We start from the raw sequence: 288,358 nt of genomic DNA, 5'->3' as shown, positions 1-288,358 counted from the left end.
GGGGGCAGGGATGCCAGGAGAAGAGACAGACAGACAGACTGGCCATCCAGGGCCCAAACAGAACTTCTCATGCCCAGCAACGAGATAGAGATGCAGGGGCACCAACCAAGACGAGGCGTAGGGAGAGACAGATGGCGGCAAGCTCCTGCAAGACATGATTCCAATCACGCCCATTGAAATGGATGTTGGCCAGTTCAGAAGGCAGCAAAGCGTGGGATTGGGAGGAGGCGGAGGGGTGGGCCAGGGTGGAACAGGTTGGGGGAACTTCTGCCAGGGACGGGGCTGCTGATGAGATGGCAGCAGCTCGGCCTCAGCAGGAGGAGCCCTCCGCCCGTCCTTCCACCACAGTTGGACTCACCTGCCAGTGGAATGAGTAATGAGTTCATTAAACCTCCCGTACCCGTTCCTGAAAAGAAGATGAATGTGGCAGAGAGGCAAGGCTCCAAGTGCGCGCCTGTGGGTGGGTGTGGGCCCGCGGCACCCCTGGCTTAAAGCAAACAGATCACTCTGGTATTTTGCTTGTAGACCTCCCAAGGTTCCCCATCACCCACAGGGGCAAATGTAGACCCTTGTCCTGGCATTCAAGGCTTTTGTGAGCTGGTCCTGCTGACCTCTTCAGCCTGATTTTGTACCACTTCCCTCTCCTCCTGGGCAGCCTGCCCTTTCACCCGGCTTGTAGCTTCCCATACAAACGTGGTATGTCATGAGGCTGTGTCCGTCCCTGGGAGAGCCGCTCTGCTTGGAATGGCCTTGCCCTCCGCACAGGGGTCCATGCCAGCGGTGAATTCCTACTCACCCTCTGAACTGTGCCTTGGGCCACTTCCTCTGTGAGGCTCCCAGGGGCAGCAGAGCTGGCCATGCCTTCTGTGTGACGCTGGGTGCCAAGTCCTAATTTATCATTAGGAATATCCACTTCCACAGCCAGTTGCCCATCTGATGCCAACTCCTCTGCATCCCGTATCTCATTCATCTCTGTTTCCAGATGCATGCGCAGCTCACGGGGGCTAACCCCAAGATTTCAGAACCAGGGAGCCCTCTGGCTTATACCACACCCTTGGGGTGGGGACCCTGGGCCAGCCACCTCTCTAGGTCCCGGTTTTCTGGGACTGTAAAACAGAGATGAAGGTGCCTGTTTCCAGGGCCTGCTGTAAAGAGAAAAATCAGACAATGTTTGCTTGGTGACATTTTTTAAAATGTCATCTTAAAAGTTGGCACCAGATATGGGGAGGGGGAGGGGGAGGGGTTTGATCTTTCTGATTTATGAGTGTTAACCTGAAAATAATAGGCCAAAGTAAGAGACAACAAGCATTTACTTGAGATTAAAAACAGCTATTCGGGAATCACTGATTCAGGCAGAACCCCAATCATGTTCTGACTAGGAGACAAAGGCAGCGGCATTTGTGAGAAAGGGGAAGACCTTCCTATGGGTGCGTTGGAGCTAACACGGGGAGGCTAATTCTAAGCAACGTTTTTAATGTTCAGTGCCTGGATCCGCCCCCTCCCCAGGAGCCTCCCTGACTGCTGGACCCCTCTACCTGCTGGAAGAATGTATCTGGGTTAAAGCCTCGATTCCTGTGGCTCCCACCCACTGATCGCCCACAGAGACTGTCATTTCTCACTTTGGGGGGCGGGGGGGTTGTCATTTCGGCTTTTGCTTTTTTGTCACAAGAAATGTTGAAACAATTTCTTTCCCTGTCATTTTTGCAGGCTCTCAGCAGGCCTCCCTGGCATCTTTCAAACTTGTTTCTAATTCTAAATACTTTAAAGAGAGAGAGAGAGAGAAAGGAAGTATTTTGGGTCAAAGAAAGTTACCTATGATTTTTTTTCCCCTAATATGTAGTACCATCACACCCTTTACCCTGGCCTCCCCCACCCCAGGGCAGTGGAAATGGAAATGGGTCAGGACCTAGTGGCAGAAGGCCTGGTTCTGGTCACAGCACTGTCCCTTACTTGCTGGGCAAACCTGAGCAAGGCACCCACCCTCTCTGAGCCCACCAGTAACCATACCTGCCTCCGAAGAGCTGTTGGCAAATTAAAACACATAGAGTCCTTAAGCCGGTATTGGGCACGCAGTTATGTGTGCAGTAAAAGCCAGGTTTTGAAAAGATCTGTTGCCGGCTGATTAAAATGGGCTGTTAATCTGGGTGAATGCGAGTTATAAAAAGATATTTAGTCCCTGTAACCGAGAAGCCTAAAATCCCGTTGAGATGGTTGGGTGGACTATTTATTTGTTGGTTGAATCGATACGTGATAAGACCCACAGGGTCCACTGCTGAAACCATCCGGGACCTGAGCAAGAACGCAGGCAGCCAGGTACACTGGGGGGAACACCCTCAGTGGCAGATGTACCTGAGTCTGAACCCTTTCCCTGTGACTTTGCTCTGAGCTGTGGCTTTCCCGCCTGTGGAATGAATAGAGCAGGAGTTAGAAACCGATAGAAAAGAGGAGGTGCTCATCTAGCAGTAGCCCCACTGCTCTGGCCGGGCAGCTCGGTTGGAGCATCGTCCCAATGCGCCAGGGTTGCTGGTTCAATCCTTGGTCAGGGCAGGTAAAGGAATCAACCAGTGAGTGCCTGACTAGGTAGAACAACAAACCAATGTTCTTCTCTCTCTCCTTCCTTCCTCCTCTCTCTAAAATCAATCAATAAAAAAAAATTTAAAAACAGTAACCCCCATAAAATCAATAAAAAAATTTAAAATGGTAACTCCCTCTCTCTACACCCATAAATGTGGTACAAAGTGTACGTACTATTATACTAGCACTAATATAAGGGTTTCCATTAACAAAGCAGTTGAATGCAGTGGTTACCGGAGAGGAAGTCGGAATCAGCATCCCTGGGTTCAAAGCCTGGTCGCCTCATTTCCCTTAAGAAACTTTGAGCAAGTTAGTTAACACACGTGACCAGGTCTCAGTTTCCACATCCGTGAAATGGACATAATAGTCGTCGTTCCTCCCTCCTGAAACAGTTGTGAGAATCACTACATGAGGTCTTGTGTATAAAAGCACTCAGCATGGTGCCGGGCTCTGAGCAAGTGTACAATCAACGTTAGCTGACAGGCTTAACACCGAAGTAACGGCTGTCTCTGGTGTTTGATGTTGAATGGAAAGATCTGACCTCAAATCCCAGTTGTCTATTATTCACTGCGTGACCTTGAGCAAAACCCTTCCTCTCTGAGCCTCTGTTTCCTCATCAGTAAAATGGGAATGAAATGAACTCCCCCCGTGCAACACTTTTGAAAGGGTTAACTTATTTACAGTGCATGGTTGGCGTGTAGAAGGCACTCAGCAAAAGTCTGCAAACCGATCTGTCTGATTTAAACAATCCATCATAGTGCTCTGAGCCTCACTGCCCTCCCTGGTGAGATGGAGACATTATCTGTGCCCCGAGGGTGGCAGTGGGGAAGGAAACATAACCTCGAGAAGCACTAGGACAAGGCGGGGACAGTCAGCGCCGCAGCACAACCCTCCCCTCCTGGCAGCTGGATGTATACGGTCGAGTCTTCACCCCAATTAACTCTCACACCTCCAGGTCCAAGTTCGGGAGACACTGCCCCAGCGCCCGGTAGAATTATGAACCTTGTGTACAAAGGGTATGGTGCATGAGGACAAAACAGCCCAAGGTCTGTGCGTTGGCGTTCCGTGTAGGGTGGTGGAGGGGAGAGAGACCCATTAAGTCAAATTTACACTGGACCTCCAGGCGGGCAGTAGCCCTGGTCCCTGCTTTATGTCTTAGAAACTGTCCCTGCCAGCTGCCCATGAAAAGACAGAGAATCCCGATACACGGGCAGAATCATCTGGCCTGGATGCCACATTCTTGTCTTGAGAGGGACTTGGAGAACCAGAAGAGAGGGGAAGTTTCAGCACTGTGGGCTGAGCCCATAAAAGGAGCCCCTGCTCCCTGCCTACTCTTTCCACTGCCCCAGCCCACAGGCTACCCAGTCCCACGTCCACACCAGGGCCCACCCCAGGGCCCCCACTGCTCCCCCTGGGATGCCCTCCCCTCCCTCTTCTCTGCATCCCCACCCTGTTCCCTTGAGCCACCCAGTCTCCAAGCATTCTACTTCTTTGTTGAACATGGCAAACCAAATTTCTTTCTTTTGAACTTTTCACGTATGTCATTTCTTCTATGCCTCGCAGCCATGCTGTGATACAGGGAGAATTAGCCTCATTTTAACCATGAAGGAGACGCAAGTTTTCCAGCTGATCTCCTGGGTGGCCTGAACGAGTAATTCCCCTTCAGCCACACCATGGCTATTCCATGTACACCACCACTTCCTTGTCCTTTGAGTTCAGTTTGCATCTATAAGACAATCCCTATCTTGGGTGCAAGCTTGGACTATAACTAAGCCGGGATCACTCCCAGTGGTTGGATCAGTGTGGGCCTGTTAAGGGTAAGGATCATGTCTCTGCCCATCACACGTGTGTCCTCCGGGCAGCCAGATGGGCATTGGGCATCTCACTGCTGTGTTGGTCTGGTCAGCCTGTTTTCCCTTCTTCCAGGAATTTTTCTCTCTCACTTGAGTCCTACGGCTGGCGCTAGGGAAAGTCATTCCTATTACCTGGAAAGTCTTCTCAAGCAGGATGCACACATGACTCAACACAATTCAGAGTTTAATTATTTGATTGGAAACGGCATGTTGAATCTCCCCATGGAACAGAGACTGGGAGAACTCACTCATCTGCACCTTCTCCTCATTCTCGGGGCTCACTGACAAACCCATTCCCCAGCTTCCTTTGCATCTTGATGGGGCCGTGTGACTATTTCTCACCCATAGGATGTGAACAGAAGTAATGCGTGCATTGCCATACGGCCACATAGTAAATAGCAGGTGTGTCTTCACCATCACCCATTCCCCTGGGTGAATGGACAGAGCTCCATGGACCTAAAGAAGAGCGGAACCACAAATGGGAGAGACCTTGGGTCCCTGAATGACCCTGTGGAACAGAGCTCCTCCCATTCCATATGGGACTGCGGCACAAACAAGAAATAATGTGTAATTCAGTGTTAAGCCACTGAAGTATTGGGGTTGTTTCAACAGAGTTAGCCTACCCAGACCAGTAAAATATGCACACACACAAATGTCTAGTTTTCTGATTCTTACAGAGGGGAGTACCAAACAGATAGGTTAGGGCCAAATGTCAGAAGGTCTCGTTTGCTAATGTTTGTTAGTGTTCATAAAACAGGTAAAGAATTTCAAGAAGGAATGATTGTTAGAAGGAAGGAAAGGAAGGAAATGAGTTAAACTTCTGTCACATATTGAGTACTCTATGTCCTGGATCCTATATGCCGGCATATCAGCATCATCTCATCTCACCCTCCCAAAACCACATTCCCCCTTTTACAGATGAGCAAACTGTCTCCCGTGTCGCACAGCAGGTAACCAGCAGAACCACACCTGACAGGAGTCACACCCACACCTGCCCTGCTCCAAAGCCTGAGCCCTTTCATTAAACCACAAGACTTATTAGGATTAGCTTGGCCCATGTATTTTTACAACGTTTTTGTCAACTGGGGCTATATATGCCTTTAGAATAGTGAAAAAAACATACTTATACACACACCAAAAAAAAAAAAAAAAGAAATAAGTAAAAAGTTAATCTGGCTACAGAAGGGGAACCAGAATCCAAGAACCCAGTCACCTGGGGCTTGTCCTCTTATGTGAATCCTTTGAAGAAAAAGCTCACCTGCCCCAGTAAATGATGGTCCAGCTAAGGAAAAATGACAGTAGCTTTTACTGAGATTTCCAATCATCCCAGGAAAATGAAGCTTTCACAGGAGCCTTGTAATTGCCAATTTGTAAGCAGTATGTATGTAAACTCCCATTTCCTTCACGTGTTCATCAGGTTGGGTTTAGATAACCAAGTTGACTTTCTTGCTCTGTTTTAGGGCCTCCCTTCTGCTCCTTGCAGACTCTTTCTCAGCCCCCAGCCCCCACTCCCTAGTACTGCTCTGCCTCTGTTTACATCTTCCTGGCCTGCAATTTCTTAATGATGTTTTAACAAGGTGCCAGTTACACGTGCAAATTGAAAAGAGGCGACATTGAGAGATTGCTACCTGGTGGTAAATTTATTAAAATCAAGGCAGTTTTAATAACTTCCTTGTATATGCATCCGCCTTCATGTCTGTAATATTAGTCTTGGTTGTTATTGTTTTTTAAACCTCCTTTTTTTTAAAAAAAAAAATATGTGTATTGATTTCAGAGAGGAAGGGAGAAAGAGAGGGAGATAAAAACAGCAATGATGAGAGAGAATCATTGATCGGCTGCCTCCTGGATGCCCCCCCGCCCCACTGGGGATGAAGCCCACAACCTGGGCACGATGCTCAACCACTGAGCCACGCTGGCCAGGCGCTTCTTTTTCAAGAGTGTCACTCCTCACCTAGCCTCTCCCATTCATATCATGACTCCAACCACTATTGTCTATCCACAGCGTCTACATCAATCTCTCTTGAGCATTGGACTTGACACATCCGGCCACCCACCAGCATTCTCATTGGGTGACATACAAGGTCCTCACAAACCCAAAGTTCTCTCCAAACTCCCCCTAGTCCTGTGTTTGGCACAAGAAGGTGTTCTCTCTTCTTCCTCATAGAAGCAGGCTGCCTCCGGGAACAAGGCAGAGAGGGCTTTCTGATGCTAAGGTGCAGTATGAAGATGTGGCCCGAGATGCAAGCCACATTGTTCAGCTTCAGCTTTCACAGCAACAGAAGTGCTGTTTTTGTTTCTCTACTGCTTTCCTCTTGCTTTATGTCCCCATTGGTTCCAAACTTAGGCAGATGGAAAGGTGCTATTGATGGAGCCTCCTCACACCCCCAGCAGCTGGCAGTCACCCCAGATTCTCCCTCTCCTCCCATACAATTAAGTCCCTGTGAGTTGAATGTGGAGTCAGATGCCTTTGAGTCAAGTCTCAGGTTTGCCAGTTTCTATCTCTGTAATCTTGGAGAAGTCACTTCTCCTCTGGGAGCCTCAGTTTAATCATCTATAGAATGGGATTATAGGTCCTGCTATACATTGATCGAGACACAGGAGGTGAAAACATGTTATAAACTAATTTCATACAATGTGAGACTTAAGCATTTTATAAACTAATTTTCTACAATGTGAGACTTCAGGCTCTGCCTCCTTCTCTGGGGCCTTCTAGACCAACTCACATTTCCCATTGATGCGTAAGGTTCGGAAATCTCAATGTGAGCTTAAACATCAAAACTCATGTTGCTAAAGAACTTACTACACACACATACACACACACACACACACACACACACACACACACACAGCCCATCATCCTCTCTATTTGAATCATGGGGAAAGCATGAAGAGAATCAATTTTTATATGAAAATTGCCTTTGCAATTGCGGCAGCTTGGTTCACAATCAGGAGTCTCTACTGATGCCGCCGCCTCCCCTTTGGGTACTTGATTTGGTGCCGCTCTGTGTACAGGCTGCATATATTTGTTTTTTTATGGTATTTTTTTATGTTTGCAAACAGCATTCTTTAACCTGAAATATCTTTCCGTTTAAATGCCAGCCGTTAAATACACAAAATGGCCAATCAATTTTTTTCCCCGTGCATAGAATGAGTCAATTCTTGCTGTTGTGTGAAAACGCCGAGAGCAGTCGGGAAGAAACCAAAGAATTAAAGAGAACCTGATCTGGGGCGGGGTGGCCTTCAAGAATATCTGCAGTGCAGCCCCCTCATTTTACAGGTGGGAAGCTGAGGCCCAGAGAGGAAAGGTGCTGACCAAAGACCACACAGCCAGTGAGAGGCAGAGCCTGGGTGAAAAACCTGGACTCCTGCCTCCCCTCTGTGCCCATCTGCAAACTTCCCCAGAGATGTAAGAACGGCCAGAAGTTGGCCAGAAAGACCCCAGCACTTGTCAACGTGTAGAGGTGGAAACGGGAGGCTCTGAGCAGACAGCCACAATGCCTGCAGGACCGGGCACCGACAAAGCTGCTTCTTTGTTTTATTTTGATACAATTTTCAGGCAGTCGATATTCCTGTATTTAAGTATAGGAACATGATCCCATCCAAAAGAGAAACAGAAAGTCAATCTTTTCTTTTATCTACGGTTTGGGATTATTTTAATTTTATATTTTCAGTATATTTTTTATTGATTTCAGAGAGGAAGGGAGAGGGAGAGAGAAATAGAAACATCAAGGATGAGTGAGAATCATTGATCGGCTGCCTCCTACACGCCCCACACTGGGAATCGAGCCCACAACCCAGGCCTGTGCCCTGACCGGGAATCAATCCGTGACCTCCTGGTTCATAGGTGGACACGCAACCATTGAGCTATGCCAGCCGGGGTGCATTATTGGTACCTTTGCTTCCCATCGCATGAAGCTCATATAGCATGGTCTTTGGGTTCAGACAGACTCAGCTCTAGGACCCTCGGCAAGTGGCTTCGTGTCTCTGAACCTGTCTTTAAAATAAGGATAATCATACCTCTTTCAGAAGTTGGCTTGAAGAATTAAGAAGTGGCTCATTTAGTAAGCCAACCAAAATAAGGGCTCACTATATGTTGGCCGCCCTTTCTGACTGACCCCAATTTATAAAATGTGGTAAAGAAATGCCGTATGTGCTATGAAGAACTAAGATACAAAGGAAGCCAACGGCAGGGTGAGGACAATGGCTCCCTGCAAGCATGATGCTGGCAATGGACCACTTCCCATGATATCCTGTGACTGCTTCCCCTACCCCTTTTCTTGAGTTAAAAAAAAAATTTTAATTTCATTTATTGGTCAACTTTTCCCATGAGAACACATCTTTAATCTAATCATGTAAATCCATGGGAAAATCAAATTCACTTTAGAGAAATCGGCTTCAGGGCTAGCCCTATGGGAACGACTCTGTTTCTTAAAGTGTATCTGCAGCAAGTGATGCGTGTCTTTCTCACAGTTACAAAGGGGAAGAAATGAATCTCTGGCTAATTTTAGGAAGTAGAGGGTTGATTAAATAAATGGTAGCTCTCGTGATCCAAATGATCTGTCATTTTCAAACATCTCAGGCACCAATTTTAATGCGAAATTTTAGCTTTCCAAAATTGTAGATTCTATTTGCGTATTTAATATTTGATTTGCCTGATTATCACTTTGTTAGTTCCAAACACATTTGATTTTTCTGATGCCCGTTCCAAAGTCTGTCTGGCTTTGGACTGTGAAGTGCGCCCTCAGCAAGGAAAGGACTGCTCACTTGCAGCCCTGAGTGTTTCACTTTTCAGACGGGCAACACGCTTGATGCTGTATTCCCTTCTTCTCAGGAAGCCGCCGCCTGCCCAGCCCATGGGTTCATTGTGCGGGTCAACTAAGAAATGGAATGTGAAAGGGTCTAGTCACCTGTGCATATTGTTCTTACACCCAACAGTGATGGACGGGCAAATAAATGACTAAGTCCATCCATAAGCCTCTGTGCCAGACACTCTAGAAGTGGAGAAACAGGCATCATTATAAGGTTCATCCTTAGGGGTAAGGAGCTCATCATCATCTGCAACAGACGGGGAAATACACAGATGCTTAGACCCCGCCATGACATGTGCTCCAATAGGAGGAGCCCAGAGGAGGTGCCCTTAACCCACTCTTGGAATCAAGAAAGGCTTCTTGGAGGAGGTGAGCTTTAAATGCAAAGTGGGAATTAACCAGCCAGAGGAGAGGGGGAGTTGTCATTCATCAATAAAGTGCAACATGTTTGATCAGATGCTACATGGATTACACACTTTTCCCGGAAGAAGGCACAGGAAGCAACACAGATACTTCTTTCGTGGTGTCCGTCCGAGTCCCACCAGGACAACAAACCCACCATAAGTATAACAGAAATAACGCGTTTCGTTCAGGAATTAGGATTTACACACTAGAGCTGGGGGAGTGGGCATACAGAAGGGAAGAGGATCAGAGAAGCGGTCGCCAAACATTTCAGCCCCGAATGCTGGAACCGGTGGAGAAGCCCGAGCTCACCGGGAAGTGTAAGATGCCACTAAGATGACATTCAGTCACCAGCGTGGGAACTCGAGGAGAGGAGCAGAGAGCCAGCGCCAGAACATGGCTCCTGCTTTGCTTCCCTGTCCAAAGCGCCTGCAAGTTCCTCTCATTGGAAAGCTGCCGAGAAAGGGCCCCTGGGAAACAAAGTCCCCGCCAGTGGATGGGGAGGTGGTGGTGCCAGGTTGACAACAAACAGTCCCACACGCTGCTGCCGAGGTGGCATCAATGACATAATCACAGGAATGTGTATACCTACGGGTGCAGAGCGCTGGGAGGGTCTGAGCCTCCTGGCGGGTCTGGGAAGCTTCCCCTGGGAACGCACACCTGGGCCGGGGTCGGATGGGAGGGACGAGGACATCAATGGACCCTAAACACGATGGCACATATCCCTCTTACGCGGACCCACCGCCACAGGTGGCCCTTCTTCCTTCTGCCACGGTTCCAGGAAAGATGTGTCAGGTCTCCCCGAAAGCCAGGGGAAGGTTTATTGCTCTGTGGACAAAGGGCTAACTCAGCTTTAAGAAATTCCGACCTCCGGAGTCATAAACAGAAGCCCTGAGCCAAGCCAGGCCCGGGGTCCTCACTGTTAGGTACACACCTGGACCGTCTGGGGCTCCGAGCTGACCTGGCCCCGGGCCCCTCCCCTTCCGGCAAATGGATGAAAAATTGTATCATTAAACTCTTTGATGTTCTCCTGTCTAATTGAACCTGCAAAATTTCCTAAGGTTCTCCAACCTCCAAAAATTCAATTTTCCATGTAATGCATGGTGACGTGTCAATAAATCATGCTGTAAAATAAATGCACGGATTCTTTTGTGCAGGAGCAAGTGAGGAATAAACCTTTCGTAATTGATAAATAATGTCATTGGAATCAATAGCTGGCAGAGGAGTTGGAGGAGTAAGCCTGAATCATGTATGAGTGCTCCGGGGTGATCAATGCCTTTGAAACAGCCCGGGGCTCAGGAGCCAAGTGTATAAATTACTGCTTTAATATTACAGCAGGGCCCAGAGTTTAAAAGATGGGTACGTTACTAATCGCTGGGGAGATGGGAAGATGGGTCAGGGGTGTGTGTGTGTGGGGGGGGTGAGTCCCTTGGTGGGTGCTCCTTGGAGAGCTCATGGGGTCCCTGCAGATGGGCTTCCATAGAGATGAGATTATGCAATCTGGAACTTGGGATGGAGACGGCGCGATTCCGGCTCTGGCCAGTCCTGCCGGCAGCCCGTGTTGGCAGCAAAGAGAAGGAATCTGTTCTGGGAGCCATGGATGCCGCTTCGAACAATCGCCCAGCAGTTCCCAGACGCCTCGATGATGCAGCGGGTGGGCACTGACATACAGGATGAAGACAGCCTGGGATTCATTGAGTCAGGCTCTGAGGCCTAGCTGCAGACCATGCTGGACCAAAGGGGATGCTGTGCAGTGGGCAGGAATCAAACTCCTCAGCAGCTTTCCGCGCCCCCCTCCCCGCCCCAAATGAGCTGTGTGATTCTAAGCCAATTGCCTAACCTTTCTGTGCTCAGTCTTCTCCCATGCAAAGTGGGATAATAATTCCAACCTCACTGCCTCGTGAGGATGAAACAGAATCATGTAACTCTCTGAGCTCCGTGTCTGTCCCTACTAAACTTGGAGCGATAGTGCTTTACTGATTATATACAGGTTCGGGTACTATACAGGCACGTTCCTTGTATTATCTTATGTAATCCTCACAATGACGCCATGAAGTAGTCACTGTTATCATCCCCGTTTCACGGGGGAGGAAACTGAGGCACAGAGAAGGTAAATGCCTTGCCCAGATCACACCGCTCTAAGCAGTGGAGCCAAGATTTGAGTTCAGGTCACACAAATCCAGGGCTGAGCTCCTCACCATGGAACTGCGCCGCAGCACCGCCCTCAGCCTGGGGTCTCCTGGCTCTGCGGAAGGCTGCCCTATGAGGGCTCTCCCACCGGACTCACGCAGCCTGATGGGGAGGAGGCGCAGAGGACTCCGAGTCAGGCAGTGGGTTCGGGTCCCAGCTCATGACAACTGCTGTCCCTGGGGGTCATCTCCAATCACTGTGGGTAGAGCAGCCAGGAGCTGCCGGTGCAGGCGGCAGCCAGGGGAGCTGAGGGCCAGCCTGGGCAGGATCCTGGCCCTGCCTGGCTGTGTGCTCTTGGGCAGTAAGGGCCCTCCGTGTCCTCGTCTGTGACAGCAGCCCCCGAGAATTAGATGAGATAGCCGATGTAAATCACGTTCATACCGGTGCCTGCAGCCAAGGGGGCCCTCAATAAATACTGGTTCTCGCTCCTTCAGAAGGAACCCCACAGAACGTGCTGCACGACTCTAGGGGGAGCGAGCTGTGTCTGTTGCTGCACAACTGGGGGCAGCAGCCAGAAGAAATCAGAAGGAAAGCATTTAGCAAGTCTATGAGTTCAGCTTAAGCCTGGACCCAAGTGGTCCCCACACTGTGCGCCCTCTTGACCCCTGAGCTTCCCCGATCACAGCACACACTCTGCTGTCGTGTAACTGAGCCACACTGCCTTGCTGGAGGTCGGTCTAGTGAGGACAGGTACTCTGTGTCTCAGGTTGGATGGGTTCTCCCCAAACAGCCCTCCCTTGTCTTTTCTCATCTGCCTGTTGCATCAAGAGGATTCCAAGAGCCTAGAAGAAGGCGGAGTCACAAGCTGGAAAATGCATCTTTATTCCAGGCAGCCATGTACCCCAGAAAAAAGCGCTCAGGAAGAAAGGGAGACTGGACACAGGAGGTGACAGCAACCTCTGGCATCCGGCCCTGCCAATGCTAAGGAGGACGCACAAGCTCCCTCTCTGTGCTCAGGTTTGTGACAGTGGTTTGCATTTGGTACTGCATCTATGGCAACCCCCTATGAGGCAGGGGCTGTTACTGCTGTTCCCATTTTAAGATGAAGAAACTGAGGCTTAAGAGTCCAGGCTCAGGCAGTAAATCCAGGGCAGAGTCGGGATCTGACGTTGGATGTTTCTGACTTTGGATCCTACACTCTTAACCTCTGGGTGACCTCTGTCTCCTTAGGAATGTGAGCTCCTGGAGAGCAGAGAGCCTGCTTTGTCACTCTTAGGCACACCGTTCCTAGAAAAGCCTAGAAGAAGCCTGGGAGAGTTCTCGGCACCTAGGGGCAACTCAGGAAACACCTGACAATTTGGTTAAAGGAGAGGGAGGAGGTGAAGGAGTCAGGGCAGCCCTTGCCTGGGGCCAAGGGAACACTTTGGAGACATTAATTATTAACTGAGATAACCATTAACCAAGGTAGGGGGCTGGGGGAGAGAAGGCAGAGAGAAAGTGGTTCAGAGATAGCCTGGCCGAGCTTAGGCGCCTGTGGAACATCCAAGGGCAGGGGTCCAGCTGGCTGTTGGATCTACGCATCTGAAGCGTCCGTGGGAGGCCTGGGCTGGAGCCGCGGGCAGGAGCCTCCCATACGTGGGCAGCGGTCCAGCCAAGAGCGTGGCCACACGCACCCAGAGAGAGGGTGTGGAGGACCCACAGTTACGCCCCTAAACCTGAGCCGAGTTTCCAATGATCAGCCTCACTCCTTAGCCTTTTGTTCTGTTTGTTTTACATTCCTCCTCCTGGGCTGATTTCCCTCTTTGCTCTTTCTGCCCATTTTGAAAGATGATTGGTTTTCTGGGCGGAGAGCCTATTTTGTGGGTGTAATTTTAAGGTCCTGCACCATCCCAGACACCTACCCACATATGGGCAATATGTAGATACAGGGACCCAGCATATTAATGCACACACCCCCATCCCCGTCCTAATATATATGCAACTGGGTTGTTAGAACGGCGGTGAAATGGACGCATATCTGGGTGGAAGCAAGGGCGTGGATGTCTGGACTACCCGGCAGCCGTCATAAAAGCACCGATAAGAGGGAGCAGAAGTGTGTTTGACTGGGAGAGTGATTCTTGTTTCCTTTTCATTATTCTTAATAAAAGGAGATGGTGCCGAAAAATTGTGTTTCCTGCGTTATTTTCCCCAGGAGATCTTTGATAAAACACGGAATACATAACAGACCATGTTGCAGGCAAATGCCTCATTAAGGGAATATAGTTAGAAAGAAATAGTAACCAAAATGAACAGTTATTTTCTCTATTTTCTTTTTTCACCCTCTGTAAAATGGAGAAATTAGATGCGATATGGATTTAGTAACAGCCCTCAAATAATACCGCGGGAACATGATGATGCTCGCGCGCTGAGATGGAGGGTCTTTGAATGCTGCTCTGCAGAAAGGTGGCTGTCTGAGAAACACATGGCAAGCGCCAGGGGAAAAAAAAAAAGGCTTCTGTCTTCCAAAGAGCCGTCTTCCCATTGCATGGCTTGAGTCACCCAGGAGGCTTTAAGCTTCCTTGTCTCGCTCCTCTTCTCTCTACATATTCTTCTGGAAGATCCCAAACTCTCTCAGTATGTGAGCCAGTGACCTCGAATCTCCACCTTGAACTCCCTCTCCAGAGCTTGGGGCCCATGTGCCCAAGCGCTTCCTAGTCGTCTCCTTCCAGATGCCCCCTGGCCCTCCAAGTCACCATGGCCCGCTTCGAGCTCAGCATGTTCCCCCAGACCCCTGCTTTTCCGGGATCCCACCTTGGTGGAAGGCATCACGACCCAACCAGAAAAACCCTGGAATCATACTGGACCCCACAGCCACTCATCGCCATGTCCTGGAGACCCAACGCCCAACTCTATTAAATGTGTCCCTTTAATGCTTATTCCTCTGCCACCACCTGGTCCAGGAGCCGTCTTCTTTCTCTGGAGTCACCACCCCAGCCTGCTCCTTGAGCTCCTGCTCCACTGCAGCCTCCATAGAAGTCTCTGGATGATTTTCCAGAACTTTCTTACAGACTCTTTAGTGGCTTCAAATTGTCCCCCTAGACCATGTTCCAGACACTGGTTCCCCAGGATCAGAACACCATTACCTCTCCCCTGGCATCTCATCAACCTCTCCCTTTGTTCCTCCTCCAGTTATCTGAACTGTTGCTAGTTCCTCAAATGTCCCATGCCATCCCCACCCTTGCACCTTTGCACATACTGTCCCTCAGCGGTTCCAGGTCCCAGTTGCCAACTCCTTTCTCTGCTGGCTTTGACTAGCCCTCACTCCTCCCTCATAATGAGGTTGAAGTGCCACCTCCTGCAGAAAGCCTTCCGGGCTTTTCTGTGCTCTCAGAGCCCCTTTGTCATGACAGCTCCCATTGGGCTAGTTTGCTTTCTACTCTGTTTCTTCCAAAGACTGAGAGCTCCTTGAGGGCAGGGATTAACCGACCACAGGGGCCAGTACCAGCCTGCAAAGGCAAGGACTAGCTCAGCCTTCTGTGTCTGCTGAAGCAATGTGAGCATGCAGCCTGGCCAGAGGAAGAAAGTAGATGTGATGACCCTCGAAGTTCTGTCTAAGCAGAGAATCTGGACCTCTGCTCTTCACAAAGAACAAGAGGGCGATCCGGCGCTCCCCAGCCACAGCAGAGGAGGGTGGCTGAAAGGGTTTCAGATGCTCGCTATAGAAGCAAGAACATCGTTTTTTGAAGCTAAACAAACCTGGGTTCAAATTCTGCAGCAGTTTTTAGCTCCTCCTCTCTGAGGCTCAGCTAGAAGGTAAATACTGAACCCTGACTTTCTGGGGGATTGTGAAGACTAGACATAAGCATTACAATTAAGCATGGTGACCGATATGTGGTAAGTGGTAAACAACAGCTTAGCATTCTGTTATTATCCTAAGAATTAAAATGCATGTGATTGCATCAAATCAAAGGCCTACATGGTGTCTATGGGAAACTATAATTAATCCCATTTTACTGATGAGGAGACTGAGGATCAGAGACTTGTCCAAGGTCACACAGCTATAAAGTGTCTGAGCTGGGATTCAAACCCAGATCTGTTTGGCCCAAGTATCGGTGACTTCATTAACCACCCACAGGGCCCAGGTTGCCTCTCTCTTGTGATTTGACTAGAGAGGAGGGTTCTGGGCAAAAGGGAGCCAAGGTCAAGCTCAGTGAAGACTTGTCAGATGGGCCACTTCCTCAGGGGCACTGAGTGGCCTGAGTGACCAAGTCAATCCCTCCCTTCCTTTTGCCACATGCCAGCCCCCTCTCCCTCACCTGTTACTAAGAAACCTACATACTAGTTGTGTCCATGTAGACTGGAGGTCTTCAGGGCCCTGGGGTTCCCTGGAGGTGCCCAGGTCTCCATAGGGAGCAAGGAGGAGGCTGAGTGGGAGCGAATCCCTCCTCACCCCCATTCCAAACGGAGCCACTTCTTATCTGTTTTACACATGTTCTCATATGTAACCCTGTTTTCTAATAAAAGCATTCTGCTGCTTTAAAAAAATTTAAACCCCGAGTCCACGCAAACACTTTCATATTGCAGAGCGGGAAACCGAGGCCCTGGGAGCAGCAGCGGGTCCAAGGTCCTGCAGCCTGTTGGAAACTGAGTTGGGATGCGTTCCGGGTTGCCCCACATTGAGCTCTCCCCAGGCCACTCTTTCCACACACAACCCCCACCCCCAGCTGTCCAACGTGAAGCAGATTTAATATCCACAAACAGGAGGCATTTATCTCTGAAATGACTGTTTTGGAACAGAATGGGGAAATCGATGCGTTCATTAGCACGCCGGGAGGGGCAGGTGGCGGGATGTGGATGGGCGCGGAGTCAGGCGTCGGCCGGCAGCGGGACTTGAGTGTGCGGAGCGGAGCGGGGGTGGCTAATGGGGCCGCATCGCGCACTCCACTCGCGGGCGCTCCCTCCAATGCTGCGGTGCTGCGTGGGGGGGAGCCGCAGCCCTCCTCCGCCCGGCTTTGATCCGAACGTATTGGCTGTGACAACGTCGGAATTGTATCTGGAAAAACCAGTTAGCTTTCATTTCAGTGCCCCCAGAAATGAAGGGAGGTGATGATTAGAGAAACACTGGCGGCCCTGAAAATCAGCCAGCCTGTCTGAGAGGAGGACTCGGTCCCTGAGCCAGGGAGCGGCCCAGCGCCCTGTGTCCTCGCTAGGAATGGGAAGACGGAACCCCTAGAGGGAGGGCCTTGTCTGAGGTCACGTGGCCCCATGGGGACAAACCCCCAGATTAAAACCCAGGTCCCTGGGAGCTTCTTGAAGGCAGAGACCACATGGCCGGACCCAGCACAGAGTCCGCCGCAGAGCAGGCCACTCAGGAAATGCCAGTGAGTAGATGAATGAGCGGTTTCCTGCCTGGACGCTGGGATTCCACACGACCTCATCGGCCAGAGCGTCCCCCAGGGATGCTCAGCACTAAATGTCTCCGATCTTCTCCTTCCCATCACATTTTAAGCGCACAACGTTCCAAGGAAAGTCACATCTGCTCTCACCACAACTGACTTAACTGTGACAGCGAGTGGGTTTATTTCAGAGTTGGGAATCAGAACCTAATCTCTGGACCAGGGGTCCTCAAACTACGGCCCGCGGGCCACATGCGGCCCGCCGAGGACATTTATCCGGCCCGCCCGGTGCCGCTGCCTGTCCTGCTTAGCAGCCGACTCGTCCCGGGCCCGCAGTGCACATAGGAATTTGTTCATAGTTTTTTTTTTAAACTATAGTCCGGCCCTCCAACGGTCTGAGGGACAGTGAACTGGCCCCCTGTTTAAAAAGTTTGAGGACCCCTGCGACCCTTCCAGCTGACGCCTTAGGGACACTGGGGTTCCCATGCTCCCGCCTGGAGAGCCGGCCCTGCCCGCGGAGGGGTGGCGGCCGCAGCAGGGGACACCACCAAGGCCTGCTCGCCTGGAGCTTGTTGCGAAGGGGAGGGACAGGCAATACACAAACACAGCCCGTGCTGTCCGGCAGGGTTAGTTCATGAAGCAAAAATAAAGCGGGGCGAGGGGCAAGGGGTGACCGCGGGGTGCCCTCAGGGCGGCTGTGCCTTAACTCGCTCCCCTGGAAGCAGAGTCGGGCCTCGGGCTGAGAGGATGAAGGGTGTGCACGCAGCTGAAGCCCAGCTTTGACCCCCTCAGGAGTCAGGGTGGGGGGGGCCGGCATAACCTGCGGGCCGGGGGCTTCCAGCAGCCGGTTCCCTGGAGGAAGGAGGCGGGTGACATGAGCAGCCCACACTGCCAGCTGCCAGCAGGGCAGGGCCTGGGCGGGCACCGCAGCCCCTTGTCCGGTCTAAGGGGAAGACCTCCCAGAGAGAGTGACACGGGAGGAGGGACGTGCACGAAGTGAAGAGGGGAAGGAGCAGGAGGGGATGGCATACCCGCAGGAAAGGGGGTGTCAAACGCACAGGCCCCCAGGCGGGAGTGCAGCCAGCCCATGGAGGACAGCAGACTCAGCAATGCTCCTTCCTCCCCACCAGCAGCAGAGGAGTGAAGGAGGCCAGGCAGCCATTCCCCTCGTTGGGAAACTGCTCAGGGCACGTTTCCTAAGATGCATCATGGCTGTGAGACGGTTAACCGCCCCATTTCGCAGACACAGCACTTGCCAGTTGACAGAGATTTTTCCTGTGCGTGAACTCACGTGGGCCTGGTGGCAACAGTTAAAGGAGATGCTATTATCCCCGCATGACCCTGACCCGAAAGACAGCGCTCCAGGGGAAGCCTTAAAACCACAGCCACCACCGTCTCCCCCACCCCCTGCTCAGAAAGAGTTGTAAATGGAGTGGTCCCATGCCAGGACTGGGCTGGGCCTGGCTCACCATGGGGAGGCCACTGTCCCCGGAGGCCAACGTGTGGCCACGGTGCTCCCCTCTGCTGGTAACCGGCCCAGGGCCCTATCCCTGTGCGGGAGGAAGCCCAGCAGTCTTGCTCCCTCTGGCCCTCTGGCCTTTTATTCATGCTGCAGAACCTATAGGAGGACCCAGGAGCTGCCCAGGGAAACAGTGCTCACTCTCTCTTCTCTTGGGCACTGAATTAGATGGTGAGATACGGGGTAGTAACACTGACCCGGTGGTAATGTTGTGATGCTTGAACACAGGCTGATTGGAAGGGCACATAGTAGGCCCTCAAACGGGTGGCTACCACATCTGCTGCCCTTCCATTCCAGGCACAGAATGGGATGGGGGTTGAACTGGGTACCCTTTAAGACCCCAGCCAGCCAAGGGCTCTAGGCTTCTGTGACCTGCCCAAGGTCACATAGTAGGAGGCAGTCCCACTTCCCACCTCGAGCACCCAAGCGCCTCTTCTCCATGCAGGTGATGACTCAGGAACGCTCAGAACCAGCTAGAGCATCCGATGGCCGTGGGGAATGTGCTTCGGCACCAGGCAATCCCTTAACTCCCACTCACCCTTCCCTCTTCTGTTCTTTATGAAAATTTTTTCACTCTGTGAAGCCCATGGGCAACGTGAGGTATGCTGGGAAATGTGTAACATCGTATGTGGATTTCTCTGCATGGAATCTTCACCTCTCACCTGGCCTGATTCTCTCCTTGCCTCTCCCCAGTCTCCATGTGCACTGGGTCACTTGTCAGTGAGGCCCTTCAAGGCAGAGACTCCTCTCTCATCTACACAGCACAAGGCAGCCTTAGGAAATAGGTGGTTTTTTAATGAATGAATTACTACCAATAGCACTGGCAGTTTCCACAACTAACAAAAAAAAAACAAAAAACCTGGAAAACTTAGATTAGCCATAAACTGACTTGTTTTATCAGAGATGTACCTCATAAAGGAATAAGGAAACAATGATTTCCCAATCCACCTTTTTAAACCCCACAACACAAAAGCAAATCTCTTATACCTTCTCCATCTCCATCCCCAGACAATGAATATTCTACTAACAGCTCTGCATCTGATTTTTCGTGTCCTTAAAGTGATGCCAGCGATAGGACCAATCCCAAAGAGTGCTCACATTAGCAAAGTACATAACAAAACACCTGGCAACGGGGCTCAATAAATACCATAGCTTTTTTAAAATATCAGATTTGAGAAGCTACCAAAGACTAAGTCACACGCTCTCCCCATTTCCCAGAATTGAACCTGAAGCCCCAGGGCAGGCAGAGGGTTGCAGAGTTGCATGCACGTCACACTCAGGCTCCTTGGTAGCCCCTTGCTCCTATTTTAATTTTGTAGAGACCACTCATCACTCTGCCTATCTGCTTCAAACCAATATCTGAAAGAGCTTTGTTCAGTAAAATGCAAGTTTCAGCAAGAGGATGAAGTATCAATACTATTTAAATACAGTTTTCATGAAACAAACTAGTAATACTCTCCATGAACCCCATTCACCCACCACAGTAATTATTTGGTTTTCATGGTTTGAGCATTTATGCTAGGCACAGGGCATTGACACGTGTTATATGGTTGCAGACTTGACATTCTGCATTTTGCACTTGCATCCTATTATAAATGTATTCCGTGATGCTACAGTCTTCATAACTATCATTTTAATGGCCCCATAATACCCTTTGGTGTGGATACACCATAATTTACAAAACTGTTCACCGATTGTCGGACATTTACTTTTATACAGTGTTTCTTATTATAGATAACGCTGTAATGAGCACCTTCAATGCCCATAGCTCTTGGCGTCTGATGAATTATATCCCCAGAATAAAAGAGAAATTCACAGAAATCAATGTTTGGAATCAGAGGACATAAACCTCATTAGAAAATGTAACTACCACCATGATTTTCCCCCCAAAAGGATTGTACCAATTTATGATACACCAGTGGAGTATACTAGTGCCATTTGCACCACAAAATTTCACCATCTTGGATGTTCTGACTTTTTCTTGACTCTTTTTCAGTTTGTGACAGAAATACACATTCATTGCAGAGATTTCAAACAGAAAAGAAGATAAAATCAAAATCTTCATAACAACCAAAAGTAATCACTACTAGAATCTAAGCATATTTCTTTCCAGTCTTCTTTCTATGCGTACAAGAGACTTCCCCCCCAAAAAAAAATTTTTAGATCATATTCTGTAATTAGTTGTATTTTGTTTGGTTTTACTTATTGATTTTAAGTCATTGTAAACATTTTGAAACAACTCACTTTCATGAATACACAATATTCCATCATATATGTATGCCTTCCTTAAAGACCTCCCCCCCGCCCCGCTCCCCTGCCCCGGATATTGGATGTTTACATTGTATCCAGTATCTCCACAGAATAAACCAAGTTGTCATGACATCCTTTGGTATAAGTCTGAACCTCATCTCTATTATTTCTACAGCACAAAGAACTTGAAGTAGAAAATCCAGATCAAAGGAGGTATCCTTGGATTCTAAGAATTGAAATGGAGAAACATCAGGGAGAATTATGTTCTCTCCACCTGTGACCTCAGGAAGGCAGCCTGGGTTGGGAGGAGCAGAGGGTGGGGCTCAGCCAAGCAGTGAGTTCGGGTATCAGCCTCGGGACTGAGGACCAGGCATTTAACCTCCGTGTCTGTTACAGGGAGCAATACCGTCCACCATTTGTCATTTGAGGCTACGGAATATCCAGAGCCCTTTCCTATTGGGGAATTTCTGGATTAAGAAAGAGGTGAAGCCCCTCTTCTCATTCTGGAGGCCAAGGAGGTGGGGGGCAATCCCCTCTCTGCCTGACCCTAAACGCACACAGCCAAGAGCCAGGCCCAGGACTGAGCTGAAGCGACTTTCCGAGATGGCAGGATCTTGGCTGCACCTGCCTCCCTGCGCTCTTTCCCTTGGTTCTCCAGACTTTGTACCAGCTTTGCCAGTCCCCCACTAGCCTTCCAATCAGTCCCTTTTCTGCTTACGTTGAGCAGAGCGAATTCTATTGTAGCCAGCAGGAGCCAGCTGGAAGCCAGCCAGAGGGTCTGTGAGGACGCGAGGTTAATATGCGTAGAAATTCTGGAATAGCACAGGGCCCAGAGTTGGCACTAAGTAAGTACGGACTGCTATTATGATTATAGTTAACGGGCAGCACGGACTAGTGGTCAGAAGCCAGGACTCCTGAGCCAGACTCCTGGGGTCCATTTCTGGCTTTACCCCTTACCCTCTGGATGACCCGAGACAAGTTCCTTAACCTCTCCACACCCCGATTTCCTCATATGCAATAGAGAATAACAACAATACCTGCCTTTTAGGGTTGTTACGAAGAGAAAACGAGTTAAATACATATTACATGCTTAGAAGAGGTTTTCTTTTAAGTGTGTGCTAGGATCGTGATGAAAACTAACCTAAGGATCCCTCACACATGGCCATCTTACAGCACCTTCACAGTCTCTCTACTATGTAACCCCAATAACAATCACAGTGGAGGTGAAATCCTTGTTTACAAACTTGGAAACTGAGCTTCAGAGAGGTCCCTCCCTGGAGGTCCTACAACCAGTAGGTGGCAAATCCAGGGCTCAGACCCAGGACCCCACTTGTGACGGTCAATCTCGCGTACACTCGTTACCTGTGTGAGCGTGGTAGTTCTAAATACTCATTCATGGGCTAATAGTGATAAAAGAATGAGTGAGCAAGCGGAACACATTGAAATATCTAATATTTGCCCGGATGGCACGGCTCAGTGCTTGAGCATCGACCTATGAACCAGGAGGTCACAGTTAGATTCCCGGTCAGAACATATGCCTGGGTTTCAGGCTCGATCCCCAGTGTGGGGTGTACAGGAGGCAGCTGATCAATGATTCTCTCTCATTAATGTTTCTGTCTCTCTCTCCCTCTTCCTTCCTCTCTGAAATCAATAAAAATATATGGTTTTTTTTTTTTTAAAGAAAGAAATATCTAACATCTGCTTGGCACCTACTGGGGTCAGGCCTTGTTTTCACACATGACATGTGTAGTTTACATGTAATTTACTTCTTATACATATCCATGCCATGCATATAACATGGCATAAATATGTATAGATATCCTGTCTGTAATGAGGAAACAGGCTCAAGGTCACACAGCTGAGCAGCTGGTCCTGCACTTTGTCCCAACCCCCAACCCCGTTAAAGGGGACGCCTTCTGCATTGCATCTGCCGGAGCCCCGCCCCTTCTCCCATGATCTCCAAGCTGAAGTGTTCCAAAAGGTTATTTTCACTACCAAACAGGCTTTTAGAAACTGGAGATCGAATAAACAAACGATGACCAATTTATTGTGCAATGTTCGTTCGCAAGTAGCCACCCTGGGTGTCAGTTTGCGCCTCGATCGCCGCCATTTGACTATGGGGCCACTTGACAACGGCTGTGCTCAGTATCCTGTTTATCAAATGAATCTGTAATGTAATTTCACAAGGTTCTGAAATGCACAAAGAAACACGTGAGGACTCGGTGCCTCAGCTTAGTCCACATGAAATAGGCTGGAAACGTGCCTAGTAAACACACGGGAGACAGCGGGCTGCAGCCAGGCCCATCCTCACCTGAAAAGGGTTACCTTGGAGGAGAGGGTGAGCTGACGCCCTCCAGCCAAGTGGACCGGATTCCACAGAGCTGGATGGGCGAGCTGAGGACAATTCATGGATGTCTTCAAACCAACCCCTCCTGCAGGATGTTTATGATGTGGGGACAGGTGTTGAGTAAGTGACAATCAAGGTTCAAGAGTAAAAGACCTGTTTCTGTTCCCTAAAGCATGTATTTTGTTTGATTTTGTTTTTAATATATTTTTATTGATTCCAGAGAGGAAGGGGGAGATAGTAACATCAATGATGAGAAAGAATCATTGATCAGCTGCCTCCTGCACACCCCACACTGGGGATCGAGCCCCCGACCCTGGCATGTGCCCTGACCAGGAATTGAACCGTGACCTTCTGGTTCATAGATTAAGGCTCAACCACTGAGCCACATGGGCTGGGCCCTAAGGTACATTTTAATAAGAACCCTAATGCCACAGACACTGAAGAAAATGAGGGCTCTCTCTCAGTGGAAACTGGGTTTTGTGTTCGTTCTAATCTTTGTTCCTGAGCTGTGGGGAGACATTGGTGGGTTCCAACTTAATTTAATGACAGACTTGCAGAGTGTGAAGAAGACTCATAAGGCAACGAGTAAGAGGTGAAGGGGCTGGAGCATCAAGATTTCTGCTGGGTTCCTATTAGTCTGGACCTGCAGTGAGGCCGTCCTGGGCTAGACGAAGATTTGCAGGGGTGGGGAGAGTGGAAATGAACAAAGACCACACGAATGAGAACACACAGAGCTGATTAATCAGTGTGTGCCTAGCATGGAGGCTTCAGGTGTGCCTAGCAGGAAGCTGTTGGCACAGGGAGCTGGAGCTGGAGCTGGGCTGACTAGAAGTTGGTTTGAGAAACATACTTGGCTTTCTGTGGTTGGTCCCTTGTTGGAAGCCAGCACAAAGAAAATAGGAAAGCTGGCAGTCATTGTGCAATCCTGGCCATTTGGAACCAATTGCTGCAGGGGTTGCAGGTGAGACTTCTATTGGTCTGGCCACTGTCACATGCATCCCTGACTCTCAGCTTCATCGCGGCTAGGTGTGTGTATGGCCACCTCTTTGTTTTCTTAGATTAAATGGGGCAGGTGAGATTGAACAGGTTTGTGGCTTGTGTTTTTTTTCCTTCGTGGGGGCGAACAGCTGCAGCTCTGGGGCTCATGTGGGTGGGAAGAGGAGTGTGGTGGAGGGGGCCAGGCAGGGATGTGGGGCTGCAGGGGTGGAGCAGGCAGGTTGCAAAGGGCAGGACCCAAAACTGGGCCTTCAGCACCTCCTCCCACAGACGCCATAGACCCCACCAGACCATCACCCAGCAGCTAACTACACAACCTGGCCCCTTGGAGCTACACCACCTTTACTAAACAGGCGTCTGATGTAGCTTCGCAGAGGAGATGAGCAAGCAATGTCATGTATAAGAATAATAGCAGAATCCAACAATCACAGGCTAAGAAAGAGGTAAAAATGTCTTCAGGCCTCCATGCTTTCCTCCTTCTTCCATCAGTACAGCAACTTTATAATTTATTGAATGACTTTCTATTTGTAATGAAAATAAAAGTTAGCAATGCTGAAGGAGTAAGTTACTCTTGGCCAGGCACCATGCCTTATCGCATCTGATCCTCACTCTCTGAAGTCAGTATTATGCTACTTTTCCTCATTTTACAGTCAAGGAAAGAGGTTGTCAGAGACTACCATTCATTCCGTTCAGTCATTCTTTACATCTTTGAGGCCTGAGGAAGTAGTCTGGAATAATGAGAATATTACAGTGTTGTGGGTAAGAGTTCTACCGCTCCCTAGCTTTGTGGTTCTAAGTTATTCAACCTCCCCGAGCCTCAGTTTAACACACTTCTAAAATGAAAATAATAATCCTTACCTCATAGGATTTTAAGAGAAGCAAACAAGTTCGTGTAAAGAGCATAGTGTTCAGCATTTGATAAGCACTTACTTTATTGTCCTTATCATCAGTATTATTAGTCCACAAGACATTCTGAGAATCTGACACATGCAAAAACCCCCATAATTTTTACATTTAATTTCATGGATCTCCCCACCCCCCATGAAAACCTTGTCAACTGATCTGATCAAAATCGAGGAACCTCTTAAACTAGTTAATTTCCCCCCATTTTATAAGCAGAGAACCAGAGACCCAGAGGAGGATGTGTTCCACCGATCGGGACTACACCCGGATTCCCCCAGTCATATCAAAGTTGACGCCAAAGTGACTCTCACTTACGTGCTGTTTTTCACCAATTGTGAGATCTCTCAGCAAACATTCTGGAACTCCTAAGCCCTCCACCAAGGCTAAAATGCTGCAAGTGCAAGGAAATACACAAAACAATGGTGCATGCCTCCTGCCTGGCCTTGATTTTACACACAACTTCTGCGTAGTAAGGGCCTCATCCCAGAGAAGTAGCCAGCTCAGCCTCACTGCTCACCTGCTGGGAAGTCCTGGCTGAGCCACGTGTCTGTGAATCTCATTTCCTTCATAGGTCAAATGGGATGATATGACCTACCTCACCAAGTTGTTGTGAAGATTAAACAATAAAATGTGTCAGATACCTGTACTCGCCACTTTCCACAACCACATCAAAATTACAACTAAAAGACAGAACAACCATCAATCAGAACTGCCTGAAAGCTGGCTGAATGGAAGTCCTACAACTAGACAAGTAAAGAAGAAAGAACATTGAGGCTGAAAGGAGGGGCGAAAACACACCCACATAAGCTATATTTTTAATCAGGAGGGAGATAGTCTCTGCGGAGGCACCCGTGATGACCAAGGGGTTCCAGCCCCACACCAGACCCCCAGCCCAGGGCTCCAGAGCTGGGAAGAGAAGTTCCTGTAACTTCAGCTGAGAAAACCAGCAGGGATTCGGGTAAGGAACACTAAGGCTGATGGAATCCCAGGTGTTCTTCTTAAAGGGCCGGCGCACAAACTTACTTGGTACAGCTTCTTCCAAGCTCCAGACACATATGGGGAGAAACTGGATTGTCCTGCATCTGGGCACGAACTCGGGGGTGGCTTTCTTCTAGACGAGGGTGCTCCCAGAGGTCATTGTTACTGTGCTGGGACCTCCCCTGTCATAGGGCTGACTGGCGGCCATATCTGAGTCTCTATTAGCCTGGAGCACACTCTTTGCTCCACCCTGGGGATTACCTGAGACCTCACCCCGTCCAATTTGCAGCCCCACCCAAGCTGCTTATAGCAGCTTTTCCTTATACATGGCCTTTTCTGGCTCAGGCTCCAGACTTTGCTAAAACCTATCAAACAAGGTGCAGCTGATGACAGCGTGCCCCAAACCTATCAATAAAAGGCCCAAGACACAACACTAGCACCAGCTTGCCTTGCTTCATAGCTGGGTCTCGACTCCTGCACAGCAGCTCTCCCACTATAGTCACAGCTGGTCCTCACAGTCAACTGGCCTCCCAGAGATGCCAATAGCAATAAAGGCTCAACTATAGGACTGTGCACACAGCCCACACAGGGGTGCACCTAGAATGCCCAGCTCAGGTGACTGGGGAGGCTGAGCCACTGGGCCCTACAGGACACCTACTACACAAGGCCACTCTACCAATTCCAGGAGACATAGTAGCTCTACCTAATACATAGAAACAAACACAGGGAAGCAGCCAAAATGCAGAGACGAAGAAACATGTCACAAATGGAAGCAAGCAAACTACTGGATACAGAGTTCAAAACCATGGTTATAAGGTTACTCAAAGATCATCATGAGACTTTCAAGGATCTTAGTGATAATGTCAAAGACATGAAAAAGGACCAGTCAGAAATTAAGCATACACTCACTTAAAGAATTATTTACAGGGATTCAACAGTTGAGTAGAGGATTCTGAGAATCAAATCAAAGATTTGGGATATGAGGAAGCAAAAAACACCCCATCAGGAGAGCAAAAAGAAAAAGAATCCAAATATATGAAGGTAGTGTAAGGAGCCTCTGGGACAATTTCAAGCATAACAACATTGCATTATGGGGGTGCCAGAAGGAGAAGAGAGAGAGCAAGATATTGAAAACCTATTTGAAGAAATTATGACAGAAAACTTCCCCTACCTGGTGAAAGAAATAGACTTACAAGTCCAGGAAGCACATAGAGTCCCAAACAAGAGGAACTCAAAGAGGCCCACACCAAGACACATCATAATTAAAATGCCAAGGACTAAAGACAAAGAGAAAATCTTAAAAGCAGTAAGAGAAAAGCAGCTAGTTACCTACAAGGAAATGCCCATATGACTGTCAGCTAATTTCTCAACAGAAACTTTGCAGGTTAGAAGGGAGTGGCAAGAAATATTCAAAGTGATGAATAGTAAGGACCTACCACCAAGATTACTCTACCCAGCAAAGCTCTCATTTAGAACTGAAGGTCAGATAAAGAGCTTCACAAACAAGAAAAAGCTAAAGCAGTTTATCACCACCAAATCGGTACTATATGAAATGTTGAAGGGTATTATTTAAGAAGAAGAGATTTTAAAAAATGTGAACAATAAAATGGCAACAAGTACATATCTATCAACAATTGAATCTAAAAATCAAAACAAATGAACAAGAAATCTAATGAACAAAATAAACTGGTGAATAAAACAGAATCAGAGACATGGAAGCATGGACTAGACCAGGGGTGGGCAAACTTTTTGACTCGAGGGCCACAATGGGTTCTTAAACTGGACCGGAGGGCCGGAACAAAAGCATGGATGGAGTGTTTGTGTGAACTAATATAAATTCAAAGTAAAAGAGTGGAGGGGAGAGCAAGAGAACCAGATAGAACAGCCAGATCCGGCCCGCAGGCCGTAGTTTGCCCACGGCTGGACTAGACTAACAAATCTCAGAGGGAAGGGGGGTGGGCAGAGATTAACCAAAGATACCTATGGACACAGACAGTAGGGTGGTGAAGGCCTGGGATGAGGCAGGAACTGGATGGAGGAGGGGTGGGAGAAAAGGGAGCACATTGGTAATAGTCTCAACAATAAAGATTTTTTAAACAAATAAATTAAATTTTAAAATAAATAAATAAATAAACAAATCATGTACACGTGTCTGGCCCAAATAAGCCCTCAGTGAATGGTAGCTGTTACTATCCTCAGACTGGAAGTGTTCCAGGAGTAAACATTCCTCCAAAATCCCCTTTGGAAGAACAGGAATCCACAGAACCCAGCGAACAAAGGTTTGCCAAGTCCTGCTGGTACCTGTTTTAATGAATAAATGAAAATGCTTGGTAATGAGCACAGTGATTGTTTTATGTAAATGGTGCTCCCGTGGAGCTGGTAAACAATTTCTTGTCTCAAGAAAACATTGCCCTTGAGAGCTTGTTTACAACACCAATTTGCTTCTCCAACTTTCTCTTCATGGCCTGCGCAGAGGAACATGTGGCCCATTTGTGAGAGAATTTGACAGCTCCTTAATTGATGCCTCCAGTCTCCGCAGTGGCTTTTGGGATCCCAAGAGCCTTCGGAAGAGGCTCCACCTTAGGAGAAATGTTCTTTTTGTTTTTCCTTCTGCCTTATTCTTGGGCCAAGCTGGGAGGGGCAGGTGATATTTAAAGGAGTTAATATTTGGATATGAGTAGAAGTGATGAGTTTGGGTCAGGTGAAATAAGAAGCATAATATCATATAATAGTGAAAGGAAGTCATGACCAACCAGAAAGCTTTGCTGTGACCCTGGTGCACTCTAGCCACAGGGGAGCTGGAATAAGCCCTGGTCAGCTAGACAACTGCCCAGGATACTGGTCTATAAGAGGTGCTAAATAAAGCCTCACTGAAGTCCACCAGGAATGTGGTCTCAGGTTCCCACCTGCAATTCCTTTCATAATAGAAAATAATCAACTGATCCTGTCCCTTGTCATAGCAAGTGCCTACAGTCACCCCCCAAACCTGTTCAAATAGCAGGATTCAACCACACACCACAGCACCTGTCAGCTGATTATTCAGTATTCCCAAAGAGCTATCACATCTCAAATATCTTGTAATAAGTCTTTTCCTTTTTAACCTAAAAGGTACATATTTTTATTAATCAATAATTATTTCCCTGTTCCTCCCAAATAAATAGTAAGTTAAGATTTAGATACTGTAAGTGTGATGGGATATTAAATTACTAAACTGCTGAGTGAACTCACATGTCTCTGATGGCCCCAACCATGAGCTGTCATCTGATCTTGAGGAGTCACTTGACCTTCAAAAGTCAATTGCCAAAGGGTGATGAGTGGCCATCCTACCAATAAACAATTTCATGCTCCTGTGCCTTTAGCTTGCTGTTCCTTCTGCCTGGAATGCCCTTCTCTAGTCCACCCCTCTTACTCACCTGGCCAACTCATAGTCACCCAGTGAGGTCCCTTCTCTGTTATGCTTTTGCTGTTTCCCCAGGCAGAGTTGCTTGTGTAGCAGGGGCTACATATAGCATCTTTACACTATAATTTGCATTCTGTCTACCTGTCAGCCTCCTTCATGAGGTTTTCAAGGTCCAGAACCAGGGTTTATTTACATGTGTGGTCCCAACATCCAGCACAGTAAATGGCTCTGAGTAGAAGCTCAACAAATGCACCTGATTAGACAGGAATGTTACCATGACCCGCCATCTCCTATGATGGCCCCAATGGGTAATTTTCCTTTTGCATCAGGAGATCCTCCCTGAATTCCCTCCCTCAGAGGAGTGGAGGTTGAGCAGCATGTTTGTGGAGGGCAGTGGAGGTATCTGGTCAAAGAGGCAGCCAGCATGCTCTGATTGAGAGATTAGGTCCATACAGGGATATTAACAAATATGCAAATATATTGAGGCAAATAAAAACCAAGTTGCTCACTGTCAGAGATCAGATTTGAAAATACAGGAAGGGAGAAGGCTAGAATGAATGCTGTGGTGTTGGATTGGAATTAGAAGTATCAACATAAACATATGAGATCGATAGATACAAACATACATACATGTAGACATAAACATGGACACAGACATAGAGATACATGTGTGTATATATAAGTATACTAGTACATATGTTTTCTAGCACTGTCCATTGAGAGGACGTGGAAGCAATGACACACCAGTAAAAATGAGCACACCGAGCACCCAAATCTAGGTTTCTAAATACCATCCTCTATTAGCAGAAACCAGGGACACTTGGAGAAATGGCCGATTCTAGGGCTGGGGCAGGGTGGGAAATTACAAGAGGAACCTGGAACATCTTGTGCCAGAAAGTAAAGAAATGCTTAAAAGTGCATAGGAGCCAGCTTGAAGGGGCTCCCAAAAGGGAAATATGGGGCAATTTGAGCATCAAAGTAAATAATGACTATTATGGATCACAACCCATTGAACAAGATAGAAATTCTCAAGTTTCATGCTGATATTGATTTGTTAATTAGTTTAATTAATTAGCAAATAGGGGAAAAGGGGAACGTCTTATGTACAGAAGAATTCCAACTAGTAAATGTGGAAAGAATGATGGAAATGGAAAAATCACCATTTGGTAACCATCACTGTAGAGTCTGATTTCGGCAGGAATTGTCAATGGATGCTAAGGCTGATGGGTGGGGGCGTTTTAGGAGTAAGAGGATATTGGCATAATCTTGGAATATCTCACTATATAACATCAATTACAAAGTGAGGAATGGTGACTTTGTAGCAGAGAAATCTGGAAGGCACCAACCTGATCCTCACAACAACCCAATGAGAGAGGTAGATCTCTGCCTGGTTTGGCAAACTCCAGCTATGACCACTACCAACAGGGTGATCTTCTGCAAATTCTTCATCTCTCTGTGCCTCGGTTTCCTCTTCTCTATAATAAGGGTATTAATGGCACCTACCCTCTGAGGGTTGTATTGCAAGTCAATATATTAACCCATGTAAAACACTGAGAATTGTGCACAAAGTACACCCCGATCAGTGTTAGCCATCATGACTACTATGGATGAGGAAATTCAGCTCGGAGAGGTAGAAACAGCACTCAAACCCATATCCAGCCAACTCCACATCACACACTCATTTGTCTCCCAGGAATCGGAGAGTTAAGTGGTCAACCACTTGGCAGTTTTCAAAGTGCTGTTTCGTTCACATTTCCCTTGAAAGTGACAAAAGTCTCTAGAGATGGACAGAAGTTAGCTCTCTCATGGGCCCAATTTGGCAAGTGAGGAAGGGCCTTGACTCACCCAAAATGACAGCTGTAATAAACAATCAACGTTGCAGGATGAATCTGAGCCACACGTTCTGACTCCAAAACCCTGGCTGCTTTCAGGGCCTGACTCCAGAAATTCCATCCCCATTGCCATGGATCCATGACATGACTTAGGGAGAGTGTTCGATTTGGAAAAGGCAACCAAAGCTGACAGGGCCCTTCTGAACTTGAAATTTGCAGTGAAAGTCTAATGTGTTTCTCCCCCTCCCAAACTCATTACACCAGTGGATTAGGAGAGGCAAGGAAAAGTCTGACAGGGAAACAGGGGACTTAAAAGCAAGGATTAGAGTCAAGGATGGACATCAGCTAGATAGTCTTCAAGTTCATAGGCCTTTATATTACCATTTGTCATCATCTCATTTTGTCATCTGGAGTGACCTACGAGAGAGTTTGGGGGTTAAATGGAGGGCCATCCTCTGGGCTTAAATAGAAAAATGTCCCTTTCTGAGCTCCTGATGGCTCTCACCTTCTCGGCAAGTGCGTCATCTGTGAACATAACCAACTCGACACTTTTGGCCAGAGAACGGATTGAATGGAGGCCTTCGCCGACACAGAAAAAAAAACAGGTCTGAAGTTTATAATCACACCACGAGGAAATGGAAGCATCTGACACCACATGGATTAAATAACCGCTAGGCACCACCCCCACCTCTACTGCAGCCCTGCCAAGACCAGCTACACAGATTTTCTCCCTCTCTCTTTCTCTCGCTCCCAGAGAAAACTAAATCTCATCTGTCTGCAGTTAGCAGAAGCCTGGAGTAACTGGATTCACTGCTGGAACAAAAGATATATGTGGTGTTACCAGTTCATTGAGCTGTGAGATGAACAAGACGGGCGTTGAAAAGGAAACCGAGCTGAGAGTACATTCCCAGTGTTAATAAAGGTTCTCTTTTGTGGTATGTTTCCAAACACTGACTCCAGGATGGGCGCCATCCGTTTCCTTCTAGAATCAGACAGGCCTGCAGATTCAAGGTGTCGGAGCACCACTCGGCCCTATCTATGGACAGCGCAAAGATGCTGCGTCAGGAACTTAAGCCCATCTTTAGCTATGACGGCAGTTATTTTGCTGGCCTGGCAGAGCGTGTACCTCCTGTTCACCCAGAGAGTGTTCACACAGATAAAAGCCCATCAGGGGAAGCCACTGAATTCCAGAACTCAGATTTGTGGGGGTGCTTATCATAGCGATGGCATCAATAGTGCAAAATGTGCCCAACAATTGGTGACTGGTTAATTAAATTACAGAAGAGGCATGCGGGACAAAGTTCTACGTGGCCCTTAAAAAGCATGCTGTAGAAATATATTTGTAGACCTGGGAAGTTGCTCACGATTTACTGCAAAATATTTAAAAAGCAAGGTATATAACAGTATGTGTAACATGATCCTATTTGTGTACTGAGTGTATTGAGAAAGAAAAAGAAAGAAGCCATTGTCTAGCTTCTGCTAAATTGAAAGCCTTGGTCATCTCGATGGTTTTAGGTGAGGATAAACCTTGGCTACAGGTGCCCAGGAGAGAGCTACGGGTTCTGCATTAACAGAGAAGGAAGTGGAACTTGTGGGGGAGGGGGGCAGTCCTGAGCCAGAAGAGTGAGTAGGTAAAGAAATAATACAAAGAAAACTGTTGTGGTTTGAGTTGTGTTCCCCACAAAAGACCTATTGCCGTCCCAACCCGACACCTGAAAATGTGACCTTATTTTAAAAAAACTGAGATGACATCACACTCAATTAGGATGGGTCCTAAACCCAGTATGACTGGTGTCCTTATAAGAAGGGAAAACAGAAACACGGGGAAAAGAATGCCACGTGAAGACGGGGACACCCAGACAGGGAAGGAAGACGCCATGTGGAGACAGCGATAGAGCCCGGGGCCACCAAAAACTGGAAGAGGCAAGGAAGGACCCTCCTCTGGAGACTTTGGCGGGAGCACGGCCCTGCTGACAGTCTGATTTTGGACTTCCAGCCTCTTAAACAAATGTCTATGTTTAAGCCACCCCGTTCAAGGTGCTTTGTTCCAGCAGCCCAGGAGGCTAATAGAGGGACCCAGCTAGGTGCGGTGTGGCTGGGAGGTCCACAGGGAATAAAGAAACCAATAGGTGGTTGCAATAGGCAGGGCTCCCCAGAGAAACAGGACCAATGGGGCGTATAAGAGGAGATTTATTATAGGAATAGGCTCATGTGGTTGTGGAGGCCAAGAAGTCCCATGATCTGCTGCCTGCAAACGGGAGAACCGGGAAAGCTGGTGGTGTGACTCAGCAGAGTCTAAAGGCCCAAGAATCGGGGGGCCGATGGCATGAGTCCTGGCATGAGCCCAACAGCGTGGAAGCAGGAACCCCATGTCTGAAGGCAGGACAAGGGGAATGTCTCAGCTCAGGTAGAGAGAAAATTCGGCCTTCCTCCTCGTTCTATTCAGGGCCAAATGCTAATCTCTCCCAGAACACCCCACAGACACCCCCAGAAATCACGTTTCATCACTATCAGGGCATCGCTGAGCCCAGTCCAGCGGGCACATGGGATTAAGCATCGCAGTGATGGAGCAGGTAAGGAACGCTTTAAGGATGAAGAGGCCTGGGCCTCACTTGAAAGTCATCAGCATTGCTGATAAAGTCCTCCTCCAGCTCCCCCCAAGTCCTCAGAAACTGGGTCCATGTGCTCAGTGTGAGGGCGAGTCTGGGGAAGCTGGAGCACCGTGGTGCTGGGGCCTAGGTGCCCACCCTAACCCCACGCAGGAATTCTCAGAAGTCCTCGGGGTGCACTGGCCTTCCCCAGTGCCTGACTGGCAGCCTCGTTCCGTGGGTGCAAGGACTGAGCCTGCAGACGTGTGCACAGCGTGCCCAGGCCACACAGCCACATCCATGGGACTCGAGCCCACGCCCTCGCCAACGCACGAGCCCGTCCGGCTGCCAGTCCAGCTGCCCCAATGGCCCTGCGAATGGGGAGCAGCTGTCACACAATAACCATTCTCTGCCTGCGCCCCTCTCCCGGGCCACCCAACAGTGACCAAAGAAAACAAAGAACTCTTTCCTCCACCCACCAAGCCACACAGGGCCCCATCCAAGCCGCAAGTGGCCGAGGACCTGTCACCTCTCTTGCCCTCTCTCCAGACTTTATATCCGATTCATGTGAAGAGGGGTTGCCTCAAACACTCTTGGAGGGGGGGGGGAGGGGGCGGGGGATGAGAGGGCGTGACCCAGGATCACTTCCTGCAGAGGGCGCAGCTGGGAGATGCTCCCTCCCATCCTTCACTCGGGGTTAATGATGGGGACGGATGCCATCGCCTGCCTGCAGAGCACTTTACTATAGTACAGCTTGCCCAGCACCTCCACGCGTGCTGTGCCACCACTCGTCACCACAGCGCCGCGAGGGACTCTCTGTTCTTGCCCCACGGTGAGGACAGAGGAGTGGAGGCTTGAGAGAGCTGTGCAGGTCACGAGACAGGCATTGGGACCCATGTCTGATGGCTTCCAGAGTCCCCTCTTTCCAAGATGCCCTGAAATTCCTTAAAATAACTCATAAAGTAAAGGAGGGAGTCAGGTTTTGGACCTCACAGCCCCAAAGCCACACTTGCTTCCCCCTTCGTCCACTACACCGCCTCTCCCAGAGCCCCTAGCACATGCAGGAGCCTCGCAAAATTTCTCTGCAGGCCACTTCCCCCGGGGGGAGGGGGGTCCTCCTGGATTTGCCATCCTTGTGCTCTGTGAGCCCCCCCCCCACCAGTGAGGCCACCATTCCTTGCCTCAGTTTACCTACCTTGATCATGCTACATTTTCCTAAACAAGGCCAATGATAGCACCACTCCCTCCTAGGAAACAAAAGAAGAGAAAGGAGAGAAAGAGAGAGAGGGAAAGAATGAAAAAGGAAAAAGACAGGCCTCCCAAGCGCAGGGAAAGTTACACATGAGGACAATTACTTCCCCAGCCGCGGTTCAGTGAAGCGATCCGAGCGGGAGAGCTTCCCAGGTGTGGTGGAGGCTTTATGGAGTCCAGTGATATATGACGTTCGCCACGTGCCTGGTGATCTATGACCGGAGGGGTTATGCTCCCGCCTCGGGACAGCTGTGTGAATTAAGGCCACTCCTGAGACCGAGCTGGCAGCTGGCACTGGGGCCGCATGGTCTCTGTCGTGTCTGAGACGGGGTGTGCGTGCCAGCAGGAAGGCCACCTCGGATTTCCTGCAGGACCCTGTGAGAGAGGCGTGCAGACCCTCTGTGCCAGGCAAAGGGATCTTTCATTGAGGTGGAAGAATTTACCTTCCTGTTTCAGGACTCTGGGGCGGCTCACCACTGCAAAAATATTTGTCAACCCAAAGGCTCTTAGACATGGAGATGAGTTCAGAGATCTCCAGCTCCCTCGACCCAGGCATCATTTATTCCGTCCACAAATACTGGCCGGCTCCTAATCTATCCCAGGCACTCTTTCCGGGTGCTGGGGGTACAGCAATGAACAAGGCGAAGTCGGTTTTGTCACATGGTGCTTGCCTTCTAGAAAGGAAGACAGTTACGCAAGGAAGTAGGCAAGTCAAATGGTGGCAGATGATATCGGTTTATAAGAAGAACTACAAAGAGCGGAGATGGAAGATGACAAGAAGACCTTGTCATCTGGTTAGTCTCACCCACTGAGCTGAGACTTGAAGGAAAAGGAGGAACCAGTCATGTGGGGAGTGGGGAGAAGGGCCCTTTGGGGTAAAGGAGGGAGCATCATGTGCAAAGGCCCTGGGGTAGGAAAGAATGTGACATGTGTGAAAGACTAACCAGCTTGTCCCCACAGTCCGTGCATATTTTAGAAGTATCCGAGAAAAATAACCCCATGTCCTTCCAAATGTGACATGTGAAATGTCCCCCTAAAGCAGAGAGCTTTGCCTTAACAGACCGTCGTTCTCACTGCTGTTTGCATCCTGCCAAGCCAACCTTGCTTGCATCCCTGAAGCACTGAGGTGACCAGGAGGCAGATTTTCAGGATTGTCCTGTTTTATAATCCCCGTGGCCAGTGTCCTGAAGTGTTTCTCTGGGTGAGTGATGGTGTCTGTCTCGTTTTCTCCTTTGCAATGCCAGGCAAGTCACGGCAACCCAAGCCTTCGGAGCCAGAGCTGGGCGCCGTGAAATACCTGAAGCAAAAGAATGCATGTGTCATGAGCATCAGGTGACCTTCTCAACGATGCTGATGGCTGTGATCAGCCCCTTGGGAATGGCCAATGAGAGGGGAGGACACAGGACAAACACATGGGCACGGGCTTGGAGAAGGGGAGTGGGTCAGTGTCCCCCTGCAACGCTCCCCAGCCTGCCTACCCCGGACTCTGAGAGGCACGCAAGCCACCTCTCCTTGAGGCATGTCACATCCAAGAGGCTTCCTCATTCTGCCACCCTCAGAGCCTTACCACGCTAAGCACTGCCAATTTCCCAAAGCAGAAAAGCATGAATTTTCTCAATTCTAAAACATGGACATTTCTGAAATGGGCATGCATCTTACAATTGATGTGCATAACTTGTTTCCTAGAGGCTGTTCCTAAGTCAGAGATGTGTCTTCTGATTCATGGGCTCGTGGAATCGGGGAGATACAGCGCAGCGCGTAGGGCCACTCCAGGCTCTGGACCGCTGGGCAGTCCTGGTGTGTGCCCCTCGTCCCAGTGTAATTGCTAACAGCACCCTCCTCTTCAGTCTCAAAAGCCCCAGCAGGGATAATAAAGTACACGGTCACCGGTCACCGTCACCGTCACAATACAGCACTAAGGAAAGGCTGCCTGCAGGAGCCCACACACCCACCCACTTGTCAAAACAAATGACCATATTTTGAAAGTCCCTTACAGCTCCTTAACAAAACTCCCCGATTCTCCCCTGGAAGGCATGTGATGGCAAAACAACCAAAATTCTTTCAGACAGCTCCTAAGCAGCGCTTCCAAAGCCTCCCCTGGACCATACACCCCCAAAGCCAGAGGAGAATCAAGTCGTACCCCAAGAGCCCCATAGACCCCACCCACAGCACCCTGCAAAGCTTCTTTTCAATTCTGAGTTTTGAAATATGACACGTGGAATTTGCCATCCACATCACACCGTAGGCATGCTTGTTTTAACTTGAAAACTGTGTGCAAACTAGTTGCCAAGTTATAAAATTGAACCACCTGGAAGATGCTCCATGTTTATTCCAACGTTATTTCCAACGACTGACACATTGCTAAGAAGTACAATCCCAGAGGCCTTTGCTCTGATCAGATGGGAGCTTCTTGCTGAGAGTCAAGAGGTAAACCTTCACCCCAGACTCCTGTATAACAAGCAACATGAACAGAAGGAAAACGAATGCTGATTGGGCATCGACGATTTCATGAAACCACAGCTCTGGAGGGAGCCTTATTGTCACCATGTTACAGAGAAAACAGAATCAGATTTCAAGTCACATTGGGAACAAGAAACACAGAGGAAATTTAGAAATCCAAGCCCCCAGATCCAAAGACAAGATTTCCCCGCCTCGACTCGGCGCTTTACCTCTTCTGACTTGGCCGTTTATCAGCGTGTTCTTACACAAGATGTGTCTCCCACCTCAAGTTCCTCGTCATCTTCATTGTCACTTTGAGTTTTTCTCTTTACGTTGACTTCCCAGGACTCTTGTGGGAGATCTGGAAAAAAAAATTTTTTTAAGTGTCCATGTCTATTTGTAGCTCTAAAAGCTGGTTCGTATTTAGGGGAGGTTATTTTGTGAGATTTAAAAAAAAAAAAATGTTGCTTAAATGTGGAAAGCTACTATAGATAAAATGCATTTTTTCTCAGATCTGATCTGTTGGATTTTCTACTACCAAAGTGGAGAGAAAACAGGTGGTACTCCAGAAAAATACTCACAGATGGAAAATGTATAAATGGTAATTCACCAAAAACAACTGCACGCATGACTTTTAAAACATGATGCTGGTTTCTTTTCTGGGGTCTGTGCTTACTTTGGAACTCCCTGGATAACGAATGTTTAGCTAATTAGATGCTAAGTCCTGGGGAAAGGGCACGGACAGAAGAAAGGGGCTCTATATCACCATGAAATTTTAATCTATGTTCTTGGGGATTTGGGCTTGAATACTATTTAAGAAGAGCAATATAGTGCAGCAGAGGATATCCAAGTCAAACCAAGCCAGTATGGCGCATTTCTCTCCATAGGTCTTCCTTGCTACTGCCATGAAAGCCTCCGAGGTTGATGGAGACTGAACAATCTCATTCCCAAAGCTACTCAAAGTTTTATGTACTTACACTCAACCCTTGTTGTTTGCAAGAAAGTATAAAGCGGCCTAGATGGGCCTGCGTTGAAATGGGTGTAATGTTAGGACTATTTGAACTGTTTGTCTTGCCTGGCAAACTCCTCCTCCTCCTATTTAAATGTCCTTCCTACAAGATGCCGCTTTCCAGACACAGTTATTCTCTCCTTCGTCAGTGCCTCCTCTGCTCTTTGTGAGTCCTCTTTTGAAGAGCCTATCTCACCACGAGGAATCCTTTTTCATGGTGACTTGGTTTCACCCACTAGATTATGAGGTCCTCCGGGCCTAGCAGCCAGCATGCCTCGCAGAGCACTTGGAATACAGTAGTTGCTCAATAAATGTTAAGCAAATGAGTAAGAAAATGGATGCATGAAATAAAACAAGAATTGATGAGGACTAGAAATGAAACTTATAGTGTAACCTACCTACATACTTGTTAAAAATCAGTACAATACATTATAAAGATAAATTAAAGGAGATAACATAATAAAATAACATTTATTTCAGAAAGAAAATGCGCAGGCATGCCTTCAGAGAAGACACAGGAAGTAGTCAGATGTTGGCACTCCTTTCTAATGAGCGGGCTGGGTTTAAAAGACATAAACTGCATTCAGTGAATATTGTTGACACTTTATATTTGACATTGACATTTTGAAATAAGGGCTAAATAAGCGCCTTTCTATATTTATAGCTACAAAGGCAGACTGAGTCAAGAGGGGACAGTTTTAGTGCCTTAAATTCCACAGCGGCTTTGCCATCCACAGCATCATTTTCTGAAATGGTAAACAACTCTTGGTAAAGTTTTGAACAAAACAAAGTACCACCTACTCTTAATTTACCCAGTAGCTGCATTCCTGGAAAGTTCAGTGTTTTAAAAACATGCACAAAGTAACTTTATATATATTCATATTCAGATAGATGAGTGTGAGAGTTTGGGCCTACATCTACATAACATAAACAGATTGTCACACACATGCATTTCCAGTGAGGCATGTGAAAGTTGCTCAGGAAGATACGAATGGATCCTTTGTAATGTGGAACTTCCCTGCACATGGCAGAATGTTGGGCATATCTGGTCCCACGCACCAGTTACGCATTGGGACAACCAAAAACACCTCCATAAATACCCAGATTACCAGCAGGGGGCAGCATTGCTTCCTTTGAGGATCAACACCTCAGAGGACTAGCTACACCCACCATCCTGGGTGGGACCATCAGGGACTCAGCCATGTCCCCCTCTCCCTGCAGAAAGCTCCGTGCAGACCTCTCACGCCTCGGAGGCGGCTGCAGGGCATGCAGGCTGGCTCATGGGACAGCCACCTGGGCACACCATCCAGCAGAGGTCGCCTCCAAGGACAATGTTTGTAGATGGGGGTGTGAGCAAGAGAGATTCACACGCCCCTAATGGCCTCTAGCTGCTGCCACTCACACTGTGCCCAGGGACACAGCCAAGCCAGATGGGCCATGGTCAGGCCGAGTCCAAACTGAGCTCAAGCCACCAGCTCCCTGCAGCCAAAATCCACAGTGCGGAGGCAAGAGACTGGGGTCTAGTCTCAACTCAGCTGCTGACTCGCTGCGTGATGCGGACAAGGTGCTTGCCTTCTCTGGGCCCTATTTCCCCTCTGTCATGAGAGTCAGACAAGAGTATCCTTCCTGCCCTAAAAGTTTATGTTACAAGGAAAAAAATGAACCAACACACAAGGGAAATGCTCAATTCAAGTGACTCCTGGAAGCACATCCCCAATGAAACTGTGGCCAGCGCCCTTGAAGGAATATAAATGGGCCATTGTATAATTAGCACACAATTTGCTTGTGCACGGATGACCCACTGCTCAGCGCAGTAACACAACCAGTTTAAGCTGGACTGTGAGGGAAGGAACAGCTGAAAGTCAAGAGGCATAGAATTGGACAGATAACATGAGAACTGGTATTCAAGAGCCTTGAATGCCAGGCTTACAGAAGCTTGAGTATTATGAAGACATTGGAAAGAAAGAGGGTGCTGAGCACAGGAGTGGCAACAGGAACGTGGGCAGAGTCTGGGCCTCAAAGAGCCAGGTGGATCCCAGGGATGAGACCGAGGCTGGAAGACAGGTAGACCAGATGTGTCCATCGCCTTAGCAATGACAAGCTATTGGAGAATTTTTTTTACAAAGAGTACCATGACCTGATTTACATTTTTAAAATATCACTCAGGCTGCTGTGGGGACAGGAGACCATAGGTTAGGGAGAGCCGAGGCTGAGGGGTCAGTGTAGAGGCCGCTGCAGCTGTCCAGTGGGACTCCAGCATTGAAGATGGGAGCAGTAGGCAGGCTGGGTATACTTTGGAAATGGTACCAACAGGACTTTCTCCTGGATTGTGGAGGGGAGGTAACGGAAAAGAACTCCCGAATGCCCTCTGCTAAACCACACGGCCTTAGATGGCCTAGAGGTCTCGTGACCCTGTGGTGCTTGATGGTCTTCAAAAGGGGACTCGACACTTCGGGGACTGAGGGTTCATCGTCCACAGCAGCCCATTGGAGATTCTCACTGTGATAGAAAACGCCATCCCAGAGTGTGCTGGGTTCTGTCTTCCTGGGACACCCACCCCACATTGGCTCCAATGATCCCCTCTAGAGGCACAGAAAGGAGAATCATTTCCTTTCCCTCGAGCTCTCTCCAAAGATTGAGACTCCATCCTCCTCGTGCCTTTTCTTGCTCCAGGAGGAGGATGGAGCAAGAAAAGGGGGTCAGGGAAAGGCTCCCACCCACATGCTGGCCTCTGCTTCCTGCGTCTTCTGGCTCAGTCTTCCTCTCTTCCCCATGCCAGTCCACACGTCACATGTACACACACCTCTATCACAGTAGGATTGATATTCTCATTTTGTGCTCATCTCTATCCGTCCCATTGGCACCCGCCATCCTCTGAAGTTTTCAGGGGGGTTGGGCGGTGGGGGGAACCGAGGGTTGGAACCCACTGCTTCTGAGCTGATCATAGAGCGGTGACTCTCCCGGCTCTAAGAGAGGTTGCTCAGAGCCCCCAGCTGACAGCATCTCAGAAGGGAAGCTGTGATCAGGAGGCTGGCATTGGATCACGGGATTCTCCCTCTCTCTCCTCAAAATTTTCAGATGGATTTAGAAGATGCCCTACTTTCCCTAATGGGTTTATCTCAGCCTGTCAGTTTCAGGTGTGATTCACCCCACTTAAGAAGTATTTCCAGCCAGTTACACTCCCTTCATCACAAAGCACTAGAGAAATTAGCAGAGGCTAATGGATTTTAGCAGCCACCTCCCCTCCTGCCCCCACCCCCAATGCCAAGACCCAAACAGTTGACAAAGAGACTACAGAGCGCTCCACCTCTTTCCCTGTTTTTTTCCGTGTCAGTAGTTTATTCTATTAGCTGAAAAGCCCTATTTAGCTAGCTTGCAGTTCCCATTTTAGGGCCTGCTAGGAGCCCCCCAGGGCAGATCACCAGTGGGATAAAAGAGTCTTTTGAAGATTACACAGAGCAAAAGAAAGAGGTACTTTGAACATTGATGGAGGTTCTGGGCTTCAAACTCCAGCTGAGGCTGCAGATCTCACTGAAAAATAAATGGGGGAAAAAGGAAAGACATGAAGAAAAGAAGTACCCACTACAAGAAAGAGAGGAATTTAGATAATGCAGGAGTATAACTGGGACTCGGGAGCCCAGGTGATTTGTTCCGGCTCTGTTTTTGCTGTGTGACCTTGGGTAAGTCAGTCTGTCTGAGCCTTTTTCTTTCAACACCTGCTGGTTGATCAATATTTGGGCTAATCATTGTGCTAAATACTGGGGATCCCAAGGCAGTAAGATGAAGAGCCTGCTCTTCGGGAGTGCACAACATGTGGGGAAGCCAGCAAAATGGATAATTACAACATAATGTGACAATAATGCCCATTCCCCATCTATAAAACCAGCAGCTTCACCTGGAAAATCATGATAGTGATAATAAGAATGAATATCTGCTCAACTCCTAGGCAAAGTCTCCCCATTCCTTCCTTCCTTCCTCCAGCCCTCAAAACCCAAACCACCGCTGTCTGTCTTTAGCCTCCCAAATCGAATCCCATCATGCTCTACATCCTGGCTCGCATCAGTCATCCCAAGAAGCCCAGGGTTCCCAGGGTATTGCCCCTCCTCAGGCTGTGACCCCAATGGGCTCAACATCCCTCTCAAAACTTCCCACTACACCCTCTGCAGTCTCCTTTCTCCTCAACCGAACTTCTTCACCTCCCAGCTCCATCTGAACTCTGACTTGCGGGGGCCCTCTCCCCCTGCAACTCTCTCAGAAGATCCTCTTTTCCCTCCCACACTCCTGCTGTCATTCACACTGCTCCTACTGCTCCATAATGCTGTCCCCACCCCCATCCCTAACAGCCTCCAGCTCTGGAGCTCATCCCATCGGTTAAAGCACCCAACATCCCTTCTTTTCATGGCCATCCATAGACCTGCAGGTCACTCACTGTCCCTGACTCCCTAAAAGTTCACTGGTACTCTTTGCAACACAGACTTATTTTCAATAATCATATAAGAATGCCTCCCAACATTCTGCTCTGTCATTCCTTGACTTCCTCTCCTGCAAAAGGCTTGCCTCTGTCATTCACTGCCACGGGCTTACTGTATACCTTATCATCACCAATAACTGTGCTTGCTCCATAACCTCAGTTTCAAGAATTCCACTCTATGGGCTCTTCTCACTCTGCAGTCAATGATTTTTTTCCTTCCTACTTAAGTCCTAGGGCCCATTCTGCTATCTTTTTACTACCTTTATCTCATAAGTCCTCACGTCCCCCTTTGCTCAACTAAGAAGGCATAGTCAATCATCACTGTCACCATTATCACCATCATCATCATCACCATCAACATCACCATCATAATTACCATTATCATCATCATCATCACCAACATCACTGTTACCATCATCATCAACATCATCATTTCCTCGCATTACCTTTGTGGCAGGTTGCACATTCTAAAAACTGGCTTCGATAGTATCTCCCATCTCACATGTACTTCTTATGTGACTTTATGCTCCTCCCATTGAGAGGTGGGTCTATGCTTTCTTGAATCTGAGTAGGGCTTTGACTATGGCAGAAGTAATGTCAAGGCTGTTATAAAAGGTGACAGAGCTTCTGTCTTATTTTCTTGGGACACTTGCTCTTAGAACCCAGCCACCATGCCATCAGAGGTCCATGTGGAGAGTAACTAGGGCCCTCAGTCCTTAGGACCAGCTGAGCTCATGGATGACGGAACAAACTTGCCAGCCATGTGCGTCACCATCTGTTTTAGTTCCCTAGAGATGCTGTAACAAATTGCCACGAGCTGGGTGGCTTATAACAACAGAAATTTATTTGCTCACAGTCCTGAAGGCTAGAAGTCTGAATCAAGGTGTTGGCAGGGCCACACACTTTTGGAGGCTCTAGGGAAGAATCCATTCTTTGCATCTTCCAGCTTCTGGTGGCACCAGGCAATCCTTAGGTTATAGCTGCATTACTCCCATTTCTTCCCCTGTGGTCAGATGGCCTCTGTCTCTTCTGTATGTCAAATCTCCCTCTGCCTCTTTCTTATTGCATTTATGGCCCATGCAGATAATCCAAGATAACCTCCCTGTCTCAATATTATCAACTTAATTACATCTGCAAAAATCCCTTTTCCAAATAAGCTAACATTTACCAGCCCAGGAATTAGGACCTGATACTATTGGAGGGCCATTATTTGTACTACCCCACCTTAAAAAGAGGTCCTCCATTCCCCACTGGAACCACCCTGGCTGAGCAGATACAAACTGTCTCCACCAAAGCTCTGACAAAAATGGAAGATTTACAAGAAAATGAATGATTATTGTTGTTTTAACCTGCTAAGTACTGGGCTGGTTTATTACACTGCAATAGATAACTGATACAACCCTGGGCTGCCTTGTTCATTTCTTGTTTCATTACACTTGCTGGTTTAATCCAACTCTTCACCTGCTCTCAACCGGGGCCTGGCAGCCGAATGCCGTCAGAGAAACACAACCGTGCTGACTCTGCCCACACTGAATTCATGGCCACTTTGGCTGCCCGGCCATCCAATTACATTTCCCCAGTAAGAATCACTCTCCCAAATGGCCATTTCAGCCCTTCACTCAACTCAAACCTTTAATGCTTCCTCCCCAGCCTTCATCTCAGCTGATGTCTGATTCCTATTTTGCCAAGACAACAGAAGCAATCGGAAAAGCACTCCCACAAGTTCTTCCATCACATCTGTCACCCAGTCCACCCACATGCACTGCTTTTCCTCCCCATGTTCCAACTCTCCTCGTGTCCATTAATCCAGCCCCCAAGGACACCACTCATTCTCCCTCTTGCCTGCATCATCATTTCTTGCCTCTCGGCTGGATCAGTCCCATCAGTGTTAGCTGTGTTTTATTTCTCCCATCCCTCTCCAATGCTACCAGCATATCTCCTCCCTCTAAAATAAAATAATGGTTCATACTCACAGTCTTGAATGCCTTTCCTCCCATTCTCTCTTGCATCCACTCCAATCAGACTTTTATACCTTCCATTTGACTGAAAACAACTCTTGTCAAGGTCATCCAACATTGCCAAGTCCAAGGTTCTTTTTCAGACTGATCTTATTTTTTTTAATATATTTTATTGATTTTTTACAGAGAAGAAGGGAGAGGGATAGAGAGTTAGAAACATCGATGAGAGAGAAATATTGATCAGCTGCCTCCTGCACACTCCCTACTGGGTATGTGCCCACAACCAAGGTACATGTCCTTGATCAGAATCGAACCTGGGACCCTTGAGTCTGCAGGCTGACGCTCTATCCACTGAGCCAAACCAGTTAGGGCAGACTGATCTTATTTAACCCATCAGCAACATATATTAGTTTCTTAGGGCTTCTGTAACCCACTTCCACAAACCCGGTGGCTTTAAAACAACAGAAACTTACATAATAACAGTCTGGAGGCTATAAATCCAAAATCAAGGTGTCAGTAGGGTCATGCTCCCTCTGAAGGATTCAGGGAAGAATCTTTCCCTGCCTCTCCCTGCTTCTGGTAGCTACACGCCTCATTCTGCATTCCTTGGCTTGTAGCGCATCCCTCCAACCTGTCTTCTCCCCCTGACTCCATGGCCTTTCCCCCTCTGTCTCCATGTGTCCTCTCTTCTTCCCATAAGGACACCAGCCATTGGATTTAGGGCTGACCCTAAGGCGGTATGACTTTATCTTAACTTAGCTAATTACATATGCAAAGACCCTACTTCCAAATGTCACATACTGAGGTTCCAGGCAGACATGAATTGGGGGTATACTCTTTGACCCACAACAGCAAGTGTTAGCACAATTGATCATTCCCTCTCAGATGTACTTCCTTCTCTTTGCTTCTATGACACACACTCTCTGGGTTGTCCTCCCACCGCAGTGACCACTCCACCTCAGTCTCCTTGGCTGATTGCTCCTCATCCCTCTGAGTACCCCAGGGTTCAGTCCATGGAGGCTTTTTCTTCTCTCCACTGACTTCCTTCCCTAGGTGACCTCATCCAATCTCATGTCTCCAAATCCCATGTAGATATTGACAACTGCAAGATTCCTAACTCCAGCCTCAGTCTCTCCCCTAAGCTCCAGACTGATACATCCTCCTTGTATATCTAAGGGTCATCTCAAACTTAATATGTTTGAAACCAAAACCCTAATTCTCCTCACACCCTGAAAACATCCTGTTATACCCATAACTCTCTCATCTCCGTAACTGGCATTTCTCCGGTCCTAAAACTTAGTCTTGATTCCTCTCTTTCTCACATCTCTCCTCCAGTTTGACAATCTATCCCATATTCAGCCACTTCCCATAACCCCATTGCCATACCCTGGCCCAACCCACCATCCTTTTGCTAGAGGGGCTAGGGGGAGGGTCAATAAACTACAGCCTGTGGGCCAAACCCAGCCTACCACCTGTGTTTGTAAATAAAGTTTTATTGGAACACAGTCACACCATTTGTTTAGTACATACTGTCTGTGGCTGCTTTTGCATTCCCAATGAAAGAACTGAGTAATTGCAACAGGACAATATGGTTTACCAAACCAAACACATTTGCTTTATAGAAAAAAATGTGTCAATCTCTAGTCTGTGTTATTACAGTCATAGATCTTCCTAGGGATACCATTGTCCACACGATGGTCAATTCACAAACCAGCCGGCAGAGCAATGCTCTTTAAACGTTCCCTGCTTAGAATTCCCCGGTGCCCATTTTTGTCACTCACACGGGCCCACCTGTCCCTGCAGCTCTAACCCAGCTGCCTCTCTGTCCCAAGTCTCACCAGCCACACCAGACATGTTTCTCTCCTTGGAGGATTCCAGGCATGTTCCCACCTTCAGGCCTATGCATTTTCTATTCTCTCTGTCTCTAATCCTGACCAGGTTCACTGTAGCAGCTCTCATGTCCTCAGACCTTTGCTGCTCCCCTGTATGAAACAGCACTAGCCCTCCTCATCTGCTCTGCTTCAATGCCCAGAGCTTTTCATCATCATCATACACTTTCTCTTACTTATCTGATTACAGTCTGTCTTGCTTCTTCAGGTTGGCATCTGCATGATACACATTGTTCTAGCCCAGTGGTCGGCAAACTCATTAGTCAACAGAGCCAAATATCAACAGTACAACAATTGAAATTTCTTTTGAGAGCCGAAAACCGACTTGTGCACATGGGCCACGAAGTTTCAGTCGCACTGTACGTGCGCGCCTGCACGTGGTATTTTGTGGAAGAGCCACACTCAAGGGGCCAAAGAGCCGCATGTGGCTCGCGAGCCGCAGTTTGCTGACCACTGTTCTAGCCCAAACACTCAGTGCAGTGCCTGGAACACAGCAAGTGCTCAGTAAAGATTTGCTAATGAAGAATGACTAAAAGAATGACTGTGGGTCACTTACATGCCTTAAGTTGCTAATTCAAAACGCCTGTGAGAGAGAGACTGAGGCGAGGACCTTAAGACACCTGGCCAGGACTCAGACAAGTGTGAAACCAAAGCTCACTGCCCTAGCCATCCCTATCTCCCAAAATTATACTGTTCTATGAATTTTAGAAGATATCTTAACCTGTAAAATCATATTTTTAGCAAGCCAAGTATCCAACACTAAATGGATGGATAAGCAAAATGTGGTATATACATGCATTGGAATATTATCAGCCTTAAAGAGAAGAAAATTCTGACAAATGTTACCACATAGATGAACCTGGAGGACATTATGCTGAAATAACCCAGATACAAAAAGACTCTGTGATCCCACTTACACGAGGTGCGTAGAGTAGTCAATTTCATAGAGGCAGAAAGTAGAGCGTGGTGCCACACGCTGGGGAGGGAGACTGGGGACCTGCTGTTTAACAGGTGTGGACTTTCAGGTTTGCAAAATGAAGAGATCTGGAATGGGTGTGTGACAGTGCCCAACAGTGTGCATGTGTTTAATACCACTGAGCTGTGCCCTTTACAATGGTTACGATGGTAAATTTTATGGTGTGTTATATATCGTTTACCATAATTTTTTATTTTTTAAATTTATTTATTTTTTTAATTGTTTGAAGTATTACAAATAGTAGTACTACCACAATTTTTTAAATAAAAAAGATAATATTTATTCCTCATTACGAACTGCCAAGTGGGTCTAAACTTCCCGCTTCCAGAAGAGGAATCTGAGCTTTGGAGAGTGAGGGGGAGGAGGGCAAGGCTGTGGGAGGCAGCAGCTTGAACCCAGGCCTCTCCTGCTCCTCAGTGGACAGTACCGTGGCTCCCACCGCCCTGCCTCCTCCTAAGGCAGCAGAAAGACTTCCCCCACGTATTTACCTCACTCTAAGTGACAGGAAATTAATTTTTTCCATTCCTTGGGTGGATTGGGAATTTCTGGAAACTTCTTTCCTCCCGCCTGGATCCAGCCCTGAGTTGGAGTGGGACACAGCACAAACACAGAAATTGTCTCAGAAGAGCTGGGGGTGAGGGTGGGGGTGCTGATGAGAGATATTCATTTATTAGCATATGCAAATTGGCAAGGGTAAAGAAAACTGGGAAAGCTGCTATTTTATCATTTGTGGTAATTATAGTAATTTAGAGCGGTGAATCAATGGGTTCCTCCTGGAGGTAAAAGCATCTCAGAAGGGTAACTCGGTGTGATTAAGGAGTTCTGATTAAGAACCCCTGTCATTTTCACTTGAAAAAAGTGAGGAAAGAGACTGGGGTCAGAAGTGCAGCCACATCAGTCATGAAGGTGGGGACCAGGCCCTGTCCCCAGCACGGAGGACACAGCGGAATCAGATGCCCCTGCCTTGTGAAAGTCACAGGAGAAAGACAAGCACAGACACTGACTATCCAGACCTACCGTGATCACGCAGTGATCGCGCTTGTAGAGGAGGCTAGAAGGAATGATTCCGTCTGTCCCGAGGGGAAGAATGGTCTGGAAAAGCTGCAGAGAGGAGGCGACTTCTAAATAGGGTTTTGCAACATCAATAGGAGTTTGCAACTGACAGCGCCAAGGGGGAAAGAGCTTGCAGGTGGAGGTAACAACATATGCGAAGTGGGGAAGTGAAAGTGCATGAGAAGAACTCCAAGGGGGAAGGCGGCGAGTGGAAAGCTGCAGCTTAGAGCTGGAGACACTGGCAAGACACTCAGGAGCCTGGACATAACTCCGAGCTGATGGGCCGATAAAGACAGAAGCAGAGGAGTGACTTGATTAGAAATGAATTTAGGGGAACCTGGCGAAGGGAGCCAAAGAGTCAGTGCAATAAACCAGGGATTACAACAGGGCGGGGAGCAGGGGGAATGGTGAAAGGTACAGGAGTTAGGAGTCGGATGACAGAGGAACAGCTTCTAATTCCTGAAACACAAGCAACTTGGAACGTCACAGGACGAGACTAAAGGAACCTGAACAACCATCTGATTCAACCCCCATTGTACGGAGGCGGAGGCCCAGGCTCAGAGAAGGTAGGCACCTGTTTGAGGTCTCAGGGCTAGCAAACAGCAGAGCAGGGGTTTGATGCTAGGTGCATCTGACTCCAAAGTCTGAGCTCTGTCTACTGCTCCCCAAACCTCTGGACAGAAGACAGAATGGTCAGTCTTTCCAAGACGCCAGTCACCTGACAGAAGGGTCATAGAGCAATTAATGAGTCCTACCTTCAATGCTGTGTGAATTCTGAGGAAGAAAAACAAGACACCCACCAAGAAGGGCTCCTGGTGGCTAACTGAGCTCAAATTAAAAAACAAACACAGAGCATAGCAGCCATTTCTACACCAGGACCCCTTGTGCAAACTGCACTTCTAGAGAAGCCTGCACTGAACTGCCTGCCTGCATTCTGAGCCAGCCCTTATAAAGGAGTCCCTGGAGTCCTATTCCAACCAATAGGAGCTATGCTTTCTCTGCCCAATTGGAGTTGCGGAGGCTCTATTCTGACCAATCAGGGACCAAGGGTGGGGACTTCTGTCTACATAAGCCAGCTATGGAGCGGGGCCTGGCTGTGGGGCAGCCTGAACAGTGCTGTTTCCACAGCCACATGTATTACCATCAAGCCGTACCTTCTTCACCGCACCCCAAATTGGGGATTCTTGTTGGTGTTGAATTGGCACCAACAACCATCTGTCGACAATTGTCACAGAGTCGTAAGCTCAGGAGAGACCACTCTGGGGTAGAAGGGACAGATTTTATTTCCATGAACAGTACAGGGAGCCCAGCCCAGAGAATGGTGGAGCAGTCAGATCTGTCCACCACTAGAGTGCCTATCTTATGAGAGAGTGAGTTGCTCGTTCCTCAGGGTATGCAAGCCAAGGCTGACTCCCCACCTGCCCCGGATGTACTAGAGAGGATTCCTGCACTCCAGGAAATTTTCAAGATCTTTTTGAACTCTAAAGTTCTATGATCTTTGCAGGTTGAAACACATTTCCAAGCAAACCCAACGCCCCTTCATGAGCTGTCACTGAAGAATCATTTATTAATTCATTCACCAGCAGAGTCTTTTGGAAAACACTTTGGTGGGAGAGTCACAAGGAGCAGAGAGAGGACTCAAGGGGTAACTGAACACAGCTGGCCTTGAAGGATGAGAAGGACCGGCTGTCCCAGCAGGAGGGACAGTGAACGCAAAGGCCAGAGGCAAGAGAGAACATGACAGAGGCCACAGCAGGTCACGGTGGCTGAAAGCAGCGTGGCAAATCGACGGCTGGGGAGAGGTGAGGCTGCAGTCATGGGCAGGGCCAGACTCTGCCTTGAGGGCCACGGGAGCCAATGACAAGCAGCAAAGTGATGTGCATTTTAGAGCATCCCTGTGACAGCCATGTGGGGTTGATGTCATTCGTTCCTTAAGACGATTGTAGATAAGGGGATGAAACCCTCCCTTGGCTCCCACGCAGCCTTGTGGGACAGGAGTGTTTCCATCGTGGTCGGAGGGAGCAGTCTTACCTCATCTGGACCCCAGAACTCCTGGCAGCCATCCAGTGCTGGGGGCCATGTCCTAGGGACACCGTGTGCGGCAGGCCCTCTGACCTTGGCTCCTGCGGCCCTCTGAATGCCAGCCCCTTGCACGAGGCCTCACCCGGCCTCACCACCAACAGATGGAGTATTTGTTGACGCTCCAGTGACAGCTTGAAAACTCATCTCCTCCCTCCGAGCCGGCCCGTTCCACCTCGTCCTCCCATCTGCTATCTCATTTTAAAACTAGCAGAACAACTCGGCTAGAGCAATTCCGACTTTTTCCATCTGTGCCGAGTTAATTAAGAGGGTAATGAGAGCTGGGAATGAACGAGGCCTGCATTAATTCAAGATATGATTAAGAGAAGCTCTTCTAAAATATATATACGTTTGTGCGCCCGTCAAAGCCCAGTGACTTGGGGCGCACCCCAGACCGAGGGCCTCTGCCGTGTCCTGGGTGGGAGGGCTGCAGGGAAGCAGGTGCCACCATGAGTGTGGGCTCCCAAAAGCAGCCCCTGTGGTCACGGGAGAGAAGGCAGAGACCACCTTAGAGTCTATCCCCAGAGGCCTCTCCACAAACACGTATTCATCACCTAGGCTGCATCCTTCCCAGTGAACACGGAGAGAAAGCTAACTGGCGCTTCTCTTTATGACACAGTCATTTATTTGTTAACTAACCACTTACCTCAAACAGTTCCAGGGACATCAAAAATTCACTGAAGATCAATAGAATAAAGAGCTGAGAACAGAACCCAGGTCTTCTGACTCCTAGTCCAATGGGCCTACAGGTAAAAATACCGGTGATCACGAATAGTAATGGATAACTAGCTAACGTTCATTGAGCATCTACTCTGCTTTGTTTTCTGGAAACTCAGCCTCTCTGGGGGCAGTATCATAGCTCCTAAACAAGCTCTTAGATTCTTTCTTGGGAAAAGCTCAGAAAAATAGCAATGGCTAATGTTATATTGCAGGCCCCTTACTGTACACCTATGCTATCATGCTCTCTTCAATACCTCTTGAGGCAGATGCCATTATTAAATCTATTTCACAGAAGAAGAAGAAAGGGAGGCACAGAGAGGTTAGGTCATTTATACACAGTCGCACAGCTAGCAGGCAGAGCAGCTGAGCCGAGGAGGCAGGCCTCTGGCTCCAGGCTGTACCAGGCCAGGTGACCAGGCCTGCTGTGTTGCATATGATGCAGCCCTTGCTTACCTTGTCAGAACCTCGGGCCCCTCATCTGTAAAATAGCATTACCTGCCCTGCTCTTAGCAAAAGGAATCATGGACAGTGAAGTGCTTTCTAAACCACAATGAAGGCACCTGAGTTTAAGTCAGCCCTGCCAGGTGACCTTTTTGTCCTTTTTTGGGGTCCTCAATTTCCCCATCTGAGAAATGGGTGGGGAGGGTGATACCCTGGGTTGTTTCTTCTAACTTGTGCATGAACCCCATTTTTATTTCCTTTTGTGCATCATTGAACTAAACAAGGAAATTATTGTCCCTATTAACAATCTCTATCAGACTTTTCCAACCTGAAACGTGACTCTCCTAGACCGAGAAGTGTCAAAAATCCCCAGAAGACAACAGCTGCAATGAACTCAAGTCACCCAGAACTCTGGTGTTCACATCAGCTGACAGCTGCGTGGGAACTGTGGAGGCTGTGCTTGAGTGGCACTTGGAACCTCTCTGCTTTCCATGTACCTTCCTGGGCAGCAAACTCAGAAGCTAAAAACTATCTTTCCCAGAGGCCTTTGCAGCTGAGGCAAATCAAGCTCCACCAATGAGGTGCAACCATGTGAGATTCAGAAGGCAGAAAGAAGGTGGCATGTGAATGGGACGTTGGCGGATGAACTTTCACAGAGGTGAATCAAGGGAGCCTCCCAGACAATCCAATTGAATCAGAGACAGAGCTGGGGCCACACCTGTCCAGCCAAACTTCCACACCTGGCAGCACCCTGTGCCCCTCCCCCCACACACACATGAACTTACACTCATTTCTCTCATCTTGAGCTTCCCCTCCCCCTTCCAGGATTTTTCCTTATTATGTCCAGCTATGTGGGCTAGAATTTGGCACATAGAGGATGAACAGTTACTTTTAAATACATTTGGATCACGAATTGCCCCACCAATGGCTTTAAATGCTTTGAAGCTTAATGCGATGGTATTATTAAGATGATTCTGAAGTCTCTCACCTTTCTCTGGTAATCTATACTAATAAAAGGGTAATATGATAATTAGACCAGACATCTTCTGGACAAAGCCATGGTGGCAGGGGCAGAGGCAGAGGCGGTTAGGGGTGATCAGGCAGCAGGGGAGGGCAGTTAGAGTGATCAGGCTGGCAGGGGAAGGCAGTTAAGGGTGGTCAGGCCAGCAGGCAGGCAAACAAGCGGTTAGGAGTCAGTGGTCCCAGATTGCGAGAGGGATGTCTGACTGCCGGTTTAGGCCTGATCCCTCCCAGATTGGAGAGGGTGCAGGCCAGGCTGAGGGACCGCCCTCCCATCCCGTGCACGAATTTCATGCACCGGGCCTCTAGTCTGAAATAAAGGGAAGGGAACTACCCATACTTGGGAGCCTGCTAGGTGCCCTGAACTTGCTATATCGACTCGCTGGATCCTCCCCAACCCCACAAAATGGGTATGAACACCTTATTTTATGTACTGGGGTTTGGGCTCAGAGGTGTGGATCATGTGATCGCAGAGCCCTGGCTCTTGTCCCTCTCTCCCCAGAGATGTGGGACAAGAGGCAGGTTCCACTCCCAGGTGAGGTTCTCTTTGCGGACACTGCCCGGTGCCTGCGTGGCCTGCGTTGCCTGCAGGAGCCAGCGGGGTGGCTGGGCAGTGACTCAGAAATGAGCCCCTCTATGTCTCAGTCTCAGAGCAGAGTTGGGTCCCCTCGTGGGTGCATTGCCAGGAGCAGGGTTTGGCTGCGAGGCATTCATCCAGCCCAGCAGAGAGGAGATTATTCTAAATAACATACAGTCTGACGGGACATTAGCATTCTTAGACTACAAATCAGCAACCAAAATAAAGTAAATTGTTAGGTCTGGGTGGCATAAAATACGGACACAGACAAAGAGACTTAAGGGTCCGAGTTGCTCTAAATCAGTTGAACCATCTTACAGCTCCTCGCATTACAGTCTTAATCTAGCACATTAGTGAGATTAGTACGTGGCTTTTGCAATTAAATTGCATATTTTATGAATTCTCCTTCTTTCAGGCTGTAGACACTCCCAGGAAAATGCAGACTCATAAACCTCAGCAGGAGGAGGTGGGGAAACCAGGATGGTGCTTGGGGGCAACTCCGAGCTCCACATTCCATATTTCATTTGCTGGGAAAGAGTCCTCAGTTCACACCCCCATTAGGGTAAAAGGAAGGTCAATGAATAGACTTAGAGATGAGTCTTCTGAGGCACATGATGGGGGTCCCTGGGGATGAGAGGGCATTTCCGTGGCTGAGAGGAAGCATTTCAGATTTTAATATACTAATAGATGTGTTGGAGCTGGTGAGTTATTCTGCTCTGAGAGCAAGGACAACACATTTTCTTCTGCACTTTGATTACTGGCTTCACCATGGCCCTAATGTACAAGATTTGGGATCAGAATCTATTACTTAGTGAATCAGAGAATAAAATCCATTTGATAGGAGCACATCTGGTGAGCTATTTCCTGTGACTCTGTCCTTGTGATATTGACAGACTGATCCATGATGTGTGCTCGTGTGCACACATGCGCAAGCATACACACACACACACACACACACAGTCTTTCGTGCACAGACCAAATTCCTTTTCTGGGCAGAATTCTGTGACCTAGCAGGTCAGTGGTCCCAAGTGCCAGGCTTCCATTAGCCCATGTTGAGGCCTGTATCTGGAAGGATCTTCCAGCTCATGTTCTAGAACCCTCTCCTGTGAAAACAGAGTCACAGAAAGTCTGGGGAGCAAGGTGCTGACAGAGGCACGACCAGAAGTTAAAGTACTGAGCAAATTCAGGGCCTCACAGCCCTCCCTGGAGGTGGAGAGCAGGGTGCTTGAGAGCTTGGGCACCAGAGAGACCTGAATTCAGTCCTGATTCTGCCATGTCTTTGACCTCGTGTACAATAAGAAGAATTCTTCCTCGTGGGATTGTTGTAAGGAATAACTATGTGAATAAATGCAGACATGGACATGGACATGGACATGGACATGGACATGGACATGGACATGGACATGGACATGGACATAGACATAGATATAGACATAGACATAGACATATAAATGACATAGACACAGGCACAGATAAAAATATACGCAGTGCTTAGACTAGTGCCTTATTGTCAATGGCACTATTTCAATATTCACATTATTATTGTTGTACACATCAGAGGCATGGTGGTGCTATGAATTTAATGTTCAATTCAACTCATCAAATGTTGACCTGCTAAGGTAGCTACTAAGCTCCAAGCTTGGGTCGCCTGCTGGGAATACAGACAGGCAGGTGTAAGTCAGACTAAGTCATTTCTCAAAAGGCATCAGAGTCTGATGGTAGAGATGGCCACAGACCCAAGAAGTAACTGTCTCGGGTAGGCAGCTACTAGAGTGCAAGGTCACAGTGGTTGTGCAAAGTGGAGTGGCCACCTGAGCCTGCAGTCCATGGAGGTCAGCATCCGAAGGCCATGCTCTAAGCCCTGGCATCCCCACTGTGCACAGCTATGAGACACTGGCCAGGGATCTCCAGCCTCTCTGGACCTCAGTCCTATCGCCTTTGACGTGAGAAGGGGAGGAATCCCAGAATGGGTGCTGGGTCAGTCCCCCCTACAGCTCTGGTTATCAGCAAAACTGAGAATGGAACTCGGAGCAGGGAGGGGCAGGAGCTCTGAATTTCAAGGACACCTTAGCCACTAGAATGTATTAATTAAGATCTTCCAGAGACCTACATCTCTTCATCCATTTCCAATAAATGAAGCTCACATATTTAAATGTCCCAAGCAGATGGGAGAGAGGAAGTGGCTTAGAGTCCTTTCATGAAGATGCCAGAACTATTTCCTTTTTTTTTTTTTTTTTTTTTTTTGCATTTACTTTTAACTTGTCTGGACAGTCAGATTCTGCAGTTCCCTGACCTTTCTCCTTCCACCTCCCACTCTCTCAGGCCTCGGGCTGCCTGCCTTTCCTCCTTGCGTGAAAGAGCAGAGCCATTGTCTTCTGAATCCCTGTGGGCAAGACACCTGCTTGACGGCTGTCACTGAGACCAAAGCAACACGCTCAACCGGAAGGCAAGGTTGAGGGGATGGAGGAGATTTAATCCAGTAATTACTGAGTCACCAGGAATAATAACTACATAAATCGAAAAATGAACGAAGGAGGAAGTGGAATTGTGAGGCTCACCCATGGCATTGGCTCCACCCTGTTTTTCTTTCTTCCTTTGTTCTCTTATTGATGCCAACATTATTGTGGGTAGAAGTACCAGAACCTGCAGCTGTGCGATGAAAGCGGGGTTGATGTGAGCCAGACATTACTCTAAGCTTCATTTCTGTAAGTTACTATTGGAGGGTATTGCTATGCTCTTCCCCATTTCATTGGTAATGAAACCAAGTCACAAGTTGAATAGTTTCCCTAACGTCACCCAGGTACCGAGTGGCAGAAGCAGGATGGTGCCCGGGCAGTACGGGTCCAACTCTAGGCTGCGCTGCTTCTCAGAAGCCACGCGTGGGGCGGGGGGGAGAGGGGGGTTCCTGACTCCATCTGAGCAGCAGCCCGGGGACCCCTTCTGGCTGCCTCAGAGAGAGGATGCTGCCCTTGCCCAGCAAGATGCGCGAAATGAGGCACAGGCAGTCTGCCCCAGCCCCTTGTCCTGGACCCCACCTCTGCTGGCCACGCCTGCCCAATAGCCATCCTTTAGGCTGCGAGCAGTAAGCCACCCTTTAACTGGGCAATAATTGGGTGGAATCCTTACTTCTGCCTTCTGAAAATGCTTTAGAGCAAAGCTCATCCACATGTCTGGGTGGGAGGGAATTAATCACCCATTAAGTTTTACCTGGCTACACATTAGAATCCTCTGGGGAGCTATTAAAACTCCCGATGCCCAGACAGCACCCCACACCAATTACATCAGAATCTTTGGGGCGGGGCCAGACATCATTATTTTTTAAAGCTCCCTGGGTGATTGCAACATGCAGCCAAGTTTAAGAACCACTTCTCCAGACCAAATTTCTTAGCAGGCAGAACACGAATGGAGACACCCATGAAAAGTTAAATTGCCACTTAGCTCCCTGGGCTCAGTGCCTGGGGTAGAGGAGAGACCCCAGAGGGCTTCCTGGAAGATAGAGCACTTGAGCCCTGAAGTCAGACTAATCCAGAAAGGCAGCCAGGAAGACCTCTCTTTGGCCCTGAGGTCAGCCCCTCTCCAGCAGCCACAGCCTCCCCCAGCAATTTTCCTCCTTCCTCCCCCACCTTCCGCACATCCCACAGGAATGGGCTGAGCACTACAGACAAATGCAATGTTGAATGAAGAACATATGTCCTGCGTGCATTTAAAGAGCATTTCTCTTCCTCCTGCCCAGTCTGGTCGGGAAGTCAGTTCTTTCTGCTTTCACATTTTAGGGACGAACAGATGGCAAAAGTTTTGATTCAGGAATAATGTCCATCTGAAAGGCCCACGTTCAAGGACCCCTGACTGTCATCAAAGGATTATCACGGACACACAATCTGGACTCCTAAAAAGTCCCCTATTTCATTCAAAAATGAAATCTTCACCTACCCACCCCCAGCCCAGCTTCTTCTTTTGGGCCTCCATCTCCGCAAATGGAACACCCAGCACTGAGACTGACTCCCCACTCTTTCTGTTGAGTTTACCTCCTTAATGTGTCTTGCCTCAGTCCCCACAACTCCCCCCTCCACAACCTGAGCTCAGGCCTCCCCATGTATCCCATAGACCACGCCCCAGCCTCCCCACTGCCCTCCTGTCCTCCATCAGCATGTATCCCACATTGTGGCTCAGAACTTTCTAGATGGTCCAACTGACCAGAACACATCCTATTCAACAACCTCCTCTTGCTACATTGGTGTTTCCCACGTTGTCACTTCTCAGCTCACATAGAAAATGGTGGTGTGTGTCCAGCACCCTGTAGAAAACAGATGAGCTGCTCATTGCTGGGAGCAACCAACCCTGGGTGCTGGCCAACCCACAGGCTGAGGGACCTAGGATCTCAGCTCCTTTATCAGCCATTTCACTGACTAACTGGGCGCTCAGGCCTATGATGATGGATCCCAAACAGGAGTGACCATCAGAATTGTCTGGAGCTGCTTTGAAAAGGCAGCTCCCAAGGCCTCCTCTGACCATCACTCCTCCCCCACCTTCCATGGAGTTCAGGCTCTCACAGAGCTGGGCTTTTTCCCTTAAGAGCACTTATCTCATTGATAATTATACCATCATCTATACCAGTATCTGATTACGGTCTGCCTTGCTTACTGAACCCTAAGTTCCAGTGGTCCCACTGTAAACCCAGCATTCCTAGCTCAAGTCAAGTGATGCTTCTCCCAGGAAGCTTTCAAGGATATCTTCTCAGTACTCCAGAGTCACTGCCTTCATCAGGCATATGTAATGAGCATTGAGGACCTGTGACAGTGCCTGGCACATAGTCGATGCTCAAAACACATCTGTTGATGATGGCTGGATGGGATGGACGGATGGACAAATGGATGAATGGATTGATGGATGGATGGACAGATGGATGGATGGATGATTAGATGGAGGATGGAGGATGGAGGATGGATGGGTCTTGCTGACCTCTCAAACTTTATTTCCTGCCATCTCCTCACTAACATGCTAAAAGCTCACAAATTGAATGATGTCATGACTGTGTTCCTACATGACTTTGTCATTTTAAAAAAGGAGCTGTTTTGCTATTTGAAGAGGGTTTTCTGCTCCCAGGAAACAAAAGCTTCTGCAAAGAATAGGAAGAGGTGTGTCAAAGAAGTTCTTTCTAAGATGAGCATCGATGCTTCATAGTCTTGCACACTCTGCCTCGGCTGCCAGGAACGTGGCATCCACACCCAGGGAGAAGATCAAGAATAGCTCGATAATTAAACATGTTTCATCATCAAGCATGCGATGCCAAGCAGAGAGGGCTGTGAGTCCCATCCCGTAACTCTGTGGCTGGGCCCAGCAGAGGGGTCAGGAGAGCTGTGTGGAACAGTTCTTGCTGAGCACTCACTATGTGTCAGGCACTCTGCAGAGAACCTTATACACAATATCCCCTTTAACCTCCACTAGGTCCATGCTAGGAACCACCATTGGATTCAGGAGCCATACTGCCTGGGCTTGAGTCCCTCCGGCGCCCCCTAGTGGCTACATGGTGTTGGGCAAGGTAGGTAACCCCCCTTTCTCTGTTTCTCTTTGGTAAAATGGGTATGATAACTATTGCCTACTTCGTGGGGTTGTGGAGATGACATGAATTAATGGAATTCATGTAAAGTGCTTAAAACACAATCAAGGCTCATAGCATTCATTAGTTGTTAGCCATTATTACTATTAATTCCATTTAATGAATGAGGAAACTGAGTTCAGAGAGGTTACATAGTACCCAGGTAGCAGAGTTGGAGCTGAACCCATCTATGTCTCATCAAAGCCCACAGTCCTCACCACCGGGAATACTGCCTACCTCAATACCCTGGATGTGTGACTCTGCCCACCTCGGGCGCCTTCCACCCCTGGCACTCTCGTTCCTCTGGGTCCCGTCTTCATTCAGTAGACATTTCCTGGGTGACTGTGCAGGCCAGCACCAGGGGGTGCACAGATGCATCAGACACAGTCCCTACCTTCAGATTGCTTCTGCCTGCAGTAGAAAGACCAGATTTGAGTATTAGATGCAACATAGAAAGAGAGCTGTGTTTATTGGTTACCTACTTAGTGCTGGGCCAGGGTCTTCCTCATTGCACTTCACCCTGAGGTCGTGTTATTATGCCCATTTTGTAGAGGCCCAGAGAGGTTGAAGCACCTGCCCAAGATGGCACAGCTAGGAAGGAATCTGAAATAAGGGCTGTCCCATTCTGATCCATTCAAATCACTCTGAACTAAAGGGTGACTTATTGTAGCCTGGATTAAAAAAACATTGTGCTGGAATACTGTGGGAGTCCTGAGGACACCATCACTTGGGGGTCACAGAGCCTCAGACTCAAAGGAACTCCATGAGAATGATAGCAATATATTAGCCAAAATTGTCAATTTTCTAGAAACATATAACTTATCAAAATGGACTTTAAACAAAATTTAAACACGAAGAGATCTATAACCACTACAGAAGTTTAATCAGTAATTTAATATCTAGCTACCCAAAGCACACACACCTGAGTATAAGTAAAACTGGGGAAATCTAAATAAGATCAATGGGTTGTATTAATGTCAATATCCTCACAGTGGTCTCACACTAATGTTTTGCAAAATGTTACCATTGGGGGAAACTCAGCAAAGTGTTCTGTGGATCTTTCTGTATTATTTCTTATAACCGCATGTGAATCAACAACTACGTCAATAAAATTTCGACTAAAAAAAATCAATGACAAAATAAAATCCCAACAGGAAAGTGAGCAAAGTATATGAACAGGCAATTTATGGAAGAGAAAATATAAATGGCCAATAAACATATGTAGAGACGATCAAATTAAAACAATGAAGTATTATTTCACACCAAGTTAATTTCCTTTTTTTTTTTTCTAAAAATCTGATAATGCCGAGAATTGGCAAGGATATAAGGAAGAAGGTATTAATTCACTGCTGTTGAGAATGTAAATTGGTACAAGCACTCGGGAGAGCCATTTGGCAATATGTAGTAAGCTACAGATGTGTCTATTCTATTCAGCAAGTCTGCTTCACTCTCTACCCTGGAAACGCTCGTGTATATATACACAAGGAGATATGTACAAAGACGTTTATTGCAGCAGTGTTTATATAGCAAAATAACCCAACTGTTCTTCAATAGCAGACAAGGTAAACAGCGATTTGTTAATAAAATGGAATACAATGTGGAAGTTAAAAGAGCTAAAACTGGCATTCATACATAAACATAGATAAACTCAACAAAATGTTAAATGGGAAAAAGCAAGTTGCAAAATAATACGTGATGATAGCATTTATTTAAAAAACTTAGGCCTGCAATGCTATGCTATAGTATTGCCACTGGAAACATAGATATGTAATAAAGTTCAAATAGACACATGAGAATATTCATGGAATGATGCACACAGGTACCTTTGCCAAGGGGCGAGGGGGAAAGACCGAGGTAAACTTCACATGTAGCCCCTGACGTTTTATTTTTTTAAAGATTTGAAGCAAATGTGGCAAAGTGTATATGTGTATGTGTTTGGAAATGTAAGTTATTTATTTACATTTTAGTAATTTTAGAATACTTCAGAATTAAAAAGGAAAATAATGATTATGAGAACATATAACCCCTGATCCAGCAACTCCACTTTTAGGAATGTAGCCAAACATATAATTTTGTGCTCATGTTCATAAACAAATATGTTTTAGGTAGCATTGTTGTTAGCAGCAAAGACCTGAAAATAACCTAAAAGTCCATTCATTGGTGAATCAGGCTGGAAGAGCAGCCTCCATGGGGTCCATGATGTCCCCAGGGCACGGGCAGATTCTCCAGAGGGAGGGGGCGAATACGTGGGATTTCTTACACCTTCTGCTCAGAACTAACACACTGACACTTCCATTCAGACTTCATCGGCCAAAGCCCAAAATCAAGGAGGTGAGGATGTGTATACCCCACCCACCGGAGGTGAGGGAAGTTACGTGGTAACAGATGTGAGTCTGCAATCTTACTGGGAAGGAGATAGTAATAAATAGTTGTGAGAAAAATGAGACTGATTATAGCCACTTGCTGACTATGTAACTATCAACAAATTATTTAACCTCTCAGAGGCTGTTTTTGTACCTAGCCGGTGGAAATAATGATGCCTCCTTTGCAAAGTCAAGGTAAGGCCTGAGATAACGATCATAAAAGGCCCTCGCACAATGCCTGGGATCTGTCATCGGTCAGCCCTTGTTCCTTCCTTCCCAGCGGCTGCTAGTGTCAAATGGAGGTTTCCTAGAACAATGCTTCTTAAATAATGTTTGTCCAAGGAGCAATGCTTTTAGTTTCCTGCCAGCCAGTAGTTTTGTAAAACACAATAAAAAGGAGTTGCTAGAAATGTGAAACAAAAATAAAGATATATAAATGCTAGCTAGCCTCAATGTTTTTATTATTAGAGTCAACTGATGTATCAAATTGCCTCCCACGAGAGACGGTGTAAGTAGCAGAGGTCACGGATGGGCGGGTTATAGCAGTGCTGGTCCCTTCTCCCCCAGCCCCTCCGCTGCTGGCCCCGCCCGTGGAGGAATCACCTGCAGGAGGGGGAGGAGGTAAGGGGGAAAGCTAAGTGAGAGCAAAGGAGTGGAGAAAGCCCCACCACCTACCACCACAGGCCCTTACACCACAGGGGTGGGCCTGGGCGGGAGATGCGCATTGCATGGAGATCGAAGTTCTGATCTGGACCAGCCTGACATTTTTAACCCCAGAAAGTGGGTTGATTTTTACTATCTACGAGCGATCAAATAATGATGTGTCAATATGGGTTCATTAATTGCAACCAATGACCATACTAAAGAAAAGTGTTAATAATATGGGAAACTGGGAGGATTATGGAAACCCTCGTACTATCTTCTCAATTTTTTTTTTGTAAATTTAAACCTGTTCTATAAAAAATAACATCAAGTTGAAAACTACTTAAAAATAATCGATAATCTATGGGGTTTGCCTGAGCTGCCTACGGGGGGTGGGGGGGGGGGCGCGAGGCGAGGTGGGCAAGAGAGCACGTTTGAAGGCAGAGGAGGGAGAAGGTAAAGCTATTTTTTGTTTGCACCCTAAGAGGCCAGTACAATCAATAACAGGTTTACTAGTGACTTATAGATGGAGCAATTTTGAAAGTATGGCAAAACTGAATTCTCTGATTTTCTTTTTTCTAAACCAAATGTAGTAAAGCTTATCAGCCTTCTGTGTCGAGTAAGTGATGCAGAGATGGCTAATGACCTCAGGTGTGATTATCTGGGGTGGATTCTGTGTCTCTACATCCATTTCCCCTGCTTCTGGGATCAGCTCTTCATGTTCCTTCAGGAGAACATCCCGCCCCCGCCCTCCCCCCGTCACAGTCCAGGTGACGCAGGTAGAACTGATGTCATCCCTCACCCCACCCTGAACCAACAGCGAGCCCAGCTCTAGCCAATCCTTGAGGCCATGGTGATTCATTCCTGAGTGGGCACCTGACCCAAATAGTCTCAGCCCTCAGAGCATGAGAAGTTTTCTTCTGCTATGTGGACAGGAGGGAGCTGTGGTTCTACCAGCCCACCCAGTGGCTGGGAACAAAACTAACACAGAGGAAAACAAAATGAACTTGATGACATCATTTGAGCACCTAGATCCAGCCCTACCTGACCCGGCATCCCTGGGACCTTTCAATTACGTGGCCCAATTAGTGTGTTTTGTTTTTTTAAGCCCATTTGACACAAGTTTCTATTTCTTGTCAGGAAAAGAATCCTGACAAATTTTGCGTGAGTTCCACCCTGGAGGTAATCTGGTGGGAGAGACAACATGAAAAGGAATATAATCAGGATGCCAGCTGGACACCTGTGGCCCTGAGAGATGGCAGTGCCTGGCTCCGGCGTCCTCACGCCAAGAGGGCCAAGTTCTCCTCATGGCTTCTCTTTACTCCCAGAGACAAGCAGCTTCCTGGGCCCCTCTGCCTGCACCGGGGGCCCGGGCTGCTCAATCTGTGTCCATTTAAATCCACTCCAAAGTAGACCTGAACTTGGTCAACTTCCCAACATAGCATTTGTGAGTGATACAGACATTGAAGGGGAGGTGGGGAGACATAAGGCGCATCCTTAATGGTCAACCTAACACTCCCATTTCGTCATGCCTCGTCCTCCCCAAGTCTTTCTCAGCTGCTCCTCCGGTGGAGAGACAAACATCGCTGACTCTTCTCCCACACAGCATCCAGTCTCAGGGGCTCCTGTCTCCCCGGCCCGCACCCCAAGTTCCTTTTCTATCCGTCCCCCCGCCCCAACATCTTCAAAATTCTCTCCCTCCTACAGTGACAACTTTGGATCCTGCACCAATGCTGTTTATACACAAATGCATAGAGGTGCTTGGCAGAATGAAAGCTTGCCTATTAACTTAATCTATTCTCTTTAGAAGCAATTTAGGTTATAAATGGGAAAAGAAAAATTTATTGCATGCAAAAACGTTACAACACAGTGGGAGAAATACTGCACTAGAGAAAGATGAGCAAGGTGTGTGGGAGGGGAGGGGAGGCGACTGTGACCCTGCCCACAGGGGCCCTAGGGAAGCTTCCCCATGGAGGTGGCCTCTGAGTGGACTCTATAGCATGAAGCCGTGTCCGACTGTCAGAGAACAGAGGAAGTATGTGGCCAGCAGGGGGAGGAGCATGCACTAAAGCGCAGAGGCTGGAACGTTCATGTTCGACGTGGGGAGCACCTTTCGGAGAGTGCCTGGGACAAACAGCGAGTGGGGAGGGGCCGAGGCAGTGAGCCAGGTGAGGTGGGCAGGATCCCAATCACAGAGCATCTTGGATCCCAGTGAGCAGACGGACTCGTCCAGCAGGTGACAGGAAGCCATTTGCAGGTCTTAATCAGAACAGTGCACAGCCAGATCTTGTTTCCAGAGATTAGGTTGGTCGTGGTGTGGAGGGGAAGTTGGGAGGCTGATGGGAAAGGGTAGGATTGGTGGAGCCAGGGAGCAGTTAGGGAGCTAGCTGGCACCAGTGGTGTGCTCTCCTCCTGGCAATGAGCGGAGGCGCAAGAACCCAAACCTAATGGCACAAGCCCCTTAAGGGCCTCTGATCAAGTCTTGTCCACTATTGCACGGTGGCCAAAGAAAATCACATGGACAAGCCCAGCTAATACTCTGCAGAGTGCAAAGCGCAGCAGAAGGTATGAGTGTGCCGTCCTACTACAGTGGCAGAAGCATTGGAGCCAATAGTCCAGTCTATCACGCACCATCTTACTTACCCAGAATCCCCAAGCTCCCTCAGACCCTACCACTAAGCCACAACTGCAATGCCAAATGCTCCCACCTGGTGGGGCATGCAAAATTCATGGGAGCCACAGCTAATGGAGGTCTAGTTGACCACATCATCTGGGCCTTCACCCACTTATTCATACAGCCCATGCTTCTAAAGCAATTAGAAGTCTTTTAAGGGAGGTTAAGTTGGAAGGTCCAAGAGACTTGACAATGTCCTTATGAAAAGTCTTCCCATCTCCTTGGGTAGATCAGACTTCCTGAATTCCAGCCACGTAAGTCATAGCCACCGAGGTTAGCTATAATGTCACCCATTCCTTTGTCTGCAAGCTCCTCCCTGCACACCACCTCATGCATCTTTTATCGCCACCTCAACACCTTTATAAAATATTGATTGCCCATATCCATGGCCAGGCCAAGGGCCCCCAAATGAGCTTGTGCACTGATGTCTGGAGTTCAGAGCTCGTCACAGATGACGGAACCCACTTGGGGGACTGGGAAGACCTCCTAGCCCCAGCACAGAAGAGATGCTGGGGAGTTAGATTAACACAGTGTTTACTAATGAGAAAATGAGGGTCTCGGAGGAGGGCTCATGAGAAGGGAGATGGAAGGAAATGGAAAGGTCAGGAGGAAGGAAGAGGATGCACAGGAATTGATGGTGGGACCGAGCTGAAAGCCGGATCATCAGCCCCTTTTGCTGTTAAATTTAATGGGCTGTAGGGTTGATTGCTCAATCTATAAAATGAGCTATTAATTTGCTGTTCTAGCAGGATAGGACCCATCTTATGCAAATTGACTTGAAAGCCAGCATCAGTTCTAAGAGAATGGCTCAGACCCCTCCAAGCCAGAAATTTTGCAGACTTTCCTCTCAGAGGTTGTTGAGTCTGCTTGATGCTATGCCAGGTGAGGGTCCCCAGAGTGAGGACCTCAGTCCCTATCCATCCCTCACTGGATGTGAGCTCCTGAGGGCGGGGCTGTGTCTGCTCTGTTCACCTCTGCTCTGGCACCTAGCACAGTACCTGGTGCCTGAATGACTGAAGGTGTGACTCCACTGGTGGATTGGCCACAGCCCTGTGTGTGACTTTGAGCAAGTGACTGCCCTTCTCACTCAGCCTCTGGTTCCACCATCTATAAAGGGGAGGATTTGGACCAAGCCTAGTCCTGGAACTTCCGTTGTCCAGGTCATCAGTGAACTCTGAGTGCAGTCCATGGGAGCCGTGAGTCTCTGAGACAGGAGAGGGGGAGTCTGGGAGACGTCCGACCGCCTGGATCTCAGTGCCTCCCTGGAGCCATTCTCCAAAGCGCAGGCTCTGCTGCCCAGGTTTTGGGGAGCCTTGGTCTGGAAAACCTCACCTCCAGTCTCGCTCTAGCGCTGACCTGCTGGGGAACAGTCACTTCTCTTCTGTGGGAATAATGACTTGGACCTCACGGGCTGTTGGGTAGTTGAAGCTGAAACAAGGGAAGAAAAAAGTGTTTTAAAACCAAAATGTCCTATGAGCCTGTCAGGTGAAGGAGAGTGGGTTTGGAGGACAGTGTTATCAGGGTTCGGATCCCAGTTCAATCATATGCCAGCTGTGTAACTTTGGGCAAATAACTTCACCTCTCTGGGCCTCCGTGTGCACATCAGTAAAGCCAGAATAATCACCGCCAGGGTTGTCGGGAGAATCAAATGAAACACGGTGTGTAAAGTGTCTAGGACTACAATGCTTCAGTGCCACAGGACTGGCCGCACCATGTGCAGGACCCACCACAACATGAAAATGCAGGGCCCGCTGGTTCGAAAATGATTGAAGCATTTGAAGGATCGCAGAGCATTAAAGTAAGTGCAGGTCTCCACATGGGGCAGAGCCCCGTGAGACTCCATGGGTCTCACACACACGTGAACCCAGCCCAGGCTGGCACAGAATAGCTGCCCGAGGTAGGTTGGGCCCTTCCCTACCTCAGCCCTTGCCCTCCTAGGAACATATAAATAGGACTCGAAACTTTTTGAGAAGAAGCTCACTATTGTTATTCCTGAAGCAACTTCATTCTCCCTCCTCTGAGCAGAGCAGACTCACCCATCCTGATAGACATCAGATAAAGGTGGAAAGAAATCAGCTTTCAGGCTGCTGGCAAATGCTGTAGCTGGTAGAACGGGTTTACAGGATCAGCCAGGAACTAGAACAGGGCAGACGTGACCAGCAGTGTTTTTCTACACAAGGCAGGAAACTCTGAGCAACCATGATCCTCGTTCAGGAACCCTCAGTAGCTCCCCCTCCAGCACCATCAAGGTTAAGTTTATCATCCCTAGCAGAGCATCCAATGCCCTCCATGGACTGATTTTCCAACTGTCTTCCCCCGATCCCTCCCACGGTGCTTCAATAAGGCTGTTTTCTCATTGGCCTCATATGCTCCAATGTACCTTCCCACCTCCATGACTTTGTTCACTCAGCTTCTACCTCCTGGAATGTGCTTTCCCTATTTCTCAGTCTCATAAAAATTTTTCCCAATCTGAGTTTACATCCCTCCTCTTCCAGGAAGCACTGTAGAATAGTCTCCAGGATACGGAGACTGTATTAGTTAGCTCTTGCTGCAGTAACAAGCAATCCCAAAATCTCAATGCCTTATGGGTACAAACATTTGTTTCTTATAGGTCAGTTGTATGCGTCTGTCTGCTCAGTTTTGCTCCATCTGTTTTCTCATCTGGGCACCCAGGTGGAAGAACAGCATTCATCAGTAACGTGACATGTTGCATGGTTTCTCATGGTAGGGAAAAGTCATGCATGAGAGGCAGAACCAAACAATGAATGTCTTGAAAGCAGTTACTCAGATATGGTGGCCTTCACATTCCATTGGCCAAAGAAAGTCACATGGCCAAGCCCAAAGTTAATAAAGTGGGAAAGGGCACTCCACCAATGGGGAAGCATAGCAAGAAAGGGGGTGAGAATTGTGAACAAATCACACAATGTACTCAGCAATCAGAGAGCTAATTATTTGATTCAAATACTTCTGTTTTGAATCCCAGTTCTTCCAATTTTTTGTCGAATATGCTCAGGTAAGTTTTTAAACCTTCTGTCCTCAATTTTAGTATCTATAAAAACAGGGTAAAAATACCTGTTTTAAAGATACCTGGGAGGGATTAAGTAAGGTAATAGCTATAACATGTTTTGTACACAGTCTTTGGAACACGACAAGCACCCATAAATGATATTTTTATCAATAGCATTTTTAAAATTCATTTGTACTAATTGTAATTTCCTATTCACTCATTTGTCCATTTTTTCCTTCTTCATCCAACATCCATTTCCATTGCACCCACTGGCATCTGCCTGACTCTCTGTCACACTGGCTTAGTCCAAAGGAACTTGGGTTCCATTCATAAGTCCTGCAGTCCCCAACCAAGGCTTGGTTGACATCTTCAGTCACCCCACAACTGCACATACAACCCCACCCTGTAGAAGAACCCCGAAGGCTTTTCCCTCTCAGTCTGCTTCTATTTCAATGTAAGGAATCCAAGTAGGATTGGTTCAGTAAAGGAATGTAGGCACATCAAACTTTAATTAGCGTCATGAAGTTAAAATTGCTTTCATAAGAGGAAGGGCTAAGGTAGGGGACATTGAGACTAAAACCAAAAAAGAAAAGGAAAGGGGGGAAATGGTCAGCGGGAGCAGGAGGAGAGTCTCCCCTGCGGCTAAAATAAACTGTCCACATTTCTCTAGAACGGCTGCCAATGGCATCTGACTCCGCTAAGGAGCTGTCTTTGTAAATCACTCCGCTTTTCAAATGAATGAGAAGAAGAGGGGACACCCTGAGCTGCATGGTGATTTAGGTCTCAGCCCCAAACAGGGGAGCAGACAGCTCCCTTAAGGATGAATGAGAAAACAAGCAAAGAATCTTGCTCTCCCACAAATCCCTCCAGCCTCTCCCAGACAGTTGGGTTTAATAGAAACCCCACAAATTCCAGCTCTGCCTTTACCATCCGTGTGGCCTTGGGCAAGTTACTCCCTTGCTGTGAGTCTCAGTTTCCTCCAGTGATGGAGGCAGCAACAGGGCCGCCCCCTCGGGGCTGTTGGACAAGCACATGAGAAACTGAATGGAAAGAACCTAGTCAGTGCCTGGCACAAAGCGGCCACGGAGAGGGTGTTAATCCCCTTTTCCTCTCTGTCCAGAAAAGGAAACCCTGCTTGCTCCAGAGAGAGAGATTGATTTATTATAAGAAATTGGCTCACACAATTATTGAGGCTGACACGTCCCCAGATCTGCCATCTATGAGCTGGAGACCCAGGAGTGCGGACAGTGTGATTCCAGTCAAAAGACCAGCAGGCCCAAGACTCAGGAAGAGTTGATATTTCAGTGTGAGTCCTAAGTCAGGAAAAATCGGATGTCCCACCTTGAAGATAGCCAGCCTAGAAGAATTCTTACTCAGAGAGGGTCAACCTTTTGTACCATTTATGCCTTCCACTGATTGGACGAGGCCCACCCACACTGGGGAGGGCAATCTGCTTTATTCAGTCTGTTGGTTCAAACACTCACAGGAACACCCAAAATAATGCTTGGCCAAATATCTGGGCACCTGTGGCCCAGTCAAGCTGACACATAAAATTACCTGTCACAATTTTTTTAAATATATTTTTATTGAGTTCAGAGAGGAAGGGAGAGGGAGAGAGAGAGACAGAAACATCAATGATCAGAGAAAATCATTGATTGGCTGCCTCCTGCACACCATCCTACTAGGGATTGAGCCCGCAATCAAGGCATGTGTCCTTGACCGGAATCAAACCTGGGACCCTTCAGTCCCAGGCTGATGCTCTGTCCACTGAGCCAATCCAGCTAGGCTACCTGTCACAATTTTTAAGACTTTCCTCCAATGCCAAGAAGTTCTGAGAAGGGAGTGCCATGTCTATTATAGAAGCACAAGTCTGATTACTTTCTATCTGAATCTCAGCAAATAAAACCCACAATCATTCGCTGTAAGTCACGCTTTGAGTCTGTTTCCCACTCTGTTAAAAGGAGACGATGGCTTTGGTCCTAACAAGATACTGCCAAGGGTTCAAAGAAAGAATGTGATATATGTGTGTGTGAGTTATGTACTGTGGGGTACATATATGTACAGGGAAAGTCAGGGCCTGGCCCCTGTCCCAGCTGAACCAGTGTGCATGCATTCAGCCTCAAGTAACAGAATAAGCCAATGAGCAAATACTCAAGTAACCGAGTCATAGAATCCTCTCATGTGACAAGAAGCTGGACTTAGGTCCAGGATCAGCTTATTCAGCAGCTCAGGGGCATCGGGCACTGGATCAGCCCCTCGGGGGTTCTCAGGGCCTTCCCATCAGGTTCTCAAAAAGACTGAGGGAGCTCACATTCCTCATGGGACAGGGAGCAACACTGGGAAGGAGGAAAGGAGGGTGGAAAGGGCTTTCTCCCCCTTCCTTTCTCTAAGATAGGAAACTCCTTCTCAAACCACCCACCAGACTTCCGCCCACATCTCATCCCAGTGACCTTTGCCCAGAAGGATAGGATCTCCCGAGATTATCTTGTATCCATCCTGATTTATCCCCGGATGCTGGGCACATGGCCACCAGCCAAAATCAAGATTCCACCAGCAAGAAATAAAAGAGATTAGTTGGGTAGACCACCACCAGGGCCCACCATTGCCTCCCAGCAGGGCTTCCAGTTAGAGCAGTAGGTAGGTTTGAGGCAGCGTTAACGTGGCTACGAAAATAAACAGGACCGAGAGTGACGAGAAAGTTCCTCCCCAGACAAAACAAGCCATATTTTACTTAGAAAGTATGCCTCCATCTTTAGTCAAAAAACATCAGACCTAAAGAAGAAAGAGAAGGAGGAGGAGGTGGGAGAGGAGGCAGCATGAGCTAAAGAGAATCTGGTTTTAGCAATAAGGGCACCTCTAAAGCGATAGCAAGACGACAGCATATGATCATCAAACAGGGTTGTTGTTTTTTAGGGAGCGAGCTGAATTCTCAGTAGTAAATAGTAGTTTATTATTAATCCCTTTACTTTGCTCTAAAAGGTATGTCTTATTAATTTTGTATTATGCTTACTTAGTTTTGCTATTTGCTCATGAATAGTTTATCTTTTGTCCATAAACTTGGAGAATCTGGAGTCCCTGTTTCCCTTGTTTCTGAATCAAATGTCTATATTACTTGGGCAATTTTTATAGACTCATAGATCATCAGCTGTCAAGCATGTGACACCTGTTCACCCCAGAGGCAAGGGGGTAACCTGACACTGTTTGCCCCCTCCCCCCAAGTGGTCTCACAAAAAGAGGTAACACTCTGGCAGAAATTGGTAAGACCAAGTCAAAAAGATACTGCTCATAGTAGGTGCTCAATAAATGGTTGTGAATTAACTAATTCTCAAGCACAATAAATAAACTATAGCAAAGATATGACATCTTCCTCAGTTTCCTCCTGGGACAGACTTTATATCTGGTTGGTTGGTTGGTTTCTACTGTGTGCAAGGCGCTCTGCTCAGCACAGATCCTCAAAGGCCTCTGGCAGGTGTGGGACAGGCAGACTAATCCACCAACCCTCACCTTCTCCAAGACAGGACCTATCCTGGGAAGGAGGAAAATCTGGGGTGGGGGTGGGGAATGGAATTGAACCCTGTCCTCGCTGAACTGAACGAGTCGATGATGGAAAGAAATAGAAGGGATCCAGAGAGGCCACTGTTAGCACAGAGAGATGGGAAAGTCCTGAGAAAAGGCAGCAGATCGAGTGCTTAGGAATATGGGCTCTGGCGTCCTATGCTTGTGTGAATCTCTGCACCAACACTGGCTTGCTGGGTGACCTTCTAGAAGTCACTGACCCTCTCTGTGCCGGGATCATGAAAGGAATTAAATGGGAAATGCACAAAAAGTGTTTAGCACAGGACCTAGCCCTAATTATTATTAGGAAGGTCAGAGGAGACCCGATGCGGGCAGGGTGGGACGGGGGGGTGCAGTGGTGGCGCTTGCGCTGAGCTGCAGTGTGAGCAGAGGTTTGCCAGGAAGGACATTCGGGGCAGTAGGGAGAGTGTGGGCAGGGGCAGAAAGGTGGGAAAGGACCAGGTGTGTTTAGGAAACTGCAAGAACTTGGGGGTGAATGGAGAGGAGGCTGGGCAGGACGGCAAACTAAAATGCCGAGTTACCATGACACTGGGCCCCTCCCCGGAGGCCAGCACTGAAGGACCTAGAGTGGGGAGACACCAAGAAGCAAGAGAACAGTGAGAAACCTCTGAAAAGGAGGCATCCTTTTAAAGTGGGTACAGGGGTGATTTGGACCAGAGCAGGAACCAGCCCAGCGAGGTTGTGGGTGATAAAGGGGGAAGGAACTGATCACGTCCTCTCTTCCTCCTCGGCCACCATTGTCCTGGGACACAGGGTGCCTCTCCTGCACCTGCGGGACTCACACCTGAGGGCCAGGGAGCGTCAGGGACCCCCTGGAGCCCTGAGAGGAAGGCTGAGAAAAACCAGGGGTGGCGGCCAACTAACCACAGGCGGTCCCTTCCCCATCTCTTCCCCTGCACACCCCAGGCTCTGGCCCACACCGCCAGGTACTGCTTTTCTCTGCGGGAAATGGTGACACCTGGTGAAGGGGTGAGGGTAACTGGCTGTGGTTTTATGGCGCTGTGGCCTGTCCACCTCCCCACCAGGCCCCCTGAGTCCATTGGCCTTGGGGCCTCCCTTCCCCTACACACGTGGCCTGACTCTAACCCACATCTCTCGGGGGAAAATACGTTTACAGGGAAACATGACTACAAATTTAAAAGCACAGCTAAACTGAAATAAGACAAGAAAAACAGCATCCTGGAATGCACATTCCATAAAGAAGCAGAAATATGAGACCAGAAGGAATAAGAATTTAAAATTAGCCTAATCAACATATAAAAGAAGATAGGTGGAGATATTAACAACATGGAACAAGAAGAACAAAACAAAAAGGAAGGGCCAAGTAGCAATACTGCACATGGGGAACAGAATCGCTTACAGCAGGCGTCCTCAAACTACGGCCCACGGGCCACATGCGGCCCGCCGAGGACATTTATCCGGCCCGCCGGGTGCCGCTGCCTGTCCTGCTTAGCAGCCGACTCATCCCGGGCCCGCAGTGCGCATAGGAATTTGTTCATAGTTGTTTTTTTAAACTATAGGCCGGCCCTCCAACGGTCTGAGGGACAGTGAACTGGCCCCCTGTTTAAAAAGTTTGAGGACCCCTGACTTACAGGGTAACCTGAGTGTTGGGATAAATGGCAGAAAACTGAGTCAGTGGGCAGAAAAGATGAAGAAAATTTCCCTGAGGAGGAAGAATTATCTAATTAATTAATTAAATGAAAAACTAATCGAATTGGAGAGATGTTTAAGGGTACAAGCTTACAACTATTCCATAAGCCACTAAAAGGGGCAAAGGAATCCTTCCTGTCATGGTACCTACCCAATGCAAGGCGATCCTCACCCAGGGGCTTATGGGGCCAGGCTCTCTGTGTCAGGCAAATGCCCAAATTCTCCAGAGAAGAGTAGTCAGTCCTGCCACGTCACCTCAGCCTCTACTACTTAACATTATAAGCTCTGCTAGTAACTCCAGGTCCCTTGTCTGGGGAAGAAAGATAAGGATTTGGAAATTGCGCGTATTCGCATATGTAATCTACCACCCAATACTGTTGCTCAGAGACCCAGATATTTTAGTTCCCTTCCCCTCACTGCCCCCCCCCCCCACAACAGTTATTTCAGGAGATATAAATGGGGAGAGACTATGGCTATATGGTCCTATTCTGGAACTTTATGTCATTCCACGTATTGGTGGTTTTCACACATATGAGCAAGATAAGACCCTTCCCTGGAGGGAGGAAATCTTCTGGAACTAAATATGGGCAATAAAATCCTGACGTTTCAGTCTGGGCTCTCCTACGGATCTGCTATGTGGCTTTCTGCAAGCCGAGTGACTTCTCGATGCCCATGCCTTGAGCAGGGCCGCTGATTCCCTGCTTCTTGTCCCTGGAATAGAGAGGCGCTCTCTTACAGCAGATAAAGACAGATATTAATCCCTCCACCCTCCCCGCATCAAGAGGTGAGCCTCTGTGTCCTGTCCTTGAACCCCGGGCTCTGGGGCTGCTCGGACCAGCAGAATACAACAGATGCCAGTTTTCAGGCCTCCGATTAGGAAACCAGCAGCTTCTACTTCATGCAGCTGGGACCACTGCCTCTGGGAGTGCTGAACATTCCGGAAAGAAGTCCAGCTTCCCTGTAGCCCCATGCTGAAGATGGCACCTGGCGGTACTGTTGTCACCATCCCAGCCGGGCCCAGCCTTCCAGCCACCCCCTTCCCCGCCCAGGCACCAGCCGCGTGATCCGTGATCGAGGGAGCACCTGCAGGTGGATCCTCCAGCCCCCCTGCCCCAGCAGCTGCCACACTGTTCAGGGACTAGGTGCCCGGAAAAGCCTTTCCCCAAGTCCTGCCTCAATACCACGAGCAAGAGAAAATGGTTGCTTTAAGCCACTGGGTTTTGGAGTTTGTTACGCAGCAACAGATACCAAAGCATCCTTTCTCCAGGGAATAGGAGTGCACGGAGAGCCGGCCCAAGGCTCGTTTGTGACTTCTTCCTTGTGGCTCATTTGGGGAGCCCATGTCTGTAGACAGAATCCAGAGAGACAAGAGCACCTGGAAAGAAGAGGTCGATCAAGGAGGCAGTTCACACAGGAGAAATCACAGTGGCTGACAGACATTGTAACGTGCACTGGACCTTCCCACTAGTGAGAGAAATGCAAGCTGGAATAGAATGGGGACTTTCCCCTACCCAATTAGCCAAGTTTCGGAGTAGTGATAACAGTCTATGCTGGTGGAGGGTGGTAGGGCGTTGAATATCTCCACAGTCTGCCAGGAAGAGCAAAAACTGGGCACAATATTTCTGAAACGTAAATTGACTAGTAAGTTTAGCCTTGTTGGTTTGTTTGTTTTGTTGTTTTATCCTCACCCTAAGATATGTTTATTGATTTTTAAAGAGAGAGGAAGGGAGAGAGAGAAAGAGAGAGAGAGAGAGAGAGAGAGAGAGAGAGAGAGAGAGAGAGAGAGAGAGAGAGAGAGAAACATTGATGCAAGAGAGAAACATTGATCAGTTGCCTCCCATATAGGCCCAGACCAGAGATCAAAACCACAATCTAGGTATGTGCCCTGACTGGGAATCAAACCCTCAACCTTTTGGTGTATGGGACGAGGCTCCAACCAACTGAGCCACCCGGCCAGGGCTTGACTAGTAAGTTTTCGATCTGGGTATCTCTTCTGGAAAAATAATTTGACATGTAGACAAAGATTTATCACAAAATATGTTCATCATAGCATCATTCATAATAGTAAAATATTATGGGGAAAAAAACAAACCTTAAATGTTGAATTTTAGGGAATGGCTAAGTAAATTAAACTGCTTGCACAAGATGGAACATGGTGCCACCGTTACAAATGATGCTTATGAAGTGTTCTTAACGACATGGAAAAATGCTTAATGATATAACATTAAGTAAAAGAGCAAGATAGAAAAAGGTTATAAAGTATGATTTCAACTACTCTGAACAGCATAAACAGACTGGAAGGAAATACGAGGCAATGTTCATAGTGTTTATCTGTGGGTGGTGGGATCATGGGTGGTTATTTTTCTTATTTATTCTTTGCTATATTTTCAATATGGGGAAGACATTACTTCTATGGCCTGGTTTGTTTGTTTTTAATAAGAAAAGGAATGGCCAACAGTGGTTAATCTTGGGTTCAAGTTGAGAGCATGAAAGTAGAGATGGGTGTTGGGAAGTTTCTCGGAATCCCTGGAATTGAAAACCTGTGGCAATGCAGACTTTTGGGAGAAGTTTCACTTTGTCTTTGTCTATGATCGGGACAATATTTGCTGGATGCAGGAATGGTGTAAGCAGGAAGTCTGCTCCCACAGCGGGACTTGATGTGATAAATAAACCCCACCTTGTTCCCAGGAAGTAGCTCTGGGCTCCCCACATGAGAACTCTGTGACTGAGAGACATACTTCCACGGAGGCAAATGGGAAAAGCTCGGAATCCAAGTACATTGTCCTCAGACACTAAGTGACCAAGTCCTTGGATTTCAGACACCAGGCATCTGCCTCTGTGGCTACGTGGGCACCTGTTTTTGGCTTTGTGTGCAGTGTCACTTGGTGTTATTTATGAAGAAAGGAATGAGGAAGCAGAACTCCTTCAGGACTTGAAGAGACTCTTGGGGCCAGAGGAAACTCAAGATCCTAGGTCTAGTCCAAAGCTTTGTTGCACGAACGAGAAACAGAGGCACAGAGAGGTAAGGTACTTTGTAAAGGGTCAGCCAGGGAGTCAGTGCAGGGGGGTTAATGGGGTGCAACAGCCAGGTCTCCTGACTCTTGTTGACTGCTTCTCAGCGCTACTCCCCCCAGGCCTTGGTGGCATCAACTCAGAGGGTCATATTCAGCTTCTTTCTGTTTGATTGTTTCTTGTCTGTATCTCCCCATGAGGGCATGGACCTTGGTTACCTGGCACATAGTAAGTAGGTGCTAAGTAAATATTTGTTAAATGGATGGGTGGATGGATGGACAAATGGATTGGCGGATCAATGGGCTGACAGACGGACAGATGGATGGACAACCTGAGAATAGTATAATGGAAAGACCATGGGTTCTGGAACCATGTTGACCTGGGGTCAAATTCCAGCACTGCCACTTATCTGCAATATGACCTCAAGCAAGTCATTCCACCTCTCTGAGTGAAGTGAGTTAACGTGAGGAAAAAGATAGCAAAAATGAACAAAATACAATAAAGCTCATTAACAGAGCTAAAAGTTGGTTCTTTGATTTACCAAAATTAACCACATCCTGGTCTACAATTCAAACCTCAACAAATTTCAAGAATTAAATTTATGAAGACAAAGTGCTTCAAACACAGTGAAAATAAATTAGATATTAACCGCAAAATATAAAGATTGCTAGAAAAAGTCTCTCTCTTTTGAAATAAAGAACTGTATTTTTAAATAACCCTCGTGTCAAAGAAGAAATAACACTGGAAATTAGAAAATATTTTTAACTAAATGATAATGAAAGTGCTACCTAACAAAACGTATGGGGAAATTGCAGCCTTAATTGCAGATCTTAGAAGAGAAAAGGTCAATGATCTGAGCATTCATCTCAAGAAGTTAGGGGAAGGGCAGCAAAACGAAACCAAAGGAAGTAGGAGGAAGGAAACAAAGAACAGAAATTAATGGAAGAAACCAGAGCACAACAGAGTTGAGTCACAAAGCTGGAAGCTGATTCTCTGAAGACTGTTCTTATTGATAACCCACTGGCAAACGGATTGAGGAATAAGAAAGAGAGCGGGAGAGCACTAATAACCAATACCTAATGTCAGGAGTGGCATGGGCAATGTCACCGCAGGATCACGTAGAAATTCACATGCTAAGAAGACACCTTATGTCAATAAACTTGAAAATATAATCGGCATTGACAAATTCCTAGAAAAATACAATCTACTAAAATTGACACAAGAGGAAAAGTAACCTGATTACTGCCTCGTATCTATCAAAGAAACTGAATTCTTAATGGAAACCTCCCACAAAGGAAACTCCAGGGCCATCCCAGCGCCTTCACTAATGAATTCTAGCCAACACTTAGGGGGTAATGCCATTTTATTCACACTCCTCCGGAGACTGTAGGCTCCTCTCACCTCATTTTCTTTTAGAAGGCCAGCATCATCTTGACACCAAAACCTGAAAAATAAATTATACAAAAATTGCAGGCTAATTTCTCTCATGAACCCAGATGCAGAAATTTTCTGCAAAATATTAACGAGCAGAATTGACCGAATTGATCCCTTTCCTTTGTTCAGAGCATCTTAACGCAGTCAAGTCATTCACGAATCCTCAGCTTTGAAGGAGGGGTAAGCTGAGGTCCCCTTTTTCTACTAGGAAGCTGGGGGCCCTCGAGCATCAGAGACGCCATAATGAACACTTTTGAGTGAGTGAAGAAAGAAATAGAATGAATGAACAGTGGGGCAATTTTATGGGAAATGGAAGCATCTGCTTTCAAACATGCTCTGCTCTTGGTCTAATTCCGCCTTAGCGAGGACGCCTGCGTAACCGGAAGAGACAGAGTGAAACCCACCCAACAAGCTTCCCAGGAGCCCTGACATCTTGTGGGGCATCAGCGGGAAGGGAGTCAGGAAGGGGACTTCAGGATTCAGCACTTCCACGTCTGATAATGGACTTCAAGAGCCCTGGTCTACAATGAAATCCAATACCCCGTGCTCCCGCGCACCTTTGTTCTCACCACTGAACGAGCAAATATGCCTCTACGCCTGGCAGACGGAGGGCACGGCTTCGTTTGAATGACTGCACACTGGTATCCCACTGCTGATCCAAATGAAATGGTCTCATCCTTTCAGAGCTGGTCAACTACGGAGACCATCAGGGTCCTGTTAGAGAGAAGCGGGGCCACAGGCGGATCTGCTCCCCGCCCCTCTGCTCTGACCAATATTCGGTCAGTCACCGTGGGCGTTCATGGGGACATAACTGAGTGAGTGACAGTGGAGGGGGAGCTTCTAAGACAGTGTCCAGCCTGCTTCTTCCCTATGGGAGTGATCTGCCCCAGGTCACCGGGAATGAAGGGCTGGGGCCCTTTCTGCTCCTCCAGCCCCTCTCCAGCAGGCTGTGTTACATAGGATCCAGGCGTCGTCAAACTACGGCCCGCGGGCCACATGCGGCCCACCGAGGACATTTTTCCGGCCCGCCGGGTGCCGCTGCCTGTCCTGCTTAGCAGCCGACTCATCCCGGGCCTGCAGTGCGCATAGGAATTTGTTCATAGTTTTTTTTTTTTTTAAACTATAGTCCGGCCCTCCAACTGTCTGAGGGACAGTGAACTGGCCCCCTGTTTAAAAAGTTTGAGGACCCCTGATAGGCAGACCTTCCCTGTTTAGTTCATCACCAACTTCATTTATTGGACAGACATTCTACCTTTTACCTGCTTTCCAATCCTGAAATGAGAGAGCCCACAAGGGTTCTTCTGAGCTTCCCCCAGCCCTCTAAATTTTCATTCATCCATCCATCCATCCATCCATCCAAGCACTGACCCAGCTAGCTGAAGAGAAAGGGCACACTTCAGAGCTCTGCCACTTATTACCAAGTCACGTGAGCAAGTCACTCCCCCTGAGCTCCTGTTCTTATCTGTGAATGGGTGAGACCAAACCCGAAGGGGAGTAAGGATTAACTGTGAACAGATTCAGAAAACCAATGGTGTTTTGTGAATTTAATTCGTGTTTAATGCACGTTTGCTTCTTTCCTTCCTATGCACAGGCACTGGGGTTACCAAGGTGAGCCTCACACTTGCCCCACACACCAAGAAGCTCATATATAATAGGGGAGATACAGGGTGTACCAGCGGGCAGGTGCGGAGCGTGCAGGGGCACGCAGTGCACGGGAGCTGGGAGAGGGTGGACCAGAGAGGGCAGCCCTCAGCTACCCAGGCCGGAGGCGGGACAGGGCGGTTCTGTTCACCAGAGGGTCCCGCTGAGGAGGAACAGCAGAGCATGAAGCTGGAAAAGTCTTCAGACCAGACCTGGGGCCGGGGATCCTGAAGGCCAGGCTCCAGGTTTGGGCAGCGTTCTGGGTGAGCCATGATGTAAAAGGCGGGCACACATAGGCCCTGCTGCCACCGAGTCTGCGGGGCCGCAGCTTCCCTGCTTGTGGACTCGGATATACCGTCAAAGTGCTGGAGGCACTCCACTTGCCCCGCTCTTACTTCCATCCTTAACTCACCGACCCCCGGAGCTTAGGCTCCTCGCTCCCCAGGGGTGACACCTTCAGCTGTATGTCACCACCAAAGGGGCCGAGTCTGGGGAGTGGGGCCAGAATGGGTGTCCAGCTCTCCGGCTCTTCCTGGGGCCCAGGCCACCGATGCCTATCTCCCTGCACCCAGACAAAACCGAGACCAAGACGCCATCCGGGCACCGCCTCCCCCCTCTCCCCTTCCCAGCCAGCGTCCCGCCCTCCTAAACATCTCCAAAACCCATCTGCTTCTCTCACCAGCCCATGCCTCCTGCTGGCCCAACACCCCGCCCCCCGCCCCGTCCTCTTCACCAGTCTTGGGTCCTTGTCACTCCTTTGTGTCAAGTTCTTCAGTGGCTCCCCACTGTCCTTGACACACAGACTTCTCTCCAGGGCCCTATGGATCCTCAAACCACAGAGGAGGAGAGAGGCCTTGAACACACTCTCCCTCACAGCCCCCAGAGGGAACCCACCTCCGACACTGATTCTTCACTAGGGACAGGTGGCCCCACAGGGCCTTTGCCCACGGGGCTGGCGTCTGGAGCGTCTTCCACGAGCCAGGACTCTGAATGACGTTCTCCAATTTGCTTTCCCAGGGTGAGTGGCCTTTCTATGTGCCTCCCTCTCCTGGGAGCCCCTGAAGTCAGAGCCCTGTGACTGGATGTCATGCCGGTGCTCTCCCACCCTGATCATCCTCCTTCCATGACAGTCAGATGTGACCACCCCCAAAGCAGCAGGATCAGCGCCCCCTCTTCTCTTCTCCCACCACCATGTCCTTGACAGTTCTTAGCACACAGCACGACGCTCAGGCATGCACACGCCACCCCACACACACACTACGAAGTCCTCCAGGGTATTTTTAAAACTGGAAAATGTCAAAGGAACATTGCAATGGCGGTGGCCCACGAGGAACAGTTGGAGGAGCTGGGGTGGCGCAAATGAATAACAAGAGTCATCATCTCATCGGTTGTGTGCCTCCTCCATCCTGGGCCCCGGGCCAGGTCCTCGACCTTTGGAAATTCAGCCTCAAGCCGCCTTGTGCTACAGATGGGGACACTGAGCCTTCGTACTGAAGGCGTTTCTTCTCCTGCACAAATGCTCCTCCCACAGAGGAAGTGAGAGCCAGAGCTTCCTTAGAGACACAATTGCCTGCACCATCCTTGTCACCTGCTGGCAGGATTCCAGCCTGGAGCAGGGGCCTGCGTGGTCTCCCTCATTCTTTGCCGAAGTTGGTGCCATGTACTGTGATTGTTAGAAACATGTTGATTTTGATACAATGCCACATGTTGTTTAGATTCAGTCTTACCGATTTTAATCAACCAAACTGTTTATGCTGAGGGGCCCTGGAAAATTAATCTTGAGAGCTATTTTTAAAAACTCCCTCATGATTTCAACCCCTACAAGAAAAGAACTAATTGTGAGTTTTAAATGCATTAGCTCTACTCCCTTTTTTCCCCCTCATCAAAAAACAAAACAAAACACACACACACACACACATATACACACACATACACATACACACACACATACACACACATACACACACATACACACATGCATACACACATATACACATATATATACACACATATACACACACATACACACATATACACACACATATATACACACATACACACATGCATACACATATACACACATACACACATATACACACACACACATACACACACACACACAGGTTTCTAAAATCCAAGTTTGTGAATGGGAGGTTTCTTAGGAATGCAAGTGTCACCTTACAGCCAATCGGGCCGTGTCATTCCCATTTTATAGATGAAGAGAGTGTGCCCCAGGCTGGGTGACCACACCATGGTCACCACTAAGTTGCATGCAAAAGTAAGACACTCTCTAGTATATCCCTGGAAATAGAACTCCTAGAATCCCAAAAAAACTAAAAATAGATAAATCATACGACCCAGCTATTCCACTTCTGGGTATTTATTCAAAGAAAATTAGAACACTAATTCAAAAAGATATATGCACCCCTATGTTCACTGCAGCATTACTTACAATAGCCAAGGTATGGAAGCAACCTAGGTATCTGTCGATAGATGAATGGATAAAGAAGATGTGGTACATATATACAATAGAATACTGCTCAGCAATAAAAAAGAATGAGATCTTGCCATTCACAACAACATAGATAGGTCTAGAGACGCAGGGGTCCTCAAACTTTTTAAACAGGGGGCCAGTTCACTGTCCCTCAGACCATTGGAGGGCCGGACTATAGTTTAAAAAAAAAACTATGAACAAATTCCTATGTGCACTGCGGGCCCGGGACGAGTCAGCTGCTAAGCGGGACAGGCAGCGGCACCCAGCGGGCCGGATTAATGTCCTCGGCGGGCCGCATGTGGCCCGCAGGCCGTAGTTTGAGGACGCCTGGAGAGGGTATCAGGCTAAGTGAAAGAAATCAAGCAGAGAAAGACAAATACTGTAAGGTTTCACTTACATGTGGAATCTAAAAACAAAACAAGCAGCAAAACAAAAACAACTTATAGAAACAGAGACTAGAGGGATGGTTACCATAAGGGAGGAGAGTGGGGGAATGGGTGGAAAGAGAAATGGGAGTATAATCAAAATATTGTGATCAGTTTACACAGTGATAGATGGTTACAAGAATTAGTGCAGTGTAAGGTATAAAAATGTCAAATTACTATATTGTACACCTGAAACCAATCTATATATAAAAAAGTCAAGCAACCAGAATGACCGGAACAACTGGTCGCTATGATGCGCACTGCAGTGGCCAACTGGCCCTATAGGGGCCCCAATCACTGCCCCCGCCAACCTCCCTCTGCCCTCCCCAGCAGGCCCAGCCCCCCACCAGCCCCCGACCCCGATCAGGGGCAGGCCCTGCCAGCCAACCACCTGCAGCCCCTCCCCTCAGCCAGCCCTGCCCTCAATTGCCCCCCCACCCCAATTGGGGGCGGGCCCATCCCCCCAGCAGGCCCAGCCCCCAATCGCCCCCCCATCAGGGCAAGCCGACCAGACTCCACCCACGCATGAATTTGTGCACCAGGTTTCTAGTATAACCAATATAATATTGCATACCAACTATACTTAAATAAAAAATAAATTTAAATTTTAAAAGAGAAACAGAATTCCTGGGTGTATTAGATATTGCAAATTTCCCACCTAAATCAATGTACCGCTATACTACCAACATGAGTTTTCCAGTTTTCTCATTCCTTTTTAATATATACCAATCTGAAATAAATGTAAAGCAAATTCACTTTTATTTTAGATTTTATTTCTTTAGTTATGAGTGAGATTGAATGTCTTTTCAGACATTTATTCCTTCTTTTCTAGAAAGAGCCTGTTTATACCCTTTGCCCATTTTTCTCTTTTGCTCTTCCATCAGAATTTCTGAGAACTTTTATTAATAAAGAAATATTCTGTCATTTGTTGCAAATATTTTTGCCAGTTTAATGTTTGCCTTTTAGCTTATTTATGGCATTTTTTCCACACAGAAGTATTTTAAATTATATGTAATGTGTCTATCTTTTTTGGTTTCATGGTTTTATGCTATGTTTAGAACTCTTGCCCATCCAATATTCTTTTCATTTCACCCACATCTACCTCTAGTACTCTACAGTTTCTTAATTTACATTTAAATCTTCAATGAATTGCAATTTTTTGATATAATGAGTGAAGTAGGAATGTAGCTTGCCCCATCCCCTACCTCGAATGGCCAGCTGGTAGACCCAACACCATGGTAGATAATGCATAACACCTATCTCAGTGTCCGAGAGTAGGCACTTAGCCTGTGTGAGAAGATAGTAGAAAGAACTTCCAAAGCTCCACAGGAGAAACTGTGAAGAGAGGGCACATAGTCCTCAGAGAAAATATGGAGTATGAAACCAGGTTGGTTTTTTCAATATAGCTAAATTTTCTAAGTCATGTCTCCACCCAAAAATTAGCCCAGTTCATTAAACGGGGCCAATTCCACATGGACCAAGGGCAGTTTACACGGGCTTTGTTTGGCCTTGGATGTTGACTTCCCTCCTGTAGACATGTTTGACATTTACTGCTTCTGTTAAATAAGAAGATGGGGAGAACACAAATCAGGGCGGGGGGGTGGGGGGCATGAGTGGGGAGGACAGAAAGATTTTTTTCCAGAAGAAAAGAAATGTCACTTACAGAGCAGTATCAGGCATCAGCATTGCAGGGAACCACTGGGATGGGGTGGGGGGAGGCAAAGTAGGTAAATGTTCCCATGGTGAACTGTCTCGGCATGGTCATGTGATGGTGAATCTGGCTTGAGTGGCAGCCCCATTAACAAACTGGAGAGGAGAATGATGTCCTTCCCCAGTCGGGAAGGCGGGAAGTGAAGAGCTCTCTCGGGCCTGCACCCGTCAGAGTATAAATATGTATCGCTGGCCTCCAGAGTGAGTTATGATTTCGTTCTCCTGGTGGTACCTGGAATCTAGAAAGGGCATTTGTCTCGTCCTTGTATCGGGGGTGACAGCTATTGCAACGTGGTCACACAGGGGAGATATCTGCTTGGCAGATAAATCAGCGCAGTGAATGAACCTGTTGTGATCAATTTGACCTTGGGGGTTAAAGTCCTCCCCGCATGCTGAGCGGGTCTTCCCTTCACTGGAGCGTCTGCTGTGCTGCTTTCTCCGGCCTGTCCCCACACTTCACACAAGACACCGTCTGCCTTGCCCACTAGAGAGCGAGCTCTTTGAAGACAGATCCATGTCCGATGCCTCTGTGTCCCTATCGTGAGCACAGGGGCGGCCATTGTCTGTTCATCGAAATGAACAGAGGCCAAGCCAGAAATCTGGCCCCCACCAGTGGAGGAGACACTGGCATAAAAGCGCTGAGCATGGGGATTTTCCCTTCTCAGTCTCTTTCACGCGACTTCCGATGACATCTTCAATGCCCAGGGCTCACTTCCCGTTCTTTTCACGGTCATCAGGCAAGTGCAGCCCCTTCTGGGCTTCCTGTCTAACCACGGGAGTCACAGACCCCGAATCTCCACCTGCAGCCCCCATCTGTCTCCTGGCTCCGTGCCTGTCTGTCCCACCTTCCTGAGGATGTGTCAGACCCAGCTTGTCCCAAGAGGAGCTGAGCATCCCTCTTTTTCCCCCACGTCCTTTGTCTCAGCCAGTGAGGAGGGGACTTGAGACATTCCCTCAAGGACTGGAAGGACTTAGAATTCAAAGCAGAAAGAACGATCTTGAGCATCAGTAAAGACCATAGTTACCACGTGCCTAATACCTACTCCGTGTCTGCTATTGGGTTAAGTACTTACACATATATAATTGCGCTAATTCTCACTACAGCCCCATGGTAGGGACACGGACCCATTGTGGATCACCCAGAGGAATTGGCACCCTCAGGAAGCCATAGCCCAGCCTGGACGGGGAGACAGAGATGGCCCAGACACGACTCCTGCCTGCAAGTGGATTGTGGTCCTAAGCAGACGTCACATTCCCTCTCCACCACTTCCCCACTGTGTGGAGTTGGTAAAAAAAAGAAAAAAAAATTAACTTTTCTGAAGCTCAGCTTTCTCATCTATATATCAGAAATAATATATCCTACCTCCATTGGGGGTATTGAGCATGGAAAAGACAGGGAGGCGGAGGGGAAGAGGAGGGAAGAGAGAGAGATGGAAGAGGAATAGAAGGAAGGAGGGACTAGTGAAGAAGAAAGGAGGGAAGTGTGAAGACAAAACTGCCCTGTGATAGGAACAGGTGAATGAATGAATGAATGAACGAACGAATGAATGAATGAACGTACTTTATTTCTCCCTGCTACCTCCAGGCCCCACAAGCCGTCCTCTTCCTGGCCCACATGGCAGGATGCCTGTGCCACGTCTTTATCATTTCTCCTGGAGAGAGATTTCACTTCCTCCCCTTTGCAGCCCGTTTTCAATAAGTGAAACTTGGTTAAAGGCCCACTGCTCCAAGAAACAGCATCATCAGACGAGAGCCTGCGCCTTCTCCCATTTACGGATATTAATAATACATGGCAAAAAGCCGCAGCTCTATTTTATTCTGTCCTCCAAGTCAAGCTCTTTAAATCAAATATTTAGGGAGGGAATATTTACCCACACGTCCTCGAGAAGCATTCCTGGTTTTCAAGATAAACGTACACCGTAGCAATCGAGGGCTGATGTGCACACAGCGGGATGTAATTCCTCGAGCTCCCACACCACCCCTGAGGCACCACTGTCGGCACCCCCATTTTATAGGTAAAGAAACTGAGGCTCGGTGGTGCTCTAAGTGCTTGGCCAGGTTTTGCTTGTGCAGTGGTCTTTCCTTAGATTGTCTCAAAGTAAAAGCACATTTTTTTCTGGGTCTCTTCTAAGGAGCTCTGCATTCAACAGATCTCTTCTGTCCCACGAATTTTGAAAAAAATTGGAATATAACTGTCAAGCTTCAAAATCACACAGTATGGTGAGGAGAGCTGCAATTGCTGAGGGATTCCTGTGCATGACAGTACACACCTACCCTCTCCTTCACTCCTTCCACACCTCGCTGTGACCTCTGCCCCTTCCCTCTGGAACTTCCAAGACTGAGACTGACGTTGACATTCAAGGCCCTGCTGAGAGTGGTTGGTGCTCAAGGCCCTAAGTCTGCCCCCGCCCCCCAACTTTGCTTTGGAAACTTATCTTTTGCTTATACCTCCCTCCAGCTAAATACACCATCTCTTCATAGCCTCACATGTCCAAATCCTTCCAGGTGAGCTACAATAATAATAAAAAATAGCCAATAAGTTGAGCAATTACTGTGTGCATGAGGGTACCTTCAGGGATCCTAAAGTAGGGAGCATTCACTGAGTGATTCATATAGAAGAAATTCTTTGTATCTGTTTACATTGAATCTGCACAACATCCTACAAGGTCTGCCTCAGGAAACTAGTACCTTGCCCGAGGTCCCCAGCCAGGGAAGAGTGAAGGCAGGGCGTGAAACAGGCAGTTCCCCACGAGTCACACTCCACCTCAACACCATACCGGGTTCCAGGGAGAAGGTGGGTACATGCGACAAGGTTATAAACATCTCCAAAGGTTAAACATAGAGTCACCACATGGCCCAGCAATTCCACTCCTAGATATATGCCCAAGGGAAATGAGAACACAGGTCCACACAGGAACTTGTACACGAATGTTTGGAGCAGCTTTATTCACAGTAGCCAAATGGTGGAAACAACCAAAATGTTCATCAACAGATGAATGGGCAAACAAATCTTACATCCATACAATGGAATATTACTCAGTCATAAAAGAAATGGAGAACTGATCCACGCTACGCCAGGGATGAACCTCGAAAGCTTCCTGCCCAGTGGAAGAAGCGTACACATCTCTGCAGGATGTTGATCGAGGGAGGCTCTGCTTGTGGGCATGCGTGGGGTCAGGGGGCACCTGCCTGATCTCTCCAACGTCTGCTTCATTTTGCCAAGAACCTAAAACTGCTCTAAAAAATAAAGTATCTTTTAAAAAAATCACTGCATTCGTTTGTTAACATAACACAGACTTGGGGGCTTAAACAACAGAAGTGTCTTCTTTTCCAATTCTGGAGGTTAGAAGTGTGAGATCGCGGTGCCACGGGGTTGGTTTCATCTAAGACCTCTCTCCTTGGCATGTAGACGGCCCTTCTCTCCCTGTGTCTTCACATGGTCTCCTCTCTGTGCATGTCTGTGTCCTAACTTTCTCATAGGACACCGGTCATATTGGGTTAGAGCCCACCCTAATGATCTCCACCATCGTGGGAGGAAACTGATCATAGGGGAAGCTGAGGAGCTTGTCTGAAGTCACACAGGCAGCGGTGACAGAGCCAGAGGTGGGCGTGCACCAGGAGTCAACAGTAGACTCTACTCTTGGACCCTGAAGATGAAAACCTGAAGCCTAGAGGAGATAAGTAATGTGTCCACTCTCCCTTGGCGAGTAAGCAGTGGGATTTGCATCCAGATCTGTCTGACCCCCAAAGCTTAGCTGTTCGTTCAGTAAGCATGGTAGGCCACTGTGTTGGATCATAGGCACACAGATGTCTCTATTTTCAATGGGTTCCATTGAAAGGAGCCAGTGGCATTTACTCAGACATAGCAGCATGGGTGTTTATCCATCAGAAAGCCCGGGGAGCTGTGGGGGCTCATAGCAATGATGAGGAACCCTGCCTTGGTGGCCAGGGAATGGTCTCCATAGAAAGGGCCATCTAGGCTGAGTCCTTAGGATTAGACAGACACCATCCAGGCAAAGAGGTCAATAACAGACGAAGCTTAGAAGCCATTCCAGTCAGTTGCCTCTCTGCTCCTCCTGTCTTGCTCCAGGTCCCAGGTTGAGGGAGCGGCCTCTGTCCGTCAGGGACACTGTCGGTCATGACGGCGGAGACAAGGACACAGTCATGGCAAACCAGGTGCTGGCTCCTGAAGTTTCTTCCTTGATGCATACACATCATTCCCCCACTCCCACCCCTCATCTCATCTATTGTCCAGAATAAGCCCCACGGCCGATCCTGATGAAAGCAGGAGAGGACAGAAGGAGCGGCACCTATATGTGGGGGACGGTGCAATCTATCCAAAAAACATGCCAGGGTTGGGGACAGGCCTGCAGCCTGCGCTGCACAGAGCACCACAGCTCGCACCGGGCTCGGTCTTTCTTTCCCAGAGGAACTCGCCCGGGAGGGACAGTGAGTTCGTGACATGGGCCCCATATCAGATGGACCCACACCCAACTGTGGGCACAGCATTCCTCCCACGGTTTCTTCATCATGAACGAATAATAAACATTCCACTGAAATCTTTAAATGGGTAGAAGAGTTTAATTATAACAATTTAATATTCAGAAGCAAAAACTGCTTTTATACAATTACAGTAAGACAAGTTTTAATTAACTTTGGGAACTTTCTTTTGCTTGGAAAATCTAATTAAAAATACTTAGGGAACTATTAATGTAACACAAGATTCAGGAGGGCATAAAAGTAATATTGGGAAGGTGTGAAAAAGGGACAGAGAAAAGGTGTCTGTGGGAAGTCGGGTCACCTACATTTCCCCAAGCATTTGACAACTCCTGTCCCTCCCTCCCTGAGCTCCATGACGTCCAGGAGCAGTTTCGTCAACAGTGGCTCTGTGGGGTTCCTCTAAGGAATGGAATCTGGTGGGAGCTCTGCCTTTTCTTTCTTCTCCCTTTGGGACTCCCAGCCTCTGATGTAAGGAACACAGAGGAGGGGGTGTGGTTAGGCTGGAGGCCAGAGGAAATTTCAGAAAGTGACAGGATACCATGAAACATTAGCCTCTTCTGGGAGGGATAGATAGCAGAATAGATGTTGATGGCTTTGCAAATGACCTACTCCTACTGTGCCCAGGGGATGAGAGCGTGGCCCCAGCCACAGTTGCTCTCAGAGTGTAGTCCATGACCCCCCAGCAGCAGCAGCACTAAAAAGTATACATATTGGATAAATATTCCAGAATCCTGCCCCACCTCAATCTACTGCATCCAAATGGGCATTTGAGCCCAGTGCCCAGGTGATTCAATGCACATTGAAGTCTGAGAAGTGTTGATGGCGGCCACAGTGGTCTCCAAGGGCGATCTGCCAATGGCTTGCTTCAGAATTCCTTGGAGAGTCTGATCAGAAAGTAGACCCCAGACCAGCCTTGGGCAAACTATGGCCCGCGGGCCGGATCCGGCTGTTCTATCCGGTTCTCTTGCTCTCCCCTCCGCTCCTTTACTTTGAATTTATATTAGTTCACACAAACACTCCATCCATGCTTTTGTTCCGGCCCTCCAGTCCAGTTTAAGAACCCATTGTGGCCCTCGAGTCAAAAAGTTTGCCCACCCCTGCCCCAGACCCTACCACAAGCCTAGAGAATCAGAACCACTGGAGGTGGGGCCCAGCAGCCCGCATTTCAGAGCAGCTCCCTGAAGGTGGCTCTGATGCACACTCGAGTGTGGGAGGCGCTGGCATGCTCCACACAACTCCAGGCATGAGAGCAGGACGCCTGGCCTCCACCTGCTGGCCCAGGAGCCCCTCCCCGTCTCCCGGCCTTGGTGTCCTCATCTGTGAAATGAAGAGAGCAGTACCACCTTGCAAGGTTGCTGCATGTCAGCTGAGACAGCAGAAGGGGGCGCTATAACTGATGCCAAGGACACTGTCACCCCCGCTGAAGCTCCTGAAATCAGAGAGCCAGCGGGGGTAGGAGACCAAAACCCTAACCTGGTCCTGCCACTGATTCACTTCAAGACCTTGGGCCAATCAGGCCACCCTCTCTGATCAGCTTCTCAGATCTCTGAACAGCCAAGCAGAAAGCCGTAAACTGTGCAGGGTGGCAGGAGATCTAGGTACTCTCCCAGACTCCCTGACACGCTGGAATCTGTTCTTTTCTAGAACTTCCCTCTAGGTAGACCCCACCTCCCAGGTGGATGCAGACGAGGCAGAAGGGGTCTCTGACAAGGGTAGCTACAGCCGCTTCGGGGGCTTGAAGAGGGAAGGGATTAGTCCTCTCCCTGTTACAGAAATGTGGCTTTCCCAGTAAGTTCCTTCTGAAACGCTAAAGTCAAAACAAAGAAGCAAAATTGATTCTCAAGTGTTGCTGGATCCCTCAGCCCACCTGGCCTGGAGCCTGCCCCCAGGGTTCCAAATACAACCAGCTGACCCACATTCTGAACCCAAGGGCCTCAGCAAGGTGTGCAGGCAGAGCAGATGGGAGGAACGGCAGTGTTACACTGACCCCCTGTGGAAGCCGGGGGAGGCAGCCACAGCTCACACCTGGAGCATCACCCCTCCTGGCCCCACCCCAGCCTCCCAACCTGGCCCTGTCAAGAGCAGCCCCAGGCCCTCACAGGGAGGGCCATCCACCAGCCGCCACCTCTGAGGCAGAGACCACTGCATCCAGGGGAACCCCCACCAAGGTCAGACAGAGGACAAAGGGAGGGGGCCTGCCCTCAACTCCAGCCTGATGTCCCCCACCGGCCAACCAGCACCATCTCCTGCTGGAGATTACTACAGTCTCCCCAGCCCCCAGCATCCTCCTCTTCTGGAGTGAAGCCCTTGTTCATTCATGTGAGCCCCCAGCCCGGTGTGGCCTTCTCCCATCAAGGCCCACTCTCTGCACCCATTCGTCAACTATGCCACTGGCCCCTACGTGGCAAACACGCTGAGTCATGAGCAAGCTGAGGGTAGCTGCCCTCTGCCCTCCATGGAGAAGCTGCAGGCAGCAGACAACCAGGCCATGTAAGGGGGACCATGGAAGTGCAGAGGGCTCAGGGATCAGGGAAGTCTTCCTGGAGGAGGTGGTGTCTAAGCCAAAACCCAAAAGATAAGGAGGCGTCTGCTGGGGGAAGGAAGGAGACAGAGGCAGGGAGAGGAACCACCTAGGGAGTGAGAAAGAGAGAGCTTAGTTGTGGAACCCAATGGAAGGCAGTCTGACTGGGAGGGGAGGGTCCAAGTGGGGAGAGCGGACCCAGAAACCCTGCTAATATAGAGTGGGCTTCACCGAAGGGGAAGGGAAATGGCATCCTCAGAGGTTCATCTTAGAAAACTCCAGTCCATGCAGAGGAGGGGACTACACCAGATGTGGGAAGACCAGGCACTGCCCTCAGCACCTTACACCTTTATCAACGCATTTCCTCCTCCCACTTTCCAATGAGGAAGCTGAGGACCACAGTTGTTAAGTAACACGTGTCCAAGGTCATAGCCCAGCAGAGATGCAGAGTGAGGGGAGGAGGCAGCGGGCCTCAAGGAACAAGAGCAGAGCCGCCAGGGCCTCGGGGACGGGGCTCCACCTCATGAGGCTAGGTGGAGGGTCCCAAGAGCCCTGGCTTTGGGACAGCAAGATCTGGGAGACACTCCTGCTCTGCCATCCTGCAGCTGGACGCGCGCAGGCAACTGACGTCTCCTCTGCTTTCTCAGCTGCCAACTGTGCATGAGACTCATCAGGCCGATCTCTCACAAGGATAATAAGCAGAGGAGAGCCTGAGCCAGAGGAGGCGCCCCTGAGGGCTCCCTCCCTCGGGTCCCTGCAGGGCAGCCTGCAGGGCCCTGTGGGCACACACAGGCAAACAGCGGGGAGCACCTCCCCTCCCTGCCTCATTTCACCCCTCAGGTTCCTCACTGCCCTCAGGAGGGGCCCATAGGTAGCATTTAGAAGTCGCCCTCTTGTGTGCTCGAGAGGGTGTCACAGAGGGTGTGGTTCCCTCCCTGGGGCCCAGGAGCGCTCTCAGCCTCTCTCAGGAACAGCTATGGCTTCTCTGGGTGAACAAGTTAGAGATGCTCCTTTCCCTCTTTGCCGTGGCTGCTGGGGAGCTCAGAGCCGTGTATAAATTTGATCATCCAGCCCTACCGGTTTCCCAGTGCTCCGAGAGGGCACAGGTGGAAGCCCTTTGCATCAAGGCAAACGACTTCCCAGCATACACTGAATGGAAGAAACATCCCCTAGGTATATCTTATGCTGCTATACTTGTTTGCTCCTAGGCCCAAATTTCTTACTATTTTTCCCTCAATATAAAAATACACACATACCGCCCGAAATCCCACCCCTCAGATATAAACATTTATGTGAACATTTTGATGAACAGCCTTCCAGATGGGCATGGAACACAAGTATAATTTTATAAAAGTGGGATTCTATAATTGACTCAGCTATATGTCATATATAGCATTTCGTGTCAATGACTATAAATCCACATGACTGCACAGTACACCATAATATGGGTTACCATGATTTATTTAGCCAGATCCCTATTTTGGTGCACTTAGGTTATTTCTCATTTTAGCGATTATAAAGCAAGCTGCCAGGGAATTCCTGGTGCAATTATTTTCCCCATTTGTGTGCTCTGCTTCTGATGAAAAATTCTTAGCAATGATCTCTTTTGTTTTTAATCTGACAGCATTCTTTAAGATTGGTAAATCTTATAAGATTGGTAAATACTTTGGGGAACAAGAAGAAAAATATTTATAAAATAAAATAAGTGATGGCATATTTTTTTAAATATATTTTATTGATTTTTTACAGAGAGGAAGGGAGAGGGATAGAGAGCTAGAAACATCGATGAGAGAGAAACATCGATCAGCTGCCTCTTGCACACCCCCCACTGGGGATGTGCCCGCAACCAAGGTACATGCCCTTGACCGGAATCGAACCTGGGACCCTTCAGTCCACAGGCCGATGCTCTATCCACTGAGCCAAACCGGTCAGGGCTAAGTGATGGCATATTGACTCATTTATCAAAACAATGGAATATCACATAGCCATCAAAAGGAGTGAAGTACTGAAATATGTTACCACATGGACAAACCTTGAAAACGTTACGCTAAGTGGAAGAAGCCAGGCACCAAAGACCACCTATTGTGTGGCCCCGTTGATCTGAAGCGTCCACAACAGGGAAATCTGTACAGATGGAGAGAGGATTCATGGTTGCCTAGGCCTGGGAGGGATGGGGATTTGGAGGGTGACAGCTAAAAGGTATTCTTTTGAGAAGATGAAAATGTTCAAAAATTGATGGGATGATGGTTTCAAAACTCTGTGAATACCATTCAATTGTGCCATTGGACTGTCACTTTAAATGGGTAAATTGTGTGGTATATACCTCAAGCAAGCTGTTACACAAAACAAAATAAAAAACTGTGAAGGGATCCCTAGGAGCCTCAGAGGGGACAAGAAGCTGTTGGAGGACAGGGGGGCAAAGAGCTGACATCATGGGGCCCCTCGTCCAGAAAGAAACCAGGAAGCAGCGTCTCAGCCCTCCCACCGAGGCAGGGGCAATGGTGGTGGAAGACTGAGTCCCTTGGAGTTTGGGGGATGCAGGGGACATTGCCAGGGCCTCTCTCCAGCCCAGACTGGGTGCCCAACCCCACGTTTCCAAGCAGCTGGCTCCCACTTGCTATGAAGGTCAGTAACACGATGGAGCCCTCTCCAGCACTCACATCATCAACCGTAGACAGTTTGAAACTCCCTGACTGCGACCACCTTTCATCATCCCCCCAGCAAACCTACGCCCCTAAAAATTTGCTAATAAAAGCCAGACTGAGAAGAGGAAGAAAGAGGAAACCTGCAGGGTCCCAGCAGCCAGGAAGTGCGGGAGGAGGAAGTGGCCCAGTTAAGGCCCATTTTTCACTCAGTTTTATGGGGCTGGATCTTTGGGGTCATCTGGGGGTCCCCTCAGTGGCCCATCGGTAGGGCCCATAGTTCACCACAGCTCCACACTGGCATCAGCCTCCAGGTGCCTGGAAGAGAAATGGGCCACCTGTGCTCCACCAGCCAGGGGCACAGGCCAGAGAGCATTTGGCCACCACAAGCTACCTGATGACCCCCAATATCGGGAGTCTCCCTCTTTTCCTGTCACTACCCAAAAGGCCTCCCCCACCGGCCAGCCAGTCCACTGGAGAGGCCCATAGGCTTGGAGTCAGACCACAGCTCCACTCCCAGACCCTGACTCCAAGACCCTGAGCAAGTAGCTTTCTCTCTCTGAGCCTCAGTTTCCACATCTATAAAATGGGGGTGATGGACACAATTTACATTTTATTTCCCTGGGTGTTGTGAAAATTGAGTGAGCCACTGGACAAGATAAAGGGACTTAGGACAGCAGTTCCTACATGCCCAGAAATACAGATTCCTGGGCCCCCTGAAAGATAAATGGTGTGTGGGATGTAGGGTGGGGCCCAAGAACCTATATCTGAAAATACTTAGCACTTATAATGGGTGGACAGGCACCGGGAACCTCTGCTTTACAGACCAATGTGGCATGGCCTCTCTGTGGGGCAAAGGTCAGACGGTCAAAGGGAGGTCGTGCTGGTCAACCATGGGAAAGCTGCTCTCAGCTAGACCAGGTACTCCCCCTTTCTGAGCCTCAGTTTCCTCACCTGAAGAATGGAGATCCACCCATCTTTCAGTCTTGGTAGATAAAGGATGTGAACTACTCAGCACACAGTGAGTCTTCAATAAATGGTAGCTGTTCCATTTTATATTAATTTATGATTTTCATTATTATTAGATACTTAGAACATTCAGGTAACTTAGGACCTAAAACCACCAGTTCTTATGTTTCTGCCTGACATTTTTCCTCTAAATTTCTTTCCCATTCCAAAAAGGCATGCATTCCCAGGAATGCACATTCATTATGAAAATGCAAACCATCCAGATATATCAAACCCAGTACTTACAGTTTGAGGCTTAGTTTTCCAGATATTTCTCTATAAACAGGAATCCTATATAATAAAAGGCTAATATAGAAATCAACCGAACAACCGGTCACTATGGCGCGCACTGACCACCAGCAGGCAGACGCTCAGTGCAGGAGCTACCCCCTGGTGGTCAGTGCACTCCCACTGGGGGAGTGCCGCTCAGCCACAAGCCGGGCTGACAGCTGGTGAGCGCAGCGGCCCACCCCCGAGGCAGCGCTAAGGATGTCCGACTGCAGCTTAGGCCCACTCCCCCAGGGCTCCCGGACTGCTGAGGGACGCCCCCCCCCCCCCACTTGCGTGCACAAACGTCGTGCACCAGGCCTCTAGTAAACATATAACTGCCATTTCGCACATACACAAAAATGACATCATCCATTGTAAGTTGTGCTAAAACTTGCTTTTTTTCTCCACTCAATCTATCAGAAGCATCTTTCCATGCCACTATATGGATCTATTGACTTAGAGCTAAAAAGTATTCCACTAAATGGGGGCACCATGATTTATTTACCTTGGCTCCTTCTGATGGGCATTTCGGTAGCTTCTGATTGTCTACTCTTAAAAACAAACACACATGCCCATTTTGGGGCATTTATCCTTCCACCTCTGGGTAAGCAATCCTGGGAAGCCACCATGTGCTGGTGCCAAATACTTGGGTCCTGGCCCTGACTACACCCGGCAGGATCCCCGGGGACAGCCATTCCCAGTTTAAGTGAGTCAAGTCGAGAGCTCCAGTTCCATCTGAGGGCATCAGCTGCTAATTTATATTGGAGGCCCTGTGTGCAGTTTTTATGCATCCTTAAATACCAAAACATAATTACCAATGTCAATACATAATGTTTATTTCTTTCAGAACCGACATTTTAATTTTCCTAAGCAGGCGGGAAAAATGATATGCATAAAAATAATGACAAATATTAAAAGTCTCCCGAATAAGGGCCCGAGATCACCGCATAATCCTAAATTTAAATGCATTTGCGATCACAGCCATATTAAAGGTCTGATAAGCCAAATTAGGTTCCATGTAAGCATAATTAATCTTCTTTTTCAATGAAGATATTACAAGGGCGTTCATTTGAATCCCAAAGGCCTTTGGGAAATTAAATTATATAGATAAAGCAAATATTTGACCTTTTCAGATAATTACTATTTAAAAAAAAAAAAAACCACAATGCAAATGAACAGCAAGTAAACTGGGTGTTGTGGGGCCCTGCAGAGATAAAATTCTCTATAAATATTCAGCTAGAGAAGAGGCAGGTATTGCACTCTGGTCAGACTCCCAGCTTTTCATTTCAAATTTGAAACATAAAACTCCAGCCTGGTGTTTATTAACAAATAATTGAATGGAATTGGCCGGTGCTGATTATGTCAAATTTGCAAATTATCCAGTATCATTTATAGGTCATTAAATTTCAAATGACAAAGTAATGGAGCTGCAGTGATGATCCCAGCGCCACCCTTCAACAGGGCTACTGATCATCCAGGTAAATGCCTCGCTATCGAATGGCACTTCTGTCACCTGCAAGCCAGGCTCCAGGGTCCCCAGGCAAGATGAGGAAGAGGAACCAACATCAACATCACAGCCCTTCCCCTTAAGCAACCTGGTGGCATCCAAGCATGAGCAGGGGTCTGAGGCCAAGTCCTGGTCATGCAGCTCATGGGCTGAGTGACCCTGGGCCATCTCTTGCCTCAGTTTCCTCAACAGTAAGTGAGCAGAACCACGCCACGGGTCACAATCCCGGGAATATGAAAGGAGATGGAGGATTCTGAGTGCTAACGCTGAGGTCCTCTGGAGCTAGACAAGCCTCGTTTGCATCCTGGCCCCACCCCCTCTACAGATGCTCAGGTCTCCTGAGTTTCCCAGTCTGCACAGTGGGTCTCCAGCACCCGCTCCATTTCCTCAGGTTCTTATGAAGATTCAACAAGAAAGGGCTTGTGAGGCGCCTTGCAGAGAAGAAGCCATCCCAGGGTGCTACAGTCGCTTCCCCATGCTCCCAGCAGAGAGTAACCACGGTGCCAGCCTCCTCCCCAGCTGCAGAGCAGCGTCTCTGGGCCCAAAGCAACCCTGTGGAGCCAGAACCTGCACCTCCTCCTCAAAACTGTTCCTACAGCTCTGGCACTAATCCCTCCCCAGAAAGAAGTCCAAGCATCTGACATCACTGAGTGCTAACCTGCGCTCTGTTCTAAGCGCTTTGCGTGGATATTTCATTTCATCCTCTAACAATCCTATAAGGAAGGCCTGTTAATGACCCCATCTCCCAGATGAGGAACCTGAGACCCGAGAGGTTAAGGGAGTCCCTGAAGTGGCAGCAGAAGGGCTCACACCCACCATCTGGCTCCACAGCTCAAGGCCTTCACCCCTGCTGCTACCGCCACACTGTACCAGAGGCCAGGCCTGGGCCCAGTCAATGCCATCACCACCCTGGGCCTGATCTCCCCAAACTTTCTCAGTGGCCTGATCACAAAGATAGGAGCCCACTCCCCTCCACAAGCAGAGTTTTTTATGTCCATCAACCCACTCTAGCAGATCCCCAGGGTCCCGGCTAGCCAGGCCTGCAGCTGGAGGGGACCATGACCGTGTGACACAAAGGAGCTGGCCTGAGGGTCGCCTGAGTCCCCTGCATGGCCCACATTATAGAATGGTGTCTATCTCAGTTTCCTTTGAAGACTGAGCTTGTCCCCAGCTACAGGGGACGGAAATGTTCAGATGTTCAGATCTGAATTCAGATACTACTACTGCTTTCACACAAAAAGCAGACAAATGGAGAAAAGGCAACAAGAGTATAATGATGCTATGCAATGACGGGACAGAGCAGAGTGACCAGCTTTGCCTGGGGAAACTGCTGGCCAGGCTTTCAGAGGGGACTTTTTGAGTGGGCTTTGAAGGGTGAGTAGGAGGTCACCAGATGGTCCAGGAGAGAAAGGACATTCCTAGTACAGGAAACAGAAAGAGTGAAGAGAGGGAGGTGCATGAAGCATGTGCTGGGGGCCTAGACATTCTCCGAAGGCCCTGGTCGTCACTCCATGTGACTCCCCTCAGCCCAGAATGTTGCCACTAGGTCTTGGTCTTACCCTTGGGTCCACAGGGGCTGGTGGGATCAGAGCCGAGCAAAGGAACAAGTTCTCCCAACAACACTGTTTGCCATCATGTTCCACACTCTGCCTGATGCATCATTCAAAGGCCTCAAGTGGCTTCTAGAGGATAATGACATATAGAGATCAGATGACAACACTCCCAAGCCCTTGCCCTTCCCACAGCCCCAGCAAGGCAAGTCTAGAGGCCATGGATCCCAGGAGTGTTCGCAGTGGGAGACATTTAAATGGCCAAAGTCATTTTCCCCATCATCATCACACTGGAGTTTTCAATCTTTCTGATTAGAGCAAAATTGAATCTGGTCACGCAAAATTGAATGTGTACCTCTCCTAATCATACAATCTTCAAACACTGAACATTCTAGTCCCAATTAGTCTTCTCTGATTGGTAAGGAGAGGGGGGAGATCCTTATTGATAAGAGGGGAATGACAACTCAGAGCCTGGAGTTATCGGTGATTGATCAGCTGGGTCCCAAATAAAAGTCAGCCAAGGCAGGGACCTGGGGGAGAGGGGTCCGTCTGCCATGGGCAATTTGGTACCCCCATGATTTGGGGCAGTTCCCAGACCTTTCAGGCTGACAGAATTATTTACAAAAGAAGATATTTCTTGTGGGTCAAGTAACTATTTGTTTTTTTGTTTTTTGGGGTTTTTTTTTTTTAAGGTATTATATGTGTACATATCTTACCATTGCCCCCCCCCACCCTACTCCCATACATGCCCTCACCACCCAATGTTTTGCATCCGTTGGTTACTCTTATATGCATGCATATAAGTCCTTCAGTTGATCTCTTATTTCCCCCACCTCTCCCTAACCTTCCCGCTGTAATTTGACGTCTGTTTGATGCTTTACTGCCTCTGTATCTATCTTTTTGTTCATCAGTTTATAATGTTTTTATTATCCCCAAATGAGTGAGATCATGTGGTATTTTTCTTTCATTGACTGGCTTATTTCACTTAGCATAATGTTCTCCAATTCCATCCAGGTTGCTACAAATGGTAAGAATTCCTTCTTTTTATGGCAGCATAGTATTCCATTGTGTAGATGTACCATAGTTTTCTGATCCAGTCATCTGCTGATGGGCATTTAGGCTGTTTCCAAATCTTAGCTATTGTAAATTGTGCTGCTATGAACATAGGGGTGCATATACCCTTTCTGATTGGTGTTTCTAGTTTCTTAGGATATATTCCTAGGAGTGGGATTACTGGGTCAAATGGGAGTTCCATTTTCAGTTTTTTGAGGAAACTCCATACTGTTCTTCACAGTGGCTGCACCAGTCTGCATTCCCACCAGCAGTGCACGAGGGTTCCTTTTTCTCTGCATCCTCGCCAGCACTTGTCGTTTGTTGATTTGTTGATGATAGCCATTCTGACAGGTGTGAGATGGTATCGCATTGTCGTTTTGATTTGCATCTCTGGGATAATTAGTGACGTTGAGCATGTTTTCATGTGTCTCTTGGACTTCCTTCTGTCTTCTTTCAAAAAGATTCTATTTAGGTCCGTTGCCCATTTTTTTATTGGATCATTTATCTTCCTTTTATTAAGTTGTATAAGCTGCCTGTAGATATTGGAGATTAAACCTTTATCAGTGATAACATTTGCAAATATGTTCTCCCATACAGTGGGGTTTCTTGTTTTGTTGATGGTTTCTTTGGCTGTGAAAAAGCTTTTTATTTTGATGTAGTCCCATTTGTTTATTTTCTCTTTGGCTTCCATTGCCCTAGGGGCAGTATCAGTGAAGAAGTTCTTTCGGCATATATCTGAGATTTTGCTGCCTGTGGATTCCTCTAGTATTTTTATGGCTTCCTGTCTTATATTTAAGTCCTGTATCCATTTTGAGTTTATTTTTGTGTTTGGTGTAAGTTGGTGATCTAGTTTCATTTTTTTGCATGTATCTGTCCAATTTTCCCAACACCATTTATTGAAGAGACTGTCTTGACTCCATTGTATGCTCATGCCTCCTTTGTCAAATATTAATTGCGCATAGTGGTTTGGGTCGATATCTGGATTCTCTATTCTATTCCATTGATCTATATGTCTGTTCTTGTGTCAGTACCAGGCTGTTTTGAAGACAGTGGCTTTGTAATACAGCTTGAAATCTGGTATTGAGATCCCTCCTACATTATTCTTCTTTCTCAGGATTGCTGTGGCTATTCGGGGTCTTTTTTTATTCCAGATGAATTTTTGGAGAGCTCTTTCTAGGTCTGTGAAATATGCTGTTGGTATTTTAATGGGGAGTGCATTGAATCTATAGATTGCTTTGGGTAGTATGGACATTTTAATGATGTTGATTCTACCATCCATGAACATGGTATGTTCTTCCATCTGTTTACATCTTCCTCTATCTGTTTTTTCAGTGTCCTATAGTCTTCCGCATATAGGTCTTTTACCTCCTTGGTTAAGTTTATTCCTAAGTATCTTAATTTTTTTGGTGCAATGGTAAATGGGATTGCTTTTTTAGTCTCTCTTTCTGTAGGTTCACTATTGGTGTATAGAAATGCCATAGATTTCTTGGCGTTAATTTTGTATCCTGCTACATTGACGAATTCATTTATTAAGTCTATTAGTTTTTTGATGGAGTCTTTGGGTTTTTTATGTACAATATCATGCCATCTGCAAATAAGGACAGCTTTACTTCTTCTTTTCTGATTTGGATGCCTTTTATTTCTTCTTCTTGTCTAATTGCAATGGCTAATACTTCCAGCACTATGTCAAATAGGAGTGGTGAGAGTGGGCATGCCTGTCTTGTTCCAGTTCTTGGGGGAAATGGTTTTAGTTTTTGCCCATTGAGTATGATGTTAGCTGTGGGTTTATCATATATAGCTTTTATTATGTTGAGGTATGATCCTTCTATTCCCACCTTGTTAAGAGTTTTTATCAAGAAAGGGTGTTGGATTTTGTCAAATGCTTTTTCTGCATCAATTGATATGACTATGTGATTTTTATCTCTCAATTTGTTTATGTGATGTATCACATTTATTGATTTGCGGATATTGTATCATCCCTGCATTCCTGGGATAAATCCTACTTGGTCATGGTGTATGATCTTTCTGATGTACTGCTGGATCCGATTTGCTAGAATTTTGTTGAGGATTTTGGCATCTATGTTCATGAGGGATATTGGCCTGTAATTCTTCTTCATTGTGTTGTCTTTATCTGGTTTTGGTATTAGGGTGATGCTGGCTTCATAGAAGGAGCTTGGAAGTGTTCCTTCCTCTTGAATTTTTTGGAATAGTCTGAGGAGGTTAGGTTTTAGTTCTTCCTTGAATGTTTGGTAAAACTCTCCTGTGAAGCCGTCTGGCCTCGGGCTTTTGTTTGCCAGAAGCTTTTTGATGACTGCTTCAATTTCTTCCATAGTTACTGGCATATTGAGCTGTTTAGATTCTTCCTGATTGAGTTTTGGAAGGTTATATTTTTCTATGAATATGTCCATTTCCTCCAGGTTGTCCAGTTTGTTGGAATAGAGTTGTTCATAGTATTTTTTGACAATCCTTTGTATTTCAGCGGGATCTGTTGTTATTCCACCTCTTTCATTTCTGATTTTGTTTATTTGGGTCCTCTCTCTTTGCTTCTTGGTGAGCCTGGCTAGAGGTTCATCAATCTTGTTTATCCTTTCAAAGAACCAGCTCTTGGTTTTGTTGATCTTTCGTATTGTTTCTTTGGTCTCTATGTCGTTTATCTCTGCACTGATCTTTATTATTTCCTTCCTTCTGCTTACACTGGGCTTTTCTTGTTGCTCTTTTTCTAACTCTTTGAGTTGTAGGGTTAGGTAATTTATTACCATTCTTTCTTGTTTTTTGCAGTAGGCTTGTAGAGCTATGAACTTCCCTCTCAAGACTGCTTTCGCTGTGTCCCATAGATTTTGGATTGTTGTGTTTTCATTGTCATTTGTTGCCATGATGTTTTTTATTTCTTCCTTGATCTCTCTGGTAACCCAGTCATTGTTTAATAGCATGCTGTTTAGTCTCCATGTGTTTGATTTCTTTGGGTTGTTTTTATTGTAGTTGATTTCCAGTTTTATGCCACTGTGCTCTGAGAAGATGCTTGATATGATTTCTATCTTCTTGAATTTGAAGAGACTTTGCCTATGTCCCAACATATGGTCTATCTTTGAAAAGGACCCATGTGCACTTGAGAAGAATGTATATTCTGTGGCTTTGGGGTGAAATGTTCTGAAGATGTCAATTAATTCCATCTGGTCTAGTGAGTCATTTAGGTTGATGTTTCTTTGCTGATTTTTTGTTTAGAGGATTTGTCCAATGGTGATAGTGGGGTATTAAAGTCTCCTACTTTGATTGTATTGCTGTCAATCTCTCCCTTGATATCCTCCAGGAGTTTTTTTATGTATTTGGGTGCTCCTGTATTGGGTGCATATATGTTTACCAGAGTTATTTCTTCTTGTTGGACTGCTCTCTTTAGTATTATGAAGTAACCTTCCTTATCTCTTGTGATGTCCTTCACTTTGAGATATAATTTGTCAGATATAAGTATTGCTACCCCAGCTTTTTTTTTCATTTCCATTCGCCTGGAAAACCTTTTTCCATCCCTTCACCCTCAGTCTGTGTGCGTCTTTTTTTCTGAGGTGGGTTTCTTGTAGACAGCAGATATATGGGTCTTGTTTTCTTATCCAATCCGTTACCCTATGTCTTTTGATTGGGGCATTTAATCCATTTACATTTAAAGTTATTATTGATAGGTACTTATTTGTCGCCATTTTTATTCTTTACCCCTGTGTTCCTTCTTTGCTTCCTATTTCTTTTTTTTACTGCAGACCCTTTAGCATTTCTTGCATTGCTGGTTTGGTGGTAATAAATTCCCTTAGTCCATTTTTGGCTGTGAAGCTCCTGATTTCACCTTCAATTTTGATTGATAGCCTTGCTGGGTACAGTATTCTTGGATTCAGACCCTTCCTTTGCATGACTTTGTATATTTCATTCCATTCCCTTCTGGCCTGATGAGTTTCTGCTGAGAAATCAGTTGCTAGTCTGATGGGGGTTCCTTTGTAGGTAACTTTCTGTCTCTCTCTTGCCGCTTTTAAGATTCTTACTTTGTCGTTGGTGTTTGCCAATTTAATTATAATGTGCCTTGGCGTCGGCCTTTTGGGGTTCATTTTGCTTGGGACTCTGTGAGCTTCTTGGATTTGTGTGGGTTTTTTCTTCCCTATATCAGGGAAGTTTTCTGTCATTATTTCTTCAAACAGGTTTTCTATTCCTTGCTCAGCTTCCTTTCCTTCTGGAACCCCTATTATGAGGATGTTGTTTTGTTTCATGTTGTCCCAAAGTTTCCTTAGGCTCTCCTCCTGCTTTTTAATTTTTTTTTTTCTAGAAGCTGCTCTACTTGGGTATTTTTTCCCATCTTGTCTTCTAGCTCACTGATGCGGTCCTCTGCTTCTTCTAGTCTACTCTTGATGCTTTCTATTGAGTTCTTTACAGCAGCGATGTCATTTTTCATTACTTCTTGGTTCTTCTTCATTTCCTCTTGGTTCTTGCTCATATTGTCGAATTTGTCTTCCATTCTTTTCAGCCACCTTATGACCATTTCTCTGAATTGTTTCTTTGGAAGGTTGCTTGCCTCCATTTCGTTTACTTCCTTTTCTGGTGATGCCTGCTTTTCTTTCATATGCGGGCTGTTTCTTTGTCTCCCCATGGTCTCTCTTCCCTGGATGTCTGGTTATGTAGTTCTCTCTCTCCTTTCCGTGGTGGAGTGTAGTGCTCCTCTGAATCCGCATGTTTGCGCCAACTGGGGAGCGGTGTTCTGGGGCTCGCAGCTGTTTGGTGGGTGCCGTAGTTGTGGATTTTCAGGCGTCTGATAAGCTCCACTTTCCCTTTCAAGATGGCCTCAAGTAACTATTTGACCATTGATTGCCAGGTGGGCTCCATAGCCAAGAACAGAACTCACATTAAACCTTAGGTTGGCCTCATACCCTCCCCAGGTGCCACGATGCCCATCTCCTAACATGGCCCTCCTGACATCTCTTCTCACACTGGACACCCTTTCCTGGTAGTTCAATCTGCCCCTCAGCTTTGGTTACCATCTCCACCCCAGCTATCTTTCTCTTGAGCTCCAAACCCAAGGACCCAGCAGCCCTCTGGGTATGTTCACTCAGATGTTTGAGTGCCTCTAGCTCCACATGGCCCAATGGAAGTTGACATCTTCATTTATTGAGAGCATCAGAGCCAATGAGAATAAATGAAAACCCCACGCGGGGCACTGTTCTGTCTAAATACATGCATATCCCATTTAGCTAACAATCCCATAAGAAAGGACTAGTATCAGCCCTGTATTACAGATGTGAAGATAGTTTGCCTTTCTATGTGTAAGATTCTTTGGAAGAATAGATAATCCTTGGGCCACAAGACGCTGGCCTGTTGCTTCAAAGGATGTCTAAAGCCCCTGAGGTGTTTCTTGCTGGGTCATCTCTTAGATGTTTTGCTTCTTTCTGCCTGGATCCTTGCAAGTTATTTGCTTTTATCATTTTCCTTGTCAACATATTAACCAGGATTTATCCAAGTGTTGGTCTTCCATTGGCTTAGCCAGGATGGAGGGGGCCTCTTTGACCTGCACAGTCTGTCTTTAATTTCTGCCTTCTTGCCGACTGTACTGCTTTCTCAAGAACCACCATAATATCTATGCTTGCCCCATCTCTCTGTCTTTATCTTTTTCTTCTGCCTTCCAAGGGAACTTTTCAAGATTATCTGCCATGTCAGTGATTTGATTTTCCATGAAGCTGATTCCACTGTTGATGCTTCCAGAGATATTGTAAGGATTCCATTGCCTTTCATGCCCCTTGTAAATCTTCCTTAGCTCATCCATCTTCATATTTCATCGAGGTATCTGTTCATCTCAGCTTCCTCTCCTATGGTTTGCTGCTTTAATTTCATAAGAGCCACGCTCCCCTTGCATTCACACGGGGTCCTTAAAAGATGCTAAAATTTTCTTCTGGATCCAGAGAAAACACTTTTCAGAAGTCTAGTCAACCTCTGAGTTTTGAACAATATTCTCATTCAATTATTCAGCAATATTTTTTCCAGAGATCCCAAGCCATTTCTTGAAGAAAAATATAAAACCATGCTGATTTGTTCACCTAATATTTACTGTGTCATCATTTCCCAGGCCCATGAAGAATGTCAGAGAAGCCATCAGTAGCTCCTGGGTACACACTGGCCCTGAGAAACTGGAAATGTGTTTCTCCTTGGCCCAGAGGGAAGCTCTGCAGGGCGGGGACTGAGTCTCTTCTGGCCAAGCCCAGTGAACAGGGCCTGAATGTGCTCATTGTTCATGGAGGGGAAGGGTCTGAATTTGCACAACCAGTTCCCAGAAGATTGATTCACCTTCTTCATGATGAAGGCAGCCCTCTTCCTGAGCCCTCAGCCTACGTGTTGAGACAGAGACCAACCACAGAGTGGGGAGCCCAGGGCCTGCAATGCGGAGGGGACACTGAGAGCAGCTGACGCCAAAGCTGAGCATGTGAGAGCAATAGCCGCTAACAGGGAGCTCGGACAGCCGCACCCAGGCCCTGGGCCCCTAACACGGTGCTCCCTCCACCGCACGGGACATAGTGCTTGAGAGCTTCTCAGAACAGAATGAATAGAATGGGCAGTGGCTTGAGCAAGGCGATCATTATGAAAGGGAGAGATTTTGTCGTCAGCAAGAGCAGAAGTTCCCTTTTCTAAACAGCTGTATTGAAGGTAAAAATGTTATACAAACACTGCATATAGTTAATGCATACCAAGTGCACACACCTGTGATACCATCACCACAATGAAGGGAATAAACGGCTCCATCACCTCCCAAAGTCTCCTGCTATCCTTTTGGTTTTTTGTTTGTTTGTTTTTGGTGGTAAGAGCACTTAACACACTATCTACCTTCTTAAAATTTTAAGTGCACAACACTGGATTGTTAACTAGAGGCATTACGGTGCCCAGACGATCTCTAGAACTAATGCACCTTGCATAAGTGTAACTTCATACCAATTGATATCAATTCCCTGATTCACCCTCCCCACCCCCCAGCATTCCACTCTCTGCTTCTACAAGCTTGGCTATTTTATATCTCATATGAGTGAGATCATGCAGTATTTGTCCTTCTGCATTATTTCACTTAGTATCATGTCCTCGGGTTCATCCATGTCACAAATAGCAGGATTTCCCTCTTTTGTAAGGCGAAATAATATTCCGTTTTATCTATGTACCGCATTTTCTGCTTGCATTCATCTGTCCGTGGACACCTGGGTTGTTGCCACATCTTGGCTACTGTGAAGAGAGCTGCAGTGAACAGGCAACGCAGATAACGAGAAGTGTTTCTTAACCTCCTCCGGTCAGGGCACGTTCCCTGGAAGCCAAGCCAGTGGAAGCAGCTCCGGACAAGACACTACGGCTCTCGGGAGAGAGCTGGTGCTGCCGGGCCTTCGAGAAACTGGTGTGATTTCATAGAAGGAAAGGGCAGGACAACATTGGACCAAGGAGATACCTGCCTGCGTGTTTCACTAAACTACGTAACGGCGACGATACAAAGCATCATGAATGCACTTAATGCCACTAAATTGCACACTTTAAAAATCATTCAAATAGAAAAATGTATGTTAAAGAAGCTTAGGGAAGAGAAAAAGCATAGACCCAGGCAACAACAGCAGCTAAGGGTAAGTTCAGATCGAGGAAAGGGAAAACCAAATTACAAGATTATCCTCTGGCCCTGGCGTGTAGTAAGGGTTTTGAGATGTATGGTCACATTATCGTCTCTACAGATCTAATCCCATCACTTGGCTCTGCAGTGAATATTCCCATAATAGAAGGTATGTAACTGGTATTTTATTGGATTTAAACATTTTTAGAACCAACCTGTAGAAAAATTATGAAAAACCATTATAGTAACAGAGAGAATATAAATGTTATGAACCTTGACATTATAAGAATAATTACTTAACAAGAATTGGAGGGTAGGCAGGAGCCACTGAAGAAAGGGTAAAGATGCTGATTTTTTTAAATCTTCAGAACAGTGATCAATAGTTACAGTCCGAAAGGAATCTATAAAGAAGTAGAGAGTTCGTACGGTGTTAAAAGTTACAAAATCAGAACTCAGAATAATGCCATAATTATAAAATTCAGTAAGGGAAAGGAGAGATGGAAGGCAATAAAGTATATCAATTCCTCATCTTTCTTAGCAGGAGGAAACTGGGAGTGTCTAAAGGAAGTAAGTCAAGAAATAGAATTATAATATTTATAACTTCAGTTGTAGGTGGACTCTGTTTTTGGTGACGTATCCCCTCTTTCCTTGGGGATGATCCACTTGTGTGGTTAAGGTGGGGCTGACCTGCCCCTTTGGCTATAGAAATGGTCACATGATATAACCTGACCAATCAGAGCCTTCCCTGGGACTTTTTGACCAGCACTCTTGGGAAGATACTGACTTTCAGCCAGTGTTATCAACTTGGGAGAATGTGAATCTGGGCCTTTCTGTGTCCATCTTCTTGCTCCTGGGTATGTGACTGTGTACAGACTGAAGCAAATCAGAGCTGATGCCACTGAGCCCCTTGATGTGCCTGTAGCTTGTATCACTCTGCAGATTTCTGTTATCTTGCTCAGTGAATTCCCCTTTTGCTTTAAAATAAATAAAATAAAATACGGAGCATTGAAAGATCCTCCTTTCAGTTAACTTTAAAGTTAATGATAAAGAATTTTTTAAGTGCTCTGGGGCAGCCATTGGCTCCTGTGCTGTGCTGCGGGGTAGTGCTGACCCAGGCAATCCTCTAGGAGGCAGTGCAATTCACCGGAACCGGAAAGGAGTTAGAACAACAGCCCATGAGAGATCCCTAGGATTTTCAGGGTCGAGTCACAGAGTTTATTTGGTGGCTAGAACATCACCTGATGGGATAATTATCATGGCAAGAACTTGACGTTTAGACAGCCATGCCAAAATCCAAACCCCAGCATCCAGGAGCTGGGCAACTTGGACGTGATTCTCAACCACCCTGACCTTAGCTTCCTTGTTACCCAAATAGAGATAATAATGTCTATCCCAGGGGTGGTTGAGATGGCAAAATAGTGAATGAAAGGTAATTTATAAGCCATTCCAAGCTTGACATTTTTTGTTGACCAACTGAGTCCCTGAGTTGGTCTCTTAAACTGATTCTGTTCTCTGACCGCAAACTGTACCCCTAATTCCACCCAAACACCCCACAAACGGGGTGAGGGTGAGACAGTGTGAATGAGTCACAGCAGCCCTTCCACTCCCTTAGCCATCAGAGGTCACACAACTGGAATTGTCACCGTTTTCTCCTCCTGCTTCTCCGCCCCTTCCTACAAGGTCCCTCGCCCTGTCACCAGTTCCTCTTCCCCCTGTTTTGCTTATGTAAATGCCATCCTCACGAAAGGACAAGGGGCTGTTTTAGGGGAGTAGGACATGATTCGGGTGACCTGTGCCTCTGGAGACACGAGGACTTGTAACGGCTTCCCGTGAAGATAGTGTCACTTACAAATGATGTGGTGTTGGGTTCCTTTCGTAAACTTTTATGTGTTTTTTTTCTTTCTCCAAAAGTAATATTGTTTCTTGTAATTTTTTATTGTAAGCAATATAAGTGGTATTGTTTATTGCAGAAAACACAGAAAGATAAAGAGGGAAATAAAAGTCACCCCCAAGCCCACAATCCAGATTTAAAAGTTCTGTTAACATTTTGGTAAACTCTTCTCCACTCTTCACTAACACCCTAGAAATCATACCACACCTTGCACGCTGCTTTTCCCGTTCAACATTATATCGTCAGCATATCCCCATGCCATTAAAAATTCTTCTTTCAAATGTTTTTACCAGCATAATACTCCAGGATATCAAACTCTCCCGCCATTGAATATTTTAGAAACTTCTAGTTTTTACTGCTAATCACTCAGCCTAAATCTGTGTCTGTTCAATAAGAGGCTTTAACCATTTGTGTGCGTTGTCATAACTAATGGGGTGAGCCTGAGAGGTGCCACTGCCATCCGCACACAGGACGGCCCCCTGCCCCAAAGGCAGCCTTGCTTTGCAAATTTTCTGTAAGTTTAAGATTGTTTCAAACTTAAGACATTTATTTTAGAAAGAAGTAATGTGCCCGATGGGCATGAGGGGAGTTCCGGACAGGACTCAGGTTCCAAGAACCAAGCATATCAACGGGACTTCAGACATTGTGGTCTCTCTCAGGATCGAGCCACTCCTGCCTTGGACCCAGTAGTGACTTCCTGTTACCCCAAGATCAAGTCTGCTCTCCTGGGCCTGCTATTCAAGGGCACCTCACCCGCCCACTGTCCACCCTGCATCCTGCTCTCCCTTTAGTGCCGGACCTCCACACGGTGCACTTTCCAGCAGATCCAGAGACCACGGAGTTTCTGCCCCTCTCAGCTTTGTTCTCTGCCTGGAACTCCCCACTGCCCTTCTCTCCTGGGAAGCCCCAAGAACCCTCCAAGACTCATTTCAGGAGCCCCCTCCCCCGTCCCCCCAGCTCCTTCTCCTTCCCCAACCACAGCACAGCACATGGCACCTTATAGGAGAGTCTTTCTCCTCCATCTGACTGTGAGCCCTGTGAGGGCACAGGCTCCATCGCATTCCCTGCGGGCACTCAGCACCCGACCCCAGGCGGGGCCCGGGGCACTGTGGGTGCTCATGTGCCTGGAAGGCGTCACTGTGGGAGCCTCACAGCCCCACCCACGGGTCCCCAGAAGTGGCCTCCCTGTGATGCGCCCCAGGGAGCTCCAGGCCTGCAAAGGAGCCATTGGCACGGTGGCCATTCTTGAACCCTGAGCGCAGGATTAATTACTGTCTGTCGAAAGGAGACTTCTCCCGTCCTTTCAGATGCATCTTCTTTTTATTCTTAGTTAATTTTTAAAATTACGACGTCAGTGCAAAGTCTAATTTATTTTACTTTCAGCACTATTCCTCTGATGCGCTATCTCACTGTAGGCCAGGCACCCAATTTGTCACATCGACTCCCATCTGAGGGGCTGGTCAGATGAGCGGCTCGCCTTCCTAGGCCTCCGGCTCCCCGCTGGGGATGAGAATCCCAGTGACCCCACCTGAGGGCTCCCCCACCCCCGGCCTCGCTGTCTGCGGTCCCATGAGCTTATCCCTCCCTACGGACTCAGTTTCACACGTCGGGTCCCCGGGCCAGGCCTCCTGCCCACCCGCTGGCTCACCTGACAGCAGCCCGTGGAAGGCCTGTGCCACCCGGGAACAGACTCACCAGTCCTGTTACCCCAGGCAACCCATTGTCGCGCTGAGCGGCTGAGCTGGAATCGGCTCGCGTCGGTCCCCTGTGACATTGTAGCTACTTAAGGTCCATATGTCGGTGTCTCTAGTGCCCAGCGCAGGACCTGGCATGGGGAGCAGCATCCTTCCAGGGGGTGGTCATCCAGGGCCAGGCACCATCTTAGACGAGCAGAACAGACAGGGGCCCTGCCCGCATGGAATTTACAGTCCAGGAAGGAAAAACAGACAATGGACAGTAAGCAGGACACATATGAAAAGTACCCGACATCCAGCCCGCTGAGTGGAATCAGAGCACCAGGAGCAGGCTGTCCCTTTAAGTGGCTTCTGAACAGAGTCTCCGAAGAGGGACCAGGGGAGGCCTGGAGGGTGGCATTCAGGCAGACCAAGCACCCAGGCTCTGAGGGGAGCACTCTGGGCCCCTCAGGCTTGTTCGAGGGGCCAAGGTGGCCTGGCTGGAGGGACAGGAGCAAGGGCAGGTGACCCCATGGGAGGCTGGGTTAGGAAGCCTGAGAAGTGCCTGTGGAACTCATTGAATCGTGATTTGAGCAGGTCCTGAGAGTCTAGGTGGCAAGAACCACATAAACAATTAGAACGGGGGAACCAAAGTGACATGTCGCGGCCCTGTGGTGACCAGGGAATAACTGGGTGAGAGAACTCGGGGACCAGGGACACATGGGCTGGCCAAGCGGGGAGCACGGGTACAGCCCCGAGGCTGCATGTGCTTCCTAGGGCTGCAGTAACAACATCCCATAAACGGGGGCTTCACAACAGAAAAGCATTCTCTCACCTTTCCGGAGGCTAGACGTCCAGGATCAAGGTGCCGTGAGGCCGCGATGCGCCTGGGACTCTGGGTCGATTCCCTCCTGCCTCTTCCAGCTTCTAATGGTGGCCACCAACCTCCGCCCTCCTGAGCCTGCAGCTGCCTCGCTCTCGCTCCTCTGTCTGTGGTCACCTGGCCATCTCTCCCAGTTCACGTGCTGTTCTCCCCATGCCTCTCCCTTTCTATATGGACGCCAATTACAGCGGGTTAAGGGCCCACCCTATCCTGGATGACCTCACCTTAACTAGTTACACCTGCAATGACCCTAATTCTGAGATGCGAGGTATGAGAGCTGCAACGTATCTTTTTTGCAGATGGGAACACAGTTCAATCCACACGAGAGGCCTGACCTCCCTCAGGCCCGCTGTGGGACCCTGGGTGTGCCCCGGGCTGGGCCTCCATAAAGCGAGGGGGTTGGTCGGTCATTCCCCGGCGGCCCTGGCGTGTCTCCAAGTCCTTCGGAAGCCTCTCCAATCTCCAGCACAGCAGCATGTGGACAGGAGCTCGGCTGATTCCAAACTGTGTCTTCACCATGAAACAAATATTTTGAAAAGCCTTTTGATGTCACTTGAACAGAGTGAGGAAAACACTGTTCAACCCCCTGCATTTTTAAATTTCATCCCCTTTGCTATTTTTTCCTCTCCTTGAAAGCTTGTGTTTGCTTTCATGTTACACGTTATTTATTTAGTTGCTTGTCAATTAGTGTCTATTCTCCAAGAAACAAGCACATTAGCAGCTGCGGAGATTGGAATTAAAATCTGCAGCCCAGCGGGCTTGCCTGCCCGGCTGAGAAAACAGCACCTCGTTGTCATTTCAAAGGCTGACCTTCCTCTCCCTTCCTCCTGATCCTGGCTCCTGACTTCATTCCCACGGACCACCCCCCCCCCCCAGGGTCACCGCTGCACAGGCCGAGATGCTTTAAGATGAAGCTTTTCCAAACGCACAGAGGAGACGCAAGTGCTGCTAACAGCAGCCTTTGATGACTGTTCGTGTACAACAGGAGTGCTGGATTTGAATAGCACACTTTAAATTGCCAGCCTGGGGGCCCGGGGGTTCTGACCCAGCCAGTCCCACCCGCCACAGCTCCATCCTGCGGCTCAGCAGATATTTAACGAGGTGACACCAACTGCTGGAAACAAAGGATCCGGCTCCAGTCCCAGAGCCTCGATTTACTGGGAATGTAACCTCGCCGATTCATTTCCTGGTCTCCGAAGGGGAGAATTAAAACCACTGCATAGGCAAGTTGTGAAAGTGAGATTGTGGGTGTAGAACTTGGCAAGGTAAGCTTCAGCGTCTGACCCTTAATGTACACACAGTCCCTGCCTGGGACTTCTGTGGGCTCGCTGCTGGAATCCAAGGGGCCTGAGCATGGCCCTCCCAGGGGTCCCCCTTCAGTGAGAAGCACGGACAAGGAGCCTGCTTGAGTCCTGGCTCCCACCCACCCGCTGTGTGACCTCAGGCAGTTCTCCTTTCCTCTCTGAACAGTTTCTTTGAGCACAAAATACAAGGAGTGAAGCCTACTTCACAGGAAGTTGCTGGGAGATTTAGCGGTGAGAGAATCTACTCAAAACGCTGTAAAAATGGAGGCTCGGGCAACAAGGGTGATGAAGAAGATAATGACATTCTGTGGCAAAGACAGATTTTGTTACCTAACACACGGCAGGCAGGACACCAGGGGGCTCCCTCTTTTCTCAGCATTCTCCCTGGGCGGCCACAGCCTGGCCCTATGGGAAACCACAGGGTTGGACTGGGGGCAGGAGGCAGCCATTCCTCACCTGGATGTGCCCGGCCTCCTGGCATGGGAACCAAAGTGATGCTGCGAAAGCCCAGGTCAGAGCACACCAGCTCCACACCCTCAGGGTCCGCCCACTCACAAAGTCACGCCAACCCTCCCAGGCCCACCAGGCCTGCACAGGCCCTGTTGTCGTCCAAGCTCATCTCCCGCCGCTCACCCCCAAGCACCCCGACCGGCTCGCTGCTCCTCAGGCACCTGGGCTCCCCCCTGCCTCCCGGTACTGACCCAGCAGCTGTCCCCTCAGCTTGGGATACCCTGACCCTGATGTCTGCTTCACCCAGTCCCTCATCCCCTCCCGGCTCTGCTCACATCACTCTCTCCTGCCACCTCCCCCTGCACTGCTCTCCTGTCCTGTTGGCTGTACCATGTTCACCCTCCAACAGAGGGGGGTCGTTGCTTCTCTACTATGTCCTCTCGCTGCCGAAATGTAAGCAGAGTCTTTGTTTTGTTCACTGCTGTGTCCCAAGGGCCCAGAACAGTGCCAGCACGTGTTGGCGCTCTAAGCATGTGTGGATGCAGGCGAGGAGGCTGAGTGGGCAGGCCAGCGAGGTGCAGGCGGGAGGAAGCTGTTCTTACCTCCCGCTGTGCAGCAGATCCCCAGGGGGTTCCTGAGCCTGGCACAGACCCCCGCCCCCCCCCCCCCCCGCAGGGAGGGACTCCCATCTGGATGAGCAACACTCCCGGAGACCATGGCAGCCAGGGTGGGGAAGAGAACATTCCGACTTGGGGTCTGATCTTGGGCAAGCACTTTCTCATCTGGATGATGAAGAACTTGGGCCACCGGTTTTCAATGGGAGGTTGTCCCTTAGAGCCCTAGTGTCTGGGGGGGGCTTGGTGTGGGGGTGGAGGGGCAGCCCGTCAGCCCGCGCAGAGCTGACCCTCTGGTCTGCCTGTGTATGTGGTTCCACATGAGATTCTTTGTGAGGAAAGGGTTCCAATTCCCAAAAGTGTTTGGGGGTCACAGGCAAAATGATGGCTGGGCCTGGGAAGATACCAGTGGTACCAGTTCTGACCTTGGGCAGATGCCTCATCCCTCAAGGCTTCCCTTTCCCCATCTGTTGAATGTGGGGTTGGACGGAATGACCCCAAAATGCTCCCCAACTCTGAAGCTCGATACTCTGGTTTCACGCTGGTAGACACATCAAGGGGAAGCGTGGGAACCGGATGAAGACAGGGAGACGGTGTCTGCAGACGGACAATTATCATCACACAATATAACACTCTAATGGCAGAATCTTTTATATGAGAATAGACATTATGGAGCACAGTTCCATCAAATGAATATAATAGACTTGTTTTATATCACAATGCACACTATAATTACACATTTCAATAATTCTTTCAATGCATTACACAGAGGCGTTCTGAAGTAATGGAGTCCTGTGACCATCTATAATAACTCGCCTAAGGGAGGATGCCACGGGTGGTGATGGAGTGACAGAGGCCTCCCAGCCTGCAGGGAGAGCCGTGACTTCCTCCTGCCCACGGTCACATGGCTTCTGACCCTGGCCTCTGAGGGTCATGAAGGGGGTGAGGAGGCTTTGTTCAAGTACCTGCCCACCTCCACCTGCACTTTGCAGCCACGCCTCCGGGACGGGGAGCGCATTACCTCCCTGGCTATCTATCTGATGGGCCCTGTCATTAAGAAATTAGTCAGGAGCCCAGCTGGTCAGGATGATTAGCGACGTACAGTTCGCCGTCTTCGCCAACATGCTGGGCGTGTCGCTCTTCCTGCTTGTCGTTCTCTTTCACTACGTGGCCGTCAACAATCCCAAGAAGTAGGAATGAAAGTGGCAGTTTCTCCGCCCCGGGGTTCCAGGACATAGTGTGAGGCAAGATGGAGGGTGTGAGGGGCCCCCACACTTCACTTCATCCCTTCTACCCATCACAGCATATAAAGCAATTGCACCTGGATTTTTCCAAACAACTTGTATTTCCCCCAAGTCTTCCTTCACCCTAGGGCAGTAGTCAGCAAACTCATTAGTCAACAGAGCCAAATATCAACAGTACAACGATTGAAATTTCTTTTGAGAGCCAAATTTTTTAAACTTAAACTTCTTCTAACGCCACTTCTTCAAAATAGACTCGCCCAGGCCGTGGTATTTTGTGGAAGAGCCACACTCAAGGGGCCAAAGGGCCGCATGTGGCTCGTGAGCCGCAGTTTGCCGACCACGGCCCTGGGGAACAAGAAGCTGCCACTGAGTAGGGCCCAGTATAGGGGCTGCTCTTTTCTACTCCCTTCCCCTGATGTAAGAATATAGTTTTTTAAAGAAATTACTTGACATTACCACAAGCCCATGGCATCATCTCTAAATTCATGTGATCAGCTCTACAGTGACTATTTTAGGCATTGCAGTGTATTTCTATTGCTGCTGTAACAAATCACCCCAAACTTGGTGGCTCGAAGCAGCACAAATGTACTCTTAGAGCTCTAGGGGTCGGAAGTCTGACATGGGTCTCCCAGAACTCAGTGTTGGCAGGACTGAGTTCTTTCTGGCGTTTCCTGGGGAAAATCTGCCTGCTCACCCTTTCCAGCTCCTCCGGGTCCCCTTCCTCCAGCGTCAAAGCCAGCCACTCTCCCCTCTTCCTGCTGTCAGGTCTGCCTCTGACCACAGCTGGGAAAGATCCTCCGCTTTTAAGGACTTGTGTGGTTAGAGTGGGCCCAGCTGCAGCATCTCATCCCAGTCTTCAACATGAAGGACACTTGTAAACTTCCCTTTGCCACGTTAGGTAAATAGTCACAATTCCAGAGACTAGAGAACGGACATGCTCTGGGGACACTGCTCCACCTGCCACGGGCGTTATTTTATTGCAACACCAAGCAGACTGTATTCCTCCTCACCTGTTTAAAGGGCAGAATAGCAGGACTCAATGTGACATAGGCATAGTGCCTGCCATATATATGTTTGATAAATGGAAAACAAATGTGATGATCAGGGGTGACAGTGTCAATGATATAATCCACTTTGCCAATATCCATCCTGTTGCGTGGTACAGGCCATGATCACACTCAGTGCAGGATGGCAAGTCACAGACAGGGCAGGACTCTTCACCTCCATTGATGCAGCCAAGGTAGTATTAGCACCTCCCTTCTCTGGTCTCAGTGAACTTGCCTGCTAGTAGTCAATTAAAACCCCCCCAGTTACAAGGGGGCAAAGAAACCGTGCCCATTTTATAGTGGGAGAAAGTGAGGCTGAAGAGATGGAGGCCCTGGGGTGGTTCCAGAGATGAGACTTTAAGGATGAGTGGAGTGAGTCAAGGTGGGGGTGTGGGAGACGAGTATTTCAGAGCAGGAGGCGCGTGTGCAAACCTGGAGGTGCAGAATAGGAGGTGACTTCGGGGACTATGAGGACTGTGACCATACTCACGGGTGGGGGTGGGGTATCACAGTGATGGGCCCAGAGAGATGGGCAAGGCCAGGTCAGGCAGGGAGGACACATGCCAAGCAGGAATGGGGACTTGGCCTGGGACAATGTGTTCAGACAGGAAGGAGTGGTTGGGCTTGTGATTGACCAGTTCACCCTAGCTAAGCACAGAGACCAGACAGGACAGGGGGCAGGAGGCAGGGAGACCCCTGGGAGGCTGCAGCCTCACCCAGGCCAGGGAGGTGGATGGAGAGAGGAAGGAAGGAGGTTGACTGAGCCAGTGAGAGGCAGTGAGAGGACCACCTCCTGGAGAGACTGAAGCAGCTGGGGGACCAGGGGCTGGATCTCGAAGACAAGGGAGGAAGAGGCTGAGGAGGGAAAGGGGATATATTATTACTTCTATCTTAAAGATGAGAAACGGGAGAGAGCAGGCTCATAGCTGTCGTGTGGAGTGGGGGCTGGGAGGACATTGGAGGGACTGAGCAAAAAAGAAAGAACTAAAAAAATATATATGAGAGATTGGGGGCTGAGAAAGGTCAGATCACCAAGGTCAGGCTGCAAGAATCCACGGAGCTGCAACACAGACCCTCTCTGCACAGCGGCTGGGACCACTGTCCTGTCTCGGATGGAAGAGCAGTGGGCAGCCGGGTCACCAGGTCACTGCAGGGAGGGTGCAGGAAGATGTTGAACTTGATAAAACTTATCTCTCAGCCACTTTGTATGCTGAGTGCCCCCCCACCATGAGTCAGTCTCTCTCTCTCTCTCTCTCTCTCTCTCTCTCTCTCTCTCTCTCTCTCTCTCTCACACACACACACACACACACACACACACACACACACTCACACACACATTGGGCTCCAGCCATTGGCTTCCACCACCAGGGAGCCTTGTAGCCTGGTCACCCTATGTCTGTGACCCCTGACCCCACTGTCATTTTGGAGAAGCCAGGGTGGCCCCGACCTCTTTCTTCGCCGTCTGCTGTCATAAGCCCGCCAGTGCCACCAATGAGTGGGGACCACACGCTGTTCTGTTTGGAAGAAGTAGCATTAATGCAAACAAAGAATCTTTTTAATCCTGAAAACCTGTAATTAAGCTCTCATGTGAATGCCTGTTAAGAATGACATGATTATGTATTATTCATGTGAATGTCTGTTAAGAATGACATGACATGACCTTGGTTTATAATACAGGGAAGGACTGCTGTTTGGGGAACAGAGCGCACTCGGGGAGATGGAATGATCCAGAGGACAGGATAACGTAGAAAACAGGTTTTGACAGACTCGGGTTCAAATCCTGGCTCCAGGGTTCAGTGGTTGGTAACCACTGAAATTTTATTAACTTTGTCATCAAGCAGGTAAGGGGCTCACCGTGCCCAGTGCTGCCCTCTGGGGCCAGGCAGGGGCAGGGCTTCCCCAAGGATGAGGAGGGGTCAAATCCAGAGCTGAAAGGGTCCCAGGAGACAGAGACCTGTGAGGAGTCAGCTAGAGGCAGCTCCGGCTGCTTGTCTCTTATGGACGATAGAGAGGCCGATGCCTCGAGAGTGGCAGAGACTGGCCACGCCGGGGACAGGACTGGGCTTTGGATCTGCTGGCAGAAAGCTTCTGGGCAGGCTGCCAGTAGAAGCAGCACTGGGGTGCAGACTGCGCCCCAGCCCTGAATCTCGGCACTCACCATCTCCAACTGTGCTCGCCAAAGCGCTGGGATGAGGCCTGGGCTCTGCAGCTGCCAACAGCTTCTGCTTGAATCCGGCTCCACGGCCCACTGGCCCGATCTTGAGCAGTTTACTCTGCACCCCAGTCTTCCATCTGAAAAGAGCAGCATCTCCCCCACAAGGCTGTCACGTGATTACACGTGATGTTACAGACTGCTGGCTGGGAAACAAGTCTTTCCTATTGGAGTTACAACCTGTGCTCCCCCCACCGGTGTGAGTTCCTCCAGAAGGAGGTGAGAGAAGCTCTAGGTATGTTTGGTGAGTAAATGTATTTGCTGCTCTGAGGCTGGCACCAGGGCTGGAGTGGTGAGCAAATCACACAGGGGCTGTGGCCTCACAGACCTGCCAGCTAGTAATGGGAAAAGGCATAACCAAAGAAAGTCACACGGTGGCCAAGTGCCGGTAAGGACATCATTGTATAACAGGGGCTCCTGATTCAGAAGATTTCTCTGAGGCATAAACAGGAGCCAACCAACAAGAGAAGCAAGAGATGCAGGGGAAGTGGATGGGAAGATGCAAGGCAGGGAAGCATGTGCAAAGGCCCTGTGGCCAGAAAGAAAGCCCTATGAGGCTGGAGAGGGCAGGCCAATGGAGGAAATGAAGGGGCAGAACTCAGCACACTACCTATAGGTCACCCTAAGTGCAATGGGAAGCAGTCAGCGTTGAAACCAAAGAGATAACACAATCAGCTTTGCATTTTAAAGAATCACTCTAGCTGTGGTTTGGGGATACTGGAGAGGGTAGGGGTGGAAGTGGGGAGGCCAACTAGGAAGCCATTATAGCTAGTGGTTCAGGTGAGAGACCTGGACCAAGGTGGTGATGAAGATAAACAAAGCAATGGCCTTGGGAGACAAAGTGGATAGAACAGCCGTGACTGTGGCTGGGATACAGACGGTGAGGGAGAAGGAGGTGTCAGGGATGACTTCAGTGTAAGCTGCTGGCTGAAGGCAGAACCTTCACGGAAATGAATGAACAAGCAAACCCCAGGGATTTGGCCAATGTCTGGGGCTCAGTTAGCCATCTTTTCCTTTCCACACCATAATCTTGCAGAGGAAGTGAGACTGTGTTCTACTAGGAGCCCCTGAGAGCCCAGGCGAGATCCCGCGTCTCTGGACCCGCCCAGGCCCACCCCACCTGACACCCGCAGTGAGTTGGGAAGGCCCCAGCTGTGGCAAGAGGCACACACATCTGGCCCCGAAGGCAGAGTCCTGGGCTTCTCAGGAGACTGGATGAGTAATTCTGATAATTGAATTTTTGAGTTAGACTTAAAAAATGGCCAAGATTGAAGAAGCAATTTGGCAGGGTCAGGAGCCCCCAGGCAGGTTTCTCTGCCTCCACAATGCTGAGAACTTATTAACAAGATCACTCTTTCTCCTGTCCACAGCCCCATTTACAAGCAGTTCTCAGGGCTGCCGTGCCGAGGAATTCAATTGTGTGTCTCTGGGCCCCTGCTCTGGTCACCCAGTGACATTTTGTTGAAAAGGGTAGAGTGAGAAGACTTTGGTTTGTAATACAGGGAAGGACTGCTTTTTGGGGAAGAGAGAGCACTCGGGGAGATGGAATGATCCAGAGGACAGGATAACGTAGAAAACAGGTTATGACAGACTCGGGTTCAAATCCTGACTCCAGCACTTACTCAGGCAGGGGTGGGGACCTTTTTTCTGCCAAGTGCCATTTAGGTATTTATAATATCATTCACAGGCCATACAAAATTATCACGTTAAAAATTAGCCTGCTATATTTGGTCAAACATTTAATTATCTCACCCCTAATGCCTTGGCAGGAGCAGACCAAAAGATTTCTGGGCCTTACAAGGCCCGATGGCCGGACATCCCCCACCCCTGTACTAAGGTGATTCCATCCGTTTTCTCGTTTGTAAAATGAACAGGATGGTGCAAATTAACTGAGAGGATGTACAGTGTGGCTACTGCTAAGCAGGTGGGCGCCAGCCTGCAGGAGCAAGGACTTCACCCTTTGGACTGATGCCAGGGAAGTGGGCAGGTGGGCCAAAGTGGGCGAGCAGGAGGCCTGTGCCTCCCCGCTCCTTCTGTGTATTTGGCCTTGAGCTGCCCCTCTCAGGTGCAGGTGCGGCTCAGTCCGAGGACATAGGTGGTGATTCATTTCACCAACAGGAAACTGATGCATTTTCTGATTACGGCTTCAGAGCCTCCTGAATTCAGCTGCTGGTAAAATTAACTCACCAGGGACAATGGAACCTTTTCCAAAGCCCAAATTGTCCTTATTTGTCGAGTTTGCTCTTGGCCCTAATCCAGCCCAAACCGGGCTGCTCCTCCACCTCCCAGAGGGAGGGCCTTCACTAGCCCAAGGTTGGGAATAGTTTGCACGATTCTAAGTGGGGGAGAGGGCTAAAAAATACACTTTGCCTTGGATGACTGTGTTCCTGAAAGGCTGTGGGTGGCTGAGGCGAGTGGCTGGCGGGACTCCCAGAGCCCCTCCTCCCCAGGCCCTGCTCTCAGGCAACCACATGGGCCAGGAATGGGACAGAAAAGTGTATCTGCCCTCAGCCCTTCCGCTCATGCCCTTGCCAATGACCAAGCCCAGCTCCCGGGCCTGTGCACTGACCACATGCCAGGCAATATATGCACAACTGCCAGTGAAGTAGGCAGTACTGCCCCTATAGGTATATCTGAACCCGGTCTGACCTCCAAGCCCCACCTGAGTTCTAACCACTGTCCCGTTCGACCTACTCCCCTCTTCTCTCCTCACCCCACCCCCAACACTTACACACTTGCATATGTGCTCATCAACCACTGGTAACCTAAAATAGTGCTTTGAAAACGTCCTAGAGACCCACCACTGAGAGACACTGAATGAGAGTCGTTACTTCTTGGAAAGGGTTCGGTTGGTACTTCCAGATCTTGAGGCTCCCACACTATGACCAGACTGGGCAGAAGGGTGACTGCCACTTACAGATGAAGAGGCTGGTGATAGGGCTGACTTGGGACTACAAGCCAGGCCTCCTACTCCCTTCACAGAACCAAGTGGAGCTGTCCTGGCCACGGATCAGAGCTCCCACTAAGGAATCCAGTCGTGTGACTTACTTTATGCCTGAACCTGAGTTTTCACACGCTGGCAGGTACTAAGGTACACCTGTGCAAACACTTCTCATGAGAGAGCTCAGGTGACAGGAACCCAAGCACAGAGGGTCCTTCCTGCCCCCCTCCCCGCCCCTCACCTGATGGGAAACAGGCAGAGAAGTGGGGGCCCGGGCCAGAATGAGGCCGGCTCCCCGACTCCCAGCCTGCCTCCTACTCCTCCATCCCTGTACCTACAGCCGATGCAATCACGTCACCTCGTCACCGTCGTGTCCGGGGAGCTGCAGGGGCAGCAGCAGAGAGCACAGGAGGGATCACGCCCCAGCTTTACCTCGAAGGTAAGGGCCTTGGACAAGTCGCTCAGCTGTGCTGAGAAGACTGGCCTGATCCTGACCGCCCACCACTCCACCAGTGAAGTCATGGACTAAGGATGGTACTGAACTGAGTGATGGAGCCGTCACATCGCTCGGCCACCCCAACAAGGGAGGGCACCGAGGTGGTGGGCAGGGCTGTGGGGCAGAAAAGCAGAGCGGCTGTTGGCGCTGCCCAGGGCCAACTGGCCAGTCTGGAAAATCACCTTCCCCACCCTGTGTATTTCTCAGGGACATCACGAAGCTCAGGGCAAAGATGGAGGACAATTTAACAGGAAGGCCAGCGACAGGGCTGTAGCAGATGCAGCAGGCAGTGGGGTGGAAAGACTAGGGTCATCTTGGGGTCACTGCACTGCCAAGTCCCTACAGCAGCCTCCTGGTCAGTCCCAGTGTGAACGGCACCACCTCAGCGGGTGTCTCTGTGCATCGCCGAGTCCATGCCAAGTGCAGGCACTGGTGCCCCGGCCATGCCACGTGGCGTCATTCCTCTCTGGACACCTGGCTGGAATCGGCAGAGAGCTTAGCAACATGTGAGGGCCACTCCCAAGACCCAGCCTGTCTCCCTTGGGCGTGGGGGACCTGGGCTTTGAGCTCCACACACAGTCACTGCGTCGCCAAGTTGAAATGAATCATTTCATGTGAACCGTCACCCTGCAGGGCTGGCTGAGCGCTAAGCGAATCGGGTGGCGTGGAGCCCACTGCTACACACAGGGACGCAGAGACCTGTTAAACACACCGCTGCACAGCATGGGAACCTTGTCTGACAACAACCCTTAAACTTCAGGACAGAAAACATTAAAAGGAAAAACAGATTTCTTTGGGCAGACGGCTCTTTTCCTCAGTAAGTAGGAACCACGCCTGTGACAAGGAGACAGTGGTACCGCGAGCTTTATTGTCTGCACGCTGTCAGGAGCCCGGCCTGCTGGGACTGCACGGTCCTGGGTGGGCGCCCCCGGGCCTCAGCTGGAAGAGAGGAAAACAGGAGAAGCTTAGGACCCAAGGAGGATGTCCGAGGGAAGCTCGGACAGAGTTCAAGGGGACGCTGTTATGCTGAAACTACCATCTAAGACACTGTTTGGTGAGTAAATATCTACAACCAAATGACAACGCAATCGTATTTACTCATTCATTCAAACCCAAGTGCCCACTGTGTGCCAGTACTAGGCACCGTCTCTCACTGGTGAAAACCACAGCCAGCTGTAATCAGAGCCACTGAGGCCATGGCAGATGAGAGGCAAGTTCTGTGCTCCAGTGTGTGGAGGGCAGGTGCCCTGGTTTCACCTTCGTTGTTCAAAGAGGTCACTGCCTGCTCTGCCCCACCCCGCCCGCCCACCTGGCTTTCCGCGGGAGGAGCTGCAGGGCGTTACCTCCAGGTTTCCTCGGGCCTTCCGAAGGACCTTGTGGGTGATGAGCACTGAGGAGAGAGCGGAGAATGGGAGGGTTAGGTGCGGGTACCTAGGAAGACAGTGGACGAGCCAGGTTCAGGGAAGAGCCCTCTGAACTCCAAACAGTTCAGACAAGCCTGAGTGCCCAGGCCAGAGAGAGGTGTGAAGGTGATACCCAGGACCAAATAATCACCAGAGAGAGTGGACCAGACACCTGTTCAAGATACCATGCTGAGCCACAACCTCACAGCGATATGATACGCTTCGTTCCAGACAAAACCGAGGCTCCAAAGGCCAGCGGGATGCTCAGGTATGCCCAGGGCTCACCTCTACAGGCCCAGGATGGGCCAGGGCAGGGCAGGGGGGGGCCTGCGCCTGACTAGATCCTGCATACCCTGGCTTCTAGAAGGGGGTGTGCCCACTGAAGCAAGCCCACATGTGAAGGCTAAGCCCAGGGTGGAGGGCAATTCTGTAGTCAAATGTGTACCAGCAGCACCGAGCAGGCTCCAATGACCAGGGAGGAAGAGCGCTGGCACTTTCCTCCTGAGCTGCCCTGTAGCTGGCAAAGGAGCGGACGTGGTTCCCTGAGCAAGTCACGCTCTGCCAGTACAGGAGGGGTGGGTGGGGCAGCTGCAGAGGTGCCCCCAGACCTGGCACTGAGCTGTGTATGGGCAGACTTCAGAGGTGCCCTCCCCCAATCCCGGGCTGCAGCCCAGGGAGTTCTACCCTGGGTCCAGGGGAGTGCTTTGGAATGGCCCAAATCCCCAGAAACGAAGTGTAAATCTTGACGTGTGTGTGGACAGATGCATCTTTCTGGAGAGAGATCATACCTCTCCTGAGAGTCACCAACAAGTAAGGTCACGGCCGTGGAGGTTAAAATAAGGCTGTGATGTTGAAGAACAAGACTCCCCGGGGACGAGCTGAGGCTCGTCCGGAAGGGACTCCCACATCTGAACAGCACTGCCCACCTCCCGGAGCGCGGAAATCCCGCTGCTATCAGAAGCCCAGGACAGAGCGGTAAAGGGCGCGGCCCAAGTCCAGACTCGCACAGTGTGAGGACGGACTGGAGCCAGGCCTGTTACGCAGCGCAGGGCGCCTCCGCATCAGCAGAGGCTGGCAAGAAGACGCCAACCCCAGCGGTGTCTCGCTGGTGACAATGGTGACCTGGTGAGTACACCAACCCTGAGCAGCAGGTACTCCTTGTCTCCGAGGCTGGGAGCGAAGCGGGTGACTCCAGGTAACATGGCGAGGGAGTGGTGGGGTCCTGGGGTCTCACGGTGACCCCTTTCCTTCCTTTCCCCTGCAGACTCTGGGAGGATACTCTGGCAGGGACCACCCTGGGCCTCACTCCTCCAGTCACCGTGCGGAGAAGGGGCAGGAGGGGACACTTGCACACAGTCACTCACAGCCAGAAGCAGCCCAGCAAGGCTGGCAGCGTTTGAGCCACTTCCAAGGACCTGATTCGTCGGGATGAGCCGCCGAGCCTGGCCAGGGGCAGTCACAGTCCAGGGCCTGCCACCAGCTGTGTGGACTCAGGCAAGCCCCTCCCCCGGCACTGAGCTGAGCCCCCGCTGTGCCAGGCCTTGGAGACACAGAGATGGGGAACACCATCTTAGCACGGGAGCTGCCATGACACATTAACACTATTAATGGTTTACCACACCCGTACATGGGATTCAGTGCGACCTACTCGAAAAAGAGGCAGAGAACTAACGTTTGTTGAGCTTCTGCTCTATCCAGAAAGAGTTTAGGTACTGTTACCATCGAGGCGATAGAGGAGGAAACGGAAGCACTTTTATAAGGTTGTGTTTAGAACTTGGCCATCTGGCCAGTCTGAGTCCTTTGGTATTATTGTCTCCAATCAGAGATGATGAGTCTGAAATTCAGGGCGTCAAAGCCACGTACTCCGGGTCACACAGGAGAGCGGAGACCTGGCCTGTGCTCACTAGTGATTCCAGGCACCGACATTGGACATGGGGCTGGATCTGCCCTTTGGGTCTGCACGGTCACTCACCCACCTGCACATACTGCCCACTTCCGAAATCCCCTCGCCTGCAGCAGGGTTGACTTGATGTGCCCTGTGACTGCTCAGGGCCGCCGAGGAGAGATGCCCATAGGGCGAGTTCTGACTTTCCCTGGACTTGAATGCTGAACAGAAGCACCTGCCCCGCCCCTTGCTGCTCCAGCAGGCCAACATCAGACAGGACCACACTGGCACCATCTCCCCCTGGGCCCCTCCAGCACTCCTTTTCTCTACCAGTGACATGAATCCTGGGCCAGAACCTCACAGACACCCACCACTCTGCCAGGGCTACTGCCTTAATCTTTCAAAGCCACTCCCTCTCCTCCATGGCCCTCCATCAGGCCTCTCCACTGCCTGCCTGGGCGACTGCCACAGCCCCAAAGAGGTGTCCCCTCCATGCTCAGCCACAGACCTTCCCACACACAACGAACCCGTCAGTCCCTACTGCTCACTCCTGAGTCCGGCCCACAAGGCCCTTTGTGACAAGACCCAACTGGCCCAGAGCCTTGAAGGCCCTCAGGCTGCCTGGGATGCAGGTCCATCATTCTGCAGCTCATTTCTGTGTCTCCCCATTCAGGCAAAGCTCCACCTGGCAAGAACTACCTCACTCACGGCTGTCCCCGAGCCTGGCACGGGGCATGGAGCAGGAACTGGTGCTGGCTGGCGACTAAGCAGCTCTCTTCTGCAGTTCACAGTCTCACCGCCTGTTTTCAGAAGGCTCCCACGGGCTAAGGAGGACTCTTACGTGACAATAATCCACGTTCTGTGCGTCTCGGAAATGCCCCAGAAATGCTGGACTTTGATAAGAGAGTGCACAGGCAGCGAGGACAGGAAATTGCCATGGTCAGCAGTTCTGCTAAGACTGGGCGGTGACAGGCAGACAGCCTGACTCACCGGAAGGAACTCGGGGGCTGCTCCCAATAACCTGAAGCTCCCAGGTGGGGGCTGGGGCTGACCTCACGAAGTGGTTTTACCTCTGTGACCTTGAGTCTTGTATCTGTCTCAAAAACTGTTTCTCAACCCCATCCCTGCCTCTGGATGCCCACTGCCCGGCACAGGCGTCCTTCCCGTTGCCTGGCTCCTCCTCACCAGCCTGCCCTGCACACAGAAGTGACAGGGCCATGCTCTGCTCTGAGTGCGAGACACCTGAGCCTGCCACCTAAGGCCTTTGGCAACACAGTCCCGGTCCCCCTGACCCCTTCTGCCTCAACTGGCCACTTACAGCTCTTAGTACAGCAACGTGACATGCTGGTTTCTCACATACAAAACCTTCTTTCTTTCCTCCATGCCTTTGTCTACACAGTTCCATTTCCACCTGACCAATGCCTACTCCTCCTTGCAGACTCAGCTCCCAGGCACGGTGGCACCCGCTCCACTCCCACCTTAGTGCTCCCTAAGACCCTGCACATGTTCCTATCAAAGCACATGCCACACACCGTCTCACAGTGAGGTGACTGTCCCCGGCACAGAGTGCCCCTCCACAAGTCTGTTAGGTGAATGCATTTGTCTGTGTGAGTCAGGAAGGATGAAATATGAAAGGAAACCCACCCACTGGAGGTGTGATGACAAACAGTCTGGGCTCCAAAGAGGGTGGTCCAGGGCTGGCTTTTTAGTCCCCAGAGGCAGGAAGTGGTCAGACATGGCGGCCGCCCCCGACCGTTCACTTACACTGATCAAAGATGACTTTTTCCTGGTGCTTGCTCAGCTGCAAAAGCTTCATGGTGTGTTGCAACTTCTTTTCTTGTTCAAATAATTTTTTGTGCAGTTTGGTGATCTCTGCCTTCATTTCTCCAGTCTAAAGAGGAGAGCCATTGGAAAAATGAACACAGGATATCCGACATCATCTCACACGGGCAGAGTTACAAAACCACATATAAAGATGCTCCACCTCACCTACAAAGGTATTCGAATAAAAACTAGAAGCCATTTTCTGTGGTCAGGTTGGCAAAAACAGGCCAAACCCAGCGAAGGTGAGGTGTGGGGAAGCACGCTGAGGGGCTGTGCCCAGGTGGAACAATGACCCGGCAAGATTTGCCAAATTACAAAATGTGCTTACCCCTCTGACCCAGCAATTCTACCCTTTGGCATTTACCCCCAAGGAATAATATAAGCACAAGAAGATGCCTGTGTTCAGAGATGTTCATCTCAGCATTGTTCTTAGCAGGAAAAAATAAACTGATTAGTAGGGGTCTAGATAATAAATCATGGTGCTCACACACAGTGGAATAATTCTGCAGCTATTAAAAATGATGTTGTAGAACTCTACTTATTGACATTGAAATATGATAGTAATTAGTGACAAAGAGCCCAGAACAGCTATTGTGTATTAGGCATTCCTGTTCCATAAAACCCATTACATACATCTACATTCACAGATGGGTACATTAAGATGTCTACACAAACACTGGTGACATAGAAATGTCATCAAAATGTCAATAACGATTATCCCCGAGAAATGTGATTTGGAATGTTTTTATTTTAAAAATTTATCAGAATTGATTGACTTTTTAAACAAAAACTACAATGCTAATTTTTTAAAAATTTAATGCTTAAATCTTACAAAGAGATATAAAAGTATTATTAGGAGAGTCTGACCCATTAGGGGCACCTATCTTGATTTTTCAGAGGTGAGGAGAGCATGGAAGGGCTGCAAGACCAGCGCCCCCGTCCTCTGAAGGGAAAAGGGCACACCACGCAGGCCCTCTTAGCGAGCCTCCACCTGACTCATGCATAGTGTTAGCACACCCCCTTTCTCCTAAAACCCCGACTGTAAGGTGCCCTGGCACAGACCACTCTCTCCTACATCAAGACACCTCTGTCCCCAAGAGGGGACATGCTGGGCTCTTAGCTTATAAAGAGTCACTTTAGTTCGTTCCCAACTTATTTACGGCAGTTTTACTGAATCAGTTACAGCAGGTCCTCGAATAAGGTCATTTTCGTTCAACATCATTTCCTTATTACGGTGATGAGATGCCGCAGGCACTTAACCCTTGTTTGTATCAATTAGTCCGTGGTAAAATGTATTTCCTTATATGTCATCTCGCTTAAAAGTCATAGAACCTATTGACGACGTTAAGCGAGGACTTACTGTGTGTGATTTAATTAAGTGTTAAGTAACCCTGTGAAATATTGTGTGTAAAAAGAGAGACCTAGTTGTATGAAAACTACTTCAGGAAAGACTTGGTAAAGGCAAGTCACTAAAAACCCATTTCTGGCAAATGAGGTGTGGGTGCATCAACTGTAAAAGTTGTGGGAGGAACATGGTCTAGATGAATTCTATATTCAAACTGCTTTTCATGTGTCTACATTTTTTCTTCTTCTTAAAGAAACAGAAATTGGAAGTGACAGACATACATTATAGATGTAATTTATGAAAGAAAGGAAATGTAGAACTCCGAACAGCAGACCCAATTTCAAAGGAAAGGCTCTGGCCCTACATCAAAAGAATGGCAAATGAACGTACATTTAACTGTTTTAGGTTAACCTAAAATGTTTAAGGTATGTATCATTTTTTGATTCCCTGCTTTAACCTACTTTTAAGATTAAACAACTGTGTCAGCTACAAGGACTTCAACTGTTCTTCCAAAACATTCTCATTTAAGTATTAGCTTTTCTTTGATTCTCTTCCTCACGCTAAGGGCCCACAAAGACCCGCTATCTGGTCATGGCTTCAAGGGCCACACCTTTCAGGACAGCCATTCCATCCATATTCAGAGCCTCCGTTCCTTCCGCGTCTGTAAAATAGGGAGGACCCGCACCCCAGCCATCACACTGCAATAGAGAGCCTCAAATGAGGTGCTGCCGGAAGACAGGGAGGACGATTGTTTCATCCCTGCCTAGCCAGCCCCTCTCTCTTCCTAAAGTCAACTCAGGCATCACCTCCTCCAGGGAGCTTTCCCTGAGACTCTCCCCAGGACACTAGGCTGGTTTCTGCTCCTTTGGGTGCCCACCGTGCGTGGTGCTTCCCTTCACATTTTAATGCTTAAATCGTAGAAAGAGAAATGAAAGTATTATTAGGAGAGTCTGACCCATTAGGGCACCATCTTGATTTTTCAGAGGTGAGGAGAGCATGGAAGTTGTTTGCTTCCCCTCCTGGGCCACCAGCTCGCTGAGGGCAGAACTCAATTCTTCCCTGACCATCAGCACCTGGACCAGAGGAGGTGCTGTGAGACCATCCGCCAACTGGGGGTTAATTCCACGTGCGCTCTCAAACACTTCGTACATATTCTACCCAGCACTTAAAATACAGAATTTGGATAGTGTCTGCTATTCCTCCCATCTAAAATCTTCATTTTTATAGGATGAATACACCTTAGTAAACCTCAGGGTTCCAAAGCCCAGCTCAGTCACTTCCAGATGGTGATGGAGCAAGGGAGTTCCAGAAAATGGAAATAATCCCTCACTCTCTAAAGGCTACTGCGAGGGATGAAGTGTAGAACAGAGAGCCTGCCACCCAGGAGCCTGCCACAGAGAAACCCTTCCCCAAGGCCACCGGGCTGAGCGGGGCACAAACACCACACCCCTCCCAGGGGGCCTCAGACTTACTCCTGAGCACCCACCAGGCTGCTGGGGCGGGGAGGGTTCTATTGTGCCGTGTTAGCTTTCTTTTTCACGATGAAAATTCTCAAACATTGACAAAAGTAGAAAGAAGAGGACAGTGAAGCACCAACGTTCCCTTCCAGCTTCAGTAATTACCAAATCATGGCCAACACCGTGTTATCCCTGCCCATCCTCACCCTAAAGTTGTTTCTAAAATCAATCCTAAGAGCCAATCATATTTCATCCATAAAATGTTTGTTTATAGCTCTAGAAGAAAAAGATTCTTTAAAAAACACAATATAATTATCACATCTAAAGCAGTGACAATAACTGCCTCCTATCACTAAATATGCCAGTAGACACATTTCCCTGATTGCATCATAATTTTTTTGAGTAATTGGTTTGATTTTAATTAAATTGGAGTACAAATAAACGCATTTTGTATTTTACTGATGTGTCTCTTAAGTTTCTTTTAATCCAGTGGTTCTCACAGCAACAGGACTTGTGAAAACAGAATGCTGGAGCCCACTCCCAGACTTTCTGATGCAGTGGGTCTGAGATGAGGCCCCCAAATTTGCCTTTCCAGCTAGTTTCCAGATGTGCTCATGCTGCTGATCAAGAAACCATACTTTAAGAATCACCACAAACCTGCAAATTTCACTCCCCCCCCCTTCCCTCATTTTTCCTAGGGTGAAAAGATGTTCTAAGCTCATATTGCACATTTCCTGCCCCAGACCTAGACTCAAGCCCTTTCTCCAAGGACTCCTGGTTCCCAGTAGTAGGAAAAGGTATTTAGAAACCACAATCTGGCACTAGAGGTGCTCACTGGTTCTGTTTTGGACACTCTTAAAGCCTTTTAAATACATCATGAGTCCATACTGATATTTCCAATTTAAATTAAGGATTGCAGATTTTTACTTCTTTGATTATTTTATTTAATCTCTTCCCTGACAGTAAAAAACTCAATATAGTTATTTGTTTTATCCTATAATCCTATCTAATAAGAGTAATATGCAAATTGACTGTCACTCCAACACACAAGATGGCCGCCCCCATGTGGTCAAAGATGGCTGCCCCCATGTGGACACAAGATGGCCACCAGAAGATGGCCAGCAGGGGAGGGCAGTTGAGGGCAATCAGGCATGAAGGGGAGGGCAGTTGGGGGGGGACCCAGGCCTGCAGGGAAGGGCAGTTGGGGGCAACCAGGCCTGCAGGGGAGGATAGTTGGGGGGGACAAGGCCTGTAGGGGAGGGCAGTTGGGGGGGGACAAGGCCAGCAGGGGAGGGCAGTTGGGAGGGGGACCAGGCCTGCAGGGGAGGGCAGTTGAGGGGGACAAGGCTGGCAGGGGAGGGCGGTTGGGGGCAACCAGGCTGGCAAGGGAAGGAAGTTAGGGGTGACTGGGCCAGTAGGGGAGGGCAGGAGGGGGCAAACAGGCCTGCAGGGGATGACAACTAGGGGCGACCAGGCCGGCAGGGAAGGGCAGTTAGGGCAACCAGGCTGGCAAGCGAGAGAAGTTAGGGGTGACCGGGCCAGCAGGGGAGGGCAGTTGGGGGCGACTAGGCCTGTAGGGGAGGACAGTTAGGGGTGACCAGGCCTGCAGGGGAGGGCAGTTGGGGACAACCAGGCTGGCAAGGGAGGGCAGTTAGAGGTGACCGGGTCAGCAGGGGAGGGCAGTTGGGAGTGACCAGGCCTACAGGGGAGGACAGTTAGGGGCGACCAGGTCGGCAAAGGAGGGAAGTTAGGGACAATCGGGCCAGCATGGGAGCAGTTAGGCATCGATCAGGCTGGGAGGGGAGTGGTTAAGGGGTGATCAGGCAGGCAGGCAGGTGAGTGGTTGGGAGCCAACAGTCCTGGATTGTGAGAGGGATGTCCGACTGCCCGTTTAGGCCTGATCCTTCCCACCCCCCACCCCACCCCCCCGCCGTGCACGAATTTCATGCACCGGGCCTCTAGTATAAATATAATAGTTTTATAACATCAATACCAATATTATTACTAATAACTTAATGAAAACAGTTTAAAATGTTTTGCTGTTCTTTTTGCCTTGGAGTATTTCCATGCAGTCAAACTGCTGTTTTAGTCACTGAAGTGTTTCCTCTCTGTGTGGTTATGCCTTCAATACTACAGACACTGAGGTTTGTTGGTTTCATCTTGCTATGAATTCTTAGAAAGTGCTTTTTTCTCATTTTGATTTACTTTTATTTATAATTATGTAAAGCATTTATACAGTTTCAAAGTCAAATTTACAAAGTAAGTTCTATTCAGAGAAAGGTACCTTCTATCCTGCCCATCCATCCTCTTCCTTCCCACCCCCTACAAGAACCTGTTTGTTATTTATCCATTAAAATTTTTATAAATAAATATATGTATATATTTTTACCCCTCCTCACAACTCTCTTAGACAAACTGAAGTATATGATCACACTTTCCAGAGTAGTCCTGGAACTGCAGAGGATAATGTATTAAATGCAAAAGGCAAATTAATGACACTCTGAGAAAACACCAGGTAGTAAAAAGCCATTGGGGTTACTGGTGACAACTTGGAAATCTGATTTACACACATTTCACACCAAGAAAAAGGCACTGTATGAAACATGGGCAGGGACAGAAAAGTGACTGGAGGCAATTTAACACCACACAGGGGGTCTGTGTACACCAGCAACCATATCGGAGCATCTCCAAGGTCCTTTTTGAGGCTCTAAAATTCTATGATGCTGAAGTGAGCATCATCAATTCCTGAAGAAAGACTCGGAAAGATGGTGCAAATCATCACAAGCATTGATCAGTCCCTAGACTGATTTGCTAGTAGGGAGATCAATGTGAGCCTAGTTTATACACACACACACACACACACACACACACACACAATAAGGACTGCATCCTGTCTATTTCATAGACATTACTATGTACTGAGGACAAAAACATTGCATTGAGAGTAAACTGTTTAGTTCAGACACGTTATGCTCTAAAAATCATATGGGCAAATACTAGTTTGATAGTATGAGAGGAAATTATTCGTTCATTTAAAAATATGAACAACTTAGACTTGGCCCCTCATGGAAAATAGTGTGAGGCAGTCATTAAACAAATGAATATGTAATTATGATTTGTGATAAGGGCTATGATGAAACAAAAGCTATGCTAAATGAATAGGGAGCCCTTTCTGATCTTGATGTAACATTTAAGTGGAGATGGGAGAGATGAGGAGCCAGCAGCTGGGAGGGAGGCAGGGTTAGGAGACAGAGCATCTGTGTCTAAGCCTCAGAGGGAAGAGAGCTCAGTGGGTTAGAACAGTGGTCGGCAAACTCATTAGTCAACAGAGCCAAATATCAACAGTACAACGATTGAAATTTCTTTTGAGAGCCAAATTTTTTAAACTTAAACTTCTTCTAACGCCACTTCTTCAAAATAGACTCGCCCAGGCCGTGGTATTTTGTGGAAGAGCCACACTCAAGGGGCCAAAGAGCCGCATGTGGCTCACGAGCCACAGTTTGCCGACCACAGGGTTAAAAGAAAAGGAAAGGCCAATGGGGGCCTGGAACCCCACGGGCCTTCTTCCCTCCAACATTCCATCTTCCTCTCGGGCCCCACCAGCTACAAGAGGGCAAAGCAAGATTTCCCGCACCAGGATTGGTTCCGTACTTCCCACACTCAGTGCACCCAAACTTCCTCCCCAGGGTCCCGACAGGGAAGTCTTAGGCCAGGCTCCACAGACCCTCTAAGCAGAGAGCTGCTTCACCGCCACTTCTGACAGACCTGAGAGCCACCAAAGGGGCTTAATTAGACGAGTATTGACATGGATGGCCAATTCCCTTCTGCCTTCCTGCTGCCTTCGGCAGGAATGTATAGGTTAGACAAGTACAGGGGGATACATCTGTCAGGCCACCAGGCAGAGTTCTAACGCCTCCTCAACGTGCGCACCCCTGCTTCCAGGAGGTTTCTCTGGTCAGCAGAGTGGGCGCTCACCTGTCGTAACACACGTTTCCCGCAGACAAAACCCTGGGACCACTCCCGCCCGCCTGACTCCTGAGTAGGGCCTATGAGACATGAGATGAGGATGGGCGTGGAATCAACAGTTCTTAATTTAGTCACATTCAAGTGTCTACAAAGTCGAGCTTTTAAGGGAAGTTTCAATGGTTTTATAGTAAATGATTTTCACTGATTCAAAAAAAGTAGTTCCTAAATAGTTAAAAGAGACTTGAATAAGGCCAACTTAATACAATGCTGGAAACTAGCAAAGGCATCAGCTGGCCCAGAAGAAGGAGTCTGAACTGAAAGACTCTGAGAAGGGAAGGAGCTGGTCCACGGGACAGACTGGGACCTACAGCCCACAAAACAAAAGTTTATCCTTCGGATTCAGACACTTGCGCTTTCAAATCAGCTCTGTAACCTTGAGTATGGGCCTCACTCTCCGAGCCTCAGTTTCCTCATGTGTAGGATGCAAACAGGATCTCCCTCAACAAAGATGTCCTGGGAGTGAGTTCAGGGCCGGGTTAGGGCAGCAGGGGTGGTGGTGGATGAGGAACACACTGGGAGCACCAACTTGGTGCTGGCACAATGCCTTCCCCACCCTCTGATAGTCCCCACACTGAGCGCCCAACTGCCGTGAGCCAGGTCCTGGCTGGACGTGCTGGAGACTAGGACACACGCCGTAGTGGCACCCCTGAGCCTCTGCACCATGTGTCACCACGCACCTGCTCACAGTGGAGTGTGCACTGGCCATCCGTGGGGAGTGCGACCCTCCAGAGAAGCGTCAGTAACCTCGCGGCCTCTTCCAGGATCAGCTTGGCTCTGCTCACGCTGGTGACAAACCTGCTCGGAGGCGCCGGGTGGAGACCCTGCATGGGGGGATGAGAAGGTTGTTACATGCAGCCTTGAAAACAATTATGGACAAGCCAGCTTTAATGGACGGCATAAATCTCCAGACCGCAGGGCTCACGCTCCACATGCTGAGCAAGAGCCTGGTGCCAGACGACACCAATTTATTGTTCTTAAAGACGGGTGAATTATAGATTATGAGAGAATTCGGTGGTGAATTTAGCCCAATCAATAACCATGATTAATAACCACCCGCATTAACTATATTTACTATGCCAAGAAGAGGGTGCGTGGTCGGACCACTCTCACTGCCTCTCGGGAAGGCAGACGACGCCAACAGCACGTAATGCAACACGAACGCTCCTGCCTCAGCCGCCCACTGAATGGCTCTGCTTGCTGCCAGTGCACAGCGGGGCCCTGCAGAGTCTCTCACCCTCTCTGCTGGCAGAAGCAAACTCAAATTGGGGGATGGCGAGGGCATGGGAAAGCAAAGAACATGAATCAGGAGGGGAAAAGAAAATAAATTTAAAAACAGAAACTGAAAGGGCATTGTCTTCACTATCAAATAAATGTAAAATAAAACACCGCACTCCCCTTTTAGCTATCAAATTGGCGAAAAAAAAAAGACACAAACTAATAAATAAAAACACTCAGTGCAGACAAAGGTGCAGTGAGATAGCAATATTTTTGGAAAGTGATGTAGCAAGAGGTATCACAAGAGTTCACAGGTAATTCCACGTTGGGAAGTTCGTCCCTAAGGAACTAGTCAAAGACGTGACAGAGACCTATTTATAAGGATCATCACAGCTGAAATATCCACCAGCCAGCTGCAAAGTAAATCAAGGTGGTACACCCACAGGTTAGCTTATTTTTCAGCCATTAAAAGTCAAGTTCTAGAAATTATACTGACGGAGATAGGAAAAATGTTAGCATAATGTGAACTGAAAGTCAAAATATGAAATTCACATTTGCTGGAGTCAGTGTAATTAAGCTTCACGAATAAACTAAAAGTATATTTATCAAAATTTTAAGTGTTAAGCACCATGTGGTATTTTTATGTTTTCCTTTTATGCTTTTCTAGTTTCTATTTTTTTTTTACAAAAATTATAATCAGAAAAGAACAATAACCTTAAGATTGATTAATTCATTCAACAAATATTTGCCACGCAGCTATGCCATGCCAGGCCCTGAGCTAGGGCGCGGATAACAGTGTTGGGCAAAGCAGACACTACCCTGCTCTCCTGGAGCTCATCATCTAGTGAAACGTAAGACGCGAAGCTGACTTTTACAATATGGTGGTAAAACAAAACGAAACAAAAAGGCAAAAGGGCATCAGGAAGCAGGGGGCTCCAAGTCCTCAGTAAGGACCTGAGGTGAGGGACCGGGAAATGTGGCCCATGGAAGCTGGGTCCAGTCTGGGAGGACTGAAGGACGGAAGGATGGATGGAAAACTGGACAAACAGAAGCAGTCATAGGGCAGGTTCCAGTAAGCGATGGCAATAATGCAGGGCACCAACCTCAGCAAGTGTCCCTCCCACAGAAAACAACAGAAACCCCCAGTGGGACCTGACCTCTCAGCTCTCGTGGCTACACTTCCAGGTTCCTCGTCCCAGGGCCTCAGTGAGGTCACCTGTGTCCCTTGCCTTCCAGCGCCCTCAGCCGGCACGTCCATGCCTGCCCCTACTGAGCATCGGTCTCCCTCCAGCTCTGTCACAGGTCAGGTTACCTTTGTTCCCAGCTCTCGACTTGAGGGGCTGGGCGCCTCCTGGATCTGAATGTCCATCTCAGCAAGAAGCTTCTGGCCCTGGCCAACCTGTGTGCACAGGGCCTCGTAGTCCTCAATCAGGCCCAGGATGTGGCTGCCACTCTTGCTGGCCCACAAGTGGTGGCCCGGGACCAGGCGAGACATACACGGGGCGCTGGTGGCCGAGCTGCCACTGTCGCAGGACAGGGAGTCCATGTCATTTCTAGAGAGTGGGGGACTCTCTGATGCTAGATAATGAGAGGGAAGATGTCAGATCTATTGGGGGCAGCACCCTGGGTTCCATGAGCTGCATTCAACCAGCTAGGGGGGCTAAGAGCGGCCCTCAGTCTGTACATTACCCCACACTGGGCTTATTCGTCTTGTAGGAGAAGCTCCATTCAATTCAACCAACACTTAGCAGGTCAGACACCCACTCGCAGAAGACCCCGATTCACACAGATGAATCAAGCCAGTGCCTGCACTCCAGGAACCCATGGTCTAATCAGAACACAGATACATGGGAGGTGGAACAGTATGACGAAGAGCCAGGGCTCAGAGTTAAAAACTGTGGCTGGGACATGAGTGAAGTTTGCATTCGTGATGAGTGGCAGAGAATGGGACAAGGGCGGTCTGGAAAAGGAGGAAAGTGGGAGCATGTCTGCAGGAATGTGACCCCTCTGTATGAGAGCGTGAGGGCAGAGGGATAGGGCCGGACCGAGCCCACTGAATCTGGCTACTCCAGAACCTTGAAAGCCACTCAGGGTGTCACACTTTAATCAAGAGACCCAATGATGTCACTGAGGTTGGTAATACCTAGGGACCACTTAACTGGCTTGGAGAAGGAGATCACCAGCTAGAGATGCTGACAACATGAAACCCCAAATCCTGCCAAACACCCTCTTAAGTTAAGACCAGGGACATCCTTTTCTTCAATTTAAAAAGTCCTGCTCTTGCCGGTTTGGGTCCCAGGTTCGATTCCGGTCAAGAGCACATGCCAAGGTTGTGGGCTCGATCCCAGGAGGGGGCGTGCAGGAGGCAGCCGATCAATGATTCCCTCTCATCATTGATGTTTCTATCTCTCTCTCCCTCTCCCTTCCTCTCTGAAATCAATAAAAATATTAAGAAATAAAATAAAATAAAAAATAAAAAGTCCTACTGACAAACCCGACCCTGCTGTAGTCAACCCAGATGTCGGCTTTGTACCTGATCTCGGGGGCACAGGTGGGGCGGAGTCACGCAGATCACCGGAATTATCAGTTGCCACAGGACATCTGTCACCATCTACAAAATGCAAAATAAGAGAAGGAAAATGAGCTGTGAAATGTTTTTGTTTCACAGAGAGAACCGAAGGAGAATATGGTAAAGTATCGGACACACAAGCATTCCTTCATAAGCTCAGTGGGATCTCTCCTGCCAAGCCCTGTGCAGACACAGGATAAGAGTGATCAGGCTCCCCGGTTCAGTTGGTTGCAGCATCATCCTGTACACCAAAAGGTTGCAGGTTTGAGTCCCAGTCAGGGCACATTAAAGGGCAACCGATTGATGTCTCTCTCTCTCTCTCTCTCTCTCTCTCTCTCTCTCTCTCTCTCTTCCCCCCCCCCCGCTCCCCCCCCTCATCCCCTTCCCTCCCTCTCTCCCATTCCTCTCTCTAAATCAATTAGAAAAACACATCCTCATGTAAGGATTAAATAATAAAAAGAATAAATAAGTAAAAAGAATGAGCAGACTCAGTCCCCGCCCTGGAAGGACCCTCTTGTCCAGACAAGTAAACAGGCCATTTCCCTTGGGGTGCTCAGGGCTAAGGGAGGGGCGCTAATCCCGAGGAGAAAAAGAAATGCAGGCAGAGGAAGAGCAGATGCAGAGGCACAAAGGAGTGAGCCATCTCTACACACCCAGGGAGACTGCTGCAGTTCAAATGGCTGAGCCCAGGGAGCCAGGCCAGAACCGTGAGGACGTGGGACCCACTCAAGGGAGTGAGGCAGGGCAGTGTGCAGCGAGATCTGCGCTTCGGACCGGAGGAGCAAGCCTGGAGGCTGCCACAGTAACTCAAGCAAGAGAGAAGAGTGACCCAAAAAAGGATTTGGGAGGTGATGCATTTCTGAAACAATGTAAGGAGGCAAAATCAATGAGCTGCTATATAAGGTGATCTGCAACACAAGCAAATGCAAAGCAGAACCAGTTTTCAAACCTACCAGGATGCCTTACAGGTCTCAAAAAGCATTGCCAGTCAGGATATGAGGCTTAAATTCTCTTTTAAAGGCAGGAAGAGGGACTAAAAGGGATGTTCAGCAGTGGAGGGATGTGGGCAGGACTAGATGGATGGGAGGGAGCAAGACCGGAGGCAATGAGGGTGGCTAGCAGCCCAAACCCCACTCCCTGAGAACCGGGAGGCTCCAGACAGAGCTTACACCATTTTGCCAAAGGTGACAGCTAATTAGTGGTCAGGTCCCCTGGCTCTCAGGGTACAGCATGTCTGCTGTCAATGGAAAGACACCTCTGTGAGCAAGGGCAGCATCAGGCGCTTGCGTGTCCTGCACAGACACACAGGGCTGCTTTCTCTACCAGGGAGGAGAGGCGGGGGCAGTACCGTGTTTGTCTGGTGGAAGGGGCGGCTCAGGTGTGGGCAGGGTTTGGAGCACCTGCCTCCCGCCCTGCCCCAGCTGCTCCTCGAGCCTGCCCTGCAGTGTGCTGTTGGTATCGATGCTTCTTTCCAGTTGTGCCCGCAGAGCCTGGATCTCGGTCAGGAGGTCATGCAGGTCACCAAGCGGGTCCTGCCCCTTCCAGCCTTCTCCCGACATCTCTGCTCTGGACTCTGCAAACACGTGCAGGGGAAGCCTTGACACCTTCTTCCACCAAAGGGTCAGCCATCAAAAGCGCTCGAGTTTTAAACCTGCCACCATCACCCTCCCCTTCCTAAGAACTAGGTACAATTTAAAATAACAACTTGACTTTAAAAACAAAAATATTGGCAGGCCTAATTGCTGCTATTCCACAGGCTAAATAAGAGCTGGAAATTAATTTTCACTTCTGGCCATAAAAGCATAGCAAATTGCACACCAAACCCCGAAATTATGTCTAGTAGTAATAAAATCTATTTGGGTGGAATTATAGAATGAAAGGGGCTGATTTTAAGAGCCACAGTATATTTAAAAAGGCACAACAGCAAGAATAAGAAAAGCAACTTGAAGAGAAAATAAAAGCTGTGACCCTTTTCTAGATAAATTTTCAACAGGGAGAAACCATCTGGAAAATTAGTTTTAAAAAAAACCCCACCACACCTCAAAATTGAATCTAAAACATCTGAGTTTACAGTCGAGTCCCTCTGCTCTGGAGTCTCTCAGGACATAAAGAGGACCAGGGCCAACGATCACCTCCGGAGCAATGGCCACTGTGGAGTGGGTGCTCCCTAAATACTCGCTGAATGAATGGGCAAAAAGGAAACACATAGTAGCAAGAAAACTGTCATAAAAACCATATCTTGAGTGCCTACTATGTGCTAGGTACTGTGTTAGGGTGCATTTAATAAATGACCTCATATAATTATCTCAGCAACTCTACAGAACAGGCATCACTGAGCAGATGCCTTTACAGAGGAAGAAACAGGCCCCAAGGGGTGAGACGAACTGCCGAGAGCCACAGAGCTGGGAGCAAGGCGGTGAAAATCCACACGTCAGCTGGCCTGACTCCTGAGCCTCCGTCCTTCCATGAGTCCTGCGGCTCCTTCAGAGGAAGTGTGGGCCACAGAGCTTGCTTAGAAATACACCTACCACCCAGGTGAGCTCGGGGTGTGATGACAGCCCGAGACACAGAGCCCAGGCCGAGGAAGGCCTGCACCAGCGCCCGTACCTCTGGGAATCCCGTGCTGCGCATCCAGCTTCTCATACACCTTCAGCTCCACTCGCAGGGACTGCAGCAGCCTGTTGTTCTGTGAGAGCAGCTCCTGCCTCCACTTCAACCCCTCCTGCACCCTGCGAAGGCCCAGCACCGGGGAGGAGAGGTTATGCTAACGGAGAGTGACTCAGCTGGACCCCGCGGGCAGCCAAGTCCACCCTCAGCTGGGAGAGAGTGGACCGGATTGACAAGCATGGTTCAGAATTGCAGTCACAGCCCAGCCTTTTACATACATTATCTCATGTAATCTTCACAGACTCAGAAAGGAACGTGCTATCTAATCCTCCACTCAGACATGAGGAAGGGAAGCCCAGGGAGCGCAGCCCGGAGGGAGCCGGGATGGAAAAGACCACGTGCCGCCCCGGGCGACCCAGGGTGAGGTCAGTCACTCTAAAAGAGCAAGGCACTCACGCCGCGACAGGAAAGGCTGGAAACATGGGGACGAGACGGAGTCCAAGGGGAAACGGCAGAGCAGTTGGCACAATCCTTTTAAAATCTAAGTCAGGCTCCTGTGGCCTCTCTACTCAGAATCTCCCCAGCCTTTCTGTCACTCAGAGTGAAAACCACAGTCTTGACCACGTGACGAGGTCCTATGTGATCCAGCCTCTAGCCACCTCTCTGCCCTCACCCGTACCGCAACCTCTCTCCTCCAGATGCACTGGCCTCCCTGCGCTGCCCAGCAGAGGCCAAGGACGCCCTGCCCCCAGCCCGTACCCTTCCCTCCAACAATGCTCTTCCACCAGATATCCGCAGAGCTCACACCGCACTGCCCCAATGGCATCTCCGCAAGGCTTCCCTGACCCGCCCTGCATGAAAACCCACAATCAGCCCCCAGAGCCTATCCTGCTTACTGCGAAGACCTCTCTCCATATGTTGTATTCCCACGTGACGTATTACGTGTTTGGGTATTTACTGTCATACTCTCTGCGGTCCCTGCGCACTAGGGCAGGGGCTGGCATGCCCTGTCCCGTGGCCACAGCCCAGTGCCCGACGCCCGCACAGCCACCAGGCCAGGGGTGCCCGACTACCTGCTGAGCTCGCTGCGGCTGGCACAGAGCTCCTGGCGCAGCTGCTGGTTGTGCCGCTCCCTCTGGCCCGCCTCCTGCTGCAGCCTTTCCTTCTCCCCCTTCACACAGGCAAGCTCTCGCTGGAGCCGCTCAAGGTTCGCGGTCTTCCTGGAGAGGGACTCTCGTAATTTTTCATTCTCCTTCTGTTTATCTGCAAACAAAATGCGCCACTGAGAAGCATCCCCATTTGTTTTTCCCAACCTTATTACGCAAATACGGCACTTCAGTTCGAGCACTTCAAGAATACAAAAGAGAATGAGATTTAATCTGGCATTTATGATTCTGGCACTCCAATTATCTTATGCATTGTGGGCAGATAAATCTGTCAACACCACGGCTGCAGATTAAACGTCACTGGGATGAAATGGGCCTGTTTAATTTTCTATTAAATAATGGGCTGTGCAAACCTAGTGACTTGGCCTTCACAGAGCAAACAGTGGGTAGAAATTAAAGACACAGGCAAGAAACAGGCCCCCAATCCTGGCCCTGGGTGTTGGAAAAGTCCACAAGCCTCCCACCAGGCCAGCAGGGATGTGCAGAGGGCGGCCCGAGACCCATCCACTCCTCAGCCCTGAGGACAGCCCCTCCTGAGGAGGAAGACACACCGTGGGCCCTGAGGCAGTGCTCTTCTGCTCACTGGCCCCACAGCCTGGAGTGAGCTTCTTCCCTTCTCTGTGCCTCGGTTGCCTCCATGTGCCAGTAGGAGGGTTACCCGGGGACTGCATGCACAGGGCTTCCCCCGCACGCTGGAGGCTGTAAGCACTCCACAGTGCAGGCTGCTGGCAGTGCTGTACCAGCCATCTGCAGGCATCACGTTAAGATCTTCACATGTATCATGTTATGTGCTCTTCACAGCAAACCTCCAAGGAAGGTACTAGCATTCTACCGTTTCCCAGACAGGAAAATAAGGAGCAAAGAGGTTAAGACTTTCCCAAGATCACACAGTCAGTAAGTGGCAGAGCCAAGACTCAGACCCGGGTTTTCTGATTCCACTCTTAACCATGACACGTTAATTCTCCAGCAATGTTCTCCTGCCCCCGACCCCAGCCACACTCAGTCTCATGTAATTCCCGAGTGGTCTGTACTCGCCCCATCTCTAACCCCTAGGCCTGTGTCCACTCTCCTTCTTCTATTGAAAAGGCCCTGCTCCTCTAAACCAGAGGCACCTTGGTTAATCCCTACTTATCCTCTAGACTCTGCTTCTGAAGACCAGCTTTCCCTGGCCAGGATGCTGTCTCCAGGATCCTGTAGCTCCAAGCCTGCCTGCATCATGGCTAGTCCACAGACTGGCCTGCTATGTCTCCCATCAGACCACGAGGGAAAGGACCAGTTCTCAATTCATTTCTGTAACAGCCCACACAGGCCCTGACATAGAACTGGAACCAGGAATGTTTACTGAGTGAATGAAAGATCTGCAGAAGCCCGAATTTCATCTCTTAAACAAAATCAGCATGAATAACCTCTAGGGCAGCCGTGGGAAACTACGGCCCGTTCGGCTGTTCTATCTGGCCCGTGGAGCCGAAAGAGCGGAGGGTTCTCTTGCTCTCCCCTCCGCTCCTTTACTTTGAATTTATATTAGTTCACACAAACACTCCATCCATGCTTTTGTTCCGGCCCTCCGGTCCAGTTTAAGAACCCATTGTGGCCCTCGAGTCAAAAAGTTTGCCCACCCCTGCTCTAGGGAAAGTGAAATAAACTGGCCCAAGTTTCAGCTCTGGCCCACCTTCTAGCTCTGTGACCACAGTTCAGTCAATTCCTTAGGCCTGTCTCTTACCTGTGAAACAGGACTAATGACATATCATTCCAGAAACATTTTAAGTATTGAGAGGTAATGTAAGTGAAAGCTCTTGGGGGACTAAGCTCCAAACAGAAGGAATTAAGAGAAGGGATCTTTATAAGAAATACTGGAGAAACTTTCCTGACCGTAGGAAACCTCTGATTGAGATGTGGCAGTAATACACTTCCAGACCTTCTCTCTCCCACTGGGAACTAAGACAGATGAGAGGTGGCTGGATAGAGGGGATGTGTAACAAGGGCAAAAAGCAACATTTACTGAGCTGAGGGCTTTACAGTGTTTAACTGTCACTACAGCCCTATGAGGTATTCCTGTTTTACAGCGAAGAATACAGAGATTCAGAGAGGTCAAGTGACCCGCCCAAAGCCACAGAGCCACGGAGGTGAGCCTAGGTTGCTCAGAGTGCAGTGCCTGCACTCTTCCCATGCCACAGAAGGCGGTGGGGCTCCAGGCTGCAGGAGACCCCTTTAAGTCTTACCTCTGGATCCTCTAGCAAGCATTGTATTGAGGGCCTGGTTCTGCTTCCTCAGGAAACGAATTTCTGATGTCAGAGAATTATGCAGCTCTGAACCACAAGCAAAACTGTTTAAAGAACCTATAAAAACACACAAAAACTGATTTATACAGTCTCAAGGTCAGTATAAAAGTTTCTAGGAAACAGCTTTAAATAATGAGGAAACATAAGAAAATCACTTCTGTGAACTACATATGGTGCTACCAGAGCCCAAAGGGAGCTAAGACTGAGCTTGAAAGAGGAGACAAGAGTGGGCTCCCCCACACCCTCAGCATTACAAGGAGCCATGCCTTTCTCAAACCTGCTCCCAAGGTGAACCCTTGGCAGCAGAGGGAGGCGCAGCCACGTTTATTTCTTTGTCTCTCGGAGGCTGTGACAACATGGCGAGAACAGCATGTCTTTCCATCAGCGTGAACACTATGAATGCCTTTTTGTAAACCTTCCTGTCAAAGTGAATTACTCTCCAGAGCAATTGCCTGCTCCATTATAGCTGGTGGCCATTTGAGCCCCCAAATAATTCTATAATTGAATTTGCTAGGGAAAATGTAAAACAGAATGAATCTAATTCGGGCATTACCAAGAGCGAATGTGAAGGGCCCAGGCGTGTATTTCTTTCCTTTGTTTGATGTGACTAATAACTCAGCTTAATAAATTTCCCTGGGGCTGACAGGGGGGAGGATGCTGGATGCAGGTGGGAAGGAAGAGGAGAGGGAGAGGGGGAAAGAGGGAGAGAGAGAGAGAGAGAGAGAGAGAGAGAGAGAGAGAGAACCATTTGGAACCAAAGGGCAGCATGCGCAGTAGTCTGGAAAGATGCCCTTCTAGGCTGATGGCTGAGACAGGCTGGAGAGCAATGAGAACTGGACTAGGGTCCAAAGATTCAAGTCAAGGAGCTCTGTGCCCGCCGCAGTGAGCTACCACTGAGTACATCTTTGATAAAGATGCAGGACTTTGTCATCTCATCTCCAAAAATGGAATGACATCAGCATCCCCACCCTTTGCAGAGCGCTGCGAAGTTCAACTGGTAAAGTTACACAATAAATAAAATAAAACTGGTAATGATGAAGAAAACCACCATTTATTGAGAGGAGCTTAAGCAAGCCCCCATTCATAACACTGCCTCATTTAATCTCAGTGACTCTTATAAGATAATTAAGATGGGGAGAGCTGGGGAGATTTGCCCAAAGCCACAAACTAATCAACAGAAGCTCTGGGATCCACACCAGGTAGTCCAACCCCAAACAATCTCCCACTTTCCTGGGGCACAAAGCTGCTCTCAGACACATTCTTCACGAAATGAGGACACAGTCCTCGGAGCAAGAAGGAAAGATGTCCAAAATGTACTGTTTGAAGAAAAAGAGGGGACAGAATAGTGATATAAAGTATTCTACACCTTCAGGGTAAGCGAGAAAGGGAATAAGAATATATATTTGTATTTATATTTTAAAATAAAAAACACTGTTTAAGAATACAGAAGAAAACTAGCAGAATTGGGAAGAGAGAAGGGATAATAGGACATACCAATTTTTGAATCATAAGAATATCTTACCTATGGAAAAAATATACATTTAAAAATTCTTCATGGAAGAATATCCCATTCAGAGCTTAGTGTGGCTATGCAGCATTATTGGTGACTTTTTGATTGGCATGTGAGATTTACTAGACTGCTAAAATGCTGATATTTTCATAATCCATTATTAAAAAGACAAAATACCACTTAGTTTTGTTTTAAAATATCTATCTATTTCTGTACAGCTTCCAAAGGCAAATGAGGAGCCAACCACAATCCAAGACGTCTAGGGGGCTGGCAGACTTCTCCCATGGCTGGGAAATTAACATTTATCAAGTGACTACTATGTAAGGGGCTGTGGGGCTCTCTCCTTAAGTAATTCTCATCACAACAGGATAAAATGGAAAATATTATCTCCATTTTATAGAAAAGTTACTAAAACTGAAAGCCAGCAAGGTTAAGTGAGGGCACCCTGGAGGTAAGCAGCAGAGTCAGGGTCTGAATTGAAACCTCTCTGGCCACAAGTCCGATGCTCTTCCCAGTACACAGAATGCTGATCCAGGCAAAGGAACTCACAGACTGCGCCGGCTTTGGGAAGGTCCTTCTTACCTTGATCAAATTCAAGCCCTTGCCGTTCCAACTGTCTCCGTAGCTTCTCATTTGTCTTAATAGATTCTTCTAAACGTTGTCTCAAACTTCGAATTTCCTGTATATGTTCCATTAGTAGGTCTACGGGAAGAAGGACAGTTTTTATTTATGGTCTGAAGCCCCCAGCAAAGTGAATAATTTCTAGATTTTGCAGTGATCCTGAAATTCCAATTCACTGGCTGTGCTAAGATAGTCAGCAACTGGCAACTGCTTCCTAGCAGGGGAGGCTGAGCTGCTGCCCGCAGCCCACAGACACAGTGCTATAATGATTGTCTGCAGCCCTCCACGAGGGAGATATTGTACATCACATGGAAAAATCCTATTCCATACAATTTTAATGCTAAATCTCATGTAGCCCTTTACTCTTCTAAATATCAAATATTCATTTAAAATCTTCCTTATGGTGAAACTAACAGATCGCTCTGAAGTCTGCCTGAATTGCCCTAAGAGTTGATTAAACTACCTCCATTATGAATCCAGATATTTTCAGGACTAATTCTTTGAAAGGCATATGTTATCCATTTATCACTTACTAATTTCAGTCTTAAAAACAAAACAAACAATAATCTTGATGTTAATGAGAATGATACACTCAAGAATACATCCTGTTAGCATGAGTATAAATGTATATGACTTTTTGGGACTGTTTTTATCATTAACCTTAGAAAGAAAGCTTCTTTCCAATGTCTTTTATCAAATAATTCTAATTCTAGTAACTTATTTAAGAGGTCACCAGAGCTGCTGACAACCATTTGCCAGATGCAAGAAAATGTTCTTTTTGACACTGTATGTAATAGCAAGAACTGAAAATAACTCAAATTATGAAATAAATTGTATTACATGTTATGATGTAGTATTACACAGATATTAAAAGTATATTATGATGGACCTTATAGTACCATAGAAAAATATAGATACAAAATGGCTTATCAGTGCAATCAAAGCTCCATTTAAAAATGTGCAGACAGCAAAGACACATACACAAAAGAAGGAAATACACCGATATATTCACAGAGATTGCCTTTGGGTATAGATTTTTGGTTTCTCAAAACTTCTATATTACATCTTAATATTATATTTAATAATATATGAAAATTAAATTTCCCCCATTTTCTAAAATGAGCATGTCATTTTTTTAGCCTCTGCCACACCTCACTTTAACAAAGAAGGAAGCAGAGCTCCAACCTAGAGGTGGGTTTCCAGAATCAGTGTTTAAAGCACAATCACATTAAGTATCAAAAGGCAAAACTAAAGTCTTTAATTCATCAATTAGGGTACACTCAGTATGTCATAGTAATGTTTACTTTAAAACATTATACTAACGTTATGACCCAGTTTTAATTCCTCCAAAATGACTTTCATTTTAAAGTAGTACAATGTTACAGATCTTTTCCTAATTAAATAGCAATTTCGCCATGAATCTGAACGTTTATGAGATGACTTCATTCCCAAACCCTCAGCTATCTCCTATTAATGCCACACGTGTGGCAAGCCATTTGCGGGACTGTCTGAGGCCCTTGCTGCAGCCCAGGCTGAAGAACGGCCTGTCACAGACTCCCAGCATGTCACATCATGTCACCGCACCTGCTGTGCCTGCCTCGCTCCCTGCACACCTTCCAGCGGCTAGTCAGGTCGGAGGGAGCCGGAGCTTATCTGCTCCGACGGCGGCCATCCTTGCCAGTTTCTCCCCGTCGCATGCTGCTGGCTTCTGCGGTAATAATCTCAGCAGCCATCAGCAAAGGCCATCTTCTACTGAGTCTAGCCGGGAGCTGGAATCATCACTTGGGCTTAAGGACACATTCCCAGTTGAACTGGACACCACTTGTTAATTATGCAGCCCTCACCAAGGAGAAGGAAACAGTATACTCGCCTTTACAGGTGGGAGAAAAATATCCGTCCCTCTCACAATAACACCCTTCTGACAAATGCTAACTCTTTAAAACCATAAATCCTGTTTAAAAGCAACCACCAAAAACACTGTGTACATCTTCTGACTAGTAATTCCAATTTACAGAACCTAGGTTAAGAAATGCCCTTCAATAAGGTGAAAGCTCATGTTCAAAGATATTCCCTACAGCAGTGATCAAAATTGTGAGATTTTTGCAATGACTTAAATGTTCTGCAACAGGGAACATAAGAAAACCTGCAGTTCGGCCTTTCAGAGGACTACGCTAAAGCCACTAAAAATGACGTTCTGGAACATGTTAGAAAGCTTATGATATAATGCTAAGTGAAAAAAAGGAAAAACACAAAATTCTCTCTCCATTCAGATTATGAGTATGACAAAAGGAAAAGAGAGATGCAAAGACTAAAATTCTGAAGACAAACCAAGAAAGTGAACAGTGGGTTTGTTCAGGGGACCAGTGAGCACCATCCCCATCAGGGGAGTGCCTGCCTGGGAACCCAGGAGGAGGGCATAAGCCCAAGGTCATGGGTCCTCAGAGGAATCAAAATTAAAGACTCCTGAATGGTTCTACACTGAAAAAAAAAAAAAAAAAAAAAACAGAGACTAGAAAAAAGAGGGACAGGCAAGAGGAAAAGTGGGAAATGCCCAGCACCATAGCAGGAGGGCTCTAAAGAACAGAGATCTTAAGCATTCTGATGTTACTGAGTTGGCTTGCTGCTTTGGGACCTGGCCCCTCCTAGTCCTCCCACCCTCAGTCAAGTCGGCTCTTCCCACAAAGGCCTGGGGTTTCTGGGAAAGGGACTGAGTTCCATGCCAACTGACAGTGCAGGAGGTGGTACCGGGGACCAACAATTCAGGGTCTGACCTAAATTAGAAGAAGGTAGATCATACACAGAAATTGTAGAGGGGTACAGCCAGAAACCCAAAGAATGCAAATCTAGGGGCTCGCTACTGGAGGCCCCAGCTGAGACCCGAGTTACATCACGCATGTGTACTTCATGCTCTAGGTATGTTTTCAAACTGTGCTCCTCAGGACCCTGAGTGTCCTAGGGGAGCCTGGGAGGCCACCATGGGACAAAGCCTCCACTCGGATTTTTTTACATACTGGACCCACATGTAAAGTTTCATCTGAGAAAAAAAGAAAAGTGGGGAGGGGTGAGTGGAGGTCCTGTTGCTAAAAGAAAAAAAAAGGATTTCAAGTTTTTGAAAACCATTTTGCTGTGTAATCAGGTATCAACAAAGGACCTCTGGGTCCACTCTGGGCTCCTTGAAAAGAACCCGCTAGAAGAGAGACCAGAAGAAGTCAGCGGAGGTCCAGAGTCTATACCAGGGGTTAGAAAACAGCACTGGGTCAAATACACCCACACCTGTCTTGGTGAATAAAGTTTTATTGGAACCCAACCACATCATTTGTTTACGTATTATCTATGGCAGTTTTTACTGCAACAACAGGATTTAGTAATTGAAACAAAGAGCAAATGCCCACAAAACCTAAATATTTACTCTCTGGCCTTTTACAGGAAAATAGGTCCAGTTCCTGGTCTATCTGTTCTGGTCTAGACTGTTCCTTGAACTTCTGAAATACATTGAATTATAAACACTAAGCCCTACCTAATACCCCAACAGGATGTAACGAAGACTGCAAATACAGAAGAGGTAAAGGGGGGCTAAGAGGAAGGTGGGGCCTCGGGAGGCTGGATCTGCCAACTGAGCCCATGGCTCCATGATCAGAGGCAGGGCAAGGCGCCGACCCATGGGCCAGGGGTTCCACGAAACAGAAACACAGCAGATTTACAGAATTATCAAATATTAACGGGTTAGGTGATCTCTGGCATCTGGACAATTCAAAGCAGAAGAGTCTTTCTAGTGCCCCTGCCTTAGAAGAGTGTGAAAGAAACAAAGGAAATTAGCCCGAGTTTCCAGCCTGCCTACTTAGAAGAGAAGGAAATGGCAAGTCATATAAGAAGTCATCATTTATAAAACAAAAATGGCTTTTCCCCAGTCACCAACACTTCCAACAACCCTAGCTTTCCCCAGTGATAAAGGACACTCTGAGTGACCAGCTCTGGCCCACCCAGAATCTCCTTCTCTCAAAGAAATATTCAAACGCCACCACACTCTGCTTACCACGGCACGATGACAAACTGTTGCTGAAACCAGGAAACCTTGGCTGTTTAAAATGCTGCGTGAAGCTTAGCTTACCGTGAGAAAAGTTGTTCACCGAAACTGAAGTCCTCTCAGACTCGCTGTCTTGCTTCTGGTCTTGTGAGGAGGAGGACTTTTCGGACATTTCACAATCAGACGACGCGGGAGAGGCCGCAGGCTCGGGAGATTCAGGGAGAACATGTTGGTAGGGTGAGCTGTCTTCCTCAAGCCTTGACCATGGGAGTGAGAAAGAAATCTAAGATCCCAAGGACCGTGCCTTCAGAACACTTAAGATTGCTGGGCCCTTTGCTGTGTTGCAGCCCCTTTGCTTCCCGGGAGCATTTTCAGCAAGGACATTCAGAAGACAAAAAGGGCTCAGGGGCTTGAGTCTGGAGCAGGGGGACCCACCACCATCGGGCTCGTAGGGGAGAGACCTGAGAGAGGGCATCAGTCCATGGCATACCAGGCACTTGAGATGAACTATATTACTTGGTCCTCGCAGAAACCCTGTGAAGTAGGGAGTAGGATTCTCACCTAGAGTTGGGGAGACTGAGTCCCATATAAACTTGCGCTGTCTCACAGCTCCCAGGTGACGGGGCTCACATTTGAACCCAGGTCTGCCTGCCTTTGAGGCCCCAGGAGAATGAGGGAGACCAACTCAAACTCATGAAGTGGCCTTAGGGGTTTAAAAACCTCAAAACCCTTGTGGCCCAATTTCTCCATTCTGGCATTCATCTGGTTATTAACCTGTATTTCCCAAGGGCAACCTAAGCCATGAGGAAAAACATCCTGAACTCTGTAAAAAGCCCATGTGAATCTCCATTATAGATAAGCTCCTTCATTTAAGCTTTTTTTTCTCCCACTTTTTCCTATTACTTCTTGTCTCATTATTCATAAACTCAGACAGGAGCAAAGGACTCCAAAGCTGCAATGCATTCATTAACAGGTAAACACCAGATGCAACTTTGCTCAGACAGCGTGATGGATGCGTGGGCTTACCGCTGCTTGGCAAAAGTGCGGAATGGGCCAAGAGCCCCCGTTTAATTAGCTTAGGAGTGGCCCATGTGAGTGCTAAGCCTACAGCTGAAACAGGTAGAAGAGAAGGAAAGAAACAAGCCTGTCAGAAACGGAAGGGTGACACATGGTTGAGGAGGCTCCCTGCCTCCCTCCGCCCATTCTCCAAGAACCACCGTTGCCTTTCAGATGGCAAATCTGATCATGTGTAGTGCCAGCTCACCCTCCTTCCAAGACTCCCCTCTTCCTACAAAACAAATTTTGGACTCTTAACACAGTATTTGTGGATAAGCCCAACAAGGTCCTGCCTGCCTCTCTAACCTCAACCCTCACATTTCATGCAGCCACACTGCTTAAAGGGGCCACATCTCCCGTGCATCAAGAATGGACACTCACCTAGCCCTAATGCTCATCCTTTCGATCTCAGCAAAGACTGTCTCCAGTCTGGGAGGCCTTCCCTGCCCTCCCCACAGCCTGCCAATGGGATGTGATCTGTTATTTTAAGGATGGAAGTGGAGGGTTGAACTGGGAATACTGCAGGGGGAGAGGAGTATTTCTTCTAAAGTTACAGCAGCACTGATAGAAATGTCCCCCAGTGAGCTGTGATCACCTCCCTGCCTGCTTGCTGGTGGCCTTCATCATGCCAAATAAATTCTGCACCCCAGTCTGGTCTCTATTTCTTCCTTTTACCCCCAGGAGCCCAGAGGCGTGCAGTTCCAAGGAGGAGAGAAGTGCCCATAGCCCTGTAGCATTCAGAACCTTTAACAAGAAAACAGAGGAGGGCAAGACCTTGACATTTCCAGTTGCCCAGAGGCAAGCTCCGAGAGTATGCAATCCATTTAGTCCGGGAACATTTTCTGAATCTCAACTACATGCCAGATACCTGAGGTTGGTGCAGGTATAAAGGTATTAAAAACACAGTCTTGGACTTTCAAAGGCAATGTGGAATAATAATAACAGCCCAGGTGTTGGAGTACAACAGGCTCAAGTTCAAATCTCAGCTCTGCTCTTAATGGCAAGTATGCAACTCTGACCATCAGGCTCCTCATTCAAAAATGAGAAGAATAATGCTCACCTTGTAAGGCCAGAACTATTGAAAGTGAATGCTTAGGCCGGGACTGACACATACCAAAACCCAGTTAATGCTAGATCCTTTCCTCTTTTGAGGAATTTGGGAGTAAAAGATGAATGCAGGAAGTATTACAATACCGTGTGCTAAGTTCTGTAATGTAATGATGTGTCAAGTGCTACAGGAAGAACAACTGATCCTGAATGCAGTGGAGAGATGGGAGTGTCAGGAGGAGCCAGTTCGTTTCCATGTGAACTGACTGCCATTATGGTCTAGAGCAGCGGTCGCCAACCGGTGATCCACGGACCACTGGTGGTCCATGAGGTCCGAAAGACTGGCAACCTCTGGTCTAGAGAACAACAGTCAGAGAAGCATGGGATACATGATGGAAAAGAAAGATGGGTCAGACCAAGAAGGGCCTTAAATGGATTGATTCTGCAGGTACCCAGGTGCCAACAGGAGGAGTGTGTCCTCTGGATGACAGCACCTGGCAGAGAAATGCCACGAGTAACCTAATCAGCTGAATGAAGGCTGCAGGACACACCGCATGACCCCTTGGTTTAGTGTGGCCATTCTCAGTTTCACGGGTGTTTATGCTTTATTTACAAGAAGCAGGAAACTACCAGGGGGAGGGAGCAGGAATACTAAAAACACCCACAGACAAACCACACCTGCAGCCCTCTTACCAAACACTACACACTCACCTCTCTATCAGTTCACTCTGGGTACCCATGTCCACTCCTACTGATTTTCCTAGAAGCAGAAATAACATTAAGAAAAACATTTTTAAAAGGTGTTCCCTGATGATTTCTTGCTCAGACGTTTGCAGAGACACTATTCCATCTGTTGAATCACTCTTTATAGCAACCCCGGGTATTTAAAGTAGGATTACCAAGCACATGATTAGGACTAAGACTCCTCATACTGTTCGGGCTCCAGTTCTAGCAGGACAGTGACAGCACTAAAGCTAAAAGCAATGGCACAGGTGCAGGTTCTCGGTCCTTCTCTAAAACTCTGATACTAGCAGAACACATGCTCTTTATAGGAAACTAGAGGCCCGGTGCACAAGATTCATGCACTTGGGGCGGGGGGTGAGGGGGTCCTCAGCCCGGCCTGTGCCCTCTCACAGTCCAGGAGCCCTTGGGGGATGTCTGACTGATGGCTTAGGACCGCTCCACTCCCCACAGACATCCTCAGCGCTGCTGTGGAGGCAGGAGAGGCTCCCGCCACTGCCACTGCACTTGCCAGCCTTGAGCCCAGCTTCTGGCTGAGCAGACTCTGTCACTTCCTGTGTTGGGGCTGCTCCTGCACTGAGTGTCTGCCCCCTGGTGGTCAGTGAGCGTCATAGCAACTGGTCATTCCACCATTCAGTCGATTTGCATATTAGCCTTTTATTATATAGGATAGGATGATAACAGAAGCAAGAAAAAGATCACTGTCCTTCAGGTACCCGCTACGCACATGTCACTGAATCCAGTCTCTTCCATTCTTTGTCCATGCATTTTGGCATGGGTGATAGGATACTGTGAATGAATTTTTCACTTCATACTTATAAGCATTTCTTTTACTAAATGGGCTTTAGAAACATCCTTTTTAATGACCACATTAATATTCCAGTATAGACATACACATACCACAATTTTGCCTGTCCCATTTTGACATTTAGGTCATCTCCAATTTTTCACTTTTATAAAAAAAAATGAAATAAACATCTTTGTGCATGCAGCTTTATCTGCATTTAAATTGTTTCCTTGGGAAAGACTCTCAGAAGAGGGATTACCAGGGAAAGGAGTATATGATTACCGTTGAAAAAGCCAGTGTCTACAACAGGGGGGATGACAAAAGAAAACAAAGTGAGACAAAGCACAGCTGGGCCAAAGATCCTCCTCTCTCTCCTGCAGGTCCTCACTTGCTGTTTGAAAGGAGGCACATGAGCCCAGATTTCAAAGAGACTAACAACTTTATTTGAAAAATACTTCAGAACTCTGGAAACTGCAGACTGAGATGAGCTCTTTGAAGAAACTAACGTGTGGCTAAAGAACAAAACAAACCCTTCCGTAGCCATACGTGAAAAATGAGCCCACAATTAAGCTACACCACACACACCATTTTCAAAACAACTCCTAAAGGAGAGTTCACAACACCACAGCCCCAGGAAAAGATGACTGGAGACTCGCACATTTGCTTTCTGTCTGTGGTTCCCCCGGATGAACCTGCAGGCTGGCTGGAGGGGCTGTCAGGGCTCCGTCTCCACCCGCCATGCCAGCCACTGGGCTGCAGGTCACAGCCATGTACCCAGTGTTTGAAAGTCACCTCCCACTGCAGGGCTCTGTGGGCACCAGACAGGCCTGAGCGACCAGGAGCCGGGCTCTGAGGATGGTCCTTTAATAGCCACTGATATTAAAGAACAGGCCTCACGACCATCCTGCAGGCCCAGTGTCAGTATCTCCATTTTACAAGAAGTGAAAATCCAGGAGGTCTACTGCTTCCACTCTCCCGCTCTGCCCAATGCACACTCTCACCTCCTTTCCTGCAGGCTCCTGTTTAGCAAGGGACACGGAGACACTCCCACAGTTAGCTCCACCACACATCTACGTCTCCATCCCCTCGCTTACATCCTCAATGACGTGATATATGGGCTCCTGGAAGGGGTTGACTGGCCTCTACCAGGGTGGGTGCTCCCAAGGGCTCCACCTCTCTGTTCTCCACATTCCTCCTCAAGGGGGGAATCTCTATCTGATTGGGTCAGGTTCCAAGACCAAGGCTAAAAGTTCTGACTGCAAGACCACCACGAACAGGCAGGGACAACTGCATATCCAAACAACTCAGCGTTCTTCATCTCACACCTGCACTGGGGCTGCTCACCAACATTCAGCGGATGATGAGATTTGGGCCCTACAGACCCCGAGGAGGGGCCATCTGCTGCAGCCCAGCTTCCAGAGCTGGGTGTTCTACACACACCGGCCAGGCCAGCAGTACCTCCCGCTTCACACTTACCATTGTTCTTTATGGGCATCCATACACTCCTCAGGAAGTTCTCAGGACAGGGGACCCTTGGTCAGGGGCAGATTTTAAGCATTCACAAACTGATCTTAAAACTATCCAAAACCTCTCCTCAGTTCCTAACAAAACTTATGACCAAAGAAGGAAGTGGCCTGATGCCACCAGCAGCATGGGATCCTCTTCAAATAAGAGATCCTTTGAGGGGCTGGTGATGACTCCACAATTGCATTCCACCCGTTCCCTATCACAACAGTGTTCTTTAAAACCCAACAACAAATTGTTATAGTGGGATTCACATGGAGATCATTACAGCTGATGCAGCGAATTTCTTGATGGAAACTGCCTGCATGCAGATCACAGGTTACCATCTGTCAGGCTACTCCAAAAGCGGAAGAAGGATGTCATGAAAGCACTGCTCCCATCTCTCAAGTAAGTCTTATTGCTACCCCCAAAAGCTGTGTGCCAGCGAGGGGACTTCATCTTTCCAAATTAAAGGACATGTAGTTATCAAATCCATAGTTGAACAAGCAAGAGAATTATTATGCAAGACAGACGTGAAATTGGTTGACCCATCTCCAGTTTCCTCTCTGCACTGATCCATCCTTGTACACTGCCACCATCTAAAAAGCTTCTTTTCAAATAGTACTCCCTAGCTCAAAAGCTACCAATTACACAGAATTAAGATCAAATATCACAGCCTGGCAACTCCTATCTGACCCAAATGGGATGTGAACTCAAGTCGGTTTGGGTCCAAAGGTTTGGTTCTTTCCATCCCAGGACATGGCCTCCATCATAAGCCCAGATGTGACTGTCAGCTGGGTGCTACAAACAGCCCAGAAGTAAAGAGAAGGAACAAATTGGCTCTACTCAGGGGTGAACAAGGAAAGCTTCCTAGAAGGTAGACAGAATCTCTAGAATTAGAGAGGTAGTAAAAGCCTCCTAGAAAAGGAACCGGTTTGAATAGAGTCACAGAAGTGGGGAAATGCAAGGCGTGACCCACAGAAACATTTGACCAAGACACCTAATGTGATAGGAGTGTGAGACTCACGACACCAGGGTGGTCAGGAGGTTAGGGTGTGGAAGCAAATGTCTGAGCTCAAATCCAGACTCTGTCACTTCCTGTGTTACCCTGAGCAAGTAAATCAACCTCTCTGTTTCCCGTTCATTAAATGAAGATAAAAAGTACCTCATAGGCTGAGCACAATGCCCAGAATACAGAAGCATTCGATAATGACCAGCCTTCCTCATTGTTTCGCCTTTATCATCATCATGATCATCATCATCATCATCATCATCATCATCATCATTATTTAGAGATTAGTGGGCTGAAAAAGGTAGACTGTGTAAGGCCTTAAAAGAAATGTATTCATCCCTGCAGGCAAAGGAGAGCCAAGGGGAAGGATCCAGCAGTTGTCTGTTCATGTGGCTAACCCTGGCGCACCTGGCAAGCACACTCAAGAAAGGAACTATTTCATCTTCTTTGTACCTTCCCCTGGGCTTATTCAAACAAACCTGAAGACAAACACTGCCATCCCGATTTAAGCTACTGGTCTGGGAGGTACCATGCACAAGGAAATGGTGGGAAACCTGGGATGCAACTCCAGTTCCTGATCCATATTGGGGTCTCAGCCCATTTTTTTTTTGGTTGTGTGTGTGTGTGTGTGTGTGTGTGTGTGTGTGTGTGTGTGTGTGTGTTTTAATTAATTTCAGAGAGAGGAAGGGAAAGGGAGAGAGACAGAAACATCAATGATGAGAATCATCGATCGGATCGGGAGAGTGAGATCGCCCTGGGCTTGTCAAGGTAAATCACAGAAAAATAAATCAAGGGGGTGGCTGAACGATCAAGGGACCGCAGCAGGAGCACACCCCTTACTGGAGATTGAGCCCACAACCCGGGCATGTGCCCTGACTAGGAATTGAACAGTGACCTCCTGGTTCATAGGTCAACACTCAACCACTGGGCCACACCAGCCAGGCTCAACCTGTTTGGAAAATCTAAGTTTTAGACCCTCACCCCAGAAAAGTGCACATACTCACAAAATCTGCAGGGCTCCAGACCTACTCTTGTCAGCTCTCATGACAAGCATTAGGAAACCACATTATCACCCTGCTTCTTGGGTTCTACCAGTCAAATATTAACAAAGAAATAGCAAGGATGTGCAAAGACTCCAACACAGTGTTCATTACAATAGCCCCAAACTGAGAGCAACCTGAATGTCCATCTAATGGGGATGATTAAATAAATGATGGTACACTCATACAAAAGAATGCTTGGTAGCGACCAGAACTTAAAATGTAGAGTAATGCTTATCATCTATAATTGAACAAAGGGGGAGATTACAGACAGCCCTACTTCCACAAAAAAATACAAATATGTATAAAAAAGGTCTGAAAATATAAACGCCAGGGTGTTCATGTTTTGCGGTATAAATGGTGCAATTACAGGAGTATTTGCTTATCTGTTATTCTACAATAAACATGTACTGCTTTGTATTAATAATAAAAAAAAAAGACCATATTTAAATTTTTTAAGAACTCATGCTATGCCACTGCCTCAAATATAAAACTAGTCTGTGGTTAGCTCATTTCATAATTCAGGAGCCAGAACTTTGACAGCATCTGAGAAGGATCCACCTCTGTTCCATTTTATTCTCCAAGGAAGAGGTGCAATGAGGTTCCCGAGACCTTTGCGCCTTTTGGAGAAGAAAATGCAGTTCTGTGTTTGTGTTGTCTGCCAAGACTGAAATACTCCTGCTTTGCAGGAAACAGAGAGTGAGATCTCCCCGGGCTTGTCAAGGTAAATAACTAAAAAATAAATCAAGGGGGTGGCTGAACGAGCGAGGAAGGGCAGCTGGTGCCGGGCACTCTCTCTCAGCCCCACCTCCTGGGCCCAGGTGGAGGGCTTGCAGGGGCAGATGGGAAGCACCGGGGGCCTGGAAGGTGCAGCTCCATCTTGAGGACCCATTATTCTCCAATAATAAAATGAAAACTAGCTTATTTGGAAACCCTTCACCAGAAGAAAGCAGATTCCATAAAGCTGGGAAGCCAAGTGCCCCCATGCCCTGGCGGCCCTCACAGGCCCCACAGATCTGGTCCTAGAGAATCAGTCTGCAACCAGCCTTGCTGTTGGGCTCTTCAAAAACTCAAGGAAAACCATTCCCAGAGCTCAGAGGCCAAGCTACCCCATGTTCTATCTTGGAATTAAACTGAACATATGTAGACCTCATGAACCATCTGCACCATAGGTATGAAGAGAGAAGAACTGGGGTCAAATCCCAGTTCTGTGACTTTGAGCAACTGACTTTCCTCTGTGAGGGCCAAGCTCCTCCATCCACCAGGCTGTTCTGGGGACTCAGCCCCAGATCTTCGTGAGCACACAGGACCCACAAGCCTCACACTGTTTAATTTAACCCTCACAGCTCACACAGGAAAGCCTCTGATGTGAGCAGAGAATGGACTGCCCGGCCTTACATTTCGAAAAGATCGCTGACTACTGTATGGAAATGGACAGTAGTGGGACCAGGGTGGGAGTGCGGACCCAGGGAGAACAGTACTGCGATGATCCACGGGAGGTGGCAACAGCGACCTGGAGCTGTGGCAGCAGCAAGGGAGTGACCATTGGCCCGACTCTGAATCCAGGCTGAAGGGAGAGCTTCCAAGGGGCAGCCCGGGGGGTCAGTACAGACTGATTCACTGATGTCATCGCAGAAACCAAAACTTCTGTGGGTTTGAGTGAAATGCAGTCTGAAAATGGATCGCTGGGTTCAGCAAGTGGAAGTTGTTAGTGACTCTGGCAAATGCCATTTGGATGGAAAGCTTGGGATGTCTGAGAGCCCCGATCCAGAGGGTTTAAGAGAGGAAGGGAGACTGCAAAGTAATACTAATGGACATAAAGAAGACGGACAAAAATAATGACTTCATAGAAGCAATTTAAAAGAATGAAAGTTTTAACTTTGGAACCATCTTAATGTTATTCATATTCAAAAAATAAAACTAAGTTAAATCAATAAGGACAGGGGAACCCTAAAACTGAATACAAATAGAAAGAAAACAAAATCTGACTGTATTTCAAATGAATAACATAACAAGACTGTATGAAAGCAAATAACTAAATTTAATACCTGACTAAATACCCTTAGCCTGAAAACAAAAATAACTATAAACAAATTCTGAACTCTTTTAGGTTTGTATTTCACCAGGGTATGGGCAAAGCGATTCTGGAACTCTGTGTGTATTATAGAATTAAGCAAATGAGCAGATATGTTGATATTGTGAGAGCCAGGAGAAGGGAAACACAAATATAGAAGCAAGAAAGGCAAGAAATAACACAGTGGATCCAGATAGAAATTGGAAGTACCACTGTGATTTTTTTAATATATTATACTAGAGGTCCAGTACACAAATTGGTGCACGGGTGTGGTCTGGCCAGCCAGCCCTGATCTGGGCTGATTAAGCCAGGCCAGCAAGGGGGAGGGGACTCGGGAGGTAGGCCACCCAGCCCCACCCCCGGTTGGGGTGGAGGGGCTGATCAGGGGCGGGGCCAGCCAGGGGGAGGGGCCGCGGGCAGTTGGCTGGCCCTGCCCCCTGGTCGAACTCCTGGTTAAACTCCTGGTCAAGGGGACAATTTGCATATTAGGCTTTTATTATATAGGATAGGATACTTTTAAACACACATACTTTTTATACATACATATGTAGATATATTGTGTCTATCAGTGTATGTATATGTATGTGAACATATATCTTTGTTCTGTTGCTAAAGGACCTAGAAACAATTACACACCAGTAGCAATAAACACAGCCAGCACCAACTCTTGGTTTTTAAATGGCATTGCCTTTTAAAATGAACCAGGGCTACTTAGATAAATGGCAGATTCAGGGAAAAAGACAGAATAAAATGAGCTTGGAGCCCTGGCCAGTGTGGTCCAATTCCCAGTCAGGGTACATTACCTAGATTGCAGGTTCAGTCCCCAGTGGGGCTGGGTATGGGAGGCCACTGATCCATGTTTCTCTTATACATCGATGTTTCTCTTTCTCTCTCTTTCTCTCCCCCTTTCCCTTTCTCTAAAATCAGTAAAAACATATCCTCCAGTGAGAAAGAAAGAAAGAAAGAAAGAAAGAAAGAAAGAAAGGAAGGAAGGAAGGAAGGAAGGAAGGAAGGAAGGAAGGAAGGAAGGAAGGAAGGAAGGAAGGAAGGAAGAAAGAGGGAGGGAGGGAGGGAGGGAGGGAGAAAGGTGCAAGCAAGCCTGGAACATCTTTTGGGCTAGGAAGTGCCCCCCAAAAAGATGGAGACATGTCAAAAGGAACTGCCACCTGCCAATTCTGGAACAATCTGAGCATTAATATGAATGATAGAATGGATAATACATAGCCCACTGAATAAAAGAAGAATCTACAAGTCAACACTAATAATAAACAAACAACAACTATATAAATAAAAGGAGATAAAGGAGAATTCATCCTTATAACAGATGCCACCCAATAATAAGTGAAGGAATGATGGCATTAGAAAAAATGACCATAATAGCATCAAGAATCCTCAATGGATGGTAAATCCCATGGATAAAAGTCTGAAGAGGAATGAAATACTTCAGAGTTGCAAAGTATCCCTCATTAGTTACTTTTACATTACACAGGGAAATACTGTAAACTACAGTGAAGAAATCTGACAGCCATTACCTTAACTAGGAATTAAAATTACCACTACCAAAAATGGGACAAACTGATATCATGGACCTCCTTAACATGACACCATGAGAACTCAGTCATTTATGTAGTACCACTGCCAAAGTCACCTAATGCATCTCATCTAATCATGAGGAAACAACCGATAATCCCAAATTAAGAGAGCGGCCCGAACCCCTGAAATACATCATGAAAGACGAAAGGTGAACTACTCCAGACTAAAGGACACCAGCGAGCTGGGACACCTAGATGTAGTGTGGGGGCTGGATCCTGGATCAGGATCGGGAATTAAACGCTCATAAAAGACTTATTTTTACTACGGTATGATTCCATTTACATGAAGTTCAAGAATAAACAAGACTAATCTACGGAAAGTCCAGAACAGTGGTTGCCTGTGGGATTATAAAAGACATTATTGGATCAATTACTGAAATTTGACTATAGACTATATATTAGAAAATACTTTTTCCTGATTTTGATAATTGTGGTTAAGAGAATGGTCTTGGTCTCAAGTATCTAGGGAGACTGATGACACATATCACCAATCCACTCTCATAGGGTTAGGAAAAAAAAAAATAAGGTGTGTGTGTGTCTGTATATATCCTATCCTATATAATAAAACCCTAATATGCAAATCGACCAAACAGCAGAATGACCAGTCGCTATGATGTGCACTGACCACCAGGGGGCAGACACTCAATGCAGGAGCTGCCCCTGGTGATCAGTGCGCTCCCACAGGGAGAGCACCGCTCAGCTAGAAGCCTCACGGCTGAGCCTCTCCCACCTCTGCTGCAAGCGGGCAGTAAGGAGCGAGGGGTCCTGGACTGCAAGAGCCCCAGACTGCGAGAGGGATATCTGACTGCCCCCTGAGGGATCAGGCCTAAGCCGGCAGGTGGACATCCCCTGAGGGGTCCTGGACTGCGAGAGAGCACAGGCTGGGCTGAGAAACATCCCCCTCCCCCCAGTGCACAAATGTCGTGCACCGGGCCTCTAGTATATGTGTGTGTGTGTGTGTGTGTGTGTGTGTGTGTGTGTGTGTGTATATACATATATATATATATAGAGAGAGAGAGAGAGAGAGAGAGAGAGACAGAATGACAAAGCAATGTGGCAAAATACCAACCACTGACAAGGCTGCATGAAGGGTATACGGAAGTTCTTTGTTGTAGTCTCAGAAAATTGCAAATTATTTTTTAAAAACATTTTAATATAGTAATATTTATTAAACTAGTAATATTTATTAAAGTACCTAGCATATGACAAATGGTTAGCAAAGGTTTTCTTTCATCCCTCTTCTGACTACCTCTGGCCTTGGAATATATATAAATATATCATCTTTATTGTTGAAAGTATTACATATGTCCCTTTTTTCCCCTCCATTGACCTCTTCTAGCCCTCTCCCGCCCTCTTTTCCCCCCCGTCCCAGGCCTTCACAGCCCTATTGTCTATGTCCATGGATTATGTATATATGCATATAAGTTCTTTGGTTGATCTCTTCCCACCCATCCAATTGAATATATTTTTTAACCAATAAAAGTTCAGCCCTAACCTGTTTGGATCAGTGGATAGAGCATCGGCCTATGGACTGAAAGGTCCAGGTTTGATTCTGGTCAAGGACACATGCCCGGGTTACGGGCTCGATCCCCAGTAGGGGGTGTGCAGGAGGCAGCTGATCAATGATTCTCTCTCATCACTGATGTTTCTATCTCTCTCTCCTTTCCCTTCCTCTCTGAAATCAATAAAAATACATTTTAAAAAAAAACAGTTTGGGTTTTTTTTCGTTTATTTGTTGTTGCCAATATTTAAAACTCATGTGTTTTTTACCAAAACAACAACAAAACACCCCAATTTCCGTCTTCTCTTATGGATGAACCAACCACCATGTGGCAGGTGCTGAGGGGCAGCACCTCCCCGCTGGCTTCACTTGTGTGTCCCCCCAGCCAGCCCGAGGCAGGGCCCCAGGTTTGGGACAGTGGAACGGTCACTGGGAGAAAGAAGCAGTCAGTGTGGTCCGGTTGTCACCTCATCAGAGCACAGGGTGGAAGAGACGTGGGGCCAAGGAGTCAGTTCCCCCTGGGCCCTCCAAGAAGCCCCGGGTCGATTACTGATGTGCCTTAAGACTCGAGTGCCTCGCCCCACTTACCATTGAGAAACAGCTTTTCCAATTTCTCGAGCAGCTCGGCACATTGATTCAGCTGTTCCTGGAAGCCCTCAGCCACATAGTAGTCCACATCGCTGGCCTGCAGCAACTCCTCAAATGCCTTAATCATGGTGCTCATGTGTTGACGATAAATGACACAGATGTCATGGCTATCCTTGATCTGCTGCCGCTGAAGGGAGAGCTCCCTGGCTTGGGACTGAACTAATGAATTGTATCTGATAAAAGGGGGGAAAGAAAATGCTTGTGCCATTTTAGAATTGAATTTTTGTGACCTTAACACTAATTGGAAAAATGACAGAGCACAATTTTTAAAAGCCTGCAGCTGTACAAGTATATATACTTTTAGAAAAATTGAAACTGTACAAGGTCACTCCTTCGATTTCAAAACAGCTAACAAATGCTGGAACAAAGGTTCTTCTGCAATATTTTTAACCTTATGAAGCCCCCAATTAAAGTAAGATTGGCAAGGACTCAAGAGAACAATCAGTTTCCATACACTCTTCAAAAATCCTATTCCGAATTGTAGAAACAAGTGCCCAAGGGACAGGGAACCCACCACAAATTCCACGAAGAACAAAACAGAAACTGTAGGCAGGAAAACAAAGACAGGACTCCCTCGTCTCAACCAAAAGGTCAAGGAATAATCAGGATCCCAACTACCATTCACGAAGGGTCTATGATGTGTTTGTTAGTCACTGTAGTAAGTGTTTTTGTAAGTTATCTGATCCTCCCAATCTTCCAATCAATGTATGAAGCTCCCCTTTTACAGAAGAGGAAACTGACTCTCAGAGACACAACGTTAATTAAATGGTGAAGATTTCAGACTCAAACACAGCTCTGCCTCCAGAGCGCACGCCCTATTATGCCACTGTACTGGGCTTCCTAGGAAGCCCTCAGGTATTGGGAGGCACTGAGGAAAACGTGGCTCACAGAAACTGTGGCCACAGTAACCTGGCTCCAGAGTGGCTGGCAAAGACACTGAGCCCTCAGGTCAGCATGTTCCCCTCCCTAAAATGACGGCAGTGTGTGGGACTGGTGACCACCTGCCCCCAGTTTGCACATACAATCATGTGGCAGCAGTACTGCAGGTGGGGGCCAGCTGAATGGATGAGAAAGGACACGAGTATTAGAGTGGTCACTGTGGGCTGGGACCCAGGCAATGGCTCTATGAATCGTAGGCAAGTCAAGGCAACCTCTATGAGGCTCAATTTCCTCATCTATAAAAACACATTTATTAATGCCTCCTCCTCAGGTGATTTTGAGGGTTAAATAACAAAAGTGTCCAATGAAGGTCTGACACAAAGGCCTTTCAATAAATACAAGCTTCCTTCAATCTCAATGTTTGGAAGTCTTGAAAAATTCACTCTGGCTCCTGACAATTCAGAACTATGTGTTTGTCTCATATTAGTGACAAATGAAGGTCAACTTTACAAATGATCCCATTTTTGCCAGATCTCATGAAGCAAAGCTGTATGTATCTAGGCCCATAAAACATATCTTCATAACCTAAGAATTCTTCTCTTTCAACACTGGCTTGTTTCATTAAGATGACCTTAAATGGTAAAGATATGGAAAATATTTATATTCTTCCCACCTGCCTAGGACATCTTTCAGTTCTGCAGCACAGTAAGTAAAAGCCAGTGGTAGAGTCCAGAAGTGAACACTGCCATTCAGCAAACATACTATAAGTCACAGGTGACTGGTATGCAATGTTTACTGAGGCCCCAACCAGGGGAAGGCAAAATCTGCCCTGACAAATGCAGAGGATACAAGACTTGCATGTGTGCAGGCACTATTCTCTGTGGCCTCACATTTCACTTCTGGGCAGGGCCTAACTGCCAGCACCCCACCACCAAGCCTTCCACAGTACGCACCCCACTCATGGCCCCTTTCAGCTCATTGGCTCCAACCTAGTGGCAACATAAGGAAACTGGAGGCTTAAACAGTGGGATGTACCTTGAGGGCGAGAGATCTCTGAACTTATTCTGCAGGTCATGCACTTCACTGAAAAGTTCCATGTTCAAATTGTGCTCCTTCTGCTGCTCACATTCCTGGTCTACCAGCTGCTGCTCAAGGCTCTCCAGCATCCTGCCATCAGCCGTCTCTGGGTCCGGCGGATGGAGGATTTGCATGTGTTTCACATAACGTACTTGGTGCAAACTTGAAAAGGTCATTTCATCTTCATCAGTATGACCCTTGGTCTTGTTGGAGCCATCCTGAGCCCCTTCTGTCCCACACAAAACTGTGATAATGGCCTCACTGCACTGGGAATGCTTCTGAAGCTGAAATATGAAATTCCGGTAGCCCTCGAGCTCAGTTTCCAAGTCATAGATTTTCTGTTTCAAGTTTTCTGTATCATTTGAGGTATCGATGTTCTTACACTGATTGGCTCCAATCACACTGACTCCAGTGGAAAGCTGACTCTTAGAATTCAGGTAAGTAGCTACTGAAGTTGGGCTCTGAAAATCTTCAGAAGGATTCTCTTCGCATGTTGGCAAGATGGCAAGGTCATTGGGTTGGTCAATTTCAGAGTCTGAAAATCAAGCACATTTATGTCAGTGTATCTCCTCTGCTGAAACCCATCCCCTCTGTCCTTCCTCACAGCACTGCTGAGCTGAGACCACTGCAAGGGCCTCCTAACAAGCCCCCTGACTGCAGTCTTCCCTCTCACCTCTCACCTCTCACCTCTCAACCCAGCCTCTTCCTCAGAGCAACTGTTCTAAAAAGTGAATTTAACCATGGGAACCACCCTCCTGCCAACAAATACTGAGACAAACACAAAGATACAAAAGGGAAATAACAACACTGGGGAGGCAAAATGCAATTTATGAGATAATATTAATCTATTGAGCTGCCATAACAGGACATAAAAAGCATAAATATACTGCAGCTTGTCTGAAATGGTTTAAGTTCAGGCTCTCAAAAAACTATGAGTGAGAAAATGATTTCCATAGACTCATGCCCACCTTTCCCAAGAGAGAGGCCCCAGGACCTTCTGGGAAACTCTGGAAGGAAGTAGCACATGGTTGAGGCACCCTGGGGTCTCAACAGAAAATAAAAACATTGGTAAGTGCAAATTGGCAAGCCCTGGACAAAGTGCCAGGCCTATGTTTGGCTGAGTCACTTTGCCATAAAATCTTTCCTCTCTGAAGTGTACCCTCCTCCCGACCCATGACCCAGGTTGATTTAATTATCTGCGCCCACCCCATGAGACCTGGAGTTCTCAGGAGGCAGAGACGGTCTCTCATTCCTCTCTCTCCTTACCCAGTGCATGAGGCCGGGGACACAGCAAATGCTCAGGGGACATCCACTGAACCAGTGAATAGATGCCTGCATGGGTAGATGGGTGGATTAAAAGCAGGGAAAGGGCCGAAACCGGTTTGGCTCAGTGGATGGAGCGTCGGCCTGCGGACTGAGGGGTCCCGGGTTCGATTCCGGTCAGGGGCATGTGCCTTGGTTGCGGGCACATCCCCAGTGGGGGGTGTGCAGGAGGCAGCTGATCGATGTTTCTCTCTCATCGATGTTTCTCTCTCATCGATGTTTCTAGCTCTCTATCCCTCTCCCTTCCTCTCTGTAAAATATCAATAAAAAATATATTAAAAAAAAAAAAATAAAAGCAGGGAAAGGAAGGAGGAAAGGAGGGAGAGAAGAGTAATCCTGCCAAAGGCCAACTTATCTTGAAACCGAAACTAAGGTAAAGCCAAGACAGAACCTAAAATTATATGGAAAAATACCTCTGGCTACAGATCATTCTAAAAATCCACAGACGAAGCCAGAAAAAAAAAGCCCAGGTTCAAGTCATCACATCTGGGGCACCGCAGGCAATCCCAAGTGAGGGGAGCAGTGACCTCACAAGACCTGTGAGCACCACAAGTACCTGTATTCAGACTCAGAATAAAGTGAAAACAATAGATTCATTTTCCTTATTGTGTTCCCTCAATTGTGTATTTGTCAAGAGTCAAGATTAATCACTGCAATTCATGAAATTTATACTCGAACTTATTGCAATTCTAAACAACAAGGCTGACATTTCCAGCGGTTCAATCGGTCGTTCATCTAGCTTGCAGAGAAGACATTTTTCTAGGTGCTTACCTTTCTGTAGCGTTTTGTCTGGCGCTGGGCTCCCCTCCATCATTGCTTCAGCCAGAATTAACTTTTGGTGAAGTTGCTTGTTGCGAATTTTAAACTCCTTCAGCTCCCCCTGCAGCTCCAAGATCTGGGCCTGCAGCTGGGCCACCACCTCCTGCGCAGCTGGGAGCCGATACACACTTCCCAATGACTGGGATGGTTTTATCAGGATGGGCAAACGGGACTTCTTAGCATCCTGAAAACATACACAGAGACACAATGAATATACTTCCTGTGATCACATAATCAACAGTCTCATGCCAACCTTATAAAACTGAATTCAAACCACTATTCAGACTTCTGGTTCCTAAACTGGCATCTGTGTTTGCCTCCCAGTCTGCAGAGCTTGTATCTTGGCAAGTCCCTCCTCTGACCAGCAAGTGCCAAGCTTTTCCTCCTCGACACCCTCTTGGCCATGACCCACTGACCCTCTCTAGACATTCCAGATGTTCAGTATATGGCAGTCCTTTTGCAACACAATCTTCTGAGAAACATTTTCTTCCTCCTGGCCTATTTCCTCACCTCCACCCATTCCTCAATCTAGGCCAATCTGCCTCCCACCCCTGCTAGTTCACCAGCACTACCTCTTACTACAGTTTTCAGTGGCTACTGAGGCACTAATCCAATAAATATTTCCCAGGCTCAAAGCTCGGGACCTGCCTATCCTAGACATCTTCATTTTCAATGGCTCACGGGCACTCCAAAGTCAACTGACTACTCAACTCTTCAATACCATCACCCCATGTCCCCAAAGCTACACCTCTTAAAAAGTCTCTGTCCTGGTGACTCACACCACCATCCACTTATAGCACAACCCAAAACCTGGGAGTCCTTTTTAAACTTCCCTTTATATTCGTCACACACTTTCATCACTCACCAGGTTCCATTAATTCCACCTCCCAAGTTGTCTCTGAATTCTTTCTACTCCCCTCATCCTCTGCTACCACCATTCAAGTCCAGGACGCCCTCACGAGCACTGCCACAGCCTTCTGAGTGGTCCTCCCAACACTCACTCCTGCCCTTTCTAATCCACTCTCCATGTTGCAACAGAAAAGGCAAACCACCATCCCTCTCTTCTGCTTAAACTATTTTACTGCTTCCCAGTTTCCTTTTGACGAAGGTCAAAGTCCTGGCCACAGCCCACACTGAGCATGACCTGCAGCCTGAGTTCCTCCCTCTCTCCCACTTCCTAACTGCCAAATACTCACCCTCTAACAGTTCTTCAAAATCATAGGCTCCTTCCACTCAGAGCTTAGCGTATGCTGTCTCCTCTGCCTAAAACTCTTTCTTGCCCATCCCCACTTCACCCACTAATCCCAATACGTTCATTAGGACTCCGCTCAAATGTGCCTTGCTCAGGAGAATGGGCCTTGATTTCCAAGACCAGGTCAGATCTCCCTGTCATACACTCACTGCCGCCTATGATTCTCCTGGGAGAACATTAGTACCATTATAATTAAATGCCCATGCAATTCTTGTTCTTTGTCTATCTTCTGCTCTGGCCTACAAGCTCCGGGGTTCAGGGACTCTGCAATTCTTGGTCACACTCTATTCACAGTTTCCAGCACAAGAACTAGTACTCAGTGGATACTCAATAACGACTTGTGGAATGAACATGCAAACAATAACTTAAGAGGCCAAAAGGGTGCCTTTCAAGTGGGAGAATTTTAAACATATTCACACTCTGAGGAGAGGGACTGAATCTGGAATATAAAAGAACTATTAAGTCCTGGCGAGTGTGGTTCAGTTTGTTGGACATCGCCCTGTGCACCAAAAGGTTGCCAGTTCAATTCCCAGTCAGGGCACATGCCTGGATTGCAGGCTTGATCCCTAGTAGGGGGCCTGCATGAGGCAGTGATCAGTGTCTCACTCTCCTATCAATGTTTCTCTCTCTCTCTCCCTCTCCCTACCTCTTTCTCTAAAAATCAATTTAAAATCTTAAAAATAAAAAAGAACTATTAAAATTCAATAATAAAAACACAAATAGCTCAATTAAAAGATGGGCAAAAGATCTGACAGACATTTCTCAAAAGAAGAAACACATATGGCCAATAAGCACATGAAGAGATGCTCGATATCATTAGTCATCAGGAAATACAAATCAAATTGCAATGAAATGCTGCCAATCCTACTCATTAGGACACAGATAATAAAAAGATAATAAAACAAGTGTTAGTGAGGATGTAGAGAAACTGCACCCCTCACACATTGCTGATGAAAATGTAAACTAGGAGCAGTTGCTTTAGAAAACAGTCTGGTAGTTCCTCAAAAGGTTGAACGTAGAGTTACTGTGACCCAGCAATTCCACTCCTAGGTATAAACCCAGGAGAAATGAAAACATGTATACTCACCAAAACATATACATGAAAGTTCATAGCAACGTTATTCATAATAGCCAAAAAGTGGAAACAATCAAAATGCCTATCAAGTTAAATGTACCATCTCCACACAGTGGACTATTGTTTGGCAATAGAAATAAAGTAGTGATACAGATTATAGCATGAATGAATCTTGAAAACATTACGCTGAATGGAAGAAGCCAGTCACCAAAGACACATATTCTATGACTCCATTTATATGAAAATACAGAATAGGCACAGCTAGGGGTAGACAGGTGCGGAGAAATGGGCAGTGATTGCTAATGGGTTTCCTTGGGAATAATGAACATGTTCTAAAATTAATTATGGTAATGGTTGCTCAACTCTATGAATATATTTTTCAAAACCCACTTTATTATATACGTTCAATGAATGAATTGGAGGATATATGAATTATAATTAAGTAAAGCTATTTTATTTTTTAAGTGGTGGAGAAGGAACCTGAGAGGAAAACAATAAATATTTGGGACCCTGGGAATGAGAAAATTAGCAAAGTCTCTCAAGAAGAAAAGAAGAAGAAAAACCCCTTCTTGCACATTCTAGGATATAAAATGCTTCCAGGCATTCTCCCAAAAGCCTCAAGTAAACTGTATTCCCAGAGCTCAGGGAATAATAGATAGTATCATGCCTATTTTCCAGACAAAGAACTGAGATGCCAAACAAGCAGTCAATGTCATACAACAAGGTTGGACAGATGGACCTCAAACAAGCTCTTCAGACTCTACTGCTCAGTTAAGAAAAGTGAGGCTCTTCTGCCCTGAAATTCCAGAGGAGAGAGAGAACAGGTTCAAGGACAAGAGCACTTGTGGTGGTGAAGGGACTATTTGGGAGGAGGTGGGTGCCTCATCATAGAGGACTGGAAAATAACAGTCATTTGCTTGGTCCTCTGTCTCCACCAATCTTTATTCTTGGATCCAAATCTGTGTGTCAGATGGCAGCAGAAAAGATATCTGCAAGTGCACAAATGCCAAAGCCAATTCCAGGCTGGAAGACTGCTGTCAGTCAACCCAATGCCGGTTCTAAAATAACACTGCAGGAAATGCTACCTTATGGACGCTGAGCAGATTCCCACCTACCACCTTATTAAAGATGTCATGAAACTTCTCACCTGGCAATGGAAGGGAACAGGAAAGCACACACTGAGCTCCTACCATGTGCAAGGCACGGCCACACATGACCTCATTTAGCTATCTATCATGCCAGCCTCAGGTTCTAGGTCACACTGATCCCATTCAAGTCACTGAGAAAGATCGGGTGACTTACACAAGGACTCAAAGTAGCTAAATGTCAGGCCCGATGCAATCACAGGTATATCTGTAAAGTCCATTCTCTTGCTTCTAAAACTAAACAACCGGAATTTTATCCATCTCCTTGTTTCACTGTTGAACTGCAATGATGTTCTTTTCAACAAGATACCAGAGTTCTGGCTTAAGCCTTAGGATTACTGATTCATTGACTAACCAAAGACCACAAAGAAAATCATTAAATTTTCTTCTACTTTGCATAGAATGGAGGCCACTATGGTGATAAAAGGGCTCCACCCCTCCTGAGAAAGGTAGGTTTATAAGAGCCCTGTCTACCTCTAAAACAGGACTTCAGTTTTATAGCCTTCTCCTCCTCTTTTTTTTAAAAAATATTTTTTATGGATTCCAGAGAGGAAGGGAGAGGAGAGGTCTAGAGAGATAGAAACATCATGATGAGAGAAGAATCATCGATTGGCTGCCTCCTGCACACCCCACACTGGGATCGAGCCCGCAACCTGGGCATATGCCCCGACCAGGAATTAAACCATGACCTCCTGGTTCAAAGGTCGACGCTCAACCACTGAGCCACGCCAGCTGGGTGCTTCTCCTCCTCTTAACAGCTGAGTAACTCTGGACAATTTTCTGAGCTTTTCACGGAAAGATTAAATGTGATGATGTATGCATAGACATCTAGCACAATTCTGGCACACAGAACAAACGCTATAAAATAAGCACAGTTACCTTTGTTTTGAAGACACAAGCAAATAGGATAATTCCAAACTAAAAAAGATTTTCAGCCCTCGCTGGTTTGGCTCAGTGGATAGAGCATCAGCTTGCAGACTGGGGGGGTCCCAGGTTCGATTCCAGCCAAGGGCACATGCCTGGGTTGTGGGCTCGATCCCCAATGGGGGGCATGCAGGAGGCAGCCGATCAATGATTCCCACTCATCATTGATGTTTCTATCTCTCTCTCCTTCTCCCTTCCTCTATGAAATCAATAAAGAAATATATTTTTTTTAAAAAAAGATTTTTAATACATTCAGGGAAATTAAGTTCATTCAATTACCCAAACTTCCTGAATATAGAATGATATCTCCCATACAAATGGGGGGTGGGGGGCCTAGTTTTTCTAATATGTAGGTACACACTAAAGTAGCTGGGGCAGATGAGAGCATTTCTATTTTAGCCAAATTGCACAAATTTGCATCTCAAGTACCATTAATATAATAGCAGTGTCTTTTCATATACAGTTTGTGTGTGTGTGTGTGATAGACAAATAAGGTAGGGCTGGGATGGGGAAGGAGAAAGGGGAAACGATGGTAATACTTTAGGGAAGGTTAGGACAGACACACACCTCTAAGCAGAGGCCAGGATAAGTGCAGGCAGAGGGGGACACCAGGTTTTATATAAATCCAGTTTTAGACAAACACCGGTGATTTTAAGTGTTCTCTTTGTATAAAATAAGTAATGTAAGGAGAAACTCACCTTGTCAGCCCCACGGGGGAAGGAAAGAGGACAGGCCTGATGCCCTGCCTTCTGGCACAGGTTCTCCGGCTGGTAACCCGTGCTGAATGCGGCAGCTGGCAGTGTCTCTTCCCAAGCCTCTCTCGTGCCTTCGTGTTTGAATCTGAGCGGGTCACGCTCCGTGGCCATGGTCTGCACGGAGGCATCTTTCAGCTCCACCCTGGACGGTTCCTCCACCTTTACTAGCTGGCCGCCCCTAGGCAACTTCAGCTCATCATGGGGCTTGGAAAAGGAGTTGGCTTGGATGAACTGTCTAAGTTCACCTCGTAGCTGAACGGCCATCTGCTTAAGTATCTTCTCAGTTTCAGCCTCAAGGTGTTCTCCAGAAACTTCCTGCTCTGGCAAGCAGATTCGTTCCAGGAGCAGTTCACGCAGAACTTTCAGAAGGTCCGGCCTGTTTTTCCAAAAGAGAAAGAAGTGGGAAAACTAAGCTTCTGCTATGGCCTTGTTCTCTACCAGCTTTCCCAAGGTGTCCTCACTGACTGGCCCTGGTCCATCATGGTGCATGACTGGTGCTCAGTAACTAGGCATTGGATAAAGGGATGCTATAAACCGCTCTTAATTGAAAGAGCAGCGGCTCTAATATCAGACAAAGTGGTTTCAAATTCTAACTGCGATTCTTTGAAAGTAAGTCTTCCTCCACAGGACAGCTACGAGGATTAAACGGGAGTGTATGGGTAGCAGGTGCTTTCTCTGCCCCTTGCCACATGCCCTTAGCCTCCCTCGGACTCCAGCTACAGCTGTGTGGAAGGACAGCTCTCATAGACATGCACAGTTCCACCTCAAGTGCTCCCTGCATCTCTCTGCTCCCTTGGGACCTTTTCCAGAGCTCACTGAGCCAGCCAGCAGGGCAGTGGGAAAGTGTGGACCAGTTCGTACCTGGGGGAAACACTCAAGCAGTGGGGAAGAGGCTGCTGAGTGAATGTCCCAGGCTCCCATCCTTTAGAGGGACAACACTAAGGCACGGTCTGTGCTGTCCCTCAGAGAGTGGACAGTAGGACTGAGCCCCAGCTGTCCACAGCAGTAACTAGAGCAATGATGTACCCTTGTTGGCTTTGCCTCCATTTCTATCTTCCTTTCCCTGACCCCTCCCTTCCTACTCCCTGGAATCAACATCCCAAATAAACCACTTGTACCCAAGTCCTCATCTCAGGCTCTGCTTTCCCGGGAAGGCAAACTAAGCCAGCATGTAAAAGATTGTGGAGCAGTTCGAGAAGAATCCCTTGTGAGGTATTTCTTGTGCCAGGCACTGTAATGGGCACTGGGGGTACAAAACTGCCGGCGAGGACTGAGTCTGCTGTTGGAGACAGGTATGTACACAGTCCTTCCTCCACAGGGTAGAAAGCGGATCAGAGCACTGTGCACGTTTCCAAAAGCTACAGAGCAACTACCCCAGGTGTCCAGACCGGGGTAGCAGGAAGAATGTCATTAAACTGAGTTGACAGAGCCTCGCCAGGGAAAGGAAAATGGAATACTGTGAGCATGGAAAACATATGAATAGAGGCAAGACACGCTGGAGAACAGGGAGATGAGGCTGGAAAGTGAGGTGGGAGAACCCAGCCATGGTAAGGAAGGACAAGCCACTGCGAGGCTCTGTGCGAGGGAGCATCACGGTCACACGAGCTCTGGAAAGATGGCTCAGGCAGGCTATGGTGTAAAGAAGGAATGGAGAGATTCCCTGCCCAGAGGGTGGTATCAGTATACACAGGAGCCCCTCCACTCTGTTCTAAACATATGTAAAGGGCAGCAAGAATATGGAACAACAAAAATGTTGTACGCTGCACTACAGGATTCAAATTCAAGACAAAATTTATTCAAAGGTCAGAAACAGTAGAGCCCAAAGTCATGAGAAAGGGGCATCTGCAGAAAGCAGGGGGACCAGAAATTTCACTCCACTGGTGGAAGAACCATGTAAATATCATAAGCTCTACAGTAAGATCTAGAAAGTCAAGTTGAGGCAAACCACCATGCAGAGAGGAGTAAGGGTGGGGGACTGATCAGGGCTTAACACAAGCAAACCAAACTTGCCAACAAAACCCACTATGATCCAAGACAGATAACAAACCAACAAAGCGAATTCACACTCAAGGAAATAAAAATAACAAATCAATCTAAAGAAGAATTTTAAAATAAGCATGTTTTTAAAAAAATATTTTTTAAATATATTTTATTGATATTTTACAGAGAGGAAGGGAGAGGGATAGAGAGCTAGAAACATCGATGAGAGAGAGACATCGATCAGCTGCCTCCTGCACACCTCCCACTGGGGATGTGCCCGCAACCAAGGTACATGCCCTTGACCGGAATCGAACCCGGGACCCTTCAGTCCGCAGGCCGACGCTCTATCCACTGAGCCAAACCGGTTTTGGCATAAGCATGTTTTTAATCATCTCAAAATATAAGAGAAAAAGAAATTCATAAAAAAAGAAGAGGAAGTTATAAAATTGAGACAGAAAATTATGAGAAAAGGAAGTGGAGGGACAGGGCACGTCTGGAAAGCGGTTGCTTCTTCCAGGAGCAAGATGTGGGGCAGGATGAAGTAGTGCAGTCAGTAGAGAGAGAGGACAGAACAGGCCCTCATCAGTGTTAGATCCCTTTCTTCTCTCTGCAGTTTCTCCCGCCTACCTTACTTCCAAAATCCCGGAGGACAGTGAGACCACAACTACCAACACCTCTAGCACATGTTGGGCTTCCCTTGCTCTGCAACTCTGCTGCCACTAGAAGTAGCAGGAGCCCGTGTTTCATCTTCCCCACGGAGCCCTCTGAGGGCAGGGGCACGGTCTCACTCATCTCTGGATTCTGATCACCTAGCTCTGGGGCAGAGTCAATGCAACTCAAATCAAACAGCTGCAGCTCACTAAAACAGAGCAAAAAACCAAAGTATAACAAACAAAATTAAAATGTATGGTACGTTTTTCACTTCTAATATGAAATCATCTAGACTATACAAACCATCTTAAAATTCAGTAAACTCAGACTTTAGAAATATTTCTGGTATTTTAAGCACATTAAACTAAATTTTCCTTTCCTCTCCTTCCCTTAATATAGATTAAAAATAATGACAATTGCTATTCAGCTAGCCAAAGGAGGACCATTACTCAAGACCAAACAACACACAATAAAACCCAGGAAAAAGACTTTACAAATGGGTAGTAAAAGGTGGTGAAAGAGGCCATTATAAAATACTAAAGTGGTGTGCTGTTAAATAAAGCATTTCAAGTGTTCCTTTGCTGGAAACCTGAACAGCAGACTCATTAAGCTGTCACTGCAGTCAGGACCTTTTCAGTGGTCAGTCCCTGAGCACTGTTTCCGTGCCCTTCCTGAGCACCTGGGTCACGCAGAAGGCATAAGGGAAAGGGACTGATGTTTATGAAGCACTTACGGTGTCAGATCCTTTAAATACACTAAACACATTTAGTCATCAGAGGAAGACTGTGAGATGGGGGCTAACATGAAGCCCATTTTACATATGAAGAAATGAGCTTGTGAAGAGTCTAGATCCCCTAGTAATGTGCAGAGCAGTGACTGGCACTCGGGCCGTTGTGACGCTGAAGAAGCACTGCACTCTTCCCAGGTTCCTGAAGTCATCTTCCGCTAGGATGCTGAGTCCAGGCCAGAACTGGAGCCTGCTACGAAGAGGGGAGCAGAAAAGATGTGAAGTGGTTGAACTAGGGATGCACACTGAAAGCGGAATCAACAGGACTTGCTGATGGATATGGGGATTGTGGAAACTAGACTTTCAGCTACACCACTTAGATAGATTGCAGTGCTGTTAACTGACGTGAGAAAGGTAAGAACAGGGAGTTTAGTTTTGGACAAATGTTGAAGGTGGAGATGTCAAGCAGTCAGCTGACGGTATGACCTGGAGAAGTCCGGGCTGTGGGTATACATTTGAAAGTCCCAAAGCGTACTCTAAAGCCATGGGAGAGGGAAGACAGAGAGAGAAACGGGCTAAAGACACAGCTCCGGGGCATGCCAACATTCAACAGCCAGCAAAGGAGGCTGCGAGGCCAGTGAGGCAGAAGAAAAGAGGGAGGGGGGGCTTGAAAGGAGACCACAGAGAGTGGCCAGCTCTGTTGATAAAGGCTGACCCTGGCAACTGAACTTCACAACTTGGAGACTGTCACTGACCTTGGTACGTGCAGTGAAAGGTATGAAAGCCCTGGGAATGAGATCAGGAGGGGATGCAAGGAAAGAAAGTGGATACAGGGAATATGAACAGGATTTCCAAGAAAACTTGCCTTTGAGGGAAGAAAGAAATGGACAGTAGCTGGAGTAAAATTAGGGAAGGGAGGGGCCAGGGGGAACTTCTCCCAAATGGCTGATATTAATGCATGTCATATGCTAATGGCGATGATTCGGTAACAGGAAAATACGAACGATACAGAAAAGAGAGGGTGCCCATTGGTCTTGGACAGGAGCAGGATATTCCTTTCTCCCATGCCGACAGCAGGAGTCAGAGTTCATGGATATAGAAGCACATAAGCTGGCAGCACTGGTGGGAAAAGAAAAATAGCTTGAGTTCAACTGTTTTTTTCAGTCAAGTATAAGGCAAGGTCGTCAGTCAGGGAGTGGAGAAGAGAAGCTGCAACAGTCTTGTGCTGGACAATGTTGAGTGCTCATTTTGAAATTAGTGGTGATAATTGGGTCTGTCATATGAGCGCATGTAACATGAGTAGCTGGTCAAGTCAAGGTCTTAGGAAAGGGTTGGATGCAACAGATAAACAGGGATTAACCCATGTCCAGGGAGGGTGTGCTCGTTCTTGGCATATGCAAAGACAGACGTAGCCAGTCAGCTCATCCTGGGAACTGAAAGAAGGGGAGCGTGGCGGAAGCACAGAAAGCAGGAACAGTGCTAACACAGCTGTGGGACAGGACAGGGTTGCCAGACCATGCAGCGCCTAGCAGGCCACGCTAAGGATTTGGGTCCCGAGAAAAGTGGAGTCTCCGGGGCTAGTTAGGAGACTACTGCAGTGATGCCGAGCAATCTGACGGGAGCTGAGGATGGACAGGAGGCAACAGGGATGGTGAGAAGTATGCAAATTAAGAGCTATATTAGGAGGCAGATGGTCAGGACTTAGGTTTGGGCGGTGAAGGAAAGGGAAGAATTGAGGAGGACCCTGGGTTTCTGGGGTCCTGTCTAGAACCCCAAGATCTAGTCCCTCTCCAGCATGGACTGTATCTTCAGGCACTTGCCAAGTCTGCTTCCCCCGCAGCCTACACACGCCAAGTCTCTTGAGCTGTTTATGTGCTAACCTCTAACTTCTGTGGACCCCTCGCTAGCGCCTCTGTCTGGCGGCACCCGCCCTGCCCTGCAGCCATGCCCAGCAAAGCAGACTCAGATTTCCTAGGAGTAGCTGCCCCAATTCTATTAACTGGAGCTCAAGACTGTATCAGCTTTTTTAAAAAAATAATCCCCAAGGGCTCCCCTTTTAGATTTTCCGATATCGAATTTCACACCTAATTTTTGCTACAAAGACCAAAACATTGACATGACAAAATCCTAAACAATGTCCTCCAGGGAATGGAGTCAAATGGAATTGAAAGCACCTAGAGAGAGGGCTGGGATCACACACAGTGAACACCACAGGAGAGGAGGGGCTGGCCAGGCGGGGCCTGCACCCATCCTTTCACTCCACCTCCGAGGAATAAATTGCTCTGGTTAGTCAAGTGCAAGACAACTAATTAGGCTACGGTAACTACTGGACATGTTGCTTTCTTATAGCATCCTGGCAGACGGTAAGTTGAATTGGTGTTTTCCGGGGGCCCAGCTCTTCTGCTAGCCCCATAGGCCCCAGCAGAGGCCTACAGATGGCTGGAAGGTGGAGGAGCTCAAAAACTGAAGGGAGGTCTCAGGCCTAGTCTGTGAGAGCTCAGCACCGGGGTTATCAGGTGGCTCACAATGACCTCGGAGGCAGGAATCATGGGCTGGCCAGTGTCTTGCATTTGGTATGAATCTTACCTGAGGGCAGTGGGAAAGAGGAGTAGTAGCTGGTAGGGCACACTTTAAGCAGCAATATCACCTAAACCCCATTTACTGCCAACCTGGATCTATACTCTATACCCATTATTTCACTTAATCCTCAAAAGACGTCTAATGAACTCAGAAAATTAAAGATAAAATTGTTTGTATTTACTATTAGCTTAATGTTGGTAGGTAACACAAAGTGGGAGTTGTCAACCAAGTAAGAGAAATCTGTCCATTAATAGAAAAGTAAGAAATCAATTGCAAATAAAGAATTGTTAAACACTCAAAAGCAATAATAACAAAAACAATATAAAAATAAGTGAGGTAAGTGGGAAGCAAAAAATAAAAGACGTCTAATGGGATAGGTAAGCATCATCACCCTACACGTTACAGAGGAGGAAACCAAGATGGGGAGTGATGTCACAGGTCTAAATGACACAGCTGAACTGGAGCACAGGTTTGTCTGACTCCAAACTCCGCTTTTTCTAGTACACCAAAACCACCTACCACCCGGAGGGAATTCCAGGTAGAGGACTGGTGTTTCTCCGACTCCTCCAGAAAAGTCTCCAATGGCTCTGCCATTCACTAGCTAAGGAAATGTCAAGTCCCCAAATGTCTGCTCTCACACTGTAAAATCGAGACTAGCAGCATGCAAAGCAGGTATGACGGTTAAATGAGATCAGGCATTTTACTACAAGTGCCAGCTTGGGCCCTGGCAGAGTGTGTTGAAGAAGGGGGTGCAGTCAGAGCTGAGAAGCTCCTGTCTGCCAGAAGGGAGCACTCATACCCCAGTTTGCCCACTCCTATAACGCCCACTCAACTTTCACAGCTCCCATCACCCAGGTACGTTCTAGGTGGCCCTCAGAGAGAAAGAGAGAGTTGCATCTTCCACTCGATGGAACATTTGGGACTCTGATGGTGAGGAAATCCTCCATTTCTCAAGCACTGACATTTCTCAAGGCACCTAACTCCCTGTGATAATAAACCGGAAGAGCCACTGGGAACGTCCCAAGAGGACTCACGCTGGAAAATGTTAAGACAGATGTCAGGACCGGGGAGGGGTTGGCCAGCCTGAGCTACAAACACAGAACACTTCAATCCTTTTTCTTAGCTAAAGAAACGTCCATGGGGCTTAGTCCACCAAGGATATAGAAAGAGTAGGGTTCCTAACTCTTGCCAAGAGGCATTGGCGGCAATCACCAGCTCCATCTCGCCATCTTTACTGGAAGAGAATTGACAACTTTTACTGTACACACCCACATGACAGCCATTTTCCATAAACAGTACTTTTTCAACCCTGAGGAGTGATCAGAGAGGCTGAGGCACTGAGAGATGAAGGCACAGCAGCTGTTGATAAACCAGAAAGAATGTGAACGGAGAGGAAATGGCTCCTTAAGGATTAATTTTCAATACAAATGTACCAAATGTTTCTCCGTTTTTGTTTTAAGAAAAACACCCTGTAGTATCTCCTCACGTAGGAATGACTCCCTGCAGATATAATGAGAAGAGAATTTTAGTTCAAGCTCAACATGAAACAGCAGAGTTACAACTACAATGGCAGTTTCTCAGCCGTTGCAGAACTGAAAGCCATGTCACTGGGGCTGATTCCTCTCGCCGACATCCAGATAGCCCTGTCTGAGGCTCGCAGGAATGATTCCAAAGGAAGCTCGCTTTCTCCTCTTTCTAACGGGCTGCATGGGCTGAGCTGAAGTCCCTCACAGCCACGAGCATGCAGCCTAATTACTTAACTGCATGACTGGCAAGGCTCCTTCCCAGTCATTTCAGGAGCTTTTTCAGGTAAATTACACAGCACCACATGCCAGCTACATCCACTTAGCAAAATGAGAGTTTATTTTCCTCAAACTACAGAGATAAAGCAATGCCGGGGCCCCACGTCACCTGGATTCCAGTAACGACGTGGCCTTCTCATTGAAGAAAGGGGCCAGCAGGTTCATAAGCTCGCCTTCCTCCAGACTCTGGTCTCCAGGGCCACCAGGTATGTGGGCTCCATCGTAGTCTAAAATATTGGAATCTGTGTGCCTTAAATATCCATTTTTGCAGCCCCCTTTGGAATAATCCTCAGTAATCTGCAAATCAAAGTATTTGATCAAATAATGGACTCTGGCAGAGGGGAAGGGGCAGGTGGAGGAGAGAGAAAGGATGGAGACAGAGTGTAAGCAAGTACAAGTAAGGCAGAGAGAACATGAACGAGGGAGGGGAGAGAGGGGTGCCACACGGTCTCTTCATGGCAGGGAGACATTCTGGCAACAGCACAGAGATGTTTCGATCAGTTTTCTCCTCTATAAAATGGGGACAGTAATTCCACCTTCCAAGGTGACTATGAGAACAAGATGAGATGACCAACTCACTTAAGCGTGTGGCTCCGGGTCTTACCCACTACGGCATGTTTCTCCCTCCCTCCCCCATGGCCCACTCTTTGGAAGTTCTTCCTAAGAAGGGCACAGAACCCATGCCATTACCAGTGCTTTGGACACTTAGATACACTTCTGCAATGGAGCCTCCCCATTATGGAACAGAAAGCCCACTTGCTCTTTACAGATACATCCTAAGGAACGTAACTGTGATTTGCCTCATTAGGAAAGTGGAGAGTTCCTCATTCCCATGGAGATGTTATTTCCAGATCCGCCTTCTTGGGTCACGGAGGGTCCCAGAAAAGTGGTGCCAAGGATGCATCCAGTTAGAGCCTGGCTGGGCATGTCTTGAGGTGCTGCAATTAGCATTCTTTCCCCTCCTTTCCAAAGCTGTAAATTTCTTTACCAACCTATAAATAACTCCCTCGACTTCATTACTGCTGGTGATATAGCCATCACACCCCTCTCTCCACCCTTGTAAAATGATTAAGATTTTAAATGGAAGACAAGACCTACACAAATGAGCTGTTATTTATAGGGTCTTGTGTGCCACTAATCTAGCTATTAAATCCATCTACATAAGCAACCTCCCAAGAAGGAAAAGTCTATAATACACTAATAAAAATAGTAACCGCTATCATTTACTGGGCACTTAGTACATGCATTTCTATTTAAATATCACAACAAGTCTAACAAGAAGTATTAATATCTTCATTGAGGGGGAAACTCAGGCTTAGTGGCTAAGTAAGGGTTAACCAGGGTCACAGAGATACTGACTGAGACCCAAAATCAAGTCTCATTCTAAAGCCCTGCCCTTTAACAGCTTTGCTCTCCATCACTATCTACATTTTAATGATCTCCCACTCATGACTCCATGAACTTGAACACTGTGAAGGCTGCAAATGTCAAATCTGCAGCCCCCTATCTCCCACCACATCCCAGTCTTTAGGATCTTTTTCAAACTTGGAGAGTGTTTGCTCCAAATATTCAGTATCAATGTGGCTGGAGGAACATTCAATGTGGACGGAGTCAAATTCTCATTGGTGCTGGTCACTCAGGAAAGTTATTCTCCTTGTAAAGCCCTATTTTTATTTGCAAGTATATGTTTGTTTACTGTTTCATTACTGGCTCTCCCACCGAGTCAGTGACTTCTGAGAAGGAAGGGACCTAGTCTCTCAGCTCTCCACAGGCACACAGCAGGTGCTCAATACAGGTGGAATGAACAGGAAACCCATGGGACACATCCCAGACTAGATGACTGGCTTGGGCACAGAGAGGGGTAGACGGTTAGGAGTCAACTGCCGTGTTCCTACCTTTTTAGTCTGCTTCAAATGCGGGTCACTCAGGGAAGTACTCTCGTCACCCTCTCCAATTCTGATCGTGTCCTCGTCTTCCTTGCCAGCCGGAAGCTACATGGTGCATGGAATGGTGTGAAAATGCAACCCAAAAAAAGGATGTAGCATGAATATGTATGAATAAGTCAGTGATGACTTTTTTTAATGCAAAACAAAAACAAACCAAAAAAAGAAGCAAAAACAAATGCCAAAGCCATGAAATAAAAATTAACTAAAGTTAGAGTTGCTAGTTCTGGAAATCACACACAGCTGCCTGGGACCAGGCATAATTTAAGGTCCAACTCCCCAAGAAATAACTCAAGCTATTTTCCCTGCCCTTGCACGGCCCTCCCTGAGCTGCTATAAGTGGAATATGCTGTCTGTTGTCCTGCCATTGCTGAATTCACTTTCAGATTATATAAAAGTAACAAGATTTTGGAAAGTAGCTATTGATGGGATTGAAAATATCAGACATCGAGAAAGCAGTAAATGAAATCTATGGTTTATGCATCACTGCTTCTACTTCGCACAGGGCATCGACCTCTCTTTGGAGTGTCACGCATCTGAGATGGACAGTCCCAGCAACACTGTCATTTTGCTGACAAATGTCCTCATTGCTAATAAAGAGGATCAGGCTTGCCTGATGATAACTTCATGCTTTTGAAAACGAAGGACAGTTATTTATAAAAAGTGCATAAATCCCTGATGCTTTAAAGAAGTGCAATTCCCAAAGGTTCTGCAGAATGCAGAACAGACAGTACGAAGTTCTCAAGAGGGCCAGATCTCTGCTGTCTGGGAGAGTGAAAATTCTAATCATAGAGCACCTGGATTAACCAAATAAAACATGAGAGGAAAGGTGGCCATCCCCAGGGAGGGAATCAGTCACAGCTGTCTCAAAAATTATACCAAACCCCATTTCACCAGTGTTAAAACCACAGACTAAGCGCGGAGTCACTTGCTGGGCATGTTGAACATATGAGATGTCTAGGATTCTAGCACCATAGTTTTATTCTATGAATTTATACATTTAATCAACTACCCATAATTCTCCCAGCCCAACTTAAAATTTTCTATTCTTCCTTTTAGAGGAAACTCTTGTTCTGGAAGAAGAAAAACAAAACACAGCAAACTAATATCAGAAAAGTCATTTTATAGAAAATATCCCAGGATTAGAATATATTCAATCTAACCACATCCAAATCTGCAATGAGAATCAAATAGAATTGATGATCACAAATCAGATCTGTACTATCAAGCAATAAGCAGACTAAGAATACATAAGTATACTTATTAGGGCATACAAGTTTCTAAATACAGGGGAGGAACCCACTCCTGCTACTGGCTTCTTCCCTCATCATTAACACTCTCTCAGTTATCTAGATCAACCAGGACTGTTAAACTTGTTAGTGAGAGTACAAAATGTTAAGCCACTACGGAAAAAATACTGGCAATTTCTTATAAAACTAAAAACCCGATGATCCAGGAATCCCACTCCTAGGTATTCATCAAGAGAAATAGAAACATGTCCACATAAAGGTTTGCATATGAATATTCATATCAGCTTTTATAACAGTATCCAAAACCCAGAAACAATCCAAATGTTCATCAATAGCAGAATGAATAAACAAACTGTAACTTAATCATATATTAGAATACTACTGAGCAATAAAAGGGAATAAACTGTTGATTCATGTAACAACATGGACAAATCTCAAAAACATGCTGAGTGAAAAAGCATTACACAAAAGAAAGCATCCTTTATGATTCCGTTTACGTAAAGGAACAGTCCAGTCACAACTAATCCAGGAGAACAAGGTGAGAGAAGTGGACAGGGTGAAGTGGGGATTGACTAGAAGGGCCATGATCTTGCTAGGGATTGGGGTTAAACAGGTACATACATTTGTGAAAGTTAGCAAATGTAGACTTACGGTTTATTCATTTCACTGTACGCAAATTTAACCTTAAAAGAAAAAATAACTATAAAACATATTAAAGTTAAAGATAAGCATGTTGGAGTACTTAGGGGAAAGTGTACTGATGTTTGTACATTAAAATGTATCAAAAAGACAAGCTGAGTGGTGATGGACAGGTGGGAAATGTTAATAGTAGAATCTAGATGGTAAGACTACCCTGACTACAGTCTGCTCAAATCACTACCTTATGTCAATTCTCTCTATCTCTTTTTTTAAATCCTCACCCACAGATTTTTTTTTAATCTTTATTGTTGAAAGTATCACATATCTCCCATTTCTCCCCCATTGGCCCCTTCTAACTCGCCCCCGCCCCCTGGTCATATTTTTTATTAATTTTGAGAGAGAGGGGAAGGTAGAGAGAAAGAGAAAGAAAAGTATCAGTGTACAAGAGAAACATCACTCAATTGCCTCTCATCAATACGTGCCCAAACAGGGGATCGAACCCACAACCTACGCATGTGCCCTGACCAGGAATCGAAATGCAACCTTTTTGGTGCACAGATGTCGCTCCAACCAACTGAGTCACCCAGCTGGGCCTGTATGTCAATTCTCAACTACATTTTTCGATAATACATAAATTAATAACCAATAAATAAATGTAAAGAAATAGCAACCTCATGAGAGATTTTAAATGCACTTGAAAACAAAAGAACACCTGTGCATGGTCTTTGTGGGTGGTCTGAAGTAAACTGCCAGGCACAGGGCAGCAGCGGACTGCAGCAGCTGGAGGGAATCCACGCCACAGCAACCATTTTTGAAGATGAACCCGACCAACTGTCATCAAGGGCCTCCTACTATTTGGACCCCTTTGTCAAATTAAAAGTTGTGGCAGGAGGGCATATAAAAATAAATGATATGCCTATTTTATACCTATATCTACTAGTATTTGTACGTCAGACCTAGTAACTGCATATCTGGAAATAAAGCCTAAGGAAAAAAATCCTAAACCCAGAAAAGATTTGAGTCCAAAGGCACTCAGCAGGTAAATGTAAAATAGTGAATCACTGAAAACTATGTCCATGTTCAGCAACAGTGAGGCAGTTAGTTGAATTTCAGTCCATTCATAAGATGCTGTAACAGAACAGTGACAGGAAAAACACAAGAAACAAAGCTGCATATATGTCCTGTGGGCATGCACGTGTCCACGTACACAAACAGAGAAGGAAAGATGCCAAAATTCGAGTTAACTGTGAGTGTTTTAAAGTGACAGGATTATGGGGTGATTTCTTTTCTCTATTTTCCAAGCATTGGGTAATGCTGTGGGTTAATTAAATATTGGAGTTAAATATTGGAGAAAAATACTGAATTTCTCACACAAACGGTATTTGCCGTCTTTGTTTTCCTTTTCTGATTTCTAGGCTCCCAGAGAGCAGGATCGGTGCCAGCCCCATGGCAAGCCCTGCTGCTCAGAAGAGGCGTGGACACAAGCAGGTCCAGTGTCCCTGCCTCCTTCTCACGAAGGAGGACCACACGCCCTCCCAGGGAGCGCAGCTGCCCCTCATTGTCACCCACCCTGCCCCCTAACTCCTCCTCCCTGGGCTCACGGTTGTTGTGGGAACATCCCCCTTCCCACTGCAGGGATGACGGGAACTATGCTACAAAGGACAAGGCGACTCATAGGGAACATCAAATTGAAGTGCAATCTGACATATTACTCAAATCTGAACCGGCTGGTATGAAGACCTCAGAGTGGGAAGAGGAAAAGGCCTCTGTTCTCCAAAGGACACAATGGGACATTTAACAGATTTTTTCAAAGGACAAATGAACAAACAAACTTGCCATTTACCACTCAAATGAAGTAGGTGAAGAATGAGCTGCTTATTAAAAATGCTGCCTTGGAGAAAAGAAGCCAAGAGACTTGTTTCTCCCTAAATGCATCGCAGATATTCTTGGTTTTCAAAATGCTCCGGAGCCCTGGAGGCTTAGATCAGTAACATTCCCTCTCCAAGACAGCAGATGGCCAGCGCAGCTTCAATACCTTTGAGCATTTCCCACGTGGAAGGTGGGAGGAGACAGCTTAAAGCTGACAAATCTTTCCCCAGAAATGATGTGGCAATGAGACGTCCGTTGACATGACATGCCAGACTGGTTCAAGACAACTCTGACCAAGAAGATTCCAGGGGCCCCAAAGAGGCCCGCCTGCATTTCAGGGTGAGAACAATTCATCTTCTGAAAAAGGCTATCAGATGCAGGGGGTACGGCTCTTTAAGCAGAGAGTTGGGCCGAGTTAGGGGCAAAAGGGAGGAAACGACAAACTCTGCCTCACTGTCACAACTTTGGGGTCCTCCCATTGTACACCACGGGCTGAGAACAGAGAACATCAAAGGCAACACTTCGCAAAGATGAGCAGAGACCAGAAGTCGTCAGGGTGCACAAGGCTTCCCTGGTCCTTCCCTGGAGCAAACTAACACAATGGGCCTCTCTCCCTCGGAACACAATCCCAGGGAACTACAGACTGCATGTGCACTACCCAGATTATCTGGGTGATCTGGCAACTCCCCAGATCCCTCAGACTGCACCTCTCTTCCAGATGTGCCATCTGCAGCACAGATCTCAGGGCCGGGCTTGGAGGCATCCCCATGTACCGAATGTGTCCCCGCAAACATGGCCCAAACCTGAGGAAGCCTGTGGACAGACCTGCTGACCCAAGAGGGCCCTCAAAACCCCAACCATGCCCGAGGGAATCTCTCTAGAGACTCCCCAGGACAGGCGCAGTCTTGAGAAATCTGGGGGGTTGTTATTTTTTGTAATTAGCACATGACAAGGATGGTTTTTCTTACCTCCACTTGTTCTGTTGACTCAAGTCTGTCATCCCCGGGGAAGCCCAGGCAAGAGAGGTCAAAGATGGTTTTCTTCAGGTGCTGGTTGTCTGTATACAGTTCCTTCACGAGCTGTATGAGGTCGCTGACCTAGGAGGTAGGAGGAGAGAACTGGATACCCACAAGCAGACTTCAGCTTCCCAGGGCCACACTCCTACTGAGCAGACCTTTCAGCAGCACAGCTGTAGAGAACCAGGCGGTCTGATTCCAGGCTCCAGGCTCCCCTGGGGACAGTGAGGGGGAAACACCAGCATGCCTGTCCTCTACTCCCAGAGCCAGCACTTCATGGCAGAGGTGCTGGGCAAGTGGCCTAAGCTAAGCCTCCAATTCCTCCTCTGTGGAATGGGTTACTACGAGAATTGAATCAGATCATGGTCACAGTGCACTAAAGTCCTTGGTACAGTCTAATAACAGCTAACACTACCTGTCTTGTACTTGAGGCCCTCGGGAGGAAAATGCCTGAGACTGAAGTTTCTGAGACTGTCAGAGCCTTATTTTACAGCATCGCCTTCTTTGTACACTTACCTAGCAGTGTCAGTAATAATAATAGTCTTCAATTACAAAGCAATTTACAGCTACTAAAATACTCCCACAAGCTTGAGTCGATTATTCTTTTCAAAAATCTTGAGGAGGTGGATAAACTAGTATAATTATCCCCATTTTACAATGAAGAGCCTGGGGTGGAAAGACCTTCACTGCCCAAGGTCCCACTGCTGGGGGTGCCTGGAGAACAAATGGCAGGTAACAGCCAACGTGCCTCGCCATGTGGGAAAGGGCAACTGCCTCCACAGAGGCACAGCCAGGCCAGAGCTGCGATCCGGACACTCCCAGCCCTGTGCTCCTTCTTAAGGTACCGGTCTTGCTAGGCCAGGTACATAACCAATTGAGCAGACACCACCTTTGTTCCCAGCAAGTTTCAAATCCCAATGGCCAGAAATTTTCCAAGGACCTCTTAACAGGGTAATCATTAGCCCCTCAAATAAAGTGGGAAATCCTACCCACCCAGACTATCCACAGCAGATGTCCAAAATATACCAACATATGAGTACAAACTGAACCCGATCCTCAAGGTTATAATAGGAAATATAAGATATTCTGATCCTAAAAACACTATGTGACACTTACTACGTGTCAAACACGTGAACAATTTCCTGCCCTTAACACAGCCACAGCAGGTACTAGCAGCAGCTATATCGTCCCCATTTTCTTTACCTTCAAAAATTAAATGCTTCATGCTCCTTGCTTTACCCCTCCCACAATACTGAAATTTTTATAATTCTCCTTTCTATTTCTTACTTCTGTGCCTTACACCGGCTATTTTCCCCTTCTCTGCTAAAAAAGCCCTCTACCCAAACTCCTATCCATTTTTCAAAATCCACTTCAGGCCTCACTTACGCTGAGAATCTTTCTCTGATCAAGTGAGCACTCCCCAAACCCAACAGTTAACATTTCCTTCTCTGCTACCTCCATACCCTGTACATCTGCCTATTACAGCAACCCCTACATTCCACATTGCAATTACTTATTTACAAGTCTACTCACTCTACCAGAATGTAAGTTATTCCAAGACAGAAACTGAATCTGTCATACATGTATGATAATTTTGTAATAAAACAGTCTCCTCTGAGCTCACACTTGCTATTCTTATTCTATTCTTAGAACCTTAAAATATTAAATCACTCTAACCACACCAACAACGATCAACAGATTGAAAAACCTTTTCAGTTTTAAAAAAGATTTTTTGATCAAACTTGAACGTTTATTCTTTGAAAAAGTATCTATTAACTCCCACTACATGTGCCAGGTACTGGAAAACCAGAGATAAATGGGGTGTTCACGGCCTAGCAGAGGAAATAGACAACACCCCGATAGTTGCAGACCCGCATGCGAAGGGAATCAATGTGCCTGGTACAAGAAGAGAGGCGAACGACCTGAAGGAAAGGTGGCCAACTCTACGTGGAGGGACTGGAGAGCGTGTCCAAGAGCAGCTCGAGCTGGGCTGGTCCTTGAGCCTAAGGCAGGGGTGGGCAAACTTTTTGACTCGAGGGCCACAATGGGTTCTTAAACTGGACGGGAGGGCTGGAACAAAAGCATGGATGGAGTGTCTGTGTGAACTAATATAAATTCAAAGCAAAGGAGCGGAGGGGAGAGCAAGAGAACCGGATAGAACAGCTGGATCCGGCCCGCGGGCCGTAGTTTGCCCACGGCTGGCCTAAGGAGTGTATCAGACCTGGGGAGGGCTCTCCAGGAACCTCGCGTGAAGGAGCAAAGGCAAGCAGGGAGGGGAGGAAAGAAAGGAGAGAAAGGGGGTTTGAGACTCTTACACCTCTGACCAGGAACCCAAGAGACAACAAATAACCAAAAGAGCATTGAAAGTAACAGGCAAATACCTTTTTCTTAAGTTCTTCTTGAGAAAAATGCTCCACTTGAAACCGATTGTGCTCTTCAAGGCAAATACTTAGATAAGATGTTTGATCACTATAAAATGAAAATGGTTCTTCTGCTAGAAAGAAAACAAAGTGGCAGGAGGAGAAAAAGAAAATCAGAAATAGATCCTTCCAAGATCAGTCCCAGTGCAGTCCATCTCTGGCAGTATGAATTGGGTAGGGGTGGGGACAGAGGGACGGAAGTACCCATAGGGAGTCTAAGCTTTGGAGCAAAAGTAATTTTCCCTTCTTTCTCTACAGGCTGATGTCTTAAAGTGTGGTTTCATCATGGTCTGCAGAAGCTTTCACTGTAGCCAATTCTGAATTATAATTTGCATATCAAGTGTTGTGCCCGAGTGGCACAAGAAAATGGTGATTTCAGTTTAAAAGAGGGAATGATTCTGTTTAGGTGAGAATACAGGAAAATTAGATGTGACCTTCAAGGGTAGAACTCAAGGGAAATAAATGCCTAATGTATTTTTTACTGACCCCAGAGCCTCCATGGTAGCGAGCATACCCCATACAGAAAATGCCTGCTAGATCTCAGATAAGAGAGTCGAGTCACCTACATAAGGCCCGCTTCCTGTGCAGCAGCCGTCTTCAACCAGTGTTCCGCAAGAATGTTTAAAACATGCAATACCTGACTATGTAGTCAGGGGCACTGGCCTCTTTCCCCTTAGATTGTCAAATAAAAAAATGACAACAGCCAACACAACAATAGCCGACCAGTGGTGTGAATAAACCAAAATTATACCCTTTTGTTGTTGTTGTTAGATCAGCAAAAAAATACATTTTTTGGTGTGCTGCAGAATGTTAGTAGTTAGTTTATGTGCCATGAGATGAATAAGGCTGAAAATTGCTGCTCTGCAGCAAAGGTCACATTCTAATAGGGAGGGAAGGCGCAGGGAAGGGACAGGCTGTTTACTGAGTGAGGCATATCCACAAACATGACCTCATTTAACACACGCGGGTAAGAGCTGCTACACTTAATGCACTAGGAAGAGCTGCACTTCAAAGGAAGATGTCTTGGCTCACATCTGGGTAAACCAAGTCCCATTCCACCCCTGAGCTTCATTTCTTCATCTGTAAAATAAAGTCAATACCTACTCTACCTACCGGGATGATTGTCAAGATCAGGGATGAGAAGTTAATTGCCTGGCGCTGTGCCTTGTACATAGTAGTTGCTCAAGAAATGTTAAGCTCACCATTATTACCAATTTATACCACACATGCCAGGCTAGAGATACAGAAAGGGAGGAGATTCCAAGCCAGACGCTAAGGGGCTCAGGTTCTAGGAAGGGAGAGGGCCAAACATTACTGTGAGAAGCACAGCAATACAAGAACCACAGGACCCTCATCTGGCAGCCCTCCCTAAATGAGTCCACTGTGGTCACGATGACGCAAAAGGCAGTGTTTGGATATGAAGCAGCGATCTCGCCCTCACGTGTCTGTAGTCCGGGCTCTGCATGGGGTGCTGTGGAAGGCAGAGCCCGGACGCTCTGGGCAGCCAGGGCTGTGAGGTTCCAAGGTTACCTGGAACTAGAAGTATCAAATGCTACAGAACCCAGGAGAGGCAGAGGGAAGCAGTCCTGCAGCAGAGCTCTGCGGAATTCACACCATTTGCTGGGTCTTCCGCTATGAAGACCGAAGCCAGGCGGCTACAGACTGGGCGAGAAAACACTGACATCCCCACAAAAAAGGACCCGCAGATGAAATCCTGTGGGTGACTCATGTCCTAATGGAGTTTAGGACTCCCTTAGAGTCCAGTCCCAGTCCTCCAAGTGGAAAAACCAAAGGGAAATAAATACAAGAGTGTGTACCTTCCCGCCTCCGTATTTCACTGATCTGCTCCTCCAGCGTCTTTTGCAGATTCCGATAGGTGAGCACATCCCGCTCCAGCTGCTTCCGCAGGGCAAGGATGCTGTTTAACTCAGCCTGCAGGTTGCTGACACTTGGTAAAATAAGACAACAGAAATTTAAAAAACAGACCCGTTTGTGCTTTAAGATGCAAAACCCTGCCAGCCTTCCCTTTGATTTTTATGTCTTTTGTGGTTGTTTCTGGTTATAAAAGTAAATATGTTTGTTATAGGAATTTTAAAATATAAGACAAAAGAATAAAGAAAAAAATTACCATGATCCCACTACCAATTAACATTTGACAGACTGTATTTCCTCCCAATCTTCCCCCCCCTGAGTACTATTACAAGGTTGAAATGGATGTACAATGCTAGGTTGTGTGTTCCTCACTTAAATATTCCCCTACACACTTGGAAGTTGTTTGCAAACATCAATTTTTGACTCTGTAGCATTAACTCCTCCCCTATCAGTGCGCATTGGGATCACTTCCAGGTTTTTGCTACAGATGGAAATAAGTGAAAATCGTTTAATTCTGCAGAATGTCTCTGTTGGGAAATGCCTGTGAGGGCTTGGGTATAAAAAGGGAGGCTCTCCGGAGCCTGGTGTCACCTGGCACCCAGGCTTCAGAAGAGAGGAGACAAGAGAGAATGTCTGTTGTATCACTCCAAAAAGAGGTGGTATAGGGTAAGGGTGAGGGCCAGGAAAGAAGAGAGAAAAATACAGAACAAAGCAAGTCAGTAAAAAGAGGGAGGGAAGGACCAATTTAAAGACCAACAGAACTCCACTGTGGTGGGTCAGTCCCTCCCAAATACGTGGTGGAATGGGTTCTTACCTTAGGAGGGAGAGCCAAGTATGACATCAGGGTCACTGTGACACAGTGCTAAGCTATAGAGAGAGCAACCTGGAACTCAGAGGAGGCCATGAAAATGCACACCTCCCAGAACAGGCATTGACCTTGGGGAGGACTGTCCAACAGAATCCCTCCGACGATGGAAATGTTCGGTATCTGCACTATCTAATACAGCAGCCACTAGCTAAAAGCGCCTACAGAGCATTTAAACTGTGACTAGCATACCAAAGAACTAAATGCCTAATTTTTTAAAATTTAAATTTAAATAGTCACATGGCTAGTGGCTACGAATTGGACCATGCATGTCCACAGGAAGGACTGTGATCCTACTGCTGTGCACATGGCAGAGGTCCAAACCGGTACACCAGCTCTCAGAGGAAGGGACCCCAGCCAAAATCTGAGAAACGTAAACAACGCTTCACTGAACTCGGTGCCGAAGCCTTGTTTCACACTCAGGTTAGTTTCTTAAGACAAGTTCCCAGCAGTGCAATTACACATATGAACATTTCTCAAGACCACCAAAACACACCAACACGTCAGAAAGCCTCCTTTTTCAGACACCAAGTAATATATCACTCCCTATCCAGCCTCTGACCTATCGCTCCCTAAGCGTGTCCATCAACACTTTGGAATTGTCTGTGTGGCTTTTTTCTAGGAAGAGGGCCATAAGCTTTCAAGAGACTTTTCAAAAGGGATCCACACCCCGAAACAGATACAAGCTATTGCTCTAAGTATATGTGCTGCAGACTCAAGCCCTACTTCTCCTTCACAAATTTCTTCCAGCTCCATCCACCGGACTGCACACATAAATCAACATACATTGGAAGGAAAATAAACCATTATGTCTAATCTTCTATGCTCACTGCTTTGACGATGGCTCATTGTGAAAGCCGTCTTCTTGCAAAGCAAGGGGCCCTACCAGCAACTTGCACCTACTTCCATTTCAAGACAATCATAATGACCAATTTGTAAGGCTGATGGAAAACCTTCCAGAGTGTCACAGCGCAGCACTCGCTTGGATATGGCTGGGCTGCAGACACATTTAACCAGGGAAAAAGGAAAAAGGAGATTGCTTTAGCAAAGCTCGTGCGATTAGGGCTGGGAAAGCTAACTGCTTCACTCCCTCTTCCATTCGCTGCTGCGCCCCTGTCTATTATTTATGTTTCCCCAACTCCAGAGTCTTTTCAAGGTGCAGAGATTTTGGTGGAACAAAAGAAGCAAAGGAAGCGAAAGCCCTGTGCATTCCTCTCTCTGGAACGTGGTAGGGAAAGAGGCAGAAATGAGCAGTTGAGACCCAAGCACCAAAAGGCAACCACCAACAGCTAGCTCCGTGACCTCTGGCCTTAGTCCTAATTTCCTTCTCTGTAAAATGGGGTGGTATCTTTCCTTCAAGATTGTTCTGAGGATTAAATTAGGTGTTATAAGGGAAAGAACACAGCATAGTGCCTAACACATACTAAATACTCAACACATGATTTCCTTCCTTCCACATATCCTAAAAACTCCCCCCAAAAGATAACATTTATAAGCCAAATGTCTGATTCTCATGAGTTACATCAGTGATTCTCATATGGAAACAATTTTGGCACCCAGGGAACAAGTGGCAATATCTGCAGACACTGATAGTTGTCACAACTGGGGTGTGGAAGGGAGCTACTGGCATGTAGTGAAGAAAGTCAGAGATGTTGCTAAATGAGACAATGCACAGGATAGCCCCTCCTAACAAAAAATTGCCCAACCTCAAATCCCAATAGTGCCAAGGGTGAGAAAGCTGAGTCACAGGGCAGTGAAAACTGTCCGAGTTCTCAAGATGAGAGACGGCTCAGGAAGGGCAGAGGCTCGGGAGCCAGGGAGGTCTGAGCTCTGGTCGTTCCGAGCTGTAGGTGCCTGGACAATACCCTGACTACCTCCAAGAACTGACTTCCACTCCTTGCCCCATCTAGTCCCACCCCAGCCCCAACCAGGAAGCCACGGCAATCTTGTTCCACAGTATCCCTGTCCACTTGCTCTGCTTCTGTGCTGTTTTGAAATAAACTCCAGACATAATTCCTTTCACCTGTTACTATCTCAGTTCATAGAAAGATGATTTCTTACTATGAGAAATCACTGAGGCCTCCCCTATATTTATAGATGGGCAAACAGTGGCCCAGGGCAGGCCACTTGCCTATGGACACAGAACTAGGGCTACGACAAGACTCTAGCCCAGGGGTGGGCAAACTTTTTGACTCGAGGGCCACAATGGGTTCTTAAACTGGACCGGAGGGCCGGAACCAAAGCATGGATGGAGTGTTTGTGTGAACTAATATAAATTCAAAGTAAAGGAGCGGAGGGGAAAGCAAGAGAACCAGATAGAACAGCCGGATCCGGCCCGCGGGCCGTAGTTTGCCCACGGCTGCTCTAGCCTGTAATCAACTCTCCTCACCACACTCCCAGGCACCAAATCATCCCAGCAATTCTGTAAAGACACAAGTTGCTTGAGTGAGTTGTGGGGTTCTGTCACTCATCATCCATGTGACTTTGGACAAGTCGCTTAACCTCTCATGGAAAATGGCTTTATGGAAAACAGAAATAACAGTATTACTTACCTCATAGAACTGCTGTGAGGATCACTGGAGATAATACATAGACACACTTTCTAAATAAAAATCTGAGTGATAATCCTAAATTTGTTGTCAAGAGTCAGACAATTCTTGGTAGAAAATGGGTATATCTGACTTAAACAAGGCAGTCCATCCAAGCACTTTGAGCTTCCTAGGCAAACTTTGCTGCCTCAGAAACAACAAGCACTTATTCAAATAAGTGCTCACACTCACGTATGTGTGATGTCCAAACAGAAACCCTTACCTGTCTGAGTCCTGCAGAGATTTCACCAGGTGGGCATAGATGTCCTGCTCCTTCTTTAAGACCTGAATCAGCTCTTCATAGTCTAACTGTTGCTTTTCCTGGAAATGACAATGGATATCTGACATTAAGAGAAGGATTTTAAAAGAGCACGTCCTTACATTATGCAAACCTAGGTGGGTGCTTCTGGTTTCTAAATCCAAACAAAGGTGATCGCCAGTGCTGGGCTCTAGATCAGGCCACGGTCAGAGAGCACCACCTGCAGGAGGAGTGGGGAATGACTGGCCATCACTTACCTCAGAATAAAGTGGAGCTGTGCTCCCAACACTAAATAGCTGTCACAGAGAACCATCCTAGTTATCCTATTTGCCCATCATAAAATAGCCACCCCTTAGAGCTTCTGGTTATTATTTTCACAACACTATAGAGAATGCCTTTCCACACTGCTCTTGTTCAAAAATAAATAAATTTCTAAGCCCAAACCTGACAAGTATTAGGAGTAAGGGACTTACATTCAAGTAGAAGAGGTCAAGTGAGTCGTGCTTTATAGGCATCCAAACAGAGCAATGCTACAGAGACCTGACGGGGAGCTCTGCGCCTAGCAGCTACGTTAACCCAGGTAACTAGTTAACAAACCTCTATCAGCTTTAGTCTCCTCATTTAGGCACTGGGGGTGTAATTTTGTGAATTAGCCTTCACAAATGTGAATTTTTATTTTATTGATTTTTTTAGAGAGAGGAAGGGGGGAGAGAGGGAGAAACATCGATTCATTGTTCCATTTATTTATGTATTCATTAGTTGATTCTTGAATGTGCTCTGACCAGGATCAAACCCACAACCTTTTCGTATCGAGACAACACTCCAACCAACTGAGTTACCCAGCCAGGGCACTATGAATTTATTTTTAAGGTTCAAATTTTGTCTCTGCCACTTACCAGTTCCTACGGAGGTTATTTACTAAAGCCTTGGTATTCCATCTGTAAATGGTAGACAATAACCACCACCTCATGGAGTTATAGAGCAGATAAAGTTAAACGTGTACTATAAGGGATCCCGAGAGAAATGACCAGTGCCGGTATTGGGGCAAGAAAATCAAGGACAATACAATTTTGTAATGCCGGAAAAGATGGAATTGCTTAAACAATGATGCAGTGTGTTTCCAGAAGGACAAAGGAGCCAGTTTGAAAAGGCCACGTCTGGCCCTGGCCTGGATGGCTCAGTTGGCTGGGTGTCATCCGTGCACTGAAAGGTTGCCAGTTGAATTCCTGGTCAGGGCACATGCCTGGGTTGTGAGCTTGATCCCCGTGGATGGCATGCAGGAGGCAGCCAAACAATGCTTCAACATTTCTCTCTCTTTCCCTCTCCCTTCCTCTCTCTCTTAAAAAAAACAAAAAAAAAAAACAAATGAGGCACTCTTCCTCCCGGGAGCATGCCTGTGCCTTTTCCTTTGCTTTTGCCTTCCCCTTCCTCTCCTCCCGCCCTCCCCGTCTCCCGCCCTGCCCCGGCATGTTACCATTAGCTTCCTCACCCCTAAGCGCCAAGGGCCCTTCCTTTACCTCCATAACTTTTTTCCTAAGGCCATTTCTTCTAGGAATTACTTTTTCTACCTCTGTGATTTATAAAAATATATATATATATATTCTCTTAAAGTTAAAAAGAAATCAATAAAAAAAAGATTTTTTTAAGAAAAGGCCAACTCTGGAATAATTTGAGCATCAAAATAAATAACAGTAGTAACATTATAACCTACTGAATAAAATATGAATTCTTGAGTCCATATTGATATGAATAAATGAATAAATGGGAAGAAGAGTGCGCTTTTCTTTAAAGTAGAACAACAACTAACAAATGTAGAAGGAATGATGGGATTAGAAAACTCACCATTTGCCAACCATCATGGGAATTAATAATTCAGCCAAGAAACATAAAAGGAAACTAGTGGGTGGAAGTTTGAAGATCGAGGCATTTACATAAATTCAGAACACCCCTCCCCTCCACAAACACACACACAAATACTTGTTAATTACAAATGAAAATAACTGTAGCTGAGACACCTGGCAGACACCATCTTCATAAAGTTATCAAAGTCAGCGTGGCCAGTAATAGGACAAAATGAAATCATGTGCCCTCGGACGGACACAATGAGAACACAGCATCACACCTGTGATGTTCCTGCCAAAGATGCCTAGCCACCTGTTTATCGGTCTGAGGGCTCCTTGTGGGCAGCACAGTGCCTGGCACAGATCAAATGCTGCCACAATACTTGCAGACCTGATGATTAAATAACTAAGAGGCAACACAGGGACCCATATGAATCTTCAGAGCACAGTCTTGTGGGTATTTTGCATAATGGCGTCGGAGTGAGTCAACGTCTTCCTAGAAGCAAAACGTTCACCCTTGGTAAATAAACGAACTCTTTGGAGCCATTTGGGTCCCATTTCATCCATCACCTATTCCCTTGCGTTGAATCATGCCCCATTAGAAAGAGCTGACAAACCAATGGGTCTCCTCGGCATAGAGGCAGAGGGGTGCCAGGAGGGCAGTAAGGAGAGGCACCTCTGAGCAGGAGCAACCTCCACGCTGTCCCTCCAAACAAGAAACAACCCAGACAGGAGACTACTCATCCCACAGGAGACACGATCACCACGCATCTACTGTGTCTGACTCTGCAGTTGGTTCTCTGCAGCCCAAGACCACCCAACCAGCTCACCACCATCCCCTTGGCCCATCTGAGAACTGTCCCTAAAACACAGGGACCAGAGAGGGAAGACCCCTCTCTCCTCTGCGAGCCAGATCCTGGGTCCTCACGAAACTAGTATGATTCTCTCCAGGGATTCAGAAATGTAAACTGAAGCACCATCAGTCTGAGAGTTGCTAGGTGTAACTCAGGTCAAAGACAGAGTCCTAACCCTGGCCAGTGTTGCTCACTAGTTAGAGCATCGGCCTGCAAACTAGAGGGTTGAGGGTTAGATTCCCAGTTGCAGGTGGGTGTGTGGGCGTGCAGGAGGCAACCAATTGATATGACTCTCTCACATTGATGTTTCTCTCTCTCTCTCTTCCTCCCTCCCTTCTTTCCACTCTCTCTAAAAATCAATGGAAAAAATACCCTCAGGTGAGGATTAACTAAAAAACAACAACAGACAGAGCCCTAGGGTGACGCTTCTGCTGTCCATGGGCCTGCTGCAGGTTCACTCTCCCCGAGGCATGGCTGCTGGGCTCTCCCCTGGCATCTGCGACAGCCTCCTTATGCTACCAGTAAACACTCGAGTTCACTGCTATTTTGCTCAAACTACTCAATGCTGTATTCTGTTACTGGCAACCAAAAGAACCTTAACTAATACACTACATTATTTCTAATCCTCTCGGGAAATTAGCATGGAATTCTCCATTTTACAGATTAGGAAGGTGAGCTCCAGAGAGATTAAGAGACCTGACCCAAGTCACAGAGCTAATAAGTAGCAGAACTGACATTCCAACACCAAAGCCGGGCATTTCCTACTCTACCCCAGCTTCCTTAACGACATGAAGGAAACACATGCAAGGTGTTGACCACAATCTGAAGAGATATGTAACCAGAGGACTTAATGGCTCACTTCTTGATAATGAGGGCCATTTAGTGGCCTGAAGATGGGTGGTGTCTATCCTGGTAGCTATGACACAGCCCTGCAATAAAGGTATTTCATACTCAGGAACTTTAGCAGCGATGTTCCAAACATGTCAACAGCCAGGATCTAAAAATCTCTGGCTGCTGCAAGTTTAATATGGTCAGTGGTTTTACTCCCTGTTCTTCAATTCCCTGAGCATCCAGCATTCATTCTCAGGATCACACAATAATTAGAAGGGAAACAGACTGCCCAGAGTAGATGGGGACATCATTACAGCCTCAAGTTCTTTGTAGAAATGGGAAGAGGATAAAACCTAAATTAACACAAAACGGCCAAGGGCAGAGCAGAAGAAATCCATATTTTCTACAAAGAAAGAACTGCAATCTGAAAAGTGTACCTTTGGGGTGGGCCGGGGGGGGCGGGGGGGACTATAGCCTTAACAGTTGGGATTTCTTAAACTGACACCTAGAAATTTACAACTCCTAAATGATAACTTATAAATCCTTATCCACAATTTGCAATTAGTCTTACAGAACAGAATTAAAACCTTTGCTAAAATACTTAGGCATTTTGCACAATAATTTAAACATCAGGTTCTAAATATAAGGGAAATGCCCATGAAATGACTTCATACTTGTGGTTATATGAAAGTACAAACACCACCCAGACCAAAAAAACTAAACACGGAGTGGTGCAGATCATCCAACTCAGCCTTTTCACTAGATTCATGAACATGTTATTTAACATTTACATACTTTTTACGTGACTAAAACATGATGCAAAATAGCAAAATTTAACTAAATGTGTCCATTTAGAACACCTGATGGGGTGCTATCTTGTTTCAAAACAGACTGTACCTTAGACAGATTAGAGTGTATCCTAATAGCCAACTAAATTTGGTCAAAATAAAATAACTATACGTAGGTTAGAATTACAAAATGTCAGTCCTGTGAGGTTTAGATATCGGACTTACCCAACTAAGTGACACAGCCAAGAGAGGAATCCAGGCCTGCAGATCTCTGGCCTGGCTCTAGTGCTCCTCACTAGTCTATGCTGACACTCTTATTCCAAAGACACAGAAAAATGGAAATCCATAAATGGTCAAAGTTAAGAAAGAGCTCCCACTGTTCAGCCAATGATGCCCTCTGGACCGGGACTGATACTGAGCTGATACTCAGTGCAATGGCTAGTACTGATACTAAAATACTGAAGTACTTCTAGACCAGTTGCAAAATAGCTCCTGATCCATCCACCCCAACTAGCCCAGCTGTCCTGGCCCTCCCTGTAGACTCCTAGGGATCTCTCCAAGACCCAGTAACTACAGGGTTGGTCCCTGGCACACGAGCAGGCCTCCAGGACCCTGCTCCAGCCCTACCGCCTAAGTCTATTCCCATAGATGGGCCCATGCTGCACCAGTTAATTATTTTGAGAATCGCACTTTGCAAATCCACACATCATGATCAGAGCCATTCATCAGAGAACTAATGTGCATAAGAGTCTGTCCTAAATGTATGAACTTAATTAAAGTCAAGTTTCAAAACTTGAACTCCTTTCCTTTCCCATATCTGGCTGCCAAGTTGCATTTCATTCAAGCTGGGGTCAGAATACTATCTACATATCTCTCATAAAGCAACAGAGTCATTCATTCACTCAACAAGCACTTACTGAACCAGCCAATGGGCTAGATGTTGGGGTTCAACACGAATGTCAGTTCTCTACCTCTGAGGTGCCTGCCCCTGATGCACAGGGGCTCGAGTGAGGGGAAAGCAGAAAGGTGGATCCTGTAATGTCAACACAAGAACTAAGTGCTAGGATGGATGGGCGTGCACAGTGCTGTGCCCCAGAGAGGAAGAGCGGGTTCAGGGGAGGGGCCACAGAGGTGGTAACACCAGAGGGCCATTAGAGACGCCCAGGAGTCACCAGGTAAACAAGGAGAAAAAGGCATTCCAGGGGATGGAACAACGCCTGCAAAGATGGCGCTTTCAGGAACCTGCAAGAAGTTGGCTGTTGTTAGTGATGAGAAGGAATGAAAGAAAATGGGACTGGAAAGATAACTTGGGACCAGATAAGGAAGGGCTGCTGTGCCCTTTTTCATGTGTGTTTGAACAGGAAAATGTTCTTAACACTTGAGATTACCTAGTTCTTGAGAGGTGAACCCTCCAAAGCAAACATGAGGCTCATCTTTTAATGAGCCTCAATTTCTGTTTCCTGTGCAGTGCAAACACTAATGCTCGGCTGCGGGACACTAATCTGTAAGTTAGACAGACTCACAGCCCCTCCTCTTACTGTTGTAAGCTCAACTATCAGCAAAAAGGCATCTGAGGCTTTCTAGATCAAAGGAATTACCCAATATGTGCCAGAAGAGAATATGAATTCGCATGTGAACGTCCCGTTTCAGGCACGCTCACCTCCGAGAAGATGCTTCTGCTGCCTGGTGACTGCTGAGCGGAGCACTTTTCTGTTATTAAGTCTTCACTCCTGAATTTGAGATCCTCCGCAGTCATTAAATAACGATTTTGCTGTCCTGCTTCTGAATCTTTGCCACTGAATTTCTAAAGAAACAAAACAAATCATAAGGACGTTTTCATCAAAAAATACATTAAGAGATTATCCCCTGCTCTTTAAGGAAAGATACTCTTTTTCTTCACAATGTCCTCTAAGGAACTTCCATCATCCCCAAATACTGGCAATTACAAACCTGTAATGCACCCCACTTGTGTGTTATTACAGCTGGAAGTCAGATGCCAGCATGGTGGTGGTCCTTACACACCTTCCTTCTGGCACCACTGAGACAGCCTCCCAGCTCTGGTCCCAGAGTCCCCCTGACCAATGTGACCTCCGGGTCTGTTTCCCATCCTACGGGGTTACTGCAGTGATTAGGGAGATTGTTTATCACAACCACCGAAGGGCAGTGTCTCTTGAAATATTACAAATCTGCTAAACTTGAACCACCCACATCTGTGAGGAGATTTGACTTCCAGGAAGAAAAAGGCAAGACTGCAAACACTGCTTTGGGGTCTGGTCACACATCTAAAGCTCCTTCATGCTGATGCACAATGCAGTTCCCCCGACCCCGACCCCTGCAGAAGAGGTGACATGCAACAACACGGCAGAACTAGAGACAGTTTCTCCGGTCTTGTGTCCAAGCTCAAGCACAGAATCTAGACCCACCTACTTAACACCTGGTAACCCCTGAACTAGGTTTCTGCACTCTGTCAGAATTTCAGGGCAAGAACCACATCTTATTCCTTAGCCTATCAGAATTAATTCATCATGTCAAGCTTGTCAGAAAAATTAGGTGAACACACACCAAAAAGCAGCAGAGACAAATTTCTGTAAAAACCCATTGACCTGTAACAGGAAGAACTAGGAATCAAATAGCCAACACTGTATTTCTAGAATTGCCATCATACTGTTGTGCTTGTGTTACACGTTTATCTTTATTTTTTAAAAGTCCAATTATACATATACTAGAGGCCCAGTGCACAGATTCGTGCATGGGTGGGGTCCCTCAGCTTGGCCTGCACCCTCTCGCAATCCGGGACCCCTCGGGGGATGTCAGACTGTCAGTTTCGGCCCCATCCTCAAGGGACGTAGCAGTGCCGAAGTGGTGGCGGCCCGGGAGGAGCCCGAGCTGGGGCCAGGCATGGTGCTGCTCCCGCTCATCCCGGCCCGCTGTGCCTGCCACCGCCCACACAGGAGCGCTGCCGCTGAGTCATGAGAGGCTCCTGCCACCACAGCTGTGCTCGCCAGCAGTGAGCCCGGCTTCTGGCTGAGCAGCGCTCCTGCTGTGGGAGCACACTGACCACCAGGGAACATCTCCTGCATTGAGCGTCTGCCCCCTGGTGGTCAGTGTGCGTCATGGCGACTGCTCGACCAGTCAAGCGGTAGAACTGTCGTAATGGTTGCTTAGCTTTTATATATATAGATATTAACAGTACTGTGAAGCTTAAATAGAAAACAGTCGCCTCCACCTCTCCACTTCTCAGCTCTTAGTCCCACTCCCAGAAAAAAACAACTTGCAACTCTATAGCTATTTTGTGTTATTTACATCCACATTTCTATATTAGACTCCTATTCCCACATTTCTTGACTTTTTATGGTTATATTTTATCTATTGGCTCCTATCAAAGAAGTCTTAAAATTTAGCTCTTATATCATCTGCCCCCCACACACTTTTCCTAATAGTTATATTACAATTTTAGTAAATCAATATTCCACATTTACAGTATGCCATGCAAATACTGTTTATGGCTCAGCCATACATACTGAGTTCCATGATTACATTTCCTTTCCTTTTCAGTTCTTTACTTTTCGTGGAATCGGTAGCAACTGCTTTGTTCTGTTTGTCTACTTAGTTCATAAAACGAAATCATGGGCTTAATGTTAATTTACCTCCAAACTCTCTAAAAGAACTTAAAAATTCCTCTAGATGGAGTCAGATACTCCAGATAAGTGATACTCCATTTTTGTTTCTTTGAGAAATTCTAACTTAAGCTCCCTCAACAGCTCAAATCTGGGCTCCCTACATCTCAGCCATCCGCCTGGGGCTTCACATCCCAGGTGAATTCCTACATTCTGGATTCCATGCTTCCTTTTGGTTACTTCCTCGTTTAACATCATCCTCCAGACGTCTCCTGCAAGGAGTCCATGGGAGGCAGATGATTTCAGACACCAAACATCTGGAAATGCCTTTACTCTGCCCTCACTCTTTCTAACAGCTCTGTGAGCACAGAATGCTGGACTGGAAACCACTCTTTCTGCTCTGGACGGTTTGACTCATTGGGAGAGCGTTGGCCCGAGGACCGAAGGGTTGTGGGTTTGATTCCTGGTCACGGGTACATACCTCAGTTGCAGGTTCAATTGTCTCACAGGGGAGGCAACCAATCGATGTGTCTCTGTGTCTCTCTCACGTCAACGTGTCTCTCTCTCTCTCTCTCTCTTTCTCTCTCTCTCCCTCCTCCCTCCCCCCCTTCTTCCCTCCCACTCTCTCTAAAAATCAATGGGAAAAAATATATCCTCAGGTGAGGATTAAAAAAAGGAAAAGTAAAAAGAAATCACTCTTCCTCAATAATCTGAAAATACTGCTCTCCCATCTTCTGGCTTCGTGTTCCAGCTGAGAATTCTGTAATTTTGAGGACTTTGTATGTCACCCATATTTTCCTCTCTCTGGAAGCTTTTCAGATGCTCACTTTACCCGTGTTCTGAAATTTCACAAAGACATGCCTTGAGCTACAGGTCTTTATCATCCATTGTGCTAGAAACAGAGTAGGCCCATTCAATGCACAGCTATCTGTCCTTCCATTTTGGAAATTTTCTATTACTTTGAAAATTTTCTTCCCTTTGCTTTACCTTTTTGTTCTTTCTGGAACTTCTCAGTCATATATTGGAGCTCTTCAATCAAGGCTCCAATTTCCTCTTTTCTCTCCCATTTGCTGCAAAACTTGCTCTTTATCTTCCAACTTTTCTAATTCTTCTATTAAACTTTTTATATCTATACCAGTTTCCAATAGGTCGCCCTTCTTTTCCAAATATCTTTACCAGAGCCTGATCTCACTTATTATCTAAACATGTTAGCGTTGAGTTTGTCACGCTAGTTTTCTTCCCATCCTCCACTACTTCTATCTCCTCTATGTAGCTTTGTTCTGTCTGTTTGGCCTTTGTCTTTCCTCTGAGACACTTCTCTCCTGTCTGATGAACTCCAGCCTCCAAGCAGGTTTCAGTGTACATGTGCTCAGAAGCTCTGTGAGTGCGGAAAGATCCATCGCTGGCAGCCTCTCGATGGGGACTTGGCTGTTCTGTCAGAGGACCCCCACTGTCAGCACCTTTCCGTCTTTCCCCTTTCAGAAGAGCCCACAGCTGGGTTCACACACGTCTGCTCCTTCCACTCTGCTTTCAGATGCACCCAGTGACCCCCGGACCAGCTCCCCAGAGAGTAAAGCTCCCATTCCACTTAGTGAAGAAAAGAGGTCACCGAACTGCCCAGTGTTCCAGCCCCTCTCCTGTTTACTAAGACACCAGGTACCTGCACTGCCTGCTGAGCCTTCTGGGTTCTGTAGGGTAAACCAGCTTGCTTCTTCTTAGCTTTTCATCCCAAAGCACATAGCAGCAATGTGGAGGAAGCGGAAGCCCACGTAGCTACCACCTGTACATTCATTTATCATCCAGACAGCGACCTGCTGTTGCACACTCCCCTCCTCCTAGGCCTGTGGGTTTATACCTTTTTACCCCTCAACTGCCTTGTTAACGAGGCTTCAGCAGGAAGCAGAGTTAAATACCCATGTTGGATCCAACATGGTCCCTGTAAGTCTGAGCTGAATGAAACATGATCAGCCCTAACTCAGTGGATAGAGCGCTGGCCTGCAGACTGAAGGGTCCCAGGTTCGATTCCAGTCAAGGGCATGTACCTTAGCTGCAGGCACATCCCCAGAAGGGGGTGTGCAGGAGGCAGCCAATCGATGTTTCTAACTCTCTATCCCTCCCCCTTCCTCTGTAAAAAATCAATAAAATATATTTTTAAAAAAGAAACATAATCAAACAAGAAGGGTCTGCCAAGACAAAAAGTACAGCAGAGTGAAAGGGCACAGCGCGAATGAGGAACAGCAAGCACCTGCTGAAGATGTACTCAGGGAAGCAGGGGGGCACCAGAGCAAAACAGGTCAGGGCCTGAATCGGATCCGCCACTTACCAGTCATGTGACCCAGGATAAGTTCCTTCCCTTTGCTGAGCTTCCATTTCTCCAAACTTACCTCCCTGGTGCCTGAGGCCCAAATGATAGAAAGAAAGCTCTAAAGTGCTCTGATATATAGCAATGAAGGCTAAAATCATTTTTACCAAACGTGTTTTTATATAAACGTTCATGCAAAAGAGTTTAAAGAAACCTATGCCAAGTCGAAATCTAAATAAAAAGAAAGATACCTGAGGCAACAAGTCCTTGTCCTTTTGATTGGCACTTTCTGTTAGACGGCTGATCACCAGCTCTTGACTGTGTAATTTTTTATCACTTTCACTCAAAAGACTCTTATAATGGTTCTCCACTGCTTTCTCTCTTTCATTCACTTCGTTGCGTAACTTCTCAACTTCATTTCTAAGGTCCTGCCAGAAGGAAAAGAAAAAATTGGAATTTACTTGACAAAAATAAGCAAACCAGTAGATGTATTTAACAAATGTATACTTCCTTTTCATTTAAAGTCTTACAAAATCCAACTTTAAGAATAATCTGAAATTTGGAAAAAGCACAGATGTTATCACATCATTTATAGTACTGAAAAACCGGAAAGAAACTAAATATCTACCAGTAAGGAATTATAAAAAAAAGTGATGGTATGAAAAAATGCACAATTATAAATAAAAGCAAACCAGGATAGCCTGGCCAGTGTGGTTCACTGGTTGGGCATTGACCATGGGTCAGGACACATGGCCGGATAGTGGGCTCAATCCCCAGTAGGGGGTGTGCAGGAGGCAGCTAACCAATGATTCTCTCTCATCACTGTTGTTTCTACTGGTATTTCTTTCTTCCTCTCTCTTCTTCTCTGAAATCAATAAAAATATTTTTAAATGTATTTTTTAATATAGAATAAATAAAATTTTTAAAAAGCAAACCAGGATACTATGTACTATGATGCTAATTGTTTTCTAACTGTTCACACAAAATGTTGTTAAGGCTATAAGGGAACACATCAAAATAATAACAGTATACCTAAGTAGAGGAATTATGGGTAATTTTTTATTTTTCTCAGTTTCTAAAATCTCTAAATAAGTCTGTATTACTTTTATAATCAGAAAAAAACTGTCTTAAATCATGACATTTACATAGAAATGCTCATGTTTTGACATTAAAGAAAAAACAGAAAACTGTATACAGTGATTGTAACTACCTCAAAATATGTACTATTTGTAATACTGAAGCCCTATTCATAACAGCAAAAGGTGGAAACAACCCAAATGTCCACCAATAGAGGAATAAACTCTTGTAAATGCTCACAGGGAGAACTCAGACGCTATAAGGACAATGAATGATTACTCTATAAATATACTGCGCTAAAGTAATCTTTAGAATATATTGCTGCAAGGGAGAAGGGCAAAGGGGACAGACCCCAGGAGAAAAAAAAGTATGTATAGCTTATTAACATTTACTTAACCATAAAACAAATTAAATGGCTGTCTACAAGGAAAAAGAAAGAATAAAATAGAAGGGAGAAAAATTAAAAGTAGAACTGATTTTATAGATATTACATTGAAACCATTTAAATATTTAGATAATTATTTTTAAAATAAAATTAAAATTCCCTAAAACTGAAAGCAGAGCAAAAACAAAAAGTGAATCTGTGTATCGAGTTGATTAGTTAACCAAACAGAAAGAAATTATTTCAATAACTTTAAAGCAAAGTAATTTGTGCATCTCTAATGGGATATTTTTCTAAGGACAAAAGGAACTGCTGCAAAAAAAATCTTAAACTGTTTTTAATACAATGTTATAAGAAATAATATTGGTATTGTTATTCTGAAACTGTGTGTATATTTATTAAATAAGTAATTATTAATGTCATTAAAAACAAGACTTTAAGCCTAAAAGAAAAAATACAAATATAAAAAGTTAACATATGTAATTCTAAATTTGAATTGGAAACATCAATATGAACTTATATTTTCTGTTATTTCCTTCCTTTACTGAAAGCCTAGAATCATTACCATCCCTATCATCCAGACTGTAGTCTCTAAGTACCATTTCCCACCAAAAAGAACAGGGTTCTTTAAAGCAGTGGTTCTCAAAGTGTAGTCCCTAGAGCAGCGTTATCAGCACCACCTGGAAATGGCAAAAGCAAATTACTGGATCCCATCCAGACCTATTAAATCAGAAATTCTGCAGGTAGGTTGGGTCCATCTATCTGTGTTTTAATAAGCCCTCCAAGTGGTTCTGATGCACACTAAAGCTTGCCTTATGGGAAGGAATGATTCCAGGCCCAGGGCAGCAACATACAACGTGAGCCCAAACATCTTCTCATGTCAGAAAGGAAGGAAGCTATCGAAGTCTCAGTGTTCATGTCTAAAGAACTCAGGGCCTGGCTGGAGTAGCTCAGTTAGTTGAGCATCATCCTGTGCCACCGAAAGGTTGTTGGTTCCATTTCCAGTCAGGGCACACACCTGGGTTTTGAGTTTGGTCCCTAGTCAGGACACATATAAAAGGCAACCAACCCATGTTAGCTCTCATATCAATATCTCTCTCTCTCTCTCCCCCTCCTTCCTCTCTAAGCATGTCCTCAGGTGAGGATATGAAAAAAAAAAAAGAGGAATCAACTTGAATAAGCTTTTCCACTATCTAAGGATAGGACAATTAGAACATCGAGGATAAAACAATAAAAATATGTTAAAAATTTTTTAAATCTGAGCTCATAATATTAAAACAAAAACAAAAATTGATCACTATAATAGGCAGAATAATGTCCCCCCAAATTAGATGTTCACATCCTAATTCCCAAAATCTGTGAATATGCTAAATTACGTGATAAAAGTTGCACATGGAATTAAGTTTACTAATCAGCTGACCTCAAAATAGATTAACCAGGTGGGTCCTATATAATTACAAAGATCCTTAGAAGTGAAAGAGGGGAAGCACAAAAAATACATAGGCAGTCACTGCTGGCTGTGAAGATGGAAGTGAGCCCAGGGCCTAGATACGCTGGCAGCCTCCAAAAGGTGGGAAAGGCAAGGAAATGGACTGTCCCAGAGCCTTCAGGAGTGCCGCCTTGCTGACACCTTGAACACAGCCTCGTCAGACCCATTTCAGACTTCTGAACTCCAAAGCTATCCAACAAATCTGTGTTAAGCCACCAAGGTCATGGTAACTTGTTACCACAGCAATAGAAACTAATACAGTTAATGGCCTTTGGAGAATTCTAGTGAATTCTTTATTTTGTCTTTCTGTATGAACTGCACCCCAGGGTAACTAAATAGATGATGAAAAATAAGTTTTTCTTTATAGAAGTACTTAGCTGTAAATGAATAAGGAATGAAGAGATTAAATTATTAACATTTTGCAAATGGTCATCAACAGCAACATCACGAAAACAGGAAGCACCAAATATTATGCACCACCTACTGGAAGTACAAATGACCACCTATAATGTAAATAAATTTTAAACCTGAATTTGATTATTTATCTTACCTAACTACTAATTTACTAGAAAGAGAGTCAGCGGAGAAACAAGTTAAATGCCATTACAGAATCACAATCAGCAAAATCCAGAATGAAAAACTGTAAAGAACAAACTACCCAACTTATTCAGCAAATAAATTATATGGGGGGAAAAGAGGAAGAAGCTGTGGATTAAATAATTAATAAAGTAGGGAAGGTTAATGTGAACACATGAGTTCATACATGATTCCACAGGGTTCATTCAAGCCTACCCTAACTTTCTCCCTCTTTCTCTCTCTCTCTCTCCCTCCCTCCCTCCTTCTCCCTCTCCTTCTCTCTTCCTCTCTCTCTAAAATCAGTAAGACATAAAAATAAAAATAAAATGATGGGGCAAGGCCCTGGCCAGTGTGGCTCAGTTGGGAGGGCATCGTCCTGAGCACCAAAAAGTTGCTGGTTCAATTTCTGGTCAGGGTACATGCCTGAGTTGTGGGCTCCATCTCTGGTGAGGGGTGTGCAGGAGGCAGCTGGATGATGTTTTGCTCTCACATCGATTTCTCTCTCTCTCTCTCTCTCTCTCTCTCTCTCTCTCTCTCTCTCCTCCCCCCCTTTTCCTCTCTAAAAATCAATAAAATATTTTTTAAAATCTTCATTACTGGTAAGAGCAAAAGCCCCGTATCATTAATCAGCTCTCAATAAATAAATAAATAAATCATGTTAAAAGGCACAGGAATCAATGTGAAGGAGTTCCCAATGGTCAAATCTGGGACAGTGTGAGCAACAAAATAAATCATGATATTAATGGCTTACAAGCTATAGACTAAAAAAATGTCCATTAGTCCATCTATATATATATAAAAAGCCAGTGTCCGTGACAACCAAACGACCGGTCACCATGAGGTGCATTGAGCACCTCTAGGTCCCTCCCCAGCCCCAGCCCGCGAGCGGGGCGGAGCAGGACTGGGGAATGGCAAGCAGGCTGAGCAGCTGACCTCTTGGTCCCTGCCCCCAGCTGGAAGGCTCCAATGGATCAGCAATGGTGAACGGGGGAATCAGGGTGGGTGGCGGGAGTACGGGATAGCTGTCAGGCTATTGGGATCACCAGCTCATCCCCGGCTGCTCGGGGGCTCAGGCCTGTGGGAAAGCAGGCACCAGCGACTTCACCTCCATGCCCATGCGCTGGGCCAGCCGCTGATGGAACGTGCTGCCTGCTCTGGGCTACTCACACCGGGGCAGGTAGGTTGCAGACGTGCCCCACAACTTCCGTCAGCACCTCAAGCCCCAGCAGCAGTGGCGGCGGCAGCAGAGGCGCCCGCCTGAGCGGCCCCGAGCGTGCAGCGCATTCCATCAGTGGCAGGCCTGGCGCATGTGCATGGAGGTGAAGTCGCCAGCGCCTGCTATCCTACAGGCCTGAGTCCCCAAGCAGCCAGGGATCCCAATGGCCTGACAGCCCAGCGGCAGAGGTGGTGTTCAGCCTGGGGACTGGCTAACAGGCAGAAGATGGCCCTGATCACAGGAGGCAAGGCCCTAGGGACCCTACCCGCACGATTTCGTGCACTGGGCCTCTAGTATTGATATAAACAAATAACTACATCCTATCCTATATAATAAAAGCCTAATATGCTAAGTGTCAGTCCTCTGGTCATCTATTCAACCAATCAAAATGTAATATGCTAATGATATGCTAAGGCCGCTCAACCGCTCGCTATGATGTGCACTGACCACCAGAAGGCAGTCAACTGGTCGACCAGCCACTATGACGTGCACTGACCACCAGGGGGCAGACACTCTGACTGGTAGGTTAGCTTGCTGCTGTGATCTGGCCGATCAGGTCTGAGCAAGACAGGCCGGATATGCCCTGGAGCCCTCCCGGGGTCTCTCCCTGGCTGGCCAAACTCCCGTGTCCCTCCCCAGCCCAATTGTGCACCGGTGGGGTCCCCCGGCCTGGCCTGCACCCTCTCGAAATCTGGGACCCCTCGGGGGATGTCGGAGAGCCGGTTTCGATTCATATATCAGTCCACTAGTAATAAATAAATGCAAGAGAATGGACAGTAGAATTACAACTACTAAGTGTAGAAGAAATCATAGAAATTAAAAACCATCATTAGTCAAACATCACAGTAATAACTGTAGCAGGTATCATCAATAGATACTAAGATTCTTAAAAGTATGATGTGAAACAAGATGTGTCAAAGTATCTCCCCATAAAATAGTAACTTTACTGTGGAGAAACTTAGGAGCCCTCCTCCCACCTTAACCAAGTGACCAATACTAACCCACCAGTAATAAGACAGGTTGCCATTATGCACCTCCAGATATAACACTCTGATAAGTGCACATCACATCTGTGCTATTACCAAAAATGTGTACCCTCAATGTAATCATGAGAAACATCAGACAAGCCCAAATTAATGGACATTTACAAAATAAGTGACCAGTGAGACATGATACTTAAAGGTAATGTGGAGAGTGAATCCTGGACCAGAAAGGGGGCATTAATGGGAAACCTGGCAAAATTCAAACAGTCTATAAATAATAGTATTTTTAATTATTAATTTCCTGGTTCTGATAAGTGTATTACAGTGATAACATGGCAACATTAGGAGAAGCTGGGTGAAGGTAATATGGGAACTCTATTATTTTAATATCTTCCCTCTATGTCTAAAATTATTTCAAAGTGAAAAGTTGTTTAAAAGATATATCAGCCCTGGCCAGTTTGGCTTAGTGGATAGAGCGTCGGCCTGCGGACTGAAGGGTCCCAGGTTCGATTCCAGTCAAGGGCATGTACCTTGGTTGCGGGCACATCCCCCAGTAGGAGGTGTGCAGGAGGCAGCTGATCGATGTTTCTCTCTCATCGATGTTTCTAACTCTCTATCCCTCTCCCTTCCTCTCTGTAACAAATCAATAAAATATATATTTTTTAAAAAATAAATAAATAAATAAAAGATATATCAATTGATGCAGTGTATATACCTTCTCTGGATCATGACTTGAGCGAACTGTTTAAAACAATTTTTAAATGAGATAATCAGAGAAATCTAAACATTGGCTACTTGGTAATATTAAAAGATTGTTTATCTTTCTGAAGTAAAAATGGTATTTGTTAAAAGAAAACTATCTAATTTTGTTAATGTCTCAATAAATTCAAGAAAAAAGAACATCCTGAGAAACTGATGAAATAATGTCTTGGCTGCTTAAAATACTTCAGTGTTGAAAGAGAGGGAGTTGGGGAAGGGTAGAGATAAAACAGGTTAGTTACTTGACTGCTGAAGTTGGGTGACAAGTACACAGAGGTTCATTCTCTCTCATTTTGTGTGTATGTGAAATTTTCCATAATAAGTAATTGTGTGTGTGTGCGTGTGTGTGTGTGTGTGTGCGTGTGTGTGTGTGTGTTTAAGCACCAATTAAAAACCTGGAGGAAATATACATGATTATAAATGGTATTTTTAATTATGTTATTTTTTCTCTATTTTTTAAATATTTTACGCTAAGCATATACTATATTTATAACGGAGGGGAAAACATTCTTAAAGTAACATTTTTTAAAAGAAACTACCTTGAAAATTAAATGTTAATTTTTCTCTTAGGCAAACAGATGGTAATGATTGCCCTAAACCAGTGGTCGGCAAACTCATTAGTCAACAGAATGGCAAACCATGGCTCATGAGCCGCAGTTTGCCGACCACTGCCCTAAACCATTAATCCAAAACAACTGGACCAAGAACCTATCATGAATTGTAAATGTCAGTAAACAGAAATTCACTTCTAGAGGGAGGAAAGAATGTTTTTTTTTTATATTATACAAATAATACTAAAGCGACATTAATAGAACTCTAAAGTTAAAAAATAAGAACATTTCCCACATTAGTGTCATGCCAACAAACTAAACCATTTTCAAACTGTAGATGTTCCTATTGGTCCTTGTCCATCTGCAGCCATAATTTTAATGCAATTTTAAATGGTTTGAATTTGTTCCCATTTTACTTGATTTATTTATTCCATTACACCACAACCTACAAAACAGCACACACCCATTAAATAATTACACTACTGAAGAACAATTATAAAACAAAAAGTTTAACAGCATCAAGTCAAGAAAACAGTTATTTAAAAAGAAAAAAAGAACATAGAGATGAACCCTAGCCAGTCTGACTCAGTGGGTAGAGTGTCAGCCCAAACACTGAAGAGTCCTGGGTTCGATTCCAGTCAAAGGCACTATCTCAGTTGCAGGCTCAATCCCAGGCCCCAGTCAGGATGCATGCAGAAGGCAACCAATCAATGTATCTCTATCACATCGATGTTTTTCTCTATCTCTCCCCTTCCCTTCCACTCTCTCTAAAAATCAATGGAAAAAATATCCTTGGGTGAGGATTAACAAAAACAAACAAAAAAATTAGAGATAAGAAAGATCTACAGAGCTGGTACACCTGAGCTTACAACTGGGTTTTCCCCATCCTGCTGGTCCACAGGAAAGACAAGATGTGGTCGCTAGGTGATGCCCAGTGAAAGATAGACAATCTTCATATTTCTCCATTTCAATGAGTATATCACAATTCATTTTTATCTATTTCCCCATTGTCTCCAGATAATACAGCAAAGAATAGCTCTGTGCATAAAACAAATTTTTTTTCCTAACTTTTGATTTGCTTTCTCACTAGCACTGACATTTGCTTAAATGTTTGCTAATTTAATTGGTATAAAATGGTTCTTCACAAGAGTTTGAATTTGCATTTCTTTGATTGTCACCATATTTCTATATATTTGACTATTGTTTGGACTTCCCCTTATGTAAATTGGCCATAATAAAAGTACTTTCAAGGGCGGTTCTCATGAAAAGTTGATCTCTCAGGAATCACCCATGGTGTGCACACACTAGCACACACCCCAACTCCTTGGCCCCCCACATCAGAAAAGCCACCAGGACGAAGTTCCCCTGTCTTAGTAATGCTGTTAGAGAAGTAGATTATGTTCGCTATTTTTTGGCCTTCCTGCTGTGTTCTGTGAGCCTGTTACTAACCAGAATGAGAGCATCACCAGTGCAGAGGAGCAGCGCGGCTGAGCGGTGGGCAGTGTGGAGTGCGGAGGACCTGGGAGCTCCCACACCTGGGTTCTGTTCGTAATAAAAGCTATTGTGTGTCAAATGGCTACTGCGGTTCCAGGCACTGTGCTAGGCACTTCCGTATTCCCCCAGGTAATCTTCACAACCTACGATGGCTGCAAGGCTGCCTTGCTTACTTCGTCTCCTGCTGCTCCCCCCTCAACCTGTTCTACTCTGGCAACCCTGGCTTTCTTGCTGTTTCTCTTACATTCCATGTCTACTCCCAGCTCAAGACTTTTAAGCTTGCTGTTCTCTCTGCCTGCAAAGCACTTCCTCAAGCCTGCTTCCTCATTTCCACCAAGTCTGTGCTCAAATGTCATTTCTCAGTCCAGTCTTTCCTGACCATCCCTTCAAAAATCACCACTAGCCCCACCACAGCCTCACTCTCTGTATTCCTTCATTTTCGTCTTGATAGCATCTTCTAATGTAGTATTTATTTAATTTATAAATTTTGTTTATAGTCTCCCCAACCTGAATATAAGCTCCACAAGGGCAGGGATTTTTGTGTATTTAGTTTAGTGCTGAAGCTCAAGCACCTAGAATGGTACCTGGCACATAGTAGGCACTCATGGCAAAATAAAGACAGCCATAAATTCCTTGACCTGCTTTTTATCAAGGGGCTGTGGATTCTCAGTCTCCTCCTATAGCTATAATCTAGGCAATGCAATGACTACTGGGGCCAACAGAATACAGCAGAAGTGACAGTGTGCCCATTTCTAAGCCCAAACTTAACAAAATGGCAGCTTCCAACTCTTGTCTCTTGTAACACTCTCTCTGGGAACCCTGTCATCAGCTAAGGAAGTATGTCTACCTTAATGCAACTGACAATCCCAGCTGTGCTAAGCTTTCCAGCCATTCCCCCAAAGGCACCAGACATTGTGGGGAGCAGCTACAGTGTTTGGACAGGTTCAAGCCTTGGACTGATGAGAGGGCACAGCCCTCTCGTGGCCACCTGCAAGTCCCAGCTTGGAGGGCAGAGCCCTCCCAGCACAATTATAGCCAACAGCTATAGTTATAAGCTTGAACCTATGGTCCGAACACGTGGCCCCACCTGCCTGAGTGATGTGGGCCAGGTGATAAAGTTCAGGTGCATGTAGCTGAGTAGGATTGAAACCCACCAGAATGTTGTAAACATCTTGATCACGCCCTTACTTTGCCTCGTGGCATCTGCTATAAAATAAAGACACGGCTTGTGGGCGGCGGTGCTGTCTCTCAGGAAGCAGTGTCCCACCGAGACCCAGCTTTCATTCTCTTGTCTTTTCTAAGCCTTTCAGCCGCCCCCACTCAGGTTCACCCTTGGCCGTGCCAGCGCAGCATGAGTGACGCCCGAACAGGGCCTGAGTTCGGGAAACTACAATTGTTCGGTGAAAGGAGGCCCCAAGGTGCGCGCGCTTGTGCAGAAAGTAAGGTAGGGAGCCGAGGTGTGGTAATAGCTCGGTGTAAAAATTGGGAAATTCAGGACCCTAGGAAGGGATCCCTAAAAACAATGCTTATTGAAGCATTTTTAAATTTCTTAAGGAGAAAATAAGTAGAAGCATTTTTAAATTTCTTGAGAAAGTAAGTAGAAAATAGAATATAGAAAATAGAAAATAAGATAGATACAGATTAAGTGGAAAACTAGAAGTGGAAGATAGTACAGGTAAAATTTTGGTAATTTGTTTACTCATAGGCACTGGACCTCGTGGGGTTTTGCGGGTTCAGTTAAGGTGTGGAATTTGTGGGGGTTGCAACCCAGGGAGGTTTGGGCAGGGGCAGCCAAGCCTACCTATAGTTCACAGATAGAGGTAGAAAATAAGTAGAAATAAGCGGTAGAAATAGAAAAGTAAGTGGTAAAAAGTAAGCAGTAGAAATAGGAGCTAGAACTAGGTAGAAAATAAAGTGTAGAAAATAGGAGATAGGAAATAAGAGATAGTTGGGAACTGTAAAAGCAAAGGATGGAAATCCTGGTCAGTGGGACGCTTAAAGCCAAGCCAGGACGTTTTGTTAAGGACTGTAAAGCAAAAAATGGAAGTCAAAAGGCTACGGAGAGAGGAAACAAGCAGCCTGGACTGTGCCCAAGATGCAGGAGAGGAAAGCATTGGGTAAATGAATGCCGCTCCAGGACTGATAATAATGATAATCCAATAACCCCTAGGCAGGGAAACTTCAAGCGGGGCCAGCTCCGGCCCCCCACCAGGTAGAGGGGACTGTATTCTCGACCCACCGCAGCCTTTCCAGCCAACTCAGTCCCAAAGCCAACTGTCCAAGCAGCCTGATCCTCAGAATCCAGAGGGAGCAGTGCAGCTGATTTGGGTGCCAGAGCAGGACGTGCGTCGCCGCAGGGGACCCAGGAAGGCTTCTTGTCCCTCCGTTCACAAGACAGAGTTGCGGTGCATAAGAAGAAGATAACGAAGGCCACATGCAAGGGACCAAGGTGCCAACATGGGGTCAGCTGAAGAAGCTAACAACTGAGGCCCAGCAAATGGCAGAAAAGGAGTGGAAGCTACTCCTTCAGCCATGTTTATGGCTATGTTAGCATTGATTAGCTGCCAGTCTTCTGTAAAGTCTTGTGCAGCCAAATCTAGGACTCTGAGTAAGATATCCTGAAAATGTTAACATGTCTGAAGTTTGGTTTTTCTCTTATTGCTGTATTGCATTGGCTTTGTTTTGTTATTATTAATAGCCAGAGTTTTGTTCTCGTTGCTGTATTAATGTTGCTGAGTTCAATGTTTTAATAGCCAGAAGTTTGTTTTGATGTATTAACTATGCTGAATAATTTGTTTAGAGTTTTTTGATAATGTAAATAGACGTGTTTAAAAACAAAAGGGGGATATGTGGGGCACGGCTACAGTGTTTGGACAGGTTCAGGCCTTGGAATGATAAGAGGGCACAGCCCTCTCGTGGCCACCTGCAAGTCCCAGCTTGGAGGGCAGAGCCCTCCCAGCACAATTATAGCCAACAGCTATAGTTGTCAGCTTGAACCTATGGTCCAAACACGTGGCCCCACCTGCCTGAGTGATGTGGGCTTGATAGAGTTCAGGTGCATGTAGTTGAGTAGGATTGAAACCCACCAGAATGTTGTAAACATCTTGATCACACCCTTACTTTGCCTCGTGGCATCTGCTATAAAATAAAGACACGGCTTGTGGGCGGCGGTGCTGTCTCTCAGGAAGCAGTGTCCCACCGAGACCCAGCTTTCATTCTCTTGTCTGTCTTTTCTAAGCCTTTCAGCCGCCCCCACCACTCAGGTTCACCCTTGGCCGTGCTGGCGTAGCACAAGACATGTGACTGAAGAGCCTCCAGACCAGCCCATTCACCAGCTGAATACCATGAGAGACCTGGTGTTCAGCAGAAAACCACCTAGCTGAGCCCTACACAAATCCCTGACCCACAAAAATGATATATAACAAAATGATCATTTTTTTAAGACACCAAGTTTTGAGATCGTTTGTTATGCAACAATAGGTAACCAGAACGGCACCTACTAGTAATACCTGTTGTTTGGTTGGTTAGTTGGTTGGATGGATGGATGAGGTAGATGTGGTTGCTCCCATTTAATGAATGAGCAAACAAGCTCACAAAAGCAATTTATCCAAGGTCACAGTCACTAAGGAACAGCACCTGCCTGATCCTAGGTCCCTCTGATTCCAAGACTTTCAGTTCACTTCCACAGTATGACAAGGGTTTGGATTTCTTTTGCAGTGATCCTAATCCACTGCAGTCACCTGATGCTCGCCTTTGAAAGCTCTCCCTAAAAACTGTTGCAAGAATAGGAACCATAAAATCTATGTTAAGCTACTTAGGTACATCTTTAAATTCACAATAAATTTGCCATCCTAGAAAGATCATGCTGACTTTAATTTTAAAATGTTTATGTATTCTGCTAAGCAAGACATATGCACCATTCATGTACACATTTATTATAGGTCCACTTAATGTGTGTGTCAGCAATAATTTATTCCATTCTCCATTTCATTTGCTTATAAAATTTTAATTCAGCTACCTACGTGTTTTAAGAACTTCTTACATGTTTTAAGAAAGGCTATTAATCTCGTGTCACATTTTTTCCACATATACCCCAACCTAACAGTTGCCAACATGAAAATAACTTGTTTCAGAATCCCAGAGGACATGTAATTTTGTCATTCCTAAGACTGGGGGTTCTTAACCTAAGATCCATTGAATGGGCCCCTGGGAGCCTCTACAAATCTCTGTGTGTGTACTTTTTGGGGATTTGAGGGCTGTCAGCATAAATCAGGGTCCCAGGACACCAAAGAGTATAAACCATTTCTCTTATTATAAGCATTAGCAATAGAAACTACTATTTACTGAGCACCAGCTATGAGCCAAGCATGGGCCAAGGCATTTTTACATAAAACATCTCTAGCCTCAATGACTGCCTACATGGTAAGTATTATTAGTTCCATGTTTACAGAAAGGAAACTGGCTCACAGAGGCTTTCACAAAGCTTTACAACTAAGCTGTAGTCCTGAAATTCAAACTCAAGTCAGTCTGACCCCAAATCCTGTGCTCTTTCCACCTAACTGCACTGTTAAGACCAAAGAAAGCCACTCTATGACATGGGCTTCCCTTGGTTAATAATTTCAATACCACAAACTCATATTTTAGTTTCTCAAGGCTCAGGTCTGAAGGAACACCCAGTCTGGGACAGAGGCCCTCCTGCTAAAGAACAGGGCAGGACCAACGGCCTTGGACCACATGTGAAGAGCAGTCAGAGAAGGCTTTAGAAAAAGGACCACTGCAGGGAATGGGGAAATGTGTGCTCAGGTGGCCTTGAGCAGGAGCAGCTACCATGGCAACACAAAGACAGCCGACAGGCTCGTGCTTGGCACCAGTGGAGTCATAATAAATGTTTAGGGGAGGTATGGAGACGGCATGTCTCGCCTGAGCAAAACAATCAGAACTGAAAATTGATAATCTTGGGTGGTTTCCCCAAACCTCCTTCAATATTCCAGGGCTGTGAAGACAGGCAGACCTGGCCTTGCATCCTGCTTTACTGCTAAAAAGCTATGTGGCTAAAACAGGTAATTTAAATCTTTATTATTGTTTCCTTTCCAGTAAATAGGAATAAAAATACAAACTCCTAGAGTCCCTGGAGAGGTAAATGAGAAAATGCAAGATGGGTGGCCAGCTCAGAAGCAGATGCACAGGAAATGATACTGCGCCACCTCCCCACACACATCCTTCAGGCTGACCTCTATTCTCAGGTTTTCTGTGTGGCCACAGCATCACCTTCCACCCAGCCCCAATGTTCAACTCTTCCCCCTCCCTCTCACACACACCTTGTCATCCAACAGGACATCCAGGCCTGAGGGGACAGCACATCCTCCATACAGAGCACATGAGAAATGAGCAGTGAGGATTTGGTGCTTTTATGTGGAACCAAGTGCCAAATCCTGCCCTGCCAACCGCCCCAAACTCCCGCAGAACAAAGGAGCTAAACATAAGAAACAATCGCAGACTAAAAATCTCATACCCAGAGCAGGGCTTTCTGATAACACTGAGAGTTGTTTCTGTTTGTGTTTTGTGAACGGGGAGGGTATATACAGCTTACAGGAGCCAGTCACCTTGGCAAAAGCCAGGCCAAGCGAGGTCTGCAGTTAGAAAGCAGAAGAACCTAGAACTTGTAACCCACCCATTAGCAAGACTCTGAATAATGGGAGGAGTCAGTCCTCCTCCCTTAAGGGGGTATTACAAAGGAAGAAGGAAGAAGGACAGAGGCTGAGGTAGGGGGGGGCGGGGGGAAGTGTCCCTCCCTGCACACTCAGCCCCTCCTCTCCCACATCCCACTGCCACTGCCTTCTTCAGAACTTAGCTCTCTCTCACCTGGTCAACCAAAGCAGCTTCCTAACTGCTCTCCCTGTCTCTGGGTTCACCCACCAAATCACACACTCAGCCTTGATCATTACATCTCTGCCTGGAACCCTTCAGTGACTCCGAGTTGACTGCAGAGTGAAGCTACCTTAACAAGCAGTCATTCCAGGCTCCCGCCAGTATATTCTAGCTTGCCTTTTAGCGTTCTCTCACCAAACCACTTCATTAACACTCTCCAGGCCCTGCATCTGCACCCACCCAGTCTCCTGCAACTAGAAAAATAAAATAAATTCCCTCAATTCTGCCTGGAGACGGCATGCTTATCTTATAAGACCCAACCAAGTGCCACCTCTTCCACAAAGCCCTCCCTCACTATTCTAACCTCAGTAATCATCCTTCAGAAACACCATCACCTGAAACACCATCACCTCATTCAACTCACAACAACCCTACAAAGCAGATGCTCTGATTATATCCATTTATCATCCAGGAAACGGAAGTTTGAAATGTTCAAGCAACTTAACCGAAGTAAAAGGTGTGGAATCAGGATTTAAAACCAGGTCTATTTGAGTTATTTTCACTAAATTAGCAATTTGGAGCCCAAGAAGCCCTAGGATTAGCAATGCCCAAGCCTGGCCGACTATCCATATCATCTGACTACATGTCCATCCAGAAATTGACGCTGTCAACTTGGGGAAAACCATAGAAGTTTATATTTGAGGCATGAACTGAGTGGCTTCAATTTCTACCCTACTGGACAATTTTCCTTTCAGGTTCACAGTACACTCTCGACCAACACTGAGCTGAGTGATGCTTTTGCATGTCAGCCTCTCTTAAACAGACTGATTTTTAAAAAGTGGGTTATTTGAAAAATAAAATATTCCTATAATCTTAGAACCACATTAGAAATGAAAGCCAGGCCCTCTCACTTCCTTCTCCAGTCAGCTAGTTTGTTTTATCTCTGGCCAGATGGAGAATGAGAAGGTTCTCATCCATCAAGTTTCTACTTTATCAGGTTCGCTGTGAAAAAGCTTGTCAAAGTGCTCAGTGGTTACCTTTAAATATACAAAGGAAACCTCTCCAAAATCTTAATGAGGTGTAGGAACTCAGTGATGTACGAATTCCCAGAATTGGTATGAGACGAGGTGTCCAAGCCCCCTTCTGGGGAGCCTCGTGGCTCCTGGGGGCTGTGGCAGAAGCAGGACATGGTGGGGAAGGGGGGAGTACCAGGCCTCCTCCCTCACTTCACCCTGAGCAGCTCTACTTTTATATGTTTGTTCTTCAGAAGAGTTCATTTGAACAAAGAAGCCACATGCTAAAAAATTAAATAAACCGAAGCCACTGGAAGGAGACAGCCCTTGTCACAGAGAACCAGCGTGTGTTTCTGGCTGTGAGGACTGCAGGAGTTCCGAGCAAGGAGCTCAATGTAGCTTTCACCAGAACGATGGAAATAACAAAGGAAATGAAGCTGTGCAGGGGTCAAGGCCCAGCTGAGTCACTTAACAGCTGCCAGGCACCACAGCTCTCCAAACCCCACCTGGATGATGCCATGGAGCATACCTGCCCTCTCCTCCAGCCCCACTACTGTTCTCCCTTGTGCCAGGCTCATTCAGGCCCCCAAGCCTTTGCATGGGCCTTCCCTCTCCTGGGAATGCATCTGCACCTCCCGTCCGGTCTTAACTCAAACCCACCTCCTCAGTGGAGCCTTCCCTCCTTCCCCTCCCCTCTTAGCACTGTGCTCCCAAAGCATGTAGCCCATCCCTCTCTCAGCACTTAGCATTGGCTCTTTGCCTGCATTTCTATTATATTTCTCTACTAGATTCTCTCGGAGACTGTATCTGATTTGATTCTGTCCTGTACTCCCAGTGCCCAGGACAGAGCCTGGCACAGAAATCCTAAAATAAGACCCAGAGATCAGGAAAGGCCTCTCTTCGAACAATTCCATATGAACACTAATGGGAACAGCCTTGAAACCAGCTCCTCCAGCAGCCGGACACGTGAGACCCTGATTCACTCCGAGTCTGTCACTCCAAAGGGCTCTGACTCCCTTTCTGGAGGGAACCATCAGTGGGACAGAAACAGAGAAGCACTTTCTTCAGAGAAGAGGTGAGTGGTGACCAAGAAGAAAGTTTCAGCTATGTTGACTTGACTGGTAAAAGGTAAACCACATTTATTAGTCAACAGTGTCTATTAGATTCTAGCAGCCAATGGTTTGTCATTCAAAGTCCTAAGCCAGCACGTGCCACACAATTAAAAACAGGAAAAGAGGAAAGAAGAGAAGGAATGTAATGCACTGAGCATCTACCTCTATGTGCCAGGAACCACAGTAGGTGCTTTCTCATGCATTATATTTTATTATTCATTTATTTAATCCTAAAGTAGATACAATCAATCCCATTTTAGGAGAGAAAACATTAGTTTAGAAAGGTTAAGTAACTGACTTAGAGGCTTAAACACCTGCTGAAGCTGAGATTTCAACTCGAGCCCAGCCCTGTTTTCCACTATTCCAAAGACACCTACTAAAATGGCTAAGTTTCTAGCTCCCAAGGCGGCGGCAGCATCACCATCATGAAAACAGCTACTGTTCACTGATCATTTGTGATGTGCCAGGTATGATGCTAAGTGGTATCCCTTGTAATCCCTACAACTAATCTGTCTTCTGAAGAGAAATGGACCCCACAGTTTGGAGAGGCACAGTTCCTGCCTCATAGTTCAACAGCTCACAAGTGATGGAGCCAGGATTCAAACCCAGTTTGACTCCGAAGTCTCTGCATTTGGCCTCTTATAAGAAACTGGAATTTGCAAAGACAGAGCTTCTTCCAACATAGGACACTTAAACTGCATATGATTCTACAAGGATACCAACTCAAAATCTTTACACCTGATTAAAACAAAAAAAAAAGGCAAGGGGAGCTTTGGCCCTGGGTAAAAATCACACTGCCTCAGGTCTGTGGTCTTAGCCCTAACCAGCCAGCCTACAGACACTGTCTCTAAGGGCCATGTTTTGATTACAGTCCACCAAGAGACATTCTGGATGCTGTCACAATCTCATTTGGAGCTACCCATCAACACACGCACGTGAGAACCGGAGGGGTTCAGGCTGAACTACCCTGAAATTAAAACCCGCTCCTGTCATAGCACACTGGGTTAGCCAGCTGGGTGGCAGGTACAACTTTAATTAGATTTTTGGCCTTTAGCCAGCAAATGCATTCCCACAGAGCTAAGTGCCCAGGTACTGAAGCACACACTTGTCAGAGTAGCAGATGACAGGTCTCATGGCAGATGAGAGCATTATGTCACAATCTGGGGAATATGGCTAAGCCAATGTCGAATACACGTTACTTCTACAGGAGAAGAAGAAGACTAGGACTCGCTCTGCTCTCCCACACAACCTGAATAGCACACAGAGCGCCTGAACCAGAGATAGCAAATCTAAAATGAAGATGTGCCGCTCTATCACCTTCATCAAATGCACACACACACGCACACAAACATGTACGCGCACACACACGTGCATGCACACACTGAAAGGAGAGCCTTATGTCTCTGGAACCAAGCAATGTAGCCGAGTCAGAGATGTGAGGGCAAGGATGTGGGGATCCAAGCAGCCTGCCTGACAGACCACAGAAACTAGGGCACTTTAAACATCACAGTAAGGACACTGACTTGGGCATCCTAGGTTTTTTGTTTGCTTTTGCGAAGGCCCGCTGAATTTCTTAAAAGGGATATGAAACCCTCTGGTGACAAGGAGGCATAATACAATAAAAGGGATAGATCTGTGAGGCCCTCAATTCTTGACCTTCCTTGTTGTAAAAACACTTCCAAAGTAAAAACAAATTTGTATTCCCCACAGCCTACCCACAGTGCCTGCACCACTGCAAGTACTCAGGAAGTGTCCCTTGAGTAAACAAATGAACAAACTGCACATTACAACACATGCTGAGTCAACTGGCACTGGGTCCCTGCAATCGCCAGCAATTAAAACAAACGAGAAATGACTCTCAGGGCCAAACTTCTCAGCGTTCATGCACAATAAGACACAGTGAATTCATATGCCTCTATTCAGACAGGCATTGTCTCCCCCGAAATGCTTAAAAGCAGGCACAGTGAGACGGCAATAAATGTTTTTGGCATGAGCAAAGGATGGTTTGATCACATCCAAAAGAGAGCTGATTGCTTACCATTAGAAAGAATTCAGGGAATGCTATGGAATCTAGCACCGCAGGGTAGGGGGCCACTGCTAAGGCTTGGAGTCAGGGCACGTCTATAAACAGGGCCACAGTATTTCCCACAGACTTTGTAGTTGTCCAAGACGTGAGAATAATGGGAAACAGCCACACACAGTCCCAGGGACTGAAAACCTTAACTTAATGCTTACAAGCTTACCGACTTGGATGACACTGACCTGGCCCTGTGCAAAATTGCTTTTATTGAATGGGGCATTGTCAAAGATTCTGTATACTGCTCAGAGAACTCTTTATAAAAACCACCAGAGGCAATACTTCCCTCAGGCCTGAGTGCTGGCAAAGCTGTCCTTTTATCTTAACATGTTCATCTTACAGACACTGGAGACCTTGTAACTGAATTTCCCTTTTTACTTGCACTGCCAGGAGCTACCAGCTGAAGTTAAGGCCCCTTCTTCAGGACTGTGGCGGGTATCACAACCTGCATTTCTACTTACTGATTCCATTTCACCAGTCACCTTATTTTTCCTTCACCCTAATGCCTTTATCTTCATTTTTCATTTCATTTCATTTCATGATGATCCATAAACCTCTGAAAGTGTTTTGAAAAGAATTTACAATTTTTAAAACTTCAAATAACCAGAATACTTTAAGCTGATGTTCTTATTTTGTTTCTCCCAAAACAACATATATTCTCACACCTCTGTACCTTCAACTTCCATGCAAAACCCCCCTGCTCTCCCTTGCCTATCTAACAACCTTAAACTTGAACTTCAGAACCAGTTCAGAAGTTACTTTCCCCAGCGCCTGCTCTGATCCTGCAAGCACTTCCTTCCTCCGTGCTCCGTGGTACTCTGTTTGTATCTCAGTATGGAACTGTCCCCATGCCAAGTTGAGGGCCTGCTAAATATGTGAATGTTCCTTTCCTTTGCCAGGGCAGAAACACTAAGAAGTCTGGTTCTCCGTTTGTTTCCATCCAAAGCACCAGCAGTAGCAGCTGGTGAGAGAAGGGCTCCAGTTAACAGAACAAGCTGATGGGACATGCGAGGCCCATGGTTGTGCTCTGCCTCTGCATGCACCAAGCACCCTAAGGCAAAAACATCACCCCAGATGTCTCCCCAGACTCTGAACAAGCCAGTGACCCCAAGATCAGGCGTAAATCATTCATATGAGATGGACACAACCAAATTCTTAGAATATAACCAGAAGTTAAATAGAGATATCTGTGATGCAATACATACACAAAAAGAAAGAAACCACAGCCATTATGACCTTGTCAGAAACATATATGTGACGTAGAAAAGTAGTCACGAGGTGCTAGGAAGCTGAGTCACAGACACGCTCACCTGGGGAAAGCACTCAGAGTGCACAGCTGTGGTTGTGGTAGGCCCAGTGCCATGAAACAGAACAGTGCTTTCGCTCACCCCCTCCAAGCAAACACATGGCTCCAGGGGAAGCTGACAGCGATGGCATACACGCACTTCTGACGAAGAAGAACGGGCATGGGACCCAAGCTGGCCTCTCGGTATCTCACTCCTCTGGCCACCCTGACAGACACAGCAGGGGTAGTGGAGTGTGAGCCCCCCTTCCTCTATGTAATGAACTGGGAAAATGGGATCCCGGCAGGGCTGGCAGGGATGGGTCCAACCACTTGGAACTGGAGGAAGTAGATGCAAGAAAAAGAAGACACTCCCTCTCACCCTGGCCAGTGGCTCAGTGGTTAGGGCGCTGGCCCCAGCACTGAAGAGTCTCAGGTTTGATTCCAGGTCAAGAGCACCTGCCTAGGTTGCAGGTTCGATCCACAGCCCTGGTGCAGGAGGCAACTAATCGCTGTGTCTCTCTCACATCAATGTTTCTCTCGCTCGATGGCTCTCTCTCTCTCTCTCTCTCTCTCTTTCTCTCTCTCTCTCTCTTCCCCTCCCCCTCCTTTCCACTCTCTCAAAAAATCATTGGAAAAAATAACCTCAGGTGACAATTAACAAAATAAAAAAGTCAGCTCTCAGAGAGACAGAGACCAGATCCTGGCAGTGTCCCAGTCATCCATCCTTCCAGCAATTTAGTTACAAGGCAATAAATGTCCCTTTTTGCCTAAGAATGCAGCTTTTTATCAACAGTAGCCCAACATTATTTTAGAAACACCAGAGTTTACGTGAATAAGTGAATTTGGGGACCAACAATGTCTCACAATAGAGAGATAGCTAAATACCCTTTTGATATAGTTATCTAGCTATTTATTGCCAAGAGTAAGTGACAGTGTAAAAAAAATTACATATTTCACATATGAATACATAGATATACACATATATATGTTCCCCCATCCAAATTTTATTGAATATTTTTATGATGACAGTGAAGGAGAAAGAAAACAAACTATTTTAAACCTAAAAAAAAAAAAAACAACAACCTGTTATGCCACAGGTTTTGTTAACCTAAAAATTTTGTGAGCGATATAAAAATTGACTCTGAAAACTGCACTTCTGTAAAAGGACTCTCTGGCCAGTCTCATCCTTACCTCATCCACAAAGGCACACCACTCAGACCTCACTCTTTTCAATCAACTCAAGTATCCTCTCCTCCTGGAAGGCCTCCCTGACTACTCCATCCTACAAGGATCTTCTGCACTGACTATATAAACTACATTCATTAGCTCTGGATTTCAAACTACTTTGCATTTTGTCATGTATAACATTTTCAACTTCCTTAGAAAAATAAAACTTTCAGAGGCCATACCTTGTATTTCCATCAACATCTACAGCAGGTATGTTTGGTGTTCAATAATACTGAATAAATACAGGGAACAGGTTTTTAATAACAAGCAACAAGCTGGTACTCTACAATATTGCTGGTGGCAACATAAACTGGACCAGCCTTTTGGACAAATAATTTGTCAGCATGATTAACTAGTGTAAAATATTTGTACCAATTATCTCATTCCTCGGAATATATCTAGGGATTTCAAGAGAAAATGCCTTAGTGATCAAAGATGTTCACTGTAGCATTACTTAAACAGCCAAAATGTCCAACAGAGGAGGAAATGATTAAGTAATCATGTGAATCTATTCAGTGAAGGATATGCACCATTCAACCTAATTACTCTGAAATCTATACAACATGGGAGATGTCATAACAGAGAAAGTGACCTGGGGAGATGTCCATGATAAGGGAAGTGACATAGGGACATGCCCCAAGTGACCAAAGAACACTGACAGTATTTAGCCTCTGATTAGATTGGGGGTCCAGCTGAAACAGCACGGAAGGGTGATCTTGAAAAACAAGAGTTACTTCATTGGAATGGTAGGTGCCGATTTCTTAATTATCTAAATTTCCATTATTGCTCTCTAATGTTCATTAAAGTTTTTGTTGAAGTATACAAACATTGTATTCCAATTCTTTCGTCAGCATTACCATCAGGATTTCAAATTATGGATCTTGGTGTCCCTGCCAATAGCAGCCCCCAGAGAACTAACCTCTGATACCTATAGTCTCTCTTCTGAGCTCTCTACTCTAATTCTTCCTGCCCCAGATTCCCGTGCAGGAAATCCAATTAACCTGAGTGCCACTAACTACTCCAACTCCGACCCTCTCCTACCTGACCGCACCAAGGCTTATGTATCTGGATGTGACTCTCAGGATGCTGAATACTTAAGTTTAAATACAATACAAATTTTTAAAAATAAATTATTTTCTTCTTTCCAAGTTCAGAGATTTCTTTTATGATGCTAACACCCAATGCTGAATAGAGTAGCCTTTAAAAAACCACTCATAAATTGTAGCACATCCAGGCGATGAAATATTAGGCTTGTACACACACACACAAAAACGTTTTTGAAGAACATTCATAACATGGCAACACACCAAAGAGAGAATACAGAACTTAACAAATTGACACAAAACTGCATTTTCAGTTTGATACCAATGCCTGTGGGGTGAGGGAAGAAAGAGTATACATAAAGGGAATGAAACATCAACTAGTTAAGACATCAACTGGTCATTTCTAAGTGATCAGATGAGTGAAGTATTTTCTTCTTTCAATTTTTCAGGTTTTCTAAGTTTTCTGCAGTGAATCTCCCTAAAACCATAACGTGGAACAGCCCCAGCCCGCTGCACTGCCCGCTATTTCAGAAGGGAACAGGGGTGCTCACGTGGATGGTGTAGTCTCTCTTGCTCTTCTCTCGATGGGCTGCCTCCAGATCCTTTTCTAGTCTCTCCTTCTCCTGCTGCAAGTCGCTCAGCTCCTGTGTGACTTTCTTAATGTTCCTCCGTAGTCTGTGGTTCTCTGTACTCTTGGTGAGGTTTTCTGAGTGCAGCTCAGCCAAAAGGGCTGCCTTTTCCAACAGAGCAGCTTCATAATCTTCAGTCCCCTAGAAGAGGGGTAGGGGGAGGTAGCTCATTAAACAAACCAAGAAATCTGTGCTCCTTTTTCACCTTGCAGGGAGGGGATTAATAAAAACATCATTTAGGACCTAGAGCACAAATAATATGAAGATTGTGAAATAACTCAGGGTAATGTTTATATTACGGTGTTGATGTTAAAGGGAAGGGGGAAGCTACAACTGTGTAAAAACAACTTTTTTTAAGACTAGAAGGGCAAGTACAAAAATTTAACAGTAACTTTCTTTCATGGGGTGGAAACACAGTTGACTTTCTTCCTTCACTACTCTGTATTTTCAAATGTTCTAAGTTTAGTGAGTATGTAACTTTCATAATGATTTTTTTCCTTTGAAATATAAGAACTTTTTTTTTTGGTAAAGTTTTATTTTTAATTTATCTTTATTGTTGAAAGTATTACAGGTATCCCCTTTCTTTCCCCATTGACCCCCCTCCACTCTGCACCCACCCCAAGGCCTTTATCACACTATTGTCAGTATCCCTGGGTTATGCCGATATGCATATAAATTCTTTGGTTAATCTCTCCTCCCCCACACCCCACCCCTGCCTTCCCTCTGAGGTTCATCAGTCTGTTCCATGCTTCTATGCCACTGGATCTTTTTAGTTCATCAATTTATTTTGTTCATTAGATAATAATTTTAAAAAACAAAACAATTTTATATTTTATTTATTTTTTTATTTTTTAATTCTCACTAAGGACATGACTAGAGAGAAGAAGGGGGGATAGGGAGAGAGAGAAACATTGATATGAGAGAGAAATATTGATCGGCTGACTTCCATATGTGCCCCAACTGGGCACTGATCAACCCCTTTCAGTGCACAGAACAATGTTCAACCAAGTGAGCCACTTTGGCCAGGCCAATTTAACTAGAATGAGAGGGTTCTGTTATTAAAGACCACTGAGTTTTCCTCCGTTCCTTTCAGCTATGAAGTCCTGACCTCAGCAGGAGAAAGGTTCAAAGAGAGAACTTCTTCACCCAAGTGAACACTTACCTGGAATTTCTGGGTCTCTGGTTTCTGGCGGGCCTCTTTGACTTTAGCAAAGGCAGCATTGAGCTCTCCGATTTCAGAGTTAAGTTCTTCAACCTGGGTAAAAATAAGGACTAGCAGCCAAGTGTGCAACTGGGCTCCTCCTATCTCCGCATGGCCCAACTGCTTTAACTGCTGGGTTGAGCTTATAATCAAGGGCTTTGTAGTCAGAAAAAGCCTGAAGTCAGAAAAGTGGGATTTCTAGTTTGGCTGTTTACTAGCTGGATCACTCAAGGCACAAAACTTAATCTCTTTGAGACTCAATTCCCTTAACTATAAAATGAAGATACCACCGCTCACCCAACCTCGCATTGCTGACAAGGTAACATGCAGTGGTGCTAAAATCATGTTGGCTCATACTGTCACTATAATTATTATTGTCCATAGAGATGAGCCACCCAAAAACCTAGCCTGGCTACTCCCATCTACCCAGAGACAGCCAATAGCTACCAAGGTCACACCTGGACTTTGCCAGCACCCAGAACTGCTCCACCACTGGGCCCTGAACTCCCAGCACAAACTACAGCTACTATTATTAGGAACCAGCTCTCTGCTGCATCTGACAGTGGTGATTACTCAAACTCATTCTCTCCTTTAGCTTCTTCAGCACCAGTTTCCTGGTTGGCTTCATTCTTCGACAGCCATTCCTTCTTCCGTCTTCTTTGTGCATTCCTCTTCCTGCACCTTCAATTCTGATGGCCTCTGTGGTCCAATCCTCAGCCCTCTATCCCACTCTACACTCTCCTTGGATAAGGTGATCAACTCTCAGAATTTTAACTCAATCTGTTGAAGAGGAACTTTCCGATCCCTACCTTCAGGCCTAATGAGCTCTCTCCAAGCTTTAGACTTGCAGATCTGTCTCCTGGACATCTCACCTGGATGGTTCACAGACTCCTCAAAGTCAATACTTTCTAAAAGTCTCATCACTTCCATCACTACCTCTCATCCCACCATCATCTTCCATTTTCCATGCGGAGTTGGTGGCAAGACCATCTCTCTAGTGGTGCCAGCCAGAAGTCATCCTGGATTACTCCTTCTCTGCATTCCTATGTCTGACCATCAAATTTCCCCAAATTTACTTCTAATCTTTAATCAATTAATTATTTCTTTTTTAGATTGTATTTTTAATTTTTATTTTATTTTTAATTTTATTTTTCAATTACAGTTGACATTCAATATTATTTTATATTTGTGTCAGCTGTACAGCATAGTAGTTAGTCATATACTTTTAATTAATTGTTTCTAAATTTGTTTCCTGAATTAGCCCCACCCCACCACTCTTGCTTGCTGTGACCACTGCTCTAATTCAGCCTTTCTGAATTAGGTGGCTCTCACCTTGGCTACTGGCCTCCCTGCATCTATTCTCTCCCTCCTTCAACCCACTCTCTGGATACAGGCAGAGACCTGGCTGAAATGCAAATGTGATCACACCCATCCTGCTTAAGAGTCTTCAGTGGAGTGTCACCCAAGCAGTGAAACATGAATAGATCCACCACCACCGCTGTTCCCTGGCAACCTCTCCAGCCTCTTCTCTCACCTCACTTAAGTTCTGCACTTGATGCTCTGATGACCTCAAACTGATTTTGGTTCCACAAAAACATATCAGGCTCTTTCCCCACTGAATGCCTGACCAATGTTCTCCCCTCTGTATGAAATGGCCTCCTCTTTTCTGTCCTCCTTCCCAACCAACGCCTACTCATCCTTTAAGATTCAGCTCAAACACCTACTCCTCGAAGCACCAGATCCTCTTCCCAACCCTAATCTGGATTAGGACCCCTTTGCTCCACCTCACAGCCCCAGTACTTCCCTCAATCACAACACCTTCATTATCTTTCTTCCCCACTAGGCTTGTGAGCACAGCTAAATTTTGCTTCTCTGTTTCTGTGCCTCCAACTGAGACACAAGATTGCTACACCAATGACAAGAAAATAGCACAGAATCACCAGCCACCACCTTGGGTCCCAAAGACAACAATCCACGTACCTATCTAACTACCTTGGCCTTGCCCCCCAAAACTCCATTATCTCAATTTTCTGTTGGCTTTCCAAAGATTAGACCTGCACTGTCCAATATGGTAGCCACAAGTGGCTACTGGGCACTTGAAATGTGGTTAGTCTGACTTGAGATGTGCTGTAAGCATATCTGGACTTCAGATTTTTTAAAATGTTAAAGCCCTAAGCAGGTTTGGCTCAGTGGATAGAGCGTCAGCCTGCGGGTTCGATTCCGGTCAAGGGCATGTACCTTGGTTGCAGGCTTCTCCCCGGCCCAGGCCCTGGTCTGGAGGCAACCAATCGATGTGTTTCTCTCACATCAATGTTTCTCTCTGTCTTTCCTTCTCTCTTCCACTCTCCCTAAAAATCAATGGAAAAATATCCTCAGGTGAGGATTAACTAAAAATAAAAATAAAAAAATAAATGTTAAATACCTCTTTATTAATTTTGTTCCGTTGGCTGGATGTTGAAATGATAATATTTGTCATATATATTAGCAAATATATGACAAATATGTTTGCTTCTTTTAATGCGGCTACTAGTAAATTAAAATCACATTATGTAACTCATATATTTGCATTGGACAGTGCTGGATTAGACATTCCAAAAGAACTTCTAATCAACTAAAGGATCCCTACCCCACTTTCTACAGTCAACTCAGCTCTTTTACAAACTTTTTCCTTAAAGCTGAAAATTCAGGGAAGGACAGGCCAGTCACAGAAGCTAATAAAGAAAAATCTCACTTGAGATCTAGCAGACATACCTCTTTTTCCTTTGACTTTAATGCCATGGTTAGACCCTGAATGGCTTTATCCCTCTTTAAACTATTTTTCTTTTCTGTAGCAATTTCTCTTTCCTTCTCTCTCAGGTCCTCCTGAAGTGCCTAAATTAGATTAGAAAAAGATTCACTAAGTTGATGTGTTCCAACCAAAATGCACAGTATATATCTTTAAGAGAACACTCAAATGCAGTTATTCTATCTTATTCCTGTCAGCCTGTGATTAATGTTTCCAAGTAGAGCTGAACGTAGTGGCATCAGCTCCAACTTACTGTATTACCGCTCTCGGCAACAGGGCTGGGTGAAAGGAAGGGGATCAGATCAGTTAAGAAGATGACAGCTATTCCTACAGGAAGGACTCCAATGCCTTCTGGAAGTTGAATACAGTCACATCAGAGTCTTTGAAATCATACCAGTTATTTGGGGGGAAATAACAGATCATTAATATCATTCCTTAATGCTACAAACTCTAGCAGAGAACTTGGTTTGATGGAGACTAACATATACATTTATAGTCTGAGTTCATTTCTAAAGATACTCACTGCTGCCTCCCTCCCAGGCTGTCGTAAGGATCAACTGAGATAATGGATGTGAAAGCACTTTCTAAGTCGGCAGGTGCTATACAAATGCTAGCTGCTGAGACTAAGGGACCATGGAGCAAGGGCTTTGGAGTCATAGACTGGCAAGTCTGAATCCCTACTATACTCCAAGCTACGTGACCTTGGGTAGGGACCTCACCGCTCTGAGCCTCCCGTGTCACATCTGCAAGATGGGCATGCCTGCTTCACGGAGTTATTACAAAGACTGAAAAACCCTCTCCATAGTGCCTAAAGCTTGACTGGCAGACAGCAGCATTCAATGAGTGACAGCTATTGCCACACAGAATTATCCATTGCACTCAGAATAAAGCAAGAGGCAAAGATAAATCTTCAAGACATTTTTAAAACTGTATCAACATACCTGGATCCTCTCTTCAAAGCGATTTCTCTCCGTCTGGCATTCCACTTGTGCAGCCTAAGAAAAGACATTAATTGGTGCCCAGAAGCGACCCATAATCCAATAGCTTCCCCCAAACAATTAGAATGAGCACCTCATTTACTTGCTGTTCCCCCTGCTGTGGAACTCACCCAAAGTCCCACCCAAGTGAAGAAAAATGTAAAGATGATCACCAGCCCCATAGACAGTAAACCAAAGGGCGACTGGACAATGAAAAGGGCCTTCGAAAGGACAGGGCCAAGGAAGTGAGACACAGGGTTCAAAGAAGCAGGAGACAAAGGCTGATTACAGCCTAAAACTCACAGGTGAGGCTAAGGAAGTCACTGCTGTGTTAGGGACAAAGGAGACCCTGCTCCATAATGAAGTCAAGACTTCCATGAGCATCCAGAATGTCCCTAAGGTGAACAAACCACATGCAGCAGCACCCGTGGTCCAAAAGGAATGGGAAGGTCTACCTGCACTTCCAGGTCCTGCCCACCCTCTTCAAAAGAGCTTGCTGTGGAGGCCGCCTAGTGTGGGGAGGGGTCCCAGGAGACTTTGGGATCAGTACTAGTAACCCACCTCTTGGAGCCTAGGAAAATATAACAACATCTCTGAGCTGAGCCTGTTTCTAAACTCGATGAGGGACGGTGATCCCAGCCTCGCAAGGTGGCCAGGCGGATGAGATGAGGGGCACCCGGAGTCCCTTTGTGTGCGGCACACCCAAGACAGGGCAGCTGCCTGTCCCCACTGCCTCTGCAGTTCCAGACCACAGCTGGCCTGTAGCCTGCCTCTAACCACAAAAGGTGAAATGAGAAAGTAACACAATTTTATCCTAAGAAAATCCAAAGGATGAAAATAAGATCAAGTCCCCAGGCAACAACAAATGAACACATAATAAAACAGAGGCAAGCAGGTATGGACTGGTTTTTTAACCAACTCTGTGAACACAAGGCTGGAGGGAAACAATATGCCAGGCCCCTGACAGGAAGTTTCTGCTGATCCTCAGCCCACAGGGCGATGATATTCAGAAGCAGACTGGGGGTGAGCCAGGGGGCCTGCATGTGGGTCCCATGGCCCGTGCAGTCTGGTGTACTAGCTAAAGCCCCCTCCATGTCCCGTGGCCTCACCACGGTTTCTCTCTCCTTTTCAGCCCCGCAAGCAGCAGAAAGCCCTCGGAGCTCTCCAGATGACACATTCTCAGCAGCAGGCGCCATCTGAGATTTCTCCTCTCTCAGGCGCTGAATTAAAGCTTCTTTGCTCTTCAAAGACAGCCTCAACTCCTCAATCAGTCTAAAAGAGAACAGATTTCAATATTAATTCTACACTGCTCTCTCAGCTCAGTGGAGCAGGAGGAGGTAGAAAATGGGGCCAGACATCTTCAAAGTAGACATGTCCAGTGACTGAACATGAACGAAATCGCATTTTGCACGTCAGAGACTAAAGGCCAGAATCCGTGTGACATTAACTGTCCCCTCACCTCCAGCCTGGCCCCGGGCGATCCACCCTCCGAGCTGCTGGACTATGGTCTGACTGAGTCACACCCCTGCTCGGCTGTTCAACAGCCCCCACCACCGACAGCTGTGAATTACTAAATTTTTTCAGCCAAGAAATCTTCTCTCCAAAAGCAATCTGGCACTGAAGGCTAAACAAACATGACCAGTAAAGCAGAAATATTCTGGTAAATGTGAAAAACAAAGAACGTCTCTCCAAGGCATCTCAGGGCAAAGTTTAAAATATACTGACTTTCAAGATGAAGAACGAACTCCTCGGCAGGCAGTTGAGCCAGAGCTTTTAGGGCCGAGATCAGAGGCCCTGCTGAAGCTTCGGCGTCACCTCTCACAGGAAGCACCCCCCTGGGCCTCTGGACCTTTGTTCCCACAGTTCCTGTATCTAGAATGCCCTTCACAACTCCACCGCCACCTCCACCTGCTAGACAATCATCATACACCAGACTTCATTAGACATTATTCTCGGGGAAGCTTTGCCAATCGGCACCCCGAGAGCCCCCTCAGGTAGAGCTGAACACACCCTTCTGGAGGCCACCAAATTCCCTCTATTAACTGCTCCCTGACAAAATAGTCAAATTATTTTAGCTCTAAGCCTGCATCTCCTCCGCTATAAAATGGGGATAACTTGCTTACGTGGAAGGGAGATAAGCTTTTGAAAAGGGCCCTCCACAGCTCCAGGCATATGGCAGAACTCAACAAGTGACAGTTGCTATAATTAGTACTTTTTTTATGCATTCAATGATTAGCATTTTGTCAAAAGACCTTAAGAGTGTTTGTAGCTAAGCCTAAAAAGCAACTTACTATGGCAGAAAGAGGATAGGTGCCCCAAGTGCAGGAGAGGAAGGCACCAAAAGCAGTTCGAGCACCTGGCGTACTGTCTGAACATTGTGTGTCCCCACAAGTGGTAGCATTAGGAGGTGGGGCCTTTGGGAGAAGACAAGGTCATGACAGTGGCGCTCTCGTGAATTGGAGTGTGATGCCTTATAAAGGAAGCTCTAGAGAGATCCCTTGGTCCTTCTGTCAGGGGGGACACAACGAGAAAGAGGACCTAAAGGGGGCCTTCACTGACCACGCTGCACCCTGACCTTGGACTTCCAGCATCCAGAACTGTAGGAAATAAATGTATTATTTATAAGCTATCCAGTGTGTATTATTTTGTTATGGCACCAAACGGACTAAGACAACTGGATACAGCGAGAACTGGCAGCATCAATACAACACCCCCCAAAACTAGGAAAGAGAAGTAAGAGTGCCCTCTAGGGGCTCAACTCTGAAATCATCACATAATCCACTGGAGAGGTAAAGGCACCAAACTGTACTCTAAAATGCATGTGTTGCCTTGCGTGTACCTTCCACCTCGATAAAACTGTTTTATAGGGACCTTACAGCAAGGTGCAGCTGGGCACGGAAATGAGCAGGGCAGGCCTGCGGGGACTGCGGCCAACAGGAGCGCCGGGCCGCCTGAGGGAGCGGCCGCACTCCAGCAATACCACGGCCCGTCCTCCCTCACCTCCCAGGTTTTCAAGAGAATCTGGAAATTCAGACTCTTACATAAAATTAGATGTTTTTAGTTAAACTCTTAAAAAAAAAAAAGATAAAACATATCCAAAGGCCAAACCTGACTGCAGGGCTCTTCACTGTCAACTACCTTAAAGATACAGACTAAGTTCAAGTTCAGATTGAAGGAAATCAAGTAGCTAAAGTGCACACCTTTGAAAAGGGTGGTGGGGGCCCAGAAAGACAAGGACATCCTCGTGATGGCCCTGCCCAAAGGCGGGCCAATGTGTGTGGCCAATCTGGATCCATCTACCAGGGCATGACGGAGACCCTTATTCCAATTCTGCGCTCAGCACTCACCTTCTCATATGGACTTAGCTTCCTAGATGGGCCCGCCTTCACAGAGGAAACACTGACCTTAGAGCCAGGAGAGCTCCACCAGAAAGGGCCGCGCCCAGAGCGAGCAGGAACCCAGAGTAGGCACCTGGCTGCTCTTTGGTCTCCGGGAGTGTGGCTGGGACACCTACCCCTGGGACAGACGCATTTGCAGTGCTGACAACTCAGGTTTCTGTGCCTATCCAGCCAGACCTCTAGGAAACCCCAGGAAGACGAAGCCTTTCACAAGGCCCTGACCTGACTACCCACGTCCATGGAGACCCCACCACTTGGGCCAGTAAGAACTCAACAAACATTAATCCTTCCCAAATTCCCTTTTCCAAAAAAATGAGAATCCAAATCTCATCGGGGACCACTTTCCTCTGTAATTACCTTGAAATGAGCCAGACTCCACACCTCTGCATGTGCCGTTCCCTCACTCAGCAAGGCTGCCTCACCCAACTCCCAGCACTCCTCCTCCGAGAAGCCTTCCCTGCTCCTCGCCCAAGCAGAGCTCCCTCACCTCTGTCACAGCACAGAACCCTGAACTTAACCCCAGCGCCATCTTCCCTTTACATCTGTCCCCTCCTACACTTGGGAACTCCCTATAAGGAAGACAGTGCTCACCTTTGCATTCCTGGCACCCAACCCAGGCCTTGCTCAGTGGGTGGCTAATGAATGAATCTTTATCTCCTCTAATCCGGGCCTTGATCCATATACCCAAGTACCACCTGGACTCTCCTCTTGGCTAGCACAATCCTTCAACCCAACAAGTCCCAACTGAAAGCTCATCTTCCCACCCCTCTACCCAAAAACATCTCTTTCTCCCTTTTTCTCCCACACTCAGCCAACTGCCATACTATCCCACCATTGCTCATGTGGGTGAAGGGGTATCTCAGCAGCCTTTTCCCTCAGCCCCAAATCCAATAAGCCACCAAGCCCTTCAACCCAACATGTGATTGATCCTACCTTCTAAATATCTCTCTTATTCTTCTCCATCCCTAGTTCTGTCACCTTAGTCCAAATGGCACACATTTTATTCCTGGGCCATCAAAGAGCTCTGTACTTGGTGTACACTGTTTTGGCCCTTTGCACTGTACAAACCTGGGCCCTCAGCCTGCATTAAAAGATATGTCCGAAACAGGTCACACAAAATGCACTGGTATTTATTGTGGGGATGTAGACATTAACTGTTCCCTACAAGAAGATCCACAAGAGAAGTGTCTAAACAATGTCAAGTAAAACTGAGCTTCTCCTGAGTTACTAACTTGTTTTATTTTATGAACAATGTGAATCTTATGTCCATCAAGATTGTTTTTCCTTTTTTCCTTTGACTACCAGGAAGCTTACAGCCAAAACTGAATGCTAAATTTAGTATCCGAGAAGAAAATTCCAGCATGAATTTCTATCTACTACCTCTCTCTCTGTCCTCACATTCCTAGTTTTCTTACCTTGGGGAAACCAGTAGGAAAAAGGTGGGAAAAGGACTGCCAGATAAATGACTGTCAGGGTATCACAGAACAAGAGCCAGACCTGTCTTTTTCTTCCAGGACCAGAGCCATGTCCAAGTCCCCCTCGTGCATCTTCTTCATCTCTGAGAGCTTGTTTTCCAAGCTCAACCGAAGAGCCTTCTCTGTTTCTGTCCCTGCAGCGGCCTTTTCCAGTTCTGCTTGGGCAGCTTTCACATCCTAGAGTTAAATTAAATGCATTTGATGCAATTTTTCAATACAATTGGGAACACTTTGAAAGGAAATTGGATTAAAATATAAATATTTATGACTTTTTCTCCGGCACATTTCCCCTCCCTGAATTGTACTCTACATGGGGAGAATCAGTAATAAATACATTTGCCAGCCATCTTTCCTTCTTGTATCCTGAAGAGTAATAGGCATTTCCAATGGAAAAGACTCAAGTCTATAAGAACTGTTGTGGTTTTGAAAAATCAGATCAATATTTACAGCTCAATGAGAACAAGGAATAACGTACCTCTCAATACTTAAACATACATAAATTCCAAAGAGTCACCACAATCTCCACACAAATTCATTCCACACCCCACCGCCCCCTCAGTATTTTTTTTTTTTTTCAGATAATGACGATACAATTCTAAGTACATTTTCTCCATCTCCAAAGTGATTTAGATGGTGAAAAACTATATGTTCTACCTGAGCACTCACAGAAGAAATATCTAAATCATGCAGGCAGCATCTGTGTTAGGGGCAAAGGCGCTGGTGCTCATGAAAGTGACCCGAGTAGCCCTAACCGGTTTGGCTCAGTGGATAGAGCGTCGGCCTGCGGACTGAAAGGTCCCAGGTTCGATTCCGGTCAAGGGCATGTACTTTGGTTGCGGGCACATCCCCAGTGGGAGGTGTGCAGGAGGCAGCTGATCGATGTTTCTCTCTCATCGATGTTTCTCTCTATCCCTCTCCCTTCCTCTCTGTAAAAAAAAAAAAAAAATCAATAAAATATATTAAAAAAACAAAAGAAAGTGACCCAAGTAGATGGGTATCTCTGACTGCTCATGCCAACTGCCTCTGATTGCATCACAAAGATGAAAGTCAAATCAAACTAGGTTCAAAACCCAGCTCCCACTTATTTGCTGTGTGACCTTGGATAGTCGCTTAACCTCTCTGAGACCTAGCTTCCTAATGACCATCTCATCAGAGAATTGTTGTGAGGCTCTGTCAAGTGCCTGCTGCATCATGGGAAACCCAAGAAAAATGTGACTTCCTCCTCCCCACCTTTTCCCTCCTGTGCCTCCCGAACACTGTCTCCCCAAGAGGCGTGCCTGTCAATCTCAATGACAGCTGGGAAAAATCATTTCCCAATATTCTGAGACAACAAACAACGAAGCCTATTATTCAGTGGGAGCTTATTCAATGCCAGGTTTTACCAGAAGCTCTGTTTATATTATCTTTGATTCTCACTCAAGCCTAAACACTGACATGAGAGAGACAGATTACTGCAGTTTACATACAACACAGGCTCTGCAGCCAGACCACCAGGCATTTCCTGCCTGTGTCACCTTAAGCAAGTGACTCAGCCACTCTGTGCCGGTGTCATCATGTTTTTCTTTCTGTTGTTAAAGGATGATGCAGCATTTACCTCCTAGGTTTGCTGAGGGGATTACCTAAATCAATATACGTAAAACACTGAGAAGGATGCCTCATATGTGGTAAGCCTTCCATAAATTGTTAGTACTGCTGTTGTTACTATAATTACTACGGCAAAGCAGGTATCGCGAGCCTCGTTTTACAGAGGCAAAGGCTCAGGGAAGGCAAATGCTTTATCCAAGGTGACAAAGCTAGTAAGTGACAGAGCAGGGATTCAACCCAGCACTGTCAGTTACACTGGCAGCCCAACACACTGGAAGGCACTTACTGGGAAAAATAAGATGAATGAGCAAGATTAGGTTAAGTCTCTTAAAAGTCTCACAACCATCTTGTTTGTTTTAATCCTCACCCGAGGCTATTTTTCCATTGATTTTTTTAGAGAGTGGAAGAGAGAGGGAAAGACAGAAAGAAATATCAATGTGAGAGAAACACATCGATTGGTTGCCTCCTGCATGCACCCCTAAGAGGGCCCGGGCCGGGGAGGAGCCTGCAACCAAGGTACATGACCTTGACCGGAATCAAACCCAGGACCCTGGGGTGCACAGGCCGACTGAGCCAAACGGGCTAGGGCAGTCTCACGGTCATCTTAACTAAAATTCAGGACTTGGGCTCAGAGTCCATTCTTTTGATCCCAGCTCTACCACTAATGACAAGGACTACTTTCACCTTCTCTGAGCCTATCTACTCATCTGTATGATCGACCTAATATCTGTACATGCTCATGAACAAGGGCTGAACTGAACATCATGACTGAAAAAGGCCATTGTTAGCTGCAAATTACAGTACAAATGTATTCACTCTTTGTATCCAGAAGTGCTCTTTGGCGCTATTCCTCCTCCTCCCTGCTTAGAAAAATCAGGGTTGCAGGTAGAAAAAGTGAGATGAAACAAGACTTCAAAGACCAAGAATTAAGTAATTAGTTTACTTAATATTAGCTTTAATGGAGGAAACCTGTTTAATACCTAGTTAGCATCTGACTGGAATCAGGAGGAGGAGCTACACACAGAGCCTCCCAGACAGGTCCTCGGTCAACACTGGTGGATGGTGGAGTGGAGGCTGGACACGGGGCGGGGGCGGAGGGCGGGCTGCGTGGACACACAATGACCTACAAATCAGAAAATCTGGCTCCAGGCTTAGCTAATGTTGGGTGAGTGGCTTCCCTCTCTGGGCCTCAGTTTCCTCCTCAGTGAAATAAAGGCACTCAACTAAATAATAAGAGTGGTGTAGCAAGAACAGGGGTTTAGAGACAGCAATCTACATTTAAATGCAGGATTAAACTTGGACTGGTTACTATTTCTCTCCATACCTCAATGTCCTCATCTATAGGAATAAAACAATAATGGCCAGTTTGCAGGGTGAACGGGTATAAATTCTTTATGCCAAGCACCTCTGATGGGGCTGGAACCCCGGAGATATTCAATGAGGATGGCTCTTGTGTCTACGGAAGTTTATGAGGAAAGAAACACAACTCTGCCCACTCCGTTATTAACCCACTGAAAGAAACACATTCTCCACAGGGTCTCCAGACTTGCCTCTTCCAAAAGGAATATCCTTTTGGTTAGGAGATCTTCGACCTGCTGCACCTTCTTCTGAGCATCCTCTTTCACCCGCCGAACTTCTGAGCTGCCCCCTTCAGCGAGGCTCTCAACTGCTTTACTGCAAAATGAGGCAAATAAGGGTGACAGTCAGGTAGTGATTTTAATCACCCCAGAAACAACGAATCCTCCCATGGGCCTGTGCTGAGCTTCTTTTTATTTTAATTAATATTTGTAACTCAAAAACGCTGACCATACAATATATAAATGCATCAAATCAACATGTTGTACCCCTTAAACTTGCACAGTGTTAAATGTCAATTATGAGTCAATAAGAATACACATTATTTAAAAACAAAGTAAGCATCATCTATATCTCATCACGATTTTATTGCTTAACACACTATAAACACCTTTTGTGTCAATAAATGTAAATGTGTATCATCATTTTTAAAGGCTACATACTAATTTGCTATATGAAATGTACTATATTAAATCAACCCCTATTTTTAAAACATTTAGATTGCTTGATTTTATATATTTGTCCGATAACACTTACAAAGCTCTCAGAACAGTGGCCAAAGTACTCAACAAAGTATTCAACAAATGTCAGTGTTATTGTTTGTTATTATAAGCAATGTTGTGATGAAAACGCATCCTTGTATGTAAACTATCCAGTGATTTCCTTAGGGTCAATTACTAGAAAGGGAATTTTGGGGTCAATGTGTAAGTACTCTTCTAAGACTTTTTTGACAGTTATTGCCAAGTTTCCCACCAGGAAACTTCCAACAAAGCACGCCTCCACCAGTGGTAGGAAAGGTGCAGAGCTGGCTTGACAAACCAATGTACACAGAAAGTATGTAACAAAATGAATCTGAGGGATCAAGGTTGGTTTGCTTCAGCAGGAGGGGAAGCGTTTTATTTTATTTTTTAATTTTATTTATTAATTTTTTTAGAGAGACAGAGAAAGACACAGAGAGAAACATCGATTTGTTGTTCCATTTATTTATGGATTCACTGGTTGATTCTTGGATGTGCCCAATCAGAACTGAACCCACAACCTTGGCATATCGGGATGATGCTCTAACCAACCGAGCTACCTGGCTGGGGCTTGAGGGAACGCATTTTAAATACAGCACACTGCTATGTGTGAGCACTAGCTACTACTTAGGGCATGAGGAGGAGAGAGCACGCAAGCAGCCCACACTCCGTGTTACTCGAACATGAAATGCAGACTTCACATCACTGTGGCACCACGGAATAAATACTCTGTCTGCCTGACAGGCAGTGGTGGGGATGGCACACCAAAATCAGACAGAGGACCACAACCACGGACACCTTTCATCTGGTTCTCCCCAGAAGAAAAGCCGTGTCGGATATGAATTTGTGAGACATGTACTCAGAGCAGTTCTGTGGGGTTTCTAAAATAATAGTGGGTTTCCTGAAGGCAGAATAATATAAGGAAATGGCTCCACCTAAAGCTGGTTTCTCAGAAAACTGCAATAGGACAAATCTATTCACCACCAGCCTCCCAAGCCCTGCGTTAGGGGTGTGTAAGACTTTTCCGACCAAGAGCCATGTGATCAGACATGCACATGCACAGGCCATGTGAATTTTTGCCTGAGAACAATGGAAAGTCAAGAGGGCCATACTTGCTGTCCAAGCCTCAGACATGAACTGCCTGCAAATAAAGGTTTTATTCATATCTTGTTTCCTTTCACCAACAAGCCTTCACAAGGCCCCAGTGTCATGATATCATTTTAATGGAATTCAATGTGGACAATTGGGAAGAAAGAACATGAGCTCTGAAGCAGAACAGATCTGCTTCCAAATTTTTCCTCTGTTATGTCCTCAGTGTGACTCTGGGTAAATTACCTCTTTCACCTCAGTTTCCTCATTTGAAAAACAAGGTGATGCTCTCTTAGAATTAATGTGCTAGCACATTCGGTGGCTAAAGCACGGGGCTCCTTCCTCTCTGAGCTGAGTGCTGCAGGACAGCCTGTGGTCCCCGCGGCCACCGCAGCACTGCCTCTGCTTAGATGCTGAGCAGCCTCGTTCTACCCTCCACTGGTGTAGCAGCTGAGAACAGATCGTCCACTGGCCTGAACTAAGGCCAAAGCTGCCACTTCCTGATTAATGCCACCAAGCGTCCTAAGCCCAGTCCCTCAGCTCACTTCTTGACCAGTACTGTCGGGAGTTCACAAGACTCACAATCATTTCTGCCACTTCTCAAGAGGGCATTCTATATGGCTGCAAGAATTCTGGACTAAAGGGGAGGAAGTGGGGGACAGTTGTAATAGTGTCAAGAATAATTTTTAAAAAAAGAATTCTAGAAAAGAAGCTTTTCCTTCCTGAGCCTTGGATACAGAATTTTCCAGTCCTCAATTTCCTCGAACGAACCACAAATGTTTTAGCCCTTGGGTTTCATAGAGCCTCCTCTAGCAAATGGCTCCATTACCCCCCATCACCCTCCACTCCACCCAGCAGGTGCAAATATACTGGCTCCCTCCTGCCCGCCCAGATCAAGCCTTAGTGTTTTACAGTCAGCATCACACACATTGTCAAAAGGCCGACTACAATTTTTAACAAGTAACGGCATTATTCAGTTTGCTTGCATTTTAGTTATACCAATAAAATATACACCCAATAATAAATGTTCCAACTTTTCATTTATCATCTTTGTATTTTACAGTTACTGTAGCAATAAAATTTATACTCAGCAGTATGGTGCAATTTTCCTCTACTAATGGAATTATTATTTTTGTTTGTGTTTTAAAGCTACAGAGATAAAATTCACTCCTGACAATATGTCTGCTTTTGGTTTTAATGTCCCTTATGGCAGTGGTCGGCAAACTCATCAGTCAACAGAGCCAAATATCAACAGCACAACGATGGAAATTTCTTTTGAGAGCCAAATTTTTTAAACTTAAACTTCTTCTAACGCCACTTCTTCAAAATAGACTCGCCCAGGCCGTGGTATTTTGTGGAAGAGCCACACTCAAGGGGCCAAAGAGCCGCATGTGGCTCGCGAGCCGCCGTTTGCCGATCACGGCCTTATGGTAACTGAAAAATAGAACAATGGAAAATCAGCGAACATATATGTTTACTTCACAGCGAGGCAGAGTGTGCTCCAGAGCCAGATCTGCCCCAGCTCTGTCGCCAACTTGGGCAAGTTCCCTCACTCCCCTGAGCCCCGTTTCCTCTTCGCTCAAATGGGAATATGGGCTGCCTCACCTAACTGCTGTAAAGTCAGATGCAGTAAAGCACGTCAAGTGCCAGGCACAGGGTTAAGGGCTTAGAAGGATCTCAATAAATGTTAGTTCCCTCCCTCTACCCTTTCCTTCCTTAAAGAATTTGGGCCAACAGACAAGACTCTATGCAAGACCTAAGGAGAGGAAAGGCTGAGGAAAGTGGTCTAATCCAGCTTTCCACCCAATACAAAAGAGGACTTCTATAAACACCACCCTCGCTACTCTTGTTAACCATCAACATTTCCTCTTTCTGTTCTAATTATAGTTCTTTGGAGAAAAACAGGGGCTTTTCCCGTATCTCTCTCCCCGCTTCCCCCCAATAAAAACAACCATAAAACTCAAAAAGGGAGTTGAGGGCATTAATAAAAAGCTATTTTTCCACCAACAAGGTTGTATCACACACACACTGCCAAGTGCCGGGCAGGTAGAGGTCCAGGGAAAGGCCCATTGAGCAGGTCTGTGGTAGACGGTGTGCGTACCCTATGGCAGGTAATCTGCACAAAAGCCCTAGGATGTAGGAACAACTGAGAAGCCAAGGCTCGGAGACCACAGTCCTACCTATTGGTAGAGCCAACCCAGAGCCCGCCCTTTCCACTGCCCCGTACTCCACTAAGGAAGAGGCCCTTGGCTGAGATGTAGAGTCATGTTGAAGAAATGAGAAACACATGAAAACTAAAAAGAACCTGAAACCTCGTGCTGGACCAGAAGTCACAAACTTGAGTTCTAAGCCAGCTCTGATCTTTCTGGCTGAGGGATTTTAGTCATGGCCCTTCCCTTCTCCAAATTGAAATTTCCTCCTCTCTCATATGAGGCTTTCCTCAAGATCTGATGAACTCTCAGGATAACGATGGAATGCAAAGAGATGTGAACGTGTTTTATACGCTGAAAAGTGCTAAACACATATGGGACTGTCATATGTGAAGAGACAGATATGGGCCGAGGCAGCCACGTGGGAGTCAACAGAAGCCTGTATTAAGGGTGGACAACATGCCGAAACCGGTTTGGCTCAGTGGATAGAGCGTCGGCCTGCGGACTGAAGGGTCCCGGGTTCGATTCCGGTCAAGGGCATGTACCTTGGTTGCGGGCACATCCCCAGTGGGAGGTGTGCAGGAGGCAGCTGATCGATGTTTCTCTCTCATCGATGTTTCTAGCTCTCTATCCCTCTCTCCCTTCCTCTCTGTAAAATATCAATAAAATATATTTAAAAAAAAAAAAAAAAGGGTGGACAACAGGAAAGGCACTGGGGCTGGGAGGGCTGGGCAGGGAAGAGGTCTGCCGGGGCAATGGCAGAGCAGCAGGAACAGGAACCTCTCTAGTATCTGTGAACGGTGTTTGGGATTAAAAGTTGGTGAAGAGAAAGCTGGAGCAGCTAAGTCACTGTGAGCATTCTTAAACAGAGCTCGTGATCTGATCCCTAACCTATCCTTGCCAGCTCTCTTCCCATCCACCAAGTCCTGTTGATTTTGCTTCCTAAGTGTCCTTCCAATCCACCATCTACTTCCGTCACTAACCTGTCACCTACACTACTGAACTAGCCTTCTCACTCTTCCACTCCCGCTCCCTCTACCAAACATTTCCTACTCAGCATCCAGAGCGACCTTTTAAAAAACAAAACTCTGATTGTATCAGTTGCTTAAAACCCACGACTGTTTTTCCTTTGATCTTAGGATAAAGACCAAAATCTCTAATCAGGCCTCCAGACTCTGCAAGACGGGACTGAGCCCCCTAGGCTTCTATTTCCTCAGAACTGCACATTTCTTTCCCCTTAAACACTTTTCACCACCCTTTCACCTGGCTAATTCCTACTGACTCCTCAGACCTCATCTCAAATGCTACTTCCTCAGGGTCTCTTCCCTGTTATCTATCTATATATATAAAAGCCTAAGCGACCGGCCGACCAGCCCGTAGCTCTGATGCACACTGACCACCAGGGGGCAGACACTCAATGCAGGAGCTGCTGAGCGACAGCAACTTTGTAGAGTGCCCTCTTGCACTCGGGACCCCTCGGGGGATGTCGGACTGCTAGATTCAGCCAGATCCCCACAGGCCAGGCTGAGAGACCCCACCGATGCACGAATCCGTGCATCAGGCCTCTAGTAGACATATACTTATGTATCTACTCCTGCTGCTATAAGTTCTCACAGCTCCCTTTATTTTTCTCATGGCTCTTCTCCCAGTTTGTATTGATATATTTATTATTGAAGTATTTGATCCCCATCAGTCACACTAGAATGTAAGCCCCATGTGTCTGTCTAGCTCACCACTGCATCCCCAGGAGCTGAGGCCAGTGCAGCACAGAACAGCTGCTTAATAAATATTTTCTGAATAAACTGATAAATAAGATCAGACCAAAGGGCCTTAAACACTAATTTGGGCAGTTTGGAGAATCTCTGCACACAAAGCACTCCACCCTGCATGCTGGTATGAGTGTGCATAGCCTTGGTGAGTCTGGACTTCCATGTGTACATGCAAGACCTGCAGCAGGCCCTGACCGGTTTGGCTCAGTGGATAGAGCGTCAGCCTGCGGACTGAAGGGTCCCAGGTTCGATTCCAGTCAAGGGCATGTACCTTGGTTGCGGGCACATCCCCAGTAGCAGGTGTGCAGGAGGCAGCTGATGGATGTTTCTCTCTCATCGATGTTTCTGGCTCTCTATCCCTCTCTCTTCCTCTCTGTGATAAATCAATAAAAATATACTAAAAAAAAAAAAAAAAAGACCTGCAGCAGGCAAAGTGCTGAGTATAAAACAAACCGAATTCTACTACTGACTTCCAGGCTTGGTAAAGTTGATTTGACTCCCTGCCTAGAGAATGGTGAGTGATGTACCTCTAAAAACAACTACAACATAAATAAAAGATGTGTTAACCTGATTTATTCATTTACTCATTCATTCATTCACTCACTCAGAAAATACTGCACATGTGAGGTCAAGCCAGGGCCCTCAGAATCCCTTTAAGCCTTGGGGTTTTTACAGAAATGAATGAGTTAATGATATACTTTAAGACCTGGATGGATCTCACAAATATATTGCTGAGGAAAAGGACCAGACATATAAGGGTGCATGCGCAGTATATGATTCCATTTCTAAAAAGTTCAAAAAGGGGCAGAACTAAAGGTGATACTACTGGTCAGCAAAGTGGTCATCTTTGTGGCAGAGGGTAAGTTCCGGGAGCACAAAGGGGGCTGGTGATGTGCTGGTTTCTGATCAGGATGGTGGCCCCACAGGTGTGTCTGCTTAGTGAAAATTCATTCTGCTGCATGTACAAGATCTGTTCATCTTCCTATAAATTTTAAGTTTGTTGAAAAATAATTAAATAAAAATGAAACCTCCTCAGAGCCCAGCTGGAGAACAAATGGCTTAGAAAGCACAAGGTTCGATTTCACTGACCCACTTAGCTGCCACCATCAGAACCCCTGGGCTACCCGCAAGCTTATGACAGGATGACAGGTACTCACGAGGCTTTGATGAGCAGCTGCTCTCTCTCTTGGAGCTCACGCTTCAGACTTTCTACTTCCACCTTGAGCTCGATATTCTTTCAGACGAGATTGGGGAGAGAAAAAAGAAACAGTGTAAAAACACAGGACGAAGGAATGTCTACCGTGGGGAAACGGCTTTCGGCGTGGACTGACTACGGCATGCTCGTAATAGGCAGCCGTTAGATGCAAAATCTCATTAGCCTCAGGGCACTGGGAAAAGGGAATTATTAAACACTGGTGGTCTCAAAAGAAAGCCCCAGATTTCTCAAGACTTGGAACAATTATGTAAATTTTCCAAGCTTATAACAGCCAGAGCATTCAAACATTGAGGCATAAATGTCATATAAGAGAGGCCGATTTAAAAATTGTTTGCCCTCCACCAAGCAAATTTACAAGCAATTTCGCAGTTTGCTTTTACCATTCCAAGGCAATTACTTCTGGTTGTTTACCATCATGCATGTCCTGGTTGTAGAAGAGGAAACGTTTTACAGCTTTGAAAAATAAAACATGTGGCTGGATAAATGGGAACCTCATCACTGCCTATCTCCTTTCAATGTCAGATTTCAGGGTATTCACTTACAAAAGAGCCACAACCACGCAGGGCAAGCTGTTAGTAAGGGACACCACAATGTTCTCCAACCAACCATCTTCCTCTTAATAGACTAGAAGGAAGGGAGTCACACATGGCCTTGGACACATCATTCACATGAGAATCTAAAGACAGAGCCGTTGACAAGTGGATCACAACGTGAGACAGTTGGGCAGTGGATGCCTTCTCAAACTAGTTCACAAATGTATCCCAGACAGAATATTAGATGAATTCACATAGTAGAAACAGGGAACTGGGTGCACAGTTTGCAGAGAACTGCTATAAATCTAGGTTTCCTTTGAAATCTTGCTCCTGTTTCATTTTAATAACTCGTGCCAATTTACATTCTACTCCACAAAACATGTTCATCATTTTAAATAAAAATAACACATCCAGCCCAACTGGTGTGGCTCAGTGGTTAAGTGTCAACCCATGAATCAAGAGGTCACTGGTTCAATTCCCAGTAGGGGCACATGCCCAGGTTGCAGACTCCATCCCCAGTAGGTGTAGTGCAGGAGGCAACTGATCAACGATTCTCTCATCCTTGATGCTTCTCTCTCTCCCTCTCCCTTCCTCTGTCTAAAATTAATAAAAATATTTTTTAAAAACATAAAACTTCCAGTAAAATTTATAATCTCAGAGGACATGCCTCCCTCCTTTCAGCCAAAGAGCTGTAGGAGATACCCAGGTTGAGAAGTCAGCCAAAAAGGAAAGGTCATGGACTTGAGACCAGAAGGACTTGGGTTCAAATTCTGCCTCCACTCTTCACCAAGAGGAAACTGTAGTAGTCAGTAAATGCTCATGTATTCATTCCTTCACTTCATAGACATTCACCAGTCCCTGTGATGGGCCAAGCACTGGACTAAGCACTGAGGACCCTGGTATACAAGGCAGACACAGCCTGCCTTCATGCTAACGTCAAACAGAAACTTGGAAGTGTGAGCCTATAACTGTCTGCAGAAGCACAAGCCCAGGATGTGACAATGTAAGGTTTCTCCTCTCGGTTCCCCATGTGGCCAGTGAAAATCAATAAGCCACCTGACATGGGAAATTTTAGGACTAAGCGAGCTAACGAATGAGAGCAGCCTAAAGACAAGGCTCAGAACGTATTATTGTCTTCAACGCCAAACAACAGGAACTAAAGAAGTCATCCATGCAGAACTTTTTCCAGAAGAAAGTGATCTTTGATAAAGGACACTGAGTGACAGTGCACAATGTTTTCAACTGCGGTTTTGTGAAAAAAACAGAAACACCCTTCAACTGAGCATTCCTTGCCAGATCTCAGAAGGGCAGAGAACTGTGTAAGAGCTGAAAAGCACAGATTCTGAGTGCTATACTTTCTGATGAACCAACTGGCACTCCAGCCTAGCGAATTTAAAAGAACAGAGAGCTAATGTGTCCACTAGACTATTTTTCACAAGCCCAACACCTTAAGTTATAAACTTATATACATGGGAATCATTATTTCGAAACCAAAAATCAAGATACCTTATTCGCATAAAATGAAATATCATTATAAAAAACGAATAGCCTGGTCAGATGGCTTGGTTAGTTGGAGCATCATCCTGTACACTAAAGGGTTGCAGGTTCAATTCCCAGTCAGGGCACATGCCTAGGTTGTGGGTTTGATCCCTAGTCAGGATGCATATGGGAAACAACTGATTGATGTTTCTCTCTCACATTAATGTTTCTCTCTCTCTCTCTCTCTCTCTCTCTCTCTCTCTCTCTCTCTCTCTCTCACCCCCCCTCTCTTCCTCCCTCCCTCCCTGTTTCTCTCTCTAGATTCAATGGCAAATATGTCCTCAGGTGAGGATTAAAAACAATTTTTTAAAGAAGACAGAAGCTCTTAAGCCACTATTAAGGAAAGATATTCAAGATATTGTTAAGGAAAAATGCAAGATACAGAACAGAACATGCTTGCATTTATCTAAAAGGGGGTTTGAACATACACACTTGCTTTTATAGACATAAAATATCTTTGCCTAAGGAAATTACACTATTGGTTAGACCTAGGGGACTAGGGGACAGGGTGGAAGAAAGTCTTTCAGTGTATACCTTTTATGCTTTTTTAATTTTGAACCATGTACACCTATATAAAAACTTAAATTGCAATACAAGTGCAATAACATCAGGTCACCTAATCAGACAATGGAAAAGACTAGCTGAAACAGTGCGGTACAATGAGGTAGGCAGACCTGGGTTCAAACCCACAGCACATAGTAGCTATGACATCAAGTCACTGGTCTTCCCTGAGCTTCAGTGTCCTCTCCTGCACGTGAGGATAATCTCCACTGCAAAGGGCTGTCTTGAGCATTAAAATAAGGTGATGATGTACAAAGGCCCAGGACAGTGCCTGACCTAGCAAAGGCGATTAACACCACTTGGCTTCTCATCACCCTGGAGTTCTGAGACATGATAACCATACTTACATGTAAAATGTTTTAGGCTACTGGTTTGTCTTTAACATTTTGATTGCATCACCACTTCCTTCCAGAAAAGAGGACGCCCTCATTGTCTTTCCACCCCCACAATGAAGGGAAAACATTGTGTCCTAAGGGACAAGGGAGCTTTTCAATTCTTGAAAAGCCTCAGAAGTACAGTACAATCCCTCTTCTAGACAAGCCCATTTAAGTTCATCCACTGAAACTCAAGCAGAGTTCCTTTTCCTCCTTCAAAAGTTTCCACTGGTGCAAACTTCAGAAGAGAAAAAATGGAATAATTCCTAAGCCAAGGGCTAATCTACTGGAGAAAGCCAAGAAATAGGCACTGAAATATTGTGTGTACTCATGCCTTTTCAAGAAAGCCAAGTTCTTTCTTCAACTTTCAGAACCAAGGTTTGTTTTCAGGCAGAGGCCTCCAGGCCAAGACTTCAGATGGGAATTGACGTTATTTTCTGACAGTTAGTTATAAGCAAGCACATAGAGCACACAGAGGAGTCACATCACAGAAACACTGACAATCCTAACTCTCGGCTGCCCATGGAAGCCTTCATGAGACAATGATGATAACTGCCAGCACTGACTGCGTGCTGGGGCTTTTCATCTGTCCCCTCATTTTAATCCACACTAAGAACCCTATGACACAGTGATTATCACTCAACTCTGGACCAAGCCCAGACAGGGAAAGTGACTTGCCTACAGTTAGACAAATTAGTTGATAATAAGATGCAATTCCAAAGATGTTCTACCATTTCACTGTCTTTGTCTAAATTATAAATAAATTTTAAAAGGCAATTGAGATACAGGAAATCAGAAGTCCAATTTTAGGAAGAGAAAAAGACTCCTTTAAAATTAATCTTGTATCTCTTTGCTTAATATTAAGGTCATCCTATTATCTTTATGCTCCTCATAATCAATTCAAACTAAATGAAGGCAGCTCTATCTACTCATGCTAACTCTGAGCGTAAATATTAATCAAATTTCTGCTTGGAGGACTTTGAGGAAAGACACCAGTGATGGCAGCGAGAAGTAGGACACTCACAGTTTTATAGATGTGTTCTGTGGGGCCATGAAATTCCTGTTGCATTCGTTCTTCAAGGAAATAGATGCGAAGCTTTAAGTTAAAGTTTTCTTTCTTCAATTCAGTGATTTGCTGGGAAATAAGCACAGATTTGTTATCAAAATAAGATCAAAGAGATGTTACCTACATTAATTCTCAGAGCTCCCGAGGCTACAAATGGAGTCAAATGTTAAATAGTTACCTTTGCTATCATTGTACCAACCCAGAACTAAGTGGTTCCCTCTAACCAAATTTAGGACAATCTGAGCATCAGAATAAATAATGACCAAGTTAAGAAAGAATTCAAGACTTCACACTGACAATGAGTAAAGAAAGAAAGGAAAAAGACGAGAGGAATCTGTTCTTTACAATATAAATCCAGTTAATAAATGTAGAAGAATACTAGGAACAGAAAATCACCATTACACAACCACTATAGTAATAATTGACTCAGGTGAGAATCATCAATGCTAAAAAATTTAGATGAAAGATCACTGGACAGCATGATATTCATTCACACGGTCTCAAGATATCACCCCACAGATGGCTTATTAATTACAAAAGGAAAAGGTACATTTAAAATTAAGAAACCTATCAGACACCATGTTAATCAAGAGCATATACAGCCCTGGCCGGTGTGACTCAGTTGGTTAAACGTCATCTGGTGCACCAAAGGGTTACTGGTTCAATTCCCGGTCAGGGCACATGCCCAGGTTGGGGGCTCAATCCGAGGTCAAAATGCATCAGGTGCATGTAGGAGGCAGCCAATCAATGTTTCTTTCTCTCTCCTTCTCTCTTCCTCTCTCTTTCAAATCAATAAAAACTAATTTTTTTAAGAAGAGCATATACAGTTGTCCCTCAGTATCCACAGAGGATGGGTTCCAGGAACTCCCATGGAAACCAAAATCAGTAGATGCTCTCACCCTTTATATAAAATGGTGTAGTATTTGAATATAACCTATATTTTAAAAAATATTTTCAACCAAAATATTTTTAGTTGGTTGAATCCAGATGCAAAACACACAAATATAGAGGACCAGCTGTAGTTAAAATCACCCTGATAAGACAAACTGACATCACGTGCCTCCTGAAATAAATCACTGAAAGGAAGCAATTTCACTTAAAATACTTCTGCCCTGAATCTAATCAAAAGTTGTTGGTCAGACGCATCCAGATTGAAGGACTTTCTGCAAAACAACAGGTCTGGACTCTTCAAAAATCTTAATGACATTTGTGGAATATAATGAACATTATAAACTGATAAACAAAAACAGATACAGAGACAAAGAAGCATCGAACAGACTGTCAAACTTCATTGGGAAGGGGTTGGAGGTGAGGGTAAGAGATCAACCAAAGGACTTGTATGCATGCACATAAGCATAACCAATGGACACAGACACTAGAGGGGTGAGGGTATGTGCAGGGGAGTAGGGGTTGGCTGGGGGGAGGTCAATGGGGAAAAAGGAGACATATGTAATACTATATGTAATACTTTAAACAATAAAATAAAACTTAAAAAAAATCTTAATGACAATCTTAAGTAAAAAATGGTTAGGGAACTCTTCCAAATAAATGGAAGTACTGCCTGGCAGGTGTGGCTCGGTGGCTGAGCATCAACCTATGAACCAGAAAGTCACAGTTTGATTCTGTCAGGGCATATGCCCTGGTTGCAGGCTCCATCCCCAGTGGGGGGCATGCAGGTGGCAGCCGGCCAGTGATTCTCTCTCATCACTGACATTTCTATCTCTGTCTCCTCCCTTTCTCTCTGAAATCAATAAAAATATTATTTTAAAAAAGCAGGCACACAGTGCAATATACAGACCTTGTAACATAGAAACCCACTCCTGAAACCTATATGGTCACGTCAACCAATGTCACACCAATAAATTTAATTAATAAATAAATAAATAAATAAATAAATAAATAAATAAATAAATATAAATGGAAGTGATAGAGGCATGACAACTAAGTACAATGGAATCATACAGTGAATCTTGAATTTAAAAGCTAGAGCTATGTGAAGACAACTGAGGAACTATGAATAACAACTTTATATTAGATAATAGTATGATTTTGTAAGAGAATGTCCTAAGTAAGAAATACATGCTGAAGTCCTTAAGGGTGCTATCAAGCTGTCTGCAACTAACTCTCTAATGAATGAGAAGAAAGGAATCCACCAAAAAACTACTAGAACTAATAAATGAATTCAGTCAAGTTGCAGGATACAAAATTAATATACTGAAATACGTTGTGTTTCTATACACAAATAATGAACCATCAGAAATTAAGAAAACAACCCATTTACAATTGCATCAAAAAGAATAAAATACCTAGGAATAAATTTAACCAAGGAGGTAAAAGACTTGTACTCTGAAAACTAAGACACTGATGAAATAAACTGAACAAGACTCAAGTAAATGAAAGGCTATACAATGCTCATGGATTGGAAGAATTAATATCATTAAAATGTCCACAGTACCCAAAGCAATCTACAGATTCAAACAATCCCTATCAAAATATCAATGGCATTTTTGACAGAATAAAACAAAGAATCTTAAAATTTATCACAAAGGACCCTGAATAGCCAAAACAAACTTGAGAAAGAATTACAAAGTTGGAAGTATTATGCTCCCTGATTTCAAACTATACTATAAAGCTATCGTAGTCAAAATAGACACATAGATCAAAGGAATAGAATAGAGAGCACAGAAACAAACTGACACTTACATGGTCAATTAATCTATGACAAAAAAGGCAAGGTAAAATTATATAACTTTTAGAAGAATACATGGGGGGAAATCTTTGAAACCTAGGGCTCAGTAGAATTATCTATAATAATAAAAGGGTAATATGCTAATTAGACCAGACGTCTTCTGGACATCATTTCGGACCTCCTTCCTGAGGAAGCCGGGGCCAGAGGGAAGCCTGCCTGGGCTGGGTGCCTGCTGGCAGCTGGAGGAGGGAAGCCCAGGTCCTGGGTGCCGGAAGGAAGCCGGTGCCGGCAGCCGGGGGAAGGAAGGCCTACTCTTGCACGAATTTTTGTGCATCCAGCCTCTAGTTAGATATAACAGTGAAGGCATCATCCATCAAAAAAAAATTTTTAATCAATAAATTGGGCTTCATCAAAATGTACAACTTTTTCTCTCAAAAAGAGAATGAAAAGACAAGCTACAAGCTAGGAGAAATATTTACAAATCACATATTCAACACAGGAACTATAGCCAGAACATAAATAACACTCAAAATGTAACTGTAAGCAAACAACCCAATTTTAGCCATTAGGAAAATGCAAATTAAAACTACAAAACTACTATGCACCCACTAGCCTAGCTAATAAAAAATTGTAATTGATAATATCAAATGCTAATGAGGATGTGAAGCAAATGGGGTTCTCATACTCTGCTGATGAGAATGCAAAATGGCACAACCCGTCTGGATAACAGTTTGGAAAACTACACTCATCACATGACTCAGCAATTCCACTCCAAGGTATTTACCCTAAAGAAATGAAAACCTATGTTCACACAAAAACCTGTATGTGACTGTTTACTGCAGCTTCATTAACAATCACCAAAACAGAGAAAGAATCCAAATGTCCTTCAAAGGGTGAAAGACTAAATAATGTACAACCATATGATGGCATAATACTTGGCTACTGTGATACACACAACATGAATATATTTCAAAGACATTACACTGAGGAAAAGAAGCTAGCCTCAAAAGATTACAAACTGTATGATTCCATTTATGTAACATCTGGAAAAAGCAAAATTATAGGGACGAAGGACAGAACATAATAGCTGCCAGAGGTTTGGGGAAAAGAGAGGGTTTGACCACAAAGAGGCATGTGGGCATCATGAAACTAATTCTATATTCTGATTTTGATGATGGTCACATGAACCTAGAAGAGTATATATTAAAAAATTATAACTATATACATTTACATATTATATCTTTATTATGATAGAGGTTACAAGAGAGTATACTCATCCAACACATCCAACTCTCATCCAAAACTCATCCAACACTTAAAATTGGTAAATTTTATGTAAATTATATCTCAATAAGTTTAATTTAAAATAACAAAAAATAAATATAGCAAAATATTAATAGCTGTACTAGAATGCCTAATATCTCCACACATATCACTCAGTTTTTTTTCAGCACTTTAAAAAATAATTGGTAATAGCATATAATACTCTTTTTAATAAACATACTTTTATGACTGGATAAAAGAAAATGCCAAGCATACTCTGCATTATATTTTCATACTGTCTGCCCATGGCCCTCTTGTTAACAACTTTGTGGCTAACAAGAATAGCACAAGAAACAATCGGTAGGTTCATTAAAGCCTCCTTTTAAATGTTGTAAGGAAACAGCACATAAAACATTCATTCAAACAAAAAAGTCTACCCTGCCAGCTGCATCCTATAAAGAGAAACCTTATTCTGTTACTCAGCTACCAATAAAATATTTATGGAGCTTGCTCAGAATGCCCACATTGTACACACTGCTAAAATTCTTAACACCACTTGAAAAAATATTTGTCCTATTCATAGGTAAAGACATCTTCTTAAAAAATAAGAGGAAGGTAAATAAGCCTCAAGAAGCTCATTGCCAATGCCAGACTGGCCCAGAAGACATACAGGCACTATCTATTCAACAACAATGCCGGTCTAGTTCTCTGCACTTCCCTCATCACGTTTTCTCTGACCACCGCCGCCAGGCTGAACTGGGAACCCTTCTAAATATTTCCATACACCCTCCACTTTCTTCATCATAACGGTTACCACAGTGCATTGTACGAGCTGGTTATTTGCCTTTCTACCCAAACCATCTCTAAGACATCAGGAACCATATCTTCATGTGCATTCTAGTATAAAACATGAGACAGTTTACTAAATACCCAACGGCTGAATGGGTGAACAAACACATTTAAGGATTTCTTGAAGAAGTGCAATGCAAGAAGCCATCCGAGTCAGACAGATCTGGTTCACATCACTCCATTGTGTTTTTCTCCACTTTCAGAGAAGAACTCCCTGCCCTGGCCACAAAGCGCTGTATGACCTGGCTCCGGCCTGTCTCTCTAGTCTCACCGCATACATCCTCTCCCTTGCTCAGTGTTCCAGCCTCACTGGCCTCCTTTCTGGTCCTCAGATAAGCCCAGCCCCTGTCTGTCTGCACAGCTCTTCCACAGCACTTGCCAGGGTGGCTCAGTCTCATCCTTTCCACCTCAGCTCAAATGTCAACAATTCAGAGGGGCCATTCCTAACTATCCAATCTAAAGTGGTCCCCATCTCTACCACCTCCACCAAATCATGCTCTGACACCTAACTCTTATTTTCTTGCCAGGCTTTTCACAATCTGTATTCACCTTATTTACTAACACATTTATTATTTATTATGCTTATTTTATGAATACTAGAGGCCCAGTGCACGAAAATTCATGCACTCGGGGGGGGGGGGCGGTCCCTCAGCTCAGCCTGCACCCTCTCGCAGTCCAGGAGCCCTCAGGGGATGTCCAACTGATGGCTTGGGAGCGGGCCTAAGCCACAGTCTGGCCTCCCTCTGTGGGAGGCAACCGGTAGGCAAATCGGGGGACGGTGCCGGTGGCAAGCAGCCAGCCCGGCCCCCACACCGGTCACCGCCACCCACCGATCACCGCACACGTATCACCGTTCCCTCCTTCTACCCACTGGCACGTGCCTTGGCTGGCCTGGCACTGCCCGCTTGCCAGCCCCTGCCCCCCGCCGAACAGTCATTCCACTGTTCAGTCGATTTGCATATTAGGCTTTTATTATATAGGATAATCTACTTCTTGAGGGCACGAACCTTATCTGTTTATGGCCCTGAGGTTTCAGCCCAGTCCCTAGAACACAGTAACATTCAACCAACATTTGCTAAATGAATTAATCCTATCTAATAAAAGAGTAATATGCAAATTGACTGTCACTCCAACACACAAGATGGCTGTCCCCATGTGGTCAAAGATGGCTGCCACAAGATGGCCAGCAGGGGAGGGCAGTTGGGAAGGACCAGGCCTGCAGAACAGGGCAGTTAGGGGTGACCAGGCCTGCAGGGGAGGGCAGTTTGGGAGAACTCAGGCCTGCAGGGGATGGCAGTTGGGCGGGGGGAACCAGACCAGCAGGGGAGAGCAGTTAGGGGTGATGAGGCTGGCAGGGCAGGGCAGTTAGGGGTGACCAGGTCGGCAGGGGAGGGCAGTTGCGGGGGGCCAGGCCTGCAGGGGAGGGCAGTTGGGGGTGACCAGTCCAGCAGGAGAAGGCAGTTAGGGGTGACCAGGCTGGCAGGGGAGGGCAGTTAGGGGCAATCGGGCTGGCAGGGGAGTGGTTAGGGGGTGATCAGGCTAGCAGGCAAAAGCAGTTAGGGGCAATCAGGAAGGCAGGCAGGCGAGCAATTGGGAGCCAGCAGTCCTGGATTGTGAGAAGGATGTCCGACTGCCCGTTTAGGCCCGATCCCAGTAGGATCGGGCCTAAACGGGCAGTCGGACATCCCTCAAGGGGTCCCAGATTGGAGAGGGTGCAGGCTGGGCTGAGGGACACACACCCCCGTGCACAAATTTCATGCACCGGGCCTCTAGTAAGTTAATAAATAAATGCAATCCTTACTACCTTACTAGCTGTATGACTTTAGTCATGTTCATTTTCCCCTTTGCCTCAGTTCCTTTATCTATACAAATGGGATTATAATAATGCCCATTTCAGAGAGCTATTATAAGGATTAGAAGAAATTAACTTCATTGCTTAATATTATGCCCAGCACAGCATAAGAACTTAAAACATATTCATAGTCTTCTCATTTTTGCTTTTCCCCTTATGAAAACAAGTTCAAAAAATTTTTTTAAACTTGAGCTGGAAAAACTGAAATCAGCTTACCATACAGTAGAAATAAATACCTCAAAATAGAAAACCCACCAAATATGACTCAGAAACCTAACACTCAAAAGTAAGCTAATGCAAGGGCTGTGCTTGCCACATTCCCGCCTTCAGAAGCCCAGTGTTGTTGTGGAAGCGCAGCCTCTGCACAGGGAAACATCCAGCATGGTCACGGGTGGTGCTTTCTGAAGCTGGACAGGGCCCCACTTTGAAAGAGCTGCTACTCAGTCCTTCTGGCTTCCTCCCACTCTCATTCCCTATCAAGAGCACTGCCTAAGCCTAAAGCTTCACCAAACAGGGAAAAACAAAAATCAACCATGTGAAAAAGAATCAGGGCAACTCCAACCAGGCCCTCCTTCACTGAAATCTAAGCGAGGGACCTCACTCTGGCTTGCAAGAGCCCGGGACTCCAAAGCTGAAGCTCACCCATCAGATCACCTTTCAATTCAAGGCAGCTGGGCTAGGAGCAAGGCCCTGGGGTCAGCAGAATGAACTGAACTCCCAATGCTGCCACCTGAGCCGTGTGACCTTGGGAACATTATTTAACATCTTTGTTGGCTCATCTATAAAATGAGGATAAAATTCAATGACCTCACAGGGGTGTTGTGACAACCGAGTGAGTTAAAGCACCTGCAGAGCCTGGCACTAGCAAACAGGAAACAACGGCTGGCATTCAAAAGGAATCTGTTTCCACTCAAGCTCTCGCTAAGCAGATCTTTGGGTTACCAACAATTTTGTTATCCTCTTTAAAAATCCAAAAGGTGTTAGGCCACTCACCTGTACGTCACAAAAACCACGAACTCTTACTGTCAGAATTCATCCCTGGTCAACAATACCACGTGTATGATGGTTTTGCCAGTAGCAGCTAAGTGAGGTTAGGAAAATAAGGACACTTTGGAATTAGTTTCTGATTCCAATACTCTCCCTGGTCCTCAAATCATCAAGAAAACTGTTCTTGGCAAACATCTATTTATTAACAATCAGTACTGTAGCAGTAAACGAATTTTAAAACTAAACCTTAAACAATACTTAGGATACAATGAAATCCACTTATGAGATCAACTTCTGTTATATTCTTTTCAGCTTTCACTCATAAATATACATTTTTTTATATATTATAAGTGAATTTGGATATTGTACTGCTTTCCCCTAATGTCTTAAATGTTGCAGAATTACACAATTATCATTTGAAACGACTGCACTGAATTCTACTGAACAGATTCACTGTCAATCATTTCACATTTCTCTACTGAGCATCTATGCAGTCAATGTGATCTAGTAGAAAGCGTTCAGGCTTTATAATCAGGAAGACCAGGCTTGAATTTTGCCTGCTTTGAGTTTCTCAATCACACCAAGGTCATGGGCAAGTCACTTAATCTGGACAATCTCAGCTTCGTCATCTGTGAAATACCTTCATCACAAACTTATTGCAAGAAGCCAAAGAAATAACAAATGTAAAATATCTTTCCTTTGCTCCCAACTTTTCACAATTATATACCATGTGGCAACAAACACCTTACCCACAGAGCTTTTTCCTTCTACTGGGTTGTTTTCTGAGGATAAGTTTTCCCAAAATGGATTAGTGGGCTCAAGAGTAATATTTTTTTATGACAAATGGGGCACGGGTGGGGGATGAAGAGAGCTATTCCCTGGTATAATAAGTAACTCACAACATAGAAGTTACAGAGCAAATCTGAAGATGTGAACTTCCTACCATTCCTCATATAAAACACTAAATTTGACTAAATGCCTCAGCTAAGACCAAGAATTTTTAACAAAAAGGAACAAGAGCCAGGATACAAGAACACCAGCACCCAGGGCAGCTGAGTATGAGACATGAGCAGCAGAATTTACCCTAAGAAAATAATCACGTAACTGTCAAAATGTGTGTGCATAAGGAGATTCATCACAGCTTTGTTTGTAATAGTGAAAAATTAGAAACAATATGAATGTCTCACAATAAAAGACTATATAGATTACTGTTCAATCCATCCCTTTTAATAAGTCTTTATGAACTTTAGACAGTCATTAAATAATACTATCCATCAGTAGTATTAACGGAGGTGGAAAGCTACCCCTGTCATTCCCTGTCAAGAAGGTCACAGAAAAAGCTGGAATTAAACTCTTCTATATACGAATAAAAATTGCTACTGGACTAACTGGATAGGCTGAACCAGAATCTGGGTGCAATAAGACAGGCCCCCACTGAAGACCAAAATGATTTGCCAGGAACCATCGGTCTGCCATAGAGGTGGTTATACCTTCAGCTAATAAAGGTACTAGGCAATCGATTACCAGTTTTTTTGTGTGTGTTTTTGTGTGTGTGTGTGTGTTTTTTAATATATTTTATTGATTTTTTACAGAGAGGAAGAGAGAGGGATAGAGAGTTAGAAACATCGATGAGAGAGAGAGACATCGATCAGCTGCCTCTTGCACGCCCCCTACTGGGGATGTGCCCGCAACCCAGGTACATGCCCTTGACCGGAATCAAACCTGGGACCCTTCAATCCGCAGGCCGATGGTCTATCCACTGAGCCAAACCGGTTAGGCTCGATTACCAGCTTAAAGACCCTAAAGAAGGCATGTGGTTCTCACATGGCAGAGTGAGGCCTTGCACAGAATAGCAAAGTGGCCCAAGTTCAAAGCCTGAAGAAGTCCCGCCCACTCTCTGGGCTTCAAAGTCCTCATGTGTCAAATGAAGGGACTCCTGGCATTCCTCTACCTCTGAAATTCTGACTTTCTTCTAAACATCTCGTGACTCCATCCCTTAGCTCCAGCATCATCCTCTTTCCCAGGAGACCACACATAGCAGCCTTTTAACTGGTCACCTTGCCCCCAGCCTTGCTCCTCCTGCAGTCACCAGTCTGGGTGATTTGAAAGTGTAATTTGGTCATTTCCCTCCCAGATTAAAAGCCATCCATCATTGGCTCCCCTTCATCTTCAGGACAAAATCAAACAAAGCAGTGTAACAAACAGAATCTGACCCCTGCCCGCTTCAGTGGCCTCACTTCTCTCAGGCCCCCTCACAGAGACTCCTTCCAGCCAAAGGGAACTCACAGTTTCTCTAAACTCATCACACCCTACATGCCTCTCTCTACGTTTGCCCATGTGAGTCCTTGTGTCTGGATGCTCTCCCAGTTCTCTTGCTTTGGCTAATCCCTCCCTGTCCCTGAACACCCAACTTAAGGAACACCTCTTCCAGGGAGGCTGCCCTGAACCCCCAGGCCAGGTTCAGGGCCCATCCTCTGTGCCCCAGAGCACCCTGTACTTACCTCTATCACTGCACTGTTTTCCTCTCCATCTCCCCAACTAGACTGTGAGCCTCTTGGCAGGGAAAAGTACCCGGTATTAACCTACTGCAAATTCCCAGTCCCTGGCCCAACCTGGCATAGGGCATATATCTGAAAATATTCATTAAAGAACAGATGAACTCTGAGCAAAACCAGAAGGAGGCCTATGTCTTGCTAGATGTTGGCTAACAGACCCTGATGTTCAGGTACCTGTTATCTGAGACTAGAAGAAGAAAAATCGTAAGTTTCCCCTTTAAATCAATTTAATATGCGTGCTGTCTTTAAAATTAGCATGAGATGCCAAGAGCGTTTCCTATAAGCATCCCGCAGAAAGTTCAGACTACCTCAGAGTAGAGGTCATGCACTGGGTAGCTCAGGCCAGATGAAAATCTTCAGTGACTTATAAAGACCTAAAAGGGAAACACTGAGAACAGTGTGGTCATTTCAATTTCAACTGAAGAATTCGCTCTTAAAAATGGAACAGTGAAAAATATTAATGCCATAAAAACCTAACAGCAGCCAAAGGGGCACAGTCATAAAAAACACACACACAAAAAAAACCATAAATCCTAAACCACTGGCATGGAGGCTCTCCTTCACCTTTAAGAAAAATGGTATTTAGGTCATCAAGAGCATGCTTGAGCAAGAGAAACTTAAGCCACATGCAGAGTAGGATAAAAAATCACAATATATATACCAATAACTATAAGAGGAGCAACAGCTGACACAGGATGAACTCGGTAGGCACATGTGCTTCACACACTCACTCCTAATCCTCACAACAGCACTACGAAATAGAAACTGTAAGTAACAGGCCCAAGGTCACCCAGCAGAAGTAGGTGAGCAGGCAGTCTGGCTCCAGAGGCTGTGGTCCTTAGAGAACAGCTTTGCCATGTCACACCTCTGGGTCTCAGTTTCTCCTACATATAATAAAGAGGGTTGGATGCATCCATGTCAAAAGGCAGACAATAAAGCGTGAAACAAAAATTCTAAGATTCTATTAAATTTTTCCATCTGGAAATAAAATTCAAAACCGTGCCCTTCATAAATTAAATAACTGTATCTTACAAAGCTGCTTTAATATTAATGTAATGTATATGAAGAGCCTAACATGTAAGTGCCCAGCTCAGAACAAGAGCTCAATAAGCAGTAGCTATTATTACTCTATGATAAACCAGGAACCACCATTTAATAGTAGAGCACATTTTAATTATACACAATGTGAAATAATCAAATCTCATTCGTTTGAGGCCCCAGACCCCACGGCATAGATCATGTTGTACAGTTGAAATTATAACAACTCAAAGCTCAGAAATTACTTGTTTCCATTAGAGATCTGACAAGTCATTTCTTCAATTGGTCACTGGTGGTTTGCAGATAACTATTAGCAGTAATGAGTATTCTAAATTAAATCTAGAGACAGTACCGCTCTGTTCTGTACAGACAACTGGGGAAAGAGAAACACAATTGGGGAACGTCCTTCTCTGTGTCCTCCGTCTTCTCTCTGATAAATATCTCCTTTATCTTGTACAGTATGGATTCCATTTGGTTACAAATGAAGAAGAGTCTAATTCTTCCTATGATAAATGAGAGCACTGAACAGGTAACTTGTAAAGGAGATTTGGAATTGGGAAAATAACCTTATTTTCCTGTTACTTGACAACAAACCTCCCTTCCCCTCCACTAACAAATGAAAGACACGGTGCCAAAAGACATTAAGTACAGGAGACAAATCTATCACCACGTAATCCATCCTCAGACAATTACCAACAGCACTGGGTCCAGGCGGCTCACATTTCATTCAACAGCAACAAAGATGAAGCCTATAAAATGCAAGGAGCCACCCCAATGTGGTGAAAAGAATAATGGCTTTGGAGTCATTAAAAACCTGGATTCAAATCCCAGCTCTGCCGCTTAAATATTATGTGATTCCTTATCTGTAAAATGGGGATAATACAAAATACCTCACAGAGTTGCAGCAAAAATTAAATGGGGACCATAAATAAGGTGTCTGTCATCATAAAAAAGCCCTTGACAAATATGAGCTCCTCTCAACTATGCAAGAGTGTAATAACCTCACAGTCGGGACACCAGAATACACCACCTTCCCCCAAGTTGGAAATTGCTGATCCTGTTAAGAACCCATAACTGGGCACGTATTCAAGGGCTGATTGCCTAGGTATGCAACAGTCTCAGAGACACGGCGTTCCTCCGAACCCTGGCATTACCAGCTTAGGCACTTGTCAAGAAATACAGCTCCCTCCTGGGTCTGCTTAGACAGCGGCAGCAGGCATGATTTGTTAGGGCTGGTAACGTGGCGTCTCCACTTACATTTTCAAAGTCCTTCATGTTCCGTGCTCTTGTGGGAGACACCGTTTCTTCTGACACCTTTGGGAGCACTATAAGAAGGTAAAGTATACAAAACATCATGGTATGCAAATCACCCAGCATCCCTATTAGGGGACAGAGCCCAGAGAAAAAAAAACGTAAATAGCTTCCACAGTATATTCTGCTGGTACTTTCAGTCTGTTGTGATTTACTGATTTGAGTCCAGGGAAAGCTCTAAACCATTAGATTTCAAATATTTACAAATTACTTAAACTAGCCCCACTGTAATAATGTACGTGTCAGAGGATGAACCAGAAAATGCACTGGGCATGTGGCAAAGCAGCACTTCCTTACCGTTTGTCATAAAATTATTCTGCTGACCAGGATGTCATCTCACATGTCAGCAACTAAAACAAAGCATATCCAACTGACTTGAGAGCAGGGGTCGGCCAAATGTGCAAGACACCAGACAACAAATATTTTAGACTTTGTAGGTCATATATGAAGCCTAAACTCCGTTACAAATATAAGACAGTTACATCACTAACTCCTCTGTTGCGGCACAAAAAGAGCCACAGACAATTCATAAACCAATAAAGAAGCTTATTTTCAAACACAGGCTGTGGGTCGGAAACTGCCAAGCCCTGCTTTGGAATGATTAAAGACTTGGCCAAAACCCAAATTTTTCCACAGCTTCTTTAATTCACCAAACATTTATTACACCCCTACTCTGTGCCAAGCACCATACTAGGTGCTGGGGAAACAACAGTGAAGGAGACACTGATGCTGGGCTCGAGAGATCTCCAATCTAGAGAGCCAGACAGAGATGGACACAAACTATTACGCTGCACAAAGGGCGTGGCACTTTTTAGCTGCTGAGTAGATGGGTGTTGAGTGAATGAAGGCATTCTTCCAACAAACATGCTCTGCTAGGCCTCATTCTAGACGTGGCTATATTAGGAAACAAAACAAACAAATGGAGCTGATATTCTGGAAAGAAGAGATAGACAAAAAAATAATAGGGCAATTACATAGTATGTTAAAATGTGATAAACACTGTGGAGAAAAACAAAGTGGATAAGGATGAGAAATACCAAGGGTGGGCTAAGGGTTGCAACTTTAAGTAAGGTGGTTAAACTAGGGAAGGTCTCACTGAGAAGGTGACATCTGGGCAGACTTGAGGGAAGGGCAAAGGGAGAAGTCTGAGAAGTAAGGGGGAGCATGCCTAGTGGGTCTGAGGACCAGCCGTGATGCCAATGGACTAAGAGGGGCAGAAAGGGGGTGAGCGAAGTACTGGGGAGCAGGCCGTGGATGGCCTTGTAGGCTCTTCTCAGGACTCGGAGAGCCACAGAGGATTCTGAGCTCAGGAGTAACATGATGGGACTCTGGCTTCCACAGGCTCCCTCTGGCTGCCTCACTGAGAACAGACTGAAAGGAGCTGAGGAACAAGGAGACCAGTTAGGAGAATACAGGCCCAGTCTAGGCCAGAGATCACAGTGGCTTAGACCAGGGTGGCAGAAGTTATCTAATTCTGGGTATTTTTAAAGCAGCCAAAAGGAATCAATGAAATAAAATTAAACATGTACGTTTCAGAAAGGAAAGCGCACCTAAGTCAGCCCGCGGAGAGCCAGGGAAGGCAATGAGCTTCAAGCTCAGTCTTAAAGAGGCAGCAGGCAGATGAGGGAGCAAAAGGAAAAGCAGGATCCCATGCAAAGGCCCAGAGGTGTGAGTGGGCACGGCGTCTGAGCCATTCCTCAGAAAAGAGGTTCAGGAGCTGGGCAGGGGCAGACTGTGAAGGGCCCTGTACGCAGACTCGGGGCACACAGGTCTGTGTTCCTGTTCCTCAGACGGGCCATGCTCTCCATCACCTGTGCTGTATCCCTACCTAGGCCCTATTCATTCTTCAAGTCTTTGCTCCAATATCAGTTTCTTAGGAAACTCTTGCCTGACCCAACTCCTCCAGTTCCAGGGTAAATTCCCTCTTACCCCTCTCACAGCACCTTATACTTCTTCGCTCATTACATTCGTCACATGATTTATCATAATTATTCTTTGTTTAATTGTCTGTCTTCTCAGCTTGACTGTAACCTGTTCAAGGTTGAATCCCAGTGCTTAGCCCAGAGCCTGACATGAAGCAGACGTACACATGGGCTGCATTAAGGAGCAGGCCTACCAATTTTCTTCTTTTAACTGCCTGTGGGCAGGGAGAGCAGAAGCCAGAATTATTGAATTTGTGTTAAAAGTTAACATATTTTGAAGGAAAACCTAAGGGTGGCCTATAAGCTAAAGTATTCTCCAGAAATAAACCCTGTGACATTTATATGACCTGCTCTATAAACTTCTCCCTTTTGCACATATCTCATCACTTTGAAGAAGAGAATAAAATGCAAGTCAAAATATCTCTCTGCGATATTTCAACAAGTCAAATTATTAGCACATCCCAAAGATACTTACGATAGCTTGCACTTTTTTCAGAAACAAAAAATATGAAGAATGCTTAGCAAATCCACACTGCAAAGCGGAAAGTCTCCTCATAATGGGCTCCACCACAATAGACTGCTTATTTACTCGGCACCGTCTCCTGTGGTCTAACCAGCTATTTGTCTCCAAAGGGCAGGCCCGGGTAGGAATGCTGGGCCTCTGCTGGCAGATGGAACCCAGCAGTCTGCCAGGAAGGCCTTGGCACATGGAAGTTCAGACAGGAGCTCTCCTCAGCCTCCAGCCACTCAGCAGTGGGACCAAGAGATCTTCCTTGTCTGACTAGTCACCAATTCAGCATCCAGCCTCCACACAGTCATTCACTGTAGCAAACACAGGCTGAATGCCTACAAGCTTGGTAGCAAAAAAGAAAACCCGCCCTGGCCGGTGTGCTCCATGGTTAGAGCGCCGTCCCATGCACCACAGGGTCAAGGATTCAATTCCTGGTCAGGGCACATACCCAAGTTGTGGGTTCGATCCCCAGTCAGGCCGTATGCGTGAGGCAACCAATCAATGTTTCTCTCTCTTCCTCTTCCTCTCTCTCTAGAATCAATGAAAAACATGTCCTCGGGTGAAGATTAAAAAAGAAAGAAAGAAAGAAAACTCATGAAATATGGCCTGAAGAACATCAATTCCTCTAGTCCCATGTTTATGAAAGGAGGTGAATAACAAATCAATACATATACAAAATACTGAGCACCTACTCTGAGCACCTAGCCAGGCCAGAGTAGACTCTGGGCCTAGAGACATCAGAGCCCAGTCCCAGGCTCAAGGCCCCAAGGCCCTCATGGTCTGGTGTCTACATCCCTTGTTCTTACTCAAGGGAATACCCAGTTTTGTGTACTTACCTCCATTTCCCAAACCAGCAATGGGGCTGATACCTTCCAGGTCATCTGGTAACTTGGGGACAAGGCCACTAAGAAAGAACATGTACATAAGAGATGAGTTAGTGTTTGTTTGAACCACAGGGAGACCATTAAGACAGTCTGCACATGACAATCATCAGGCCACAGCCACAGAGGGACACACAGCTGAGCCACCTGGGAGGCATGCAGTGCAGAGGTTAAGAACTCAATAGCTAAGTGACCTCAGTAAGGTTGGCTGGTCATTCATTCATTCATTCACTCATACAAGTAGTCTGTGTGCCATACATGTAGCAGGGGCAGAGGCACTGAGCCAAATATAAGCGAGTTAAGTTTCTGAGTCTCACTCAAGCTGTTACATGGGAATACCACCCTCTAGCTGTAAAGATTAAATGAGTGAATGTATATGAACACACAGCACATAGTAAACACTCAGTAAGTGGCATCTATTGTTTTTGTCATTACTATTATTAATATATCTATCACAACCAAAAATTAAGCTTCCAAGAATCAGGCACCAATTCAGATGCTTTAAGAACATCGCACAAAAATACAAAATTCACTGATCCAAGAAGTTTTACTAGGTGAATTATAAAAATAGGGTCAGTGAAGACCTGGAGACATTGTCAGAATACTAAGCCATAATAGGAGGAGTGGTTTAACACAAAAGATATTACCCTGGATCCTATTCTAAGCTCTGCCACATACCCCTCCCAGCTTTGCTTCTTTCATCTGTGAAAGGAGAACAGCAACCATTTCAGAGAGCAACTGACAATTAAACAAGAAACAGTGCCCAGCAAGGTATCCTCATAAATGGAAGCAAAATATCACTGTCACCTAGAAACATACTGTGCTTTATAATTTACAAAGGATTTACTGTCATGAGAGCTACCCAATTCCCTGAGGGTCCATGTATTTTTCAAAGGAAGGCGCTAAGATCCAGATAACTCCAGTGGCCTATCCAGTGTGGCATGGTAGTTAAGTAGAGATACAAGTCCAGAATCCAAGCCTTTTGTGTCTAGTCCACAATGATGCATCCCTGCCCCAAGCTGTAACCTAGGAGTTGATGGAAGCCCAGCTTGGCTTCTTGGCAGATTGTTCTTTCCAGATCTCCAAATCAGAATCCATTCCGTTCCACAGATAATTCTGCCTGATCACCAAACTTAAAGCTGGCATACACCTCCAAGATGAGAGCCAAGCAAAATATATGGGTATCATAAAATTCAACATCAAGAGAATGATTTACACAAAATGTGTCTGCTATAAAGACAACTAAAAAATATACATAGATTCAATGCACTTCCTATTAAAATACCAAGGCATATTTCACACACCTAGAACAAACTCTCCAAAAATTCATCTGGAATAAAAAAAAGACCCCGAATAGCCGCAGCAATCCTGAAAAAGAAGAACAAAGTAGGAGGGATCTCAATACCAATTATCAAGCTATATTACAAAGCCACTATTCTCAAAACTGCCTGGTACTGGCACAAGAACAGACATTTAGGCCAATCGAACAGAACAGAGAACCCAGAAATCGACCCAAGCCATTATGCTCAATTAATATTTAACATAGGAGGCAAGAGCATACAATGGAGTCAAGACAGTCTCTTCAATAAATGGTGTTGGGAAAATTGGACAGATAGATGCAAGAAAAATGAAACTAGACAACCAACTTACAACATACACAAACTCAAAATGGATAAAGGACTTAAACATAAGACGGGAAACCATAAAAATCTTAGAAGACTCCACAGGCAGCAAAATAGCAGACATATGTTGTAGCAATATCTTTACCTATACAGCTCCTAGGGCAATGGAGACTAAAGAGAAAATAAACAAATGGGACTACATCAAAATAAAAAGCTTCTGCACAGCAAAAGAAACCATCAACAAAACAACAAGAAAGCCCACTGCATGGGAGAACATTATTTGCCAATGTTCTCACCGATAAGGGTTTAATCTCCAATATTTACAGGGAACTCATACAACTTAACAAAAGGAAGATAAACAACCCAATCAAAAAATGAGCCAAGGACCTAAATAGACACTTTTCGAAGGGGGACATACAGAAGGCCAAGAGACATATGAAAATATGCTCAAAGTCTCTAATCATCTGAGAGATGCAAATCAAAACGACAATGAGGTACCATCTCACACCTGTCAGAATGGCTATCATCAACAAATCAACAAATGACAAGTGCTGGCAAGGATGCGGAGAAAAAGGAACCCTCGTGCACTGCTGGTGGGAATGCAAACTGGTGCAGCCACTGTGGAGAACAGTATGACATTTCCTCAAAAAATTTAAAATGGCACTCCCATTTGACCCAGTAATCCCACTTCTAGGAATATATCCCAAGAAACTAGAAACACGAATCAGAAAGGATACATGCACCATCATGTTCATAGCAGCACAATTCACCATAGCTAAGATTTGAAAACAGCCTAAGTGCCCATCAGCAGATAGTGGATTAAAAAACTGTGGTACATCTACACAATGGAATCCTACAATGCTGTAAAAAAGAAGGAACTCTTACTATTCGAAACAGCATGGATGGAACTGGAGAGCATTATGCTAAGCGAAATAGGCCAGTCAGAGAAAGATAAATATCATATGATCTCACTCATTTCTGGGATATAATAAACAACATACACTGATGAACAAAAATAGATCCAGAAACAGAGAAGCATCGAACAGACCGTCAAACCTCAGAGGGAAGGCAGGGTAGTGGGGGGAGGCGGTAAGAGATCAACCAAAGGACTTGAATGCATGCATATAAGCATAACCAATGGACACAGACACTAGGGGGGTAAGGGCATATGCTGGGGGGTGGGAGTGGCCGGGGAGAGGTCAATGGGGGGAAAAGGAGACATATGTAATACTTTAATCAGTAAAGAATTTTAAAAAAAATTTAAAACTGAAAAAAACAAGTAGAATATGTCCTCAATTATTTAAAAAAATACATATATAATAAAGTAACCACTAATCCTTCTTGGAAATTAGGTGGGCTATAAATATATAACAAGACAAGGGAAATATTTAAAATCATCATTTGTGGAAATAAAAGATACCTTCCTCTTTTAATTTTCTATAATTCTCAATTTCCTCCAATAAGCATCACTAGAAGGACAAACTCCATTTTCTAAAATGAATTTTCTTAAAAGTTAAAATCAAGTTCAATCAGCCCTAACCGGTTTGGCTCAGTGGCTAGAGCGTCGGCCTGCGGACTCAAGGGTCCCAGGTTCGATTCCGGTCAAGGGCATATACCTTGGTTGCGGGCACATCACCAATAGGGGGTGTGCAAGAGGCAGCTGATTGATGTTTCTCTCTCATCAATGTTTCTAACTCTCTCTCCCTCTCCTTTCCTCTCTGTAAAAAATCAATAAAATATATTTTTTTAAAAAAATCAAGTTCAATCAGCACCTTTCACAGATGGTGGCCCAAAGGCCCACTAAGTTACTGATTAAGCTCATCCTACAGTCTAGTCTCTACATTCCCAATCTGGGGTTCTCCCCACCACAGCCATTGAATGACTCCCACTGACTAAACTGACCCATCAATTACTCAAGCCAAGATCAATCACGGTTGACAAAGCCAAAGAATTTAGTCTTAGACAAATTTCTAATAGGCAAATACTAAACTTTGAAAAATGACATGTGACATCCCAACTCTCAGAAGAAACCACTATGTAACCCAGAAATTCTTGTCTGGTTCTTGCCAAGTTTCCCTTTGGGCTTTACTACCCTTTTTTTTTTTAAATAATCCTTTTCCGCCAAAACCGGTTTGGCTCAGTGGATAGAGCGTCGGCCTGCGGACTGAGGGGTCCCGGGTTCGATTCCGGTCAAGGGCATGTACCTGGGTTGCGGGCACATCCTCAGTGGGAGGTGTGCAGGAGGCAGCTGATCGATGTTTCTCTCTCATCGATGTTTCTAGCTCTCTATCCCTCTCCCTTCCTCTCTGTAAAATATCAATAAAATATGTTAAAAAAAAAAAAAAGCTCTTAAATAATCCTTTTCCGAGGATATATTTTTTCTGTTTGTTTGTTTGTTTGTTTTGTTATTTTAGAAAAGGAGTGGAGGTAGAGAAACATCAGTGTGAGAAACATCAATCAGCTGCCTCCCGCACCCACCCCAACCAAGATCAAACCCGCAACCTGGGTATGTGCCCTGACCGGGAATCAAACCCGAAACCTTTTAGTGTATGGGACAACACCCCAACCACCTGACCACTTTTAAATGCTATGAATCTGTCATCTGCTCACTCCACTCAGTTCCAGCTGCCCTTCCAATTCTACGTAGCTCCCTCTTCCCATTCGGATAACTCATTTTTAGCCTAAGAAGTAAGGTTGGAGCCCCACAAGAAAAAAAAAAAGGGAAGAGGCAGCTTTTTTATGCAAGCAAAAAAAAAGAGAGTTTAGATACGGTTTTTTCATGGTACAGATGGGAGAGACTAAGGCCCAGAAAGGGGAAGGAATTTATTTGCTTAAAATCACAAAGCTGAGACAAAATCCAGCAAAATCCAGCATAATCATACCCTATAGGGCACCCACACTAAGCAGGCACCACATGGGAGGAGGACAGGCAGCCTCCCATTTAAGGCTCATCACAGCCCTTCTGTGGTAGGTGGTAGTTTTTAAATGTTGCCATTTTTTTTTAATATATTTTATTGATTTTTTACAGAGAGGAAGGGAGGGAGAGAGATAGAGAGTTAGAAACATCAATGAGAGAGAAACATCGATCAGCTGCCTCCTGCACACCCCTTACTGGGGATGTGCCTGCAACCAAGGTACATGCCCTTGACTAGAATCTAACCTGGGACCTTTCAGTCCACAGTCCGATGCTCTAACCACTGAGCCAAACCGGGTAGGGCAATGTTGCCATTTTTTAAAGTGAGGAAACAGAGGCCCAGAAAAGTTAATAACATGCAAAGGCCAAGCTACCCAGATTTCAGACCCCATGCTCTTAACCTCTACACCCCTAACACCTTCCCCCAGGGGGCTGTGGTGAGGTCTGAATGAACAGAAGCAGAGGATTTTCAGTGCTCACTCCACAGTGCAGAGCCATCGTGGCTGCTGTTTGTCAACTATTTGTTGAGTGAATGAATGGACACTCCCCTGAGCTTCACCATCTCATCCTCCTATCTTAACTCTACAGCCACTCAGGAGTGATCTCTTTCTGTGTCTGTATATGGCAGCAACAATTGTCCACTCACCCCACAGACCCAACAAGGCCTAAGCATTTCACTGGTAAAGTGTTATGAGTGCCGAGGATGGGACTGGACATCACTTTCAGAAAACGATTACAAGTGCACTTTTGTTTGCCCTTCAACAATTCATTTGTCATTCTATGTTACTTATCCTTAGAGAGGAAATATATAAATACAAAAGTATACATAAGCCTAAAGTTCTCTTCAACTACTCCTCACTCCCAACTCAGTCCCCTCCTAAGAGGTAACCATGCTGCCACAAGACATGTATTCTTCCAGATCTGAATCTATGCATTTACATACACAGAGACATAGTTTTATTTTGTGGTTTAAAAATAAATAAATACAATCAAATTTTATATATTATTCTACAGCATCTTTTCTTCTCTTAACGTGTCCTAAAGATATTTTCATGGCAATACAAATAGATCTCCCTCAATGTTTTTAACTCCCACAAAGCATTCTACAACACTTTTTTTCCAAAACTTATTGTGTACGACCCATAGAAGGAAACATATTACCCTTAATTCTTGTAATGTTTTCTATTCTGTTGTATTCCATTTTATAAAATTCTGATTGCAACCTACTAAATGGAATGTCATGAGCTGTCATGGGTCACAGTCTGAAAGATACTTTTGAAAGGATCTGTATTTACACAATCCCCTGATGGTCATTCAATTTGTTTCTAAGTTTTTCCTTTTACAATGCATACAGGACTCCTTGTGCACATGCATGAGGATTTCTTGTACATAGATAACAAGAAGTGGAACTGCTGGACCAAAACATATTCATATTTTTGAATGGGCAAAGGATTTGAAAATATACAAATGGCTAATAAGCACATGAAAAAATGAACATCATTGTCATTAGGAAAATGCAAATCAATACCACAATGTGATACCATGTCATACCTCCATGGATGGCTACAATAAAAGAGACAGACAATAGCAAGTGTCGGTGAGGCTATGGAGAAATAAGGACCCTCATACACTGCCTTGTCCCGAAGTTACCAGATGACCTGGAAGACACCAGCCACTTTGGGAAAGAGTTGGACAGTTCCTCAAAATGTTAAATAATGTTACCTATGACCCAGCAATTTCACTTCCAGGTATATACCTAGAAAGAAATGAAAACATATACCCATATAAAAACTTGTATATAAATAAATGTTCATAGCAATATTATTTATAATAGCCAAAAAAAGCAGAAACAACCCAATGTCACAAACCAGTGAATGAATAAACAAAATATGCTATATGCATACAATGGAATATTATTCAGCCATAAAAAGGAATGAAATGTTGATAGCTGCTACTGAAGCATCCATCTTATATAAAAGCTGCTGTTTGAAATTTTAACCCTGCTGTTTTGGCTTCTGTAAACGCTTGCTGGCTTAAATAATAAGGAAAATAAGACTACTCCCATTCCAGAGAGGCCATGGACTATGCCCCAGACAGAGTTGTCAGTGCTGACACCAGGCCAGGCCTTGAGATATGGTCTCATGGCCCCTTCCCAGCACGTAGGCCTTCTTTCCCAGAAGGCCCGGAGGTCTCATTCCAAATTTGGGAGACAAAAGCGCTAGGAAAAGTATAAATAGAAAAGGTTTCCTCCATGTGGGGGGGGCCCAGAATTTGAAAGGCACATTTTTCTCTGGGCCTGTGCTTAATAAAATCTAATTCCCTTTCTGTAAGCGTGGCTTGGTTTTTTTCCGGTCTTCTGTAACACTACAAGTTAGAATGATAATATATGGGAATACTGAATTAATATTAGAGGGTTCAGGGAAAACAGGACAATCCAGGTGAGAGGTCCTACCACAATATACTGGGGCTGTGGTAGTAAGATGAAGACAAAGCTGCAAAGGGCCTGGCTCTGGCTTATCCATAGCAGATTCTCAATAAACAAAGAAACTCTTTGTCAAGGTTTGTCCAAGACAGGACCTGTTTATGCCTGATGTCCAAGCAAGAGCCCAGGTTTGCACAACAAATAATATAGTCACCCTTTCAATTAGGGTCTGTTGACTGAAAGTAGCAGCCTGTCCCTAGCAGACCTGGCTAGACGGTGCATTGTCTCGGTCAGGCTCTCCTCAGCGTCCTGCCAGCGCCCTCCAACCAGAGACCCAGGACAACCAAAGGGCCCAGCCCTAGAGCAGCGCAAGGGTCTCTCAGGCCCTCCCACAGAAGGAGATGCCTGGTCCCACCAGCAAAGTGGAGTCCAACTGCCTCTTGGTACAGGTCCATTGGGAGGCCACTCTCAACCATTATTGATGATGATGATGATGATGATGATGGTGGTGATGATGATAATGGCAGCACAATCATTTTTTTAGGCACTGATTATATGCCAGACACTGCACTTGCCAAGCAAATGGATGGGCAGACATCTCCTTTAATGCTCACCCCAACTCTGTTGTGTGGATATTACCACTAGCCCCATTTTACAGAAGGGAAAGTAGGCAAAGCCACTCTACCAAGGTCACTCAGCTAAAAGGACCTGGATGTTTTTTAATCTTTATTGTTGAAAGTATTACATATGTCCCCTTTTTTCCCCCATTGACCGCTTCTAGCCCACCTCCGCCCCCCAGGACTTGGATTTGGATCCAATTCTGTTCAACTCCAGCCAAGGTTCTTAACCATTGCACTCCATTGCCTCAGTCTTGGTGGCCCCATAAGCAAAGTCCCCATAATGAAAGCGAACCCCTAATCCAGAATGCTCACAGTCCTGCCCCTCCACCAGCTCCCACTGAGGCGCACTCCAAGAGGCCGCCTCCTCCCGCTCTTTCAGGGAAGCCTTACCTGCCCCGCACATCCTCTTCAAAGAATGACCCGAAATACGAAGGGCGAGTGTGGTGCCGGTCGGGACCCCCAGACCCCCACACTCAGTATCAACTGGTGGGTCCCCAAAGAGAACGCCCTCCAGGAAACCCACCCCACACCTGACCCTGTCCAGAAACACCCTCAAGAGCGAACCCCCATCAGCGGGCACCCCTACCCCGTTATCGCGAATCCCTCGAACCCGGGCCGCACCTGCAGCCGCTAAGCGTCCCGGGGAGGGTGACGTCCTCTTCCAACACCGAGTCCATCACGGACATAGAGCAGGTGGTGGCATTGGTGTCCGTGGAGGCGGCACCACTGGTTTCTCCTGCGGTCACGACCCGCCCGGCTCCACAGGTCCCCGCCCCCTCCAATTCAGCTCTTGTTCGGACTCTGGCGGCGCCGCTGGAATTCAAACCGCAGCCGCCGCCATCTTTCCCGGCGCTTCTTCCTACGGAAACGAGGCGGGATCAACGAGGCGCGTGCAGTGAAGCCGGGCAGGGAAGCGCGGGCGGACGCCATCTTAACTAAGGGCAGGACGCCCGCACTTGGGCCAGCAAAACTAAGGAAAGAGAGGCCTGTGGTGGCCATATTTGATGAGGGCAGTCTGGCCGAGGCCGGGGAAGGCGCCATCTTTGTTGAGGGCTAAGGTCGGTCTTGGTCCGTTAATTTAAGCGGGAGCTGGGCATCAGGCCACTCACGGACCTTCAGAGTTCATAACCTCCTATGTGCTTTTCTAGAATAATGACCACGAACCTTACAGTCTGTTCTTCCAAATTCCTTTTTTCCGCCTTCAATTGAAACTCATCAGATAATCCGGGGCTGCCTCCCTTTAGAAAAATCCTACCTATAGAATCCCAACTCAAGTAGTAATTTGCACACTTAATTTGAAACAAGCTCATTCCTATGAGCCCAGTGGTCAGCAACACTTACTCTCCAATCTCTCCTAGTGATCATTACCTTCAGGTCTCAAACGCACTGGAGATCTGTAAACTGAGGCCCAGCGAGACGAAACCACTCGCCCAAAGTCATGCACAATAAACCTGTAAACTGGAGCCACGCCCGGGCTCCAGCCCCTGCATCATGGCTCTGCATAACCTCGCTGCCTTTCCTAACGCACAGGGCCTCCCTGAACATCTGGATAATTGGGGCAGAGCCTGGCCGGTGAACCCAACCTTCATCTCCCCATCTCGGGGCTGCCTACCTACCTGTGCAGGCTGACAGGAGAGTCCCGGATGAAAATAACGTGAAAAGATGGGTTGGTGGTGACTTTCCCTGTTGTCATGTATAAGTCCACCCTCAGCCTCAGTTTCCCCATTCTTCACTTTAAGTGTTCCTTTCCAAAAGAAGCCTTCTCTAATCCTCTCATCTACATCAGCCCTTTCTTGATTTCTTAGCAACTCTGCTTTTCCTCTGTGGCACTTACTACATTTTGCAAGTATAGATTTCTGGGGGGGGGTTTGTTTGTTTGTTTTTCAATGTTGTCCTCTTGCACTAGACTGTTAGCTCTATGAGGGCAGAGACTATATTCTGAATAGTTTACTGATTTATCCCCAATACCTATCACAGTGCCTGCCACCCAGCAGGTGTTTAAAAATATATGTTGAGCCGAAACCGGTTTGGCTCAGTGGATAGAGCATCGGCCTGTGGACTGAAAGGTCCCGGGTTCGATTCCGGTCAGGGGCATGTGCCTTGGTTGCGGGCACATCCCCAGTGGGAGGTGTGCAGGAGGCAGCTGGTCGGTGTTTCTCTCTCATCGATGTTTCTGGCTCTCTATCCCTCTCCCTTCCTCTCTGTGAAATATCAATAAAATATATATATATATATATATATATATATATATATATATATATATGTTGAATGATTCGATCCACCTGGGAAATGGGAGCCAAAACCTATCCTGCAAGGATGTGAAGATGACCTAAGATACCTATAATAGTTCAGTCAATGTCCTACATATTCCTATTCTCTCTCTCTCTCTCTCTCTCTCTCTGTGTGTGTGTGTGTGTGTGTGTGTGTGTGTTTCTTCGTGAAACCTATAAAACACATGGTCCTGCCCCTGTCCCTGTCCCTCTTCCTTTCCCAGATCTTCAACCACCTCAGAATCGGCAATAAAATAACATCCTGAAAGACAGAGTGGGCAGGAACCACCTGTCTCCAGGAAAGGAGCAGAGCTTGACACTGTGGAACCAACAGTTCTTGACAGTGCTAAGTTCAAGCAATGAGATGAGTGTGTCCAAAAGCAGCGAAGCTGGTTCTGCCACTGACTCCCTGTGATCTTTGGCCATCCGCTCCTCTTCTCTGGACCTCAGTTTCTACAGCTGTAAAATAAGAGGGTTGGACTGGATGGATGTCTCAGGGCCTCACAGCTCTGGAGGCAATTCCTTTGTGTGTTTTTCAAAGCTACTAATGCACAACCAACTCTGTTCTGGTGAGGGAGGCTGAGTTACAATCATCATTTCTCAAATGAAGCAACTAACTTTCCATCCAGCAGATGAAAGCTCTTGAGAAAGGAAACAAGGAAGAATGTACACATTCTGAACATCTCTTTTGTGCCACCTTTGACAGGCACATCACATGCACCCCCTCATTTAACTCTCACCACAACCTCTGGAGTAGGTCTGCTATGAACCCCACTTCACTTACACATGAGAAAACTGAGGCTGAAAGAGGTAAAGATGACTTTCTCAGGTCTCTCTAAACGTCAATGTCCTAATTGTTTCAGGCAGCCTGTCTTCCTATTTCTTCCTTTTTCTCCACCTTAGAAATTAGGATTCAGAGGTGAGACATTTCAAGGATGGTATTCAGCAGACTCCTTGGGCAACTGCTTCAAGGTGGCCATGAGGGAAATCTTAGTGTGGACAGTCTGATTGCAGACTGGAAGTCTGGGTACCTGAATTCTGACTCTGGAGAGTCCTCTGACATCCTGTGACCTGGAGTACCTTGCCTTTGCTTCTCCTCGAGTTTTCCATGTGTAAAGCAGGGCAGACAGTGCTGAGCTCACACACTTGCATTATCTAATTAGATACTTTGGAAACAATAAAGAAATACGAGCCTGTAAGGCATTCTCCTTATGATTAATCCATTGTCCCATTCAGAAAAATGGCCATGTTCCTGGATTGTGTGCTAAACCCTTTGGTGAACCTGGAAACTGAAAATAGAAGCAATCGTACAAAGGATAGGCTATTTGGGAAGTTGTTTTTCCTGTTTTCATGGTCAGGGATAAAGCCCTTTGCCCCGTCTCTGTCTCAGGCCTTTCTTTCTGCCAAGCCTAGAGGTGACGTCACTACCACCAGCTGTCTGGGCTATCTGGCGCCATCTCCTTGACAACAGCCACCCAGCCACAAAGCTGGCATTATTATTTCCTTGGGCAAGGTCATATCGAGTGGCTGTGAGGAAGTAGCTTGCAGCCAGATGTTTCTCATTAGGGTACAACCCTCCTAAAGTTTTAGCAGCTCAAGCATCTCATCAAGACACATGAGCTGCCATTACTAACAGCAAGAATACCTTTTTATAGGATAAATACGTGCACGTTGCTACTCTGCATTGTTTCATTTTATCCTCATGCTGCTGTGAAGTAGATTGGAATTAGTGCCCTGCTCTACAGATGAGGAAACAAAGGCTCAGAGAGAGGAGAGATTTGCCAAAGGCCACCTTTTCCTTTTCTCTCCTTTTTAGCTTTTCATTTAGAAATAACCAGATTTAGTGGGGAAAGTTGCAAAAAATTCCTTGTATTGCCTTCACCTAGCTTCCTAAAATATTGACACCTTACATAACCATACCACAATTGTCAAAAATAAGAAATTCATTGAGACAATATGATTACTACAGACTTTATTTAAAGTTCATCAGTTTCCCATTAGTGTCCTTTATCTGGCCAAGGATTCCACACTGCATTTAGTTGTCATGTCTCCTCAATGTTCTCTAATCTGTGACAGTTCCTCTGTCTGTTTCTTTCATGGCATTGACATTTCATAAAAGTTCTTGCCAGTTACTTGATAGAATATTTCTTAATTCAGGTTCACGTGGTGTGTTTCCTCGTGATTAAATTGAGATTATGCACTTTTTGGCAACACAAAAGTGATGCTGTGCCTTTCTCAGGGTATCAGGAGGCAGATGGTGTTAATATGTCTCATTAATTGGTGATGTTAACTCTAATCTCTTGGCTACGGTGGTATATGCCAAGATTCTTCCTGGTAAAATTACCTTTTCCTTATAATTAACAAGAATCTTGGGGGTGATATTTGAGACTATGTAAATAACCTGTTTTTAATCAAACTTTCACCCACTAATTTTATCATCTATTAATAATTCTTACTCAAAACAATGATTATGGTGGTATTTGCCAGTTGGTGATTTCCTATTTTTATCATGCCTTCTATATTTATCAGTTGGATTTCTAATGTAAGGAAGAGCTTTCTCTTCTCCCCCATTTATTCGGTTGTTAATTTAAATGCATATGGACTTGTGGATATTGGCTTTGTTTTGTGGGTTATAACCTATTACTATCATGATTTCTTGTGTTATACATTTGTCCTAGATTTGGCCAAGTTGCCCTTCGAACCATAGGTGTGCCAAGATTCAAACCCAGGTCTGTCTGGTCCCAAGGTTATCCGTTTTTCTAGCACACCACCCTGCCCCCTTGCTCTGAAGAACTCTTCCCAGCCAGCCCTTACCATCAGCAGTCCTTGACCAATTCCCAGTTAATACCATTGCATGCTGGGTTACTAAGCCAGTGATGCCTTCTAGGCCCAACATCTGGCCCCAGGCTATGCATATAATAGGTGCTCAAGGCCAGCTTGTCAAATTAACTCATAGTCCAGACTTTTCCTCAAGATTGGAAGAGGAGTGAGAAATGCCCCCTATCAAGGGGACAGCATGTATCTTATTGGGCTAGACAGAGTAATACAACATCAACATGATATCACCTTGGACCTGCCAGTTCAACTTTTTGGGCTTACTTTTTTTTTCTTTTTTTAAATATATTTTATTGATTTCAGAGAGGGAGAGAGAGATAGAGACATTAATGACGAGAGAGAATCATTGATTGACTGCCTCCTGCACGTCCCCACTGGGGACCAAGCCCACAATTTGGGCATGTGCCCTGACCGGAATCCAACCCGGGACCCTTCAGTCCGCAGGCCGATGCTCTATCCACTGAGCCATGCCGGCCTGGCAAGGGCTTACTTTCTTATCTGTAAACTCAGTACATTAGACTACAAAACTGACACCCCCTTCAACACTGACATTCTGTGAATAGCTGATATTAGCTACCACGTATTGAGCTCTGTCTATGTGCCAGGCACTGTGTTAAACTTTACATTCAAGCCTTACAATAACCATATAAAATAGGGACCAATTTTGCTCCAGTTTTACAGCTGACAAAACTGAGGCTCAGGGAGGAGAGAGATTTGCCTGGCCATACAGCAGCTCAGTGGTGGAGCTGGGAATTGAACCCAGATTTCAATCTAATGCCCATATTCTTAATCACTATGCCATGGTGCCTTTCACTCAGTTACTGTTATCCTGCCTCCAATAAGCTGGTTAAAATGCACATAAGTAATTATAAATCAAAGTAAAACATCCTAAAATACTTTCTTGTTATAAGACAAATAACAGTAAGATTTTAGGGGCAAAAAGAGAAGAGTTTGAGTCATTCTGATAGAGGGGTTGGGAAAAGGTGTTTTACAGGCAAAATCCATGCCCTCCAAATACGGCACTTCTGAACTTTTTTAAACTTACAGAAGGCCTAGATACGTCCCAGTTCAAGATCTCCCTGCTTAAATTGATCATCCTCAGTACCACAGCCAGATCCCCATGCATCGAAACGCAGAGGCTGGATATGAGAGTCAAAGACTATTGGAAAATTCCTTTACCTTCTTTCACTCAGTAACCCCCACTCCCCTCTGACAGCTGTCGGTCTGTTTCATGCATCCATGCCTCTGTTTCTATTTTGTTCATTAGGTTCTACATATAAGTGAGATCATATGGTATTGGTCTTTTTCTGACTGGCTTATTTCACTTAGCGTAATAATCTCCAGGTCCATCCATGCTGTTACAAAAGGTACGATTTCCTTTTTTTTTACAGCCACATAATATTCCATTGCGTAAATGTACCTTTCTTTCAATCCTCACCCAAGGATATGGTTTTATTGATTTTTAGAGGGAGAGGAATTGAGAGAGAGAGAGAGAGAGAGAGAGAGAGAGAGAGAGGGAGGGAGGGAGGGAGGGAGGGAGGGAGGGAGGGAGGGAGGGAGATCCATGTACTACAGCTTTTTTATCCATGCATCTACTTGGGCTGTTTCCAGATCTTGGCTATTGTAAATAACGCTGCAATATGACACATAAGCATAGACAACAGTGTGGTGATGGCCAGAGGGAAGGGGGGCCAGGGGCTGGGTGGAGGTGGGCAAAGGTGGGGGGGAATGGGGACATCTGTAATAGTGTCAACAGTAAAAATAAAGTTAAAACAAAAGACTATTGGGCAAACTCTCGGAAGGTGCCAGGAAGAACTTTTGAGCGCCCTTCCCAGCTGCACATTTGAATATGTAAAACAGCAGTAGCTGTAGGCAAAGAAGGGTAATTGAATTAATTAACTGTCTGGACTTTTTGCAGATTAAAAGAAGCACTGATGTCTTTTTTAAAAATACATATTTTTAATTGATTTCTTTTTTTTTTTTTTTTTTTTTTTTTAGAGAGGAAGGGAGAGGGAGAGAGAGAGAGAGAGAGAAACATCAATCTGCTGCCTCCTGCACACCCCCTTCCCAGAGCCACACAGGCTAGGGCAAAGCCCCTGATGTCTTGATTGTGACTTGTAGGAGAGGATGGTAAACTGGCCTCTCCCTTACATGCAGTTGAGCGAGCAGATTCCTAGGGAAGGACCACAAGTAAGTGGCCACAGCACCTACTTCCTCAATTTCCTTCCTCTTTTGAGCTATCTTCTCTTCCCAGTGTTTTCCTTTTGCTGTGTGCTTCCATTTCTTTTCAAAGAAATCTATAGCAAATGTGTCTGCAGACATTCAGAAGTGGTAGCCATAGATTGCTTGAACAAATTGGTTCGGTGGGCTGCAAATTCAGTAACATGACTTTTTGTAGTTTCTTCCATTTTAGGGAAATACATAACTAGCCTGAGGAGATCGGCCGCATTGCTCTCCTTCTCAGTACTGGAATCATCTCAGTGCCTTTTTTTTTTTTTTCTAAGCTTTTATTGAAGATCTCTCTTTTTATTGAAAAGGCAGAGTGGAAGGGAAATATCATTCATTGTAGACCTGGCATGTGCTGGGGTGCTTCACATATAAGATTTCATTTAACCTCAATGCAACTCTAAGAGTTCAGCACTATTATTCTTTCACAGGTAGGGACAGTAGGATTAAGAGCCATCTATTAACTTGCCCAAGGTCCTATGGTTGTAAAGCCTGCACTGGACTTCACATTTCTCTGCGTCCAAACTTGATGCTCTCTGTTCTGCAAACTATTGTTTTTTAGAACTCAGTTAAAGAGGTTTTCTGTATTTCCAGGGTGCCTCCTTTAATTAGGTAGTAATAGCTAAGTAATCCATGTTGTTGGTTACTGGGAAACTTAGTTAAACTGGGTGTCAATTGCTAATGTAACCTTTAGCCCAGGGTTGCTGGTGTACTTCTACCTCCTGTTTGGTGTACTTAACTGATACTTGAACCCTTACTTTAATGTTTTAATTATCTCTTTTAACACAGCAAGGTGAGGTACAGATTATAAGTAAATGAAGTTAATTCTTTATACAGAACCAATACCTGTTAACATTGCTACCTTTTCATTTTTACTGAAGGAAATTAAAAATGTCACTGTTGCCAAACTCTGATCCTTGCTACAGAATTTAAAGGCCTCTCCATTTCACAAGATTCGTTTGGGGATTAATGGCCCATTGGAGTCTATACAATTTGCTTAATTACCCCCAAATTATTATCTCAACTAAACAGAGTCTTAATAGACAACCATTAATGTTTTTATCCTTGCCTGGAAGAATCTCATCTCTTGGTAAAAATAGCTTCTTAAAATGAAGCTGGATAATCCCCTAGCTATGGTGATAAAAAGTAACAATAGCTCATTTAGAAAATGTTTGGGGGAAATTAAAAAGCTGAGCTATAGCCTGTTGGTTCTGAAGCTACTGAACATAAAGGCAGGAAGGGGACGGCACCAAAAGCATCCACATAGCAGACTAAGTCTGCCTCCTACCCAGTCAGCACATGCCACAGGGTTTGAGGATATTCAATCCAGTCTGTGGGCGAGATCTCTCTGCAGTGAAGGAATGATTTTCATCAGCACCATTCCACTAAAGGAAATGTTATGCTGTTTGCTCCTAGGGTCACTCAAAAAACATCCCTACGTACAAGTGTTGCCCAAAATAACAGTATATTTGTTTTTTGGTTAGGCTTTGTCTAATTCAAAGCCTACAAACTGCAGTACATGTCTCACCATATTTACCAGTGCAAAAAACGGCAACACAGCTAATTCAATCATTCATTCATTCACTAATATTTATTGAGCTCTTTTTGGTACCAGAGCCTGTGCTTGGCCTTGGCATTAAAAGATAAAGATTGTCCCAGCCTTCAAATTGAACAGATAACTTGATAGCAGAGAGTTTCTTCTTTTTCTTCTCCTTCTCCTTCTTCCTCTTCCCTTCTCCTCCCGTTCCCCTTCTCCTTCCCCTTTTTTTCTTCTTCTCCTTCTCCTCCCCAATCCTTCTCCCTCTTCCTTTTCTTCTTGTCTTCTTCTTCATCATCATTTTTATCATGAATGAATACTGGATTTTGTCAAACGCTTTTCTTTCTGTATATACTGAGATGATTATCACATGATTTTTCTTTTTTTCAGTCTGTGTGAATTGCTTTGATTTTCAAATATTACACCAATCTTGCATTCATGGGATAAACCCCAGTACTATCTTTTTTTGTATGTGGTTGTATTTAGTTAGCTTACATTTTCTTACAATATTTGCGTTTGTGTTCATGAGAGATATTGATCTGTAGTTTTCTTTTCTTTTGATATTTTTGTCTGGTTTTGGTATCAGGGTGATAAAAATGCTAGTCCCATAGAATGAATTAGGAAATATTGTCTCTTTTTAATTTCTCAGGAAGAGTTTGTGTTTAACTGGTATTATTTCTTTAAGTTTTTCATAGAATTCACTAGTGAAGCTAACCAAACTTAAGAGTTTTCTTTGTGGAAGGTTGTTAAATACAAATTCAGTTTCTTTAATAGACATAGGGCTACATAGGTTATCTTTTTTTTTTTTTTGAGTAAGAATCTGTACATTTCACCTAAGTCATCAAATGTATTGTCTGAACCTCCCTTATTAGCCTATATATATATATATATATATATATATATATATTATTGATTTTTTACAGAGAGGAAGGGAGAGGGATAGAGAGTTAGAAACATCGATGAGAGAGAGACATCGATCAGCTGCCTCCTGCACAGCCCCTACTGGGGATGTGCCCGCAACCAAGGTACATGCCCTTGACCGGAATCGAACCCGGGACCCTTCAGTCCGCAGGCCGACGCTCTATCCACTGAGCCAAACCGGTTAGGGCCCTTATTATCCTTTTAATGTCAGTAGAAGCCATAGTTATGCCACTCTCATTCTTGATATTGTTTTTGGGGTGTGTGTGTGTGTCTTCTTCCTTTTAAACATTTTCCTGATTATTTGGCTGGAAGTTTATCAATTTTATTGAACTTCTCAAGGACCAACTTTTAGTTCCATTGATTTTTCTCCCGTTTTCTTCTGTATTTATTTTGGCCCTTATCTTTATTACTTATCTTCTGCTTGTTTGGGGTTTGTTTTGCTCTTTCTTCTCTAGTTTTTTAATATAGAAGCTTAGGTCATTGATTAGAGATCTTTCCTCTTTTCTAATAGAAACATTCAGTGCTCTCTGACTTTCCCTCTAAGCACTGCTTCAGCTGCATTCCACAAATTTGTAATGTTGTGTTTTCATTTTAATTCAGTTCAAAGTACTTTCGAATTTTTTAGTTCTTCTTTGACCTAGTGTTATTCAGAAGTATGTTGGTTTTTAAATATTTCAGAATTTCCCAGATATATTTGTTACTAATTTCTCATTTAATTCCATGTGGTCAGAAAAAAATATTTTGTTATATTTTTAAATTTGTTAAGACATTTTATGGACAAGTGTATGCTCTATCTTGGTAAATGTTCCATGTGCAGTTAAAAATAATGTATACCCTGCTATTGTTGGTGACTGTTCTATGTCAATTAGGTCAAGTTGGTGATAATGTTGTTCAAGTGTTCTATATCCTTACTGGTTTTCTGTCTACTTGTTCTATACGTTATTGAGAGAGGGACTGCAATCTCCAACTATAATTATGGTTTTTCCTATTTCTCTTTTCATTACTAACAATTTTTGCTTCATGTATTCAGAAGCTCTTTTACTAAGTGCATAATCATTCAGGATTACTATATCCTCCTGATGTATTTCTTTACCATTATGAAATAAAATGTAGTGGTTTTGTTTTGTCTCTTTAGTACAGATATCACCAAGTTATGGCATTTCCTTTCAAACATTTTCTGTTTTTTCCAACATAGTTGAAAATTATCTTAAAATTTTTGCTATTTACATATATACCAGAGTATATATGTGTATAAACATGCATAGAGTTTTAAAAAAATACAATGAAAAAGCCATGTACACACACACCACTTAAGAAACGGTACCAATGCCTTTGAAGTCCTCTGTGCATTACTCTCTTCCTTCCAAAAAGTTATCTTCACTTTTGTATTAATCATTCACTTATTTTTCTTTAGTCTTCCCAGTTATTTTTAAATAACATTTTCCATTTTAGCCATTATATAAAAGAAATTATATTATATATTCTCTATGACTTATTTGCTCAACATTATGTTTTTGAGATTCATCCATATTGATGTATATAGTTGTAACTCATTCATTTTTTACTAATGCATAAAATTCTGTTCAAAGGATATAGATAGACCACAACTTATACATCCTTCTACTGACAGACAGTTGGGTGTTTCAAATTACTATTTTGCTGTAACAAATGGTACTTCAATGAAGAATGTGAGTCGTGGGTCCTGGTGCACATGTTCAAAATATCCTGTTTTTCTTCACTTAACTTTGTTTCTGTTTTTAATCATTCTTTCTTATTCTTTTTAATATCTGTATGTTATATCAACAAGTGTATGCCCTGTTGTTAAACACCTAGAGTTTGTCCCATTTTTTAATACATTTTTTTGCACAGAATCCTCTGTGTTTTTTTTTAGGTCATTTCATTAAAAAGGGTTCCCAGGTGTGGATTTCTTGAATAGGGCAGAACTGATTTTTATTCAGTGGAAGGGTTTTTATTGCTGAAATACATAAAGTCATCCCCTTCCAGGAAATTAACCCTTTGGGATCATAGATCCTTTGGAGACTATGATTAAGGGTATGGACCTTTGCAGAAACACACACACACACACACACACACAGAGTATTCACAAACCAAACAGCATACAATCTCAATAGTTTCTCAGATCCTCTGAAGTGCATACTATGCTGACATCTCTATTAAATTAAAAATATTGTCTTGCCCTAACCGGTTTGGCTCAGTGGATAGAGCGTCGGCCTGCGGACTGAAGGGTCCCAGGTTCGATTCCAGTCAAGGGCATGTACCCTGCATGCGGGCACATCCCCAGTGGGGAGTGTGCAGGAGGCGGCTGATCGATGTGTCTCTCTCATTGATGTTTCTGACTCTCTATCCCTCTCCCTTCCTCTCTATAAAAAATCAATACGATATATATTTTTTTAAAAAATAAAAATATTGTCTTGCCGTGCCTGTGTGCTTCAATTAATTGAGCATTGTCCTATGCACTAGGAGGTCCTTCGTTCAATTCCCAGGTTGCCAGCTCGATCCCCAGTAGGGGGCGTACAGGAAGCAGCCGAATTGATGTTTCTCCCTCTCCCTTCTTCTCTCTCTAAAATCAATCAAAACATATTTAAATTTTATTGACTTACCCACTGAATATGATTTTCTTATAATACTTCACCAAATAAGTCTACACACCAACTCTTGTATCTGTCAAGTACCTTTTGTCTTATACCATCATTTACTGAGCATCCACATGTGCCAGCACTATGCCAGATACTAGAGACAGGAGAATAATTGCCCCTGGCTTCAAGGAATAGAATCTACTGGGGAAGACATAAATTAACAAGTATTTACGTAAAATATGTATAATAAGAGAGGTATTCATTAGACAAAGTAGAGATACAAATTATGGATTGATCAACTTTCTTTTATCAAGGGGTTGCAAAGAATGAAGAAGTATTCTCTAGAACAAGCATGTCAAACTCAAAGGCTAACACGGGCCAAATAAATGAGGCATGTGGCCCGCTGGCCACGAGTTTGACATGCTTGCTCTAGGATGCTATAGATAGAAGAAACAGCACCAGCAAAGACAAAAAGAGACATCATATAACCTAGCATATACAGGAAATTATACCTGAATTTTAACATGGTTGGGTTAGAATGTAGTGAACATAGGGAGAGGCTAAGGCTCTTCCTTATTTGGGATAGAGACTAAGAAAAACAACATTGCTGTGTAAGACTTTAGCAATTGATCTGACAACACAAAGGAAACCACAAAAGAAGATTTCCTCCCAAATACTTCCTTTATTACTCAAACCTACTCTTGCTACATACAAAGACAAGACTTTGCCCGTTTTTTTTTCTGCAGCTATCTGAAGTTTGGTGTTCAACATACAAGCTTTAAAACCTACCTATTAATACAAACTGGCAACACATTTTAAATTTAACATTGTCTGAAGGCTTTCACTTGATTAGCGGAGGTATTAGGAAGCCTATACAATAATTATGACAATAATTTCTTCATAAATTTGTCTTGAAAAACCTACATAGGTAAAATTATAACTTTTTAACATTCACTGAGAATGCTCCTTTTTAGCCTGTCAATTAACACTCCTAATACTATCTCATGAAAAATATTTTGTTTTGAATTTAGCTTAAACTATTTAAGTCTGATTAAGCATAACTGTTACTCTGAAGTTACTGATTTAATTATAATGAATCATGTGTAATTTTATATCCCTATGGAAAATGAATACAACCAATTTTGACAATGCAATCTAGTAAGTATCTTTATCTGATGGACTTTCATCAAAAGTATGACTACAATTCTATAAAAGTAATGTTTTTTCCTCTTGTAGTAAATTTGTAGATTTACTTTCTCTTGAAATTTTAAGTTGCTTAGATTTCTGCCATGCTTATTGTTTCCTTGAAACAACACTCAATTCATGTACATCCTCTATCTTCATGTATAGAACCCTATGTATAAATTATAAGGTGGGATTATAAATAAAACTCATTTTCTTGTGTGACTAGAAAAAACAGGGTTATAAAGTTTAAATATCAACAAGTGATGTTGGATAAACCAGTTGAAGTTTATAAACCTGTCAGCACAAAGAAAGGCCTTAGTTTTTCTTCTTTTTCAAATACCCCCTTGGGTCTCCAAATGGCATCCAATTAAATACCTCTAAACGATGTCAAAATAGAGGATCTTCAGGGGTATTTCAAAAT

The 288,358-nt window shown here is 46.1% G+C and overlaps 2 protein-coding genes across 5 annotated transcripts; one reads left to right on the top strand and one right to left on the bottom strand.

Annotated features, from left to right (window-relative positions):
- The first annotated feature begins 114,299 nt into the window (after positions 1-114,299).
- LOC308249710 (dolichyl-diphosphooligosaccharide--protein glycosyltransferase subunit 4-like) lies at positions 114,300-117,032 on the top strand. The gene has a single exon (XM_080671460.1). The coding sequence runs from the start codon at positions 114,612-114,614 to the stop codon at positions 114,717-114,719; it is 108 nt and encodes a 35-aa protein (XP_080527586.1). The 5' UTR covers positions 114,300-114,611; the 3' UTR covers positions 114,720-117,032.
- Positions 117,033-122,276: 5,244 nt separating this feature from the next.
- On the bottom strand, positions 122,277-275,232 carry CDK5RAP2 (CDK5 regulatory subunit associated protein 2). 4 transcript variants are annotated; one of them, XM_080668557.1, is made up of 37 exons: positions 274,988-275,232; positions 266,744-266,811; positions 263,421-263,488; positions 250,889-250,999; positions 246,799-246,875; positions 240,091-240,214; positions 236,979-237,133; positions 233,193-233,355; positions 232,048-232,101; positions 231,073-231,192; positions 228,283-228,375; positions 227,043-227,261; positions 204,591-204,767; positions 200,081-200,224; positions 194,071-194,168; positions 190,340-190,470; positions 188,484-188,596; positions 186,055-186,183; positions 181,281-181,376; positions 179,495-179,682; positions 171,589-172,021; positions 166,447-166,678; positions 164,311-164,887; positions 162,337-162,569; positions 152,210-152,258; positions 149,480-149,652; positions 145,333-145,452; positions 143,181-143,297; positions 140,869-141,058; positions 139,796-139,917; positions 138,537-138,761; positions 137,153-137,230; positions 135,932-136,197; positions 134,082-134,225; positions 126,517-126,643; positions 122,808-122,854; positions 122,277-122,403 (listed from the first exon to the last, which is right to left on the bottom strand). In XM_080668557.1, exons 1-37 carry the CDS (start codon positions 275,050-275,052, stop codon positions 122,347-122,349), a joined length of 5,583 nt encoding a protein of 1,860 aa, XP_080524683.1. In that variant the 5' UTR covers positions 275,053-275,232; the 3' UTR covers positions 122,277-122,346. The 4 variants fall into 4 exon arrangements, with proteins under 4 accessions (XP_080524683.1, XP_080524684.1, XP_080524685.1 ...); XM_080668558.1 differs by having other exon boundaries at positions 188,484-188,593; XM_080668559.1 differs by having other exon boundaries at positions 274,953-275,227.
- Between the last annotated feature and the right edge of the window lie 13,126 nt (positions 275,233-288,358).

The sequence above is a fragment of the Plecotus auritus genome, assembly GCF_963455305.1.
Source record: "Plecotus auritus genome assembly, chromosome: 5".
Classification (NCBI taxonomy): domain Eukaryota; kingdom Metazoa; phylum Chordata; class Mammalia; order Chiroptera; family Vespertilionidae; genus Plecotus; species Plecotus auritus.
The sequence above is the reverse complement of the archived record's forward strand: the minus strand, read 5'-3'. Positions and strand labels throughout refer to the sequence as shown.

What these genes read in the sequence shown, in the direction of transcription:
- LOC308249710 (XM_080671460.1), top strand. Translation starts at nt 114,612, where the DNA reads ATGATTAGCGACGTACAGTTCGCCGTCTTCGCCAACATGCTGGGCGTG.
- CDK5RAP2 (XM_080668557.1), bottom strand. Translation starts at nt 275,052, where the DNA reads ATGTCCGTGATGGACTCGGTGTTGGAAGAGGACGTCACCCTCCCCGGG. An exon ending in AGAGAGACTACACCATCCAC is followed by an intron (nt 204,768 to 227,042) that starts GTGAGCACCCCT and finishes TCCTTCTGGCAG; the next exon opens with GACCTTAGAAATGAAGTTGA. An exon ending in AGCCGCAGCGAGCTCAGCAG is followed by an intron (nt 139,918 to 140,868) that starts GTAGTCGGGCAC and finishes GGGCCTTCGCAG; the next exon opens with GGTGCAGGAGGGGTTGAAGT.